This window comes from Rhamphochromis sp. 'chilingali' (assembly GCF_963969265.1).
Source record: "Rhamphochromis sp. 'chilingali' genome assembly, chromosome: 7".
Classification (NCBI taxonomy): Eukaryota; Metazoa; Chordata; class Actinopteri; order Cichliformes; family Cichlidae; genus Rhamphochromis; species Rhamphochromis sp. 'chilingali'.
Window position 1 is genome coordinate 12,260,101 of NC_137934.1, and position 259,382 is coordinate 12,519,482.

At 39.5% G+C, this 259,382-nt stretch overlaps 7 protein-coding genes across 9 annotated transcripts; 4 read left to right on the forward strand and 3 right to left on the reverse strand.

Moving 5' to 3' along the window:
* Positions 1 to 36,649: 36,649 nt before the first annotated feature.
* On the reverse strand, positions 36,650 to 52,958 carry st8sia1 (ST8 alpha-N-acetyl-neuraminide alpha-2,8-sialyltransferase 1). Its single transcript, XM_080886570.1, has 5 exons — positions 52,158 to 52,958; positions 51,346 to 51,490; positions 45,687 to 45,796; positions 41,692 to 41,784; positions 36,650 to 40,192 (listed from the first exon to the last, which is right to left on the reverse strand). The coding sequence occupies exons 1-5, from the start codon at positions 52,334 to 52,336 to the stop codon at positions 39,712 to 39,714; spliced, it is 1,008 nt and encodes a 335-aa protein (XP_080742696.1). The 5' UTR covers positions 52,337 to 52,958; the 3' UTR covers positions 36,650 to 39,711.
* A 5,902-nt stretch (positions 52,959 to 58,860) lies between these two features.
* On the forward strand, positions 58,861 to 61,929 carry tnni1d (troponin I, skeletal, slow d). The gene is made up of 8 exons (XM_080887891.1): positions 58,861 to 58,980; positions 59,516 to 59,528; positions 59,697 to 59,738; positions 60,114 to 60,155; positions 60,422 to 60,553; positions 60,639 to 60,728; positions 60,996 to 61,178; positions 61,290 to 61,929. The coding sequence occupies exons 3-8, from the start codon at positions 59,718 to 59,720 to the stop codon at positions 61,389 to 61,391; spliced, it is 570 nt and encodes a 189-aa protein (XP_080744017.1). The 5' UTR covers positions 58,861 to 58,980; positions 59,516 to 59,528; positions 59,697 to 59,717; the 3' UTR covers positions 61,392 to 61,929.
* An 18,229-nt stretch (positions 61,930 to 80,158) lies between these two features.
* iqsec3a (IQ motif and Sec7 domain ArfGEF 3a) lies at positions 80,159 to 203,937 on the forward strand. The gene is made up of 14 exons (XM_080886942.1): positions 80,159 to 80,865; positions 107,477 to 107,557; positions 147,752 to 148,388; positions 157,075 to 158,372; positions 168,364 to 168,525; positions 174,403 to 174,525; positions 177,522 to 177,688; positions 181,315 to 181,454; positions 185,727 to 185,852; positions 188,014 to 188,113; positions 188,535 to 188,693; positions 192,481 to 192,573; positions 195,651 to 195,694; positions 200,115 to 203,937. The coding sequence occupies exons 1-14, from the start codon at positions 80,270 to 80,272 to the stop codon at positions 200,676 to 200,678; spliced, it is 4,290 nt and encodes a 1,429-aa protein (XP_080743068.1). The 5' UTR covers positions 80,159 to 80,269; the 3' UTR covers positions 200,679 to 203,937.
* Positions 203,938 to 206,570: 2,633 nt separating this feature from the next.
* On the reverse strand, positions 206,571 to 216,687 carry slc6a1l (solute carrier family 6 member 1, like; the record flags this gene model as incomplete). Its single annotated transcript, XM_080887316.1, has 14 exons — positions 206,571 to 206,970; positions 207,447 to 207,614; positions 208,842 to 208,942; positions 209,232 to 209,334; positions 209,648 to 209,779; positions 209,920 to 210,032; positions 210,847 to 210,971; positions 211,067 to 211,170; positions 211,255 to 211,389; positions 213,665 to 213,797; positions 213,908 to 214,017; positions 215,403 to 215,503; positions 216,212 to 216,343; positions 216,447 to 216,687. The coding sequence occupies 14 exons, from the start codon at positions 216,685 to 216,687 to the stop codon at positions 206,875 to 206,877; spliced, it is 1,794 nt and encodes a 597-aa protein (XP_080743442.1). The 3' UTR covers positions 206,571 to 206,874.
* Positions 216,688 to 227,530: 10,843 nt separating this feature from the next.
* Positions 227,531 to 243,523, reverse strand: LOC308399898 (sodium- and chloride-dependent GABA transporter 2-like). Of its 2 annotated transcripts, XM_080887314.1 has the most exons (16): positions 243,399 to 243,523; positions 242,981 to 243,181; positions 242,706 to 242,840; positions 242,244 to 242,384; positions 242,015 to 242,129; positions 239,268 to 239,315; positions 238,493 to 238,622; positions 237,678 to 237,812; positions 235,999 to 236,102; positions 235,770 to 235,894; positions 235,233 to 235,345; positions 235,020 to 235,157; positions 234,698 to 234,800; positions 231,345 to 231,445; positions 228,472 to 228,618; positions 227,531 to 228,240 (listed from the first exon to the last, which is right to left on the reverse strand). In XM_080887314.1, exons 2-16 carry the CDS (start codon positions 243,168 to 243,170, stop codon positions 228,073 to 228,075), a joined length of 1,893 nt encoding a protein of 630 aa, XP_080743440.1. In that variant the 5' UTR covers positions 243,171 to 243,181; positions 243,399 to 243,523; the 3' UTR covers positions 227,531 to 228,072. The 2 variants fall into 2 exon arrangements, with proteins under 2 accessions (XP_080743440.1, XP_080743441.1); XM_080887315.1 differs by lacking the exon at positions 243,399 to 243,523 and having other exon boundaries at positions 242,981 to 243,187.
* Positions 243,524 to 244,641: 1,118 nt separating this feature from the next.
* Positions 244,642 to 251,531, forward strand: LOC308399135 (protein mono-ADP-ribosyltransferase PARP11-like). Of its 2 annotated transcripts, none has more exons than XM_080886160.1 (8): positions 244,642 to 244,818; positions 245,074 to 245,198; positions 245,767 to 245,887; positions 246,071 to 246,146; positions 246,469 to 246,541; positions 246,836 to 246,963; positions 248,887 to 249,034; positions 249,119 to 251,531. In XM_080886160.1, exons 1-8 carry the CDS (start codon positions 244,773 to 244,775, stop codon positions 249,419 to 249,421), a joined length of 1,020 nt encoding a protein of 339 aa, XP_080742286.1. In that variant the 5' UTR covers positions 244,642 to 244,772; the 3' UTR covers positions 249,422 to 251,531. The 2 variants fall into 2 exon arrangements, with proteins under 2 accessions (XP_080742286.1, XP_080742285.1); XM_080886159.1 differs by having other exon boundaries at positions 248,883 to 249,034; positions 249,119 to 251,525.
* Positions 251,532 to 251,792: 261 nt separating this feature from the next.
* Positions 251,793 to 253,697, forward strand: LOC308399136 (protein mono-ADP-ribosyltransferase PARP11-like). Its single transcript, XM_080886161.1, has 7 exons — positions 251,793 to 251,921; positions 252,011 to 252,125; positions 252,210 to 252,279; positions 252,405 to 252,468; positions 252,594 to 252,727; positions 252,804 to 252,955; positions 253,053 to 253,697. The coding sequence occupies exons 1-7, from the start codon at positions 251,826 to 251,828 to the stop codon at positions 253,349 to 253,351; spliced, it is 930 nt and encodes a 309-aa protein (XP_080742287.1). The 5' UTR covers positions 251,793 to 251,825; the 3' UTR covers positions 253,352 to 253,697.
* The last annotated feature ends 5,685 nt before the right edge of the window (positions 253,698 to 259,382 follow it).

The following is a 259,382-nucleotide window of genomic DNA, read 5'->3' on the forward strand; positions in this document are numbered from 1 at the left end:
CATTCAATTTCTGTTGTTTTCATTCTAATTCTGTTGTTTGTTTTAAACTTCCATTGTTTTCATTCAAATTCCATTGTTTGTTCTCAAATTCCGTCATTTTCATGTTAATTCCATTGTTTTCATTCAAATTCTGTTGTTTTCATTCAAAATCCATTGTTTTCATTCAAATTTCATTGTTTTGATTCAAATTCTGTTGTGTTCATTCAAATTCTGTTGTTTGTTTTAAACTTCCATTTCATTCAAATTCTGTTGTTTTTATTCAAATTCCATTGTTTTCATTCAAATTCTGTTCTTTTCATTGAAATTCCATTGTTTTGATTCAAATTCTGTTCTGTTCATTCAAATTCCGTTGTTTTCATTCAAACTCTCTTCTGTTCATTCTAATTCCATTGTTTTCATTCAATTTCCGTTGTTTTTTCATTCAAATTCTGTTCTGCTCATTCAAATTCCATTGTTTTGATTTAAATTCTGTTCTGTTCATTCTAATTCCGTTGTTTTAATTCAAATTCCATTGTTTTCATTCAAATTCTGTTCATTCAAATTCCGTTGTTTTTATCCAAATGCTTTTGTTTTCATTCTAATTCTACTCTTTTCATTCAAATTCCATTGTTTATCTCAAATTCTGTTGTTTTCATTAAAATTCCGTCGTTTTTATGTTAATTCAGTTGTTTTCATTCTAATTCTGTTGTTTGTTTTAAACTTCCATTGTTTTCATTCAAATTCCATTGTTTTGATTCAAATTCTGTTCTGTTCATTCAAATTCCATTGTTTTCATTCAAATTCCGTTGTTTTCATTCAAATTCCGTTGTTTTCATTCAAATTCTGTTCTGTTCATTCAAATTCTGTTCTGTTCATTCAAATTCCGTTGTTTTGATTCAAATTCTGTTCTGTTCATTCAAATTCCATTGTTTTCATTCAAATTCTGCTCTGTTCATTCAAATTCTGTTCTGTTCATTCAAATTCCATTGTTTTCATTCAAATTCTGCTCTGTTCATTCAAATTCTGTTCTGTTCATTCAAATTCCGTTGTTTTGATTCAAATTCTGTTCTGTTGATTCAAATTCCGTTGTTTTAATTCAAACTCTGTTCTGTACATTCTAATTCCATTGTTTTCATTCAAATTCTGTTGTGTTCATTCAAATTCCATTGTTTTGATTCAAATTCTGTTCTGTTCATTCTAATTCTGTTGTTTTCATTCTAATTCTGTTGTTTGTTTTAAACTTCCATTGTTTTCATTCAAATTCCATTGTTTGTTCTCAAATTCCGTCATTTTCATGTTAATTCCATTGTTTTCATTCAAATTCCGTTGTTTTCATTCAAAATCCATTGTTTTCATTCAAATTCTGTTCTTTTCATTGAAATTCCATTGTTTTCATTCAAATTTCGTTGTTTTGATTCAAATTCTGTTGTGTTCATTCAAATTCTGTTGTTTGTTTTAAACTTCCATTTCATTCAAATTCTGTTGTTTTTATTCAAATTCCATTGTTTTCATTCAAATTCTGTTCTTTTCATTGAAATTCCATTGTTTTGATTCAAATTCTGTTCTGTTCATTCTAATTCCGTTGTTTTCATTCAACTGCTTTTGTTTTCATTCTAATTCTACTCTTTTTATTCAAATTCCATTGTTTGTTCTCAAATTCTGTTGTTTTCATTCAAACTCTGTTTTGTCATTCTAATTCCGTTGTTTTCATTCTAATTCTGTTGTTTGTTCTCAAATTCCATTGTTTTCATTCTAATTCTGTTCGGGGGTCCGTTCTTCGTACCTCGCTAAGTAAGTTAGCTGGATTTGATTGTCGACGATTTCGCGTGATCTTGGATCGTTCGGTTCTCCGAAGCTCATCCGGGACTTGCTGTCATAGCAACAGAGCCAAATTCCATTGTTTGTTCTCAAATTCTGTTGTTTTCATTCAAACTCTGTTCTGTACAGTCTAATTCCATTGTTTTCATTCAAATTCTGTTGTTTGTTTTAAACTTCCATTGTTTTCATTCAAATTCCGTTGTTTTCATTCAAATTCCGTTGTTTTCATTCAAATTCTGTTGTGTTCATTCAAATTCCGTTGTTTTCATTCAAATTCCGTTGTTTTCATTCTAATTCTGTTGTTTGTTTTAAACTTCCATTGTTTTCATTCTAATTCCGTTGTTTTCATTCAAATTCTGTTGTTTTCATTAAAATTCTGTTGTTTTAATTAAAATTCTGTTGTTTTCATTAAAATTCTGTTGTTTTCATTAAAATTCTGTTCAGGGCCCTATTTCAGGAAGCCGTTTTAGAAAACTCAGAGTGAAAAACGATACTCAGGGTTGAGTAACCCCGAACTGTCCAACTCGGAATATTTGGTTTCAGAAAGGCTGATAACAATTAGTTCAGTCAACGCGGAGTTGCTTTAACCCCAAGTTAAACGCGCGCACGAGGATACATAAAGCCCTGATTAGTGGAGCACAGATTAAGCGAGTCACCATGGAGACGGAGGGAAAGAAGGCGCGGTCAATGTATTTTACAGCGCTTGAGGCCGAAATTCTGATGGCCTCAGCTGCAAAAGAAAGGGAGCATGCATGGCAAAACATAGCCGACAGAGTCAATGCGTGAGTGTTAATTTAAACATTGATCTAGAGATTTCCACCCATTTAACACGTTATTTTTTTATTTTTTTTATTTTATACATTTTATTTTGTGATGTGATGTGAGCGCAGGTGCAACCCAACAGGCCCCAAACGTTCCTGGCAGCAAGTAAAAATGAAATATAAAAATATAGTCCAAACAGGTAAGGTGTAATTGTATTATGAGCCATAGTGCTTGGTCTGTTTGTCCTATATAAATCAAATGCAGGCTACATTACTTTTCTTTCTGTAAGCATTTATTGAAATTATCTGAGCACATTACAAGTAAATATTTGCATACTCTGTATGCTCAAATGTGACCCGTTATAGCCAACAGACAAAAAGCGGAGGCCCGAAAAACAGGTGGGGGTCCACAGAGGCTGAGCAGTTGGCTTCCACATTTGTGATAATGTTGGCAGCATCACATATGATCTTCACAGTGCAGAGAACACAAATTAGCATCCATTACTATAATGAAATAATTTGTTAGTTTGAAATGCTACAGGGAACTATGTACCTGTACATTAATGCTGTGGAAAGACTTCCTGTTCACATAGTCTCCTTCATTTACTGAAGGAGCAATGATTGGAATGTGAGTGCCATCTATACAGCCAATCACGCCTGGGAACCGTGAGAATAAATGTAAAATTTAAGTAGTAGTTCAAGTATCACCACATCATGAATTAAGTTTTGTTCATCGTGATACCTGCAATTTTGTGGCATCCCTCTTTGATAAATCTTGTGGGTCTATGACCGGGGAACACCACAAACGAGTACAGGAGACGTTTCAGTGCAACTGTAACATTCCTGACTGCCCGACAGACGGTAGCCTTGGAAACGTGCTCAGCGTCACCAATATTATACAGAAAGCTCCCGTTTGCAAAAAACCGAAGTGCAATACAAATAATATGTACAGAACTGAGAGGATGTCCGCGATGTGTCACATGAGCAATATTAGGCCTGAGGATGTTATTCAAATAAATTATAGATTGTGCTGAAAAACGGTAACGTTCACACAGAAAATCATCAGGAAATGATAAAATGTCCAAACGCGCTCTAATCACTCTCTCCCGGCGGAGAGCTCTGCGGTGAATTTGGGCTTCAACATCTACTGGCTCTTCAAGGAAGGGGCACGCCATGTCTGACACTTCCTACAGTCAGGTTTCCGACAAAGAGGCGGAGAAGGTCAGGGTTAGTTGAAGTAAACCTGCTAGAATATGTTCACCCACACAGACCTGGACCAGTACGCCTCATCTGTACTGGATTACATCTCCGAAATCACAGACAGTGTCACCACCCAGAAACGGATCACCATGTACCCCAACCAGAAGCCTTGGATGAACCGGGATGTTCGTCTCCTCCTGAAGGCCCGCAACACCGCCTTTAGGTCAGGAGATGCACACGCCTACAGCACAGCCAGGGCTAATCTAAAGAAGGGCATCAAAAAAGCCAAACACCATTACAAAAAGAAGGTAGAAGAACACTTCTCCAACTCCAACCCCCGACGCATGTGGCAAGGACTCCAGACCATTACAGACTACAGGACCACCAAACCCTCCCCCGCATCCTCTGATGTCTCCTTCCTCAACGAGCTCAACAACTTTTATGCTCGTTTTGAGCGAGGGAACCCCACAACCACAACCAAAGCAGACATGACGCCAGACCACCAACCTCTGACTCTCTCCCCCACCGATGTAGGAGCGGTGCTGAGCAGGATCAATGTCCACAAGGCTGCAGGTCCCGATGGCATCCCCGGGCGTGTTCTCAGAGCGTGTTCTGGGGAGCTTGCAGGAGTGCTCACAGACATATTCAATCTGTCCTTGGCCCACGCTGTGGTACCGGCCTGCTTCAAATCCACCTCCATCGTCCCGATACCCAAAAACTCCAACCCATCTTGCCTCAATGACTACCGCCCAGTAGCACTCACCCCCATCATCACTAAGTGCTTAGAGCAGCTGGTCCTAGCACACTTCAAATCCTGTCTCCCCCCCACCCTGGACCCCCACCAATTCGCATACCGCCAGAACAGGAGCACAGAGGATGCAGTCTCCATCGCACTGCACTCTGTCCTCTCACACCTGGACAACAACAACACCTACGCCAGAATGCTGTTTATAGACTTCAGTTCAGCATTCAATACAATCCACCCCTCACAACTCATCAAGAAACTGACAGACCTGGGCATCAGTTCCCTCATCTGCAAATGGTTACTGGACTTCCTGACCAACCGCCCCCAACATGTCCGGCTGGATAACCACTGCTCATCTACCATCACAATGAACACCGGTGTACCACAAGGCTGTGTGATGAGCCCTTTCCTCTACTCCCTCTTCACCCACGACTGCAGACCTGCTGATGGTTCCAACACCATCATTAAGTTTGCAGATGACACCACGGTGATTGGCCTCATCAGTGACAACGATGAGGCCGCCTACAGGGAGGAAGTGGATCGTCTGGCTGAGTGGTGCGACAGAAACAACCTGCTGCTTAACACCGAGAAGACCAAGGAGCTCATCGTGGACTACAGGAGGAATGCTGACCCACATCCACCCATCCACATTAAGGGGACGGCTGTGGAGCGTGTGAGCAGCTTCAAGTTCCTGGGAGTCCACATCTCCGAGGATCTCACCTGGACGACCAACTGCTCCAAGCTGGTCAAGAAGGCTCATCAGCGCCTCTTCTTCTTGAGGACTCTGAGGAAGAACCACCTGTCCTCAGACATCCTGGTGAACTTCTATCGTTGCACCATCGAGAGCATCCTGACCAACTGTATAACAGTCTGGTACGGGAACTGCTCTGCCTCGGACCGGAAGGCGTTGCAGAGGGTCGTGAAAACTGCCCAGCGCATCGCCGGAGCACCACTTCCTGCCATAAAAGACATCTACAGGAAGCGGTGTCTGAAAAGGGCTGGGAAAATCATCAAAGACCCCAGTCACCCATCACATGGACTTTTCACCCTCCTGCCCTCTGGGAGGCGCTACAGGAGCCTCCGGACTAAGACCACCAGGTACCGGAACAGCTTCTTCCCCACAGCTGTCAGACTCCTGAACTCTGCCTCCTGACATCTGACCCACGTTAAACTCATGGACTGAACATACACACACCCACAATGGACAACTGTACCCTCAAACACAATAATAACATGGACTGAACCACCACTCACAACCACTAGCACTTTATATAGCCTCTGTAGAAACTATCTACACCCTCACTTATCTTAACTGCACTACTGTATAGCTCTGTGTAAATAATCATTCTGTACATTCAATAATCTTTAATTCTACAACTGTTTACAACTTCCATAGTTCACATTTCTGTATAGCTGTATATCTCAGATTTCTGTAAAGTTATTTATTTCATATTCTGTATAGTTTTTCATATTTATATCCTGTTCATAGCCTGTACATAGCTTGTACTCACTACAGCCTGTACATACTTATAGTTATAGCATATTCACAACATACTTCATACCGTGTACATTATAACATACCATAATAGACCCATTTCTGTAATATACTTACATATCTATACTATTGCTAATATATATTGTAATATATCTATATCACTAAAGCACTTCTGGATGGATGCAAACTGCATTTCGTTGCCCTGTACCTGTGCATGTGCAATGACAATAAAGTTGAATTCTATTCTATTCTATTCTATTCTAGGGGGCAGGTTAGCTTCACGGAGTGTGTCGTCATAGTAGCTCACTCAGAATTAATCTAAACTCGCTTTGTGAAACCGAAAAACCAGAGTTTTTGTTAACTCAGGGTATACTTACTCAGAGTTTGCACTAAACCGGCTTCCTGAAATAGGGCCCTGTACATTCTAATTCCGTTGTTTTCATTCTAATTCTGTTGTTTTCATTGAAATTCCATTGTTTTCCTTCTAATTCCGTTGTTTTCATTCAAATTCCATTGTTTTCATTCAAATTCCGTTGTTTTCATTCAAATGCTTTTGTTTTCATTCTAATTCTACTCTTTTTATTCAAATTCCATTGTTTATTCTCAAATTCTGTTGTTTTCATTAAAATTCCGTCGTTTTTATGTTAATTCCGTTGTTTTCATTCTAATTCTGTTGTTTGTTTTAAACTTCCATTGTTTTCATTCAAATTCTGTTCTTTTCATTGGAATTCCATTGTTTTGATTTAAATTCTGTTCTGTTCATTCTAATTCCGTTGTTTTCATTCAAATTCTGTTCTGTTCATTCTAATTCCGTTGTTTTCATTCAAATTCCGTTGTTTTCATTCAAATTCTGTTGTGTTCATTCAAATTCCGTTGTTTTCATTCAATTTCCGTTGTTTTCATTCTAATTCTGTTGTTTGTTTTAAACCACCATTGTTTTCATTCAAATTCTGTTCGGGGGTCCGTTCTTCGTACCTCGCTAAGTAAGTTAGCTGGATTTGATTGTTGACGATTTCGCGTGATCTTGGATCGTTCGGTTCTCCGAAGCTCATCAGGGACTTGCTGTCATAGCAACAGATCCGTAAGCGTAAACCTGCTCGGGAGCAGGCTTACTTTATGTAAACAGGATTAGATCGCGGCCACTCGGGTATGTCCGCTTCATGTATATGAAAGCAACAGCGATATTTTACCAGTGTTTTTCCATAAATAAATATTATCAATGTAACTAAAGATAATGCAGTACTTGATCCTTTCATTGATTTCATACAGATACATACAGGTCATTTCCTAAAAAAAGGGAAATGTACTATTAATCATTCTATTTCATGCATTTGATTATTTCAGATGTAATTCATATTTTAGAGTAGTACCGTAATAGTAAATTACTTCGTGTAATCAAGATGAGAGACCACGGTTATAAAAGCAAAGGTGGATTTGGGAAGTCTGTCGCAGCCATGTCCTGTCCGTATACGCGAGCCACCCATTGCGGAAGGTGCAAGATTGATAAGGAGAGTCCTCAGAATTCAGCGTATATTGCGGGATAGACAGGATCCTTTAGCTCAGCGCGACAGTGTGCTCATAGAGAGATATCGATTTTCCCGTGAGGATATTATTTACTTAACCAACTTGTTGACGAGGGGGTGCAGGACCACCACCTGTCTTTTTTTGCTCTGCCCTTTTCTTGGTTGCTGTTATAAACAAACAAACAAACAGATTATTTCAGGGTCTCTTTTCAAGAGACTAAAAGCAATATAAGTGATAAATATTACCATTCTGTAGAATATTCTTATATTTCACTTTTACTTGTTCCCATGTTCTAGTGGGTCCTGTTGTGGCTCTAATGTGAAAGAGGATATAATGTAATATAATATAATATGATATAATGTAATATAATATAATAAATTTACCCTACCGCCTACTGGTGTTGGCCAGAGGGGCCGATGGCGCGATATGGCAGCCTGGCTTCTGTCAGTCTGCCCCAGGGCAGCTGTGGCTACAGCCGTAGCTTACCTCCACCAGTGTGTGAATGTGAGAGTGACTGAATAGTGGCATTGTAAAGCGCTTTGGGTGCCTTGAAAAGCACTATATAAATCCAATCCATTATTATTACATTACTTACGAGTTTAATTTGTCAGCAACTTTCTGCCAGCCCTCTCTCCTTGCTTTTGCAGCCTTTGCAGTGTTCCCTTGCATTTTAATTAAACTCTGAAACTCCTGAAATCCCTCAATCAAGAGTTCTTGCTCCGCTGCTGAAAAATACTGAGCGCGCTCCTTCGACATTTTCGCCGACCAATCAAAGGGTTGCTGATCAATGTTTCTACTATCGATGCGTAGCCCCTTTTAAGCCACCCAGTGATCTCACATTACTTCATCCAGCTGTACTAATCATCAACAACAGGTGTGTTCGGAAAAGCGGAATAGCGAGCTCAAAGTTGGCGTGATGATTTGATCTTGGATGTGTCATTTGATCTTGGATGTAGTAAGCGAGGTACGAAGAACGGACCTCTGTTTATTCAAATTCCGTTGTTTTGATTCAAATTCTGTTCTGTACATTCTAATTCCGTTGTTTTCATTCAAATGCTTTTGTTTTCATTCAAATGCTTTTGTTTTCATTCTAATTCTACTCTTTTTTTATTCATATTCCATTGTTTGTCCTCAAATTCTGTTCTGTACATTCTAATTCCATTGTTTGTTCTCAAATTCTGTTGTTTTCATTCAAATTCCATCGTTTTCATTTTAATTCCGTTGTTTTCATTCAAATTCTTTAGTTTTTGATCAAATTCTGTTCTTTTCATTCTAATTCTGTTCTTTTCATTCTAATTCTGTTCTTTTCATTCTATTTCCATTGTTGCTATTCAAATTCCATTGTTTGTTCTCAAATTCTGTTGTTTTCATTAAAATTCCGTCGTTTTCATGTTAATTCCGTTGTTTTCATTCTAATTCTGTTGTTTGTTTTAATAGTTGACAGGCTGTCGAATGGTAAATGAAGTGTAACTACCACTAGATGGCAGACTTCTCCATGAAATACGTTTTGGTTTAAGAGTCACTCCAGGGGCAGCGAAAATTCAATAAGAGCCTTTATTGTGTTACAAGAACAGCTCCTCTATTCTGGATGTTTGGTTTGGTCATTGCCTCATGAACTCAGGATGTCTATGAACAACTGGGCTTCTTTGTGTGTGGATGGCAATCAGGCGAACACATTGATTCCTCTTCTAAAGCCCTTTCAAACTACTTAATGTTTTGGTTTTGTGCCCATCTGTTCATCCTCATTAATGTTCCACCCACTAGAATTTCCTTTTCATTTCCACTTGATCTGTGCATCTGACACTGGAATGACATCATGCAGATACAACCAGGATGAGGTATCTAAGGTTCGACTAATGGACAGACTCTCCTTTCCAGCACCCTGGCATAGACTTTCCTAGGGAGGCTGAGGAGTGTGATCCCCCTATAGTTGGAACACACTTTCCATTCCCCCTTCTTAAAGATGGTAACCACCAAAACAGTCTGCCAATCCAGACATACCGCCCCTGATTTCCACGCAACATTGCAGATTTTTTGTCCCACGCAGAAAAGTAAGAGAAAGGTTGCATGTAATAATTACCAATAAAATGTTATAGTAAAATCTGAAGCAGTGAGTTCACAGAGGTGAACAGAAGCTGTTTCCTGTTTCTTTGAAAGCTTAAATTACCATCGTTAGTAGCAGGTTTTATCAGCTCTTGACAAAACTAACCAAAGCTTACAAGTTTGCTGGGAAGTTGGTCTGCTCTCAGCAAGTCTGTTTTAAAATAAAAAGCAGATCTTGCTTATTAAGAATTACATACATAATTACATACAACAATACTGTTGAATGAAAGGCTAAAGCCCCAAATACAGTCAACAATAGCCTCAAAAGCAGGCGATCAACCAGATGTGTAAATAACAAAACAGCACTGTAATTTACATTACAATCAAACAACTACACATGCAACCCAGGTGGTGGACTTCAAAGAAGTATAACATAAAGACTGCTCATCTGTCTGGTCTCTAGTCTCCCGGTGTCTGTGTCTCTGTCTGCAGTGAAATATAATTGAAGCTTTACCATATGAATATTGCCAGCATATGTTAGATGGACAAAGAGTTTCCTAATGGCTCAATCACACTTAAAATAGGTCAACAACCTCCTTATGAACAGGAGAAATCAGCAGTTGTAGATTGCACAGAACCTTTCTGCTTTGGCAACTATTTGAAAGTAGTAGTGATGACTTTTAGTTGCAAGGTAATTCCACAGTTTGCTTGGTGGGAGGCAATCTATCTCCAAGGCAAGGCAAGTTTATTTGTATAGCACAATTCAACAACAAGATGATTCAAAGTGCTTTACAGAGACATTAGAAACAAAAACAAATAAAAAGCATGATTTAAAATTGAATAAAACAAGCAAACAAACAAACTAATTAACAAACAAACAAAACAGTATATAAAATCAAAACAGATAAAATCAGAACAATAGATAAAATCAGTAGTAGTAAAACCAATCACAATCCTATTTGGAGGGTCTGTAATCTCTGTTGCTGGGTAATTTATGATGCAGGCAGGTTGCCAACACATTGCAATCAATCTGAGTCCGTTTGCACCAATAGCTGCAATGAATCTCTTTGAAATAGGGGACTTGCCTCAACTGGTTGCAAACTAGTTGGCAACTAGTCGTATTCTGGTTGGTGAACGGTGTGTCATTTTGCAGGTAAATTGTCATTCTGCAACAAGTACATTGCTAGATGTTAAAGAATTTCTGAACTAGAGTTTCAAGACTATGAGATTCTAGCTGGAGTCTGAATGGAAGTAGATAATGTGAATTTCATTTTAAGAGGAATATGCATGTATGTAGAAAGCAACATATTTGCAACAGATGGCAATAGATTTGCAATTTTCTTCTGTTCGTCACAGTTAATTAATGTATTATCGCAACCAGATTGCACATAATTGCCAGTTTGACCCCATTTAACCTTAAACTTATAGCAGGCTGAATCCATAAAGCTGCTGTGGGGTCCTAATGGTCGCAGATCTGGTCTCTGTCATCACAGCAACAATTTCCAAGGCAACACAACAGCAAGTGCAATTTATAATCATTTTTTCCCCCAGTCAAATGTTATCTTAAGTTGCACTAGGGCCTAGTGTGACTGTAAGATAACATTTTACCTTGTGTTGTTGGTTTGATGATAAGTAAACACAAACCTAGGTCTTATGGTGCAATGTAAAGACACACCTCTAGAAGTTAGGAGGAAAGTAGTTGGTGTGGATTTTATTGAATTTCCATCTTGCTGATGAAGCATCGTGTTACTTCATAAGTGTTGCTCTGTTGCAACCAAAGAAAAATCAATCTCATGGGAATTCCACAGTGTTTTTTTTTACGAGTGTCCACCAGACAACTCTCACTGCTTCCTCCATGCATGCTCCCACGTTCCCATTTCATATTTGAGAATTGATCAGCTCCACCTGCATGGTGTTCTTCACAGCACATTACACTTTATCTTTCAGTCTAAGCACTTCTTATGACATTAAAAGGACCACGAAGGCTCTCTCAGTACAAATAACCTTTGTGGTAATATTTTTAGATATGTATATTTTACTTCTTGTCTGATTTTATGTTTTTGTTTGTGGTTCTTGTCTGGGGCCTTTCAGGCTTTGACAGTCCAGTCTGAAATCCCATCATAATCTAAACTGTTGCATAAGATTCTGTGAAGCCTGGGTCTGTGGCTCAAGGGGTAGAGTGGGCTGTCTATCAGGGTTATATATTGCACGCCAAATGAGTGTGTGAATATTAGACAGGGTATTTAGAATAAAATGGCGTATCAATGTGTTTGTATGAATAGATGAAAAGGGGGAAAGCACTTTAAGTTGTCATTTAGAGTAGAAAGGTGACATATAAATACTGGTCCATTTACCATACGCTGTGATAAGGTTAATAAAATGATAACTTGGGCATAATTTGGTCATCCAATGAATTTTCAAAAGGTATTATTAAACCCCGATTCTTTTGTCCCCATGATAGAACAGAGAAAACCCGACTCATAGTGGTCAAAACATTTTATATTTCTTTTTATTCAATCATCTTCCGGAAGAGAGAGACCCCTGCACAGCCCAAACGCCAGTTGCAGGATCTCTAACATTTGAAGCTCAACATGGGTCTTATATGGTGTTATAGGGAGTGCAGAATTATTAGGCAAATGAGTATTTTGTCCACTTCATCCTCTTCATGCATGTTGTCTTACTCCAAGCTGTATAGACTCGAAAGCCTACTACCAATTAAGCATATTAGGTGATGTGCATCGCTGTAATGAGAAGGGGTGTGGTCTAATGACATCAACACCCTATATCGGGTGTGCATAATTATTAGGCAACATCCTTTCCTTTGGCAAAATGGGTCAAAAGAAGGACTTGACAGGCTCAGAAAAGTCAAAAATAGTGAGATATCTTGCAGAGGGATGCAGCAGTCTCAAAATTGCAAAGCATCTGAAGCGTGATCATCGAACAATCAAGCGTTTCATTCAAAATAGACAACAGGGTCGCAAGAAGCGTGTGGAAAAACCAAGGTGCAAAATAACTGCCCATGAACTGAGAAAAGTCAAGCGTGCAGCTGCCAAGATGCCACTTGCCACCAGTTTGGCCATATTTCAGAGCTGCAACATCACTGGAGTGCCCAAAAGCACAAGGTGTGCAATACTCAGAGACATGGCCAAGGTAAGAAACGCTGAAAGACGACCACCACTGAACAAGACACACAAGCTGAAACATCAAGACTGGGCCAAGAAATATCTCAAGACTGATTTTTCTAAGGTTTTATGGACTGATGAAATGAGAGTGAGTCTTGATGGGCCAGATGGATGGGCCCGTGGCTGGATTGGTAAAGGGCAGAGAGCTCCAGTCCGACTCAGACCCCAGCAAGGTGGAGGTGGAGTACTGGTTTGGGCTGGTATCATCAAAGATGAGCTTGTGGGGCCCTTTTCGGGTTGAGGATGGAGTCAAGCTCAACTCCCAGTCCTACTGCCAGTTTCTGGAAGACACTTCTTCAAGCAGTGGTACAGGAAGAAGTCTGCATCCTTCAAGAAAAACATGATTTTCATGCAGGACAATGCTCCATCACACCCATCCAAGTACTCCACAGCGTGGCTGGCAAGAAAGGGTATAAAAGAAGAAAAACTAATGACATGGCCACCTTGTTCACCTGATCTGAACCCCATTGAGAACCTGTGGTCCATCATCAAATGTGAGATTTACAAGGAGGGAAAACAGTACACCTCTCTGAACAGTGTCTGGGAGGCTGTGGTTGCTGCTGCACGCAATGTTGATGGTGAACAGATCAAAACACCGACAGAATCCATGGATGGCAGGCTTTTGAGTGTCCTTGCAAAGAAAGGTGGCTATATTGGTCGCTGATTTGTTTTTGTTTTGTTTTTGAATGTCAGAAATGTATATTTGTGAATGTGGAGATGTTATATTGGTTTCACTGGTAAAAATAAATAATTGAAATGGGTATATTTGTTTTTTGTTAAGTTGCCTAATATTTATGCACAGTAATAGTCACCTGCACACACACAGATATCCCCCTAAAATAGCTAAAACTAAAAACTACTTCCAAAAACATTCAGCTTTGATATTAATGAGTTTTTTGGGTTCATTGAGAACATGGTTGTTGTTCAATAATAAAATTATTCCTCAAAAATAGAACTTGCCTAATAATTCTGCACTCCCTGTATTTCGGTATTTCAGACGTCGCACACGTGACACACACAGTTTCATTACAAACAAACTCCTTCTACTCAGTTCCTCTTTTCTGTTTCTAATTTACTAAGATGCCTGTGCACTAAAACTTCCTGTGCAGCTTGCAATAACTTCCCCTTTCTGAGGTCTGTTGCAGGGGCAACCTGTGAACTTAGTCTTACTCTGTTCCTCATATTCTGCAAAACCATGCAGTTTCTGGTCAAATCAAATCAAATCAAATCACTTTTATTGTCACATCACATGTGCTGTACCAATGTACCTGCACATGTGAGTGAAATTCTTGTGTGCGAGAGAGTCTTCTTGGAGTCTTCTCCCACCCCCATTCTCTGCGGCCTGCTGGAGCGGGAGGGCTGGTAGGAGGAGTTGGCCGTCCGACTGCGGTCTGGGGTGTGGGGCCTCCCTGCTGCTGCGGAGTCGGGGTGGTCTGCCTCTCCCCACCGCAGGGAAAAGGGTAACACCACCTGGGTCTGGGTGCAATTCCCCCCTCCAGGGGCAAGGGTACCTAGACCCGGATTGTAGAGTACGCTTGGGGAGTGTGATTGTGTGTACAGCGTCTCTTTATGTCTGTCTCCACGTTGGTTGAGTGTGGAGTGAGTGCATATGAGAGCATGAGGGTGGGAATGGATGTTTGTGTCTGTGTGTGCCTGTATGTCTGTGTCTATATGTCAGGTTGGGTATCAGACGCCACCTCTCTGGGGACACCTCAGGCCCTCCAAGGTTTGGAGGCCTATCTCCACCCACCACCACTTCCCCTGCCGGTGGCGGACTCCCTCAGGTGTCGGTGTGTTGGTGGTTCTTTGTGTCTGGGGGTGGGCGTCCGGGTACACACCGGCTCACTCCTTGGCGGCCGCTTGTCGGGGCCTGGGGCCTGGGGCTCGCTCGGGCCCCCTTTGGAGGTGGGGTGCCCCCGGCCTCTCGGCCTAGGGCTCGGTCACTCAGGCGCAGCTGGGGGCCGGCGGAGCTCACGGGCGCGTCACTGCAACCCCCCCTGGCTTCTGCTCCGCGGCTGCTGAGTGAGCCCTCATCTGGGACTCTCCTCAGCTCTTACTGGAACAGTGGCGCGGCTGCCCCTCTGTTGGTCTTCCATGGTCTTTTGTGTTCTGGGGGCCTCTGGATGTCTGGAGTTTTGATCTCCTCCATACCCGCTTCACACCCTGGAGGACGGGGCTGAGGCCCCCCACACTCCCTAGCAGATCATTACATGGAGAAACCTTTGGAATGCAAGCATGCTGATCCACACAGGTATGCACACATGGGTATTCACAGACGCGGACTAAAGCTTTCTTGGCTGCTGCCTCAAAGCACACTGTGCGCTGTCTATCTTGCGTGCTGCACAATATTGTTTATTACTTAGTAAATACTGATATCTATGACTAGCTAGTTTATTGTGATGGTGCTTTGTTTTCTCTATTATTATGTTGCTCTTTGTTGTTTGCTGTCTCCTCTGTTTGTTTGTTTGTTTGTTTGTTTTTTTTTTCTCCATACAGGTGACCCAGGAGTTTTTTTTTTTTTTTTTTTTTTGTCTCTCTTCCCCCCCCTTCTCACCGTCTCTTCTCCCCTTTGGTTTTCTTTCTTTCTCTCCCCCTCTCTCTCTCATTCATTCCCCCTGTCCTATTTATTAAAAAAAAAAAAAAAAAAAAAAAAAAAAAAAAAAATGACAAAGGATGAACTGAAGCTCTGCCATCACGTAATGTTGCATACTGCTGTTTCTGATGTCATTTAGAAAAAAAAAAAAAAAAAAAAAAAAAAAAAAAGAAATTCTTGTGTGCGAGCTTCACAAGCAACAGAGTTGTGCAAAATACAATAATGTAAACAAGCAAAATACAAGAATGGCTCATCTGAAACGAATAAATATATGTACAATATATAATAGTATATGCATTTCTGGATGTGTATACTAAATATTTTTCTGTGTGTGTGTGCGCGCGCACGCATATTTTACAAATTAAATAAAGTAAACAATAAATAAAATATATAAAAATATACAGAGTTTAGACATGTGCAAAACAGTGGCATTACTGTACAGTATGGAGTGCATAATGTTAAAGTTCCAGTAGTGAAGCTGAGGTGTCTATGACGTGTTCAGCAGTCTGATGGCCTGATGGAAAAAGCTGTCTCTCAGTCTGCTGGTACGGGACCGGATGCTGCAGAACCTCCTTCCTGATGGAAGCAGTCTGAACAGTTTATGGCTGGGGTGACTGGAGTCCTTGATGATCCTCCCCGCTTTCCTCAGGCACCGCTTCCTGTAGATGTCTTGGAGGGAGGGAAGCTCACCTCCAATTATCCGTTCAGAGCACCACACTACTCGCTGGAGAGCTTTGCAGTTGTAGGCGGTGCTGTTGCCATACCAGGTGGTGATGCATCCAGTGAGGATGCTCTCAATGGCACAGTGATAGAAGGTCCTGAGGATGCGGGGGCTCATGCCGAATCTTTTCAGTCTCCTGAGAAAGAAGAGGCGCTGCTGCGCCTTCTTCACTGTTTTGTTTGTGTGTACTGACCATGTAAGATCCTCAGCCAGATGTACTCCAAGGAAGCGGAAGCTGCTCACTCTCTCCACAGCAGCGCCGTTGATGGTGATGGGGGTGTGTACTTCTCTGCACCTCCGGAAGTCCACTATCAACTCCTTTGTCTTTGCGACGTTGAGGGTGAGATGGTTGTCTTGACACCAGTGGGTCAGGGCGCTGACCTCCTCCCTGTAAGCCGTCTCATCACCGTTGGTGATAAGACCCACCACTGTAGTGTCGTCCGCAAACTTCATAATGATGTTGGAATTGTTAGTGACCGTGCAGTCGTAGGTGTAGAGTGAGTATAGGAGAGGGCTCAGTACACACCCCTGTGGAGCACCAGTGTTCAGTGTGATAGGGGACGAGGTGATGCTGCCCAGTCTGACCACTTGGCGTCTGTCAGACAGGAAGCTAAGGATCCAGCTGCAGAGTGTGGAGCAGGGAAATTATTTTACTGCTATTGTTAAATAATTGTCATCAGTACCATTGCATTAAGAATATAATCTGCAGCATGGATATTGCATTCAGAGGTTTAAACAGTGTCTCTTTCAGAAAGACTGAGTTGCAGGCTGACAGGAAGTTGTATGCAGAAGTGGAAGTTATTTTGAGCCGCAGGCTAAGACGAGGCTTTAACAATGTAACAGATAGCTTTAAGAAGGCCTTAAGCAGTTATGACTATTTCATACACAATGCATATCTGTGCTTATTAAAGAGTTGGAGCTCGGTCAATTAATTGGGGGTCGGAAGCTTTGTTCGGCGCGATGTTCGGACAATCTATTGTGCAAGTGACTTGGAGCCATAGAAGGAATCGCAATACATGCTTACAAAACACTTATATCAGATCATTTTATATTAAGGTTTAAGTAGAGGTTCTTGATTAAAACATTTATTTAGTAGAAGACATACACATAGTCTCAGTGAGCCTCTGGTCTGGTAAAAGGTCAGAAGTGCAACAGGTGAATTGAGAAAGAGCATTTGAGGACGAGACACAGACAGTAGGTGAAGAGGTGACACAAAGAGCATGTGAGGTCAACACATACACACACACATTAGTTAAATTTATTTAGAGGAACCGTCCTTGTTGTCTAGACAAGAAAGAGGAACAATTCACTTTAAGATAAGAACGGAAAGTACCACGCCATGAAAATAGAAGATGATTTTCTAGGTGAAAAGTCATGATGATGTTGATCTGATCTATGTATAAAATGTACCGGTGACGCATGAAGGGGCGTCAGTAAATCAAACCCTGATGCTATAAAATATCTGTTTATGCTTTGATTAAGTCGAGGACTACTGGCTGTCTGCGTACAGAGTGTCTTCCCACACGTGTGTTCATTAAAATCATTGTTTGACCAAAGACCTTCTGGACCAAGGCTGGTTTGTACTCTCCTTCCTCAATTTTGAATCTTAACAAGAGGGAGCTGCTCAGTCCTAGATCCTGCAGTTTCCTGTCCAGCTTCGAGGGAACGATGGTATTGAATGCTGAGCTGTAATCTACAAACAGCATTCTCACATACGTGTCTCTCTTCTCCAGGTGTGACAGGGCAGTGTGTAGTGTCAGGGCTATGGCATCATCAGTGGACCTGTTGTGGCGGTATGCGAACTGTAGAGGGTCCAGTGAGTTGGGTAGTGCAGAGCAGATGAAGTCCCTGACCAGCTTCTCGAAGCATTTGCTTACGATGGGGGTCAGGGCTACAGGTCGCCAGTCGTTCAATGAGGAGATGGTGGAGGATTTGGGTACAGGGACGACGGTGGCCATTTTGAAGCATTTGGTCAGCCTGTGACCTAGTCAAGTCCGGACCTCTCATAAAACACTCCAATGAGCAGATAAGCCTTAAAAAAAACAACAACAACAAAAAAAAAAAAACTATTTCTTAACAGTATGAACCATTGTGGGAAAAAAAACAAAACAAAGCAAAAAACAAACAAACAAAAAACTACACAACAACAAAAAGAACTCTAGGTTTTATTTTTAAGTCAAAGCCAAATGCCTGAGACAAAAAAAAAAAAAAAAAAAAGAAAAGAAAAGGATGTATGTATTTATTTTTTCATATAACAGAAACAATTCAAAAATTGAAGCAATTGCTTTTGAAAAAATTACAATATTTAAAAAACAAAAACAACAAAAAGTATACTTATAAGAAAATGCTTTTAAGGAGAAAATGTCATGTCTATTAGACCTTTAAATAAGACAATCTGAGTAACCAATAATTTCTTCTTTTTTCTCAGTAATCACATTAAGGGAAGTATTTTGATAAAACACACACGCACCCTTTGTATGATAAGTGCGGTTTTTATGTGAGGATGGGTCAAAGCTGTCTGTGATATTCACAAGAGCCAGCCACACAGTTCAGGTTTCCTCTGCAGTGCGGTGGCTCTCCAGAGGGAGTGAGTGAGGGATGGGCAGATGAAATGAAAGCGGCATGCTACTTGGCTAAATTCGCTCTAAAAACACACTCCCATATCTCCCACTCACAAATATTTGCTTGATAAAGTTGCATCTTTTAAATGTGACTCATATGTGTGTGTCCAGGAATCTGCTGACTTTAAGCATCCTAGATTTTCTAGCAGCTTGCAAGACGTTGACGCTTGATGTCCTTGAGACAGCAACTCCCTTCACTGGAATGATGCCAGAAAATAAACTTGATCTCATGGTTGTAATCCAATTCACTAAGAGCTCACTTTGCTGATTTGCTTCCTTGTTCCCATAAGCCCCCACAACTTCCATCACACAAATCTCCCATTCTCATTTAGATGCCCTTGTTCAAATGATCTGATTATAGGCTATACCAGCTGGCATGTCTGGAAAAGCTGTTTTGCATCTCTGAAAGATTTATGGTAATTTTCCAGGACAAGGAGCATGATTAACGCACAAGTGTGAGGTGGTGCTACCCTCTGTGGCCCAAACAACAAATGTAACGACTGCGCAGCAGTGTCGGCGAGCAAGACATAAAAAACATGAAGTGAAGGAGCGTGTACGATGCTGGTGGAAACATTATGAATGATTTAGGTTACATAATTATTGACAGCCAGGGTATTAAGTTATGGCACCTGTCAGGCTCTTTGAAAAAAGAAAAGAAAGAAAACAGATGAAACAAGTAATGTCATTCATCATTTCAATTTTTCAGAAGATAAAAAAAATTTACACTGATGATGCAGAAATCTCAAAAATTTACAAAAACTCATGCATCAGATATGATACATTTGGATTTTAAAGGGCTAAGCTAAGACAAAATATTTGATATGTTATGTGTTCATAGAGCTCAATCATAGATTTGTTTTAAATCACACTTCTTTGTTAGGACAAAGGGCAGGTAGAATCCCATCTTTTGTTGTGTCTACAAATGTTAAGGTGAGCCTGAGGTCACTAAACATGTAACAACAGGAAATACACATGCGAATGTCAGCTCGTTATTCATGACATTTGCTGCAGGAAGAGATTCCGAATGCACAGCAAGAACAGCTAGCGTCACTTTAAACTTCTAATTTTATGTTTTTAATTTATTATCCATCCATTTTCTTTGGCTTAACGCAGAAACACAGACTGTAGGACTGTCTTTAACACAGAAACAAGCAGCATCACAACCATCTGGCTGTAAGGAGACTGTTAATGATTTGATGCCTAGAGATAAAAAAAAAAAAAAAAAAAAAAAAAAAAAATTCCTTCGTAATCTTTTTTTTTTTTCCTTTGAAAAAAAATTGATCAGCATATTCAAATAATTTTATAGACATTTATGGACTACAGACTGAAAATGGAGTGCTGACATTTCTGAGTGAAAGAAAGTGATTAACATCTGAATCCTATGTTGAGATTTTTTTCTGCACAGACCAGACCATAAACCATTTATGGTGCCAGAATCAGTGTAAGAATCAATGTACAAATTCACCTAACAACTGAAAGATTCCTGGTTTTTATATGGACCCAAACACATTATCGCTCTGTGTTTGGGTCAGGAAGGGCATCCACTGGAAGACAATCAAAACTTCCAGCTGTGGTGATGCCTTGTAAAAGAGGGAGCAGCTGAAAATAGCTTCTTCTTTTCTTTATTGTCCCAGAACCAAAATATACCGAGTGGACAAAGCTTGTTCTGTCCGATTTGATACTTGTTGCCATGCCAACAGACTGAACCATGCAGGAGAATATCTCCATCATTCAGTCCCAAAGCACAGCGATATAATCAGCACGCTTTGTGTCAGTTTCAAAAAGGATTTACCTCCTGATTGTGCGTATGAACACCTCAGTTTGATTTTTCTTGGTTCTGTTCTTCGTTATCTTTTTACTTATTTACATTTTTCTATTAAGCATAGCAGGCTCCCCCATCCAGTCCCTACGCCCACTGGCCACCTGCTGCACCAGGGCATGCTGGGATCTCTCAAGCAGACAGATTGAGTGGACATCTAGCCAAGACAGTGTGTTTAAGTACATTCCAACATGCCAAAAGGGCTTAAAATATGGGTTTTGGAGAAGCTTCTTATTATCAGAATCAGAATACTTTATTGATCCCTGGGGGAAATTATTTTTTGTTACAGTGCTCCACTTTAAACCAACATTAAGACAAGACAGACAATACACTAACACAGAATAGTACAATATATACATATATACATACATACATAAGTCACTCATAAATAAATAGTTGGAAAAGAAACATGTGTAGTTGTAGCAGCAAACAGTGTGTTAAGTGGATGCGTTGTACAGGGAGATGGCCACAGGCAGGAATGATTTCCTGTGTCGTTCAGTGGTGCTTTTCGGTAATCTCAGTCTCTCACTATCTGCCAGAAAGAAGCTCTATTCAAAAGTGAAAATGTGTTGTTGTACATTTTGTTCCTCTGTCTGTAGCTGGGTCATATCAGGTCTCTTGGTGTATGCAGTGCACTGCAGAGTGTTTGCGCTTTGCTGGTGTGAGACAAATGCAGTCCTTTTGTCTTCAACTCACTGCGCTGTGACCCTGGCTCTAGTGGGATGTGGCTAATGAGAGCTATAAATATCCCAGACCTGGTTGGATCTCAGCCTTGCACACACAAACACATGCATGAGCATGCTTGTGTTCCCCAAGCTCCTCCCATAGAAGATGGCAAGAGAGGAGAAAAAGTGGGAAGAAGGGAGAAACCAATGAATTATGAAGAAAAAAAAAAAAAAAAAAAAAAAAAAAAAAAAAAAGCTCTTCAGCAGCCAAAGACCCCCTGCCTCCTCTCCCACCTACTCTTTCCACCCACTTGCTATTATTCTCCAAACTCTGCCTGTATGCCTTCCAGCTTCAACGCTATGACTCACAGCTGCTCGTGTGGGTGTCTAAGGTTCTCTGTCGACAACTGTGATTGAATTTTAAACAGTAATTTGAGTAGGAGACTGGTAGAGTTCAAAGTGATTAATCACTGGATCAAAACTGTATGCATGCTGATCATTTATCTCACTTTTCCTCATCCTTTCATCTTTGTGCTATAAAGAAAGGTACAGTGTGTGTTCACTGGGTGATTCATGTGTGGAAATCACCCAGTAGGATGTCATGGCAAGTTCAGAATTATAATGATTCAGCAAATGTCACACTTGTTATTATGACTTAACAGAAACTGCCTGTTCAGCTTGCAAGTTACAGTCTAGCATTAAGAAAAGCCTTATTTGTGGAGATTTAACATCAAGGTCTGTGTTGAGTTCTCACATATCCACAGATATAATCTAAAATCCTCTTTTCTTTAGATAGCACTCTGTTAATTAGATGAACACAGGAGAGCGGAGAGATGGAGGAGATGACACGGGACTAAGGTCATATTTAAGACAAGGGTATTGAGAGTTACGTAGTCCATGCTTTTTCTAGCCGAGCCATCAGAGCAGCCCTGCGACCCAGTTATTAACTTCACTGGCACCGACACAAGAACTGGGATACTTTAATAAAGAATTTCCTGCTCATACCAAACTAAAGTCGAAAGAATATCATGTAGTTTCAGTGGATTGAAGCAAATTTTCATCAAGTGGTCTGCAAACACATGCCAAGTGCAAAGAAAAGGCTTGTAGTCTAAACAGTGTAATTTACTTTGATAATATACTTTAGCTCGCAGCAAAACCATTCCATTTTTTTCCCTGAAAATGACCTATTTCTGGCTAAAATTGCTGTTTGTGTGTGAATGAGAGGTGTGTGTGTCAACAAGAAGAAACTGGGTTTTTTAAATGCTCTAACATGTATCCAAAAACACTCATTGTCTTAGCTTGGGATTTTCTGTCAGGTTAGGTCAGTTTATTTCCATTGTGCATTTAATGTACTGTACAATACACAGTATCACACACACACACACACACCAAATTAGACTTATAATTTAAAACAAACAAAAAAAACCCACACACAGGGTACCCTGGTCTATTATCTCTGCTTTTGAGCCTGGATTTAGGAATATTCAAGAGTTGGTTTGTTGACCTCAGTTCTCTTTTAAGAGTGTAGGTTTGTACAAATTGAGTTAGGTAAGGTGTCACCAAATAACTGAGACTCTTAAAAACAAGTAATGAAATTTTAAACCAGTTGATCCTGAAACTGATTGGAAGCCAGTGTAAGTAGGCCATTATCAGGTGCAATGTGATCACAGTGTTTCTTTTTTTCTCAAAAGACGTGTTGCTACATTCTTTACAGCACGAAGACAAAAGTAACAACTCATCAAAGCCAAACAATTACAATAGTCTATAGAGGCAATAAAAATGTGAATTACTCTCTCAGAATCATGTGCCGGGACTCGGGAGGCAGGCCTTCACCTTACTGAGGACCCTTGGTTGAAAGAATCCGTTAATCAAATTTTAAAGTACAATCAAAAAAAAAAAAAAAAAAAAAAAAAAAAAAAAAAAAAAATCACACCATCGTTCCTTGTGTAACCCTGGTTAACAGGGAAGTTAACAATGAATTTCATCTTGCCACTCTTCCATAAAGGCCAATTTTGTGCAGTGCACGACTAATAGTTGTCCTATGGACAGATTCCCCCACCTGAGCTGTAGATCTCTGCAGCTCGTCCAGAGTCACCATGGGCCTCTTGGCTGCATTTCTGATCAGCGCTCTCCTTGTTCGGTCTGTGAGTTTAGGTGGACGGCCTTGTCTTGGTAGGTTTACAGGTGTGCCATACTCCCTCCATTTCTGAATGATCTCTTGAACAGTGCTCTGTGGGATGTTCAAAGCTTGGGAAATCTTTTTGTAGCCTAAGCCTGCTTTAAATTTCTCAATAACTTTATCCCTGAACTGTCTGGTGTGTTCTTTGGACTTCATGGTGTTGTTGCTCCCTTAGACAACCTCTGAGGCCATCACAGAGCAGCTGTATTTGTACTGACATTAGATTACACACAGGTGCACTCTGTTTAGTCATTAGCACTCATCAGGCAATGTCTATGGGGAACTGACTGCACTCAGACCAAAGGGGGCTGAATAATTACGCACACCCCACTTTTCAGTTATTTATTTGTAAAAAATGTTTGGAATCATGTATGATTTTCGTTCCACTTCTCACGTGTGCACCACTTTGTGTTGGTCTTTCACGTGGAATTCCAATAAAATTGATTCATGTTTGTGACTGTAATGTGACAAAATGTGGGAAAGTTCGAGGGGGCCGAATTCTTTTGCAAGCCACTGTATGTGTATACATATATATTGCTTTCTATTTATTTATTTATTTTTTTCCCTCGTTGTATATTGTTTTCTCTTCTTACTTTTGCACCTTTGTGGTCCAGCTACCCAATTTCGCTGGGCAAGAAACTGCACAATGACAATAAAAAGCCTTTTGTCTAAGTTTAATACAGTAATGCTTTTACCATGTTGATACTTGCTGCTAGGTTATGAGGAAAAATTAAATGTGATGTGGTGCAGTATAATTTCTGTTTTTGCTAACCTGGTCAACCATTATAATACTCCTTAAATGCAAGGCAGTGAGCTTATCTGCTGTCACTTTACATTGTAGGAATAAGTTCTTTGAATATTTACTTACGATCCCAAACTATATACTGCTTAAGTCAACATTGCCCAAATTGGATTATTTTTTCTTTCAGAAACCATATTAGGTAATAAAAGTTTCTCATAAAAGTAGTTACTGAGGTCAGCGGGGAGATGTGGAACCAATTTGGAAGTGAAACTAGAGAAACATGTTTAAAATGTCTGGAAACCAGATGTTTTACCTTAACATTATCCTAAGAATCATTTAGAGAAGCCTTAATTATTTTATTTGTGCATTTTCTAAATGCACTACACCCTTATTAGACCTTCTGGGTTTGAATTATGGCCCCAGAATTACAGTCTGCTTAATCAGCTTATTACTAAAGTGGCTCAAGTTGTCCTGCAGCCCATAAATCTAATTTTCCTGTAGTCCATTCACATAAACCACATGGGCCATCTCCAAATTATGTTCTGTGCCTTGGAAAGCATCCCAGAGGCTTTCGGAAACCCCCTCTATTTCCCCCGTAAACTTGGCTATATGATCCATTATGGATTAGTTGGAGGGGTAAATGGCATGCCACCAGGAAGAGATGGATAGATGACACAGTTGAGATCTTTTCTTTGTCTCATTAGCATTGGTTGCTTTTGTAAGAAGAAAAACAATTTTATTTCACAAAAAATGTTTCTGAGATGCAAAGGCATTCATTAAATAAACACAGAAAAGGGGAAAAATTCAACCGCATCCTGTTTGTGTATTTTGTGTGTCTGTGTGTGTGTGGAGGGATGTCAGTACCATCAACTTTCAGTCTAACTAAAATATTCCTGTACTTTGCTCCACATGTGTCCCTTATTTCTTTATAGTTTTTTTTTGGCCTGTAATGTCAACTTATTTATTTTTGGTCCGTAATGTTAGCAAGAGCCACCCGTTGTGTGGACATATAGACATATCGACAAAGAATAAGGGTGACAATCTTTTTGGGATAGAGCCATGTGCCCTAATTGCCCCAAGGACCTTATGCTGGATGTAATCGGACCTGACATCAGGGGCCTGTGGTGGAAATGTGTTTGCGCTTGCATGTCCCAAAGGCCCCTCACTGGGTTTGTCCCATTCTTCTTTCTCCCTCGTGCATTTAGAAGGACAGAGCTCAGGCAAGGGCACTGTGCATGAGTGTGTGTATGCACTGTGCATATGTGCATATGAGTGCGCATACTGCCCTGTATTAACATAAAAAATTAAACACACACAGAGTAGAAATGTATTTTCTTTCATAGCTTTTCCTATTATTTTTTTCTTCACATGCCTTTAAAGGTTTTAAAAGCTTTCTTCCCACTGGAAGGAATTAAAGTGGCATGACTCTGTCATGTTAAATGGACTGGATCTTTACATAAGCACCTTTTTCTATGCTTTTTCTAACGTGCTTTTTATCTAATATTTACACACATTCATGCTCTGATGAAGGCATTGGAGAGCAGTTTGGGGTAGTATCTTACCCAAGGATATAGACATGCAGACTGAAGGCTTAGTAGATGTCACTACATCTACTCCTCTACTTCCCGAGCTGCAGTCAACCCCGTACGGTCATGCATATTTCAAGACTTTTGCATTTACAAACCCAGGAGACTAACTGGACCTAATCAATAAAGTGGGAAGAGAAATAAATAGCAAGAAAGACACTATGCTTATTATCACATGACCTTAATATACATAAATGCGACATCCTTAGCAAGGAATGCAATATTGAACTTTCAGTTGTACTTTGTAATATGATTCCTTGCCCTAACTGCAAACATGAAGGTTTTAACAGTTATCTGGTATACTTGTAATCAGAGATGGGCAGTAATTCATAATACGATTAGTTTTTTTAAGTAACGAGTAAAGTGAGGGATTACTGTTGCAAAAAAGTAATTAGATTACTGTTACTTTCCCATAAGCACTCTACGTTACTAAACTGTGATTTTGTTTGTGAGAGTGTCTCATGACAATGACGTACGAGTGTGCTACATCCATGGCAGCAACAGACGTGTCTAGATTTAAAATGGTGTAGAACAACAATGGATAATATGGAGTCCGGGAGTGAGCACGACGTTTAAAACTTTGAAAAACTGGCATTACTTTGAGTTTGATTCCGTAAAAAGTGACAAAATCATTAGTATCCACTGTGCACTATGCGTGGGAAGAAAACTCAAGTAAAAAATTTAATTAATAAAGTTACTAATTACTTTTGAAAACAAGTAATCAGTAAAGTAACAAGAATACTTTCTTGGATAAGTAATTAGTAATTAGTAACAAATTACTTTTTTAAGTGACTTGACCAACGCTGCTTGTAATTAAAAAAACAGCCCGTGTGCTCCCGGGGTGTTTGTCACCTTCCGCGTTCTTATGGTACGCGCTGGGTTATGGATGAATTCCAGTGGAATGACGGTCCCGCGGTAATACACGTTACAACCATGTATTCCAGCCCTAAACTTATCCCTAACCCTAACCATAACCCTATTCCTAACGTTAACCAGCACTGAAATTACATAAAATAGTGTTTTCCAAAGCTATTTTAATAAAATGAACAAACATGTGTAGATTGAGTCCAAGCGGTTCTCATGTTTTCTGATTTTTCCGAAGTCGTCATTTAGGAACGTGTTGGGTACCCGAAAGTGTAAAAAGTTGAAGATTTGTCACGTAGCGTAAAATATTACCCTTAGGGGGAGAACCTGTTGAAAAAACATACCATTTGCAAAATACACCAAACATGCAAAGAAGTACCTCAAATGTTTGATTCCTGTCTTCTGTCTTCAGCTAAAGACCATTTAAAGAAATGGAAGCATTCAAGACAAAGTGCAAAAGAGGCTTGGGACAAATGGTGATATGTTTAGATTGTGTGTGTGTGTGTGTGGGTGGGGGGGGGGGTGGAATAAAGGAAAGCGGTGGTGGACTGGAATTTTGGGGAAAACCAGAGGCTAAGTTATATCCGCAAGTTGTAGTGGTAACATCTCTGCATGGGCAGTCGGATGTGTGTTGGGTGTGTGAGTGTATTCTGTAACATCGCAACGCATTAGAGGACACCATAAAATGAAACGAATTATTAATCTAAAATGACTTCAAGAAAGAATCCCCCGGAGTCTTGCACAAGTTAATATTTCACAGCACCACCTTTGAGGACTAAAATGAAGATTTGCTTTGTAACACATCAACGACAATAATGTGCAGTGAAAAAGAAACATGGCAAACTTAAATTTAGAGACTGAATTGATCAAACTAGCTCTAATCTCAGAGTAACCAGACTTTAACTCCTTTAGCCTATTAACTTTCAACATGTGCTCACCACACAAACCCCCCTTTATTCAGGTTTTGGAGGTGTCTGTTGGGTGTCTGGGGAGGTTTTTCAAAGTCCAGAAACAAAAAGTAAAAACAGAAATGGCTATAGCAAGTAGAGAAAAACTAAAATGTGGAGGTATACAGTGTGGTCAGATTGTTCCAGCAGTTTATACAACGAGTTAAAGTCAGCAGCCTCTTATAGCCTCATATTGAGGTTTCATCTAGTCTTGTATTATTTTATGACTCAGTGATGCATCATCACAGGATTTTGAGATTGAGATTAAAGGAAATCCCCCGTGCTTCTTTGAAAAGCCTTCTCAGTTTAGCCATGAATGAGTCTTTCTCAAAATGTAGCCATGGAGTTCCCCAGAGCTCTGTAGATTCATTCATAACTGAAAAATTATAAAAAAAATTCTACCTTTACATTCACGCAAAGCTGAAGCTAACAGATTACTGTGGATGGCATTATTTTGGCCCCCAGTAGGCCCCACTGTAGGTCAATTTTTGACTGTAATAGAAGTGGCCGTCATAGTATATATAAAAACATCTGTGCCGAGTATGGCCTGGAAGTCAAGAGGTCAAAATAGGAGACAACTCCTATTTTGGGTGGAGGATGACTGAGCTAAGATCCTGTGGGACTTCCAGATACAGACGGACAAAATGGTGATGGCTAACCAACCGGACATATTGGTGGAAGGCAAACAGAAGAAGACGGCCATGGTGATAGAAGTAGTAGTTCCGAATGACAGCAACATCAGGAAGAAGGAACATATATATTAGTATATATGTATATTATATATATTAGTGTATACTTACCTATTAGTATATGAGAGTTTTAAAAAGTTGTATTTCACAGGACTGAACCTGTGCTAAAAGATTTCTGAAAACTATTCAAATTCTCTTTGAATTTAAGCATACATTCTTTGTGTTTATTCTGCATTTACTTTGTTAGATTTTTCCATTTGTGACAAACATGCCGGAGACTCTCACATTCTTCTGACACCCCCTCACAACTCATGTAGCAGATTGTCGTCCGGGACTGTCAGGGTCAGAATATCGTCATCACTTCCAAATGGTGGAATCAGTTGAGGGAACTCAGGGGATGGAGTGAGGCCTAGTTCCCAGGAATCTAGGACTGTCATCTCTTCCACAGTTGGAGTATCTGTCAGGGATCCTGATGAAACAGAGTCATACTCCATCAGTTCTTCTTGCTGGGCTTCTGCTATTTGATCAACCAATTGCTGCTCCTCTTCTGAACTAGTATGCACTGGGCTTGTTGACCCAGTGGGCCCTGGTGGGCGTGTATTTCCGGGGCTTATGGCTCGGTCGCTCTTCGGGAAGACCGCACCAGTCATCATCACCCAACCAGGACCCCTTGGGTGTCTTGTCCCACTTCTCAATCCCATCCATCCATCCATCCATCCATCCATTCGCTACCACTTATCCTTTTCAGGGTCGCGGGGGGTGCTGGAGCCAATCCCAGCAGTCATAGGGCGAGAGGCGGGGTACACCCTGGACAGGTCGCCAGTCTGTCGCAGGGCTCTCAATCCCAACAAAGGCTATTTTCCTTTGTTGCACGAAGCGATCCACTTCGTTGTTTCCTCTCCAATGAGCCCCCTCCTTGACGTGGGCTCTTTGGTGGGCTACTCTCAAGTCTATACTCATCCTTAGTTCAGCGATCTTTTTCCAAAGATCTGTATGGGCCACTGCCTTTCCCTTGGCACTCTCAAATCCATTCGCAAACTGTACAGTCAGGTGTCGTTTTCTCTTGAGGCTTTTGCGGGTCATTGACACCTCTGCCCCGGTGTCTACCAGGTATGGAGATCCATCCACTAACGTGTAGATTTCATCTCCGACCCAGTAGGCATTGTCCAGGGTCACCCGCGCCTCTAGAGACGTCATTTGCTTGGCCCTCCAGACGTCACCCAGTGGGCTTCCCGGAGAGCGTCTCGTTGTTCTGATGTGAGTTTGCTGTATTCTTCTGGGGGCAAATACCCCCTTTCTTTGCAGGCGCCGCTCGTGGCCCTGACTCAGGTGGTTTTGATGGGCTGACCTGTGACCTCTTAGGCGGTCTTCTGGTCGGTCCAGGAGTGGCTGGTCTAGGTGTTGGCTTTTCTGCTTTGACAGGCTGTTTAGTCCCTCTCTTCCTTTTCCCGTCATAGAAATTCTGCTCCAAGTCGTACTTTTTCACCTCAACTTCCAATTCTCGGGTAGAGGTCATGTCAGCTGGCATCCTTACAAAGGTTACCTCTCCTCTTCTCCCTACAGTGATGGCTCGTAGGGTCTTAACATACCTCTTCGGGGGGATGGAACCCTTCAGCATGTGCCATACCTGTGAGAGTGTCTGTCCATTCTCCAGTCCAGCTCTGCCGCGTGCGATCAGGAACTCCTCATCATCCAAGTCTTCCAGCACCAATCTTTGATAATGTTTGACTGCTGGCTCCCTTGCATTCAAGGGCTGTGAAGTCAGGTGTGTGAGCCACAACCTCCTGGCGCTGTCGTTACTGGTGCAGCTCTCTACCAGAGGCCATACCTCTCTTAAGTACTCGGTTATACTTTCCTCTTCATTTTGTTCCCGAACCAGGTTCTTCAGTTTCTTAAATTCTGGAAACTCTTGCGTCTCCCTCGTTGTTCTTCCTTAGGTGTAGGGTGATGGATAGCCGGCTCCAAATCTTCTTCTTCTTCTTCTTCTTCGTCCGATAAGTCTCTTTTCATTTTCTCTAAGATTTGCTGAGCAAAGTGATAGGCTGCCTTCAATGTTACGTTCCACCACCTTATCCAACCGCAGATATTTTCTTTGCTTTTCGTCTCTTTTGGACTGGATATCACCACCACCATCTCTTTATCGTAGGTCTTGGGTGAATAAAACTTCTCTCCCCGTTTTATTGCTTCCTCAATTTTCTCACTCAGGGTCTCAGTGTCCATTTCTTCATTCATCCCTTTAAGGTGCGCCCGGACTGACTCGTGCCAAGAGTTAAAGCCATTTCTGTAGGGTATCACTCGGCAGAGTTGCTTGTGGGTTCCCTCTGTCCCTCCTGTGGCCTCTGGACTTTAACCTTCGCCCAGTGATGAGGGAGAGCTCCCTCCTTCCTCGAGGGTCTACTTCTTTTTCTCCGTTCTCCTTAGAGTTCTTGGTCTATAGTCTTTGTCGTCTTGAGTTGCTCACCTTTCAAAGCCTCTCTTCGCGCGCTGAGTCAGGGATGATTGGTCAGCTGCCTGGTTGCTCTACGCTGTCCTCCGGAGTTTGGTCAATCCTCCTTCGATGTTGCATTACTCCTGACAATTTCCCTCCTCAGAGTTGGTCATCTTGATTCGATGCTCGGGCGGATGTCCCCTCCACTGCACACCTCCTCTGTGGCAGTAGCTCTCTGCCTGGTGCTCGGGTCGACGTCCTGTCAGCTGCACACCTTCTCTGCAGGCTGGTCCTCACTGCCCCTCTTGGTCGTTTCAACAGCTGTCAGTGGTGCTCCTTCTGCTGCTTCTTTGTTAGTGGACTCAATTCTCCTCTCGAGCCCACCCAGGGACGCCAAGCTATTAGATCCCAGTTACCCCTGTACAGGTGGTCTGGACCGGCTCTCCATCCTTCGGGTCAGAGTCCCTTAATCCCTACGGGTATTACCTTGTTAGGTGATGTTGAGACTAGTTTAAGCCGGTGGCGGGGAGACTCGCTCAGCCTCTAACTGCCTTCGTCTAAACGCCCGCCCTGCACTACCTCTGACACTATGCTCTCATTGGCAACCTTAATGAAAGATATTTGTCAGCCACACTTATTAACGGCAGCTCTCCTCTAATGATCTATGGCACTTATTATGATTATGATTTTTTATTAATCTTTTAGCAATGCAATGCATACATAACTCTTTTTATTTGATTCTACGCTTTAACAAACACAACAACTTCCCTTATTTCCATTTGTGACAAACATGCCGGAGACTCTCACATTCTTCTGACAACTTCATTATATTGCATAAATGTCAGTTACAAGCTTAAATATATTGTTGAAAACTGTAAGTACAACCAGGATAGATCAAGTAAGCAATTACTCGCAATTATTTACAGAAAATTGTGAGATTAATTAGTTATTTTTTTTAATCTATTGACAGCATAATATATATAGCAGCAAGGGGGCAGTTGCCGTCATTCTACTCCTTTTTGAGTGTTAAATTATAATCATGGTTTTTCTTATGTTTGTTTCATGCTTTTCCTTGTTGTCATAGTATTTCAATATGTTAAAAAATAAAGCCACATTACTACAGATTACATTCCCTCTAACCTCCCTAAATAAATCTTCATCATTCTTAATAGGCTTTATCCTATTACCTCTCTTTTTATCAGACAAAGGGCCTTGAACATTAATACAGCACATATGAGGCTGAATGGTCCAGCAGGGGGCACGGGCCTGGGAGACAGTTGTGCAGCTTTTCCTGACACATTTTCTAAAAATTAATGGCCCGAAAAAATAAGCCATGCAGACTGTAGGCTGCAGCAAGCAGAAGGTGTCACTGATATATTCATAACAACTAAAGAAAATAAGCAAGTAAATTTCAGTGAAATTGTAAGATGAAAAGCCTTACATATGAGTATGAGCAGCCTGGGAAGTTTACATGAAACATGTTAGGTGCAGATTGAGTACGCGAAGGATGGGAAAAGAGAAAATTAGGCCTTCTTAGTGTGTAGCTATAAAACACCACCATCAGCACCATTTCAACACTCATATTCTTAAAGAAAACCACAAAAAAATGCATATTCCTTTTTTTATTGGATTCCTTTATTCAACTTGTTTATTGATAAGTTGGATTCATTGTTTTTTCCCCCCTCTTAATTTATCTTTCACAGTTTATTCCAGGTGGCAGATAAAACTGGTTCTAGTCCAACAGCAGTCCTGATTTATTTTACCATGCTGAGGCAGGAACATGTCATAACTTCAATGAGCGGATAAGGAGCAAGCCAGAGTAAAGCAAAATGCAACGCCTTCAATAAGGTTGAATTTCTTCATCTTTTTATATCAAATGTACTCAGTCAAGGCAGATAAGACACATGTACACGGCAATTAAAACAAAAAAAAAAAAGCTTTGCATAACATTGAATATTTAAATGTGTAGAAAAGCTGTACTTTATGGACACATCTCAATCCAAACACAGGGGTGTGGGAAGGCAAACTGTATTTACACATGATTATTTCCGTTTCAATGATCTTTGACTAGTGTCTTTGAATTTTAAAGATTTCTTTTTAATACCCTCGGGGGTTGCATAAAAATGTCTTCCTATTTGAACTGAGGATGCAGATAGCAAAACAAAAACTCATATACACAGTGTCATTAACTTGTGCAGTTTCTTAGCGAAACTATTGATTAGATTGATCAGATCACAACTGGTTTAATTAGTGTACTAGCTGACCCACCTTACTATTCCCCTTACACACGAATGTGAAGATTTCACAAGCAACCTGAACTGCTCTGAGTCCTGATTTGCAGTACTAAACCCTCACTATGACAACAAAACACTGTTTTCCTAGCAGAAGATATCATTACCATGACGCCGTGGAACTGTATTACAGAACTAAGAGCTAATCATAGGTTTCACTTTGTCATCACACGGAGGTGTCTAATTTAAAAACACTGCAGATAAAGCATGTAACCTTTCTATTACAAGGGTGTTACCAGTGTGCACTGCAGCCACACATACTGGCGCTTGATGGGAAATGCTGGACGGAGACAGGAAAGAATATGCTAACAATACTGCTTTTGTGTTTATGCTGTGATGCTATATTTTAATTGCACTTTTTTCAAAAAACCTCAGAGAATGCTGTCTTTTGTTTGACATTTTAGGAAATATATATATCATTTGTGTCCTAAAGGTACAATCAGCAGCAAGTTACCTTAGCTTAGCAAAAACACGCAAGCAACCTTTGTCCAAATGCTACAAAGCTCATAGGCTAGGGCTATAAAATTGTATCTTTAATTTGTTTTCCATTTTTTTTAAGTACACAGATGACCAAAGATTAAATTTGAGTGTGAGTTGACTATTAGTGGATTTAGTTTAGTTACTTTAGTTGTTATTTCTGAGCTACAGTAAGTTAAGCTAATCTAAGATACATTTACAACTAGTGCTTCTTAGCTTGGGTTAGTAAAAACAGTAAAAAAAAAAAAGTTAAATTGGTTCTGTCAAGTCTATCTGTGAAGTGGTTTAATTGGCTCTTTGGTCTAACTGTTACAAAGCACTTTAAAAAAAAAATTTAGATTACTTTTTAAAACTTTTTCTTTAATGGTTATCTCTCTTACATTGTTTGTTGCAGAAACACCATTTTCACACCAAAGTGACTTCCTCTGTGTGAGGCAATTACTTGCAATTGCAATCTAGGAATTTGTTGCATTTTTTGAAGAAACACAGAAACAATAAAATTTTTAATACTAGGGGTTTAAAAAAAAAACAAAAAAACAAAACCCAAACACAGATCTGTAAAGTCACTTTTTGGGTCGGTTAACGTAAAAGAACATTACATATAAATATTATTATTAGCTGTTATTCTGACCACTAGCCATCTCTTGTGAGTAGTGCTAAGCAAAATTTAACAGATTTTTTCAGTTACACAGAATACAATCACAATGGTACATTTAAGTGCTGTGTTGGTCACTGACACAAGTGTAAGCAACTTGACAGCTGACATGTTGATTAAACATGATCCGACTGCTTGATTTATGTATGGGAAACCCAAAAGTACTTCTAGCGCTAATTAAGTTTCCAATCGCAATGTAAAGTTGCTCTTGTCTTCCTCTTTCTCACATACACATACTGATGGAAATTAGTCTACAGCATCAGACCCTGACAATGATTAACAGAAAGGCCAAGTGGGTGTTGGATTTTCAAAATAAAAGTCAGCTATGTCTTAACAGTAGACTAATATGCTTTAATATGTGTAATTTACAAAACAAAAGCCCTTAATTCTTTTATAAAATTAACAACACTGATAAATAAGAGTTTTAGAATAGAGTTTATCAAATTCATTGTGCCACATTTTAAAATTGGAAACCTATTTCATTAAAAAAACAACAAAAAAAAACTTTTTAGGATGCAAGTATCATGCATTTTCTCCCTATAATGTTTTTACCCCCAACTTTCTGCAACAAGCAACAGACCAAGTCTAGTATTGTTGCTACTTCAGAAATTGCACAGTTTAGTTTTATCTTGGGTAGTTAAATGGGACAAGTTGTGATTTTGCCAGGGATATGTAGCTGTATGCTAAGCTACTAGTTACACTTTGCTGTAGATAAATATTTACTCCACAGAAACCAAGAAAATTTTTTAAATTATATTTCTCATAGATTTCTTACAATTAATGATGCAGTCCACTCAGTTTAGTGAAACAGGTGTTTTAGTACAGGGATAGCTAACTGGTTTTAGACCTGCAATTTTGCTAATGGACACATATTAACATTTACTTCACTTTCACAGACAAGTGCAGCTTTGCTTATTGTGTTTTCACTTGCTCAAATCACTCATAGTATCAAATGAAAACTTGCATCACAGCATAAAAAGTCTGGGTACCAAATGCACATAAGTATTCAAAGATCGTCATGCTTTCCTAAAGTTCAAATTATGTCACATATCATTCATTCACTACACTGGACAGGAAACACAACATGAAATAAAGGTGCAAATATGAAACATCCCAATAGAAAGTACAAGAAAGTAATAAATCACATACCTAGACCAGCGCTAATTTCAGCCAAATTCAAAGTCTTATAGAACAACAGATGTATTTTGACTAGACCTTTTTTTTTTTTCAAATTATAACATGGTCTAGCTATGTGTACAACTCATTTTAAGTTACATTTACATATCATCAGCCATTATTACATATCACATATCGTCCAACTGATCCAAATTTAGCCAAGAAAATCAAGATACATGATTAGCATTAGAAATATCCCTTGTTTAAATTATTATTTTCGCTTTATTTTATTCTACTGTATATAGTATATTATTTTATTCTATTCTGTACAGCTGTGTACTGTATTTATTCTTATTGTATTCTAATTTTTGCGTCATAACTTTTGCACTGTCCACTTCCTGCTGTGACAAAACAAATTTCCCACGTGTGGGACTAATAAAGGTTATCTTATCTTATCTTATCTTTAGTAGAGCATAAAGGCACTGGACCTTGTTCAGTGTATCAGAGTGGACAAGAACATAAAGCACAAACCTATGAACATAGTTCAACTTTGACTCAGAGGAATATAGTATTGTGGTACAATACTCCATGCACTTTCCAGTTAGTCATCCTTTGTTGCTAAATAACAGCATGTCATGATCACATTTATCACTCTCAAATAGCATTTACAGCATTTTTAAGAAACAGCTCTTTCAAAACAAGTACACCACTTTCAGTCTGCAAGGGCTGCAAGTCCACACAAACATATGCCGTGTTGGCTTGTGTGTCAGCAGGTTACTTTTCCCTTGTGCAAACAAAAAGAAAAAGAAACTATTCTAACAGGCTCAGTTATTCCTGTGCTACAATGTAAAATGACAATAACGGCATGAATAAATCACAAAACTTACCTCATAAGTTCAGGTAATGATAAAAAAAACAACAACACTGATTGAAATGTAATTTAGTGACAGGATTTTTCTGTCTCTTTCTGTCACGCCCTCACTCAATTCAACATCATGTATCAAAGAGACCACTGTTGGCACTTCACAAGTATAGTACAGTTACCAAGAGACGACTTCCAGCAGCCCCTCTGAAGAAATGCACTGGCTGTGCATTTTTCTTTTTCTTCTTTTGGTCTACGAGTTCTGCTAACAGTTGAAACATACCAAAGATTCAGTCATCGATGATTAGAGTCAAATAAAAGGTGAGGTACTTATGTGTGTGTGTTCATTTTGTCTAATTAGCATAGCAAATGTTCATTTTTGCTTATAGATGTTTTCCCCTTGACAATGAACCTTAAAAAAAGAATTGTCATAGTCCTGAAAAATCCCATTTGGCAAAGAAAACCATTTTGAACACCAGGTTAAAATGCATCTTGGCTAAACATTCTAGGGAATATCGTACTTAAGACAACATTTCTAATGGCTTTTACTTTGAACTAAAGCTCTATTTGGCACCCCAGCGCTTGTTTAAAGGAAAGCAGAGAAAAATCCTTCTATAAACACAACTTTTAATCTTCTTTCTTCACCCCCCCCCCCCCCCCCGTGTGTATATTAGGGGTGCAACGATACACAAAATTCACGGTTCGGTTCGGTTCGATAGTTTGGTGTCACGGTTCGATATTTTTTCAATACAAAAAAATGTTCATGCTTTTTAATTTGTCATTTATTAAAATTATAAATATATATTTTAATTCAAAAGTACAGTTTTTAAATTTAATGTTGCTGAAACAACAAAATAATAATAATAAAAAAAACTATCTGATCGAGAAATCACTCATCTTTAGAAAATTCAATTCAATTTTATTTATATAGCGCCAAATCACAACAAAAGTCGCCTCAAGGCGCTTCATAGATACAGAGAAAAACCCAACAATCATATGACCCCCTATGAGCAAGCACTTTGGCGACAGTGGGAAGGAAAAACTCCCTTTTAACAGGAAGAAACCTCCGGCAGAACCAGGCTCAGGGAGGGGCGGCCATCTGCTGCAACCGGTTGGGGTGAGAGAAGGAAGACAGGATAAAGACATGCTGTGGAAGAGAGACAGAGGTTAATAACAGATATGATTCAATGCAGAGAGGTCTATTAATACATAGTGAGTGAGAAAGGTGACTGCAAAGGAAAAACTCAATGCATCATGGGAATCCCCCGGCAGCCTACATCTATTGCAGCATAACAAAGGGAGGATTCAGGGTCACCTGGTCCAGCCCTAACTATATGCTTTAGAAAAAAGGAAAGTTTTAAGCCTAATCTTAAAAGTAGAGATAGTGTCTGTCTCCCGAATCCAAACTGGAAGCTGGTTCCACAGAAGAGGGGCCTGAAAACTGAAGGCTCTCCCTCCCATTCTACTTTTAAATACTCTAGAGAGTTTATTACAGAGAAATGGCTCTTTCCAAAATAAAAGCTATACTATATGCTTCTTCTGGGCTATATTCTCAGCAGCATTTTAAATATATCAGGTCCCCATAAGGAGAATCACATGCTAACAGCTGTCTAAATGACTCGGGTAAAGTTTGTAGCATGCGTGCTTGTTGTTTTTGTCTGCTTCCACTTGTCTTTTCACTAGGATGATGTCGGCGTAAATGTGCAGTCATGTTTGTTGTGTTCCCACTAGTGCTGTCAGCGTTAATCTCGTTAAAATGACATTAACGCCATAACACGGCAAATCTCCGTTAACGTGTTACTGCAGATCGCCCGTGTGTGGGGCTGGACGGCGTCAACACGTTAACAAGCTAACTGTGCTAACGCACTAGTTCCCACAAATTGAGCATTGCGTGGCACATCCGACATACTGTTTTACTTTTGTCCATGACGCGCTTACCATCAGGGTCATACTTCACATGAAAACCAAGATAGTACCAAACGCCAGATCTGAATGAGCGTGAGGGAGCTTCAATTTCAGGTAGCGTTGAGGCGGTTGCCATGTTGCAACGAGCTTAGCTTCTGTCTTGCGCTGCGCTCAGTGGATCTGCACTCCACAGTGCAGCCTAGGCGGAGTAGTCGAACGCAGATCCACTGAGCGCTCAACACAGACAGCATCGGTGGCACGGTGGTTAGCACTGTTGCCGCACAGCAAGAAGGTCCTGAGTTCAATTCCACCATCAGGCCGGGGTCTTTCTGTGTGGAGTTTGCATGTTCTCCCCGTGTTTGCGTGCGTTCTCTCCGGGTACTCCGGCTTCCTCCCACCATCCAAAGACATGCAGCTTGTGAGGATAGGTTAATTGGATAATCCAAATTGCCACTAGGTGTGAATGTGCGAGTGAATGTGAGTGTGAATGGTTGTCTGTCCCTATGTGTTAGCCCTGCGACAGACTGGCGACCTGTCCAGCGTGTACCCCGCCTTTCGCCCTATGACAGCTGGGATAGGCTCCAGCGCCCCCCGCGACCCTGAAAACGATAAGTGGAAGCGAATGGATGGATGGATGTATTGTTTGATACATATGCGTACTGAACCAAAAGCACTGTATCGAACGGTTCAATATCGATATGAGTATCGTTGCACCCCTAGTGTGTGTGTGACTTCTAGTTTTTTCCCATGTTCCCCTTGGTCCTGTTCTAGAAGACAGATTCATCAAACACTGAGTCTAACTGATTAAATAAAAGATGGGAAACTCCGTTCTTGGCTCTAGAAAGGATGATAACACTTAGTTCAGTCAACTCGGAGCATGTTCACCCTGAGTTAGGCATGTATGTGAGTGGTGGAAAAAAAAGCCCTCCTTGATCAAGCTAATGATACCATGATCTATCCTGGCAACAGGGACATAAACAGCAGAGCACCTATTTTAATCCAGCGTACTCTGAAGTATGAATATGTATCAAGAGTCATCTTATTCACCTCAGCACTCAATTGAGTTTTCGTTATTAGATAAAGCTTACATCCTTAGCAGCAACAAGCTAAAAGATGTAGCTTGACGAGGATAAAATGCAGATGACAGCAAGTGAAGCTAAGACGGAAACTGAATTTGGTAATCTTCAGTGGAAGAGAGGTCCAGGTTCAAACGTAAAATTTTTAGACTATTTAAAATCTTGGCCGATGGCTTTTAATGACTCAACTTCAAAGTTTACCTTTTTTCCCTTCCTCTATTAAATTTAGCTTCTATTCAAGTTACTAGGAACTACCATTATCTCTAGTCTTTTAGTCTTATTTGTCCCCCTTTCCGCCCTCCACTTCTTTTATTCTTGATTAACAAAGTCCCAGAGGGGAATGTGCTCCAGCTGCCCCTTCTGTCAGTTACACACAGTCAGTGCACAAAATCCATCCCCCAACCATCCACTCCCATACTTTCACATGTATTAGTCCCAGATGATGCTTTCCATACAGACACTCAACCATGCACACATACACAATTTCAGAAACACAGGTAGATATGGCTAGTTTCAGGAATGTGTAAATATGTTATGCTGTGTGAGTGCGTGCCTGCATGTGTCACTGTGTTCCTTTTTCCCTAGTGTGGCTCATATGGGTGGAGGACATTCTCATAGTAATTAAGGATCAGCTGGGCTAGGGTGGGGGTGGGGATTGGGGGTTTACAGCAGGAATGCGTAGGGAGACAGATGGAGCTGTGTGCAATCGCTTCACTTTTCAAGGTGCTCTAACTTCCTCCTTCCTGAGGGGCGCAACGTCCCACCCTCACACGAAGCGTGCCGCTTTTGTGCAGATGCCAAAGCTGGACAAACTCCTCAGGCATGGCATGGAACCATTTATAGGGCAGGATGTTGTCGTAGTAATGGTGGCTGACCGGTCGCTGATCCAGGTCGACGGAAAACGGCCAGAAGCCGTAGGTTGTGACTTCCTCACACAGTCCTAGGGCTAAGCTCACCAGGAAGAGCCCTGTGGATAGGCGCCTGGCGTGCACACCGTGGGATTTCCAAAATTTACCCACTGTGCGTAGGAATTCAGGGTTGGCAAAAAGCATGGTGAGGTTGGAGGAGGAATCTGCCAGTGTGTAATATGCCCGCAGTGATGGGTCTGTGCCAGGCCTCATGGAAAACGCAGGCATGTAGATGTAGCTCGAGCCATAGACCTTCATACTATCCACAAAATATTTTCTTGACCACAGAAGGCTCTGAAATCTGAGTAAGAGAGAAAGATAGATAAAAAGATGACTGCATAACTGTATACTTTAGAGTGATCGCTAACCTGGTGACTTCTCTCCAAACTAAAGATTGCTTTCTTCAGTTGCTTTCTCTTTCTGCCAGTTGTTAAAGGAAATGACCTTGCTATGCTGGTGCAATAAATCTATAAACTACAATGGCCTATTAGACTAACACTCGTGACCACTTTTCAGCAATTTAACATTTAACAAACATTTAACAGCTTCGAGTAAACAGACAATGTGACAAAGAAAAGAAAAGGCTTTGTATTACTACTGCTATTACAAGTTATTATTTATTATGATGTCTTTTATGTTTCTTTAAACCCTGATTACAATGCCTAGTGTTGCTTCTGTAAATATTCTACTTATTGTTTAGTAGCTCTGGGCTGAGTTGTTCTTGTCTTATGCATATTACAGCTATAATTTGTGTCTTCTGCAAAACCCATATGTAAACTCTTGCATGCCTTCACATTCATTCCACAACTCAGTCCATTAGTCTTTTCCATCTGTCTGTGCCTGTGTCCTCAGACGGATGCTTTCCTGCCCCCATCTACAATCTGTGTGATGATCCAAGATGGCGGTGCGGAAAACAGTGTTCCTGTCTTTGTTTTGCTCTTTTTCTTGTTTTTCACAACACTGATATAGTCGTGAGCTCCTTCTCAAAATAAGAGAAGCAAATCCACTAACTTTTTAATCACAGAAGAGCTACGAACCACACTGACGAACTGCAGCTTCGGAGGCATCTACCATCGGCGACCCCTGCTACTACACCTTGCCCACAGTGGAAACGTCGGGGCATCTACCATTAGCAACCCCTGCTAGCAAGACCTCACCTACAGTGGAAACGTCTCAGGCGGTGCGAGAGGAGACAAAAGAGGGGTAAGGGCTGAGGCATCCGGAGCAGGCTAGCGGCTAATCCACACAAACCCGCTATTCCCACTATTGCACTGTTCAACATGCGCTCCCTGGACAACAGGCTGGATCATGTACACTTACTTCGGTCCACCTTGAAGTCAGTGAGAGAGTGTTGTGTCTTCGTCTTTGTGGAAACTTGGCTTAACAATAACATTCCCGACAGCGCCATTCAACTCAACCGGCTAACATGCTTTCCAACCCCCCCCCCCCCCAAACATACAAACTCTGACCCACCACCATTGCCATTTCACTGACTGCCCCACACGAACTTGCCCACAATCACTATGATTGTCTTGGACACTGCTGTTTAAATAATTGTATAGTATTGTATTGTGTTTTACATAAGACTTTTATTTTATTTTATTTTATTATTATTATTTTTCCTTTTTTGTCTTTATATTTTTAGCGTACACTGAGGGCCATGGGAGCAAATTCCTGTGTAAGACTGTACATATGGTCTTTGACAATAAAGCTGACTTTGACTTTGAGTGTTTCTGGTCAAGTGACAAATGTACATTTGCTTAGTGTTTGCGACAGTGGTGCAGTTTCCAACTTGTTTACCTTTTCTCTATGATGCTTGGGTTGGCTGTAACCAGATGTGTCTTTGTGCCCACATCCTCCGCATATTCCTTTGAGATCGGTGGAAGGTTACACCTAAATAAACAGAACAAACACGAGTCTGAGTTTTCAGTTGGACAACGGCAGATCAGCTCTGAACATGTTTAGCCCAAGTTAAGTGCATGCGTGAGTAGAGAAAGAAAACCATCATTAATGGAGCTCTAATACTGAGATTCACCATAGCAACAGGTAAATAAAGAGCAGAGCATCCATTTTAATCCAGTGGACCGAGGAATAACAATGTGGTCACTATAGGCTATGAGATTTTTTTTAATAAACAGGAAGGGAAAAAGGAGTCATTTCAAATTGCTTGATCCGCTCATGATCACAGACACTATACTTTCTGTGGTCACCTATTACCAAACTTAATTTTTTAGAGAGTCACTTTGACTACGTTCACACTGCAGGCGAAAGCGCATCAAATCTGACCTTTTTGACCCTATGCGACCCATATCCGATTATGATATGACAGTTTGAAAAGAAAAAATCTGATATTTTCAAATCTGACCTAGGTCACTTTCGTATGTGGTACTGAATCCAATAAATTTCTGATGTTTTAGAAAGCGACTGCTGTTTGAATGGTCATGTCGCATTAAATCTGAATGTCAGACACTATATGTTTACATAATTTAACGACTGCATCTCAGCCTGTGACCAACTGTCACCGTGAAATGTTCAGAACACAGGGTGTCTAGAGGCTGAATTTAACACTTACATATTTAGTTCTGTTTTAGATTCTTGAACTCAATTCGACTCGATTTATTTCACATATTCACCCCCAAGATCCCAACTGTGACAGCCTTATCTTTTTTAAATCAACGTGAATGATATCCAGTATGGCAAATGACAGATTGTTGATCAGTGTGTTATCTGCCGTAAGCTTTATACAGAGTTAAATAATGATTGCTAAAGTATATCAACATTTTTTCCAGAGAAATAAGTTAATGTTTCTGTGCTGTCCCCAGAGTCACAGAGTTAAATAAATGGAGACCAGTTTTTCCAGGTTTTTTCCTGAGTTGATAAGAAATGTACCATAATCACTGTCTTCGTTCTCACATTGACAACTGATTATAAAGCGGTGATGGTTAAGGGGGTAAAATAACAAATGTCTAAGTAGGATTTAAGCATGTGTAAAAACATAAACTTAATTCACTAAAATTTTTCGGACCAGAAGTCGCACTGGATTATAAGGCGCACTGTCGTTAAACGGGTCTGTTTTCATACATAAGGCGCACCAGATTATAAGGCACATTAAGCAAAACAAAACAGTCAGATAAGTCAAACTTTACTGAACTCATTCTTCTTGCTTCCTCCACTTCCGTACCATTGATTCATTAATGTTGAATTCTGTTGCAGCTGCTCCATGTTGTTGCAGTATATTAATGACTAACCTCATATTGTGGGTAGATTATCTCAGTTGTTCTCCTGACTGAAGTTTGGTCCGTTTAATGGTCCGTTTAATTTTTATCGAGTGGAAAAAAGTTAGCATTATGCTAACATAGCTGTATCACTAGCGATCACGTAGCACATCATTATATACCAGCTAGTGCAACTTCAGTAACCCTGCAAACATCACTGTTGTTTAGTTTTCTGTCTTCATTTATGTTGGAAGTGATAGCAGAGCTGTATGTTTTAATTTTTTCAGAAATCTCTCAGTCAGAACATGCTATATCATGTTTAGGTAGAAACTAGTGAGCTAACTTCCTGCTAACTTCTAACTCCATTAAATTTAATAAATTCCGTTTTCATGCCTGGATGTTAAACTCAATTCACACCTGGTAAAGCAGCAACGCTGATCATTTTATTATAAATGAACGAATTTAGACAGTTTTTAACTCTCAGTGATGCCGCAGTGTTCATTTGGCTCTGGGACCTGAAGCAGACGGAGGTTTGGACACAGATTACTCCGCAGGACTCCTGACTATCCATCAAGTGGAGCGGCTTTGTAGCTTACCAAAGTTGTACTAAAACATTTTTTGACAGATTTTTGAGTGCCGTGTACCACATAAAATCTGTTTGAGGCCAGTAAGCACAAGTAGAATTCATACATAAGGCGCACCAATTATAAGGCGCAGTGTTGATTTTTGAGAAAATGTAAGGATTTTAAGTGCGCTTTATAGTGCGGAAAATGTGGTAAATTAAATTAATTCACTCTGTTTATTCACTCTAGTATTATGCACTGTGACAGCAACTTAATGAGGAAGGAAATTTAGTCAGAGAGAAAACGAGTTTATGGAAGAAAATGTCTGTTACTCTGGTAACTGGCTCAGACCTGACAGGACTTGCGGATAGGAAGAACAAAGTGAAGTGGAAATGACGAAGAAAGAAAGAGCAGAGCTGGAGCAGGAAGAGGCATAATGACAAAGAGATCATGATCAGTGTTGCCAACTCCTCAGTAAGGAAAATCGCTATTGGCTGTCCTAAAAGTCGCTAGAAGTCGCTAAAAGACGTCATCACCTAATTTGCATAATTGGTCATGCTAATCTAATTGTAACCTATGTTGTTGGAGAGAGAAATAACATCGTGGAAGAGATATAAAGTGAGTAAAAAATGTCCTAAATGCATTTAGAATTTATTTAGAACTATAAATTAAATTTCTTTTAGCAATTATTGTTTTTTTTTAATGTCACAATTCCAGCCCTGCTCCTTTACCCGGGCTTGGACCAGCAAAAGTGACCCGAAATTGGCACTCTGGGAGAGTTACTTTGTGTGTGTGTGTTTATAAGTAGTTTTAAACCTTGTGATCCACAAAACAGCATAAGAGTAAAAGAGTAAAAGAAGAACTGACTGCGTTACAGCACCCGCTGCTTGTTGAGAGTAAAATGTATGTGGCTGGTTTCTAGACACAGAAATAAAATGCAATTAGGTGGAACAGTGATGTTCATCTTTGCCACAGCAATCAAAACGGTGGGGCAACATGGTGGCTTCCACAAATCGGGGGACGCTCCTATTATTTTTAATGGACAGAAATCTAAGTTTATGCAAATACATGATTTGTTGGAAGATGTAATTGCACAATGGATCAATGAATATTTATGAGTAGAGTATTTTTTTTCTATTAATTAAACTCAAAAATGCTTACTGTACCTTTAAGTTAACTCTCTTTCTGGAAGAGAAAACTCAAAGCTAACAGACAGCTCAACAGACATACAGCTGTTACCTAAACCTTCTTCCTGGAATAGGGCCAACAGTCAAAGTAAATTTAGAAGGTGACTCAAAAGATAACCACTAACCACACAGACAAAAAACACATACTCAACATTATACAGAAAACCTAATTTAAACATAAGACAGAAACAGTTTCACTTCACTGTCGCTCAAAGCAAAAAAATGCTCTGTTGTGTTTTCTCGAGGCGGACAATCAGCTGTGCTTTGTGTTTAGACTGACACATACCTAGCCAGAATACGTCAGTTACCACGAATTAAAAGACGTTTGTGCAAATGCAGCTTGTATCAAGTGTTTATCCAGAAGTATTCACTATTTCCTGGCGCTCTCAAAGGTCATCCTTTAGTTGAAATGCATATGTCATGCATTTTTCTGCATGCACGAGGTCTGTTGACTGTTGATGGTACATTAGTTCTTCAACTTGAACTTCTACTGCCCTTATAACTGATGAAAATGTACCTTTCCCCCCTGGTCTCCTCCTCAGTCTCAAGTCTTTGATTACTTTTTAAAAATGCCAAGACAATCAGCTTGTTTATAAAATACAATCGATAGTCCTAGTATAACACAACAGAAGATAAATATCTGACATACCCCATCAGATGTTTTTTTTCTGCTTAACCTCTTTTCTTTCTCATCCTCACTGTGGCCCATTTTTCTGTCTCTGTTCTTCCTTCTTTGTTGAAATCAACACCAGCTCTTATAATCACTGATGGTATCTAGCAGGTCTCTGGGGAACTGCTGATTCAAATTTGGAGTGTTTTTTGTTTCTTACCTCATAACAAAGTCGGCCTGGTCGATATCCCTGCCACACTTGCTGTGTCTGAGAATGCCGCCATTGCCCACCACCGCACACTTCTTCAGGGGAAGCTGCAAAGGGTTTTCCTGCACAGGAGACAACATTAAGCTTTGTTAGAATGCACACAGCCACTAGCTCCTAAACACATGATGTAACACCCCGGGCCTAGTGCTAATGTGCCTTTATAGCCCCCGGGTGCTGACCGACAAAACCAGCAAAGTGATAAGAAGAGTTGAGGCAGGCTGATGTAATAGAGATGGATCATACACAGTTTCTGTGTATTATCCAGGACTTTAAACGTGGCATGGTTGTTGGTGCAAGAGAATTTCAGAAACTGCTGATCTATGGAGATTTTTCCATACAACCACTGCATGACAGGAGTTCTCAGCGAAAATGCCTTGTTGATGCCAGAGATCCAACGATAATGGCCAGATTTTAAGCTGATATGACAGCAACAGTAACTCAATAATCACTTGTTACAACTACAGTATGCCAAAAAGCATCTCTATATGTACAGCACATTGAAACCAATAAACCATGAATTTCGCACCCCAGCCTCAACTCTTGCGGCCCAGTACCAAACAACCTGGGGGTTGGGGTCCGCTGCTTTACACAACATGCCTCATTCACTCATTCAGCCATTCACATAAGCACTTTTGTCTACGTCTAAGTGCTTTCTAACACGCACACTGTGATGACACACATATTCCTACTTTCTGATAAATGCATCACAGATCAAATTATGAATCAGTATCTTGGCATGCAGACTGGAGCAGCCAAGGATCACATCACCAATATTCCAGTTGATGGAGAGCACTGCTCTAACCTGTATATACCTTTCAACATTGCTGGTGCCTTTTCCAGGGAACCATTTCCACTAAAGCACCTCCATATCAACAGAGATGCAGACTTTTTAGGTGAGCGCTGACAATACACCTCACAGCCCCTCTCCTTTTTAATCTAGAGGATATGGTGTCCATGTCCCCCCCCCCAAAATTTCTACTTTAAAATCTTCCGTTTTCCACTTTACTGTAGTCCATTTGAAATAAACAACCAACAAGGAAGTGACAACAAAAATTACCAGTCACTACCAGTAATCAATTTTGATGCAGTGAATCATTATCTTACCATCACCACAGCTGAAAACTTATTAAGGACAGGATTAAAGCTGCTGCAGAAGACACTGAAACACCACCCAAAAGAAATGTCCTCTCTTTGTGCATTGACTGCATTTAACTCAAGGGAATGGATTAAGCGAGACAGTGGAAACAATTGTTCTCATTATTCCCCTCAGAGTGCACCCGCTTGAGGCACACACACACACACACACACACACACACACACACACACACACACACACACACACACACACACACACACGCGTATAGAGACGCAAACACAGACTCTTTGCCCTTAAGAGTCTCTTTTAGACCTTTAACAGCAAACCAAGAAGAGGACAGGAACCAGAAAAACAAGCTAAAGCTGTAAAGCTCTAAAGGAAGACACTTGTTTCTTTAGCAACAGCACCAACTACTTACATTAAACCAAATCTTTTACTAATACGTGGACATATCTTTTCTTTGGCTTGTTAAGTTGACCTGATTTATCCAACTGACTGAAAAGACAAATTTAACATGATATAAAAGAGAAAACATGTTTAAGTAGTTAGTGTTGGACTTCTGTTCTATTTTTTGGTGTTATAATGTGCATATAAGATTTTTCACTCAGTCAGTTGTGCTCCATACGCTGTCAAAGGTCTAGAGAAAAGGAAAGACATCACTAAGTAAACATAAAAAAAAGATTATAGGACTCTACTGCTCAGTTCACTGAGCTGTATGTATATATGCTCTGTTTCAGTCACTGAACTAACCAGCAATTAACTGTCAAAGCCCTAATTGGCACATTCCCTGGCACATGCCCAGATACTGTAGCTGCTGCCAGCTTGGTGCAGCGTGGCTGCTTGTCGGCATTCAGACCTGCAATCACAGCAATGGGAGTTGAGAAGAAGGGAGTGCTTGTGTGTTTGAATTTGAGCACAGTACATCCCACCAAACTATCAGTTGTCTTTTTACTGGGAACCATAACTAGCCACAATATAGGTTTAAGGAAGTGAAACGGTCCCCATAAAAATATGCAATGGACACAAGGACATGGCTCTAGAGAGGAGCAGGGAAATGAAAAGATGACACATAGAATATAAAGACCTAATCATAGTATTTAGTCAGAAAAACACACTTGGAATAAAAGAAATGTTGGGCAAAACAGTCACTATAGAGTCAGTTCACTTAAAAACACAAAACCCACCGTGTTACCTTATCGCACTGTTTTCTAATGGAAATAATGTTCAGCTCCACTGTTTACAGTGTTCTGAGCACTGTCTGCCACACATGTCGACTAACAAGTACATGAAGTGGAAAACTGGTTTAATATACATACATATACACAATATACATTGCAGAAAATGTCATAAACTACTCCATCATCTTTGCCTGTAATAAGACTCTAACACACTATCTGTACATCTAAAGAATATCAGCTGAAAACCTCATTTTAGATTTTTTTTTGCTCTCTTTGCATGTTGTGAGTTGCTGGTCTCCTATGTCCTGAAAAAAGAGCTTATTCAATGTGCAACAAGCAGATTTGCAGTTTTCATCGAAAGTGTTATCGACAAGTTTGAGGTGAGAAAAAAAGTTGCTAGGTTTGTGTCCCCTGTCCGGCCAGACCAAAGCTAAAGTATGATTTCAGCAGCTGTGTATTATTATTGAGTGACTTGGTATGAAGTGCATTACCACTGGCATTGGCACTGGTACTGAGAAACGTAGAGAAGGAAAATGGAGATCCAACAGTGGTTCTGCACTGCATTATACATCAACATGCAGCAAATGCTCGACATGTAAACATACCACGTCTGTTCTCCTGAAATGTGTAAAAACACTGCCAATTCTGAGCATTTTGAGAACAAACTAAGGCACTGTATGTACTGCAATTTAAAGAAGTGCGTTGGCTCAGCAGGGGAAACGTGTTAAAAAGATTTTTTTAAGTTAAGAGCTGAAGTGATGTATTTCAAGCGTTTCATGGAAATTGGAAGACTGGATGTTCCTGAGATCAATGATCCAAAATGGATAATGGATTTGGCATTCCTTTTAGACATGACACAGGAGCTAAAAATCCTGAACCTAGATCTACAGGATCCCGGACAGCTCATCACAACAGCCTATGAGACTGAACTGTGTAAAACTCAGCGTTGTGGGGTTTTTTTTTGTAGTCTTCGAACACTACCGTGGGCCTCCAATGAAACGACCCCAGCTCATCTGAGATTGAGACTCCTGCTCTCAATGTACGAAACAAAGCAACGCTCCCAGTATACTTAATTGAAAACGGGGCTGTTTTGGAAATCTCAAAACCAAGGTATATAGTTCCATTAGAATTAAAAAAAAATAAAAAATAAACAGTGATTTGGATTATAGCTGACACATCACCAAAACAAAAGGCGAGGTCTTGCAAACTGCTTGATTTGTCCAAAACACATACATTTATTTTGCCATCATCTAAAAAAAAAAAAGAAAACCAGCATATCTATATTTGAAAAACAGGATCCTGTCTTTCTGTGCCACTGTTGCTTAAGAAATCTTTCCTGTAATTGGTTGTGTAAACAGCTGCAGGTTCATCTCCACAAATGAAATCACAGTGCCAGATTTAATTTGGATAAAGCAATGTAGTCTGATTTTAGAGGATTATGTGGAGCAAAGATGCATAGATTCTGCTAAACAGGAAATAGGAGAGGTGAAGTATGCAATCTACTGCTATGCGCAGATGATATCTCTCTCTTTAGCTCAACATTTTCTTTTACATTTGCAAGTGATTTATCTGCAATGAAATCGCATTGTTGCAGCATGTAGTACAGTCAACTACTTGTGAACACAAATATCTAATCAGACAATCGCATGACAACAACTCATTGGTCAAACTAAATAGTGAAATAGGGTGACTTAAGTGTCTTTAAACATGGCATGGTTGTTGGTGTCAGAAAAGCTGGTTTGAGTAATTCACAATTGCTCATGTACTAAAGGTGGGAATCCCCAGAAACACTACGATACGATCACAATTCTTCCGGCACGATTTGATATCAATGTGGTTTTTATTTTGCAATTTGAAACCAGACCGTGAAGCATGTCAACACTATGGCAGGCTCAGAATTAGGCATAAACATGAAAGCATGAATTCATTCTGCTTGTAGCAACAAAATCACTTTAGGCTGGTTGTGGTGACGTAATGGTGTGAGGGACGTTTTATGGGCACGCTCTAGGCCCCCTTTGTATCAACTGAGGATAATTTACGGCCACACCCTACCCAAGTATTGTTGCTGGCCATGTCCATTCCTTTATGACTATAGTGTATCCATCTTCTAATAGCCGCTTTCAGCAGGATGAACCTTCTCACAAAGTTCAATAAAATACAATCTGGCTTCTTGAACATAACAATAAGTTCACTGTCCTGAAATATCCTCCACAGTCACCAGATCTCAATGCATCAGAGCACTCTGCACGTGGAGGACTGGATGAATCTCGTCATAGATGTGCAGCACATAAATATACAGCAACTGTGTGATACTGTCATGTCAATAAGGATGGAAATCTCTGATGAATGTTACCTGTACCGTGTTAAATATATTATACACAAATAATTAAGGCAGTTCACGCTAGTACTAACAAACTGTACCTAATAAAGTGTCCGGTGACAGTAAGTCTATGTTTAAACCAATAAATTAAATGCAAATGCAAACACACACAAGTGCCTAGGTTGGTCATTTTATTTAATTATTCACACTCACCTCCCCCTGTCCTTCATGAAAGAACATGCACAGCTCATGCCTGGAAATTAGGGTAAAATATTCATCACATGTACCAAGAAGGATATTTGACTGCAGATCTAAAGCCTCAGAGAAAGAACTCAATACGGTAAACACAGCAACAGTACTTACACCTATAGCTCCCCTTTCGTTGCTGTTTCTACTCATGAACACAAAAAACCCTCTTTCCTTTTTTCCTAAGTGAAAATAGAGCAAAGAAGAAAGACCTTGAAGCCGCGCCCCTTTCCAGTTTTAAGTAGTGTCGCAACAACACTGTCCTAGACTTAAGTGGAGAAAGAAAACCAGAACAAGACTTATATAGTTGAGTGTTATAAAAGGTCAGAGCAGGAGCCTTTTTAATGTTTAAAAAAAAGCTAAAAAGGAAATTGCAGGGAATAACTAACTGTATTATCTTTTTCAGCTTTCAAGTTGCCCCAAACCACTAATCCCGTCACATCTTCATATCGACTCCTGTCCACACTAAGAGCTGTAGACCTGTAATCCTCTCCCCTCCTCCATTATGGATCAGCTAGATTTCACACTAACACAGTCACCACAACACATCTGTAATGCACCGGGTAGGACAGAAATCAATTTTCAGTTATTTGGTCTCAGTCACATCTCAAAGACACAGCTGCCGGTCTTAATAACATGCATCTCTAGATGTGGGAAAGTCAAAACCCCACAATAAAACCCAGAGGAAGGACTCGTATGTGAACTGACCGTCACAGCAACTCACACAGCACTATTTTCTGAGAAACATAAGAGCGTTACTTATCAGTATACCTGTACAAAGAGAGAGTACGTGTTGTTGTTGACGGTGTGCGAGTAGTAAAACTCGCCATCGTACCACAGGACTTTGCCCACAGGGGAGTTCTCCTTGGTCACTGCAAACATCCGCTTCGGATCACAGCATTCTGACAGCAGCTTCCTGTGGAGAAAGGAGGAAACACCAATTTTGGTGACTAAACTAAATTAGATACTTTAACTATATTACATCATTACATCAAGCTAATTTTAAACTGCCTTTCCCCCCCTCTGTTAATTCCCAAGAAGCAAGCAAATCTAAGTCATCAACCTATAAAAGGTCTTTATAGCTCCATTAAAAGAGAACCACAGAAACAACCCAGCTCCAAGTGAGCATCACATCCTCCAGCAGGCGTGCTCTTCAGGGGTCACTTTCTCTGATTACCCTGTAATCAGCTTTGCCTCTGAGAATGTTTAATAAGATATAAATAAAGCTGCTACTGTGTAACTAACACACTCACAGCTCTGTTTTTGCTTTGTCTGTGGTCATCTTTATGGCTGAGACACTACTGTAATACACTAGAATTACTCCCTTTAGAATTATGGTTTTGTTTGTCATAATTGTTGGTCTTAAATCACCAAAATATTAAAAGCATGTATTAATTACGAAATTGAAACTGAAATTAGAGGCCTATTTTTTCCTGGGAATCTGTTACATTCAGCAATAAGCCTTAAAATTATTATTAATCATTTCATCTTCTCTTGAAACACACTTAAATCCAAGGGGGGGGCACACACTGCCAATCACAGCTTGAAGCTTATTAAAGGAAATTCAGAGCTCTGAGTCGAACCTGTACAAATCGATGCCGGTCTGGTTCTTCTGCCAGTCTTCCCCCTGCCTCAGCACCTCCTCCACTATTTCTTTATCGCTCGGCAGTCTGTAGACAGGGAAAACGTAAAACCAGCAAAGCACCAGCACGCACAGAGCGGCCCACGCCGACAATTTGGCGCGGTAGCATCGCAGAAACATCTTTCCCTTTTATTTTATTTTCCTTCTATCCCTCTCTTTTTTTTTCTTATCTGTTTCTCAAAACCACCAGCAGAGCGAAGCATGTGGTGTGAAACGCAGTCTTTTCAAAGCAGGTCTCTCTGTTCGTCCCGAATCCCCGTCTCATCCCGCAGACGCGGTGGGGGTAAGAATGGAGGAGCAAGGTAGTCTGTTATCCAGTTGTTTGGCTCGAGCATCAGTTTGGAAATCCGTTTTTTTCTTGGCGAGGTTTTAACAGCGAGCAGCGTCTATCCCTGCAACGGCTGGCGCTGGGTCGCGGGGCTGTGGGGCAGCGTGTGTGGCTCTGCAGGAATCTGCTGTTCTGTTCTTGGTGCATCACCATCTCCATTACAGCGCGCGGTTCGTGAGGAGGCACGCGTGTTCCCTCCAAACCCCGCGTCCTGCTGCATCCCGATTCTGTATGTCCCACTCCTTTCCACCTGGATCTCTCTCGACCCCCACGACCACGATCACCGCGCGTTATCGCCCAGATCCTGGACTGGGGGTCTGCGGTGCAAGTTAACCAGCTAATTCCGACTCAGCTCCCCTCCACCTCCCCGTCTTTCTTCTATCGACACCGCCCCCTCCCTCACCTCTTTCCCCTCAGACAAAGTGCTTCTTGTGCAGTCGGAGGCGCATCAATGCCAATAGTACCTCGTGCGACAACGGAAAACGGCTTTCAAAATAAAAGCACACGCGATCCTTACGGCTCACGCTTGTCCACTTTTCCCCTGCACCTAGCAAGCTGAGAAGGACCTGAACACAATTTAGGTTTGAATTTTATTGAAATTATTTTATTAAAGTATCTGCTCTAACACAACATATAGATAAAATCATGGATAAATAGCTCTTCCAGCACGTCATGTTTATTTAGGGATAACCCAAACAGTAGATGTTATATAAGTTAATCACATAACCCTTTTTAATGGTTTTATGGCCTCTGTCGTTGTAATGCAACCTTTGCCCTTTAAAATGTTCCAACAAATCTTCTTACTGTTGGAGTGCCACGTTTCTCTCTCTACAAATCTACAAATATATAAAGCAAAATCAACTTTGGTTTAGTCCTGACTAAATATTTAACAGTATATTTACGCATGCCGCACTGTAGAGCATGCTGAGCAAAGGCTTTTGATGTTTTTATGTGCAAACATGCAACCGAGGAGCACATGGAATATTATAAGATTATAATGCTTCTAGGCGTGCAGTGCATTCTGCCAGACCATATAACACACTCACATAATGTCAATAAAAAAGGGGGAATAAATTCAAATCTTAAATTTGCAAATGTGTCGATAAAGCAGTGCCATAAAACACATGCCTTAGAGCATATTGTGTAATCTTGTATCTGTTATGATAGCAGTTACAGGTCTTAATCTGTTTTACATGAAAAATATGCTATTCTAATCCCATATAAGAAGGTGAAGCTGAAGGTACTGTCCTTTTAACACTAAAATGTTAGCTGTCAACCTTAATGTTAAACATTCTGGCTTAAAGAGCAGATAAACACATCAAAATCCAAAGAAGACTTCTTATCTCAAGGAGCTGGAACCTCAGCGGAGCGTGCGACTCCAAAGTTTGCTGTACGAAGTTTAACCATCAGCGCTTTCTTCTTTGGACTTGCCTTGAAACATTTTTCGATTATTAGGCACTATCTTGATGATTGATTTCATAAAGTAAAAGGCACAGCATCCACATGCTACTGTAATATCCACTGAAAGGCTTCTGCTAAGTAATTTAGATTCCTACTGTGACAAGTGACTGTTTATAATATTACCTTGTTAAGGTTCAAAATTGAGGAAGGAGAATACAAACCACCCATGGTCCAGGAGCTCTTGGTCAAACAATGATTTTAATGAATACACACGTGTGGGAAGACAACTCTGTATGCAGACAGCAAGTAGTCTTCAACTTAATCAAAGCATGAACAGATATTTTATACCGTCAGGGCTTGATTTAATGACGCCCCTTCAACGTCACAGATACATTTTATACATAGATCAAATCAAAACCACAATGACTTTTGACACCGTTTAAAAGAACAATTGTCTTCTATCTTCATAACAGGTGCTTCCTGTCACTGCCGGATGCTCGCTTGTCATCTTGACACCTCAGCAGCAGTTCTGCGACAAACTGCTCTTTTTGCAACCCCAAGCAAAACATGATTAAACTTTCACCTATAAATGATTCTCTAACTGAGTGTGTGTGTGTGTGTGTCTGTGTGCTAACCACAATTGCACCCTGTTTCTCCTCGCGACTAGCTCCTAACCTCTAACCAGACAGAGAGACAGAAGCCACTCTGATATGTAACAACTGAAACTATGTATGTGTCCTCTACTAAATAAATGTTTTAATCAAGAACCCCTACTAAAAGCTTAATACAAGAATATGAACATATAAAAGATATTAAAATGAACTGTTGTGTAAGCATGTACTGCAATTCCTTCTATGTTCTAGTTTTCCCTCAGCATGGATCATCTAGACACTCTCACTAGATGAAGCTTAAGACCTTTAAAGAACCTGAACATCAACTCAAATAAGCACAGATATGCATTGTGTACACAATAGTTATAACTGCATCTGAAATACAAAATTAACATCATCATAAACATCTTAAGGCCATCTTAAAGCTATCTGTTACATTGTCAAAGCAATGATCATACTGCAGATTATATTATTAATGCAATGGTAATAATGATGATTATTTAACAATAGCAGTAAAATAATTTCCCTGCTCCACAACCTGTACATTTTTTTTTAAATCTTTTGACTTTTCTTTTACAGCATATTTCAACATATTTCTCCAAGTTTCTTGAGTGAGAGTCTTTATTTTAAAGATCCTGCTTCAGAGTCACGTCTGTATTACCGCTGACTTGTCAATGACTGACGCGTAAAAGCAAGCATCTTCTCTGATGTGAATCGCTGTCGCCCCCTGCCGGACATCTCCTGCACAAGCGAAATAGGATTTCACATGAGACGCTGGTGCAGCTGTGAGATTACCACACCTCAACGCCACACTAAAGCCACTTTGCGATCTCATTTTAATCCAGACTTAACCATCTTCAGACGATTGCTTTACAACAAAAAAGTCCCATTTTTGCCATGTGCCCAGGATTTTTCTTTTGAGTTGGACTGTACCTGCAGCTGCAGTATAACCTCCTGTGTGAACCTTCGCTATGTAACTGCTTTATCCCCCCCAGAATAATCCGGTGTGTGGGCGTAGGCATACCAGATTTTCAGTAACTTGAATTTTTTAACTTTGCTTCCAGCTGTGCTTTCTCTCAGGATGCCTCTTTGACCCTGCCAGTTATGAGATACTTATAAGGGAACTCAAGACAAGGCACTTATATATTAAAAAAAGATACTAAAAATACACAAGAAAGAAAAAAGAGCCTCACAAATGTTTCTTATCAGAGTGTAGCTTGATAAGGGAAGTGATGTGATAGCATCACACAACTGCTGCAGATTCGTGAGCCGTACACGTCCATGATGTGAGCCTGCTCATCCACGACATCCCAAAGGTGTTCTTTTGGATCGAAATCTGGTGACTGTGGAGGCATGGTCAGCAAAAATAGTCAGGAGGGCTGGGGCATTCAAATAATGCTCATTTGACACGAACACACCCAAAGTCCCAGGACGATTACATCTCCACCTCCAGTCTGAACAATTGATAAAGGGCAGGTGGTTTCATACTGGCATGCAGTTTATGTCAAAATCTGACCCCACAAACTCAAACATTTTTTCCAATCTTCTATTAACCAGTTTTGGTGGGGTCAATGTAAACTGTGTAAACTGTGCCCTCCGTTTTGTGTTCCTAACTGACAACAGTGTGGTTTTTCTATTGCTGTAGCCCATGTGCTTCAAGGTTTGAAGTGTTTGTGCCTTCAGATAAGCTCTTCTGCATACCTTGGTTGTAACAAGCGGTTATTTGAGGTACTGTCATTTTGGCTTGAAAAGTCTGTGCATTATCTTCTGACATCTAGTATTAAGAAAGCATTTTTTTCTAGTGGACTGTTCTTCATTTCCTGTTTTTTTATGTGCCTGTTTTTGACGCACCCTCTGGAAACCCTAGAGAGGTTCATGTGGGGAAAATCAGCAGTTTCTGAAATAGTCAGACCAGACCATCTGGCGCCAATAACCACGGTCAAAGTCACTTAAATGGTATTCCCTCATTCTGATGCTCAAGTTTAATACATGATTATTAAAATAACTCAAAGTTGTACTTTAGGGCTGTAAATGAAAAAAAAATTACTTTCATTTTGTTTTTCCTAAAAAGTAGTACATTTGATACACAATACACACGATAACTTAACTTGTTATGTCATGACCATGGGTTCAGGTGGACTATGGAACATATGACAAATACAACAAATGCAAAATATAACTTTAAATATCTTCTTTAAATTCAAAAAAATAATTTTCCATTTGTTCTTTCCTTTAAGCCCAAAAGTAACTGACCTATTTGTGAAAGCAGCACCAGTAGAAAGTGCATTACAAGCAGTTCCCCGATACCAAGGCCTGCCTAGTTTTCTTTTTGGGTGCCCGTGTGCCTGTGCAAAGACAGGAGGGAGTTGGGTTGCATCAGAAATAGCGCTCCCACCTGCTGAGGATCACTGGAAAAAAAATATGACAGGACAATTGTTGTCCCCTTCATCTTCTTCCTTTTACTGACACTCGTTACACACTGAGGTATTGTCTCTTTAGCTTGCCCACCGCTGAAAGCAGTGTACTGCTAATATGACAGATAAGTTGGTAGTGTATGCCATAAGAATATTTACTGGCACAAAAAAACCCAAGCTCTTAGAGTTATGTTGTCTATGAATTTAATGGAAATTATTGGGGTAAAATGATTCAAATACAAGCTGACGTAAGATATATATTGATTTAATTTAAAAATTGCAAAGACAAAGAAGTTTGAGATGTAACAAACTGAACAATAATACTGGCAAGCAATCTTCAGATTTCTAGCAATGAATATTTAATACTCTATCTTGAACTTAAGAGCTGCTGAATGCACTGCTCTTAAAGCCACAGAATGCAAAACTCATCCGCGATACTAAACTTGAATGGTATTATGTGGTCGGTCTATAATGGCGTTACAGTGAAGTCAAGTAGGGTCAGAAGGAACCATGTCTGACAGGCTCATCTTTTAGCTGACAGATATTCTCACTAATTTTCACAATGATTTCTAATCTGTGAGAAGCCTTCAAGAGAGCAAAGGAGCATTGACTGTTCCATGTAACATGTGGCTCTATATGAAGATGCCCTTTGTAGCTAATGCTCAGTTTACCAAAAACACCTTAGCGCTTGCATCAGTTTTATTCCAGTATAAGCCACTGGAAAGATTAGAAACTTGATGCTCAGGGGTTAAGTGATTTGCAAGAAGAGTCAGCGCTCAGGTCAAGATTAGCGCTCATACTCTGGAGTCTTTGTAAAGTTGTGCCAAAGAATTGTTGACAGTAGATGTTTGTGTTTTGAAATCTTTGTATATGCGCCTTCTTCAGCTTTGAGCAACTGCCTTGCTTTTTAATGTAGTTTATTTAAAGAGTGTGCACTGTTGGGATTTCTTTGACTGTTTTGGTAATTCTCACAGAAAGAATTTGTCATTTTTTCAAATGTCACTGAAAAATGACCCTAAAATGAAACAACAAATATTTTGAAACTCTGACTTTTCTACACCAAGATGCTCATTTCACCCCAGGAAATGAATGGCTGTTACATGCCTTGTCACACAGCAGATTTTTCCTGTCTTTACCAACTTCCAGTTTCCATTTCCTGAAAATTTTAAAGGACAGCATGTTGCTTTGAAAGCTGTATCCAGCATTAACAAGGTCTTGACCATTTGTGCTTGCAGTGATTTTTGCTTTCTACAAAGCTTTTAGAAGTGTTCCTGAGCTCATACAGTCATACGCACAGAGATTTCTCTGGAGTCTGTAAACCGTTTAGTCATGTAAAGACCTTGGATAAGAAAACCCCAGATTCTTTGCAACTGTCTGTAAAAAGAAAAAAAAATGAATTAAACTCTGTTTTTTCACTGTACCTGCAGTAAACCTTACCGCATGTGTTGACACAGCTAACTCGGTTAAAAGCAGAGTACAATGGTGAAGAGGCCTGATCTATTCTTAGAGTATGATTGTCTGCATTGGCTAGCCCCAGTAAAGGCTTTAGGTTTCTCATAAACAGCATATTTATTACTGAGAGAATCTCTTTAGCTATAATGAATTGATGTAATTGCTTAGGTTATATAGCTACTGGCTTCACCAACATAGAAGAATTGGCAAGCTTTCGAATGTCCTTTTTATGAGAACTTATAATAATGACAATATTTGTTACTAATATATCAGCTTGTGAATTTTTCCAATTATTCCAATTGGGAAAAATGATAACATTTCAAATGCTGATCTCTAGACAATACCATTAAGGCAATGCTACGGATTTATTATTACACTTTCCTTGTGTTGTCAGTGTCAGGGGAGGTGATATTTAGTGCTTGGTCTCTTGCCAGCACATTCTTGGGACCAGACGTTATATCTGCTGTCCACTGGCCATCAACCCCACATAAAAAGCTGCCCATTGTCTTCAGCAGCTGCCGTTTGACTCTCTTCACCTCCACAGACGCTCATTTACAGGTAAAAGAACAGATGCTATATTGTGTGTTTTACCTAGTTAAGGTTTCTCAGAATATTGCCAGAGTGACTAACAAGAAGGTACTAATATAATTTTAATTTTCTTACAAGATTAGAGCAGAAAATATAAAAAGTAAATAGATTTTGTAGACAATAAGACAGTGCTTAGCCAGTGTTGTTTTGGTTAAAGCTGTACAATATAGTAATTTGTACATACTTGTACATAAATGCTGTCAACCTAACAAAGAGCTGATCTTAAAAATCTGTGTGCAGCTGCTGCTGTCTGGCTTTGCTTTTTTTTGTCAGAACAAATGTTGCAGCTGATGTATTCGCTTAACAAATGTGCTGAGCTGTCATTAGTTAAACTGTAAAAAATACAGAATGAAAAAATTAATATTTGGGATGACGATCAACATGATGGAGTAAATACATGGTTAATTTTCAGTGTAGTTTAATGGGATGACATATTACACCAAAACATGACTAATACTAATAATAATAAACTTTCTTTTCTTCCATGTGTTTGTTTCTGCTCAAGAAGTTGAAGTGAGGTAAGAAAATTCCTTTTATGCCTGCTGTATGGTTCATATTTGTGAAAATGTTTTTTAAGGGAAAGTTGTGCTCGCTTCCTAAAAGGATAAGAATAGATAATGCACTCATGTAAACCTGCCGTTGCCTTTAAGATCATCGTCCTCATGTGTTCCTGCTTGCTGTTTCAGGAGCACGACAGATCCAGAACGATGAATCCCAGAGGGGAAAAGGTGAGCCAGCTATATTCCACAGTGTTAATCCTCCATGCATGGACAGGGGACACATTGTCCTTGCACACATGGCAAAGATGTGGCAGTGGTTATCTGTCAGAATTGTTATCTGCATCCCTGAGAGCTTTCCCCTTGACTTCATCCTAATAATAAAGCGTTATCTTTTTATGTGTGACTGCAGTAAGTGGAGTCAAGTTTGACACTCGCAGGTCTTTCCATACAATGTGCAATGTTTAATTTTAGTTGAAAGATACAGTGTACTTTGTTAGCCTTTTATTTACTGTACTCGACACTGTAAATATCACCTTACAGACCTAAATAATCAATATTTGATTTAGAATCACTGAGCTGATTGTGCTTTGGCTTTCTCCACAGCCGAAGTCGAAGATTTCGGCTTCTCGCAAGCTCTCCCTCAAAGTGAGTTGCCTTTACACACCTTTTTTTGTTTGCTATATATCCCCATGAAAACAAAACTTGATATTAATTTAATACTATTTTATATAAGAACAATATGACGAGCCATGCACATGCTGCAAGTTTCATTGACTCTTAGTGCACACTTGACTCACTGCCATATAACATAATACATACTGTTTATGAAAACCAACATAAATTATCATTTTTGTCACGGTCAGACTAAAACTTCCTCGTCCTGTGATTGATACCTATTTGTGTCCAATCAGATGCTGCTCCTCACAAGAGCCTGTGAGGATTTGGAGAAGGAGAGGCAAGAGAGGGAGGAGGAGAAAGTACGCTATTTAGGAGAAAAGTTGCCTCCGTTGCAACTGTCTGGAAGGTCCCTGCAAGAACTACAAGTAAGCTCTCTAAAGCCACAAAAGACCAGCTTTTGTAAAGCAGAAAATATAATAATATTAATGTTATCAATATCTGATCTTTTAGGAACTGTGCAAGCAGCTTCATACAAAAATTGATATTGTGGATGAGGAGAGATATGACTGTGAATCCAAAGTGAGCAAGCATAACAAAGATGTAAGTCTCTTTTATCCTCCAGACCTCTGCATATCCTTTGTATCTGTAAAATGTCTGCATTGAAATCGGGGGATAAATTCTCTATTAACTGTATATTTAGGTCAAACCAGAACAGGCCGGCCAATATAACAGAAAGACATTACTCAAATATTATTGCAGCACTTTTACACTATGTACTCTCCTAAAAAACTAAAGAATAAGGAGACAAAGTGAGCTTTTTCTTCCTGTTTCTGTTTTTTTCATACATTTTGCGTCATAATGCTTTAGATCCATGAGCTGAAGCTGAAGGTACAGGACCTTGGGGGCAAGTTCAAAAAGCCTGCCCTGCGAAAAGTGAGGGTGTCAGCAGACGAGATGATGAGAGCCCTCCTGGGCTCCAAACACAAAGGTTCAATGGACCTCAGAGCCAACCTCAAGTCTGTGAAGAAAGAGGATGTGAAACAGGACAAGGTACCAGAATCACCACTCTCACGTCTTAGCTCCTAATCTCTTGTGTTTCTCAGTATCAAAACATTTTTTTCTGATTTTTATTTCTTTTTTCCCGGTTCTCTTCATTCTCAGGTGCTTACCAGTGAAGTAGGCGACTGGCGTAAGAATGTGGAGGCCATGTCAGGTATGGAGGGCCGTAAGAAGATGTTCGACACAGGCGGCGGAGCACAGTGAGATCACCTCTGAAAGCAGGAAAAGTTAAGCTGTCTAGACAGAAAAAGTGGAATACCTAATGGGAGACAAATTGACCCAAAAGCTGCTGGAGTTTAGTTTGAGGTAAAAGCAAGTATAAATCCCACCTGTGCTGCATTTTACCTGATAGTCACTCAGTTTAACAACTCAATGCACTTAAAGTGTAAAATAAAAGTGTAGAAGCCCATGTTTTGTTTTGTTTTTGTTACCAAAGAATATTTTGTTTTGTTATGTCACCTTAAGACAATTAAAGAGGATTTAAATGAACACATATTGTTTCCATCGGTGATGTTCCATATCTGTACTTGACTTTATCGTGTTTCATTTTATTGGCACCAGAAGGATTATGTGTGGCACGTCAAAGGACGGCAAGCAGCTTGGCTGTTGATGGATTTAAAAAGAAAGATGAAAAGTGAAGGGAGGGGGAACAACAGGTGGCAGTTGCATTCTGTGTATCTGTTTCAGTGTTTTAAATAGACCTTGTGTGAAAGCAAAAGATTGTGTTTAAAGTAAACTCAAAGCAAATGAATAAAAAATTAAAAAAAAAAAGGCTCCTTTTTTAAAATTGTTTTTTCAACTTGGAAATAATTTTGCTTTCGACATACAGTAGCATTTAATAATTGGAAAAAGCAAGTTTAACAGGGATTCATTATGACAAGTAACATTTAAAGCAGTTTAATGGCAGAAGTAAAACAAAGAGGCTTTTCCAGCACATGTTCCACCTTAGACTTTGACAGAATATATTCAGCCATGATGTCATCTTCTATAAATCAAAGCTCCAGAAAGCTTCAGAAGCCCACTAACACTGCCATCCTAGACATTTCATGCATTCATGCACTGCTTCTTTGTTTGACTGGGTTGTCTGGTTGCTGAAAGCCAGACATTGTTATCTGAGGTGTGACAGTAACACCAGTAATAGCTTCATGACTTCTGGAAGTGGTGAGTCTGTTTTTATACTTTTATGGACTAGAAACATCTGTGTGTGTTTTAAATAAAGCTGATAGGGCTGCACGCAGCATATCAGTGTTGCGTGTAAAGGACAGCTGACACTTTATGTTGTTAAAGAGCTGTTTTATAATGGTTTCTACATTTAAACTAATCTTATAAAATCAAAACAAATCAACAAACAAAACAAACAGGCTTAAATTCTCTGTCTATGTAAAGGAACAGACAGTGCCTATTTTCATATACCACAAATGTTGACAGCCGACTTGTCAGCACCACATATTGATGACTGTTAAGTGCAAAGGTCAGAAAGCTTTTTGAGCACTTTTGAAATCATCCAAGCATTAGTCATGGCTCATGTTAGCACGTTTGTGCCGCTTGCACTTCATTATCAGCGCCACTTGGTGGCAGCTCACAACAGCATTAATAAATCCGCTGCTGGGAAAAGTAATTACTGCTTTGAAAATTTACTTGAAACTAAATTGACATATTCTCATTCAAAAATCTATTATTGTTAATAAGGTTTCTAAACAACTGGTGAATATTATGTACATTAAAGGCTTAATACAGTTAATAAATACAATGCAGAAAGCTTAAAAAATACTATTAGCACTAATATATAATTAATTTGTAATATAATTGATGTCACCTATACATGACATTAATTTTATTCTAAAGTAGCAGCCCCCAACCTTTTTTGCGCCACGGACCGGTTTGTGTCTGACAATATTTTCACAGACTGGCTTTTAAGGTGTCACGGATAAATACAACAAAATAAAACTAGTACCGGTACCAAAAAAGAAGATTTATTCATAACAGATGATAAAAACGATTGAAAAAAATAACGATAAAAAGCGACAAAAACCCATAAAAAACATAAATTTCCCGCCCGAGCGTCAGCTCTCGCGGCCCGGTACCAAACAACTCACAGACTGGTACCGTGGCCCGGGGGTTGGAGACCGGTTTTCTAAAGTGTGGTGGTGGTGCCAGGAATAAGCTTAGACTAATCATGACTAGTCTATCCTCATTCCATGTCTTTGGGGAATGCGGCTCAGGTCCTGCCCATGGCTCACATCTCTGTGATTCTGGATTACGTCAATGAAACTAGCCTAACTTAAAGAAACTTCCCACTATTTCACATGTTCTTCTACAGAGTAAAATACAGTTCGTAAGTTCTAAGATGGAAGTAGCAGAGCCTGACAATAAATAATTACTCTTGTGGCTCTAAGCAGTGCCAGTTCATTTCACTCACAGAATAACCCAAAGGAAAAGAAAAAATGAGCGTTAATCTGCAAAAAAAATAAAATGCCAGTGCTGATTACAGTGTCTGCAATGTGTATGTGCGTGTGGCCTGATGAGGAGGTATGATTGATGCCATTAATCTTCAACATAAAGCACAAGCGTTGCATTTATTGCTGCAGGGACCAGGGGTGGGTTGATGGTAACAGAGGGTGGTCTGATGATTAGACACACTGCCCTATGACAGAGACTCTCAGGCTCAGTTCTTTGTATGAAGTCTTGTCTAAGTTTCTTTCAGCGGTATGGCACATTCAGCCCACAGGCCACGGAAAAGCACTTTGTACTAAAGATAAAACATCATGAAATTTTATTATCAGCCAGTACCTTGTTGCAACTACTCAATAACTGGAAAGAAAAACAAAATGCAAAAAGTCAGTGAGAGTAGGCTGAATTGAAGGCAGTGTGATCAATAAGCAAGGCGACAGTCTGGAACTCTGGGACAGAAAGAATCAGACAAACAATCCAGACAACTGGGAGGACGGTAACAGACAAGCAGGTTTTAATAAAACAGCGGTAGCTTATACTGAACTGCGGTAGCTTATACTGAACTGAAAGACTGTAAGAATGTGCAGATGCTTTGGAAATAGGAAGCATGGAGGTGAGCTATAAAGTTGCACTTAATAACCTAATAAAGTGTACTATCCACCTGGTGTGAAGCTGGTTAGCTGGGTAACAGTTAAACTAATGAGGAAAGACAATGATCTGGAAAGTTTTATGAGGAACACAAAACCTTTGGAGAAGTAGAAATGCCTACAGGCTCTGAAATTTCACTTATTCCAAATCAAACTGTGCAACTTGGATTTAATAAACTTGGGCACAGCATCAAGCTTTACGTAAGTAGACTGCACAATGATAGCAAATCATAGGCTGCACTGCATATATAAATTTTAAATACCACAGGAATCACAAATAAACCATCAGCCTGAGAGAGAAGCGGGCTGTTATAATACTATAAGGTCTTTAAGACAGGATAGGGATTGGTGGATTGATAGATGTAGGTCAACTCTGTCCTTTTCTTTTGTTCCAGGCCAATTTTGTTAGTGAAACTTTTAAAAGGCAGGCCTTAAAGCCTCTCTCACAATGCGACATAATGCCAGATATTTGTCTGTCTAATACAGCCTTAAATCAGGGAACACCTGCCTTTTTGGTTTTATTTGTTTTTACTGTATTTATCTCAAGGTTATCATTTTGCCTTTCTCATAAGGTTGTCTTGTGCTTTGTGCCTTAAGTGGCCCCAAAGTGTAAACATTTTACATACAAAGTTATCAGTCAGTCACTGAATTTAGGGTTGCAACATTTACTCATAGCAAAGCAAAAAAGTGTTTTAAATATTTTTTTATTCATTTAAATCACCATTTCAACTTTCTCCCATTCCTTTGAGGGTGCAAACTAGCAACCTTCCTTTATGTAAAGCTTCTTTAGCTTCTGGTCTTCTGCTGCACTAACTAGAAGCTGTATATATTCATAGCTTCCTGGGGTGATGTGTCAAATAAGCAGCTTGAGGCAAATCCTGTTTCTTTTCTAAACGATAGTCTATATTTGGAGGTAATGACACAGAAAAGCAGCTTTAATGTAGAATTAAACTTGTGGATTCAAGGGTTTAAATGGACATAAAAATACACGCACATACTTGGGCAAACTGCACCGTGTGCCCCTCAGTCAAAAAAAGTATTAAGGATATAGGACCTGGCCATGTTGTCGTCACTGAGTCAAAGTCTTCATATGCTAAAGTATTCTGGCGTTAAATAAAAAAAACAAACATTTATGGGTACTTAACTGTGAAAAAACAAAAGAGGTTAAAGCACTGCATTGATGAGAACAACTTGCAGACTGTGTATAAAAGATAGATATAGCTTTTTGTCTATTAGTTTATGGATTTCCAGGCCTCAGTTTGAGCTTTATGGCCATTTCCATTGTTTTTTGACTCGGAAGTGACCATATTTAGTTTGGTTTTTAGAAATAACCATATGAAAAACCATATTATATGTCAGCCAGTTGGATTAAAAAGCTACCAAAGGCACTAAGAGCACTGTTAGCCGAGGTAATGCCTATCATTCAGCTATGCATCGGAAGGCAACTGTCAGTAAATTCAAAGCTTAGTAAAGTTCACAGGTGTGTTTCATAAATTCGCCCTTCACAAATAAGTATATTGTCTGTAGACAAAAAAATAGTTATGAATCAGGCTGTAAACATGTTTACTGTATGTCTGCTGTAAAGTTGGGCAGTTTAACATGCTTTCCTTTTAATATATAGAAGAAAAGTTAAAGTTAGTCCACATTGATTTTCTTTAAATCTTTTTATGAATGCTTAGATATTTCATGAGGTTTCAGATGGGAGACATTAGAGAGACAAGAGTGAGAAGCCTTTTGTCACATCTGAGTATGTTATGTATTTATTTCATCTTCTATAAAGCTGTTTCAGGGCTGTTTCATCACCTTCAGCTGTTGTTCACAGCAGGCCATGCCTCGACCACCACACCCTTGGCGTGCTTTGGTCTGTCTTCGTTCCTGTTATATATTCACCGCACAACGAGGAAAAAAAATCACAGAGGAAAGTGAGTCAATATCTGAAGCAGCTGCACACTTTTTCTCGTCTGCGACATGCAGAATTAACACACCTTTTAATGGACTCTTGGAATTTGTTTCTTTATATATTTTTAAAGAAAGAAAAAAAATCTTTATCTGTTCCCAGCAAAGATTTACAGTGCCACACAATGCCATATGTTTTCAGGGACTTATTAAGAAAGACCTTCAGAACATATTATCTCCACTAAATATAAGCAGCCATTGTACATCCAGCACATCCTCACTTTTCCTCCTGTCACTTGTAATGGTTTAGGTTCATCTACAATCCGTGCCTGCGGCCTTGCCGCCTTCTCACTATCGATCTCCTGTGAGCCAATAGGGAGGGAGAAGAAGCTGACGGGTATTGGTTTTGGACACCAAAGCTGGCCAGGAGTCAACAACATCCAGCCAATATAGATTCCTCTTCTTTTAATCAGGTGGAAGCTTTTGAAAGGCCTACAACTAAAATTGGAGTATCTACTATTTAACTTAAGGAGACAGTTCTGATAACATATATTGGTTTAATTGAGTTTTATTTAATTTTATGCAATAAAGTGTCAGCTTTATTTGAGACATTTTAAAATGAATGGAAATCTCTGGGAAACCTGACATTTGCTGCTGGATTCAAATCCCTGTGACACACAGGGAGAAACTTCACAGGCTGACTCTGCATTGCCTCAGGTCTCCTTGGAGCAACCGTGTGAACAGCCTGTCTCACATTATTAATAGATATTTTTGGATGAAAAATGCTGGAAAAGGGCAGCTCAAATTTTCTCTTTTTTCTTGCAACAGTACCAAACATTGTGTAAGCTATTGTTTTCCAAAACCTCAAGAGGTCTCTGTGGGTATTAAAATAAGTTTCTCCATATTTTAGAAACCTCTGACAGCTCTGGGACAAAATAAAACTGCTGACTAAACTGAATCTACAAAATATTAAGAACATTAAACCCCAGCCTCCCCCCCCCCCCCTTTTTTTTATAACCCACATCTCACTTGTAACAAAGCTTAAAACTCCCTCTGTTACTCATCTGCTCCTCTTTTATCTCCATCTCCTCCTCCGTGTAGAGATACTTGGAGAATCAATAAAGAATAATGGATTTTACCTAGACTCACCTCAGCAGTGCACTTTATAGAAAGAGTCTGCAGTATTTCTGCCCTCACTCTGCTCCCCAGCATGGCTGCTCTTCGGGTGGCGGTGTTGCTTTATCAGCCTGCTTCATCTGGAATAAAATATCGAACTACTCCAGAAACTGCCATAAATTTCTATAAGTAGTCATTGTTCCTATGATCATTCCTAATGTTTCTGGCTGAGTCGCTGCATTCTTTAAAGGGAAACTGTAAAAGATAAAGAGTGATATCCATAGAAATACCAAAAACAGCAGACAATAAAAAGACGCATATGTGGCTCAATCAAGGCAATATTAATATAAAAACATAAATATAAGCATTGACATTATTTTATCAAGGTCATTTTTTTATTGTATTTCGTGCCAGAAAAATATAATACCGACCTTCATAAACCAGTTTGAACCCATTTATCAAACGTCTCCCACTCTACCCCTAGAATTGCAGTTCAAGGACACGAACATAGTCAGACATCATTGACATATTTACTCAATAATGTATAAAAATAAATGGTCATTTATGCATTCAGTACTCTAATAACATTACAGTTATGTGCTAATAACAACAGCTGCCACACACAAAGGATGTGAATGGCTGCCAGATAACATACAATTTCCCAAAAGATCCTCTAATGATATATATTTTTTTCTAGATGAAAATGAGGCATTACCTTTCTTCCAGTGGCAAAACATGGTGGGCAGAGAATCCTTCTATTTAGAAAGTATTAGTCTTCTGGGCAATAGAGAAACGAAGACAAGGAAATCACAAGCATCATGCTCACTAAGAGAAATATGTAAAAAAAACAATACAAAAAAAAAACAAGTGAAATCAGCAGAGATGAATGTACCATTTGGCCATATATTTTAGAGAAAGTCTAAAAAATACATTGGCATATGATATATAGCTTTGGACATAATCAAAACGTATGTAAAACTATAGCTGGAGCCCTCTGCATTGGTCACATGGAGGATCAAGGTGTGTCTGGATTTTTGATTTGTCCTTAGACCAATAAAGATGATGTACAACTACAAACTGCACCACAAAATGTCTAACACACTCTGAAGAGGTGGAAATCTTTCTTCAAATATTTGGCTAATTTGGGTCTGGAATTGGTTTTCCTCAAATCAGTTTCCCATTAATTTTTAAAAATAATCTTAAATAGAGATTTAAAATAGAAATTTTTGTTTGCTACTCTTGTAGCAGCAGTAGAGCTATACAGAAAGATCCACACACCAACTGCCATATGTATCTGTCATAATCCTGGGTCCTAGCCCCAGAATCTTTGTGGACTTTTATTTAAAATGCTATTTGGTTCATGGTTTGTATGTCAATTATATTTGATTGTCATATTCCTTTCTGTCCCTTTAGTTCTTTGTTTCAGTTGCTATCTAGTTGTAATATTTAGGGGCGATCGTGGCTCAAGAGTTGGGCGTTCGTCTTGTAATCGGAAGGTTGCCGATTCGAGCCCCGGATCCGACAGTCTCGGTCGTTGTGTCCTTGGGCAAGACACTTCACCCGTTGCCTACTGGTGGTGGTCAGAGGGCCCGGTGGCGCCAGTGTCCGGCAGCCTCGCCTCTGTCAGTGCGCCCCAGGGTGGCTGTGGCTACACTGTAGCTTGCCATCACCAGTGTGTGAATGGGTGGATGATTGTGCATAGTGTAAAGCGCTTTGGGGTCCTTAGGACCAAGTAAACCGCTATACAAATACAGACCATTTTTATTTATTAGTATTGTGGTTTGGATCATTTTGTGTAGTTGTTTCTCATTTTTCTAGCCTTTCCTCTTGTATCTTTCTGTGTCAAAATTATGTGTATTCAGTTCTTGTCTCTTTCCATAATGATTGTTTTTTTTTTTTAGGCTTGACTTTGCGGCCTTATTTCTAGTTTTATTTCTTGTCTTGCTGAATGTTGACTATTTTTTACATGTTTCTTGTTTCCCTGCTGTTTCCACTCCCCTTGCATACTGTATATACACCCCAGACTTTCAGTTAAACCTTGTTGTGTTGTGCCTCCCTGCTTCCTGTGTGTGTTTTCTCTGAGTACTTTGTTTCTTGGACTTTGGTTTCCTTCTGTCTTGGATTTTAGCGTAGACCTTTATCAGCCATAAATGGCTCATGTTTTATTTTTGATCTCAGCCTTTAATATATCCTATAACCCTAAAAAATTGTGAAATGTGAAAAAAGTAAACTAACTCTGGAAACAGAGTGAAACTAGACTGAAGTGAAAATAACAATTAAAAGCAGAATAAAAATGAGTAAAAAAAAATCTAAAATTGTAATCTCTCTGCTCCAGGGGCGATTCTAGGATCAGAGCTTTGGGGGTGCTGAGCACCCAGAGCTGCTCAGCCAGGCAAGACAAACTTTACTTGTCACGATGACACTTCTTCCCTGTCTCTGTTAGTCCCTGCATCCTTAAATGTCTCCAGTTGTCCTGAGTTCCCTCTGGATGTCTCCTTGGTGCATTTAAACCCCTGTTCCTCCCTGGCCTCATCATCTGTTGTCTCCATCTCCGTTATCAGTCATCATAATTTTACCATCTCTATGCAAGTCAGCAAATTTCTTTATTAAATCATAAGATTCTTAAATTCATCAAGTCTCTCTGTGCCTGGGTCCTCGTCTCAAAATATGACATCATTGTTTTGTACATTTTAACACAATTTAATCCCACATTTGTGAAAGAAAAGCAAAACACTTTTTTTTAAAAAGTCTGTAACAAAACCATCAAATCTGATCAAGGTTATTTAAATGCTGCAAAAGAAGAATGCATTGGAATAAAAAAAAAAAAAAAAAAACACACATACACACATCCTAACCTTAATTACTTTACTGGGGGAAAATGATGAATGGTGATAATAGTGAGTAAAAAGTAAACTGAGTGCATTTTTTGGACAGAGATTCACTTTTAATGTGTATGTATAATACAATACAGATATATGAAAATAGACTCCAAAAATAGGGTCCTTGAAATGTACAAATTATTGATAAAAAAAAAAAAAAAATTATAAAAATGGAGGCAACTTTGCCTATGGTACAATGTATGAAAATATCTTTACTGCAGATACTACTATGGCTCTGCAGATTTATTCCTTTCATTTTAACCTGTGTCGCCTCACCTTGAAGTTGGCAAATACTTTTGGTGGTCAACTCTCTCAAGCAGTTTAACAGTTTCTGTTTTGCCTGTCACTGTTCCTTGTCTGTTTTCTTACTTGGTTCTTCCTGACCTTGCACTTTCTCCTCATGTTCCCCTCTTTCCTCTCTCCCTCTTTGGACTGATAATCATACAAAAATATATTGTATTCAATTAGATGAAAAAAAAAATTATTAAGATCACTAATAAAAAAAAAGGCCTCTCTCAGTGTACTTTGAACCAAAAGGCAAATAACCAAACCACATGAACATCTAATGAAATATAGAAATATTGAAACACTGATCCAACATTATCCTTTATTGACGGATCATTTGTTCTTACACTTTTACCTGAATGTTGCTCCTGGGTTTCATATCGGCACATGCACACATGACAAAATAACCAGCTTCTCTCATTCCATTTCAAACAGGACAGTGGTAACACCAGCAGGCTACGGACAATTTTTAAGTTTTAGATTTTAAATAGGCTGTATAAATGTCAATGGGAGCAACAGGACAGTCAAATGTCGCTGATTTTACTACACAGTAGGACGGATTGTAGGGTAGCAAACATTGTCGCAAAACACGTTTTCAACACTGCAGGTTACCTGGGTGTAATGTTTTTCAGCTAAAAAGAAACATGGTCTGACTCCTACCTAACTTTATAAAGAGTAACTGAAGGTTAAATGCAGTTAACATGTCCTGTTTTAAGCCAGGCACTTACACCTCCGCTCCGCTGCGTCTCAGCCACCATCGCTCTGGCAGCAACGGCACTAGAGCCAGAGTAGGGGAGAGGCGAGCTGGAACAAACCATTTTGGGAAGGGGGTATCTATACTTTTGTTGTTAAAATGTTACGTCTCAACCAAGTACTGTATGTTTTTTATATTTTTAGTAGTGTGTCACACAAACAGCAAAGTAAGAAATCTTTGGGGGTGCTTTGATTCATTTGATTCATTCCAAAAATGGGCTAAAATTGCCCCTGCTCTGCTCACTGCTGAACCTGGCAAACAAAAATAAATGCAAAAAAACAAGTGGCAACAAAATTAAAACAATGCACCAAACCCAAACGTAACAAACTTTTCTGAGTGACGCATTCTGACAATTATGCCAGTAAATGTGCTGTAAACATTATTTTGTTCTTCACGATGAATTGTAATAACTTTAACAACTCCCTGGCTTTTACCCAGCATTGTCAGTCTTCAATTATCCACTGAAATACCTCTGTACCTGAAATTTTTAATACAGATGACTGATGATCCAAACTGTTCATCTAACATTATCAGCACGGTCTCATTAACTCTCTCGACTGCCATTCTATGGAAAAGTTGTAGGGTCTGTTTTTCAAGTTGAGGCCTTTATTTCTCACTTTAACTCTTCATTTCCTACCATCCTATCGTGCCTACCATCCTTTCATTTGAGCCTTAAATAAATAACTGCATAATTTACTTACACAAATTACTGGTTGTTGTTAAAAATCACAGATCTTTAATCAAATTTTCCATATTGACAAAAGTGTTGTTTCTTCTGCCTTCATATGTAGTACACTATATGAGTGGGATGTCAGGGCACATGTTGCAACTATCCTATCTTCAACATTTCTCTGGTAAGGCTTTCCCACAAGGTTTAGGAGTGTGCTTACTGGAATTTTTGACCCTTCTTCCAGACTTACATTTCTGAGGTCAGACTCTGATCTTGGGCGATAAGGCCTGTCTCACTGTCTCCACTCACTTCAAAATGTGCTCTATCGGGTTGAGGTCAGGACTCTGTGCAGGCCAGTCAGGTTTTTCCACATCAAACTCACTCATCCATGTCTTTATGGGCCTTGCTTTGTGCACTTTTGGAGAGTCATGTAGGAACAGGAAAGGATCATTAAAAAAAATTGTTCCCATGATTCTGACAGCAAGAAATTATCCAAAATGACTTGGTATGGAAGCATTGTGAATTCCTTTTACTGGAACTAAGGGGCTGCGCCAACTCCTAAAAACAACCCCACACCATACACCAAACTACTTGGAACAGTGCAATCAGACAAGTACTGTTCTCATGGCAACCATCAAACCCAGACTAATTCTTTGGATTGTGAAATGGAGAAACATGGTTCGTCACTCCGGAGAATACATCTCCACTGCTCTAGAGTCCAGTAGCAGTTTGCTTTACACCACTGCATCCAAGGCTTGGCATTGCGCTTGGTGATGTAAGGCTTGGCTGCACCCATTCCATAAAGCTTACTACGCACTGTTCTTGAGCTGATCTGAAGGCCACATTAAGTTTAGAGGTCTGTCACGACTGACGCTGCAGAAAGTTGGTGACCTGTGTGCACTACGTGTCTAAGCACACGCCCACCTGTGATTTTATTTGGCCTACCACTTTGTAGCTGAATTGCAGTCGTTCCCAATAGCTTCCACTTTATTATAATACCACCAACAGTTGACTGTGGAAATATTTAGTAGAATATTTGGTAATATTGTATATTATGTGACTTTGTGACCTTATTCTAGTTTACTTTTGTAAAAATCTTATAAATGATAAAATCCTATGTTTTGCACATGTATGGATTGAGAGTGATAACTGCAATTTCTGTTTTGACTGTTATATTGTATTATTTTTCTCTAAGAACCATGCGCCTCTGCTTATCTAATAGGTTTGTTAGTTTCAGTTTTGTGAGGATGGATAACATTAACAATACTAACCATTTACACACACGTTGTGCTATATGTTACATATTTGTTTATACAGCTGTTTCTTTAGACACTTCTCCTGAAGTTAAATTACTTAAATTAATTAACTCGATGTTTAAATTCTTCACATTCCCATCAGGCTGAACTGAAATGCCTTATGGTGATCTCTACAATTTTATACCATTGCATGCAATTATTACATTTTATATACTAGAAAAATGTTGTCATAGTGCAATCCAATTTTTCCCGTTCATTCAAATGATACAATGCTTTTAAGAGGTGCATAAATTTAAAAAAAGGTAATTATAGATCATCACTACATGGTTCCTAGGGCATATGATGACAGTATAACACATCATGCACAAATTGAATTGCAGAAAGTTTGAATCCTGCATTAAATGTCAGTAAAAACAGAAATCTCATGAACCTACATTTGATTAAAATAGAAAACATATCAAATTATTAAACAAAAAAAATGCACCAATTCATGAAAATCACGAAATAAAAATCAGTTATTTTGAGTTTTATGGCAGCTACAAATTTCAAAAAAGTTGCCACAGGGCCTTTTTAGATTGTGCTAAAGTATGGGTTCTTTTTTTTTTTCCATGATAGGGCTTTAACATGCATTTATGCATGGCTCAGTGAACTGTGTTTCTGATCCCATGCAGTGATTTTCATGTAGGAATCGTGCCTGTTGACAGTCACTCAATATTGATTTTTCCAGATTCTCTGAATATTTTGATGCCTGACATGTAATAAAAAGTGTTTTACTTTGAGGAATGTTTTTCAGAAATTTTTTCACAATTTGTAGATGCTGAGTTTTGCAGATTCTCCCTTCCTGAGATGCTCTTTTTTGCCAATTAACCTAATTAATTGCAAAATGTGCCAGCTGTTTATTTTTAGTACCACTTGTTTTTCCAGCTTTTTTTTGCCCTTTCTTATTTATTTTTTTTCAGATGTTATTACAAATTCAAAATGACCCAACATTAAAATATGTCAGTTTAAACATTTGATGTTTTCTATTTTCTACACTGAACACAGAAGAGCCCCAAAACTTATGAGAAATGCAAACTGTTCCTTTCTGTTTATTTGCATTTTACACAGCCTGAGATTTTGTGAATAAATAATTAAAATGATACGATCCTACTGCTGTAGTTGCACAAAGTCAAAAAACAGGCAATTTCAACCCATTGCAAGGTGGTTGCAAGGCAACCTCATAATACAGAACGATGCATAACTGAAGTTTTGTGGATTAAATGGGATGGTTTTGTAATGAAAAAAAACATGATGTTGCAATGACACAATTCTTTAACAAGGTTTTATAGATATAGTGTAAATACTAGAAAACATGTAATTGTAGCAGAGGGTTGCTAAGAAACATGATGATACAATCTGATTTGGATAAGAACCTTTAGGGACCTATGATGTACCTGTGTGCTCAACTCTTGATCATGTAGGAGTTGATAGACAGACACATGGGCAAACTTTGTGTATTATGGTGGTATATTATTATATTTTGGAAAGGCACTTTGGGGGCACAGGGACCTGACTGTCTTCTCTTTGCCACCATTGGTTATGCCCTTCCAAATCCCCAGTCAAGATGCACAATTGTAGTGCAGAATTTCACTTTGTTCCTAATTTGGAAAGAGAAGATCTGCATAACTATGGTGCTGCATGTGTGCTCACCTCTGCCCCTTAATATAAACTATTTCCGTAATACCTCTTTCTAATTTTTCTATTATCTTATTGTGTCTCCTGTCATCCATATTTGATGTTGTTGCTACTTTGGTTTTAATCAGATGAATAACATTCCCATCAGCTTCAGCTGCACTATGTTTAGTGCTAATTAGCAAATGTTACCACACTGACTTGCCTCAGGTTGTATACAGGGTAAACATTATATCCGCTAATCATTAGCATAACATTGTTTTTTTTAGAATATTAACATACTGACATTAGAAGTCTACTCCATGCCCTGCTGCGCCTTAGTAGTGCTTCAGAGCAGCTTGCATTGCTTTTGACTCTTGGTTTTGTTTATGCTAAGGATGACCTTTAGAGCCCAAAGTTTTCCTGTAATAATATTCACGTTGAAATTAAGACCCTTTAACTGTTGTAGGCAGGTGCACTGTGTGTGAATACTAAACAATCCCTTTAAATGTGGTGTTCTTACCAGATGCTCATAGTGTCAGTGACTTGCTGACTTGCTCATCTGTACTGGCACCACCGCAAAGCGTCACTAATGAAGTGCATCATTGCCAGTAATTAATCTCTACCTGACGTTAATTGCTTTATCGTGTCGGTTGCTCTTATCGCATCTTTTAATGTCGTTAATGCTCTAAAGTCCTTGAAAAATGTTTCAGTCTTTTCTTCACTCCATTAGGGTTTAACTTTCCTCTTTTTATCAGGTATTTACAATGTGAAATTGCCTCTGTGGTATAATTTACGAGCACACCAAGCCAATGAAAGCTCCATTTTGATAATTCATTCCTTCTTTAATGTGTTTTTTTCCCCTGAAACATTTCATGCCAAGTCATCTTGAGGTGCAAAATCACACATATTCAGACTCCAGTCAAGTGCACGCAACAAGCCATTTATCAGTGTTAATGAGAAACCCTGTCCCAAAAAGAGCAGAAGAATAGAGCAGCTTTCGTTCATTGTGGAGTCTGGAGATCAGAGAAGAGTAAGAAATCATTGTAAATGCTGCAGTGATGTTGGGGGGAGGGGGAGGGGATGGGGCATTACTTGAAGGAGAAACTTTTTAAATATGTATGTAGGTGCTGAGTGACATGGCTATTCAAAACAACGAAGAGTCCTTGCATGACACTTTTTTTTTTACACAGATAACTTAAAGTTTCTCTGAATGTTGCTTCGGGTTCACAAGAGTTCGTCTCCGTCTGCTAGACTCTGCATCAAATGCTGCTGAATAATGAGAGAGAATACAGCTGGTCTACTTTCGACTTAGCAACAAACCCGAGACACATCAGGACTCTGGGGAGTAAGCCTATATTGATATAACGCAGCTTTGAAATTAGATGTTCTGGAGGAGGATCCGATGAGGGGGCAAAACTTTAACAATGCCAACCGACTTTTAAACTTTTCTCTTTTATTAATGTGAAATTTGAACTGGGAATTGCAATCAGTGATCTCCTGATGCCTGTATGGTGTTTAAAAATGGGATGTTCAGAGATGTTTTTTATCTATCTTTTGTCAATTTTTTTTTAAAGGCACGTAGCATTTCCTCATCTGTCGATGGAGGGTAACTTGATTATTCATGTCACGCTTTGTGTCCCGTCCTTGTCGCTTCAGATCAAGGATGCGCAACCCTCTCAGGCCTCAGACTGCTCTGTGAGATAATTGGTGTTAAAGGTGGGTTGCACCTCTTCCAGCAGAGAGTCCGTAATAAGTATAGGGGGCTGCACCATGCAGATGTCAGCCCAGCTCCAAAGTCACTACTGGCACTATTTCCCTTTTTACAATCCTGCCACAAAACTCATTTTTGGCTCTATTCAGCCATGTGTCGCTGGTCAAGCGCGAAAGCCATTTTTCACTTCATGCAGCTTGTAAAGCAGCCATATGGAAGGAAGGGCCTGGCTGCACTCATGCTGGCTCACCACTACAGTAATAATATTTCACTGTCTCAAGGTCATAGGATATTTATATTTCTCTCTAAGCTGTTTTACTAACGTTTAATCAAATGTTTTAAAATTGGCTTTGTGAGACAAAAAAACAGTCCAGTTCACTTTTTCCTCTGATCTCATAAAAAGCATTAATCACACCATATCGTTATTTTCGCTCCTGTACAGGTGAGTGTCACACACTTTGTGACACACTTCTGCAAACATTTGTGAAAGAGTGGGTGCTGCTCAGGAGCTCAGTGAATTCCAGCTCGGTACTGTGATACGATGCTGCCTGTGCAACAAGTCCATTCGTGAAATTTCCTTGCTACTAAATATTCCACAGTCAGCTGTTAATGGTATTATAACCAAGTGGAAGTTATTGGTGACGACGGCAACTCAATAGCTACAGACCTTTGAACATTATGTGGCCTTCAGATTTGCTCATGAACAGCGGGTAGAGAGCTCGTCGAATGGGTTTCTGTGGTCGAGAAGCTGCATCCAGCCTAACATCACCAAGCGCAAACAGCACAAAATGCAGTGGTTTAAAGCATGCTGCCTATAGGATCTAGTGCAGTGGAGACATGAGATGCTCTGGAGTGACGAATCAAGCTTCTCTTCCTGGTAACCTGATGGATGAGTCTGGGTTTGGCAGTTGCCAGGGAAACATGACTGTATTGTGCCAAGTATAACATTTGGTGGAGGGGGATTGTAGCATGGGGTTGTTTTACAGGAGTTAGCTTGAACTCTTAATGCTTCAGCATACCAAGACATTATGGACAATTTGATGCTCCCACCTTTGTGTGAACAGTTTTTTGGATGGTCTTTTCCTGTTCCAACATGACTGCCCACCAGTGCACAAAGCAAGGTCCATAAAGACATGGATGAAAAGGTTTGGTGGAAAGAGCTTGGCTGGCCTGCACAGAGTCCTGACCTCTGGGATGAATTAGAGCAGAGACTGCAAGCCAGTGTCTGACCCCACACTTTCTTCTGGAAGAATAGTCAGAAAATAGGACGTCACTTAATTTCATATGCATTTTTAAGACGAGTGAACACTTTGGGCAATATAGTGTATAAAAAGTGATTAATGAATAAACAATTGAGTTTTTTTGTTCTCTTCAACATATTTATTGAGGGAACAAAAGACGAGACATGGTTTGGCATAGCAAAAAGTCTTTCTCACAAACCAAGAAATAAAAGAACCTTTAATAGAGCATATTAAATCTTCTCTTTAATATAGTATAAGTCTAATAAAGAAAGCAAAAAACAACAACAACAAAAAAACAACAACTGCACAGAGACAAATTAAAAAGAAAGGAAATTGATGAATAAATAAATAAATAACATTTAAAAAAGGGTCAATAAATACAGGATGGACAAAAGATTAGGGTTAGAGTTAGAACAGGGTCACTGTCATGAGATGGGGGTTATAATGAACTAAATTAGTTCAGGAAGAGCTGCCACTTAACCAAGAATTTTTGGGATTTGCCTTGGAGAGAATAGCTGATCTTATCAAGTTCAAGAAAGTTCATCACATCACAGAGCTGCTGAGTGTGGAAGGGGGCACTACAAGACTTCCAGCAGAGGAATAGGTGTCAATAATGAGGTGAATTATAAAACCTTCAACTGATTAATAAAGAACCGTCTGTATTTGAATAGCAAACAATTGAGAAAAAAACTAATTAGGCCATAAAAAACTTTACAGAAAGTTCGCCTACACATTTTCAGTGAATGAAAATGCAATGATTAAATGCAACTCCTGAATACCGCCCGAAGACACTCTCAGTGAGATGCATTTTAATGTGTGCCAGGAATCACCTCCACAAGTTTGCTGTATGCTAACTGCTTTGTTGACTGTTTTTTTTTCTTTTCAAAGACTAAGCAAGATGGAGACAGAAAATCAGCCTACGGCTCCTGATCCAATTCAGGGGTGGGTGGGTCATTGCCATCTACACAGCACAAACCTTCAGATTTGTTTGCATAAAAACAAAAAAGTGGTGAACATGATTATTTCATCAAATCATCACTGTGCTGCTAAGTAAGGAGCACTGTGCCTTTCTTTTGGAACCCAGAAAGAGGAACACCCCCCCCACCCCCACCCCCGCCGCCCAAAAGAGAAAAAAAAGCCACCATCTAAAACACAAAGACTGCTGTGTGACAAAAAGATCACCATGAGCGATACTAATCACATCACACATTCATATAGTGAGCAGGGAATTGCATCTAATTCAAATGCTGACGTCGAAACATCCAGCAACTCCCAGCTTTTATTATGATAAAATATTACCTGATTTCAAAGATCAGAGATGGAGGAAGAAATGATACCACGAAGGGCTTTGTAGACAAACAGGAAGATCTTGAAACTGTTTCTAAAGCTCACTAGCAACCAGCGGGGAGAATGTAAAACAGGTGTAATATAATCTCTTTTTCAGGTGCCTGTGAGGAGCTCAGCAGCAGCATTTCAGACAAGTTGGAGAGGGGACAGAGCAGACTGACTGAGACCAGCATAAAGTGAATTGCAGTAGTCCAAGCGAGAGGAAACAAGGGCATAAGTAACAATTTTGCAATCTCTCATGGAAAGAAAAGGCTCATTTTTCAAAATAGAGTTGAAATGGAAGACACTAATTGGTTTAAATTGAAGATCTATGTTTAATTTCTGGGTAGCATAGTTGTGCAGTGTTTACCGTTGTTATTTTCTAGAGAGAAGGTTCTGGGTTCAAACCTTCTGGTGTGGGCATGAGTGTGAATGGTTGTCTTAATGTTCAGTATTATTTCAATTCAGTTCAGTTTTGCTTATATATAATATAAAGGCACTTTATACTGCAAGATAAGACCCTATATCTGGAGAAAACCCTAATAACCAAGCAATTTCTCCCTTAGAGCAAACACTTTGTGAAAGTACGGAGGAAAAACTCCCTTTTCAGGGAGGTGTAGCCATTTGTAACAGCTAGTTGGCATTGAGGAGAGAGAGAAAAGAAGAGAAGAGAAGAGAAAAGAAAAGAAAAGAAAAGAAAAGAAAAGAATAGAAAAGAAAAGAAAGGGAGGAAAACGTGGGGAGAGAGTAGAAAACACAGAATAAGGGAGAAAGAAACAAGACAAAAAAAAAAAAAAACTGACTGGACTGTTGCCTGTGGGTTGGGCAGCAGCTTTCACGTTTAACGCTTTCACGTTTAACGTGAAAGCTGCTAGATTAATTGCCCTGCGTGTTTACATCACTGGTCCACTACGGCCCCGCCTCCGGACTCCGGTGATGCTGATCCCCCCTTGCATCAGCACCATTTCTGGTTTCCTTGCAAAGTACTGAGAGAGAGAAAGAGAGAGGGGGGTGGGGAAAGAGACAGGGAGAGAGCGAGAGAGAGACTCAACCTCACCAGAGCGTAGAGGCGTCAGACTGCCGCCACAGCATCTCGGTTACGCACTGTTCAGAGGCCCCATCGACCGATCACCGCTCCAGAACCAGCTAAAGGAGAAGTCAACATAGCCGGGCGCGTTGCCACAGCTACAGTCAGTAATGGAGAGCCTGCTGGATAATCCAATGAAAGCCGTTCTTTATCTGAAGGAGCTCACCACTATCGTCCAGAACCAGCAAAGCCTGATCCAAACACAGCGCCAGCGCATCGACGAACTCGAGCGGAAGGTGGAGGACCTGATCGGAGAGAACCGACAGTTGCGGGACCCCCATCACTACGTCCAGCAGCCCTCTCAGCACCACCATCACCACCACCACCACCACCCGACTCACCGCAGCGCCAGTCCCCAGGCGCCGGCCCACCTTCACCCACACCCGGGAAGCAACAAAGCTGCGGCTCATCTCGGCCAGCAGGCGCATCAGCAGCAGCCACCACCATCCCAGCAGCAGCAGCATCAGCAGATTACCGGTCTGTCGGCCCAGCCTCAGCAGCAGCAGCAGCACCCGACTCCTCCTGCACCGTCTTCCCACCACCCACAGCAGCTGCAGCTCGTTCCCACCTCGCCGCAGTCGCCCAAAGCGAGCCAAGCCAGCCCCGACTCCGCCGAGGAGGACAAGAGGAGCCCCTGCTGCAAGTCGCTTGTTCCGCAGACTCCAACCACTCTCTGCCGTTCAGTGGGTCTGGCCAGGAAAGCGGAGTAAGTAGCTTTCGTGCTGCGTGCACTGCATAAAAAAGTTCCATTAGTAACATTAATAATAATAATGATGATGATAATGATAATAATGTGCCTTTTCCCAAATGACCTTTAATTAAAATGACAGAAACTGCTCTGTGTCAAACAGGTGACATTACTTCCCCAGATCTGCAGACTTTCTTGCCTCTCATGAATATCAGATTTAGTGACCTGAGTAATTTGTTCTACATATTACATTACTGTGACGTTACCTATTTTATTGCAGTTTTTCCAGGCTAAATATAGCATATATAGAGTCCCTTCCTAAGTAGCCATCATGTCAAGTCAGTGCACGCACACACTATAACAGACCACAGTGTCTGTATGAGCTCAGTGCTGGACTCCATGTGATTTCACTTTGATTTACTTAACATCCCGCTTTCAAGCTGAGGCCTAATTTTCTCATTCAAGTTCCTCCTGTATTTTCACATTGTTCACTCTCAGTCACGCTCCCATTAGATCAAATGAATACTTAATGGATATTGATTTCAAGGACCGAGACTGCCATTTTAACTTGGGTTAATTTTGCACCAAGGTAGAACGTGACCACCTTTGCACGACCAAACAGTGGAAAGGACGTTTTTTTTCTTTTTCAGGAGAGTAGAACTGAAATGTGGTTCATTTATGCAGTTTACATGCTGTTCTCTTTGAGATGAGGTTACAGCGCTCTGCCCCCTCGTGTTTCCACATTCTGACTGTGGAATGCATCTGTTAAAATGCATCTGTTTTTAGGCACAGCTGAGGTAGCAGTTTCACAGGTGCCAGGAGTGCCTGGTGACATCGTAAACACCCATCTTAAAACATCAAGCAACTCCTAAAGGCACATCACTGACTCTGAGACGAAATGTCACCAATTTTGCTTGGAACACACCTACATGGAACTTTGATAGTGCAGGCTGTGGGTAAAAACAGCACACTCCTCATTAAGACAGAAACGGAAACACACAAGAGGAGCAATCCAGCAGGAATAAAAGCAAAGATAGAAAGACATTTTGGGGCTGTTTATAAATCGCCTAACAGCCACGTCAGATTGAAGCTGAATTTTCTGCTTTTTATAGAAGTTTTGCAATTATGGGCATCTTTACCGCAAATAAAACATATAAACCAAAATGTAAATCATCAGCAGCTATTTCTATACACACTGATTATTTACTACTTGTCTTCGTCTTACTTGACAGTAAATTGCTTATAACTTACACAAAGACACAAGCGTTGGCTCTGCAGCCACTTTTCACCAACAAATACATTAATGGAGCAAAAATTAATAAATGAAAATAAATACTGTCTGCATTAGCTGAAATTTTGGACGGCGGTAAAAGGTCAAAGATCAAATATTTACATATCTTATATCAATTAATCAATACAAATGATGGATAAAGGTATAATAAATACATATTGTCTGTGACCTCCTTTTATGCAGCTTTAGTTAAAATGTACAGAGAAGACTGATGAGTGTTAGTATGCATCTATATGAATAGATTACTAGTTTGACCATTTCAACTGTTTTTATGCCATTTCTGTGCATCTTAAAGTTTCTCCTCTGTGTCACCTTCTTGCTGGATAACAAATCCTCCACAAAATTGCAGGTGTAGTGCAACTGATTTTGATTTGATTTGCATCATTTTTTCCCAGTACCTTTTTGTCATTTACAGCATACATTCGAGCTCACGGGTTCTGCAGGGCTCACATGGCATATTCTGATCGGCGTTACAAAAATCCCCTTTGATTCAAAGTTGTAAAACAATAAAACCTGCAAACCTTTCGCATTTAAAAGCGCCGGAGTTGCTTCAGAGGTTTCCGTGCTGCTGATGTTGTTTGCCTCCTGCAATCAAGGTCACATGAACTGACTCTTCCAGATCCGCACAGTTACAGAAACAGCGCACTGCACTGAGCCCCATCTGCTCCACTTGGCTGCATTTGCATTGTTTTTGTTAATCCAGATTGATTCATCATGCCATTAAGTCGTAATTTCTAAAGAGTGCAGGGCAGGAATGGTACCCACACATGCACAAACACACACACACACACACACACACACACACACACACACACACACACACACACACACACACACACACACACACACACACACACACACACACACACACACACACAAAATCAGCAACACACAAACTCACACAGTATGAACTGTACACATTGCATGTGATTCAGTAAGTAGGTTCAATTGTTGATTCAGTAACCATGCCCCCTGACAGTTCCACTAGGGTGATGAACAACAAGACAGAGAGATGATGAGATGGACACAATTCAAAAGAGCGTATGGTACGATATCCCATTGTTAATGTAAAAGCGGTGATACATAAAATGCGCGAGACGTGAAGCAGCATCGTAATTTCCACTTAGAGCATTGATCTCGGTCAGGCAAGATTGTGAGTCGTTGCGCTGTCACTGCTGCAGGAGAATAGATACATTTCGAGTAATGGGAGGGTGACAGGGACACATTGCGAGCATCCTAATAAGCCGTGCATGTAAATGTACCTGTATATTTATCTATTCTATTTGCTGGCCAGTGACTTCTGGTTATTCCTATCACACAGCAAGTGTTGTGTAACAAGTGGCTTCTCCTGAGAAGTCTGTGGAAAATAAATGATGAGGGAAGCCCGCCACACACTTAAGCAAAAGAACAGGGTACAGGCTTTCTTCCTGACATCACTAGGGTGTCTGTTTTCTGCTGTTTTCAGTGATACTGCTAAACTCAGATTTGCCCCACTGCTTGCAGTAGCTTTACATTATGAGCGTGGTATTGATCTTATCTAACTCTCGGAAAGAAAGCAAATAAATATATTTCCCCAAAGTTCACATGCCTATTGATCAGTGTAAACAATGAACATGTTTTATTTATAAAAGCATACATTTAGGTATGCTTTCCAAAGAAACAAGCTGAAATTAGCAGTCAAACGTGCTGATGTGGAGGGATTTTCACGGTATCTCAGTATGTCTTTTGAAATAAATTTTTGTACTATATTTACATGCACGTATTTTGCACAGTTGCACAAAACAGATGCATAGAAATCTCAGGAAAAATAACCCAAATAGCATCAAGAGGTTCTTGCATTAGCTGCAGAATTAAACAAATAATTCTTGACTATTGAGATGTAATGGATTTCCAGCTTAGCCGCCATTTTCCCAGCTCAACTAGGTGTTTTTGTTTGATTAAAAGACAGCAGAAAATCCATTTGCAAAGCTCTAAATTAAAAATTAAATGCTCGCTTGCTCCCGTCATGCATTTCTCGCCTCCTTCATTATTTTAGCACTGCGAATCGAGGCTGTTTTCAGCTTTGAGCGTCGAACTTGGCTGAAAAGTTGTTTCTAGTAACTTCTCAGAAAGACAGTCTGAAGTGTTGCAATTGTGTTACTCAGTCTGAGGCAGATTCATAAAGGGCCTGTGTGATCTAAACGCAGCAATCCTGGCTACACCTCTTTCCTCGTCACCCTTTTTCCGTCAACTGCGCCTCCAACTTTCTCGGCTTCCATTGTTCATATTCTCCCAATCTTTGACTCCTTCCTCATTACTTGTTTTCCATTCTCAGCTGTCCATCTGCTTGTCTTTTCCCACCCTTCATTCAAACTCCCTCTCTTAAATTTCCTCTTCTCCACATGCCTTCATATCATCATTCCCCTCCCCACTTCCCGTTTCCCTCTTAATCAGCAGCTTATGCTTCAGGAACCACCTCTGCTGTCTGAATCAGTATTCAGACCAGTCCTCAAACCATCAGGCTCTCCACCACTTAAACCATCTCCTGACTGAACTGGAACCTTCAGTTCACCCTGCCTGCTCTGTATAGGGGTTGCCAAGTATGTGTGTGTGTGTTAAAACGTATGTTCAGGAGGGAATCGAGGAGAGTGACATTAAGAGTAGGCGAGGTGGTGCGTTTGTGTTCATAGGGGCGACTGAGGTGGAAATCCCTGAGTTCTCACTTAGCTCCAGGTGCTTCTCTACCGTTTTTTGTACCTCCCACACACTCTTACAGATATAATAGGCCTCTCGCCTTTACACACAAAACGCTCACTAATGCAGATAAAACCCTGACATGCCACATGGCAGCCTGCATGTTTTTCCACATTGGCTGCAACTCCCTCTGCACCCACCGTGCCCTCGTTTTCCCTCCTACCGGGCCTGCACCAACTGGAGAGCAGAATGTATGACATTTCACATGCCATTTCCTGCCTGCGACCGTCTCCTTCAGGAAAATCATGTGTGTGTGTGTGTGTGTGTGGGGGGGGGGGTTTCACATAACTCTTCTAGATTGGGATTTCAGTGAACGCACATACACTCACAAATACATTGTAGCATACATTAGAGTAACCCCGCCGTGTTCCTGCTGGATGCCACTTCGGCTCCTTGTTCTGATGCTCTCAGATCAATGAGCCTGGAGCTTGACAGTTCATGCTCTAACACCTAAGCCATCACTTTAAAGGCCCGCTAGCCTTGATCCTATTAAATCTCTATTCTAAGGCTAGACTTTTGCTTTTATCAAAATTTATTGTCTGCCTTTTCTCCAAATAATATTCTTCATCATGACTTTACAAGAGCACTGTGCAACCAACACAAGGTTAAGAGCCAAAGAGACTGCTAAAGATATGTGACAATGAGCGTTTAAATTGATGAATGCTGAATGCTTCTTGGGTGATTGTGTCACAGGAGGCTGAGCAGGTCATCCCTTATTTGGAAAGTTGGGGGGGTTCAGTCAGCCTGCTTGCCAAAGGGTCCTTAGGAAGTGTGTCTGTGAATGTAGCTTGCAGTGAAAGAGTGTTTGGAGTGGTCAAGAAGACTTGAAAAACACTACATTAGCAGCAAATCTTCTTTTAGGCATAATAAATGTCGGATACCTTTGCATCTCAACTTACCACTTGTCAGTGCTGGTTTATTTTTTCTATCAGGATAGAGCTGGAGCAAAATGTGTACAGGATGTTTGAGTGTTTGCTTGTTCTTATTGGATGCATCCAGTTTTCACTTCAGCAGCTTATACAAATTTAGTTATGGATTCTTTACCCAGTAGGTGATTAAAAAAATCCCCTGAAGATTAAAATGACAAGAAAATTAATTTTGTAGTGCAAAAAATAAATAAATAAATAAATAAATAAAAAAGATTTTAAGATTGCTTAAAATGGTTCAGTGAAGTCACGTAACTTCAACTTCAACTTCTGTGAGTGATAGCCTACAACCTATATTCATTGTAGCTCCACTTCTGCACTTCTGTGATTGCCCAAGTTTCTAGGCCAAAAACCTTAGCACAAAAAGTGATGTGACTAGTTCAAAGCCAGTAGTGGTAAATGGCAAAATATATATTTATGATTCAAAAACAACCATTTCCTGTCTCTGGAGCCTGACAGAAAAGTAATACTGCTTCTAAGCATGTTTGTGTATTGGAAAACAACAGTGGGAGTGATTCCAAGAGAAGTAGATGGGTGGATGATGGATTTTAGGAGGTAAATGGTCCTTTCTATTTCTTGCTCTCTCGCTCTCTCTCTCTCTCAGCCCCCTTTCTCTTGCCATTTCCCTTTGTACCATTACTGGAGCTCTTTACTCTACTTCCCCCTCACCTCTCTGTATGGGAATCATGTCTGTTCGGTTATGACAGGGTGACTGCTGCTGCTGGAATCCAAATCATGAATATCACATTTGGTGCGTAGTGCTTTTAAATTGCTTCATTTCTCTGAGGATGTAGCTGCGGGGTGATTCCTGACTCACTGGTAGAATATTAGCTGTTTTCATGCACAAGTTGAGCGGGTCGAAAGACTGTCCCAGCTGTCTGTAATCCAACCGTGTGCGCTCGTGTGTGCATATGTATTTAGGATTGTGACTGTTTTTGTGCTAGGGTGTAAGAAAATTACATAAAAATTGCTGTTTTCTGAGATATACGGGATACACATCAAAGCCTTTACATTTATTTCAGTATGTGGATATGTGTAGTAATCCAGAGTGTAACTTCTTTAGGATTTGCCCCACCAGACACTGGACTGTTGGTCTGCAGTGCTGGTTTGATCCAATTTAGTTGTAACTGTGGCTGAATTTAAATTGAATTATATTGTACTGAGTGCAAATAAATAGGACAGCACTGCTCACACTGTGCAAATGGTATGAAATAAAATTACAGTTAATGGAATGGGCAGTTCTCTTCACAAGTGTGATGAGAAGCACAGGGAAATTGATCAGTTCTGTTGACTGAAAACATTCACCTTTAAAAGAGATTCAGTTCAATTTTTCTCTGTAACAAATTCAGTACTTAAATGAAAACAAACTACTGGCAGCTGCATTTGTCAGTGTCAAATGGTTTATTACCGTAAAACTATTACATTACTGTGTTGTATAGAACATAATATTTGGTTGCCATTATACTATTGATTTAGTGTCCCTACTCAACATGAATATAAATATAACATATGAAAAATACTTTCCTCTATACCTTTCCTGATGAACAGGGTCTTAACCGTATGTTCTTATTAATGCATTAGGTTTCTTATCTTTTCTTAATTGGTAAAGGGGTCTTTGTTATGGTGACACACTACCCACTGACAATAATGTATTAACACAGTTAGTGCAGGACTCTCTGCAGTTCGTTTGAGTACTAAGGGTGTACTAAGTACACCCTTAACCGAATGTAGCTGATTGTCGTTGAGCAAATGTGAGCACCTCTATGAGAGCAGAAGTTTTGGCAGTTTGCTGGTTTGGAGGATTCAGATGCACGTTAGCAGCACACCAAGAAGTGGATGTCCCATGGTGGGCCGTGCAATGGTGAAAGAAATTGCAAAAAAACTAAGAGACTTCTGGAGCAATGTCATTTTACAGATAAGACCAACATGAAGATATTTCACAATAATGCACTGTGCTACAGTAATTCAGCATAAACACCTCAAACCAACTGTAAGCAAGGAGGTTTTGCGCCTTTCACTAAGTCGAAACCCAGTTTGGGACAAGCTGTTGTCCTGCAAAAGGATAATGAACACAACAAACACACTAGCAATGTCTAAAAAAGGTGCTGCAATGACCCAGTAAAAGTCCAGATCCAAATCTGAAATGCTAAAATGAAAGCCCACAAATCTCGATGAACTGAAGTAAGGGGCAAAAATTCCTCCACAACATTTTGATATGAGAGACTGAAAAATTCATGCAGAAAAATGATTACTTGAAGGTACTGCAACTAAAGTTGGTTCTACAACTTATTGAATTTGATGGGGTGCGCTTAGTTTTTTGCAGGACTGTAAAGAGAAAAAAATGAGAGAAAACCCCCCCCAAGAGCTACATCTCTGACTCTACAGACCTCAGTTAGCATGTTAACTGTTATGCCTGTTAACAGACCTGCATAGAGTCCTGTGAAAATGTTCCTTTTCACAAAAATAACTGTGACCAATATTACTTATGCACTACTTTTAAAGTAGAGTTGAGATGACCTTTGTTATGTATTTGCTCAATATAAATATTGTAAAACTGAACTGCAGTGTGATGTTAAACATTTAGTAGGAAGAGTCTTTGCACTCTCCAGTACATAACTGTCATCCTGGTGGTGCCCAGTTCGTATCATTACATTGACTCTGGGAATGGATGAAAAATGATCGTGCACAGATGAGTTTGATGTGGACTCAAGCAAAAGAGATACTCAAGTGTGACTTTTCTGAAAAACAAAAAAAACCTTTATCATACCACAAAAACAATATGATACTGTATACAGGTTTTCCTGAATTTTTTGCAGGAATGTATTCATTTATTTAGTTTACACATGGAAAAATCTGAAACCCTTTTTTCAGTACAAGCTAAAAACCCGATCAGTTCAGTAACTGTATATATCAGGTTTAAATAATGGTGTTTTTGACTGCGTTCCAGGTGATGCCAGGTGTTTCAAGCTATAGTGAGAGGGGTGATAATGTGGCACGTAGTACAACAGTATACACCCCCCCCCCCCCCCATGACGGACAGGCTAAATAATTGGACAGATTAAAAAATAAAACAGGGGCAAAACAATTGCATAACACATACTGAGAAGCCCCATAGGGCTGAGGAGCCCAAATGTTGTCCCACTTTCCTCACGGCTGAAGTGCAAAACAGTTTCCTTTCATTGTCCTCCATCTGCATGCTCCCTAATCAATCAAAATGAAAAACTTTGGCTCAGCCGTTCTTTTTCTTGTTCTTTTTTTTCCTGAACATGGCTTCCAACTGTTTCCCAGGCAACACGCCGACTCGCTGAAAGACAGACGTGCCGTTCTCGTCCTTGACGCATCCAGATGCCTCATATGACATTTCATTCCATTAGTAAATATTGCACACCCACAACGTGGCTCTGCCCAGGATTTTGACATGTTTTTGTAGGTTGTCATGTTACACTAGCTGCGCAGCAAGTTGCCGCCTTCATGGTTGGAGGTAAATTATTCACACATCTGATGGATGCATTTCATTTCTTCTCCATGCAAATGAACAGCAGGCCTAATGAGCAATCAGCGGAGTGCACGCGCGCCATTAGTATGCAATCTACATATTTCAGAGTTGTGTTTGCAAATGGAAATGCCATCAGTGTTATCATCTGGTGTCACTCAGTCCCATCGCATATTGTAAACAGATAACGTCACGAAGTAACCAAAGCTTGCATCAATATCAGTTGCTTCTGAAATCTGTGCTTTCTCATCACTGCGATAACTTTTATTACGTTAATGGTACATTAACAAAATCTACGATCATATAATATTTCAAAGAGCTGGCCTCTTTAGCAGCTGCCTACCAATCGTATGATTTAAAACTATTTTTGTTATTGTGGAGCTAAGAAAATAAGTGATGTGCAGATCTCATTAGAGTAGCACTAATACATGCCTCATGGCTTGCTTTAAAAAAAATCTCCTTAAAATCCATTGCAATCTGTGTTATCGTTCAACTTAAAATGTGCTTTTAGGCGTCAGTTAACAGCTGCTAGCATATGCAGTGTTTTAAAAATCTGTTGACCGTAGCGTAACACTTCTAACCCTCTCAAGGCAGGCGTTGCAGATTTGCAACAGTTAAAAGCTAACAACCTGATTACCCCACATACATATTTTATGAGTTTTTTTTTACTCAGAAGTACCACTGCAGGTATTCTTTTGTGCATTAGCAACAAAAACTTAATTTGAGCCTGAGAGGGCTAAATGTCTTCAATGTTATGCTTCATTTCAATCTGTGCTGCTCTAGTGTTTGCCCTTCATGCTAAGATGCTGGAATTCCTCAAGGGCAGACAGCGCTGTGGCATGTCTGCGAGTGGTCAGTGAGCTCCTGAAAATGTTCTTTGAAAGTAAAAGCAGTTGTGGAAAAATGTCCTCCCATCTGTCACAGAGATTTCACCTCCCGAAAGCTTAGCAGAGAAAATCCCTCGACAGACAACTGTGATTGTTTAGTACCATGTGCACTCGTCTGCATCAGCGTGTGTGTCCGCACGAGCAGTTAAATTATGGGGTTGTGTTGGAGGTGAACAGTTTGAACAAAATATTTAATTTTGTGTCATTTTTTGAGTCCAGTAGTGAGATTTAGTTAAAGAACTAAAGATATATATGATGCACTTCTGCTACTACAGAGTGTTTATTGTGTTACGCTTCTTTTATATGTTGAGGGTATAAATGATTTTGCAAAGGATAAACCTGTGCATCTTCAATCATAGCTAACCCAGCAAGCCTCCTCTGCCCTCAGTCCTCTCTCCTCTAGATGCATTTCCAGAATTGAGACATCCTTCAAGATGGCGTGTGGGATTGATGTCCGTGTCACAGCGGGAGGATGGAGGTTACCCGAGACAAGGAGGCACGGAATAGAAAAATGAGACGAGGAGTTCAGCAAAAAAGGGAAAGGGAGAAAAAGTAAAAGCAAAAAAAAAAGAAGCCACGTGAGAAATATAGATAGATATATAGATTGATAAAGGATGGTGCACACAGTTAATAAGGAAGATGCAGTAAAGGGAAATGTTTACAGGGGCTATATATTTTTTATTTTAATTTCATAACATGAAGTATGCAACATATGCATTTCCTGCCTTTTAAACTTTGTGTAATCTGAACATTACTGCAGTTCGTTTATCGGCCGTTGCTCTCTATCCAACATAATCTCCGTACAGCATTAGATACTCGCACAGCTACACGCACACACACACTTGTGGACAAGCACACGCTAGCCTAAGGAAATGTCAGGTATGGTTAACTTTACGAGCCAGAGTAATGTTCAAAGCCGTCCACCTAAGCCTGCGAGGCACTCTGGAGTTGATCGGAACAGGCACTGCATGTCCAATCGCCTTTCCTGGTCTTCTCAGCGGCTCCACCAAGCCTCAACCATGATTTATTGTGCTGTGTAGTAGAAAAAATATACAGGAAATACTTTCATTCAGGTAATAACTTAATCACATATTCACTCATTTGCATTATTTATTGCAGCTGTGGGTGCAATTTTTTCACCTGATTGATTTGACTTTTCACTTATGAAGCTTTTAGAATTTATAGCTGCACAAAAGTTTGCGGCTTGTATCGGCTGTGATCTGTGATATTTTGTAGCCATCATAGCCTGTGCGCACATTTGGACGACCATAAAAGCACTCTGTCCTTCTCCAGCACTGTGGTTACATCATCAACGCCTGTCTGTCAACCCTTTGACGCCCTGTATTACATCATCAGGTACACAGTCCCATAGGGAGGAGACGATGTTGTCTTTGGATGCTTCGACTTGGAGCAAATCCTAAAAACGGGCTAATGAGGTAATCAGGACACGGATGCTGTATGAGTCATATATATGAGACCCGAGCTTCCACGCCTTCATTTTCCTCACCGTACAAACACAATGTACAAATTATGCAAAAATCCCAAAGCACAAATGCTGTCTGAATGAAAATAAGTTAAGCTACATCCTCAGAAAATACAAAGCTGCTGCTGCTGATCTGTTACATGGCATTTTCCTCATCAGCATTAAATCTGCAGATATGACAGCCATGTCACTTTGATAGCATCAGCGTGAAGTGTGGAAAATATCTGTAAAATCTGACCCGCTGCCAAGTCTTCAGCAGATGGCCCCGCGGCAATACGGTGCAGCTTGATGCTCGATATGAGCTGCTAAAACGGCTCGATAGTGGAGGCACCAGCTGGAGGTCAGATGGACGACAGTGGAAATAAATAAAAAAAAATAAGTAAAAATTGCTGCTTTCATGGGAGAAAGAGTGAATGTAATTTCTGTGCGAACAAAAAAAAAGTCTATGTGTCATATTTAGCATTGCGCCTGAGAATCTGTCAATTTTTTTTCATTTATTCAGGCTGACAAAAGAGTTCAGGCTAGCAAAATCAGTTGTGTTCATAATATTAAAATTGATTTTGAAAATCCGATTTATGATTTGCTATAAAAGGAGTCAACCAAATAAAATGCAAAAATGAGAAATAGGTGGAGCAATTTGCTGAAACTTGTGCAAGCCTATGGAAATGTAGTATATAAGGAAGCAGGAACTATGTTAGTATAATTCTAAGAGCCTTTACTGACAATATTTGGCATGACCACCTTTATTTTTATTTTTTTTTTGCACTGCCTGAACTCTCTTAAGCAAGCTTTTTTGTAATTTCTTCGATCCATTGCTTGTTTCTGGATTTCTTTCTTCCAATGACCTAAATTTTAGGTCATTGTGTTAGTCGCAGCCAGTCACAAAAACACATAATCTGTTCTAATTTTCTTCCCAAAGAACTATTAGATCAAAACTCAGCATGGTGTAAAGTAATTCTTCTGAAATACAAGTGAATTGGCCAAGTCAAAGACAAAACCAGGAAGGGTCAGTCTAAAAAAAAGTATCTAACTAAAAAGAAATAGAAAAAAAACAGCAAAGAGCTGACAGGACCTGATAGATGCATGTGGACCCTCATTATTAGGAAAAGCTTACAAGAGATTACAAAAGATTACACATTACACAAGAACAGGGTTGAAAACCAGTGCCAGGTTCTTATGGAGTGATGAATCCAAATTTGACATTTTTGGTTCAAATTGTCATCAATTAATACAGCGAAAATCAGGTAAGAAGGACAACAGTGAGTATCCGCAGCATCTGTGTGAATGGCAGTGGCTTAATTTTTCAGTTTAGTCTTGATCTCAAACACAAGGTCAGTACTGTTAAAACATACGTGGGTTGAAAAGCACACAATAGAATACTACAGTATGAGTCATGGGTTAGCCTCCTCAGAGCCTGGACCTCAATATTATTGAAGCAGCGTGGGATCATCTTGACAGAGAATGGATCAAAAGCTGCCAAAAACCCAAGAAGAGCTTTGAAATGTCCTTCAAGAAGCCTGGAGAACTATTGCTCAAGACCACTTAAAAAAAGGGCTCCTTAGAAGCAAAATATGAAGAAATGATGGGTAGCTCAAGACTTAGTAGTTAATGAGATATAACTCTTACTGCATTCTGTAGGAAGATTAAGCTTTGTCAAGATGAGATGTAAGAGATGTCCAAATTGAGGCACTTGCGGGCATTTGAGGCAGCGATAAGTCCACAGTGAAATAATAAAGATACACGTGGCACTCAGAGACTTTACAATTGTCAGACTACATTATTCACACCTGCAGGTGCACATTTGTTCACCCCATTAATTTGTCTTCATTTTTGCACATGCTACTTTTAGAACTTCAACGTTTGCTTTAAAGCCTAAGAAGCAGCTGATTCAGGTCCATTTTGCTCTAAGATGAACTAGTTTCTGGTTTGCGGTTACAAGCCTGAGTGTTATCTGGCATTAAAACCCGCATAGGACTGTCTTAGTGTGGCATGAAATTTGGCTAAAGAACAACATTTCTGACATAAAACATCTCCAGATGACATAAATCAAATCAAATCAAATCAAATCACTTTTATTGTCACATCACATGTGCAGGCACACTGGCACAGCACATGCGAGTGAAATTCTTGTGTGCGAGCCCCACAAGCAACAGAGATGTGCAAACACAACAACACAAACGAGCAAAATACAAGAATGGCCAACCTGAAACTAATAAATATATGTACAATATATAATAGTGTATGCATTTCTGGATGTGTATACTAAATATTTTCCTACGTGTGTGTGTGTGTGTGTGTGTGTGTGTGTGTGTGTGTGTGTGTGTGTGTGTATACACATTTTTACAAATTAAATAGTAAAAATAATAATAATAATAATAATAATAATAATAATAATAACAATAATAATAATAATAATAATAATAATAAAATATATAAAATATACAGAGTTGAATATGTGCAAAACAAGTGTCATTTATATACAGTGTGGAGTGCATAGTGTTGAAGTTCCAGTAGTGAAGCTGAGGTGTCTATGACGTGTTCAGCAGTCTGATGGCCTGATGGAAGAAGCTGTCTCTCAGTCTGCTGGTACGGGACCGGATGCTGCAGAACCTCCTTCCTGATGGAAGCAGTCTGAACAGTTTATGGCTGGGGTGACTGGAGTCCTTGATGATCCTCCCCGCTTTCCTCAGGCAGCGCTTCCTGTAGATGTCTTGGAGGGAGGGAAGCTCACCTCCAATTATCCGTTCAGAGCACCGCACTACTCGCTGGAGAGCTTTGCAGTTGTAGGCGGTGCTGTTGCCATACCAGGTGGTGATGCATCCAGTGAGGATGCTCTCAATGGCACAGTGATAGAAGGTCCTGAGGATGCGGGGGCTCATGCCGAATCTTTTCAGTCTCCTGAGAAAGAAGAGGCGCTGCTGCGCCTTCTTCACTGTTTTGTTTGTGTGTACTGACCACGTAAGATCCTCAGCCAGATGTACTCCAAGGAACCGGAAGCTGCTCACTCTCTCCACAGCAGCGCCGTTGATGGTGATGGGGGTGTGTACTTCTCTGCACCTCCGGAAGTCCACTATCAACTCCTTTGTCTTTGCGACGTTGAGGGTGAGATGGTTGTCTTGACACCAGTGGGTCAGGGTGCTGACCTCCTCCCTGTAAGCCGTCTCATCACCGTTGGTGATAAGACCCACCACTGTAGTGTCGTCCGCAAACTTCACAATGATGTTGGAGCTGTTAGTGGCTGTGCAGTCGTAGGTGTAGAGTGAGTACAGGAGAGGGCTCAGTACACACCCCTGTGGAGCACCAGTGTTCAGTGTGATGGGGGATGAGGTGATGCTGCCCAGTCTGACCACCTGGCGTCTGTCAGACAGGAAGCTAAGGATCCAGCTGCAGAGGGAGCTGCTCAGTCCTAGATCCTGCAGTTTCCTGTCCAGCTTCGAGGGAACGATGGTATTGAATGCTGAGCTGTAATCTACAAACAGCATTCTCACATACGTGTCTCTCTTCTCCAGGTGTGACAGGGCAGTGTGTAGTGTCAGGGCTATGGCATCATCAGTGGACCTGTTGTGGCGGTATGCAAACTGTAGAGGGTCCAGTGAGTCGGGTAGTGCAGAGCAGATGAAGTCCCTGACCAGCTTCTCGAAGCATTTGCTTACGATGGGGGTCAGGGCTACAGGTCGCCAGTCGTTCAATGAGGAGATGGTGGAGGATTTGGGTACAGGGACGATGGTGGCCATTTTGAAGCAGGCTGGGACTACAGACAGAGAGAGGGAAAGGTTGAAGATGTGCGTGAACACTCCAGCCAGCTGAGCCGCGCATGACTTGAGGACGCGGCCGGGAATCCCGTCCGGACCAGTAGCTTTGCGCGCGTTCACCTTCCTGAAGCACTTCCGCACATCCTCCTCAGACACAGTGTGCGCACTGACGTCATCCGCGGTGCGCACACTGTCCGGTCTCATGGTGTTCGCTGTGTCGAATCTAGCGTAGAATACGTTTAGATCCTCACACAGAGAGGCCGTGGTCTGCGGTGTGCTGGTTTTCCCTCTAAAGTCTGTGATCGTGTTTAGTCCCTGCCACATACTCCGAGGGTTGTCAAACTGTTGCTCCACCCTGTCCCTGTACTCACGTTTGGCTGCTTTGATCGTCTTCCGGAGTTGGTAATGTGCGTGTTTGTAGTCCGATGTGTTCGCGGAGGCAAAGGCGGTGTTCCGTGCCGCCAGTGCCGCGCGAACATCTCCGTTAATCCAGGGTTTTTGATTTGGGAAGGATTTAACTGTTCTGGATGGGACGACATCTTCCACGCATTTCCTGATAAATCCACAGACTGAGTCTGTGTACTCATCAATGTCTCTGGCGGCCACGTGAAACATTTCCCAGTCCGCGTGATCAAAACAGTCCCGCAGCGCAGACTCCGATTGGTCCGTCCAACAGTGCACCGCCCTCCGGGTTGGAGCTTCCTGTTTCAGCTTCTGCCTGTAGGCGGGCAGGAGCAGGATGGAGCAGTGATCTGATTGGCCGAATGGGGCGCGGGGGAGGGCTTTGTACGCATCCCGGAAAGAGGTGTAACAGTGGTCGAGTAGCCGGTTTCCACGTGTGTTAAAAAGGATGTGTTGATGGAGTTTTGGTGAGACTTTCTTCAGGTTTCCCTTATTAAAGTCTCCGGCTGTGATAAACGCTGCCTCTGGGTGTGCGGTTTCCTCACTGCTGATCGCGCTGTACAGTTCCCTGAGTGCACGGTCAGTGTCGGCTTGTGGGGGAATGTAAACAGCCGTAATAATCACTGCTGTAAATTCCCTCGGTAGCCAGAATGGCCGGCACTTAATCATCAGGTACTCCAGGTCCGGTGAGCAGAAGGATTTGACCGGGTGCACGTTCGCATAATCACACCAGCTGTTGTTGATCATGAAACACACACCACCGCCTCTGCTTTTCCCAGTAAGATCCTGTGACCTGTCCGCGGGGCGCACAGAGAACCCCGGCAGTTGTATTGCGGAGTCCGGTACTTTGTCCGATAGCCAGGTTTCTGTGAGGCAGATCACGCAGCAGTCCCGCATCTCTCGCTGGAATGAGATCCGTGCCCGAAGCTCGCACAGCTTGTTCTCCAGAGACTGCACATTAGCCAGTAATAAACTGGGTAACGGTGGTCTGTAAGTGCGCCGTCTCAGTCGAACCAGAACGCCAGATCTTCTCCCTCTGCGTCGGCGTTTGCGGCCTCCAGGGCCAGAGAACAAAGGCGTCTCAGGTGAGATGAATGGGGGGTCTGCAAACGGAGCGTCCGTGTTGCAAAACTTGAACTCCGGAAAGTTATAAGAAAGACCGTCTTTTATGTCCAGTAAGGTTTGTCGGTCGTACACAAATCCAGCTCAGAGTCAATCTTCGCTGAGATGGAGCTCTCTTTGACAAGCGTGCACTCTGGAAAGTGGTTCACTCCTGTTCATCGAAAGGGGCAGAGCTCTCTCATGCTCTACTGGGTGTGCCTCTATTCATCAGAAGGTTTTTAGGTTTTATTGAAGAGGGGCCAACAGCTGGGAGTGAAGTTAAAATAGAGCATAAAATGTCGAGAGCCTGGAAAGTGCTTTGATTTCAGGGGGTGTGATATCAAAACTTGACATTTGCTGTTGATATTTTGTACATGTCTTTTTTACTTGTACATAACTCATGTCGCTGCTAAAATATGCCCAAACAGACAACACAGTATGAAAAACCTGGTTTATATTCAAATGAAGCTTTCAAACGGGCTCAATGTTCAGAAAAAATTATTACTCATCACATTCGGAAGCTTGGTTCCCACCAACTGGAGGTTTGTTTTGGCATAAACACAAAGCTTTAGAGTGAACTGGTTTACTGTCAAATGCTGGAAATCACATAGGCTATGATCACACAGAGAGAGTGTATATATAAAGCTAAAATCCTGGAGGTTTTTTTTTCTTGTTTGAGGGCCTGAATATGTGGATGGAATGTTTTTCCACCTCCTTTGTTAGCTTCATCTTGGAAAAATTGGACTTGCCTTTCTCGTCCATCTCCAGCTCTTCCCGTTTAAAGCTAAGCCGCTTGGGAGAGCCCATAAGTCCATGCTGACGTAAACCTTTCAGGGATTTTTTTTAATTCACTGTCTGTATGTGTAGAGGAATTAATATAGCAGGCTTTAAGGTGTGTGTGTGTGTGAGAGAGAGAGGAAGACTGAGATCACTGTGTTACTCATAATAGATGCCTGATTTAGTTTAAGGATAGTTTCCTGCTAATAATCCACTGCACTATCACGTTTAATTTTAATGCCCCAACACACCCCCAGATGCAAGCACTGGGTATGTGTGTTGAATTTATTCATCACAGAAAGCCTTACACACTTGTAGCCTGTAAAACACGGTGATAAACTAGCACTTAGAGCGGCTGCCAATTTGCCAAATGGAGGTGAAGTATTGCAAAAACATTTTGGGTCTATATTTTTTATTTAACATGATCAAAGTGCTTCCAATAATACTGCCACAGGATGAGTTGACTTGCGAAATGCATGTAATATATTAGCCGACCTAAATTAATCTCAAGGGCTGAGAGGATCGCTATGGCGATGCAGAGTACCAGTGTTTTCTCTTTTTTTCCATTCTGTGTGAAGCACTGACAGAGCTGCTTGGCTTTAAAGCCTTTTTTCAATGGAACGCATCATGAATGTGCTTTATATAGATTTTTTTTGTTGCTTCATATAAATTTTACCTTGAATTTTAAATCCATTTATGTCACAGTGTGAAATAATGTCAAAAAACAGAAATTAATCCCCTTTAAAGCTAACTAAAAGTCCTCAGCTAGCCTTAATATCTCCCCCCAAGGTTAATTCTTTTTGTATTTACCATGTTTGGTCTTCAGAGGCAGACTAATATGTTATTTCCAGACTGCCAGGACATGCTGTGCGAAACCTAATCTATCAGATATCACATGCTTTGATCTACCTCCCTCCCCATACACACAGACCACCACCACTTCGCTGTGAAGTGTATCATTTCAGCACATGCAGGTTTTTTTCCGCCTTGAGCTTTCAGCCAGAGAGCTATTGACACAGTAAAGCTGGATTCAACACTGGGAGGAGCGCATCGACAAACACATTAGACACCACAAGTTAAAACAAAATACAATGATACTGCTGTGCGCAAATTGCGCTCTCCCTCACACAGAGCCAGTGTGCGGAAGAGCTTATAAAAGCTTATAGATTTTTTATAGGTGGTATTAGTGAGCTCAGGCCATGAGGGGGGGGGAGAACTGAGTCATTGGTGTGGAAGATCAGAAAGCAGGTCATGCGAGTTCAGTTTAATCTTCAGTGCCCGCATTGATCAAACAGTCCGCTACTTGCCGGTGGTGTGTGTGAGTGTGTGTGTGTACAAAACTAAAGGCAAGGATTTGCAGTCTTGTAAATGTTCTAATTCAAACGCATGGAGAAGAAGTCCTGTTGATGTCTTGTAGAGGAAATTTTCACTTAAGCCTAAACATGGGAGTGATTGCCATCACCCATAGACAGATAGAGATTAATTAGGAAATTATAGCTACTAGTGTTGTCATATCAGTGCAACTTGTTTCCACCATGAATAGATTCAGGATATATGGTGCCACATTAACTTGTACGCAGGGTCAGATATGTGCTATCTCTCTTGCGCAGTCGTCCCTTTTAGAAGTCCCCTCATAAACCAGAACGGTTATAAAAAGCTTGCAAGCTGTTTTGGAAAGATGGAGGCGATAGTAAAACTGAGCAGAGAGATGGTAAAAGTAATGGAGAGAAAACTGAGGAGCCAGAGATCAAAGCAGGCAGAGATAGATAAATGAATGAAAGGAAATGTGCTTTAAAAGATAAAAAGAGTTCGTCCTCTTTCCATCCCACCTTACCTTCGTGTGCAGTGTTTCCGCCCCAAATTAGGTGAAATCAAGTGTCCTAAGAGTATCGAAACAGTCTGCCTCTGCGTGGATACAGATGTGACTGTGTCTGTGCACACATCAGAGATAACTGATCGGCCTCACACATGCTGTGGCTGTTGTTTTTCTAGAGTTTATTACTTGCATCTGTACATGAACTGATCAGGACACAAAGTAAAGAATTAACAGCTTTTGGACTTAAACAAAATAATCCTATAAGTCAACGAATGATGCAAAACTAGTGGTGAGTTGTTGGTTTTTTCTTTAATGTCTGCAATTCTGGTCTTAAACTCATCACACTATACAAGATAAACCTGATGGTTAAACATGGGTTTGGAGAACATTGTGTGGATAAACATAAACATTACAGCAATGACTACAATAAAGTAGTAAATGATGTTTATGATAGAACGATCACATTGGCATTTGAGATGGTCATGGCTTAAATAATAAGACTTACTGCGTTCCTGTTTAACTCATTCACTTAAAAAAAAATCTTTGGCTTTCCTTAAGTGTTCAACTAGGTTCAGGAACCAAAACGTCTTTTTCTGCATTGAATTATGATAAATCTGGAGTGATGTTGTCCTCACTGTGCTGTATGTGTCAAAGGCTAATGGTAAAAGAAACCAAGCTAGCAGCTTGACTGAATCATGGTAGTTGAAACTATGGAAACTGACTAAGAAGGGGCTCACTGATCCACAATGAAATAATTCATAAGATAATGATATTTGTGCACTAATGACAAATACCCATATTTGTTAATGATTTAGAAACATTGTAACAATATTGTATTGTATTCAACTACCAATTCGTTTATTTAAGACAGCTGTTATGAAAGTGTTAAGGTGAAATGTTTTATGGTGTCACTCAGCGCTTCATGGGGTCACCATTAGTCAAACTAGCCTTTTAAAAACACCAAAATATCTTGTGTTTTTTTGGGTTTGCCGTTCATCCATCTATTTACCTCCACTTATCCAGTTCAGGGTCACAGAGGAGCCTGTCCCAGCTGTCATCAGGCAAGAGGCAAGGTAGGCACCCTGGTCAGGTCAACATTTTGCTGCAAGGCTAGCACAAAGAGATACCATTCAGTCTCACATCCACACCCATGGCCAATTTAAAATAAACAGTTAACCCAAAAAACATGTTTTTTTGGACTGTGGGAGGAAACCGAAGCCCCCACACTACCATGCTGCTCTTTGCAAGGTTGTAAAAATGGTCATTTCTGCTGGAAAGTCAGGTCAGCCTCTAGTGGTCATTAGTAAAAATGCACATTTTGGCTCTAGCTTAAATTTTCAGCCCCAGAGGTTGCTGCTTCTTTTGGACAGAGGCAGATAACTCCCCCCCTCCACCCATTCACAACATTGTGTTAAGGCAAGCAGCTGGTTCCAACTTCATTTCAAGCATATACATACACTGTTTTAATCTTACTCTTGCCAACAATGCGCATAAGCATTAGTTAGAAAATTAATGCAATTTGGTCATAAATGCAAGAAGTGAAGACATGCCAGGAATTGTTTGTGCGACTCTTAATAAAAAAGATTTGCTCTTTTTGAAAATGTCATAGTACAAAAGTGATAAACAGATTTTATTAGGTTAATTAAACATTAATGCAACCCATCTGAATTTTGACTATCAAAGTGCACATAATTTTTTTAATGGACCTTCAGAATATAAAACCTTTATCTATGTGAACAAGTGGCTCCGCTGTTCCAGCACTCTTACTAATCTGTGTCCCCTCTGAGACCGCCTGTGTTCTGGACCTATTAAAATCGGCCACAGCGGTGTCATGCTCGTTAAGGCGAACACAATTAGAGGAGCCATTAACAATGGGAATTAATTTGCTGTCATACCCTCCCTGTACTGCCTGCTATTGTTGCGTCCCACAACCCTACTGCCACTCCACCCCAGCCTTGCTTTTTTGAGGCCCTGTCTCCACTTCTTTTTTCTTGACTTTATGGAGTACAAGTAGCACAACAATCTGTGCTTTCATGGCTGAACTGTTTTGGGAAAGTCTAAAAATGATTATTAATTTTTTTTTTCTGTTTAATGTGTGCAACTATTGCACTTCACAAAGGCACTTCACAGGGAACAGACTGAAGTACTCCTAAGTTGAGCCTGTAGTCATGCTCTTGAAGGACGTTTGGAAGAGGGCGTACGAGTCTCCTTGTGATTCCAGTCAGTGATCAAAAGACTAGTATGCTGTAATAAGGGATTGTTGCTGTTGTAAATGTTGGCCTTGCTTTCTCACCTTTATGTCTTGATTCTCATCTCTCTGTCCTTCCCTGTGTCCTGGGTCAAGGGATGCGACAAGGCATACGGAAGGCCGGTTGCTCTTTTTACCAGTGACACCCTCTGACAGCAAGAGTAATTGTGCAAATTCTTCTTTAGCTCAACGTGCCCAGAACAGGGGGATGGAGAGTCATCGAGAGTGATGGAAACCAAGTGTTAAAAGGACAGAAGGAAAGGAGTGGAATGGGGGTAGATGTGGGTGTGGGGGGTATTGGAGTAAGAGATGGACGATGGAGACTGGAAGTCAGGAATGTGGACAATGTGAAGTAGCTTCCACTTTGAAAGAGAACTGCAAACTGAGGAAGAAAGAAAAGCAAAATGGCCTCAAAGCTTTTTGACATTAAAATTTTAAGTCCTTGCTCTGTCTTCACTATAAGCCAGTATTGCCTTCATCTTTGACTGTAGGGCCATTGACTGTTCCAGCAAAGGAGGGGGATGTCTTGCTTTGATGCATTATCAGTAGACTTGCTGGAGCCACACTTTCACTGTCCTGTCAATTGTATTTCTTTCTCTTAGAGGTTTTGATGAACTGCTAATCGTGGAAAATTTCAGTGTTAGTATAATAAAAGCACTTTTACACAGTGAGTTCTTGGTCAGCAGCTTTAAAGACAAATGATCTAATCAGTCTTTCTACTAAAACTTTATGAGAATTCTTTGTTCTGAAAAGAGTATTTTACCATTTCACAGCCCAACCTGCTAATGCATTGGTTTGAAGTGCATGGCCTGACTCTTTAAGTCTGTTGGTAGAAGACAAAGATTTCTGCTATTATGATAATCAATTAATTGTTCTCAGTTGGTAAAAAAGGAACACACCATGAACTAGAAAAAACAAAACAAAACTGAAAGTGTCAGCAGGAATTTATTATTATTTCTTTTGCAATTTAATATCATTGTGAAGACAAAGAGAGGTTTGTTAGCAGTCCAGTGTCCACAGCTTTCAAGATATCATTTTTAACAGCTGTGTGACTGTAGACCCTGGTAACAGCTAACTAGATTCTTTAAGCATTTGGTCTTTGTCGTCACTGTTGGAAGCAAAGGTCAGCATTCGCCTTGAAAAAGAAAACATATCAAGAGTGTTGTACACAGTTTTTTCTCTCAGTATGACGCCACACAACATCAGAATCCTTTTATTATCATTTAACATCAGATATTCAGCATGTTGTAGTATAAACATCATAAAGCATCAAAGTTTAAGTATAGCCTTTGCCCTTCTGGGGACATTGTGCTCTCTGTGCGCACTTGTTTAAAATGAAAACAACCGTTTGTTGCACACATTGTATTGCTCTGTAAACAGCTGAACAATTTTTTCTGCACTTTTTTTTAGCTGGGATTACTTTTCAAAAACTTCAGTTGAGTTGAGAATAGATGTTTTTTTCCCGGAGACGCAGTTGCCTGGTCTGTCTCTGTCCATGGTGCTGATTTATTCAAAATATGAACTCTGTGCTTCTGTGGACATCTCTCCTGTATTACCTCTAAACAAGGCAAGGCAAGAATGGAAAAGGATAGGGGGGGGGGGGGGGGGGGAGTATTAAAATGAAACATCATTAGATAGTTTTTCACCTAAGTAGTGTTTTTAATCTTGAGTTGAATTTCCTAAAATAAATATGTTACTAAGATTAAAAGAAAAATCCAAACACTGCAGTATGTTTTGGATGATATATTCTTTTCTCTGGTTGTTTATTTCATACACGCTATTTTAAATTGATTTGATCATTTCTGTCAGCATACACATCCTTTAAACCATATCCTCCACTCCCTCCTCCCCTTTCCTCGTTCCATGCTCACTGACTCGCCGTGCTACCTTAATATGATTTCCTCATCTTTATCTAGGAATTCTGAGGAGCTTGCAGGGATCTCTTTTATCACTCATCCACTCTCAGATTTCTGCACTTGCCTTTCTTTGCTATAAAAGGAACTAACTGTGATGCCCTGCAGGAAAATATGTGGCAGAACTGCCATAATGGACATAACTGCGTTGCTCTATGTAGTAATGCTTCATTTCATCGTGGATGTTAGCAAAGTCCTTCGACAAAAAAAAGTCTTGCTCAGCAGCTAGTTTGAAGCTCCTACTCATTCATGCACTTAACTCAGGGTGAACATGCTCAGAGCTGACTGATCTGATCAGCTGTTCTTGAACTGTAAACTCAAAGTTGTCAGTCCGAATGTTAATTAACTCTAACTTCATGAGTAGACTCAGAGTTTGCTGAACCTGCTTCCTGGAATAGGGCCCAGAGCACTGAACAAATACCATCTTTATTCACATTATAGATACAGTGTAACAATCCTGTGTTAGGCTCCGGGGCAGATATTGTTGTGCGAGAGCAAACACAGCATCTCACATTCTCTCACTAAAGTAACATAAAGACAACTGTAATGTCAATAAGCTTGAAACAAAAGAGAAAAGTGACTGGAAAGATCACCTTATAACATCCAAACTCATTTACAGAATATATGATTGAGTCATTTTTTTTTCCCGTGGACCAGCTTCCAGATATATCACACACACACATATTTCAGTATGAGTGCATAATTTCCACATATAAATGATAACAGTGTTTCAGTCCTTTACAAAAACAGAAAAACAAACTACTCACTTATAAGCAGTGTTGGTCAAGTTACTTGAAAAAGTAATCAGTAACTAATTACTGATAACTTCCCCAGAAAAGTAATCCCGTTATTTTACTGATTACCGTAAATGTCGGGCTATAAGCCGCTACTTTTTGCACAAGCTTTGAACCCTGCGGCTTTTAGTCAGGTGCGGCTTTTCTATGGATTGTCCATGATTTTTGTCATATCGTAAGACGATTTGTTTTGTGTGTTCCGCTGTTGTACGGCACTACGTTGCCTGGCGGAAGGATCGGGGTTCAAGAGTGGTATGTTAGTCACACGTCCGTCCGCCAGGCAACGTAGTGCCGTACGAAGTAGCGCGAAAAACAAACTTCAAAGTAGCGCTACGCATTCAGCGGGAGGCGTGGATGATGAGCGGCGATAAACTTGCAAGTTATGCCCAACTCCACCGGTGGATTCTGACAGCGTGGAAAAGTGTGAAAACATCCACGATCACCAACGGATTTTGAAGGGCTGGACTGCTGCATGATGGAGAGGAGGACACCGCCACGGCCCTTCTGAGGGTGTTCGACTCTGACACTGACAATGAGGATTTCTTTGGTTTTGAAAGTGACAACGAAGGAGAGAAGAAGAGTGGATGACGAAGCCATCCTGAGCCTGTTTGTATCCGACACTGGAGAAGAGGACTTTGGTGGTTTTAGTGCGCAGGAAGAAGAGAAAGATGGTGGTGAATGACTGACTTTTCTTCTTGTTAAAGCTGTGTCACTGCACCTGAGCCTAAAAGGTAGTCCGAATCTATTTTTCTGGTGTGCTGTAGGCTACTGTTATGTACTACATGTGCAAATATGTACCCATAACTTGTTTTTCAAAATATTAATAAAAGTGATGTCTCCAAACAGCCATCTCTTTCCTGACAATTCCCTTTGTGCATATTCTCTTACATATGATAAGTCAACATTGAAACACCTGCGGCTTTTAGTCAGGTGCGGCTAATGTATGTACAAAACAGGATTTTCCCCTGATTTTAGCTTGTGCGGCTAATATTTAGGTGCGCTTTGTAGTCCGGGAAATACGGTACTTATTTTCAAAAGTAATTAATTACTTAGTTACTTTTTAAAAACACAATTTACAACCTGCATAGGTGATAAAGCGATAGATCTTTCAGCCCAATTCTACGTTTTCTGCATAATCCATCATATAAAATGTAAACAAATGGAAAAGTCTTTTTTTTTTAAACTTGTTTTTATCAGTTTTAATCTTTTAACTTTATGCATCAAGTAAAAATTTAATTATATGCAACATTCTCTGACTTGAAGAAATTAGTTTAACATTTAAACCTATTTTCTGCACATTCCAGCACATAAAATAAAATATTTTTTGTGTTTACACTCAGTCTTTCAAATAGATGCAAGTAAAACACAGCAGAAAATAAATAAAGTCAAAGACTAGCGGTCCTGTTGCTCTATTTTCACCTGTAAAGCAGGAGTGGGGTAGGCGGAGGTGTGCCCTGGTGCAGATGAGTCGCAGCGGTCAGTGGAAGAATCCGCGAGTTTCTCTGTGAATTTCCCATTACGTCGTTGCGCACTCGGTGCTTGTTTAGGGGGGTTTTTTTGGCTGTAAAAAGAAGTTTTCTTCCCACGCACAAGGGACACTAATGTTTTTGTCACTTTTTGTGGAATCAAACTCAAAGTAAGGTCAGTACTTCCACGCTTTAAACGCTGCACGCTCATACTCTCTCCGCACTCGATATATTATCCATTGTTAATCTGCGCACAGCTGTTGTCAGGAACGTTGCACTCGCTTACGTCACTGTGATGAGACATTCTCGCAACAAAATCACGGTTTTAGTAACGCAGCGTTCCTCCGGGAAAGTAACGGTAATCTAATTACCGTTTTTGCGATAGTAATCCCTTACTATCGCACAGATGGGCAGTAACCCGTTACAGACAAAGCAGACATTTCTGGTTGTAAGGACTGCAAGGAGTTGAATAAGGTGAAACAGGGTGCATGCTGATATCTTGTTTCCCCCACTGGCATTGGTTTTATTTGATTAGCTAGGAAGCTGGAAATATGCAGGTGTTGGTGACTACAGCTATGAGACACAGGGCTGATGACTGATGGGAAGCAGATGTGTATGTGGGAAACTAATCAGGTGATGAGCTAAAATGGGAAATCCACAGTGGAAAACCAGTGGGCAGTGAGGAAATGCAGGCTTCAGGATCTCAGGAAACAGATTTTGATGCAAATCATAAGACACTGACGGGATCTTTTAACCAGTATTTCAGTCAAAAATTAAAATGCATTCACTGAATTTCTTCTCTAAAACAGCATCCAGATTTTTTAAAAACTTTTTTAGACATTAATGTTTTTAATGTAGGGTTTGCAAACTGTTGTCAACATTTTTGTGGGCTTTTAGAGACTGATAAATTCACCTGACAATAGAGGTTTCTCACGTGATACCATCCAACCATGGTCAAAGGTTATCTGCCTTATTGTATATAGTATAACCACCAGTCAAATGAGTTCATGACTGGCTGGTCAGAAAGGAAGGCAGACAAAGATTTACCAAAAAAAAACTAAGTAATGTCAGACTAACTTTGCAGCACTTAAAACACAGCTACAAGAAAGAGACATTAAACTATATTAATAAATAAATCAACAAACCAAAAACATAAATATATATATATATATATATATATATATATATATATCTCAATTACTATAATCATATAAAAAATAATGCATTTTAACCAAGCTATGTTTGTAAAGGAAATAACACAGTTCACCCCATTAAGAGCATGAACAGTACAGAGGATGGACGTGGGGCTCACACCCCAACTGGCAACTAGGTACACCAACCTCATCCTCTAACCTTATTACTCTGCTACACTTTCATGGTATTATACATATATGGTGTATAATGATTTAGCCACTAGCCACGCTGGCTAAGCCATGATTAAAAAGTTGCTGTCATATATAGTGTTTTGTTCTACATTTAAACAATAACTAAAGTTTAAACAAAATATATGATTGCCTCTGTTTTGTTTCCACTCTTTTTTCACACAGAAACCCAACAGTACTACACCAGTTCTGCTGCCCAGCCCCAGAGGCTCCTGAGGGGGAGACCTCCACTGCCTGTGTTCCCAGGTAAGATGACTGCATCCTTGTAACATCTGCACAAATGTTTATTTTTTCTTTTTTCAATTTTTTTCAATTTAAGTTTATTTATTTGTTCAACTTTGATTGCAGCCACGTATCATGCATCCTTTTTATAGCAGTGCTGCCGTAGCTACACTAGTCAACACAAGTGCCCCAGCAGTGGTATCTAAGTTGAAGTGGTTGTAACTGCTTCAGGTTCTTCCAGGACAAGGTGCATTCCATCCCCTTCATGATCTCATCTATCTTAAATAGACACCGAGCCACAGAGAGCGAATCACTCCCAATGGTTTTAAATGTCCCTTGTCACAACAGCTTGGGTTTTGGATCTTGTTGTGGTTGAGATTGAACTTGTTTCCTGAGTGAATTTAAGATACACTGGATACGATTTGTTATTTCCAGCGACTGTTAGTGCCATGTTTGTCAGGCTACTGCGATAAACACAATGAAACACAGCAATATGATCTATATCAGTAACATCCCATTTTCTGGACAATGGTCAAGTACTTGCGAAAACTGAACAACTGGGGAAATATTACATTGGATTTAGTAGGCAAAGCAGAATGATAATGCTGATGATATCTTTTTTTGACAGATTAGCCCATGCAATTACTTAGTACTGGTGGTAAATTACAAATAGGCTCTTTATTTTAAATCAAGTTTTCCATGTAATTTGAAAGCTCTGAAGTCAGTTTGATGGGGTAATTTACTCCCACTGTCCTGGGAAATATGAAAAAACACAGCAACTAATAATTAGCTGCTGTAATGACTGTACTTTTGTAGGACTATTTTGGCTAGGCAGTTTTGAGGACGCATAATAATCAATACTTAATGTTGTACAGGCAGTCTCTAAGATATATAATTAGACATGTAGGAACAAAAGAAATAATGAAAGGCTTTGACAAGGTATTATCTGGCCCCTTTCAAGCAAAATTGACAGTGCCTCCTGGTTATATTTTCCCCAAGTGCACTCTACCACCAGACTTTGAAAGAAAATTATGATATTCATCTAGCCAAGGAGCATCAATAGCAATTAAGCTATCCGCCCCAAAATGGTTTGTTTGTTGTTGACTGCACGTGTCACAGAATTGCTTTGCCGCATTGTCTGAGCTTGGCAGAAAATAGCAGATAAGCAAACGCCCATTGATAGCAAATCATAGCCCCTGCAGTGCTGGACACAGTAAGTGGCAAAAGGCTGCAGACCAACACAATCACACTCTAAATCCCTCTCAGGCCTGTGTAGTTGAGAAGCAGAGGAAGGAAGAGTTGTGAATATTATACAAGGTTTATTTGCTATTTTGACAAAGCAGAAAAATGGGCTTCAGAAAGCCTGCCGACTTACTGAAACCCAGCATCTTGTACTGGATCTTTTGTTATAAAAGTCACTTCAGAGCCTTTATTATTTAATACATGCTGTGATTCTATTGGAAGGGATTAAAGGTTCACAGGAGTGACTCTCATGGGTTTAAAACTGGTGAGGGGTGGGGCAATTCAAAGAGCAAAATTGATCAAGTTCACCGGCTTGAACTTTACTTGATAGAGGGTGTTTGGGGCTGTTGTGTTTTGTGATTGTTTTGTGCTTTGGGGCCATTAGCAAAAGGTACAAGCGAAGTGCACAGCAGAAGGTCTTTGCTAACTTGTCAACCCCTCCATCCCTGCAAAACACCCCCTCCCCTCGTTGCCAGTATCTGAAGCAAACCACTTCAAAGCAGGACTCTCTGGGGCCCACACGGAAAGCAGCTTGTGGTTTTGTTTTGCCCTTTCTCGTTTCTTCTTGTTGTGTCTTATCTGTTTTTGAAAGCTGTATTCTGTTGTCGTTGATTTCTATATGTCCGCATTGTTGTCAGTGATTGGTCGATCATTTACTCACACGGCATCATCGCATCACATAACTCCACATGGCACCCACGCCTCATTGCATCCATCGTCATTCATGCTCACGTCATTCGGGCTTGTTTCTTCACTGTGGTCACACTAAGTTCAAAAGAGCCATGTATGAATATTACCATGTAACTGAAGTCTTGAGTGTGTTTGTGAAACTGCCATAACACATACTCTGTGTACAGTAGGGTCTTTCCCATGTTGGAATCTGGTGCGCCTCCTTGTCGACACATGTATTGCATCTGTGTTCATGTGAAAAAAGGAAGTTCTTATCATGTTGCATGCTTCGGCTTGGCAGTGATCAGAACATAGCTCCCTGTCTGTGTGCGTGGGTGTGTGCTGATGTACATGTGTGGGTGGCTGCGTTTCACTTTGGTACACACATCATGGATTAATTAATATGCATGTAATGCAGAAAAATATACAACACTGTCCATCTAATCAACAAAGACATCCATAATAACAGACTGCCCTATCACTTGTAACGAACACTTTGATTTCTTACTCGTTTTTCTTTACACCGTGCTATTCAGAGTTACATATTTTTTTTCCTTGAGAACTGACTACATTCGTCATGGCATAGATTCAACAAGATTCTGAAAATATTCCTCAGACAGTTCGCTCCATATTAACAGGATAACATTACAATGTAGCTCTAGAATTTCTGGCTGCACATCCATGATGTATATCTCTCATTCCACCGCATCCCAAAGGTGCTCTTCTGTTGCCGTAGCCCATCTGCTTCAAGATTGGGTGTGTTGTACATTTAGAGATGCTCTTCTGCATACCTTGGTTGTAATGAGAGTTTATTTGGGTTTCTGTTGCCTTCCCTTCAACTCAAAGGAGGATGACCTCTGACATCACCAGGGCATTTTTGCATAGAAAGCTTCCACTTTACTGGATATTTTCTCTTTTTCAGACAGTTCCAGACTTTAAAGATGATTGGGTGGGGAAATCCCCAGCGATCAGCAGTTTCTGAGATACCCGTCTGCTACCAAAAACCATGCAATGTTCAAAGTGACTTAAAAGACCTTTCTTCCCTGTTCTTGAGCAGGTTGTCTTGTCCAAGCCTACCTGCCCAAGTACACTGAGTTGCTGCTGTGTGATTAGTTGATTAGATATTTGACATCATAATAAACTGGCTAATGAGTATATGTTTGTAACTGTATCAGGGAAGGCTGTAATTCAGAAATCATGAAACTTTTAGGAGATAATCCTTATATTTTTGACTTACCTCTGTCTTGATGATGATGATGCTCATTTTGAATTTAACGCCAGGAGCACCACTTATTCTTGTGTGTGCTGACATACATGTTTGTAGTAGTATTTCGCTATGGTACACATGGCATAGATTAGACATAATGCATAAAATGCAGGGAAACATACAACATTGGCAATCAGCAAAGAAATCCTTAAAAATAGGCTGCCATGTCACTTGTACTGAACACTTTGATTTCTTACTTGTTTTTTTTCCCCCATACTTATAATCCTTAAGGGTGAAGCATGCCATATATGCACTCACCAACCACTTCATTAGTTACACCTATTTCTACTGGGTTGGACCTTCAGAACTACCTTAATTCTTCATGGTGTCGATTACGTTTGTTTAACTATGGGCTACTTGAGCTTCAAGTTTCTTGGCTTTTTGATAAATTAATAACAATACAATTATGTCAAATAAGGTCAGCTTGAACTTATTGGCAATGAAGCAGTTGGTGTACAAGTTGACATTCTGTGGAGGATTATTCATGGTATGCATGACATGAGAGATAATCGAAAATCACAAATTACATTTAATCTAAAAATATTTGTGTCATGTCTGTCTGTCGTGATTTGACAGAGTTATGACTCTGACGAGGAGTGTGAAATCTGATGCAAACTGCAAATGGTGCAGACTATACTGAAACAAGAGCGAGTTGTCTTCAGCGATAAAAGGGTTTCACAGCAAAAAAGACCTCATTAACATATAAAAAAGACAACTCATTGCCTCGTTGTGCATTGCCTCCGCTTCGGGATGAAGCCTTCGTTCACTCACTAAACCTGACAAAGTGCAATCATTGATGTTTCATTAGCACCGCTCTTTCTACTCTGAGTAATTCAAGCCTCTGTGTCAGAGGGGTCAACTTAGAAAAGGGCAGCACCATGAGCCTCTATAAGAACTAATTGTACTGATTTGGAGCTTTGTTTGCTCTTGGTTTGTGCACGTCTTTACCTAAGGAGTTTTTTTCTGATTAGCCTGGCATTCACAATGCTGTGAATATAGCATAATTTAAATGAGCAGAAAGTGGAAAGTTGAGAACTGAAAAGGAAAGTGAAGATTTTACTGTCACGTATAATGAGGACTCTGAGGAGGCTGGAAATTCATTGTGACAGTGTGGTCACTCTTGCCATGCATTAAGGAGGCCCCAGAGGGTTTAGAGACGATAGGTGATCTGTATTCGGGGTCACAAAGTCAGATATATAATCAGTCATTGGAGGGGGTGATTGGAAGGGATGGCCACAGCCTTTCAATTAGTAGTGTGAGTCATCTTTTGCTGGAGTGTGCTAAACTTGCACTCGGGAGTACTGTTGATACTTTTACAGTCCCATAGGGTACCTTAAGTTTAACTTTCTGCTTTACAGCAGAACTGAGAACTGCTGTAGTCAACACACAGGGCCTCGGGAACCTAATAAATGGAAGGAAAACATGATTATTAGAATATTGCAGCACAGAGAAAGGCACAGCAGAAGATGGCACTTGGAAAGATCCCCAATGGACAAGCTGCAGGTAGAATTTGCTGTGTGTACAATGATTGAGTTTTATTTGAGTCTCTGAGCCTGTAACTACAAATGCGTACCAATCATGAAATCTCAGCTAGTCAGCAGCCTATAGTCAATTGGTTTGATCTGAATGGAAGCACAACAAAAAACAGTATGCACTTCCTCTTAAAAAACCCTCCCAGAGCATACATTTATATTCACACTTTGATGCCACAGTGTGAAGTTTACTCAAGTGTTTGGGATCATATCCAAAATCATTTGTTACAAATGTTACAGGGAATCTGCACTCTTACTTCTGAACTATTTTTTTCATTTTTTTGTTTATTTATTTTTTGCAGAAGGTGCTAACAGTAGTGCTGTTCTGTTCTGTTGTCAGCAGGTACATGGGTGGTGTTGCTACTACCAGTAGATCAGTGACAGTACACTAACTTTCTGGGCTCTGCTCTGCTTAATAAATTGCTAGACAATGTTGATTATAATCGTCACTTAGAACTTATAAAGGCATTTGTGCAATTTCTGGCAGACTGACAGCCGGATGCAGCAGGGATGTCCCAAACACAGAGCCACCATAGAAACCGCGCACAGAAAAGACCAAATATATAAAATATTAGAGACACTATTGAAGTACATTCAACATTTAGTCCTTGTTTGTTTTCTTTCATCCCTCATAAAAGACCAGATCAGTTGGAAAAGATAAATGAAACTCATATATCAAACCATGTTTCCCACAAAATGTCACATGTCAGTGTCAGTCAGTGTCACTCGTGCTGAGTTTGAAATATGAACTGCTTTTGCTTTGTTAGGTATACTCCATATTACTTTGTTCACCTTTTTTTTTTGCTCACTTAGTCACAAATACAAAGCACCCATAAAGAAAAATTAAACATGTTCTGCCATAATAAGTTGTTCCATTATGTTGGATTAACAAAGAAGTGACACCATGAGTGCAGTGAGTCACCAGTTTGATGACCTTCCCCTTTCATGCTAGTGCAGATGACTTGAGTTAATTGATTCCCAGCTTGTTGTTAAAAATAAAGTCATTGTGTGGAGAATCTCAAGGGAGCTAATTTATCTGTTTAATGAGTGAGCTGTCACTTGTTATGTTATAATAAGCGTAGGCAGTTACTTTAATAGGGCAAACGAAATAATATTGGAGCAGGCCTATATTGCATGTTGTTGACCATTTTCTGCAGTCAAGCAGAGGAACGAAATCTCGCCTCTGTTAAAAGCCTGTTTCAAACATGTGTCTGATTTTCTTATTCTGTTGTGGTAAACTAAACTATCATTTGAGGAAATATGGTATAGCACTGTTTGGCACTATATTAGTTCTATGCTATTGCTCCCGTAACAATCCTTCAATAATCATTAAAAAGCCACACTATGATAGCAACAAACTGAATTAATACTTGGAAGATAGCTATATATTTCTTTTTTATCAGAGATGATAATGATTTGTTTTTCAAAGCATATTTTAATTATGCAGCCAGCTATAATACATTAGCAGAGCTTGCAGATGGTCAAATTTATCACCGAGCACTTTGGTAAATCTGACAGCGCCTGCTGTTTTGACAGTGTTTATCTTAGAAAGCTGGTAAATCCAAACAAGGGGGCTCTTGCTTTCTTAACAAGCTTAGAAAGCCAAATACTTTAAAAAGGCATGGAAAATGACTTTGATATGCCGCTGTCTGGCGTTGTAGACAAGGAGAATAATGTAAATACCCTGCAGATGTAAGTGTTGCAAGTGGTGAGGTTCTTTCAGTGACATTATAAGAGAATGACATACTCCTCAAAGAATCCCGAACTGAAGTCAAGGGGAGATTACCATAACTTTATAACTTCCAAGGAAGAAAGAGTTTTTAAAACCTTGTAAAATATTTCAAAATAACAGTTCAAGTAAATGCCCAAAAACATTCAAAGGTAACAGCAAATATTTTGTTTTTAATCAAACTAATTTCATTTATGCATTGCAGTTCACCACAATTAGCATAAAAATGCAATTTTCATTCTTGCAATATAAAGCCATTTTACTGTAGTTAAACCATTTAGGGCAAAAAATATGGCACAATTTATTAAATCTGAGTGCTGTCACTTTTTGTCTTTGTAAAAGAAATAGCACAGCTCAAGAGACACAATTTTCCTGTCATTGTTGTGTCATGCTGGAACCATAATGATGATGCTGATAGGTTTGTAAACACTCTTTTGGTCCCAGAGTTAAAAATAAACTGACCAGTCAGCCTTTGGCAGGTGACGGCGCACATTTTTGGCACGATACGTGATCGTGTTGGCAATTCGGCTGCCGAACAGACTGCTTTTCTCCACCACTTCACAGTGCTTACAGGAAGACTGACACATTGCTCACTATCTAAAGCCCCTTTAAATTAGTTATCCTGCAGTGCATCTTACAAGTGACATGCACAAACATACACACATGCATGCCAACATCTTAATGAGGTATCCAATGCTAATTAGCTTACACAATCTGCCATTTAATTTTCAGAGAGCAAATTAGTTAGCTTCTTCGTGAAGTTTCATCTTAATGAACACATGACAATTAAAAGAGTTTATTTAAGGAAGCTATTTGGGTTTGTTTTTTTGGTTGTTGCTGGGCAGTATCTCTATTCCGCCATCCAAAATTTAAATGTCTGATTTATTGATAAAATTAGACCCAATCCTTTTTTAAATCCCATAGCCTAATCAGGATTTACAGCCTTATCTTTTATGATGGGTTATAAAGAATGATTAAGTAGAGAAGAGGAAGGGTCACACGTTGCAAGCATATGACTTTACAGAAATATAAAAAAGAAGGACAACACATTTGGGCCATTGCCCATCCAATGCCCTTTATCGCCAGCACTAATAAAACAAATGCCACGAGTGGTTAAGATGAAGCTGACACCCCGAAAGATGGCACTGGGGAGAATTATGGTGTTTCAGCGGGAAATTAATTCACCTCAGATCATGGCATGAGTAAGACAGCTGTGTCATCTCAACAAGACATCTTTTTTTCTGTAATTAATCACTGGAATTAATAATAAACTACACTAATTTACCGGAGTCCTGCTGTCTGCCAAATGGAAAGGTGAGGCGGCATGAATAAGGACACAACAGGTTATGCTTTGCCACTTTGGGGAGAAACCCAAATAGAGTTTCTATCTGTTGAGAGAATCTGGCAGGAATACAGGGACCATGATGCATTGAGGTAGACAAGGGAACTCATTCAGTGATTGATCTGTTTTGTTGGAGGACGTTCAGGGGCATGTTAAAAAGTTTGCCTAGAGCCTCTTTTTTTTTGTCATTCAGGATTTGGCCTTGAGATGAGTGGGGGAAGTGGGGCACATGCTCTCATCAGCACACCTATTCAAGGCTGAACTCGTTAAAGTGTAAGACCGCAGATGCTTTTGTCCTCACACGCGGCGCTAGTCTCACCTGTGCACCTGCGAATGAAATTTCACACATGGTGTCCTTAATCATCAAATTTCCTTCACCCTCTTCACACCATAATTTAATATTTGTCCTCCCCTTCTTCTGCCTCTGTCTCTTTCTGTGTTGCCTGCCATGGCTGGGCTACCGCGTTGCCTTGGCTAGCGAAAGTGACCTTGTCGGCAGTCGTCATGGGAACAGAGGGCACAGCAGAAACATATAACCTAGCATTCAGATACCTCCTGAGTGTCTAAGCATTCACATGCATTGATCCTCCTTTTAAAAAAAAATCTTCCTCGTTGTAAGCCTTAGCTTTTTATTTTCCTGTCTTTCTGTTGCCATCTTCCCATTGGGGTAAAGGGCTTTGTCTCTTGGCCAATCAGAAGCACTCTGTCAGTGTCATTATCCTCTGGGGTCCATCCATTCAGCTGTTGGTTTTTGTTCCAGTTTATTCCTCTTTAAACACATCCTCTGGGACTTGCGCAGCCTAAATTCGCTTGAAAATTGAAATACAGCATTGTAAATGAATGAAAGGAGCTTTAAAGAGTGCGAGTGCTTGGAGTAATTTCTAATTAAAGTGATGCTCCGACTAATTTATTTTTACCCTAAGGCCTGCTTAATGCAAAACAGCTAAGACACCAGATCTCTTCTTGCTCAGCTGCATGATCAGAGATGTTGTGCACTTGTTTTGTCTCATTTAATATACACAAGCACACAGAAAGAGGACTCTTAGACTTTGCATGGTGCATTCGTGCACAGTGTCGTGTCAGCCTGTAGGTACTCATGGATTCTTCTGATCTGAGAGTTTCTCCTCCTCTTTTCTCTTGGTTTTGCTGCGTATCTCAGCATTGTGAGGCAAGTGGAAGGTTTTATTGCAGAGGTGATTTAATAAAACCACAACATTTTGATGAAGTTGCTGCAGGATCTTTCATGCACCCAGCGCCTGCGTGTGTTTGTGTGTGTGCCTGAGCTTTGAAATGTTTGCATCTCAGTGTGTATCAGCAATCTTTTAAGTTTCAGCCGTTGTGTAAATGTCAAGGCCGGGTCCTTAGATCTTCCCTGATGCATGCAAACTGCTGTGAAAGCCAGAATGCTGACAGTAATGCAGCGGATTGACACTTTTAAAGAGGCACTCTGAAATAAAAGACAGTAGATAATGAAAGTTAGTTTACAGGTCATTTGGAGTGCAGCTCCGTCTTTTAAAACTGTTGAGTCAAGTTTAGTCAATTTACCACTCGAATGATGTTATAATGATGTCAGCTAACTGAAGATTTGCCTAGAGGAAAGGGTTTAGGTAAAAATGTGTTTAGTCTATTTTACTGTATACTGTATATATTTGGTAACAGTTACTTCTCGGATAAAGATGTCACATGAATATATGATCATCTTTTTGACTGCATTTCATTGTCATACTCTTTTTGTAGTTTTGGGTTCTTATAGTAAACCAGTTTCTAAATGGCCTATTTTTTTTTAATTTTGTCTTGTTCCAAAAAGACACTGGACCTCATTTACTAATATGTGCATGGAAATGTTCTTACCCCACACAAAAATTTTTGCAAATGTAGCATTGGATTTATTAAATCTGCACACTGTTTCCTTAAGAAACTGAAACAACTGTGTCCAAAGAGCAAGACTAAAATAACAGAGTTTTTGAATATTGTTTCCCCTAAGACAGTCAGTGTGACTCAAGTAAAAAAAGACATGAAAACTATCAAAGCTGATATGAAAAAGACTAACAGACTACAAGGAAAAGAACCAGGAGCACATGATTTGTCAGCCTTAGATGAGAAACTCACCACAAAGAACAAGAAAAGAGTGTAAGTGATGAAATCCAGCCATGATGTGCCATTTTTGTAAAAATCTAAATGATATACAGAATTTAAGATGAGATAAGATGGAATTTAATTATTAATCATTTAATATAATTAGCATTTTGTGATTCATGGTGTTTTGGAAAACGGTACATATAAGAAATAATAATAATGACATTAGTAATAAATATTATCATTGTTATTATGTTAAAAATAATTGTGTACGCACTGTGAGTAAATGAGGCCCCTTTTTCTCCTAAACTCAGCAACTGAGAGAACCTCAAGCTGCTACAAATAAAACACATCCTAAGCAGGAAATCATAATGCTGTTTGATAAATGGATCATATTTCTGCTGCAGAGCCAGTGCTTCATTTTGCTGAAAATTCTTCTGTAATCAGTCACAAATGCAACATTCATTTTTGATTTTCTATAGAGGTGGAATGTGAAAAAATAAACAAAAAAAAACCTAATACAGGGCTTTCCAACCCTTCCTGATTTGATCATATTTTACCACTCTCTGACACATGTTTGCAATGGCTCTGGTCATTTCTAGAAACTGGCTCACACTTCTCTGGAGGCACAGCAACTGCCATAATATCTACTAAAATATGCCGCAGGATGACTTGTTATGCAGGAACAACCATTCTGTGCTGGCAGAGTCACCGCAGGGAAATAATACAATAAATATACATTTTCCTTAATGTTTTCCATTTTTCTGAGAAAAAACGACACAGTCATTATGAGCTGAATTTCTATTTCGATTATGGTGCCTTTGGTTCTCAAACTGAATACAGATTATTGATTCACATGCACCTCAGATGGATGCGGTATTCTTGAACTCCATCCTATAACTTTCGATAATAAAGATTTTGAGTACAATGCCAGAGTTTTAAAATATATAGGCTTGTGAAACTTAGTAGCCCTCTTTTTCCCACTATCTTACAAATCCCCTTACACACACCTGCAAGCACACAGATCCACACGATGTGCTCTGGCAGCACTAATGCTTTCCTTTTGTTCCTTTCTCCTATTAGTGTTGATCATTTGAGCGGTCCCAGAATGTCCATAGCTCTATTTTACAGACAGGTCAACAGTCTGACGGTGCTGTGATAAAATGCACATTGCGAGTAGGTGATTGTTTGTGCATGCAAGAGACATGCACACTGACTGGAAATAAAAGGGAGCACAATATCCAAGGATAATTATCTGATCTCTGCATGTAGCTGTCCCTCTAAATTGTCTGCAGCTCCCCAAATGGACAAAACATTTCCCCTCTGGACAGCAGGGGGTGCTGATGAGGAGCAGACGGTCTGCCAGTCAGAGACATCTGCCTGTCCACATGCTGGCTGCACATTTTGTCCTGACCTTTTAGTTTTTGGCCATCTGCCTATATTTTTTAACCACCACCTTCCCACATATAGCAATCCTTGCTCCATCTGTTAAACTGTAAAGTTCAGTGGCCATCACTTTTTAACTTATAGTTAATGTAAACTTCTTGCCTTACTGTGCAAAAAAACAAAAACAAAAAACCAACAAACGAAAAAAAACCCTGCCAAATTTCCAAAAAGCAGACATCTGGCACTTTCATTTGCCCTGCCCATCTGCTCCAGAGGTAACTGAGAGGACAGAGTGTGGGCTGTTTATCTCTGTCAGCTCAAATTAACAATCTGCTTCTTCCTGCAGCACATGTCAGGTACTATGGCACTAAGATGTTCTAAGAATGTGAGCTTTGTTCTAACTTGGTAGTAGTAGTAGTAGTAGTAGTAGTAGTAGTATGAGTAGTATCTTAAATCAGGTTCTTCATATGGAAATGAAGAACCTGATTTTACTAATTGGGTATATTAAATTGTTAGCTTAAGTAAAAACAAGAAGCTGTTGGAAATAGCATTAGTATTATTCTAATGTCACCATACCTTTCAATGTTGGTTTTGAATATTTCTGATTTTAATGTGTGAATTTGATGTGGGATTGATTTGAATCATGTGTCAGGTTGGTAAATATTTTTGACTGAGAACCGCCAGGTCGGAAATGGAAGGATGAGATTAGCGAAGGAAATTCAGAATAAAAGACAATCTAGTGACATATAGAAGTGATAATAGATAGCTAGTAAATATAGTTAGTTGGTAATAAGTTATGAGTAAAACTAATTCTAACTCAGTAATATTTTAGCAAATTCTTTCTTTAATTAGTGAGTAATTAAAACTACTGTAAGTTGGAAAGTAAGACACTTGATTGACATAGGATCTGGTGTTAAATATATTAGATGGTTACCCAGGCAACTATAGCCAGAATGTCTGTTAGCCACTACCAAAGGTTGTATTATGAGCAAAGTGATTTGTAAGCACAGAGCTCCAAAAATTCCATGGTCAGTGAGGTGGCCTGTTGTTAAATCTCCGACTCTTTATTGACTTCATACTTGGTATGACATTATTATGCTTGCTTATTTTCCTCAGTCAAAGGACAAGCCATGGCGGAGGTATTTTTTTAACTGCTGCCTGGTAGTGTCCTTTTGTCTGTCAACGAGACTACCCAGCTAATTTTCATGAAACGCATTGGGAAGGTGAAACATAAGCATAGGAAAAACCCGTAATGCAAGTATGGATCACTTTATCTAAAATGACAAAATAGGGCATAGGTATTAATGGAGGAATGTGCTCTCCGAACTCCTTCCTAATTAATTACTGTGAAATTTAAAGTTCCAAAAATGGCAGTTCCCCTAATGCCCACTCTGATCAATCCCCAAAGTTAAAATTCCCAACTTTACATCATTAAGTATTCATCATGATTTTTTCCCCTTTTGGATGTCCTGTAAGACTCACCTACTCTAATTAAATTCACTGAACGAGACCTCTTTGCCATGCTGGTGACTTTCAGAACATTTAAATTAAATAACCTGACAAATAATATGACCTGCTGTGAAGTATAGCCTGTCTTGGAAGTTAGTGCTCCAGTTTCAGTAAATGAGGTTTTACCATTTGTTAGTCTGTTATTTATTGCTAGTCTGCATGTATGTGTGTCTTTGCATTGTACCACTACAGTTTATTGATCCATAAACTCCACCAGTCCATCCAATTCAAGATTGCATAGGGTTGTCATAGGGTTGTCAAAGGGCAAGAGGCAGGGTTCACCCTGGGACCCTGGGTACACACACACACACACACACACACACACACACACACACACACACACACACACACACACACACACACACAGAATCATTCATACACACCAGTTAGAATTACCAGTTAACCCGATATGCATGTCCCTGTCAAAGTGCTTGGAGAGAATCCACAAAAACACTGAGAGAACATCTAAACTAAACACAGTTGCTGATGCAGCTTGCTATCAGACTTGCTAGCATTAGGGAACTTTGGACACTACCCTGTCTTGCATATATGTTCACTTATTACACAGAAGAAAACAATATTTTCGCAGTCAAAGCGCTAATTCATATTCAATTTACTTTTTTTTAAATGAGTACTGTATATCAAACTTTTTTATACTGTCTAAAATATAATACTGTCCATCACCTGATGGCTAACCAAGCCCAATAGGACTCCTCCTTCAGCTTGATACCTCCCTTCTGGAATTACTACCATGTCGGGCACCAACCACCTTGCGGCCACAGCTCCTTGCAGCAGCCTCAGCTATAGTGGTGCAGGACATCCATTCTGACTCAATGCCTCCATCAGAATGCTGTTGAAGACCTCCTGAACCAGGGCCTCTGCCATGCGTCCCCAGTTCACCCTCACTATACGTTTGGGTGTGCCAGGTCTGTTTGGCATCCTCCCTCGCCACCTGATCCAACTCATGGTGATCAGTTGATAGCTCAGCGCCTTTCAAGAACATACAGCTGCGGATGTCCAAGCTGTTTGTTGAGGTCAGTATCTCTTAACCTCACGCACTAACTCAGGTTCCCTCCCCAGTGTCCCCAGAGTTGACATTCAGTTGTCCCGCTCATCAGCCTATAAAGCCCTGACTGCCGCAGAACTCACAATAATGTCATGAAAGCATTTTTAAAAAAGGACCATGCAAACATGGCCAATAACGTTTCATTCTAAATGTCTTCTCTATACATGTAAAATTAATTCATTCTTTCATTTTAATTACAAGGTGTCTATATACCTTTGAAATGATCTGCAGAATGATTTAGACACAAAACAAATTTCAGACAGTGTGGTACCTCTAGATTAAGTTTGTGGGATATGATCTTTCAAGAAATGCAGACCAAACTGTTGTTGTTTGTATTTATTTAATAATAATAATAATGGTGATTGATATATGCATTTTTTTTCTTTTTTCTTTTTTTTTCTGCCCGTTCTGTTGGTTTTTGTCTTTTGCCCTTCTCCCCCGTCCCTCTTCTCAGCTGTTTCTCTTTCCCTCTTTCTTTCTCCCCTTCTTTCCCCCAGTCAAGTCTGTCCCGTATTCAGTAAGTGAAAATAAAATAAACAATAAAAGGTGAATCAAATGGACCATTACGGCAAGGCTGGGATGGTCAATTTGGTAAAGTAAATCCGTTGGGCATCTTTCTTTGCCTTTAGACAACAATTCTGATGGCAAAAGAGCCAAACGGGACAGGCAAGAAAAAAAAAATAAAAAAAAATAATGCATTTTATTTGAGGGCGCCTTTCAGAAACCCAAGGTCACCTTACAAAGAACAAAATTAATAAAAGGAACAGTAGTCATAAAATACATAAAATAAGTTAAAATTGCAAAACAGAGCTTGACAACAGATAAAATCAGCACTGAAGCGAATAAACCAGTTTAAACAGCTGTGTTTTGAGCTGTGTCTTAAATACGCAAAGGGAGTCAATATTCAGAGCCGGGGAGCAGAGCGACTGAAAGCTCTGTTCCCCATAGTAATAAGGTGTGAGGACGGAACAGTAAGATGAATAGCAGATGAAGATCCGAGAGGGCGGGAATTTAAACAGCAGGTCTTGTAGAATTTACTGGAGTCAACACCAAGTACTACTGGAATTCCTTTGAGGACAACAGCATAGTACAAGTCTAATAGCAGAAGATAGAAAAGATCAGCAAAAAAAAAAACTATTTCCCCAAGCTAAAGTGCAAATCAAACGAGAGGTAAAACGGGTTGGTCTAAAGTATGATTGCTGAATACACTGAAGATTAGGAATATATTAGAAAACCAAAATATTTACCACTCATTTGACGTTTTTCTGTCCAACAGTTGCTTTTCTAGACTTGCAAGATATTGATGTAATGTGGGGAGAGCTGGTCTAGAGGGTCAAAGAAAGTTAAAAAAAATATATATTTAGAAGCCAATTTGATTTTTAATGGCTGTGCATGGAAACAGAAAGTGCATATAGTACTTATTGATAAAAACAGACATTTAAAAACATCATCTACTGCTATGTCTGAATGTGTGGTATTGCCACCTTTGGTTTAGAGACACGTGTTTTTAAAAAAGATGATCTAAATTAAATGTAATTATTGCAAGTTTATTAAAAGTCAACTTCCAATATAGACAGTTGCTTTATTTTCAACTATAATCCAACCTAGATTTGAAACACACATCAACAGGCCACTAAACTGGTTTTAAATTTGGCTCTGACTTTTCACGACAAAACTTGTTGTACAGTTTTTAATAAAATAAACAGTACCATGACTACTATTATTAAAAATGTAATCAAACAAAAATGTTGGTTATTTAAATGTAAAAACAGCTGTTGCTAAAGAATGGCTAGATTTGATATTAAGAGATGACACAGATATTCAAAAGCAGCCACAATGTAAATAAATGCACAAGTTAATAAATAAATACATCTAATAAAAAATACATCTAAGAGTCACCTGCTTGTAAATTTTTGCGCCCTGTTGATTTTGCCACTTAACAGTTTGTGTAGATAGAAAAAAACCTGGCATGTTTTTTTTTTCAGATCTTCTAGCCTGCTTCACTTTATCTTATAGGTTCTATTTAAGTGGTTTCTTGATTCAAAAGGTCCGGTTGACTGTAGCTAGTGAGGGGTGGGAGAGAGACAGGGTCACGCAGCTTTTTTTCCTTAATAAATTAAATTTGTATTTTAACATTTATTTAATTTTAAAATCTGCTTGGTGATCTAATATGTCTGTGTGTTACAAGCATGCAAAGGGGGGCAAATACTTTTTCAGAGGACTGTCTAAAGTGTTAATAGCTACCGCTTTCTCTCTGTTTTGGCTAGCTGTGCTGATATAGTATATTTCTTATACTCATCTGACTTATGTAATGCTATCCCATGCTACTATTGTGTTTGCTTTTCTTGTGGCTTTGTAAGCCTGACATTAGATTTTATAGAATTGGTTTTCTTTTTTCATTTCAGCCAGTGAGTCCTCTATTAAAAAAAAATCTATACTTTAAAACACAGGCAGCTCATGACAGTTTTCAAACTGCTACTAAGCCTCTGACACCTAAATCTTAAAGCCCAGCACTTACCCATCCTTGATTGTGTCTCGGCGTATGTGGCACCTTGAACATCTGGGTTTGTTGGGTTCTTCCAAATAACCACATGATCAGAAGAGTCAGGTGGTAAAAGAGAAAAATGGCTAAATGTGTTATATTTGGCTTTCGCTCCTAAACAATGTAGTGATCTAACAGAGTGGAGGTTGTTCACCACGATGCTCTGTAAAATGACTTTAGGTACCCCACGTGTGGGTGACTCTGTCACGTTCAGCATACATCACCGGGTAGAGTCCTTGACCTTGACAGCTAGCCGACAGCCTCATGACGGTAGATCAACAAGAAAAAGAGAGGAGAAGAGGAGGTGGTAGAGGAAGAGGAGAGGACACGGAAAACTGCTGACAAGGCTACCTCGCTCTGCTGTCACCTCGCTCCGTGTAATGAGAGACGGGGATGACGAGGAAAGTGAGTGGGAGTGAAGGGCCGTGGTTTAGTTTTGAGAATGAGCTGGAAGGAATAGTGAGATTTAATGATGTAGGTACTTGTTTCCAGAGAGATAATATCTTATTTGAATGGGCTTTGCTTTTCCATTTCACTTGTCTGTGATCAGTATAGAAAATATTGAGCAGCTGGGTAAGATAAGACTTTATGTGAAAGATGTATGATCTTAAAATTGGCTTTTGTCGTTCCCCATTAATTTATAATATGTGAACCACCTTCAGACCATTCATTGCTGATGAAAGGAAATGAAAGAAGGCAACATTTAGTCATGCTTTTGTGCACAATGCAGCTGTTACCATGACTTCAGTGATGCTCTTTATTTATTTATTTGATTTATTTTTGGTGGCAAGGGGGAAGGGTGGGGGTTGAGTCATCTTTGCAGTGTTCATGTCAGACTGTCATACCCTGTCAGTTCTAGCTTTGCTTGGAAGAGGTGATGGGTGGTCATCATGCGTTACTTCAGACCAGTGGTGCCAGTCTACACAGATTTTCCCTTTTTATCAAGATATGGTTTAATAGACCTCAAATAAAAGGACAAATACAAAGCTGAAAAAAGTGCTACTGACTCATAGGTGGCGCTAATGTGGCTTGAGTCTTTAATGTTCCAGGCATTGTTAGTATGTGGAGAGTCTGCAGCAGATCAGACCTTTCCTTTTCATTGAACTCTTTCAGCCCACCTGGTCATAAAACGCATCATTAGTTTGTTTCTCTAGGAGCCTGCTAAGCCCATTTTGACATAGACCTGCTTTGACATTACCAATCAGTCTGGCCACTCAGTAACAGCCCACATCATCTCCAAAGAAGACCATAGCTGGAGAAAAGAATAATTGTGAAAGCCCACACTGACATAGAGTGACTCCCATTCTGGTTTTTAAAAGAATCTTCACATTTCACTGAGATGTAATTGAATTTTGCCCAGTTCTTATCATCCTGGTGAGGGGATAGCATCTTGCCACTTTCTGTGGAGTCAATGGAAACATAAGATTGGCCACAGCTGGAGTTTCCTTTTTTTCCACCCTGGAATAACCAGAGTGAAACATTTTTTTTCACCATTCCTTTAAAAGCAATTTCACCGATGAGGAGATACTGAAGTATGAGTGTGTGAGAAAAGTGACAGATAATGGAGAACGTGGCATGGAGCGAATGGTGTGCCTGATGCTAGACCATGCCTCTCCTGCCTCGGCTCCATTGTTGCAATAAATGACCTCTTCACTCAATTTTTTTTCCTTTTCGGAACACCAAGTGCTGGTGACAAATAAACCCAGTAAGAAGGAAATTAAATAACTTGACACTGAAACTCTGGGAATATAATCTTCTCTAGAAAAACTGATGTTAGTTGTTCACTGAAACAGTTTAAAATGACCTCAGTTGAAGGCAGCAGTGTGACCTTGAACATTTAATCAGTTGCGGTAAGAGCAAGTGTACAGTTCAGAAAGTGCTTTGACATTATGGGGTATAATATGATACTATAATAATATCGTATAATACTCATGTTACTTTTCTGTCTTTTATGTTAAGCACTTGGTATACCGCTGGTTTTTAAATGTGCTCTATAAATAAAGATTGTATTGTATTGTATACATAGTGTGTGTGATACAATGAACAAGGTGCATGTTTGTGTCATGTGTATATCCATGTGTATATATTTGGCTTTATCAACTATTTGGTTGTACTGACTTGAGTCTGTGTATAGGTATGCCCACTTTTGTGTTTTATTAGACATAGACTTGTGCCTTTATCTCTTTATCTCTGCATACAACAAGCAGATCATCCTGTATGTACAGGACAGCTTTCACCTTGTGTGTGTTGGGTAGTCCACCAATGTGTTGACAATTCTCTTTAACATTCTGTATTTGCCTTTTCTACACTTATGGTAAATTAAAGTAAGTCCACTTTCAAGTCCAAGGTTTTACATACTGTATAAGTACAGAACAAAAAGACCAGGTTCTAAAATGATCCAAACCTCAGTTGAACAACGGGGTTTGGGACGTACGCTCCTGGGAAATTTTTAACTGTCTTGAGTGTTTTCCAGTTGTGAAAAATCTTTCACACTGTAGAATGATGGAAACTTCAAATTGTTTGGAAATAGACCTTTAATCATCCCCAGACTGATGGGTAGCAACAGCTGCTTCTTTAAGAGAATTGCTCTTGTCTTTCCTCCTTTGCATTGTGTTAACACACCTGAGTGCTCCAGACCAGCAACCTGTAAAATGGGATGTTAAACTTTAGAATTAAGAGAAGGTGTACTTTCTTTAAACCATGACTGCATATTTAGCATTGAAGCAAAAGTGTTTAATTTGGAACTGTATGACTTTTATTATTACTGAAAAATATCACAGCCAGCTGCTACCAAAATAAATGCCTTAAATCCAACAGATGTAATCCCCCGTTGGCTGACTTTGAGCAGCATCATTAGCATAATGATAAATCTACTAACAAAAAAGCAGATTGCTTAAAGCTCCAACTTTACTGTTTTAGCTTCTTCTCACTGCTCTCATCTGTCATTTTGCAGGTCTTATACCCTCAGTAGATGCTACCTGTCCAGCATCAACTGAACGTCTGTCAAACTTAGTGGCTAGCTATGAATAGTTGCACTTCCCTTAACTGATGTTGGAGAGCAACACAAAGCTAAAAAGTGATTGAATATTAGACTTGGATGGGTGATAGCAAGCAATCATCAGTGAGTTTCATAAGACTGTGTTGTGTCAACAGTTACTGCTAATACAATAAAACAAAATAAAAATATTGCCAGACCAACTAAGCTAAAAAGATCTCCAACTCCTCCCTCTTGGTCCTCGGTCAAGCCACTGAGCCTCAAGTTGCTCCATTGGTATTGGTGTGAGTCTAATTAGATCTATGCGCAGCAGATGCTTTGTAGTAATTGCTGGACTATGGTGGCCAACATTACACAATGCTACTTCTATAGAAAATGTTCATTTTAGAATTATTTAAAATCAATGTATTTGAAAAGAGTAAACGTGCTGAATGCATGCATGCATTTTCTCTTTTTACTGTGATATCTGTCATGTAGCATATTTTTCTGATGAATTATTCTGATATTTTTTAAGGGGAAAAATGATTGGGAGCTGCAAATTTTAATGTCAGTTCCTGGCTTGGGCCTTTCATCTACAGCATTTTCACCCAGTATACCTTCATCTCTGTCTCCACTGGTCCATATTCTACAGTATATCAGTGCAGTTGAGCCTCCATTTCAGTACCTCAGTCTGCCTTTCATCCTTTTTGTCTAAATTATTCTGGAAATTTGTGTATTTTCATCCCCCGTACTCTTCTGTTCTCTGTTAGGCTGTAATCTCTTAGACAATCAGTTTCAGCACTGTATTGATAATCCTCTCAGAACTCATCTTTATTCTTCATACAACAAAGTTATTTTTAACCATTGGGGAAATTTCTCACTCACTCACTATTTTTCTCTGTATTAATATTTCGATTGAGCAGTTTCATTTTCATTCCTCATGACACGTGCATGAGCCTCTCAGTAACATTGGTGACTCAGTCTAAATAATGCCTGATAAGGCTTCATCCTCTGACTCTCCTATTCTGCTATAACGTATAGTTAACAACTGCTGTCGAAAAACTAAAAACACTTCCAGATTATCAAAAAAAAAAAAGAAAAAGAAAAAAGATAGCGCCCAAATTACCAATACACTTTAGCGAATTCTGATATATTGGATGGCCCTAAAACTACCTCCAGAATCACGTAATATTCAAGAAACACAGCTCTAATACATACAGCTTTGCAGAATACACTAAATAATAAATAATAAAGTATTGCCTCAGGTTGCACACACATGTTCCCACTGCTTGAGGAAGATTGTACATTCACATTCAACTCCATAACCTGCTCTAAATCCTGGCCAATTTTTTCCTCATCATTGTGTCCTTGACCAAGGCACTGGCTGATATCAGGAGCTAGTTCTGCAGCTGCCCACCATTTCTAATATTTAGAACAGGTTAAATTAATATCATGAATTTCTCTAAGGAGGAAAGCCATCCTTGTCCTACACAATGTAATGGAAACAAATGGACTACTCTAAATGTAACTTAGATTTAGTTAACCTTTAAACATCCACCAAGGTTAGAAGTAATGTTAGTAATTCATATTCTTGAACCAATGAACTGTTTTGCTGAAATGCACTTGATTTGATAGGTACCATCTTTTACTTCCTGATTATTTGAGTGAGGCTATATTTTTCTCAAGATAAAAAAAACAAAATAGACAATAAGGCAGAGGTGGGACCAAGTCATTGTTTTGCAAGTCTCAAGTAAGTCTCAAGTCTTTATCCTCAAGTCTCAAGTCAAGTCTCAAGTAATGTCAGGCAAGTCAGAGTCGAGTCTCAAGTCACTGGTGTAAAAGTCCGAGTCAAGTCACAAGTCTGAAACTTTGAATTTCAAGTCCTTTCGAGTCTTTAAAAAAAAACAATGAAAAAAGCATGTTGCAGTTATATGCTAAATGTAAATATTAGACCATGTAATTTTTAAATCTGTGTTTTTCTCAACACATGACAAAATAGTGAACTTAGAAAATATACACAAATTGTGAAATTGCACCTCTTTAAAATGCAGCTCAATTAAACCTAGCTCCAAGAATAATTTTCACCGACGGTTCTGAGATAAGCTGCATGTTATTCTTGGATGCGCTTGTAGGACCGGCTTTAAAATCGCATGACAAAAATATCATACATAAATAAATGATATATTTTTTTAAAATATCATTTAAAAAAAAAACTGCATCACCAACGTAGCCTGGAAAACGTTTGCTAGTTAGATGAAGTCAGCTATCTCATCGTAGCATATTTATATGCATATTTATAATTATACGCTTCTTGGAGTGAGTGCATACACTCATGAAGTTTAGTAACTTCAGGTCACTGCAACAAGCCCAGGTACAGTTTACCGACGGATGGGTACAGGACCTTGAAATGCACCGTGTAGAAAGTAAAGACCATCGTACGTATCATAAGTTTACCAGTCTCACAAATCGTTGTCATAAATACACATTCGTTAACCGTTTATTAATAGGACCTTTGAGCTCAATGGTAATTAATTAGCAGTGGAAATAATTTCTGGTAGCATTACAGAAATGTAGCAGTGACAACAATATTGTATGCTGTAATCCAGGGACGTGCAGAGGGGGGGGCTAGAGGGGCTTGAGCACCCGCCCCTTTCCTGATGAGTGCCCAAAGTGCCCTTTTGTTGAGGAAACTTTTAAATTTTTTTTATTTATTTATTATTATTTTTATGTGTGTGTGCGTGCGGAGTCCTGTCTGTGCCCCTCAACAATAATATTTAACTATTAATCATAGTTTTGCTAAATAAAAGGATCTGGCTTGCATCAGTCACATGATCACATTAACCAATGATCGCCCTCGACGGCAGAACGCGCTGGTTACGAGCCGGGAACGAGCTCACAAAGAGCACGCGCATGTTTTGCGGTCCGGAGCTGTAGGAGAAACACAAGTTAACTCAGAGACACAGACTGATGCGACAAACCCAGTAAGTAGGTGTACAGCGCACACTGTAGTGTGTAGCACACAGGAGTATTAGCTTATTACGTACACGTTGGTAAGCTGTCTTGTTGCAACTGACGAACTGAAACAAACGAGCGTGCTGTGTGTGCAACAGCGCGACAAACATTACCTGTCCTTTTATTAACTGCACAAGTAGTGCTGGTCACAGCTGCTGGCTACCTGTGTAAGGCTGTCATGGGTCTGTAGCTCTGTCACCGTTTTAGGGAACATATTTAGTTTTAAAGTAAGTTTCTGGGCATTTCCTGCCTTTCTGGAGGGATTATATTTCACTAAAAAACGATCTAATATGCATGTCCACATAATAATAATTATAATTATAATATATTAAAAAACACGCTGTATTTTAAAGAACATACATTAAGAAGCAGATTATATTAGATTTATATTTTAAATAAGACAAAAGATTGTATCTCTACAGTTTAAAAATGTAATAAGCTTTGCCCTGCACAGAGTGGATAGTGAAACAAATGGAATCATCATAAATACATTATTTCATATTTATTACTTCCCCCTCCTCATTGCTTTATTATTGTAGCTCTAGTAATAAATAATAATGTAAGGATGCCCATAGTATATACAGTATTCTGAAGAAGGTCTAAAATGTCACTGTGCGTGCATGTGTGTGTTTTATGTATATAGATTTTTTTAAATTATTACTCATGATATAACATTGTGCAGACATGGCTGGTAAGGACATGAGGAGGAAACAGTAGGAGCTGTATGAGGCTACTAAAGGCAGGGCTATAACATTTTTCTGTCATCATTTTATTATAGATTAAGTGCAAGAGTTGTTAGGTGTGGATAATTAGATTATAGTTTATTGCAATAGCAAGTTGTGCCTTGTTCTCAGATAGACAGCAAGTGGAGAGTGATATATGAAATGATGGGAAGGAAGGAAGAAGAGAAGCAAAGAGTGATTCACAGGCAGAGCCGAGTTTATGTCACAGTTTTTCATTGCCTTATGGTTCCAAGCGCTGTCACCAATCTTTGCATTTTGTTATTATCTCATGACACTTGTTTAATCAGCTACCATCTCTCCTGTGGACTTTTTAATGTCTACAGTCTCAGATCAACACAGCCCTGCCCTTCCCATATTAGATTCTTGATGAATGTGTGTTGTTGTTATTCAGCATGGTTCAATGTGCCCCTTTTTAACTTTGAGCACCCGCCCCTTTAAACCTCTCTGCACGTCCCTGCTGTAATCGTACTGGACAATTAGTGATACAAAACAACTGTTTTACCCTGTGAATAAAAGTATATGTTTTTGTCAATGTACCATAATAACAGAAGCGAAACACAATATTGTGTCAGGACAATTCACTATTTATGCACAATAAACAAAGGAGCATAGTGCGACAATTTCTGTTCAGCGCCAGACTTGCTTGTAACCTATATCACCAATTATGTTAAGAAAATGACGTATTAACTACTAAAAAACACTGACCTTCGTGTAAATGCTTGGAGCAGACTAACCTGTGAGCTGGAGTGTTCTGGGACGTTATATTTGGTCTTTGAATGGCTGCAATCCAGTCGCCTCTTTGTTACTTCGGAAACATGGCTCGAACAATTTCTCTTCAACAACGTAATCCGATAACAACCGATCTCTTTACCCGTCGGCTTCCCGTGGCTGTCATGCGACCGGCTATTGCAGTTAATAATACAACGGCTTCTTGACATTTTTGTGTTTCTTTTTATCGCTGTGTGACTGATTTCAATTGAAAGCCTGCGTGCGCTAGTACCGCTTGCCACGAGTTCCCAGAATCCTTTGCGGTTCTACCCGTGAATGACGTCACATTTTCAATCTCTATATAATATGCATGTTAAATTTTATATTTAGGGTAAAATATCAAGTCTTTTCAAGTAAACCGGTTCAAGTCCAATTCAAGTCCCAAGTCATTGGTGTAAAAGTCCAAGTCAAGTCACAAGTCTTAGAACATTTTTTCAAGTCAAGTCTAAAGTCATAAAATTAATGACTCGAGTCTGACTCGAGTCCAAGTCATGTGACTCGAGTCCACACCTCTGCAATAAGGCATCTGTAGCATTATGATAATGCTAAACTAGCAAACAACAGAGTGGCAGACAGTTGGGAGTAGTCCACTAAAGCAGCGGTCCCCAACCTTTTTTGGGCCACGGACCGGTTTAATGTCAGACAGTATTTTCACGGACCGGCCTTTAAGGTGTCGCGGATATAAAACAACAAAATAAAATGATACCACCATGACAAAAACTGCGATATTTTGTAAATATAATAATAAACATGAATTCATTGTGTAATTGTGTAACTTTATTAGCAGCGACCTCCTGAAAATGGGCCAACAACATTGAAAGTAACATCCTCCTTTCTGCCCCTTAATCCTCTCTGGTCGCTATGGTAACGCGTAAATATTTCTTTCAAAATAAGACACACAAATACAACATGGGAAAAGACCGAGTTAACGATAAAAACCCTGAAAACCATCAATTTCACACCCAAGCCTCAACTCTCGCGGCCCAGTGCCAAGCGACACACGGACCGGTAACAGTTGTGACTGCTGCACTAATTTAGGATAAATACAGTCATGTTACAAGGAATGTATACACCTTGGGCATGGTGGTGGAGGGATGATTTGGGCTTCTTTTGCAGTCACAGGACATGGAAAACATGCAGTCACTGAATCAGCCATCAAATCCTGTATACAAAATAATTTTAGACTCAAAACTAGGGCTGTCTGTTTGACGGCTAAAGCTTGGCCCAAATTAGGTCATGCAACAGGAAAATGATCCCAAGCACAGCAGCTAATCTACAACAGAAAAGAAAAAGAAAATCAATTTGTGGCAACAGCCACAAATTGGACCATAAGAGAGCTGTGTATAAAGATTATCCACAAATCTTGATGAGCTGTAGCAACGTTGTAAAGAAGAGTGGGACAAAATTCCTCCACTTGAAGTCTGAGACTGATAAAGTCATTATTTCAACTTACTTTAAGTTGTTGCTGTAAAAAGTGGACTGTACTTAATTTCCCAAATTACTTCTGCATTGCGGCGTAACTTAAAATAAATATTGATAGTTTAATACATAATACATTAGAACTGAAAGAGGGTGAAGTTTCTTTTTAATACGACTGTAGATTTAAGCTGTACTAGTAAATACTAGAAGTATTGCTGGAGTGATATAGTTGGGCCTATTGGTAATTGTGGGTGTCTGTCTGCTGAGATTATGTTTCCAGTAGCTGGACTACACATGTAATCAGTAAGTCACTCACGTCAATATTTTGTATAAAACCACTTAGACTGAAGTCTGTTCTGAGCAGTTTCAGGTAACCTAGACTTTTTTTTAGTGAAGAACCAAATGCATCTGACTTTTCTCCTCTTGACTATTGATTGATTGACTATAAATTATTAGCACAAAAAGCTGTTTGCTAAAGAAATTCTGATTTGCACCCTTGAAAGCCTAACCTTTAATTCTCCAAATAACACTTCGAGCTCAACCAGAAAATCAAAACATACATGAATACTTTAATCAGGGTAGTCTTAAATTTATATTTATATTATATTTGCCAGTATAGTATCTCTCTGTTCACTCGCCCACATGACATAAAGTAGCTCCCAGGAGATTCAGGATCATGGTGAGTGATGTGGGTGGCTCGCCTTCTTTGATTTAATAAGTACATGAGTAATAAAATACTCAGTAAAAAAAACGTGTGGTTCATAACAGTTCAGGGTTCATTCTTTCTTCAAAAGTTGAATATTTGCTTGCTGTAAAGGGAATCTCAGTGGTGACAAATATTGTTACTCACCAATGACTGTGCAGCATGTGAAAAGAGGATGGACTTTTTACGTGGTGTTTTTGTGGTATTCATTTAGACCGGGTTGGGGGGGATAATTGAATCATGATCTATACATCATTTCATGTTCCTTCATTCCATCCCTTTTCACTCTGATGCATTTTCCACAAATATGCTCACACAGCTGTGAATAATTGCAGAAAATGTACATCTGTCTTCAAACTGCAGTACAGCACTGACTCACAGCTAAAACTTACAGTTAACTTACCTTGACATTTCACATCAGTGGCTTTTTCAGCTCTTTTGTTCCAGTTTCACATCAGCATACAGACAACATGTAACTGAGTTTGTCAAACTCAGGTTGACACCCAGCGCTTTGATCATAACCATGTGATGAATTACAATGAAACAAGTACCATGCTTGCTGAATAATCATATTTCTTTATTGTCAGTAGAGTTGCAAGGTAGTAGAAAGAGGCCAGCATATTACAACTACTACAGTTATCATATTAGTTCATAAGCACCTTTGTCTAATAATTTGAAAGGTGAAACATTTCAGATTCACTTGGACAACAGGCAGTGTGAGACATGTGATTTAGTCCCATTCTCTTAAGCACAAGAGCTTGCATGTCTATGAAGTTTAGTTTAATATATATTTTCAACAGTTCTCAGACTTTTTTTCCATATTAACACCAAACAAGCATTTTCCAAGTTTCTCTTGTTACTGTAAATATCGTGAATATGCTATTGTGTGATCCTTGAAGTGTTCAGTTTCAAGTGTTCTGTGTTGCTAAAGAGAGCCAAGTTCAAATACAAATTCCTGCATGGGGAATCTGCCTTAGGATGTTTTCTAATATGTGACAAAGGAAAAGAGCCAAAAACAGGAAAAACACTCTTATTTCCCCCTGACAGGCCACATAATAGGCAATTAGTTTGTGAAATCGTCTGAGTGGGGGGGGCGGGCTCAATTGTTTGTTCCTCTTGCAACGAGGCGAAGCAGCCGCTGAATCTTTCTCCGGGCATTGTAGTTCTTGACCGCACCCCCTTTTCTCTGTGCCTTTCTGTCAGGCATCCATAAAAAGCTGCTTTTGCAGTGGACACACTGTAAATGTTTATCAGATTTTCAGGATTTTTATGACATGGACTGCAGGGTGGACATGATGCACATGCTCACGGGAAGCTAGTAAATCCATTTACGAGAAATGTGGTGTTACATTTGTGTGTGAAGGTAGTTTCAAGCACTTGGCTGCGGTCAGTGTGTTAGTAACAAGTACTAAATGACGTTTGCGATGCATGACTCAAAATCTTCAGGGTAACATAACCTGGACGTCCAAGAGACTTAATCATAAGTCTTTTGATTTTAGGCTTCCAAACAGACTTGACAGCAGTGAGTCATGGCTTCACATAGACTTTAGACTTTTTAAACCAACTTGTGCTGCCAATCTGCCCTTCTTTTTCCAGACAATATATCTGCATCTAAACATTTTCTAACACATGTAGGGAAAACTGCATATCTCTGCATAAAGCAGCAAATACACATGAAATCATCACATCATAGTAACGGCGACTGGCTTACTTTGATTTGATTGATGTAATTACAATCAAAATTGTGATTGTAATTGCACCACAGTAGCAAGATTTAAAGAATGGATGTTTACAACCATCACTCTAGGAATGTCAATCACTTTCTCTGTGTCACTGATTGAAATATGTACAACGTCTAAATGGAATACAGTTACATTTTGTACAAACATTCATTATTTGATGATTTCTAGAATTTTCCTCCAGCTCTCCTGTTGAAGTTGAAAGCTGCAGGACGATTGAAACGTTTTCATGAATATAGTATGGTTTGCTGTAATTAGTATAAGTCCATCATACACTGAAACTAATGCATTGAGCAAATTCTCCATATTCACAAGGCAAATTGTTAATGTAGGAACATTTTTTTTCTAGATTGAAGGGTTGACACCAGTTTTATAGGGGACATTTTATGACACTGAATGATGGTGTATGTCGTTTTCCATCCTTGAAGTCCTGCCCATGATTCCTGAGCTGTGTATATAACTATATATTACTGCAGTGTGTCTACCGTATATCTACGATGCAATTTCCACTGCCGCTCTCTCTCTTTCTGTCTCCGCATTGCTTGCTGTCTTTCTCGCTTTTACCCACAACCTGGGGCAACAGCTTTTGAAGAGATTCAATTTGAAATACTGGCTTGCATATTTCACGAGCCCATCCTGTTTTTATACCCTGTACTCTGTTGTTGCTGGGAAGATGTTTCATTGACATTGCATTGGAATGCCTGTGGTTACTGGTCTCTGTATGTACTTGCATACTGTATGTGCTACTAGTTTGTTCCTTCAACCTTCTGGGGTGAGTATCCTCTTGTTTACTCTTGAAATTCAACATGATAAAGAAAACTCTGGCTTTTTTCTCTTTATAGCAGGAGGCAACGCGCTGTTTGTGTTGCAACTCTTTTTGCATTCTTACCTCAACCTGCAAAACCTGTGATACAAATCGTTGGCCCTTAGCAAAAGACCCAAGAGCCTGTGTGGGATTTTAACAAGAGCCAAAGGGCCATTCTTTGCTTTCGGAGACACAAACTGGTTGGCATTGATCTTAGTCGTCTGCTTATTCTGCTTGCTCAGAATGTAGGGATCAAATGTTTTCCTCTTTCATGCTAAACAGTTGTATTTATGAGCTCTGTCCTTCCACCCAAGTGAGCACAGTATTGACTGGCATCTACATAATCAATCAATTCAAGATTGATCACAGCACAAAGAAGGGTGATGCCCCACACCATGCATCACTGCATGTCCACTGAAGGTGAATTGCATAGGGTAGGTTTCATCAGCCATTTAAAAACAGCCTTTTTTGGTGAAGAGAAGATTTTACTGCATCTTATAACAATTTTAACAACATCTTCTTGTAGAAAATGAATTCAAAATGAGCTTTTCTGTTAAGAAAAGAAAAGAAAAAATAAAAGGAAGAAAAAACAATACAGATACTCTTTAACCATGTGAGTCATCTGTGGCTATCTCATGATTTAACCATGTCATGTCTATATTTGTAATCCATCCTACACTGAAGCCTCTCTCACAAGAATGGACAAGAAAGTGCTGCCAGCTTTCTGTAAATTACACAATATGCAGAAAGCATAAAAAATGATTTCTCTGTCCCTCTCCGGACTTTTTTTCTCCTTTGAAACAAGAGGGTGGCTCGCACTGATGGCGCTGCAGACGTGTGTGTGTGGGCAGCTGATAAATGTCTCCAGTTGACCTTGATCATTGAAAACAAAGACTGAAAGACAAGATATATGGCTCTGAAGAGAGACCAGATGGATGTCTTTAACTCCAGAGAGAAAATGCAGTATTTATGTTTTTTGTAACTCTCTAAACTTGTATATTGCACACAGTATGAATAACAGGAAAGTAGTCCGGCATTAAACGACAAAACAAAACAGCATTTATACTAAAAAAAATGGTTTGGTGTAAATACTGCAAAAACCAAATATAAAAAATCAGTCCACACTTTCAGACACTTCCAGATCATCTGAGATTCCTCTGCACTGCACCCAAAGAATGATTTCTTGACTTCTGTCAACCTCACTCATCAACAACCACATTAAAGTTTCATAGCCCAATACACTTGCATCATCAATTTTATCGTACAAACAATAAAAATGTACACACTAACTAACTAACTAACTAACTAACTGATACAGTTCATGGAGTTATCTTTAAAATGGAGTGCTATCTGTCATGGAAGGAATCAGATATGACTTTCTACTGCATCCAAGTATTCCTGATAGGAACTTGAAACATCTGCTAAGCATACGGGACTTTGGGCTCAAATACACACCATTAAATTTTATACGACCATGAAATTTAACAGCTTTGATCATTGCGGTTTAAATTTGTCAGTGTTAACATACTAAGATGACAAACATGGTAAAAATTATTGAGGTTTCTCGTGTTATTCAATGCATAAATTACTTAAGCGTCATCCTTCCATCCTCCAAATACTCACTTAAGTACTCGTCTAGAAAAGGAGGTTTGCTGTCAAAGTAAAGTTCTCCAGCCAACGTGTTTCAAAAGGTGTAACTTTTTGTTTGAACGCAAAAAATATTAGCTTGAGTGTTTGAAGACCATACATTCAAGCTATGACTACAGAAATATGCTAGCAGTTGGGTCATTAATAATACAATGAAATAACAGGGAGCTTTTTGTCCACTGGTTGGAGAATAAACAATTTTTTGCTAGCAACAGCCATTTGCCTGATGGTCACAGACCAGTCTCTAGGTCTGTGAATAAATGGGGCTTTATTCACTTGTCACACATGGAAAATTGCTGATGCATCTTAAAGGGTTAGTGATCGTGTGTCTGCAAAACTTAAGTATCTGTTAAACCTGCATGTTAACATCATTGTTAGCATTGTAGCGACTTTATATTGCCATTTAGGTTTTTGGAGTTAAAGTCTCAAAAAGCCAGCATAAGTTGGTCAAATTCCAAATGTACATTGATATATTTAGAAATTTCTTAAAACTAATGGAAATGACTTACTTTAGAGTCAGCATTTAACTCAAAATCTTCAAATGTCCTTAAATAATAAGCCTCTATGGGTTTAGCTTACATTCCCAGTAAACTTTCATAGTAAAGTTAGTGCAACTTGTCTTTAACTTTTATATATAAAGCATTTGACATGGGTCCATTACAGTCATAAAGTTTAAGTGAGCTATGCACCCTCAAAATCTGCCCCATTTTTCTCATTTCCAATGCAATATACATCTCATAACTGCACCATAATGCCAGCAGACAGATCATTCCCTGTACTCACACTGTACTCACACTCAAGGTCTCCCACTTATAGCCCTGAGCAGTCACATCAGCATATGGCATTTTAAAAGTGGCACACTGAGTAAAAATCAGTGGAACGTCCCCTGTTGAAGCATTGTGAATGTTCATGGTTGGCAAGGGGTTAGGTCATAGATTAATGATGAAAAAGGCGGAAATGTGTCATGCCGTTTGTTTTTTTGTTTTCTTTTTTACTAAGGGTGAAGAAAAATGATTAATCTTGACCTGGTGATTAGAGAGGACCTGGGCCTTTGCTGCTAATTGGCTGAAAGCTGACATTGTGCATTTTAATAGCTGTTGTTTCTTTATCTGGGCTTAGTGCCTCTAAACAGTTTCAGAAACACTTCAGAAACTTTTTCTTTCCGTCAGTGTGAGACTGAGGTCAGTTGGCTGCAATGCAGCATATTTCTTTGGCTTAAGTGTGCAGCACAATAACCTGGAAAACGTAAGAAAATCAGTTTTTCCTCAGCTTTTCCTCAGTGCCCTCCTGTTCAGCTTCAAGTCTCTTTTGTACATATGACACTAAGTCATGCATTCCCTGTTTGCAGCGACTGTGATGAATTTCAAATACACTTGAGCAAATTTGCTCCATACATCATCCTCACCATGCATTCGAAGGGAGAAATATGCTTATTTATGCAGAGGCTTCTGCTCTTCAGCCTGCCCTTGTTTTCTGCCTGATGAACTGATTAATTCTCTGGGAGCAGTATGAGAAACATAGGGTAGGCACTGAGTGAAGAGGAATTCAGCAGAGGTGACAAGGGAATTCATTTCTGTTTAATTTAAGGAATGATTTAAGTACAAAGAAAATTAAGCCAAAAATAAAATGCTTGCTAACTGACAATACACATGTTCAGTGCAAGCCGCTCTTCTAAATTCAAGCAACCATAACTTAGCTTCTTCTTCGGGGATGTTATTTGCTGTGACTTCTGCTGATGTGGTTTTGTTCACATAATGCCCTCTTCAGCAACTCCTTGGCTGCAGTCCACCAGAGGATAGACCCTTTGAACCCCAATGGTCACGCAGTCCAATAACTCATCTCTCCTGCTGCACACCTCTGTGGGGATGATGCAGCAAAAGCTCTGCGGTCAAGGTTAATGATCAAGTAAAACTAGCATGAGGCAACTGAGTTCACAGCGGGAACATAATCAGTGCATCGCTTATTTAAAGAATGTTGTCACTGATGTCATCGTCTGTCCAAATAACATTAACTTTCTTTGACCCTCCTGAACCCCAGTTTTTACAGTGAAAATGTGCTTATGGTGCACTTTTCTAGTTGAATAAATCTTGAAAAATAAAGTAACCCAAGCATTAACATCAATCTATTAAGGCCCCCACGCCTTCTAACCACCCACCATTACAGTGGAAACTTTAATCCAAATGAAACAGTCCCTGTAATGGATAATCTCCACAGAACTGACTGGTATAGCTTATTTCTGAATTCGAGTTTCCTTTCATTGTTCCTAAACTTGTAATAGGTTTACATTTCTTCATATTTGCTTTCTTGCCAAGAGTCAACTGTAACAATTTACTGTAAAGCTTTCTTCACGAATGCAGTTGAATACTGTAAATCAGGATGTTTTGGGAAAACTATTAACATTAACATACTGTACATTGCTTACAGTAGCGTCACAGTATTTAGTAGTCTGGTATTTACTAGAGTCATTCCTATTCCTATTCCTAGAGTCATCCAAAGAAAACCTTTAAAAAGAGCTTCACAAGCCCTGGAAAATTGTTGCTTGAGATTACTTTAGAATTATAAAAAAGTCTGGCCCCTTGAAAGTAAAATAAAAAGAAATAAGTGGTGCTTCAAAACTTTTACACAGTAATGTATTTATTCGTTTTATTTAATGAACTGCAAATACAATTGTATTAAAAATAAATTTTTTTAAAATGAAACAAAAAAAACTGGATGTATTGAATTGCAAAGCGTACATTCTATATACAGCAGTGTAATAGTTTGCAGACTATAGCAGCTACACTTTAAAATTTTCCATTCAATTCAATTCAATTTTATTTATATAGTGCCAAATCACAACAAAAGTCACCTCAAGGCGCTTCATAGATACAGAGAAAAACCCAACAATCATATGACCCCCCTATGAGCAAGCACTTTGGCAACAGTGGGAAGGAAAAACTCCCTTTTAACAGGAAGGAACCTCCGGCAGAACCAGGCTCAGGGAGGGGCGGGGCCATCTGCTGCGACCGGTTTGGGTGAGAGAAGGAAGACAGGATAAAAGACATGCTGTGGAAGAGAGACAGAGGTTAATAACAGATATGATTCAATGCAGAGAGGTCTATTAACACATAGTGAGTGAGAAAGGTGACTGGAAAGGAAAAACTCAATGCATCATGGGAATCCCCCAGCAGCCTACGTCTATTGCAGCATAACTAAGGGAGGATTCAGGGTCACCTGGTCCAGCCCTAACTATATGCTTTAGCAAAAAGGAAAGTTTTAAGCCTAATCTTGAAAGTAGAGATAGTGTCTGTCTCCCGAATCCAAACTGGAAGCTGGTTCCACAGAAGAGGGGCCTGAAAACTGAAGGCTCTCCCTCCCATTCTACTTTTAAATACTCTAGGAACAACAAGTAGGCCTGCAGTGCGAGAGCGAAGTGCTCTAATAGGGTGATATGGTACTACAAGGTCATTAAGATATGATGGGGCCTGATTATTTAAGACCTTGTATGTGAGAAGCAGGATTTTGAATTCAATTCTGGATTTAACAGGAAGCCAATGAAGGGAAGCCAAAACAGGAGAAATATGTTCTCTCTTTCTAGTCCCTGTCAGTACTCTTGCTGCAGCATTTTGGATTAGCTGAAGGCTTTTCAGTGAGGTTTTTTTTTTCAGTATTTTACTTTAGTTTCACAATTCAGCTGATCTGAAACATCACAAAAGCTGGTTAGAGAAGTTGAGCACAGACATAGGAAAACTTCTAGTGCTCACAGAATCGCCAGATATCTCATTTGTTTTATCCCCAACAAAATTTTATGTATAAAAACTTTAACCTTCCTGCCTTCTTGGGACCTTTTTGTGCCACTGCTATGTGTTAAATGGCTGCCATTTCCACTGTGTTCAGTGGAATATAACCAAACTTGCCACAGGATAGTTTTTACCTGTCAATGTTAATATTCCAGTGTGAATTCCTTAAATCAGCCTAAAATGGCTGAGCAGCAAAAATCCCCACACCCATCACCCTGGGGACCATTTTCGGCCCATTGACTTCCATTATAAACACTATTTTTCATCCCCAAATTATCATTATATGATTTTATTTTTTCTTCTTTTCTTGGATGTCAATGAAGACTCAGGGCCTTGAAGTTTTAATTTTTAAATTGCAAAAAAAATGCAAAAAAATAATGGCAGGTCAAAATGTATGTTGGTGCCAATCTTTGGTCCATCTAAAGGCCTACTTATAATGACAATCACATATTACTTCAACTGGTTTTTTGTGGAAATATTTAGTTTCGTTTTTTGTTTTTTGGGGCTAATAACACAGGGCGCTCATGTAATAACACTGGGATTTGAAGGGTTAAAACAACGAAAATATAATTAAAACTTTACATGAATATTTCAGGGAGAAGTAGTTTTACAAGGTTGGCTAATTTAAAGTGGAATAAAATATGGATATATGGTCTTTTTATAGCGTTTTTGGGCGTGGCTGAGAATGGTCCCTAGGGTAATGGGTGTGAGTTTTTTAAAGGATGGCAGGAGGGTTAAAACTGCTTAGCAAATGGGTATTTCCAAAAAGTGACAGTTCCTTTAATTGTTCTTCATCTCAGCCTGAAACTAAACATACCATGCTTTAATAGAAAAAGTACCCCCAGATTATTCTCTTCCATTTAACTTAAATAATTTTACATCTTCCAAATGCATGTGCTCTTTTTTGCTTACATCTTAGATGTGGCAGCCAATGTGAATGAATTACCGATACCCTGGACTTTAAAACCTGATATACTTCCATGTTGCCTGCAGTCAGTGTTGCTTCGTGTCGGAAGAACACAGATTTCTTTGCCGCTGCCCTTTTGCTCCCTTTTACCTAACAGCAGAAATAATGGATATCAGTGGAGCAGCATCTCCAAAATGCATCTCCTTGATGTTCCTTTGCTAGGACTCAGAAATGGAGCACAGCTGCTTCTGAGCCACTCAGGAGGCTTTTTAGAGGGAAACTAAGATTGCCATGAGGCCAAAAGAACTTTGATGCTTTAGGGGCACACGCTGATGGGACTTACTGATGTCATCTTATTACTTTACCTTTTTGTTGGGAAGCATCACCGTAATTAAATTCACAACATTAACACGAGAAGGTGAAAGCATGTTGATGGACCTGCTTTTGTATCTTTTATTAAGGGTGTTTTCATACCTGCTGTGTTTAGTCCATTTAACACGGTAATCGCATTTGAGCAAGTGCACCGAGACCCTTTTGAGGAGGTGGTCTCGGTGCAGTTCCCAAAACTTCCCATAGCCACATATGCTTTAATGTAATGCAGCAAGCTACTATAGATGCGCAAAGGTCTGTATGGTCTAGCAACTAGCTGTGAAATGAACCTAAATTCTCCATGTTCTCCTATATTGCAGGTACAACACCTTCTTCCAGTATTTACTTTTATTGCTCCTGCCCCAGACGCTTCTGCAATAAAAGAACTGAATAGTCTAACTTGATGTGTAGTGACGCATTTTTATTTGCTTGGGGTACACTTGGATTTTTCACTGTGTAAAAACACAACAAACCATGGGGAAAAGCCACAAGTTTGCAAACCCATCAACTATTCGGACCAGAATAAATAAACTATAGGTGGGAAATCACCCCAAAATGCAGTAATTAAATTAGTCTAAGTAAAGCAAGGAATTAGACTAATTAACCAATCTAATAACTTTCCAGTGATGGAAATGGAAGATTAGAAAAAGATAAATGAATATTGAGATGAAATGAAAAGGTCCAATTTAAACTATACCTTGAGTACTTGAAGGTCAATTTTTATTGGAAAACATGAATAAATCTTGCAGGGTGCCCAGTTAATTAACATTTAAATGGAAACAATAATTGATATCTAGAGAATCATTGTTTCAGAATATGGACTGTATGTGAGCTATCATAAACTGAAATAAAATAGTCCATTTGGAACAGAGACAACCCGCACCTTCCTGATTGGTATTCTTGCATTTCAGACATTTTCTTTCATTTGGCCTCTTATCATGAACAGAAGGATTGCCCTGTTTCTCATACCGAAGCTGTAAGCGGGATAGAGACACTCTTCCATAATGTGGATATTGCCACACTGTGATGAGCCTGTGGAGTCATCTGGCTAAGATTTCTAATGAATCTCAAAAACTATATGATAACTGTGGTGTTTGACCTTTTTAGCTTGTGATCAAAGTTTAACTTCATCAGATTCGAGGTGTTACCTCCTTTGCACAGTATCACCTTAAAGCACTTGTGGCAGGCTGCTGAGTTTGCATCTTTTGCTGTGAAGTACAGCAAGACTTTTGACGGCTTCACCTTGGGCATTTTTAATTTGTAGCTCTGCTCTAAAAGAACGTACGTACCTGGGCCCGCCTACTATCCTTGGAAAGGTAAAATGATTGGCTAGAATCCAAAGTGTATGACATCTCAGGGAAAAAAAGCACAGAAATAAAGCACCAAAATGTGCGCTGCTTTTCGGTCTGGTTACTACCGTTTATGTATGGCACCAGATACCAGTACCCATCCCTACGTCTCAGATTTATCTTTTAACTCTTTGGAGGGTGTCTCCGGGCTAAAATAGTACTAGTACTTTTGACACACAATATTAACAATTAAGTAACCTGATAAGCACTCTTAGAAATAAGGGTACAGCAAAAGTCAGTTTCTGTCCAGTTTCTATACAAATGTACCCTAGTGACCAGAGTTCAAGGTAACTCCTGTACTTTTCCCAGGCAGAAATTACAAAACATTTTGTACTTGGAGATTTTATGGCTTTCCAGTTTTCTTATTCATTTAAGTTAGATAGAAGTTAGTGTTTTCCCTGTGCCAAGTGGTGTTCATCCATGTGTCTGTCCAATGACATCCATGTTATGCTAAATAGTTTAAGTTGGCTGTAGTTGCACATGTGATAAAGCTTTGAGTGCTGTATAAGACAAGGAAAGTGCTATACAGCTGTGAGTTCGTTTCCAAGAATCTGAATGAGTATTGATTAAAGAATGATATATACAAAAGAAGAATAGAATGCACACTCCTGTATCCAGGTTCATTTTTGTGCTGTAGCATTAAGGTGCAAAATTGACACCGGAGCTTTAAGATCGGTTTCTGTGAGATACAAACAGCCTGTCAAGGGTAGAAAAGGAGTACCTTAGGGGGATACAGCCCTAGTGACAAGCCATTGTACCGCTGAAGGAACAATATGGTACTTTATATTCTGTAAGAGAGTGTAGAGTATGATAATATATCAGTCACCAAGCTCTCTGTAGAATATCTTATTTTCCTTTGATGCAGTAAGTACATTTTGCTGACTTCTGTACTATTACTTCATGCAGTACAGAAACAAAGGGCCTGTCCTTACATATAAAGACATGCATATATTCATAGAGATGTTTCCAGACTTTGTAATACTGCAAAATAAGTCAAAGGAAAACTACTCTCTCATGCATCCCGATTCAATTTAACACCTGTACATTGTATAGTATTTTGCCTTCTTTTACCTTCTAAATGTTATAAAACTGTACTGAATTTCATTCAGATTGTTTAAGGTGGATGGATTGTCTTTTTATTTTACACAAGTGGAGATTCCCTTTCTATGAGAGTGATATTAGCGGTTGTAGCCCAGCATGCAGCATTAGCAGACGGCCCCAAACTCGCGTCACACCACCGTACCGGCCTGTTCGCAATCACGGCAGTGAGAGCAGGAGATGTCAGTGGACACTATAATTGTATTCTGGATGAAAAGCATGGAGGCCACTGCGCTCATCCATCTTCAGAACTGACATGTGGAAAAACTGGGAAATTAGAGGAAGCATCCAGACCTTGTCCTTGCCTTGATACATAGAACAGCTCAATCCCCTTACCTGGGAAAGACAGAGCAGCAGGAAAACTGCATATATATATATATATATATATATATATATATATATATATATATATATATATATATATATATATATATATATATATATATGTTCGTTTTTCATGGTTATTTGTGCCTCTTCAAAAATAATTCCCTTTGATCACCTGTTCCTTCTTTTTTTTTGTTCCTTTTATCGGAATCTGACTTTAATCCAGCTGCATGCCGCCTGTTGGTTGTCTTAATATCTCTCACCATAACGGGGGCTCTAGCAAAATGCAAATCGGGACGACTACATTTAGATTCATAACAATGAAAGGAAACATTGTAAGCAGGGATCATGGCAGGCTCTCTTCCCCTAAAAGAAGTCTTCTGTTTTTTCCAGGCAGGTCTATTTTCTGCATGAGAAAAAGCTCACCTGCAGCTGAATGTTGAAGAAGCACACTTTCCCTCTTCATTATTCATTGCTCATATAAGCTCTATTTTAGAAGTAGCAGACCTAGCTATACCCATTACCAGAATACTTTTTTGTCAAGCCTATTATGTGCTGCCGTGTGTATATATATATATATATATATATATATATATATATATATATATATATATATATATATATATATATATATATATATATATATATATATATATATATATATATATATATATATATATATATATATATATATATGAGACCCAGGCCTCTTGTGCAGAAGAAGGCGGCAGACAGGTTTTTGTCGCCATCAAGGGATCTTTTTTTTTTGTAATTATTAACTCTCTACATTAGCAGAAATGCAGTATATAAGTATGCTATTATTAATGAAGGCTTTTTTTAGACAGACAACTTAAGACACAAACTAAAAGTTTATTGTTGTTGTTGCCCTTTGTCTTCCTCTGAAGAAAAATCGTGTTGACTTTCTTCTGAAGTTCTGCATGAAAAGTGGTGATTTTATGCTCAGTGATTCAATTCTTATCACCAAATCCAATAACGGGGGGGGGGGGGGGGGGGGGGAGTCTTATCTTGTTATCACAGTTACTTTTAGCTGGTGTGCAAAACCGGCACAAATTCAAAGTAAGTCTTTCAGGAAAATCTGCTGATACATGTTGTTCTTATAATAAACAGAAACGTTGAAATGTCTTTCAAACTTCATCAATATGTAATCAAAGATTAGTCAGTCCCATGTGTTTAAAGGCACATGTGTGCTAAAATAAGAGCTACACTCTACACAGCTGGGTTTGTGGTCAATATCACTTTTTTTTTCTTGAAGGCACTTTTTTGTACGTCTCAAAGTGGCAGAAATAGTCCAACTGAAAGAAAGAAAAATTGGCAGTGAGAGCAGTTTAAACCATGCTTACTTTTATCTTCAACACAGATGCCAGTGTGTGTGCATTTCCATTTGAACATCCCAATGCCCCGGTTATCAGGGTGTGACGGAAAGGTGTTTCAGAAGCTTCTTGACCGTCTGACAAGCACTCCTGATAAATGATACTGGCAGATTAAGTGCAGCCTTACTGAGCCACTAACATGACTGCTTAGTCATGTTCTTCTATCAGCTGACAAGGGAGCATTGAAAACTGCTCTCAAGGTGATGTCAGTTAGATCAAAATGTCTTTAAACACATTGGATGATTAGAGAAACAGCTGGTATTTGCTATGTGGACAAAAAGTATATAAATATATTATTTGTTCCTGTATATTACATGCCTATTACACCTCTTTTTGTTTTAAAGTGTAAAACGACACCTACAGTACACTCCAACATACAAGTATTCACACAAGCAGGCACACATTTAGTGACATTTGTTTTGGCTGCATGACTGTCCCCCCTACGTCTGTGTGTGTGGGAGCGTGTGTCACTATTGGCTGTTAACTATCTTGTTTTTTTCACATTTTCTCTTCTAAAGATTTTGCTGTAAGAAGTAATGCCTTGATCTTTTTCTTTCTTTTTTTTTAAACTTTTGTACACTGTGGTTTTATAAGCTGCTCTGTGCTTTATGTTTTCCTGGTTTTCATTGTCTGTCAGTGTCTAGACAGACAAGAAAGGCATTCATAACAGAGCAGGCAGACAGATGAACTGTTGAGTGATGAGGCACAAAAAAGAAAAAAGAGAGAAAGGGTCAACATCTTACCACTAACCCAGGCAGCCTGGAGAAGAGGTCAGAGCTCACCACGGATGCAGCAGACACCTCACTCTGCATTTTCTCCTCCTTTCTGCAGCGATGACCTTTCTCCAGACTCGTCTATGGTTCAGGAAGGGAAGGGAGGAGAAGGAGAGCTGCAGAGTGAGGCCCAGTCACAGCCACAGCTACAGCCGCAACCCGAACTGCAACCGCAGCCCCAACAACAGCAGCAAGAGACTCAGCCACAGACTCAGCCAGCACAGCCCCAACCACAGACTGAGCCCCAACCGCAGATTCAACCTCAACCTCAACCCCAACCCCAACCCGAAGTCAAACCTCAGCCAGAACCTGAGCCGAAAGCCCAGCCTGCACCAGAGCCCGAGCCTCAGCCGCAAGTCAAGGCTCTGAGCGAGGCGGCCCCACAGGAAGCCCCTAAAGCCCCTTCGCCTTGCCGAGAGGAGCAGACGGTTGCAGAGAAAGAGAATCAAGAGTCAGAAGAAGTTGTGGAGGCAAAGACAAAGCAAGAGGTAGAGGAGGCGCAGGCCAAGCCACGCGAGGGTGAAGCAGCACAGGAGGAAGAGGACGAGGAAGGGGGAGGAGCAAAAGGAGGTGGCCCGGGGAGGAGAGCCAGTCTGCACCACACAGCCTCGCCCTTGAGGGTGCAGCGCAACGGGGCCGGCTCGCACTCCGCCGCCTCTGACTATGAGCTCTCGCTTGACCTCAAAAATAAGCAGGTAGGGTTGTGTTGGGGTTGGGAGGGGGCGGGTTGAGTGTTGGTGTGTTGTGTTTGGGAGAGGGAGGGGGAGGGCAGGAGGTGCAGTAGCTTGGCTTGTGTGTATTGTACGTCCTGTGGTCTGACATTTTTGTGGTGTTTCGTTTTTTTTGTCTGAAGAGAAGGTCAGGTGGTTTGTGGTCAAAGCTGGTGTCTGACTTTTTAATTTTATTTTAATTTTTTAAATTTGTTCATTTATGTTTTTGTTCGTTCGATGTATTGATCCCTATTACCGCTTATGGGCTGTCAAAAATATTTCCTTTTCTCCATTATCATAAACCATCATCATCAATGCCATGTCATTTTGAACATGGACGTTATTTGGAGTTGTGGTTGCTCGTTTTCCTTTTGTTTGCTTTGTTCATTTGTCTCTTTTAATTCTATTTTTTTTTTTATACTTTTTCAACATGTTCAAAATAAAGATTCAATCAATCAATCAATCAATCATCACTTCATTGACATCGTCAGTTGTCTTCATCACCAAAACCGGATTGTTTTTTTCAAACTGTGATTTTCTGAGACTACACTAAACAGTTTTCAGGTGCAGGCTGCTTTACTATTCTAGCAAGGATGCACAATTACCCATCAAAGTCGAAGTAAAAACAATGTCACAAAATGCAAGTTTGTATTTGCATGACTCCTTTAAAATTTGTATATTTTCTAATGCTTTATATTAATCAGTGGATGGTGAAAAGCCTTAACATTTGTGGAGAATAAAAGCACATTTCATTGCAGCGAGTTAAACCGACTTTGTCCTGAACTGTAAAAAGTGACTGTTTTTCTACGTGCATTTTCATGTTCTCGTGTCTGTGTTCTTATCACGCTGTTCATCAGGAGCTCAGATATCATCTACATTACATAATCATCAAGAGCCATCAAACATTAATTTTCATTATCATCCATCTAAACAACATTCTTCAGTCCATCGAGCTTCGACAAGGTAAGATGGCAGGTAAGGCCCCTACCTGAGGGGCTCCTCACCGTTTTTGTGCTGGATTGATTATGTAAAAGGGCCCTCCACTGAATTTTAGATCCATTTTAGATTCAGCCTGTAAGAAAAGCACCCTTGAGGGCTGAAAAATGCATTTCCATAAACTGCTGTTTATTTACAGCCTTTCAAAGAGAGTCAGTAACTATAGATGCTGATAAAAGCATGGCCAACTTTAAAGCTAAAATAAACCTGTTTACAGCCGTATATTCTGTTGTCTCTCTAGTTAATTTTCCGTTTCACGACAATTGTACTGGGGATGGATGTTTTCATAGCTAACTTGTTAAATTATTAGGGCTTGAAGTTACTGATGCATCATTAGGGGTGTGGTCAGTGGGCTGGCTGTTGGCTAGGCTTCACCATCTGCTAAGGTGAAGTGCACTTCTCAATCAGTGTTTGTGGATCTGGTCTTTTTTTGCGCCATTTTAACAGAGCTATATAAACAATAACTGCATTAACACACTGCACATGTGCTCCAGTTTTGGTGTGTCAAGGTGTAATGTATAAAGCAAGTAACACTGTAGAGGGATCTTGCTCACCCAGCTTCCTACTGCTAACTAGCTAAGCACTCCCTTTCTGCTAAAAGAAAACAAACAAATGAGCAAAAAAGAGCTGCAGTAGTAGAATCTGTGTTTTGAATGTGAATCCAGATTTGAAGTTATGATTTTGAAAGAAAGCCATCCAAGACTCCTTTAAACTGCCTTGTGGAAGTTGTAATATCAAGTGTAAACTATATCCAGGCCCCCCAAATCTATTCGTTTTTCCGAGTTTCCTTTTCAAATTGCTTCCCTATATTAATGTGCAATACTAATTTCGCTGGGATCCTCTGTATTTCAAGCAGAAACTTGTCAGACTTGAGCCACTGTAATGTACTTCATGCAGGTATTTTTTCCAGGTATTCCGAGTCCCTTGGTTCAATTTGTTTCTTTTCAAGGTACACCTCGGTCCCTCAAGTCTTGACTTCTATTACTGTCCCTGTAAGTGCTGTGCGGCACGCTTGGCTGCGCTTAATCGATAACCCAGAACAATCAGTAAACATGGTCGCTCTAGTATTAAGTGTTTCTCAGAGTCAGAGCACCAGTGACACACTCTGAAAGGAAATTTGCTCACAGGTGACAGGGGAGATGTCATTTGGATTGTGTCCTTCTCTGCCAATACATATTTAAATTCGCAGAGTGAGAAGAACACACAGAAAACTGCCAGATAAGCCAGCAAAGCATTCATTCCAAGCCACTGAAACTAATATGTCTGAGCTGGATAGTTTTTCCATATTCGCTCTCTGTCAGCTCCATTTCATTCAGTTTTGATTGCATTTCCTCAGTTGTCACTTCTCTAATTGAGGCTCATGATTCTTTTAACCTTAACGTCTCCTTCTCACTTCCATTTTCTCTCTTTTAATCTTACATCTGAAGGTCCCCCTTTCCTGTGATCTCCCTGTCAACAAGGCTTGAGATACGTGATCAGCTAGATTGATCTTCTGTCTGTACAACCTGGGGTGCAGGGGGCTTGATGGATCTCCAGATCAATGTCAGAGTAATTGGATCTGTGGGGCGATACCTTGATAACTGGGGAAGGACCTCATGATGAAGTATTTGAGCATTAACTCACTTTAGTTTAGCGTTCAACCTCCAGATCCCCCTATTACTTTTTCTCTCTAAATAAGGTTAAATTTAAATACGTAATGGTTTAAATTTAAATACTAGTCAATCCATGTAATAATACATACACTTACATGGAAATGTACATTATATTTGTTTTGCTCATGGCTCACTCATATAAGATGAGCCTTTTGCGTTGCCTGCCTAAAGTTGCTGCATACCTGCAAGCCCCTTTGCAACCCTGCTCCACTCAGGCTTGGCATTTTCATGCTGTCTGACTTAATCAGTGTCATATCTGTTGTCACTGATGCTTTCTCTACACTTACACCTGCTTGTTCTGCTGTGTTACCTGGGGGGTTCTTGCTACAGCTCTGCTGGTTTCCCATGTGTGCACATAGAAGGGCGGGGAATATAGTCTCCAAACATTTTCTTTCTGCCCTTTCAGTTAATTTTTGTCAATTTAAACTCTTCTAGCTACAATCCTAGTCACACACAACTGTGTGTACTTTAAGTTGCTCATAAAATGGAGAGGTCTTGAAGAAGTAAACAACTCATGCAGAATGCACAGCACTTTGTTTTATAATGAGGTGATGTGACCTTTACTTCTGCTCAGTAGCTGCTGCTAATATCTGCTTCAGCAGTTCATATTTCCCAAGAATCAAAAAGAGCACTGAAAATGGATTTGATGGGCTGCCTTCACTCATAAATACACTAAAAAGTGCAAATGTATGTTATGTATCTCACAAAACCCAAGTTAGGGTTTATAGTTTTTTTTTTCATTCCACAATAAGATGATCACTTTTCTTCTCTTTAAACAGCTCATGCAAAATTTAGAATTTTAGGGGGGTATTGTTCTGCAGATGTCCGCAGCAGTGGATTACATCTGATTTCGGCCACGCTGGGACTTTTTCCTTGCAGTTTTTGTTTGGCCAAGGCCCATCAGTGTAATTCTATTTTTCTATTAAATTAAGATAGTGTCTGCATTAAAATTTAGTCACCGCTGAGCTTTTTCTGTAAATGACTTTGGTCAAGGACGCATGAGCTAAAAAGATTTCCATCCTCTGATGACATCAAGACTTTTCTATTGTCATCCTCATTTACCCATACAGTCAGCATTAGTTGTGTCCCAGTTTTGCTGTTATATAATCATCTCATTAATCATGCAGATGTTTCTGCGCTGTAAGACTGTGCATGAGCATGAAAGCTAATAATCATGGTTTGAATTTCCACCCCTTAATTCTGCAGCATGTGAAAAGATTATCTGCAGTTTTGTTCACACAGCTCAGTCTGTGCCTGCACGGTTAAGGACGAAACTCGACGAATCAGTATTTTAGGGCTGTTTGATTTATAGGGACTGTAAAACAGGCAGTATTTAATCTCAGGGTGGGTAGTATTTTACAAGTCTATGACATTACTTAGCTTTGCAGGTACAGTTCAGCACATTTTGTGTTCAGAAAAAGCCGAGCTAAGCTAAACTAATATTGCCTCATAGATGAAAGGAAGCAAATAAGAGTGATTCTCAAAAACTGAGTGGATAAAAAAGAGATAAATGTTACCACTGAAAAAAGGTGTTTAGAAAGCATTTTAGTCAAAGCTGTCTTCAACGTTCTGCAGGAATGAATAAGTGAGGTTAACTAATTTTTGATTATCAAGGTAATTGGTATTCTTTAAGAAGCCTTCACATATATAGTTTTACAATTAGGTTTAAATGTCACAAGTTGAATATAGATGAGGCTTTTCTAAGAGGCCATTTGTGATAATGATACCGTAGAAGGAGGTGGAGATAGTAATCATGGCACTTGACTCTAAATGGCAACAACTGGCATTTATTTGCAACCAGTAAAAACAAAACAAAAAAGCTGTGTACTGCACCTTTAGTTGACCTTTCGGTTTTGAGACACATTTCTATTTGAAGCAGAAACTTTCAGACTAAAACATATTCCTTTTCCAAAGCCCCTGGGTATTAATATTTCATGTATAGACAGAGAAAGTATTTCAAACCAAGATATCTATCATCTCCATAGCATCTGAAGCTGAGAACCCGTCTCTGCCTCCGCAGCCCAAAAATATTTGAAATTTGCATTTTGAATTCGCACTTGTGTTTAAGTAAGATCATTATCTTAATGTGCTAAACCTCTATTAAACCCCCTGTTTGTTATGGGTCATCTTCAAGAGGATTAGAGACCGTGTCCTTGACTTCAAATATTTACATACCCCTTCTCTTCTTTTTGTTCACCTCAAAGTTCAAGTAAAATCTGTTATTGCACACTCTAATTTTATTCTGCATATTCTGCATTGTGGCACCGCTTTGTGTTGCATAGTTTTTCTCCATTTTTGTGTGCCTCATTCAGAGGGGAACATGAGGTCAGCATGGTGCTGATCTCTCCGTCAGAATCGATTTAGAGACGTGGTGTGAGAGAGCGGTGCCATCGCCGTTTTCTCAGACCACTGTGTCTCCAGAATAATCTCTCATCAGCGCTTAGTGAAGTGATCAGAGGTAGAAGTGACAAAGGTCTAATGGGGAAGATTTTCAGCAATGCCATTCTTGACACGGTCATCTGCCTCAGCACCTCTTTCTATACCTTTCTTCCAATCTTTTTTTATACACGTGTCTCCTTTTCTTTTACCACATGCATTACATTTGCAGTGGATTAGCATGCAGCCCTTTAAATGACAGCTAAGGATTTATTAACACACGAAGAAATCAGAGTTTCCTGAATATTTTGCTGCAATTGCTGACTGAGCAGTAAACTGGAATTTATTAGATTCCCCAGTGCAATCGTCACCAAGTGAACCATTTTGCATCACTGTAACTGGTCTTATAGTAACATTAATGGACACAGCAGGCAGTCGCTGTGAGTTAAAAGCCCACTGCATGCTATTCTCTGCACCAGTGAGCCAACAAGCTGGCTTTGGAAGACACATCAAAAACATTTTCTCTGTGTCACGAAACTTGACTCCAAATTAACGATGGTTTGTCCAACTGGCAGAAAGAAAAGGTTGAAGGTTTTAGACTTTTTGAATTCAAGTCATAGTTCTAAGAACTTAATATTTATGCAGTGCAGTTAAACAAGACACAAGTACCACCTACATCTATGCTCTACCTTCACATTACTACTGAGAAATAAACTTATGAGGAAGAATGTAACACTCTGACATATGTGCAGAGCCACACCAGTACGCTTCAGTACCCATAAACCAAGCTGGACTAGTGTTAACATAGAAGGTCAAGGACAGAGTTGCTAAATCTGCAAAGGTCCATCTTCTACTGGGTCTGATGGGTCCTTAGAGATGAAATAAAACAGGTAACACAGACAGAAGCACTGTGCACTGTGTTCTGAAAACATGCACTTTGCACTTTTGACTGGACTGTCCAGTGAAAGTGGTACACAGCATTTGCAGTTCCAACACAATCCTCGTTAGAGCTGCCATCAAATCCTGTCTACTTTCCTCACTTTCTTCCTCCATCCATCATGTTCCAGCTCGTCCCGGTGGCTGTAATTCCATCTGAATGGCACAGTGTATCAGATACGCACTCTAATAACGAAAGCAACGTGACCCAAATGCTTTATTCATCATCCCCGACCCGGCTTACGCGGAAGCCAAAACAAACAAGCTCGACTGCTACATTTAATCAAATGCAGCCAAGCTGACAGCCCTTTTTTGCACATTCAAGGGTACCCCTGCAGTGGAACTCTGCAGAATTTGTTTTGATGAGGGACTCCTCTGCGAGTAACGAGGTCAATCATATTACCTCAGCGCCTGTCTTATAAAAAAAAAAGACTACACAATCTCTATTTTAGTTTCCGCACAGTCATGGTGATAACGTCTTGTTGTATTAAGAGTGCATGCAGCACAGAACAATCCAGATTAAAAAACGATGAATATTCAGGCTGAGTTCGACTGGTCTGCAAGGGATGACAGCCACTGAGAAGTCGCCATCAGCAGATACAGTAGAGCTGTGAACCAGCATCCTATTCAAACTCCACCTTAATATTCTCAGTACGTTTCACTTTGCTCACAGAGGCTCTGCAGTGAAATGTAAATGGAGTAGATAAGGTGGATTTTCAGTGTCATTCCACTATTCTAAAGAGCTTTGTATGTGATTCGGTTCCTCCAATGACAATGACAGAGGCTGCATCTTGCTGAATTACCCACTTATCAAAAATTGCAAACCCTACAGCCATTACAGCCTATCAGTGTTTTTTTTTCTTTTGCAGAAGTCTGATGGTTTGGTGACTTTGTCCAGGACTAAAAGGAAAGCAGATTAGCAGCTGAAAGTCACAATTTGATCCTTCTTAGCTGCAGTAACCATTCACTCAATTGCATTTGAATTGACAGGAAGGTTATTTTGTACGGACCAAATTTATCCTCTTGTACACATCACTCTGATATAAGAGTTCAGCTCTAAATCCGTAAGAGAATCAAAGGAGGAAAAAGCAAAGATGTGAATTCTCTCAGATGAATACTTTGCTTTTTATAAAGTACATTTTCATGCAAAATATTTTGAACATTTATGTATTCGTTGTGTTTCTTAGTGATGGACTATAACTCTTTTTTTTATGGAAAACAGTTTTCCACTTCTTATTTTGCATAAAATTATATTGCTGTTAAGTCATTTGACCAAGGTAGAATTCGTTTGTAGTTGAATCGAGGCAAAGAGGTAGCCTGAGTTTCTTGTTCACCCTTTCATTCACCAGTCTGGATACTAAATTGGTTCTGGTGTAACTGACGCCCCAGCTTCACAGACATGACTGAAAGGTAGCCCATCTGCAGCCGTTGACTCATAACCTCCAGTCAGGAGAATCGCTTCAGGACATCGTCCTCAGCTGTCCTTTCTGGCATGCAGCCGAACTTCAGCTACGTTCTCAGTCCTGGAAGTATTCAGTTTTGTTTAGACAAGCTTGATGGAACGTGCAGCAGGCAGGATGTATTTGTTGTGAATCCACCAGGCGATTAGCTGCTACAATGCCAACGTGGACTCCATCAGACGTCACACGGACTTTGTTCTAGTGAAGTGACAGAGACACTTGTGTTCTCACACGCAGCTTCATGTCTAGAAAAGTTCAGGGCTGCAGTGCATGTGTAGAAATGTCTTGAGTGGGGGTTTTTTTGTTTTGTTTTTTGAAAGAGTCACCCACTCACTCATGAGAGTAAGTGGGTGAGTCTTTTTGTAGGTGTTTCAGTCCCTGCAAGGCAAACGTTCACCATGAATGAGACTTTCACAAAAATCGTGCTAGTTCTGTTTGTAAAACGGTGGTGCTGTTCTTTCAAAGCTGAAATCTCCTCCACATTAATGCCCTTGATAAAGTAAGATGAGCAACAGAATTATATTCATTGATTTGGTGCGAATGAAAAGGACTTTGAAAGATAAGCGCTCTTTCTAGGCACTTCCAAAGATACCCACACCCTGATTGTTCTGGGAAACTCAAAGAGGTTTCATCTAGTGTTTGAGCTGCTGTCAGATGAGGAAGGCTATATTACATCTCTATCTATTTCCCACAGCATTTGAGCAATTTTTCACAGGCAAGATTAACGGCCTGTTCCGTTTCAGACAATTTAAGGTTGTGTGGAAGACTTCTCTATGGACTTCATGTAGATTATGAGCTCTGTTTGCTGAAGAAATAGCTGGATGCCATGACTCAGCTATTAGTGTGGTTACAGATTCAGGATACATAACAAAACCAGCATGGAAAATACATTTACTGAACCATGACAATATTATTTAGATTTGCTGATCTTTAGTATCTAAAAATAGGCAATGTTTTTTTCTTTTTCCAACTAAATTAACGTATTTTTTCTTTAAATCTCCTCGTGATTAGTATTCCACCAATGCACGCCTATATGCATTGTACACTTACAAAAAAACGTCGAATTATAATAATACTCTTTTACCTATTCGCATGTATCTTGTATTCGTTGCAGTTTTAAAAATTATTATACAACTATGACTCTCATATTTGGTCTTAATAATTGCTGTCCTCACTTTTACTATCACTGACACAAAAGAAATGTTTCACCAATTTATTTTCGCTCTGTATGTCTCTTTCCATTTTCTTTAGATCGAAATGTTAGAGCACAAATACGGCGGACACCTCATCTCCCGCCGTGCTGCCTGCAAGATCCAGACTGCCTTCCGCCAGTACCAGCTCAGCAAAAACTTTGAGAAGATCCGCAATTCACTTCTGGAGAGTCGACTGCCTCGACGCATCTCCCTGCGCAAGGTCCGTGTGCAAAATACGGAGGGTTTCTCTGCTGAACGGGCGCTGGCAGAAGGCTGTAACCTGGCAGGCATCCCACTGGTACGCTCACCATCTTTGCCTGCCACGGTTGGTGGCACCCTAACTGACCTGGAAGACTCCTTCACTGAGCAGGTCCAGTCATTAGCAAAGTCTATAGATGATGCACTCAGCAACTGGAGTCTGAAGACCATGTGTTCACTCCAAGAAGGCGGCAACTATCAGTTCAGTGCCGATTCCTTTAGCGCAGCAGCGGCAGCAGCGGCAGCAGGGGTTGGAGGTGGTGGAGAAGGCGGGGGTGGGGACGTGCGAGACTCTGTAATTCATCAGGGCTCCGTAGACCCAACCGACCTCTCAAGGAATGCAAGCAAGCTGATGATGGCGTTTCGAGATGTGACGGTGCAGTTTGACAGTCAGAACTTCCGCGTTTCATCTTCAGTTAGGGAATCATCCACTTCTGTCACCCTCAACAGTGGCACCCAACAAGAAGGAACCTCCAGCACTGTCACCACCACTTCCACGACAGCAAATTCTGCACCAGCCCCTATCCCACCCGGTCCTTCACAAGAACCCCCTCCTCCACCTGCAGACATCCTAGCAGAGCCCAAAGAACTCCCACCCCCACCCCAGGAGCCTCCACCACCACCAGAATCAGAGATAGAAGGCAGCGAGCAGGATGTTGAATTCCCTGCGCCACCTCCTTCTGAAGAAGAGCTTGGGGAGATGGAGCAACCTCCTCTGACCCCTCTGGATAAGATGGCATTCCCCCAAAGCCCAGAGGAGGTTGTTGTGGTGGTACCGCCACCACCAAGAGAACCAACTGTGGCCCCTCCACCACAGGAGACTATAGTGCTGGGTAGCTCTCCTGCGGTGGAGCCTTTGGATGTTAAGAGATGTGGCTCTGAGACAGCAGACTATAGCTCAGAGCAGATGAGCAGCAGCAGCACATCGACGGAGGCACGCTCAACGTCCGAGGCGTCGTCCAAGGAAGCATTGCAGGCTATGATCCTCAGCCTGCCACGCTACCACTGTGAGAACCCCGCTAGCTGTAAATCACCCACTCTGTCCACAGACGTCATGAGGAAACGCCTCTACCGCATCGGCCTCAACCTCTTCAATGTGTGAGTAGCAGATTCATTCATTAGTGCTTGTAGTTCTATGGTAACAGAAATTAAAATCAGCTGCCGGTTTGTTGATGAAATCTCAGTATAATTTATAGCTTTTGAATTAGTGAACTGTTGGGTGTTGAAGTTACGTCATAGTAATATAGTTCTTTTCAGATCTGCTCAAGTTATTGCCAATATTAACACTCTGGTATTCATACTGCAACCACATTTGCAACTTCTGTTGTATTTTCCTGCGTGCCTTCATAAAATCAGCAGAAGAAGAAGAAAAAAAGAAAACAAAATGTGCTCTGAAAGCTTATTTATGTCTGGGGTGTTGCACCTTTTCTCTCATTCTGAATCCAGTTCCCCTCGCTGTCTAGTGAAGAGTGACAAAGTCAAAACAAGATAAAAACTTCCCAAAATGCCCTGCAGACAGGGGCAAGGTGGTTATATGGCAGTGATAAATAGAAAGAAAAAAATGTTACCAAGGTAACAGTGCAGTGCATGGGGAATGCACTTGTGTTTATGTATTAAGTAAAACAAAACAATGAACCCTGGAGATGTGTGCTTGGTGACATCCAACCACCAGTAAATTAATTATTGAAACATTTAATCATAAACAAAGTTTACATATGAAGAATTTAAGTTAAAGCTAATGTCAGCAAACCAAGGGAAATGAATATCCCATATTTAATTTGTGCACCACTATGCAATCCCATTTTAAAATGTCTGGAACCACGTGACCCCTGTGTGCTAAGTACCCAACAGCAGACTTGGAAGGCATTAATAAATAGAGAAATTTACCATATGCTCTATTAGCCTTTCACCCAGAGCATACCCTAAAGGGCCTAAACACCCCACATATTCTAATAAATGAACTGGACTCGTGTAGCAAGCTCAGCTCAACCGCTGATTGAGTTGCTGGGTAACAGTTAGTTGGAATGCATGAAGGATGAATCCCCCAAAATAATGGCAGCGATCCACAAAGCCTAAAATTCTCATTAGTCATTCTTCTGCGAGTTGCGAATGTAATTAAAAGTTCCTTCAGCATTGTCTGAACCAGTACCTTGGGAACTGGGATGAAAAATTTGTTAACATTTCAGCCCGAGCAGGATTGGATTTTTCTCTCTGCCACCTCAGCCATTTCTGTAGAAGCTCTACACGCTTTCCAAAATATCTTGCACTGAAGGAAAATACACTCTCCTCCCTTGGGTGTGAGATTTTGTGAGGATATTCATCCAGTTAGGCCATGTCACACATATTTGCGAGATTGGAGCTCATAAACACACATTATCTTTTTTCTTATAATGCCAAGCTCTGCAGCGCCATAAATGTGCACAATAAAGCCAATTAACTTTGACTCAATGCTGGAATGAGACGATGAAAACAAGAGACGGAACGAGCTGTGCTCTTAGTGAAGAGTGAGCACAGAAGGAATACCAATGTGGGAAATATCCAAAATTTAGAAAGCAAAAAACGATGCTACAAATGATACTATTTAGTATTTCGATACTATTTAGTTTTATCTTTGACTTTTTGATTAACAGCAGACATCACATGAACACATTAATATTGTGATTGGTGACAAATTAAAGGAAAAACCCAATTACCTGACACTCATAGTAAAAGGGTCAAGAGGTAGTGCTAGTCTACTTAGAGGTGAGTGATCACCTTTATTATGTATTTGAAAATTTTCTATAGTGACTAGTGTCTTTTAGGATGACATTGCTCCAAGAGCGCAAGACAACAATGCATTGTGAAAATGATTTAGATGTAGCTATGGCTTTGCAACTAAAATTGTTTTAGTTTTTTTTGTTTTACAACTTTCTATTATGTTTCTGTTAAAACTAATACATCAATATATATCCAAATTTGATGACCATTTTTTATGATGAGAAAATCCACCTGACTATTAACATTAAAAGCCTCTGAAAAACTATTTTTCCTGAGCTACAATTTTGCTTGATTCAGTGGAAACCCGGAACCCATTCTGTGTAAACACATTTCTAATGCCAGTGCCAATGTTTTTAAAATCCTTTCTATTAATATCTATGTGTGGTACCTTGAATTAAGCAACTAAAACACCCGAGAAAGCGTCTGGAAGACTTTGGCCGACATTATTTTAAAAACAGGTGACAAAAGAATCCAACCTTTAGTCTTCTTAGCATTAAAATGCAACATGGCAGCCACCCATTGCCTCTTTGACACTTCCTGCACTGGCAAATAAATTATGCAGATTAATCCAATATAGATATAATTCCAGGTGAATAAGGCAAGCTGTTATTTATGTGTAGAAAGTGTTCCTGCTAGATCCAGTTACAATACAGGTGGGCTTTGAATGTAGGATATGCTACTTACATTTAATCCAGTTTTTCAAACATGTCTGCTTTGATAGTTTTAGTCTGACATGCATGTGGAGTGGCAGAAAAAAGACTGGATGTAGGATTTATCTGTTTGCTCAGTTGAGATACTGAGTGTTTAATGGCAGCCCCCAGTTTGATTACAAGCCTCTGTGACTTTTGAGCGCAGCTTGTGTAGCCTTTCAGTCATCGTCTTTTGATCAAACACCTCGAAAGATAAGCTGACTTTTAATAAATTGGCTGAGAGGAAAGAGAGAGATAGAATGATGAATTAGGAGCAAAAAAAAAAAAAAAGGTAGGGAGAGGCAGGGAAATCTGGCTTGTGGCTTATTAGTTCCACCAGTTCGTATCCTTCTTCTAATACCTTTGCTGTTGTATCCTTTGCATCTTAAATAGGGCTGTTTGCTTTGGGCTAAAACTTTAGGTATTGCTTGATCATGCAGACAGAAAAGGCTTACAAATATGCATCCAACTGGGTAGTGTAAACAGTGAGTGTGCACTGGTCTGTGTTTGTCTTGCAGCGGGGGGTCAATGCATCACCTTTCCAAGGGGAGCAAGAAGTGTTGGTGTAGAAAGTAAATTAAACAGAGGAAATTCCAAACATTGGTGTGTGCATGCATGCGTGCATGCGTGCGTGTGTGTGTTTGTATGTGTGCATACTAGAATAAAAAGGCAAGACAAGTGAGTGATGGAAATGTAGTGCAAAAGCAACAGAGAGGAACTGAAAGAGACACAAAAAGGTAGCGCAGGGAAAAGCTTGAGAGAAAGACCACTTGATAAAGTTTCCACCTTGTGTGTGGCTGGAATGACAATGACTCCATTATGTGAGGAGAGTGTGTGCCAAGGACACTGCCATCACACAAGGGAGCTGGTAGAAAGTCTTCAACAGGGAAATGTGCAAAGAGGAGACAGGAGGATGTGTGACATTAATGACAGATTCCTGAGTAGATTTCTCTTTTGGATGCATGACTTCTCAGCTTAATACGGCTCAGTTAGACATGTCCTTATTTCACTTTTCCCCGCGCATACATTCTGGTGTAGTGAAAGTATTGATTGGACCTCAGAGGAGGCCCAGCTTGCATAAAAATGGAGACCCGTAACTGCTTTTCAAATTGAAGAAATGGCGACATGTGAGATTTATCAGTGATGTGAAGAGTGAGCATGTGAGACAGACATATCAAGCAAGGCTAATTAACACAGCAATTCCACAAGAGGGTTTCTGCCAATCAGTAGGCGAGGACTCCACAAGGGGGGGTCTTGTTTGTTTACTTGGGCATACACAAACCTTTCCTGTATTAACATTCTACCCTCAGTGCTAAATGACCCAGCACATGATTACAAACGCTGAAATCCAGATGGTCAAACAGAGGAAGCAGTTTTAATTTCTCACAGAACCCTACACCTTTTACCCTCATTTGCTCCCAATATTTAGAGAATAAGACAGGCCATACTGCTTTTTAAAAAAACTGTGAACCTATTTCATTAGAACAAAAAATGCTTTGTAACAAGTGCTATCAAATGCTTTCTCTTAAATAGATAAATAAACACAACGTGTCATCTGTGTGTGTATATGTTGTAAAAAGTAGCAAACTTGTGCTTTAACAACCAACCAACCTAAGGACGGTAAAAGCAGGCATGTGACTGCAAAAGCTCTGCAAAAGCATGCTTGATGGACACGAGCAGTTTGGTGCAACAGTGGGTCCTTGTTAATGATTTGGGGTTTTGAAGCGTTTACAGGTACAACACACAATCGTGTTTCCACTCAGAGAAATGCACAGGGGTGCTAACCGGCCATCAACCTGTCACTGGTTAGTAATGGAACAGAAATCTGTGCATCTGGAGAAATAGGCAACATGCAGTGCTGACACTTAAGCTCTTGTAGGGCCCATAAAACACAGTTTTGACTGCACATCTGTCCATTAGCAATAAAATAGAGGGCCAATAAAAGAGGGTATCAAGGTGGTAAGGGAGAGGTGTATTTATGGCGAGGTCGTACTACACCGAGATGTTGCAAAATAAAAATGAAAAAATAAATAAAAATAAATAAAAACTATGTCTGCTCTGAGGAGGCAAGGGGGAAAGACGCCTGGGAATGTAGCACTATATTTAGAAGTTGTTGTTTTAGCATGACATCTGGGTCCTGTCTGGCACTTACTCTTCCCTTCCCCATGCTTTACACGGGTGTGGGTCAATTTGCTGTGTGTATGTTGTGCTCTTGCTCTTCTTTTACAGTTTTTTTTTTTTTGTCACGCCTAAACTTTGTAAGAAAACGGTTTCTGTTCTTAGCTGTGAATAACATCCGGCACCATCTTGCAAAAATCCTCAAATAAAATACTGACCCATATAATCTTAAAAAAAAATAGCATCTTTGCTCTTAAGGCTCAGATTTGATAAGGGAACATTCTGGAAAAGAAAATAAATTGCAAAACACTCCACAGCATGATGAAAGGATGAAAAAGCAAGAGTGAATCAACAGTGCTTTCACGATCTAAACTTAATGAGTTTACCTGTGCAGCAAAACCCTTGACCAAAAGCATAGTGCTTGCAAAGATTCTTTAATATTTCTTTTTGAATAAAACTGCTCTTTGGACAAGTTGATGTGTGCAGGCTTATTCTGCACTGCTAATCCAAATCTTACACTTCCTGCATGATTTTGCAGTCCCCCCCCCCTATCTTTTTCTGATTACGAGTAATAATCGCCATGTGGGATCCATCTGTTGTTGGGCAAACATCAAATGAGTGATATCTGCCAAATCCATTTGGCGAGACAGCACCTTCAGCTGAGAGGTTGAGACGCTGAGAGTGTGCCGAGGCTGTTGCAGCAGATGCTTTCAGGCAGTCCAGTCTGCGCTCATCGTGCTCACTCTTTGTCCTCACCCTCCCATTCCCGCACATCTGCTCAGTCTGGTCCTCTTCCAGTCTTCTCTTTCTATTCTGCCCTTTATCCTCCCCTCTGTCATGCCCTTGCCTCACTAAACCCATTAGCTCTGGTACACACTCTCTTATGTAAAGGCTGTAGTTTAAACACTGTATGAAGACTGGAGTGGGACAGCTGTGACCATAATGCAGCAGCCTCCCCGGAGCAGCTATATGGTTATAAATAGTTAAGATATTACTCCTGTATTCATATATAACTTTGGCCATGTAGTCAACTGAAAGCTCTTGAATCTCCTGAACGAATGCTGGACAGGGAGATGTACTCTCTTTTGAAAACAATGATTCATAGGCCCGCTGAGATATTTCGACAATTTTCTGATGCATGAGCATGTGAGTGCACCTCATCACTCAGTAAAATAAATGTTTCCATGCACTACTCATGCATTAAACACATACAGTCCCAAATGAGTTTTTGTCTCTGTATCCAAGGGATACTGGCATTCATTTACATACGTTAGCCTGATGAATTATATCCCTCTTCTGGAATATGTAAAGAGCAATATAGTGAGGTAACCATGTGTTCGTCCTGTAACAGTGACTTTATACCTACATGCTTCAAAGAGTTAAAAGAATTACCACCAGTCACCAGCTGAACACATTAGGTACCAGAATGAAGCACTGCGAACTAAGAAAAGGAGTAAACACATTATAAGAACATTTTACCTATCAAGATATAATAAAAAAAAATTGTAAAAATAGTCCTTACCAGGTTAAATACAAATACAACAAACACTAAGCCACTAAGAAGATAGGTGCTGCTAATCAAATGCTAATAATTGATAATTAGCAAGTGTGAGCACCTCTATAAAAGCAGAAGTTTTGGAGGTTTGCTGGTCTGGAGCATTCAGGTATGTTTTAACATAATGCTGCAATCTTAAAGAAGCAGCTACTGCTGTCCATCTATCTGCAAAGGGCTATAACACAATTTCCAAACAATCTGAAGTCCATCAGTCTGCAATGAGAAAGATTATTCATAAGTGGAAAACATTCAAGACCAGTCCCCCAGGAGCACATGTATTAGCAAATCACCCCAAGGTCAGACCTTGCAATGTTCAAAGAAACTGCAAAGAAAATCCAAGAGCTTCATCTTAGATTCTACAGGCATTAGCATGTTAAATGTTAATGTTCATTACTGTACAAATTAAAAAAGACTGAACAAGTATTGTTGGGTTTGTAAAAGTTGCATCTGAACCAACCTCAAGACTTCTGGAGACCGAAGTGAAGATGTTTGTCCATAATGTAATCATGCACCAATCAAATGATCCAAATCCCAGAAGAAAATCTATAACAGAATAGCTGAAAAAGAAAAGTATCATAGTGTTGCAATGGCCAAGTCAAAGCCCAGAAGTCAACCTGATTGAAATGAGAGCTAATTTTTGAGAGAGCCCTACATAAATGAATGACCACAAATCTCAATGAAGTAAAATGAGTTGGCCAAAAGTCTACAATGATCTGAGAACCTGATGAAGTCATACAGAAAACATTTCTTTAAAGGTGTTGCTCCTAAAGGTGGCTCTAAAAGATGATGAATCATAAGTTAAACTGTGTTTTTCACACACTGCTTCTTTGGCTTATAGTACTTTTTATTAAATAGATAATTACACATCATGTGTTATCATAGGTCATGTGTTCTGAGGTTGTATTCATTTTAGAACTTGGGCTATATTTGAATATGTATCCTGTAATGTAATGACTGTACATTAAAGAAAAATTCATGTTAGCCAACAACTAATACAAAGTATACATGTGATCCAACAAGTGCTGTTAAAAAATACTTCAGTATTTATTTGGTAACAGATGGCCATGCCAGTAGCAGCTGCTATATGTGAGCAACAGAGTATTAAGACTAAACCAGCTGCTGGTGTAAAAATAAAGTGAAAATAAATAAACTTGATCCCATGATACTTGGATATAAAGTCAATGCTAAAACCACAGAATTATCAGTATAGAAGTTCCTTTATATACAATCTATATCTAAACTATACTGTATCAGAGGAAATGTAGAGCATACAGTTGACAAAGTATTGCAGTGATGTCTGTTTAAACCCAGTTCTAATTTAACTTTGCAAACCTTGTTAACATTTTTTGAGATTAGCCACCATAAACTAGCATACTAGTCGCACTAGTTTAAATAAGGCTACAGACGCAAAATCTTTGAGCATGTGTGCTTTTTAAATCCCACTATTCAGATTCGAGTTGAATTTGAATTTATTTATTTAAAAGGGACAGTGCAGTTTAACATAATCCAAGTACAAAACATGAAACTGATGTAACGCACATAAGTTTATAGCTATTGCTAATTTTCAACAATTGTCCCTTATTGGGCTTACAATCAAAATAGATAAGTTTTACAATAAAACATACATTTTCATAAAACCAAATTACATCATAGATACAATTACAGTTAATAGACAATGAATTAAAGTACGATTAAAAATCTTTAGTTAAAATGACTACATCTCTGATTTCCCTTTAACCGAACTTTAACCTTCAATTTAAAGGATCTGATGTCTGTAATCAATTTGATTTCGGTTGGAAGTGTGTTCCACAGATGGCAAGCCTTTATGGAAAAAGCTGACTGACTAAATGTAGATCTGCGATATGATATCTTGCAGTTGCTGTTCACCATGCTCCTAGTAATACGATTACTATCTTGTCTCTGGATATATCTATTAAGACACTCTGGGGCCATCCTATTTATACATTTAAAGACTAATTTAAGAAAGCACAAATGATTAAAACTCTTAAAACTAAGTAGATTATATTTCTTTAAATGTGACAGTGATGCCACCGAACAGATTTTTTTTTATCCATTATTTTTAAAGATTGGTTATATAAGGATACCACAGACTGAATTGTAGATGGTGCTGCTTGGGTCCAAACTGTCATACAATATGAAAAATGAGAGAATATCATGGAATGCATAAATAACTGAGCTGCTGAAGTGGGTATATAGTGCCGAATTAACTTAAAACAATTCAGATTAGCCTCGACCGTCTTAGAAATCTTCTTTAAATGCTTCTCAAATTTAAGATGTGATCTAAAATTATTCCTAAAAACTAAAATGCTTTAAAAAACGAACCAACAGAATAGGCAAAATTTTCAGAAATGCCACCTTGAGGAGGAGACACTTGTAAAATTGACCAGAAATATGAATCACTAAGTTGCTGATGTCTACAGAAACAGCTTTGTGATTAGGTTTTAGTTGCTGTACACAGTAAGCGACCTAGGATAGATACTTTTTTTATTACCAGTTACACTGTTACAAAAAGCCTTATTTATTGTCCACCAGAAATGGCTCATTAACATGCTGTTTTAATGTTCCAAAGTATGTTCTTTGGAGTGATTTACCTTGTTTTCATTTTTCAACCTAACAAAACACAAAAACAACGAAATAAGACCATTTAGTGAGCACATAAATTACATCAACAAGTTAGATACTAACTGCCTCACTGATGTGATCTAACGAATTTGGAATCAATTCATAGTTTCTTAGCATTAACTAATAGCCATTCACAAAGTGTATAATAGCTCTAAAAACTTTACTTTTCATACAGCATACTTCAATACTGAAAAAAATGTGTCTGCTATAAAGCTAGTGACAAATGAGTGGACAAGGGCATCGTTTTGAACATTGCCAGTCTGGTTTTACTGATGAATTCATCAAAATTGTATCACATTTGAATGAAAAATGTAAGCAAAAGTCAAAGTTTGAGGGGGTTTTTTCTCTCATGGTGAAATAAATTCTATGGTAGAGCTATATTTTATATCTGTGTATATGTGTGGATTTAAAGTTGCTTCCTAAGGCGGCAGTTGTGATTCTTGTTATATCCTCTAAATTTAGCAGAGTGTTGTGTTGTAGTTGTTAATTAAAGTTGTAATTCAGCAGGGGAGTAACTATACACAGCCTTTTGTATGTTTATTTACACTAACACTCTGTAGGTGTTCACTGTAAGAACCCAGAAACTATAGATTGTCAGACCAAAATCCTCATCTTTGCAAAGAAATACTTACAGTATATATTGTGGATATAAATTCTAGCCCAGTTATTATTCGACTAATTAAAAGATAACCAAAAAATAGCATCCTTGTTGAACACTTCCTACAACTTTTGCTACAAAGGATTACCTTTGTTATTTTTGTTCCTATTTCTGTCACACTGGCATATGCGATGTCTCTAACCGCTGTTCTGAACAAAATGACTTTTTAATTCTGCTAATTTTGGTTCAATATGATACAGAAAAAATCATCTGTCACAGCTGAATGAATTTCACCAATTTTTCGAGAAATAATATTGCAGCTGCACAGCATCAAACCACTGCTAGTCTCACATAGCCAGATTTATCTCCACAGCAGTGTGTCAGAGCTGGAGAATGGTGTGACTGCACCCATTATCTTTCTGCTACAGGGTGGAAAAAAGGCTTTTCTGTTGCGAGAAGAACCAAGTTGGCCTTATTACATGATCCAAATCTTCATCCAGACTTGCAGATTTAGCATGTGCTGTAAGTTGGCAGCGCAGTGGTTGCTGTTGTTGTTTTCTGTTGTGAAAGGAGTTCACTGACAGATAGCACAAGAGTTATGCAGTGTGACTGTAAATATAGATGTAGAGTGTGGCCACTGGAAGGTTTATATCTACACTCTACATCATGCAAGTCACACCACTAACTCACTTTAGTTCACTGACGTTTCCCCTTTCCTTTTTGTCTCAGTAACCCTGACAAGGGCCTTCAGTTCCTGATCTCAAGAGGCTTCATCCCAGACACGCCCATCGGTGTTGCCCACTTTCTGCTACAGCGAAAGGGCCTGAGTCGACAAATGATTGGAGAGTTCCTCGGCAACAGCAAGAAGCCCTTCAACAGAGATGTCCTAGAGTGAGTAGCCCACAGGACTGCAGATATTGATTCCCCAAATCATTTGGGGGGATCTTTTCCCAGTAATCTATCCTTTTTCATGAAGCCTTATTAGGTACAAGCTGTGCACAGCTCTAGCTTGGGGTCTTATTATTCTCTAAAACTCAATTGTGAAGCCTAAATTATAACTTCACTATCCACTTATGTGTGATTTTTTTTGCGGTCATTTCATTATAGTTTCCATTGTCATAAACACATCTGAAATAAGCTCAAATTGAAGTGCTAAGATCCAAAATTCAAAAATGAGCTCTTGTCTGATTTTCGTAAAGCTCGTAAATGTAGGTTGACTTGTAGGGCAATAACTACTACAGAAATTAAAGGAGGTTGACATGAAGCAAAAGTAACATTTTCCTGGCCTAATAACATTTTACTCATCTTTATCACATTCATGTTAAAACTGTTGTTAATATAGAGCAGAAGTGAAAAACAAGGAACAGTTTATCTGTGATCTGATAACATAAATATTACTTTTGAGATTTCAAAAACTTCCATTTCCATTCAGGACATAGGGTAGATGTACTGAAGTGTGGGAGATAAGGCACTGCTTTATCTGTGTGTGTGTTTGGTACTGATACGTGTTGGGCATATTGAGAGGCTGCGTCTGACTCGAGTGTTTGGTTTCTTGCTCACTCCTCTCCATAGCTACTTGTATGCTACGTGAAAACATTTTGGCTGACTCCTTATGAAATCTATGGACTGATAATACAGTAGTTTGTAATAGCGCCAGAGTCATGGGCTCAAACTCAGGTAGGGTCCTTGTGTGGAGTTTGCATGTTAGGCACATAGAGACTGTGTAATTTGATCACTAGCCACTAGGTGAAATAAGAAAAAAAAACTCCTTGTGACTGCTTTCATCACTAGCAAAGACAGCTGCATTCATTAGCTGGTCAGCTGCAACACATTAAAGTGTATGTAAAGGTAGCATCACTGTAGTTTAATTCTGTGTAGTCTCCACTTTTCATAATAACTGCTAACAGCAGAAAGTCTTTGCACTGCATGTAGGCCATAGCACAGGTTTGTGTACCGAGTCTTTCCATCTCTGTGGTGCCGACTTGGCAGCTTTCCATGGCTGTCAGTGAGATAAAACATGGCTCGCTGCTGAGACCAAAAGTAGCTCTTTTAACATTTTCCCAATAATTAGATTCTATTTAAATAATACAAAACTATCAATTTGATTTCGATAGGATAGCTGAAATTAAACCAAAAACTAATACCAGGATATCCTAGTGGTTTATTACTCATCTGGAAGGTTCATGTGGTCACTTCCCATGGTGCACCACAGCAGCGTCTTTAGTCTGATCATCCTGAGAGCAAAATCAGGCTTTTAGATATCTTTAAATATCTGAGTTCCCACTGTGTGGTTCACTTCAAAATGCAGGATCCTAAAACTCCAGCTGTATGGCATCAATAACATCTTTTTAAATCCGAGCCCAGATAATTGTGATAACAGGAAGACGCTTTTCCAGTCCTGACAGAGCTCCTCGAGAGTTACAGAAGCCATCATGCGATTGTTTTTAAGATCGGAAAAATGACTCTTTTCATCTGACGTTAATATTTGATGTAGACATTTCTTGGTCTTTGTGTACAGGTATATTCATCTCAAGAACCTCTCAAGAACCTCACAGTCCACTAAAACTCATTTGGAAGCTGAATGGATTTGCATTTTGGTTATGAATGCTTTTCAAAAACAAGTGTTATGTGCAAGACAATATAGATACATGAGATAAGTGAAGAAAAAAACAAACAAACACATGAACTTTGGGGTTTAGAGAACAAGAACTTCATATGCGCACACACACACACACACACACACACACACACACACACACACACACACACACACACACACACACACACACACACACACACAAAACTCACTTCCCCCTGCAAGATTAATTCCAGGTCATTAACTTTATTGCCTTTTATTTGCTTTTAAAGTACAAAGATCCCTCTCCCGTCCTCGTCTTCAGCTATTTCCATCTTTCAACACCTTCCTTGCTTTATCTCACTAATTGCCTCTACTCTGTTAAATTCTGTGCTTCACCAATTATGTCTAAATTTGCATATCAGCTCAATGAGGTTGTGAAGATCTTTCTTTTTATCTCCCGCCTTTTTGTACAAGTTACAAAACCAAGAACGGGCTTAGTCTTTGCAAGGTCAGACAAACACTCCATAGCACTCTACCAAGTTGTTCATTCCAGCTCATGCTCATCTAATATCCATATTTCCTCAAACGGATACCGTCATGGTTTCAAAGACATTTTATTAACAGGAATATGCTCTTAAGGCTTCAAGCTCAAATTCACACCACAGATATATTCTCAGCGCAGGTGATATTGGTATATATATATATTTTCCCTGCAGCACTCAAACAGCAACACTCGGGGTGAAAGTGATGTTGAAGAGGACCGTGATAGAGTGAAAAGTGTGTGAGAGCACTTTTGATAAAGTGTGCAGTCACAGGAGAGCGGGTGAGGGATAGCAGTCTAATGTGAAAATCACTCATGGTGATTTACTGAGCCTGAATGAGTCGGTGTGGATATGTGAGTCTGTGTGTGTGTGTGTGTGTGTGTGCGTGCGTGCGTGCGTGCGTGCGTGCGTGCGTGCGTGCGTGCGTGCGTGCGTGTGTGCACGTGTCTGCAAGCATGTGACTTTTCAAGTATGTGCATGTGACCTAGCCTTGCATCAATATGTGGTTATGGTATCTCCCTCCTCTCCTCATAAAGCAAACTAAGTCTCATTCCCTTCACATTTCTTGGTGCATAAACAACAATAGTTAAAGTGTCTCAAGACAATTAAGTCAATTTGTGGTTATAGATTTGGGTGCCAGAAAATGGACACCCCAAGGACTCATTTACTGATAACACGGTGTACTTGTTTAGCATGAAAAATGAGATCTTGTTTTCAGCCTGTCATCTACTCATTGGCTTCTTAAAATATGGCTCCATCTGGCCTTTTATGTCTTTTTATTTTCATATGTATTTGTATGCATACCTGCCATCGCAGCTTTGTAAACATAAAGTACAGTTTAAGTGGCGTTCTGCAGACAGATGTGTCTATTTCTCTCCGAGGCACTGCAAGCGAGTCAACGATAGTGTGTGTTTGTGTTTGTGTTTTATGTGTGCGTGTGTTTTCCCATGCAGATGTGTAATTATGCCAGAGTGTATGGGGAGAGATGTAAGAGGGGAGGAGAGGGCTGATGTACTTAGGCTAAAGAGCATCTCGTCTGACATTACATAAACAAGGAGTGACAGCCAGGGAAGAAGGGAGAGAGAGGTGGTGGAGCGAGGAAGTGAGTCATGAAGAGGGCGATCAGGGTGGTCTGACAGTCGACGAGTTGATAAAGAAGACGATCAATCCAGGCTCACTGCACATAGTATGAGCTTAACTTTTATGAGCCTTTAATTTTTCTCTAAGTGCTATAATTTGTTGACAATATGCACAATTTGACCTGTCTGTTAGTTAGTGCAATTAATAATTACACTTATCTCTATTAATGCAGCATTGAGCAATGAAGGTCAGAAAAAAATTGTGCTGTGCACTCTCTAAAACCATGCATTCTATTTGCTTAGCTGTACATTTAAGCAGAAGGAAAGACTGAAAGATGTAACCAACATTGTAACCATGGAAATGCAGTTGTGTACAGTCTGAAATAACTTAAAAGTGCATCATATATGAAAAAATAGCAACTTTTTGGCTGTAACAGCTTCTTTCTATTTGCTGAAAAAGGAACAGAAACAATGTTTTAATCATGCTTAACATTCAACTGATTAACTGTATATAAATGATAGGCTTAGCTAAGTTTCACCCAAGATTCATTGTTAGGCTTCAGGCTGAACAAATTTGTCTTGGTTTTTTGAAACTAGATGTGACAAGCGAGAAGTTACCTGAGTGAAACCAAACTGTCAACTGAAGAGTAAAACATACCCTGCTTTAGTTTAAATCTTGATTTGATCTGAAACTAGCGACTGAGTCCCGAAATTCATCAGTAAAGTAATTACTGAAGTCACAAAGCATCCTGGAGCCTTTTGACCAGCCAGCTAAGTCTCTGTTCAAATGCCCAAAGGGGACACAAATACACTTTTGACCTGGAGACTCTCGCCTGAGATCACTTAAGTTTTGATGTCACTCACTGTTTATGTTCATTTACACTTGGTTGGTTATGTTGCACCCTGGGAGGACACCAGGGCTTTATTTCTGTGCTTTACAGGAGCATGAAGCAACACACTGCTAAAAAAAACTAGCTTCTCTTGTTAGTCAACAAGAAGAACAAACTTTTCTTTATCTTGTACGGCTTGAATTTCTACATCATTACACACTATTAGTAGCTCTAATGAGCTGACTGGCAGAATTATTTCAAGATTTACTGCAATTAATAATTGGAATTAATATTAATAAAGTTGATAGCAGTGTTGCTGTAAGTAGTGATAGAGATGTACAGTAAATCAGTTAGTAATGCTTTTGCACAATACTGTGCAATTGTTTCTGTGTATGTTGCTTACAAGGAGCCAGACTTATCATTTTTAAGGTAGTCTTTAGAAATAGTTCTCCAGGTTTACTGAAAACTGTCTTACTTTGTAGACTGGCTGCTTTTTAACCCATTTTCAGTCCATTTCTTCTACCCAACCTTTTCCGTAGGAATGCTGTTTTTTTGGTTAAACCACTTAACACTGACTTGTAAATCCATTGGTGTTATGGGTCTTATCAAAACAAATGTTAACATTTGATTGGCGACAGCTTCATTTTCCAGCATGACAATGATCGCAAACACACTGCCACTGCAGTAAAAGCATACATGGTTAGAAAAAACTACACGCATGCACGCACGCACGCACGCAAAGGGGAACGCTATGAGTCGTGGATTGGCCTCCCCAAAGCCTGGACATCAAGAACTGAAGTGATGTTGTCGGTGTGAGCAGAATTTGCTGTTCTCTGCAGTGCTGTGTGTTATACTGTATGTGTATGGCAGGACTGAAGACTCAGCTATCTGATGCTTTTCTGCTGGAGCAGCATGTGTCACAGTCAAGTACTCACCTCATTAACTCCCTTTGTTCACAGTAATCCATCATAATGTAGAGTGTGTCTGTGCATCTCCCTATTTCCCGCAGTACTGCAAGTAGAAAAGATCAGAGGCAAAGGATAATGTCATGACCCCGCTACTTATTTTATTTATTGACGATTTTACTATCAACGCTATCTTTTCTCTTTAAAGCATTTAATCCCTACTACTACTACACTACAACCACTAAGTGTGAGTTAATTAATTAGTTAATCTTGAATTGGTATGGGCAGGATAAATAATTATAATTGTACCTCAATAGGCAACCTAACATCACAGCTAGGAAAACTTTAACCCTGCCCCATGGTATTTCCAAAGTCACCTTCCACTTCAAACCTCATTTCACCTTCAAATTGCCCTTCTTGTATTTATCTCCCGTGAACTCATTGGACAGGATATTTTGCTTTTTTAATTAAAGTAATTAAGTTTGGGTTGTCAGGTAATAGGAGGATTTTCTGCTCTGAGGCATTGTGTGCATATGTGTGTGTATATGTGTGTCTTGGCAGCTGTGGCACGAGAAGATAGCTGGGCCCAGTCTTATCCCTGGTGTCCGTGCGTGGCTAATACCTGCAGTAAGCAAAGTGGTGCTGTGACTGGGAAGCAGATGAGTGAGAGTTTTGCATCCTTTATCTTGGGTGTTCATCCACACGTTCATCCAGCCCACCAGTGAAGGGGCAACCTCTACTCAACCTCTAGTGAATTTGGCTATAAATTGTAATATATTTTCCTATCTCCTATGCTCTTTGCTTATCTCATCGCTGCCTCTCTGTGCTTCACAGTTGTGTGGTGGATGAGATGGATTTCTCAGGCATGGAGCTGGACGAAGCGCTGAGGAAGTTTCAGGCCCACATTCGTGTCCAGGGGGAAGCCCAGAAGGTGGAACGTCTCATCGAGGCCTTCAGGTACTTACAGTACAGCTAGCCTTTAACATAAGTTGTTGTTTTTTTTTAAGAAAATGTTTATCAGTCGGTATGCCCATTAAATTGGGAGCACACCAGCTTCTGTTTCCACAGAGTTACGGCTGCTGGTTTTACATGTAATTATTATCAAGTTTGTTTCATACCTCATCTATCATCTTGGCATTGCAGACTAAGATAAACACTACAATATCCATAAGTCGGTGTGGTCAGGGGAAAAGCAAAGATGTGAATTTGTTGTCTTTTTTTGGGTGAGAAGCAAGGTTAAGAGGGGACAGAAAAACAAGTATATAACAGTTCAGTCAGAGAACTTTTATATTCGTGCATGCAAAGAGACAGGCACACACAAAGCGGAGTAGTCTTGGATTGCCATACATGAACATTAATTGAACATGAAGATTATAACACATTTTACTCTTTCCCTTCTGTGTGGCTGAACTAAAAAATTGACAATCCACTCCTCCATCTGAATAGCGAGGCAATGTATAATTTGTGGCCACAATTTGCAACAGGGTGACAATTTGCGGTGCAGCTGTGGCTCTGTGTGTTAATGCTAACTGTTTGCCATCGCCCCTCTTGAGTAACAACCACCTGCCACAATTGTCAAGGTTCCCAATAGGAAGAAACATGGCTGCATTGTCATAAGCAGTGGGCAGGGAGGTTGGCACTGCTAATGTTTGGACATCAGGCTGGCTCTGCGTGCTATCAGGAGCAGGAGAGAGTAGGAGGGAGGAGGGGCTAAGGAGACAGAGACTAGAAAAGGAAGGGAAGAAGGGGAGAAAAAGGAAGGAGGGAGGATGGTTTATAAATATCCAGCGTTGCATAACCGCCACTGCCTCTCTGTGCCTGCCTTCCCTTGCTCCCAGGCTTTGAAATGCCTCCAAACACACACACACACACACACACACACACACACACACACACACACACACACACACACACACACACACACACACACACACACACACACACACACACACACACAGAAAGAGAGAAGTCTCAAAAGTAAGTGAAGGGGATTTGAAGCAGCAGTGAAAAACAGCGAGGGGAAAAAGTGAAAAACACCCAGTAGCCTCAGTATCTGCTGTGTCAGGGTACTAATGAATGAGCAAATATGAATCATCTCCAAATGCTGCAGATATATTCAGTTTATGTTTTCCTTCCTGTATTACAGTGTGATATCTGTATATATTTACTCACTATGTAATCACTGTGTTATGTATCTGCTCTGTATATTACAGTCTTCATCGATGAAGACCATGCATCTTATATAATTTCGCACTAAAATCCACCCAAGGAGCGCATGATGATGTATTACACCATTCAGGGCAATTTGAAAGAAAAGCTAAATTGCCAAAAACTGACAAATCAATTCAGCGAGAAGCATCATATGTCATTTTACCCTCTCATTTTCGTTTTTTACTTAGTCATTTTTCCATGCCCATCTGTGAAGAGTAACAACATACTCAGAAAGCGACATAAATTGAGGTTTTTCTCACTGCATGGTGCAACATTAGGATTCACAGACAAGGGTGTAATTATTGGTTGCTGACAAGTCATGGTTTTCAGACAGTGAGATGTGAATGAGCATCTGTGTGCCCTGTGATTATCACACTAAAGCAAATACAGTATGCGGGACGCCACAAATACGCAAAACATTTCATTTAAGGCACTCAAACATATATCTAGACATGCACATGTGTAATCATTGAGACTGAGCCCTAGAAAGCACATTCAAAACTGGCACAGAAAGCGTGAAGCTACATGCATGCACGCCTATATAGAACGTGGGTAAGTAGGGGAGGATTATCTACCTTAAAAATTACTCCCAGAATGCAAACTGTTCTAGCAGACTCTTTGTACACACACAGTTATCAACTATGTTGTAGAATAATGCTGATTGCAGTTCGACAATTTATTGGAGTTAAAGAGCACCTTTTCTGTGCTCTTTAACCCCTGATCTTTACTTAAAAATGCTCTGTAGCAGGGGTGATTAATTCATGATTACTGTACATATATATATATATATATATATATATATATATATATATATATATATATATATATATATATATATATATATATATATATATATATATATATTTCAACAGAAAGCCCACAAGGTCTACACACACCTTCTTTTTTTAATCTATATATGCCTTCCATATACATGTTGGATGTTCTTTTCTATTATTCATCACCTAACCATGAAGTTATTCTTGCACCACACCACCTTCTAGGCTTCTAGGAAGACACATATAATGTATGTGTAGGCATCTACAAATCTACACTCCAGCACAACACTTCTTATACTTAGGAAAGTAAATCAAACTGAGCCTTTGCTTGCAGAAAAGGTGCCTAGGTAAGGGATTTCACATTTCAGTATTCAAGTATTTTCTCTTCTGCACAATGACAACCTGCAAAAAATTCATCCAACTAAGCCCGCAAACGTCAGACAGTGATTAACTGCAGAATAGGACTTGACTTTTCAGGATTTTGGGGTGCTTAGTGCAAGTAACAGAGAGGATGAAACACTTAAAAAGAAGGTCAAATCCTTTGTTTTTGTCAGCAACATCACCCTCAGTTTCTAGTGTGATGCATGACCCATATAAGTATTCATTCCAGTGGGAGAAATGAGTTTTAGCAGAGCTCACACAACCTCACCAACGCACTGGTGCTGAGGGGCAGCTTACAGCTTCATGTGAAGCCACCGGCAAAATTAAAGCCATAACTCTCATTTCAGTGTGACACTCTTATGCTAATGTTGTATTTTTAATAGCATGCAGTGTTTTAAAAAGTGTCTCCTGTGTATATTTATATATGTCCTATTTCCTGTCCCACCCTGTGTCATTCCTACATGGATAAACCATCCTTACCCCCAACTTTATTCATTTTACTCCCATTCTATACTATCTTACATAAAACATGTAATGTTTTACTGTTTTCTGTCCCTGTTTTTCCCTTTTCTTTTACACCCACAGTCAGCGGTACTGCATGTGCAACCCGGATGTGGTGCAGCAATTTCACAATCCAGACACCATCTTCATCCTGGCCTTTGCCATCATTCTGCTCAACACCGACATGTACAGCCCGAATATTAAGCCCGACCGGAAGATGCTGTTGGAGGACTTCATAAGGAATTTACGAGGTAAGGGACATCAAGGTCACGTTGAGGTCGCATTACGGCACAGCTTGCATCTGAAGATGAGCATTAAGGGAGTTATAATGACATTAATTACCTGACATAATCAGCTCAAGCCGGTAGGTGAATGTTTTAGGTCGCTTGAGAAGAGGAATGGTGGTTTTTGAGTTGCATAGTTGACAGTGTGGCCTCGTTGTAAATCTAATACTCAGCTTTCTGTGTCCAACCTGATGTCTTTGCAAGGAGGAACAAGGAAGAATTTCCTTCAGACTCAGGATAATGGCCACAAAAAGAAAGTTGACTAAAAAGCACTGGTTTTCTTTTTAGCTTTATGTCGTTAGTACAGTTTATGAATATACTGTGTGTATTGCTTTTGTTTTAATCTTCTTTAATTTGCCATCTTATACTTTGACTATTTTATTATTCTTTTATATCATATTTTTTATTTCTGCTTTGAATTTGGCAGATTTAATCCTCCATACATGCAGCAGTTGCTTGAGAAATGTTTCCATCACCTTGTTGAATCAATGCCATGAAGAATTAAGGCAGTTCCAAAGATAAAAGGGTGTCTAATGCAGTGCAAGCAGGGTGTGCAGATCTAGAACAGTAATCTATAATCTATGCTGTGTTATGTGTTGCACTATGCGTTATATAATATAGCCTATAGAGCAAGGGCATTGAATGAGACAAGCAACATCCCATAAGTTGAGTTACATGCGGCCTAAAATTAAAACAGTCAGAAGGAGATTTTTTTTTTCACGCAAAGTTTGTATTTCTCTAGATGAGAAAGCTGCTAAATCCTCTGCCTCACCAGTAACTTCTGGTACAGATTCCTGTTGTGGAGCCAATCCCACATGACTCAGAAGAACTGAGTGTCCAACAGTTTCAATCAAACCTCCCTGCATAAATTCAGGGGATAAAGATTAGGTTACATTTCTCTTCCTGCCTGATTCGCTTTACACAGTCACTCAGAGCGGCACCGACAGAAAGCACCTGTAAATCTCGTCTCCAGTATGCAGACAGATGCTCATTCGGCAAGCGCTGAGAAAGAGACATGAGCGTCATAGTTTTGCTCTCACTCTGTGCAATCAATCAGAGATTGCCGAGGTCGATGCAGAACAACTTTAATAGATTCATCCAGACTGTTCCTCACAATTAAATTAAGTTGGAAAATCAATTTCAACATCTCATGCAAATTAAGATACGCCACTCTCTCTTGGCCGCTCTATTTGTCTTCTGCTCGTTTTTTTCTTTGTCTCCCTATCCATTCTTCTGTTTTGTTTTGATTTCAGTCACAGTATTACGCTGTCTGTTTATTCATCTGTCTTTACTTGTTTATATTATGTTCCTCCTCTTTTCTCTTCCACTGTGTCTGTCAAACATATTGATGGAAGAAAACATGCAGTTCACTCAGCTAATTGGCTAAGGTGAAAAGCAATTATGGACCAGAAACCAATAGTAATGAAGAACTATAGAACATTCATTATCTCAATTAAAACGGACTGTCAGTGTTAAAGCAATCCACAACAGGGCAACACAATATACACCCGTCTAATTAATCTAGTGACTCAACTCACTGAAAAACTGTAACATCTTAGTTATTGGATTCTTTTCTGTTTTCTCTTTTTTTTGGTGGATGGACTCGTATTTTTAGAGCACATGCATTTCCCTTAAGTTCTTGTAGAGGGCTGGCATTAATCAGTACACCTCATGAAAAGCCAGATTTAAGCTTGAGGATGATGAGCACAAAACAAGATAAAGAGTTGCAAGGGAAACATGAGTAATGTCAGACTCGGACTAAAGGAATTTCAGGAGAGAAATTTAGTTCAGGACTGTGGTCAGTACTGATGTTCGTCCCAGGATATCTGATATAAGAATCACTCATTTAAGCCTCCTAAACTGTTCACTGACTCATCTGTGACATATCTGATATTTAATTCTGGGTGATTAAAATTATGATTACGTGAGCACTCTTCACAAAGAAAAGAGAGAAAGAAAGAAATTAGAGGCTTAGGGTAATAGTGGCCACAAAACAACAACAAGTGCCTCTAATGTGTACTGGTTTGTCTGGATCAGCTTATGGTGTTTACAGTTGCTAAGCAACTGTAAACACTCTAGCCCTTGAGGTTAGCTAGCACATTTCTATTGACAGAGATGATTAACACTGAAAATCTCACCTTCAGTTCTCGTTGAAGAATGTTCATACCCTGTTAACCACATTAACCAAAGTATTTTGTCATTCCGAATCATTTAGCGTTTGTTGTTGTCCTACGGTCTCTATTTACAAAGTGGTGCATTGCTTTCTCTTGCAGAAAAACACTAATAACTTCCTGTCCTGTACTCCTGGAGTCTGGGTCGGGTATGAGTCTACATACTTGCACCTCTCTAAGGCTGTGTTAACAGAATGCTGACATCTTCATGATGATGATAAACCGTAAAAAGTCTGACAAGTCGTTAGCCATTGAACATGTGGTTTTATACCACAGAAAACCTTCCATTTTAAGACATAGTGTGACCAAGATTTACAAAACAGAATTACATTTTTTGATCATCATGACACATAAACTCAGCATTTAAACACTTTAATGCTGGGTTTATGTGTCATGATGATCATATAGTGATCAAGTCAGATAGCTGTTTTCCCATAGACATTTATATGACCAAAAGTAATTTCACTGTCATAACTATCACCATCTGGTAGCCTTTGCATAGAAAGCAGGTCTAAGCTACGTCCACCTTGGCTTTATTTTTTAAAGTGCATTTAAAAAAAAAAAACTACTATTAAAAAAAGTACACATAATGTCATTTCAATCAATTTAATTGTTATTGAGCTACTCCGGATTGGCTCAAAGTGGTTGCTGCTAGCAAGGCTAAAAACACTATTTAAAATCCTAAAAAGTGGCAAAGAAAAAGAGAGAACACGAGACAATTAACAGCAAAAAAAATGCTGCTTATTAATGTGACAGTTTACGCACTTTTCCCTCTGGTCATCTCTTTCTCTCCCCCTGACTCCATTATGTGCAGTGATGTCTCAGCGGTGTCCCCGGGTGCCTCACTGACACCGCCGTCACTTGTGGCAGCTTCATTTTCTCCAAACACATCCTGCCCCATTGAAGGTTCAATGTACCACACAGTGCGGTGCAGCTGTATCGATATAATGGGGAGCATCTCGAGGGCAACCTTTCAGCCTAATGACATGCAGCTTTACCTGCTCCAAAATGTCACGGCCTTGAACTGCACTGTGTTCCAGACAGAAAATCTTCCAAGAGATGAGGCTGGGTCTTAACCTTTCGCTTGCCAATTAACCTCCTTTCACGGGGCTTTCTGTCATTACTTAATGGAGACGATGAAAGGAAAAAAGAAAGCGTCAGAAGGACACATGAGGGGACAGAGCGAGGAAGCGCTATTCATTTTTCCAATTTTTGCACAAATCAAATGAAGAAGCAGAACAAAGAAATGTAGCATGCACACAAAGTAGTTGCATTTTTTGCTATTTATAATTATGCCAGCGTAGACACACTTTTTGTTCATCTGCCACTGTTAAAAAAAAAGCAATGACTCCATATCCTGTAAAGCAACCGTGTTGTAAAGCGTGTGTGTATTTATGAGTAATCAGCCTCTTCCTGTCTTAGGTGTGGATGATGGAGCAGATATCCCCAGAGACATGGTGGTGGGAATCTATGAAAGAATACAACAGAGAGAGCTGCGCTCCAACGAAGACCATGTCACCTACGTTTCCAAGGTTGAGCAGTCCATCGTAGGCATGAAAACAGTAAGGACACACTAATATATCTGAGAACGCTTGCTATAGATTCTGTTTTTTTTTTAGTTGGATTAATTCTCTCAAAGATGAGTGACTTTACACAAAAATGACACATAATGTAGTCACTGAACTGATTGCCAAATGTGAATATGACTGCGTACGCACACAGAAAGACACACTTGTTAACTCTATGCCAAGTCACTCGCTCATTAGTCAAGCTCTTATCACTATCACCTAGCCTTAGTGGCTTTAACAGAGCACATTTATTAGTCATTAAATGTCTCATCAGCAGCTCAATCATTACCTCAGGTCATTACGCGAGCTAGATACATCATTAACCACCGCTATCATTAGACTCATTTTTTTAACAGTTTAAGGTTAAAAGACTTTAATGCAACCTCATTGCACATGAACTGAAATATGTATTTGAACATAACTCTGGAGGTTCTTTAGTTAAAACTCAACTTCAGAGACACTTGGTACAGTTTTGTCTGTTTCAGACTGAACACGTCTGAAGGCAGTAGACCTGGCAGACAGAAAGGCAGTCTTTAGCTTTATAACTGACTAATTACACTGATTCATATAGGAATGTACTGTCTGTGCTGGCTTGTAACACTGGAAGGTTTTTTTTTTTAAAAGCTGCAACAATAAAGAGACTTCTGTTTGAATCCGATCAAAGCTGAAGGCCTCCCTGTCTTATTTTTTTAATGAAATGTAGACAAGACAGACAGATTTTTCCTCATGTATGCTTGGTTATTCAACACTTCAAACATTGCACCCAAATACTAGAGTTAACTTGAGATATTCCTTCAAAAGTAAATTCAGGTTCAGTTTATTCCAAGTGAAGTCTCGACATAGCATTGGGCATGCTAGCAGTTTGGTTTAGCGGTTTAGTCCCAACTGAAATATTGTAGCATGCCTCATGAAATTTATCAGACATATTTCTGGAGCTGCTGTCCAGTCAAAAAGGGTGGCAGCGAAACTAAGAACCTGCAGATGTAGTTCCCAAGCTCTGCTTTGTAATCACTTGTATTAGCAAAAGTTAGCATGCTACTGTGAGGAGTAAAGTTGTAAAGATTTGACCTGCTCAATGTTACCATGTTGCATTAGTACAGTCATGGCAAAAATAAAATACACCCTTTTTCAATTCTTTATGCATATAAGTATAAAATAAAATAAAAATGTCCTCACCAGGTCTGAAAATGATCTATAATAAAGAGAGTGCTAGTCAGTTGGTTTGAGGTGTTTGTGCTGATATTCTGTGTTTAGTTTTCACCAGACATGGTGATATGCATTATGGCCAAACATCTCCACTTTGGTGTTGTATGTTTAAAGGCAACCAGATATCATGCTGGTCCACCGTGTCATTATACACTTTTTATTGAATTGTTAAAAGGACACAAATGCAGAAGTTGCAGTAAGCTGTAGTAAAAGCAGAGGGAAATATTTAATTTCAAGCCAACATGAAAATAATCAGAAGAAAGCATTTAAACAGACATTATTAACAAATTTACATGTGTGTATATATATATTAGCCACTTAGTTAAATTGTTTCTGATCACTGAGGACCCTGGAAGGCACTGCATATGTTTTTTGCCTTTATTATCTCCCCCTGGTGGTAATGCAACTTCTGCATGCAGTTATGCAACTTCTGCATGTGTGTCCGTTTCACATTTTGAAGAGGCAAAGCATGAAATAGACACAATGTACTGTCTATAGATTTGTTTAAATGCATCTCTGCAAACTAAAGCCATGCTGCCATGTTCTCTTTAGAGAGTAAAGGTAGCCCTTCAATATAAGATATACTTGTTCTCTCTTTTTCGAATTGTTTTGCCCTAAACTTTAACATTTAACATGCTAACTGAAGCCTGTAGCTCTTGGCGTTTTGCAGTTTCTTTGAGCAGTTTCTCTCTTGCATGGTCTGATCTTTGGTAATGGATGAATTTTTTTAGTATGTCCAACTCTGGGAACATTAAACGCTGTCTTGAATGTTTTTCACTTGTGAATAATCTTTCTCACTGTAGAGTTCAATTTGCATGAAAATGGCCTTATAATCCTTCCCAGATTGATGGACAGCAACACTTGTTTCTTTAAGAACTTTCTTAAATTTCTTCCTTGGCATGTTAAAACACACCTGAATGCTCCAGACCAGCAAACTGCCAATGCTCTGGTTTTATAGATGTGCTTACACATCTGTTTTGATTATGTCCTGATAAAAAAATGTCCAACTTTCTTGGTGCATCCATGTCACAAAAGGAAATGAGTGAGTCTTCATGTTTTAATTAATTTTAAATTCAACACCAATTATAGCAGTTGCTTCCAAATGACATTGACTTTGAAAGTATTCCGTCCACCTTTTTATCCCGGCTTACGCCTTTAAGTGTCTCTTAGTGATCGATGAGTAGCCATAGGATGACAGAGGGAGTGCTGTCAAAGCCACAACAATGATGGATTGTTGTGATAGGAAGTGACTGTTGCTGCCAATGGCGGCCGTCTGCTATAAAAAGAGCGAGTCTTAAATAAAGTTTCTTCTATTGAAATAATAACCCAGCCAACAGTCTCTGTACTTTGAATTCTAAACGCCTTATCTACTATTACTCCAGAAGGAAGTGGCACACAAATATGATGAATTTTTCTGTATCGCTAGTAAATAATTGATGATTTGATGAAAGCCGTATTAGAGCCTTTGATGAATGAGATGAGGTAGCTTTATATCTAAACATGTGAATATTTTTTTATATTTGTTTTTATTTTATTTTTTTATTTGAAGTCAATCATTTGCCTATAAATATATTGGCATCTCTTGTCAAGCTGTTTCTTAATAATACTTTTTTTTTTTTTTTTTGAATGAGCAGGAGGCATTTCAGGCTAATGATGTCTTTACATGTTTCTGACATTAGTATAATGAGAAAGCGGGCTGGCTGTGGAAGGCTGGGCTCGAGTCGGTATACCCTGCAGTGATGAGAGAGCAGGAGAAAAGGAGACAGAGGCTATGTGTGTACTCCATGCATTGGAAATTATTCTCTCAGAGCAGAGGGAAGGAAACTTTGAAATGCACACAGGGAAAATTGCACAGGGGCTGTGTATATTTGTGTTTTACCCTGAAGAGGGATCAACTCCACATCTACTCTGCTGCTTTTTGGATTTTTGCAGAACACAGAAAGCTGGACCAGACAAGGCAGAGACAAGTGTGTGTGAAAGGGTGACAACATGATTAGATCAGTCCTCCGAAGGCAGTCTGTTTTCTTTCGGGTTTTTTTGGGGTTTTTTGTTTCTTTTTTTTTTGGGGGGGGGGGGGGGTTGCAGTGTAATCTGCTTAAACTTGAAAAAGCACCTTAGTTGAAGAGGAGATACCAAATGTTTTCAGACAAAAGGAGCATTTTCTGAATTAAAAAAAAAACACACCTGTAAGCACAGGCCTGCCCTCTATGCTAATAGAGTTTTGTCTTATGTAGGATCCAGTAACTAAACAGCAAGAAGTACATTGCAGAAATAAAACTAACAGGATTTGGCAACAACTCGTATTTTTCTTTTTTCTTTTTGTACAAGCAGCCTGTGGCAAAACATCCCTCTTTGAGGACTACCACAGCTACTAGAATCGAGCAGAACAACCATCACTGTAGGAACACAAATGCTCGAAATATGACATTTGGAACACAGAAAGTGAATCTTCCTCTTGTCTTCTTCATCTTTTATTTTTAAGAAACCTGTTATAATCCCACTAGCAATAAAAAGCAGTTTTGTTTGGACTGGTGCAAAGACGCCAACAGCTCGCTCTCACAAACAATGCATTGCAAAGATATGCGCTAGATAAGAAAACATACAAAATATATTTGCTTTTGGTGTTTTGTTTTATTTTATTGTCATATTAAGCCGGGATTCGTCTTTGCCAAGAGGGAACACTGAACATCAGACAGACCAAACCTAAGTAAAGAATCCTAAAATGTAAACCTGGATTTGTAGAAATGTTCTCCTCAAGAGGGCACAGATTTTGTTCTTAAGCTTTATAACCATTCTCTCTCTTAGCTGTTGCTATAAATTACCATTTTAAAGTACTCTTAAGACTAAGAAATAAGTGTCCATGTCACACTAAGTTGTCTCATTTTGTGCTTAATGGAGTTTTTTCTACTGCACCAGTCTTGTATCTCCTAGCTTTGGGAGGAAATGTTGATTTAGGTTTTTTACTTCTCTTTTTCTGGATTTTTGAATTATTTTAAAGCATCCCATCAATGTCTGTAATATGATTTTTGAGGCTGGGTCTCCCTTTGTGTTCATATTCAGGTTCTCTCCGTCCCTCATAGAAGACTAGTGTGCTGTAGTCGACTTTTTGAGGTGACAGACGTCAACAAGGCCCAAAAACAAGCAGCACACCAGCGAGAAGTCTTCCTCTTCAATGATCTCCTTGTGGTAAGTAGACGAAAAGCCTTACACTTTATTAAATTGACAATCATTATGAGATATTCAGTATAAAAATACTGTTTTCATCCTGAGAGTTTCTTTTTCCTTCTTCTGCACACAATCACACTTTGAAGTTGCTTATTTAGTTATGACAGCTGCAGTCCAACAATTCTTACTTTGGGTCCAGCTTTTCGCAGTGCTTGTCCTTTTTATGTTATTTCATAACTCTGGCATCTCCAGGCATTTCTTTTAATTATAGTAAGCAAATAATAATAATCAAAGATCTGTCCTCTACAGAGCTGCTTTAAAGGATGGTAATATAGTTTCATTTCACTTGAGGACAGCACAGATTAGCTGCTCATTTGATCCAAAGTTATATAGATGTGGGAATTATCAAAGGTTTAAATGTTGGACATAATGTTCTCATTAAGAGGCGCATAGGAGTTATCTATCCAATGTATTTAACTGACCTCATAATTATGTCAAATGCCACAACATACAGGAAAGGCAAAAAGCAGCATAGCCATATTACTTCACTTTCTATGGAGGCATAAAAGTAATTGGGACCTGCAGGAGAGGTTGTTAAAACTCAAATTTGAAGTAAAAGACTAAATGGTAAATGGCCTGTATTTATATAGCGCTTTACTAGTCCCTAAGGACCCCAAAGCGCTTTACATATCCAGTCATCCACCCATTCACACACACATTCACACACTGGTGATGGCAAGCTACATTGTAGCCACAGCCGCCCTGGGGCGCACTGACAGAGGCGAGGCTGCCGGACACTGGCGCCACCGGGCCCTCTGACCACCACCAGTAGGCAACGGGTGAAGTGTCTTGCCCAAGGACACAACGACCGAGACTGTCCGAGCCGGGGCTCGAACCGGCAACCTTCCGATTACAAGGCGAACTCCCAACTCTTGAGCCACGATCGCCCCTAAAGAAGCTATTGTCCAACATCACAGTGCAATTCTGTTCATTTGGCACTAAAAGTTAGCGGAGCGATATATTTCGCAAGGATGTCTTCTCGTGACAGCTTTGAAAGCGGGACAGAAGTTGTCTTTGAAAATTTTTCACTACGGGATGAAAGTGAAGGGGACTTCTCTTTGAATTTGGCCCCTGTTACAGCAGCTTGAAAATGTCAAGAAGTGTTTAAAGTGCCAATGTGATGTATTGGTTTAATACGCCTTTCCTGGTAAATTATGCCTCACAGTAGTGCTGGAAAACAGATATGCCTCATCTTTCTCTATCTGGAAGGTCATTCAGTGGAAAAAAAAGGAGCTCCATAACAGCCACGATATATCCTGATATAAGCACTGGCGCGCAATCTGAAACACTTGGAAGGTTGTAGTGTACATTAGTATTGACTATCCGCTCTCGATGTTGTCACGGCGGGGTGCGCCAGTGTGTTTTTTGAAACAGGACCCAAAAGCAGATGTGGTCGAGGAGTTGCAGGTTTAAACAGAAAGCGATCCTTTATTTGGATGATAGCAGGAGTTAAACATGGAACCCTAAGCAAACTAAAAAACACTAAGAAACAAACACTATGAAGTTCTATGACTAAAACAATGGTGGGGATAACAGACGACCTGACAATGACATTCAGAAAACAGAGGACTTAAATACACACGAGGCGATCAGGGGAAGTGGAGACACACGAGGAAACAGCTGACTTGGATATACATAATGATGCACAGGAAAGAGTAAAACTAACCACATGAACACAGAACACAAGACCCTTTTCAAAATAAAACAGGAAACATGCAGACTTAGACACGACAACACAAGCTTAACAGGCCTAACACACATGACAGACTAGACAAGGAACCAAACACAGAAACCAACGAGACAGATGATAAACAATCACTAACCTAAACCTCCACTGACCCCTAAATAAGAACAATACAAACTTATAACCAAACTAACATGAAAGCTTCAAAAATTACAAAATAAAACACAAAATGCTGGGTCAGAGACCCAGCCTGTGACAGATGTTTTTAAATGCTCAAATAGTTTGTTCTTTCGCAACTGCCTTTTATGTTGTTATGCGATATGGAAATCTCTGGCAAGATTTTTGGAAGTGTTCAGAACATGGAACAAGGAATTAAATAGGCAGTTCTGTCATTCAAACATTTTACTACAAGGCTCATGATGTTGTTTATTTCTACAGATCTTGAAGCTTTGTCCAAAGAAGAAGAGCTCCGCGGCCTACACTTTCTGCAAAGCCATGGGACTACTTGGCATGCAGTTTCACCTTTTTGAAAATGAATGTAAGTCACAATGCTGGTATGAAAAAAAATCCCCTCTTGATATCTCCTTAAGTCATTGCTAAAATCTACCATTTCCAAGCTTGCACAGAGAAAAAAATATCTGTCGAAATTCGAAGCGAACAAGGACTGTATAATTTGTTGCTTTATCTTAAAGGGCTTATTTTAAGCACAATAGTCTTTTTATTTTTTTCTGACAGCATCAAACTATTATCGGTTTTATTCCAATCTTGCATTTCAATTTCTGGAAATGTCATTCTCCCAGTCCCATTCAATACATGCTGCATGACATTTTTGCAAGCAAGCCCAAGTTTGCAGCTCAGAGTGACCTTTAGAAGTCTTTTTATGATCACACTTGTAACTAAGACACCCAGGAAAGTAGTTTAGATATGCCTTTCACTCAACAGTTTAATGTACTCCGCAGACTACCCCCATGGAATCACCATCCTCTCACCATTCGGATCAGACAAGAAGCAGGTATTAAACTTCTGTGCTCAAAGTGCCGAGGAGCTGCTCAAGTTTGTGGAAGACCTAAAGGAATCAATCGCAGAAGTGACGGAGATGGAACAGATACGCATCGAGTGTGAGAATCTTTCTAAATTGTCCATATCAAATTATAGAATTGATATAATTTGACAACAATAATTGTTGTTTTTACTTGGAATGATGTTGAGCGTTTGAGTATAATCGTCAACTTTGTGTCTATTCCTTTTGTAGCAATACTCCCTACAACTGAAGAAGGGTCAAATGCTATTACATTTTGCACCAAATCAATAATGTCATATCTTGGGGTGTTAGAGATCTTCTTAGATGTGAGAATCAATATGTCTTTTTTTTCATTTTTCTTTTTTCTTTTTGGTATTATGCGCAAACTACTTGTCTGTGTCCCATCTGTGTGGTTTCAGACTGAGTTTTGAAAGAAAAAAAAACCTTCTGATGCACTGCAGCTCAAGCACACTGCAGGGGGGCAATGATACGGAGGTGAAAATAGGTCAGGGCTCCTCAAAGCAGCCAGGCATCTGACTTGCTCGGACTTGTGCGCGCCTGAAATTCTCTAGACAATGAGTCACTGCAACACATGGACAACCTAAGTGTGTCTGCAGCCTAGCTTCTGCCAGTGGGCTTCAAAGAGAGGATTCCTGCTGGGTTTTGATGCAGTTGCCTTACCCTCGATAGAGCGGGAGGCCCTGCAGTCAAGGGGGAGCAGGCAACAACATACGGAGATAGGCAGGTGTTGACAGAAGGAAATTATTTTTCTCTTGGAGCTGTGTAAAGGCTGGAATAACTTGTGCTAAAACATAAGAGAGTGGATGTTGGGACACATTTATTATATTTGCAAAGGCAAACTTTTTTCTCAGGTGGTGATAGATAAACATTTTGAAAACAAGGAAGAGCTGTCACCTGAACAGACAAACTTCCCATCGTTTTCCTCCAAGGGGCTTGATTTTGTCAGCAGATTAGTAAACAGGCCTGCGGCAAGCTCACTTCTGTTTCGAGTTTCCCTCTTTGAATTTCTTTCCCCTCTCGCTGCTGTTTTTAATAAAGGTAAATTAAATATTGTCGTAATTCTTTGCCACCACAGAATTTCTTAGTTTCGCCACAGTTTAAACCAAATTACTGTACACAGAATTTTAAGCCCGAGCTAATAGTTACACCGACTGAGCGTGCCAGTGCAACAGCATTAAGCATGCAGGCTTATTATTCTTCAGATTTTTGCTGCTTCTTCTTCTTCTCATTATTATTCTTACTGATTGGCATTAAAGCTCACTATTTATTAGCTGTCAGATTTTATCTTCTTATTATTATTATTGCTATTATTATTCCACCTAACATTTTGACATCCTTCAGCTTTGAGAACCTCCCACAGAAGTTATACCAAGATCCACAGCTCCAGTGAGAATAGTGGGCTCTGGCTTTTGATACCAATTTGTCATATAGATTTCCATATTTATAATTCAAAGTTTTTTTGGATTACAAGGCTTTGGATTTCTTTCCACAGGAGCAATTTAAGTTTCATAAAGAATTAGATTTAAAACAGAACAGTGTAGAGATATCGCCTAGAAAATACTTACTTTCACAAATGCCATTAAAGCCCAGCCTTTTCCCACCACCTTGCTTATAGCCAATAAATATAAAACAGGTTTTGGAATTTCACAATAAAATGTGAAACTTTTGTATTTTATACTTGGGAAGTCTCTGGCACTCGTGATGAATCAATTTTTCCGATATCACTTGTAACTTTTCTTCAAGACCCACTTCCATTGTTTCTCTCAGTTGTTTGGACAGTAGGCTCACACCTCCTGTTCTTTTTACAAGCTTTAGTCACCATAGCAACTGGTGACTGGTGTCACCCTTTCTCTCAATTTAAAACTCATCATGGCTGATCCAGTGGGGATCGGTGTGTCCTGTTTTTATTGATGCTTTGATGCAATTCATCACAACTGTTGTTCACTGTAAGATCAATTTTAGTCAAAGTATTATTGACTGACAGGTTTTACAGGAATTTTGCTAGACTTTCAAATGAAAAACTGCTTATCAGGGCTTGTAAATACCACTGGATTTTCAGGACTTTCAAAACGAAAGCTCAAAAGGGATAAAAAAAAAAAGGTAGCGGCTGCATTAGTGGTTCCTGTTATGACCACTATTATATAAACAAAATGAATTTACATGTTCTGTTCTTTCAAAATGAAATCCACTTCATAATAAAAATGACATTTGAACACTTTTCCAATAGTCCGATTCATACTCTGCATGTTTTTTTACCTTTCCAATAATTTTAGCCAAATTATACTTGACTGTCAAAATAAAACCTTAAAAAATATTAAAGCTGACTTTCAAGGCTTATAAAACATGACAGTTTTTATATATAATTCATTATCCTGAGGCTCCCTGAGTAGCTCAATTTATACCTACTGCTGTGGCCTTTAAAAATAAAATGTCCCTGATATCTTTTCACTGTCTCTTTATCTAGCTAGAGGTACTTACATTAAGCTCCCAATACTTTTGCAACATCCAGAAAAAAAATTCTTATTATCTGATGGTTCATCATAAATCATCATCCTGTTACATCCTGTTAACTGCTGACAACTCAAATGGCAGCAGGTACATTAGCACACTCAAAATTTCTTTTTCTTTTTTTCTTTTTTTTTTTTAGTTTTAGCTTTTTCTTACTTATACTCACCAACCACCTTCGGTACATCTTAGGTACACAGATATATATCAAGCCAAACAAGTTGCAACTCAATACGTGCAGATGTGGTGAAGATGACAGAGGTCAGAGGAGAGGCAACAGTAACTTGTTACAATCAAGGTATCCAAAAGAGCATTTCTGAATGCACAACACCCCCCTTAAAGCAAATTGGCAAAAGCAGCAAAACTATTAACAGCTGTTTGGCTAACAGCAAATTATTATTAAAGACAGTGAGAGATTGTTAACTATAGTATCTTCTCAATGCATGCTGCTAGGCACTGTTGAGATGTTGTTATGCCAGGCATGCATTCGCCTAAAACAGCTGGGCTTAAGTTTGGTTGGTCCAACTGCTGTACAGTCAATACTGAGACTGGTCTTTCCAGGGTTTAACTAAAGTTACACAGATCACTGACATTGATAACAGGGAATAGTCCTGCGTGTTAATCCAACTTTACATTATGGACATTTTCCCTCTTTAATACGGAAAAGTGCATATTAAAATCATAATGCTTTGGTAATGAGCCATAGTGTTTTAATAATGTTTAGTAATGAAAAAAAAAACATAATTATAGCCACTATAATAATTTTATTGAAAGTACAACTACATTTCAAACCAAGCAATCGTTTTATTGTTGGATTTTTCATCAGTCATGGTAGATGTTGTATTGCACATGTGACTTTACAAGAAACATCCAAGTAAATTACTGATTCAGTTCAAATAAAGACTGTTATTTATATTTTTAGTTTTCTATCGATGGAACTTGAGCTTACTTTTTTTCCCCCCTTTCCGTTTATCTCTTAGTCTCAGAATGCGGACATGTTGTACCGCACCCTCAAAGTCTCACCTGGCAGTTTTGTGGCTCAGCATCAAAATTAGAATGCAGTGTTGTGTTGGAAACAAAACAACATTTAGTCATGATGATTGGAAATGACATGCAATTACCATCAAGTGTGAAGTTTAATTAGCGAGATGAAGAGGTGTGTGTTGAGACTGGAGAAGAGAGTGGGTGGGAGAAATGTGCATGAGTGTGTATGTGTGTGTGCTCGCTTTTGAAGGAAAAACATTTCCTGGTTAATTTTGTTGCTCTTACCCATCATCATCCACCAATCTATCAACTTCCTTTCTCTCTCTGTCATGGTGATTATGAGGATGATCATTTTTGTTTTCTGCTCTCTGCAGGGGAGCTGGAAAAGCAGCAGGGAGCCAAGACACACTCGGTAAAGAACAACGGCACACAGCTAGAGCTTCGCGGTAAACAGGGCTCCCCATCAGGTGTGTGTGTGTGTGTGTGTGTGTGTGTGTGTGTGTGTGTGTGTGTGTGCATACTGTTGCTTATTGAATCCCACTGGAGAGACACCAACTGCGCTGTTAATTTGTTTACCTGCTGCTGTTTTTATGAACTTGATCATATCTTCAAAAACTAGGCACTACCTGTAGCATTTAACATCAAGAACACTGTGTAATTTAAGATGTGTACAATGCTTGTAAAGACTGTAAATGCGCAAAAATCACCTTTAGCTAAGCCTCGCCTAGTTTCAGGTGTAGTTACTAGTCCTCCAAAGTCACATGAAATGGGGTATAGTCTTTCAAACAATGTCTTTCTCAAAGTAAACTAAACTGGGCTTCTCACTTCTACTTCTCTCTTTCACAGCTTACTAGTTGTTATGAAACTGTCTCATTTTAAAAAGAGAACCAGGTGAAAGGGTCTTAGAGCTACACTTAATGAATACAAGCTCAATAAATGAGAATTCAAATTAGATTTTTTTGTGTAACAGGGCTTTTTCTCCCCCCCTTGATCGTGAAAGAATGAAATATTCATAGTACTCACAATACTTTCTACACCATATTATGAATTACACTCAATGGCCTCTTCATTAGATATATCTGATCAACACCTTGCTAGCACAATTATCTAATCAGCCAATCACATGGCAGCAACTCAACTCAATGGTCAAGATGACCTGGTGAAGTTCAAACCAAACATTAAAATGGTGAAGGAATGTGATTTAGGGGACTCTGAAGGTGTTATGGTGATTAGTACTAAACGGCCTGGCCTTTTACAAACTGTTGATCTGCTGGGATTTTCCCATACAACCAGTTCTCTGGATTAAAATACCTTGTTGATGCCAGAGTTCAGCAGAGAAAGTCCAGAATAAGGAGGAATATATCTGATTGTACAACATGTCAAACCTTGAAGTAAATGGGCTACAGAAGCCAAAGACCCCAACATTCAATGGTAGGGTCCCAGCCACGTCAAAGAGGTCAAACCACCTCAAACTGGTTTCTTTAACATTTGCACTCTATGGGCTCTACATTCACCAGAGATCAAAAAATAGGTCGCTTTTGCGATGAAAATCTCATCATGCATGTGCAGCCAACAAATCTGCAACAACTGTGTGATGCTATTATGTCAATATGGACCAAAGTTTCCAGCCCCTGCTGAATCTGTGCCACTGAGTATTTAGGCAGCTCTGCAGGCAAAACAGAATCAAAATTGGAACTTAGCAAGGTGTATCTAATAAAGTGGCTAGTGAGTGTATCTGTCAAGGTTGTTGCCACTTGTCACGGTTTGGTGCTGTGGCGGACAGGATGAGGACCCAAATAGAAGGGTGAACTTAAAGAAGCAGCTGTATTGCACTGTGCAGACACTCGAAAGATAAACTCAGGACAAATTAAACTAAACCAGGAACTAAGAACTGAAACACTGGAAAACTAGGAACAATGAACTCAGAGCAATGGAAACCGGAAACACAAAGAAACCCGCACAGCAGATGGCGTGGTACAACACGGCAACAAGCGGAAGACTGAGGACTAAAATACACAGGCGGGATGACGAGAGGATGGGGAACAGGTGGAAATACAGCTGGGACTAATCAGACATAATAAGACAGAGGGAAAGCAAAACTCAAAACACTGAACACTGAACACAGGACACAAGGCTATCAAAGTAAAACGGGAAACAAGAGATATCCACGAAGACACAGACTTGACACTGACTGAGGAGACACAGGGAACAAGGAACACAGAGCACAGAAACAGAAAACAAGAGACTAGAATGAAACTAATGAAATCAAAGCCTTTTAATAACACAAAAACACTGGGTAACTGACCCAGGTACGACTATGCTGTTACTAGATCCAGCAGTAGATCCTAAAAAGTAGCCTAAAACCATGTAAAAGTTTTGCATTCATTTTTAAGTAATTTTAAAAATAAACTTTTATTTGTCATGAACACATAAGGTTGTATAACCAAAATCTTTTTATCGTCTATTCATGCTTCTCCCAAAATGCTGATGCTAAAGACATATGATAATAAACACTGTTTTATTGGGCACTCTTCTGAATGAGGTTACAAGGTGGCTTCTGGACAGCAGTTCAGTATGTGAGGCTCTGTGAGTGTGTTTGAATCATAGGTACACAGAAGGGAGAGAGGGACAGCCTGTGTTCTATAGCCATCCCAATAACTGCAAGCCATAGGATATTTCACATCTTTGAGTTCAAATTCAATAACTGCAACACCAAAACACAGGAGACATTATCTCTGGAAGTTCCTTACACTCATTCTGAACTGGAGCACTTGTTTCCTTCCTTCCTTAGCATTCTTGTACTATGCTGCATCCAAGCTTGAAGATAGACACATTTGTTCCATTAGTAAAGCTTTAAAGTTGCATGAATGCAGTTGTGAGTGTGATGGTATTTCTAGGTGAATGATTTTCATTACTGGTATCTTGTGTTTATGTCATTTGTCCTCATAAGAGAGCTTGACATCAGTAGCATTTTCTTAATGTGTGAGGCTAACTAATTGCATGCATGGCATTATGATAAAGACACAGGAGAGCAGACTGTTTCATTTTAACACAGTGATGACTTGGAGGGTTAGCATTACTTGTAACAGGTTAAATTTATACTTTGTTAACATTTTTCCTATCTTGCAAGAGAGGATAAGTGATAGTTTTGGCTTTTTGTGGAGGGTAGCTTCCCCAACTCAAATAAAAAGAATAAATTCTGATGTGGCAGCATCACGGACTATAACTACAATTGATGTAAAGTTAATGGTGTTTATAGACTACCTCTACAGTAGCAAACATCCTTAAACTATGCTGTTTATGCCATTCCTTGAGATTTCAAGAGCCTGCCATGAAAAGTCACTGATGCTAAGCTCTGATTGTACATTTGCTTTTTAGAGAGGGGTTTACTGAATTTTCACTTGCTTCTAGAAGTTCTTCTGCATAATGATTGATTCCTTGCTTGCTTCAAGCAAGTCTAAAATTCCTTATCTTTATCTTGGAAAAAAAGAGTGATTTTGCCACCACCTTTGTCCCTTTTTCCCTTCTGTTTTCCCCCCTGCAGGACACCAGGAGATAGATGACAGAAGTGGACACAATGCAGTAGAGGTAAGTGCCTAATAATAGGCTTATGTCCCAAACAACAGGTAAGTGAGTGCAGTGAGAGTCTTTGCAGTGGCAGTATCGAGGTAGGACAAGATAAACTCAGGAGTATCTTTAGGATTAGAAGCGTCAAGCAAGTGTGGGTGAAGAGTGCGTGAGAGAACGAGTGCTGCTGGGTAATGTGCAGCGGGCATGTGAGGTAACCCAATCAAACAAAATATTAGATAAAAGGACTCCTTTGTCGTGTAAAAATTAAATATGATGGCTCGGGAGAATTAATACACTCACAGCGGTCAGAGCAGGTTGTCCTCACGCTGAAAACGCATCAGGCTTAAATATGATCTGGAAGCCAAAAAAAAGAAATAGGTTGTAATTAGTTTCGCAAGCTCAGGCAGAAATTGTGACTCCTTTGGGGCCTTTCAAGAAAACGAAGAGAAAAAAAAGGCTGGGGAAAGCTGAGGACATGTGTGAAATGCATTTACTGTGTGTGTACCCGCATGCAGCATTGAGACCTTAATTAACACAGCAGCATGCAGGCGGATAATTTTAACGCTCATTTGACCTGGAATGGTCGCCTCCCCACCCTTTTGCCAGACCTCTGGGGGGAGGGGGACCTCTCGTGTGAACATTTTGTGCAAGAAACACAGGAAATGGAACTACACAGTATGTGTATCCTTGAAGCATCAGGTGACCTTTATTAGCCTCTGTTTTTTGTGGCTCTGGAGTTTAGGCTTGGATTGAAAAGCCAAATACACGGGGTCAATTTGACATTCAGTGGCTGTTTAATTCCACACAGCCACTGGTATATGTTACACTGTATGTCTTTTGCTCAGGTGCTGGCTCAAGCAAATATAATTCATAAGTTCTATCAGATGCTTCATAGTCATAATAATGAACTATTATCGGCTTTAATTTGAAAACATGTGCAGTCACATCATTGGCGTTATAGATTCCAGAGTGCTTGTGATACAAAAGCCATTCGACAAACTAGCAAGAAAAAATTAGAGTGCAAATCAAATTATAAGACTAAGATTTTAGCTGTAGTAAATTTGGACATACTCCAATCCCAACAATGTATTTTTTTCATCATTTCTTTGCACAGGGTTGGCTTCAGGTCATTCTCGTTCCATTTCTTTTTTTCATTTGTGTGCCTCAGGTCAGTTCTACCTCGGGTCAATCTTCATGGTTGTCTGAACTACCTTCACCAGCCATCTTGCTCTCTGCCATCCAGCCTACAGTAGCCTAAATGTCAGCCTCTGGTGGGGAGCCACTAGCTGTCCAAACACATTTATCTCAAAAACCAGGAGGGTCCACTCCAAAAAAGCCTCTTTATACTAGAGGCAGAAATCTAAGGATACCAAATCCTGCGGCAAGCTTTTAATCTTAGATTTGATAAGGTGATGAGATTCTAACGTTACTATCTGCCTCAGAGCAGTGACAACAAGCCGACTGTGTTGTTACAAAATGGCCGTTAGTTGTTTTTAAAATCCTGTTGTTGTCAGAGCCTTTAAGATTTCGAGAAAAAGTTTATTCAGTGCTGTGCACAGGTCTTGAGCCACCCTTTATTTCTTCATATTTTGCAAGGAACATGGCAAATAGGTGTGAAGATTTATTTAAACATGTGCAAAAATAAACGGAAACCTAACATATAAGTCAAAAAGTTTGTGTCTAACGTGCTTGAAAGTCAATATTTTAGATGAACACATTTATTCTTCAACACAGCCTGAACTCTCTTAGGTAAGCTTTGTTGTCATTTCTTTAAGTAGTCTTCGGGAATAGTTCTCCAGGCTTCTTGAAGGATATTCAGAACTCTTCTTTGGATTTTGACTGGCTTTTGTTCTATTTTCTGTCAAGATGATCCCCCACTGCTTCAGTAATGTTGAGGTCTGAGAGGACCTATGTCTGATAGTGTTCCATTGAGTGCTTTTATATGCAAGTCTTTGTATGATGCATAGAGCGAGAAGCAGGGTATACCCTGAACAGATTACCAGTCTGACGCAGGGCTACTGATGCTGATCTGAGCCAAAAGTTTTGGATTTGTTACTCTATAAGACTTTTTTTCCACCTCTTATTGCTTTTGCGCCAAGCTGCTGGACTTGTTGAGTGTAGAAGAACCAGATGTAAAAATCCAAATCTCTAATTACACCTGCTGCAAAATAATGGCTTTAGAGCCCAAAGACAAACTTGTGCTTAGTACAGATACATGCGAAGGCATCCTTTTGGGCTTAAACTAATGAGCTTTTTGTGATTCTTGACTAATTTGGACCATCTGTTAAACAAATCTATTTTTTACTGAGAAAAAAAACTTTTGAAAGGCACAAGAAAGTCATTTAAATCCTTCACTCTTTATCTGAAGTGATTTAGAGCTCACTGATACTGTATGGTAAGTCATCAAGAAGAAGTGACTCTTGGCACATTCAAAAGGAGAAAATGTTAATTGAGTTCTTTCGTACAAGAGTCACACCGACTGCTTTAAAAGAAGGGACGAACACTACTGTAAGACCTTTCTAACCTTAAGATACTTCAACTTCAAAGACTATTATATTCACACAGCCGGCATTCTGAAGAGGTTTGGTGGTAAAATGTTTTCTGATCGACACATTAAAACTGGAAGCATATGTAGATAGTTGTGCTGTGGTTAAGAAGCTCAAAATACATGTAAAAAGTCCCAAACTCTTAATATACACTATTATACACTTCCATGTAGGAGACTATGTACTGTGATAAAAGTCTTGAGTTATACTTTATTTCTTTATATTTTGCAGAAACCTAACTCCACCACATAACTCAAGGAATGAATCAGTGTTGTGTCTGCATATAACAAACAATTCTGCAAAGAAACTATTTTAAATGGTATCTTTAGGCACTTTGTAGCCTGTCAAAGCATAATTTGTTCTTTGTTCTTTAGCTGAATCCATGAAAAATTCAAATCATATCATATGCCTTTTATCCCCTGGAGAGCAATAAAAGAAAGTTTTGCAGTGATTCCCAAAGTATTTTTTGCCAAAAACGTGGGATATACCGTAGCGTGTCCAGAAAAAATATTTGAGAAAAAGGACCTGACAGAATTGTGCAACTGTTAGACAGAAAGCACATGTGTAGAAAAAGGTGCTGGTGTGAATGAGGCAAGTTGTACAAAGCAGCGCCAGTCCAGTTACTATGTAGCTAGGTTAGGAGACAGACATAACAGTGACTTTCTGCATGTGAAATATGCTGGAGGTTCTGTAATTTGTCTGGGGCTGCATTTCAGCTAGTGGTGTTGGGGATCTCCAGATTTTGATTCAGCATGCAATACCTTCTGAAATGTGTCTCATTGGCATACAGGTTCATTTTCATATATAGCTTCAGTATGACAGTCATCCCAAACACAGCCAATGCATTTAAAGCATATCTGATTGAAAAATCACATGATGGAACTCTTAGTCATGGATTGGTCTCCCCACTGCCTGAACCTTAACATTGTTGAAGCAGTGTGGGATCATCTTGACACAGAACAAAACAAAAGGGAGCCAACATCCAAATAAGAGCTTTCAATGTCCTTTAAGACCCCTAGAGAACTATCACTGAAGACTCGTCTAGCAGTCCACCCGACTTCCACGCTCAAATGTTAGATTTATATAAATACACCATCGGGGTACTTTTTGCATTAATTATCTCCACCGTACACAGTGTGCATTTCAGATTGTGCTCAGTTCCTTGAATTTCTTGCCATATGTTTTCGGAGATACACATTTCTGAAACTCTGAGACGTTATACAATTCTGTAAGTAGGCTGCATAAAAAAAGATAGTAAAGGAAGAGAGATAAAGGGGGAAAAAGCTGAGGGAAACTGCCTATAGAAATCAGAGTGCTGAAACAAATGGGACATCTGGAGGTTTGCATTCTAATTGATTGTTGCCTGTGGACGTCTGTGGTTGTCACTCTGCTCACTTCCTCTCCTCCTCTTCTTCCACCTCTCCCTCTTCTTCGTATGACCTTGGTCTATGTTCTGCTTACCTCGACCCACAAGTCTCCTCGTGTTCGCTGTCACCGTAGTGCCACACAGTGGTTTGGAAGGGAGACACGGGGGCCCTCAGTGTCCCCTTTGGAACCACCGGGACCGTCCTCTAGCATCGTTCTTATCCCCATTCCCCACCACTATTACCAATGACGCCAGTCACACACACTGGTGTTCCCAGCATCCAGCACTGTTCCCAGTACCTGTGGGGGTGGAGGGAGGGGAGAATATTGTAGTCACAGAATTTTACACCTCCACCGATCCTTAACACCTAAGCCCCCACGCATGCCCCGTGTGTGTGTGTGTGTGTGTGTGTGTGCTGTGCGTTCACTCCCCCCACAAAAAAAGAAAAAGAGGGCTTGACGGATTGTAGAGGAGGAACCAGTTTTATAACATTTGATGCTGTTCTCTTGGCTGTTTTCTAAACTAGGTGTCAATTCACAACAGGCTTCAGACGTACCAGCTCAGCAGCAGCATGGCTCGGAGCCCCGAGAGCGCGGCCCTTCTTAATCACCGGGGAGAGGTGCTTTTCCAGCAGGGGCCCCAGGGGGTAACCCAAGGGCCTGCGCCTCCACCACAGCACCTGCAGCTGCAGTCAGCGGCAAGCACTCCCGCCCATCATCTCCCCCTCCAGCAGCACCACCAGCCCTGTGTCAGCATGGCTGACCTGCGGCCTGAGGCGCTCATCCAGTGTCAGCAAATTGTCAAGGTCATCATGCTCGACAACAGCAGCCATGGACGCATGGAGGCCTTCCTCAGCCAAACGCCCACACACCACCACTACCAGCATCACCATCACCACAGCCACCATCAGCTTAGTCACTCCGCCATGTCCACCCCTGTCCGCTCGCCAAACGGTTCACACGGCAGCGACGGCCACCAGCCCCCACTGCCTCCCCCGCCTCCACCTTACAACCACCCGCACCAGTACATACCCCCAGACCCCCGCCTCAGTCTACACCGGACCCCAAGTGGCTCTCGGAGCATGGTGTAAATAAATGAATTCAAATTTTTCTCCCTGAAAGACAGACACATACTTCCACATAAACCCTATCACTTCTCTTCCTATCTAACAGTACATATTGTACATATATACATACAGATGAAGCTATAATGAAAAAAATAAAAATCCCACTTATATGCATAAATTTAAGGAAAAAAAGATTAAAAAAAAATAAGGTTTTAAAAGAGATAAGAAGAAATATAGTGCGTATATAAAGTTTTACTTGATTCCACATGTATTTTGAAATATTATGTAGTTTTAACAAATTTCTATAACTTTTTGTCAGTTTTAACTCTAGAGAAAACTCACTGCTATTCACTTCATGGATGGATTCCTTCCAGTTCCAGTATTTATCAGCAACAACAGAAACACACGAATCCCTCAAATCTTTTGAATTTTTCTTGTAATGGATGGAAAGACATCAAGGATCTTCTGCTTCTGTTCGCTTTATCATCCCAAGCCTCATGCCTACTGTGCTGTATGTGCACACGTGCGCATAGCTGACACTTAACTGAAACTCTGTGCCAAAATACATATGCCTCCACTAAACACTGACTTCTTTGCACTTGACTAAATGCTAGGGCTAGAAGAAGAAAAAAACACACTACTCCTTTGCTTTGAGAAAATAGTCATTTCAGGCTTCTTGTTCAAGGAGCAAAAAAAAGAGAAAAAAAAAGAATAGCAAAACTGATATTTCATAAAAAGTTATCTACCCATTTGCGCTGTTGCTTATTTATTTATGTGATGGAGGGCCTTCTCTCTTCTCCACTCCCCCGGATTTAAAAAAAAAAAAAAAAGAAGCAAAAATGACATTCTCCCGATAAGCTGTCTTTGTCATCCTCTCCTCCGTTGTGTTGTGGCTCTCTATCTTCAGAAAACATTCTCACCCAATTGTTGCTCTCCATATATCATTCTACAGTGAAGGATGACAAGAACCAAAGGCGACCAATCATATAGATTGCTGCCGAGCCAAAAAAGTTAACCCAGGATGCTTCTGTTGATTGATGCTCGTCTCTTACTCTTCATGTCTAACATTATTAAGGCTTTCCAGGAATTCTTGCCCCTTTTGTCAGCTGATGGAGGGAAGGTTTTGTCTTGTTTTTCAACATTTTGAAAATGTCTCATCGTCTGAAATGGCTCTAAAGCTACAGTGGGTTCAGATGTAAAAAAAAACTGAAAAAAAACAACACAATGTGCTGTCATCGGTTATCAAATGTGTCGTCGCTATATGTTTTTTTTGTTCCAAGAACTCACCCGAGAATTTCTGTTAGGACGCTACACTTTTTAAATGTCGAGATGTGTGTTTATTTTAATTTGCCATTGTGCCATCATTGTGTGTTTTCCGTTGGTGGATAAATGTCGGGCAGAGTCCACCCACAAAACATCCAGACGCTGTCTCTTTACGTCGGTACGACTGCCAGCTTTTGTTCCAGATCCTTGTGACTGTTTTCTCTGCCGTGCTAACCTTTCATTTTGACATTTTCAAAAAGGCAAAAACTACATGGAGCTTATACTGCAAAAGCTGGCATTAGTGGCATTGTTTGTGCTGCTGGCTATCCTGCTTTAAATAAGAATGGAAGGGAGGGGAGAGAGAAAAAAGAATGCATTATCTGATCTCTTTCTATTTCACCTCAGCTTAGATTGTAAATACCACATTCAAAGAGTCAGAAAGGACAAGCAAGCTACCTTTAGCCTCTTCAAATTGCTATTGCCCTGTCAAGCATCCGTCATTCTGAAATAGGTCAGCGACCGCCATAGCCTGAATGCGTTCATCTTTTATACATAACCCCCACCAGGTACTGTGAAATGGATGTTCAGTTAACTCTGTTCTCATCTGACCTCCATCTGTGTGATTTGTTGATTTATAATCACAGAGCCAATGCGGGGAGGTCTCTATCTCATCTGTCTGTCCTGTTCCACTTAGGATGTCACCCTGTGAAAAGACAGCGGTTGGACAAAAAACACAAACAAACAAACAAACAAAAAGCTTTCTGTTGTTGTGGTTGGCAGAGATGAGTGTGTGTGACCTACTCACAGTAGCATCCTAGCTTTCCTGTAAACAAATCCGTCCTCGCTCCTGTTTATCCCCGTAATTGCTTTTGTTATTATTTCATAACACAATGAGAGGAATTACAGCTTTCAAAATGAATCAAGAGCTGTGATGATTCATTTAACACATTTACTGGCTACATTGTAGAAATGAACTTTTGAAGGTTATGTAATAAAATTTAGAAACTATTCTACTATTATGAATTTTACCTTGATTGATGATGATTGTACGGTTGCTGATTTATTTGTTTGAATCAGCTTTCAGAAATTACATGATTGATTTTTTTCTTCTTCTCATGCATGTCAGTTCCAAAGCTTATTGAACCCTTACTCCCAAAATCTGGAATTTGTGTATGAAAGACTTTGCTGTGGGAGGTCAATTTTTTTTTTGTCATGATGAAAATGAAAATTTTTGTGGTGGAATTTAAAAAACAGACATGGATTTTTATTCTTTTTTTTTTTTTGTTACGATGACAAACACCCCTTCAAATACAAATACGAATGGCTTCTTTGGGCAAATATGTTTTTGTGCCTCGAGGCAAATCAAATGCCTCTTTCATGGCCATTTTTGCTTGTTTTGTCTTATTTCTATGTATGTTATGACCCTTTCTTTATGGTTGCACATTTTAGTCGAAAGATATGCTGCGTGTGCAAGAAACATAAATATGAGGCGCACTGAAAATGACAGATTTACATTTGCAGGGAAACTAATGTAGCATTTGGGGAGTGTAGCAGATGATATGGAAGTGCAGTAGTGGGTACCTTTCATGAAGAAACTCACAAAAGGGCTCTGCCATACCAGTACATTGCTTCATGAATGACATGTGAATCTTGTCTGGCTTTTCACCACTGTGTTTGCTCATACTAGTAAAAGAAATACAAATAGAGGAAATATTTATGGATAGACAGGTGGAAACTGAGTGCAACATGAACCATCATCTCCCTCAGTTGGCTTTAAAAACCCTCCCTGTCTTTGCGGTATATTAACATGCAATTAAAGATGATTTAAGTCTATACATCACAATGGTTTGCTTTGTTATTGGATTCAGTGGCAAGATCAGTATACTCTGAATTGCCGGGAAAATGCTTATTTTGAAATGTTACACATCACTCAACACAGCATTTTACCTTCACACACTATAAACCCGCACACATAGTTTTCCTCCTACTTTGAGTTTTATGACAAGTAATACAATAGCTAAAGAATACATGGAACAATGAATCATAACACTACTTTTATGTGAGGTGTTTGCTTCTAGTAGTAAATCCACATACTGTAAGTTTGACTTCAGTTTTATGTCACCATGTGGAACTTATCTTTATTAGTGAGTCTTATTGTTTTCAGTAACAAGCAGGTGTTTTCTCTGAAAAAGTAAACTACCTGCCAAGGAAGAGATAGTGAGTAGAACAGTGGTTGATATCACAGTGTGAAAACAGCAGCAAAATAGCAAGATATGTACATTGATTATGGGGGAGAGCAAAAAAGAGCCAACAGGAGTCAGCTGGTTTGTCAAACTTGCAACTACGCTCAACATGAGTGGGAGTGGGTAAGAATACCTCATTGTTTTTATACACCGAGAGACAGCAAAAGAAGACATTTTTATCATTATAAATTATTCTGTTTTTGTCACAAAAATTTTGATCTGAGTATATCTGTTGCAAATTTACAAACCGCGTGGACTAGCATGTCCATGCATGGAAATACAGAAAATAAAGCAATGCTGTACTTTAAGTAACACCAGAAATCATGACTGGTGCCAGTGCTGGAGGTATTGCATCGTAGCACCTTCCTTAGTGTCACAGTGTAAAGAACTTTCAGGAATTGCTTAGCTGGGCAATACCGCAGCACATTGAACCTGCCGATGTGTAGCAAAGAATGTCTATTTGCATTTTCTCATTTCTATTTCAGAACACGAATCCGTGCAGGAGACAAAAGTAAAACACTGAAAAGTTGAGCTGGTCTTTTGTTTTGAATTAATGCCATGTTAAAAAGACACATTGGTGACATTTTTAGAAAAAAGTCATTTTAGGAGAAAAGGCAAATATAGTTGTAGTTACCTTAATAAAGTGATCAGAAGTTTACATATACTCCTCACAGGCATGGATATCATGGTAATATGGGGCTCAGACAGCATATTTAATATTCTTGAAAATAAAAGCTCTGTGCACAAATTTACATTTATTTTGGATTTTCTCTAAATCTGCTACCCTTTCACACTGCATGCTTTGGTAACCATCAACAAGCTATTTGACCAGTCATTTTGGTAGAATTGGTAGAGTTCATTTAAATGGATTCATTTCCTGGTATGAACCGAGCTTTTAAGCATAGTACAAACATTTTCAATAGGGTTGATGTTGGGGAATTGGGAAAGCCATTCCAGAATTTTGTCCTTGGTTGGTCAGTTTATCAAAGACATAACAATATGCTGCTAATGTTAGATAAACCTTGTTCCCAAACACCAGCTCTGACAAGTTATTCTCACTCTGAAATTTTGATTGTTATCAAGGAAATCATTTTTATTTAGGCAAAATTGAGAGATAAGAAGATAAAATCTATACACCCTGGAAATAAAGTCAAATTACAATAACATTGATGACTGTGAGGAGTATATGTAAAGTTTTGACCACAGCTGGTATATACTGAAGTTACTGACTTCTAACTAGCTGATGAGAAATGAAGAATTGACATCCCAAGTGCCAATGGTATACATTTTATTAACATGAACACTGAAGCAATATCAGGGTATATCTTTAATACAGATCATAAAGTTGCAGTCCAAAGAAAACCTTGCTTCACTATATTCAGTCATTTTAAGTTTTACAAACATACTTAAGCATTACGTGTTTTTTTTATGTATTGATAAAATTAAGCTTAATGAAGCTTTTAAAAACCAAACAAAATTTTGGAGATGAAAAAAGTGTCTTTTCTTTTACTTTTCTTTTTTAAGATGCTTGGTTTTCACATTCACCTTATAAAACAGAGTTTGAAAACATTTATCATGAAAAGTTTCATAGTTTAAAAATACACTTAATACAAGCATAGACTGTTTATAAAATATGGATGTATCCAACCCACTAGTTTATTGACTTCCGCCTCTGCATTTTTGACATCACCCTATTTTACCATCTGTTTTACTCTAAATCTGACCATTATATACAAAATAAACACTATCTTGTATTAAGCAAGACATAGTGGTTAAAACCATAAACCCATTAGTAAAGTGTTTACTTGAATAACAGGGTAATGTTATAATAAAGATTAAACAATCAAACTTCTTCTGGCAACCAGAGTAGTCGCCCCCTGCTGGTCAGGTGAATGAATTTAAGTTTAAGGCACTTCCACATTGGCTTCACTTCTCAGTTCCTGGACCTACATCCACGTTTTATAGACAGTGCATAAATATAACAAAACAATTATATTTACAGTTCTCTAATATTTTAATCAAACTCTTCAATATACATACTTAACTTCAATATACATAATTAAAAACTAAAAACAGGTATTTCAAAACTGTGTTAACTGAAAAACAGCATATGGTAAATAACGTGTAGATTTCCTTATTTATTGTAAAGATTATCATGAGAAATATTACTTTTCATTTTAGGTCTTGGTCAGATAAATGTGACCTACAGACAACTGAAGCAATACTGTGTTGCTGAGAATAACTACATCACAGTAACTGGTTGGTTCTTTAAATGAAATATTGGGGTTCCCCATTAATAGAGTTTTATACTTGAAATCGAGTTTTACCAGTTTTAACAGTTCCATTTCGCAGTACAACAATATTCATTAAATTTGCAGTAACGTTATAAACAAAGGCCTTCATTGTGCTGCAATTTATGAAGAGCATGTGGATTTACATTCATGATGGTTTATTGTACATATGGGCTTTGTATACAGGTTTATTGTGACCTGTATCATTCACTTGCTTGCCATAACTTTTACTGAAACAATATCTATGTCAAAAATACTTATTCATCTTCTTTATTTACTTCAACTCAAGTTGAAGGATGGTTAGACACTGTAGTCCAGAGATTTGCTGCATCCATCCATCCATCCATCCATCAAATTGTTAACTTCCAATATTAACTACATTAAGTCCTGGCAGACAGATTTATTTAGCTTGGACAATCAGGTTTAGACAGGTGCTTCACCCACGCTGTCTGTGTGTGTGAATTCATTCTGCCCTGATCGCCTTTCATCCTCCTGGGCAGTTGTCATCCTCCGCCAACGCTGGACATGTAAAAAAAACAAAAAACTATTACATCACAATATGATTAAATGATTATGATTTGAACCCGGGTGAGAGTATTGGCTGAAATTGTACTCACATTCACACATGAATAATGTAAAAAGTTAACAAAATATGCTCTTTAGCCCGAAGTTAAATATCTCACAGGAATCAGCAGCAGAGACGTAAAGCTGCTTTGTAAATATTTACTGTCACAAGCAGTGCACGTCTTCAAAAATATACTTTCCTGCCTAAAACCAGAATAATAATGTCGGCCTTGAGCAAAAACCATCAATTCTGTTCTTCCTGAATAACTACAGTCTTTATAAGAGATGAACTTCAGCCTTCCAGGACTTTTTCCATTTTTAATCTTATGTGTTACCTGTATATTCTCTTTTCAACACTTTATTGCATAATTTTCTTTTAGCCTGAGATGATTAAAATCAGAATCTGAGAGAGTTGTGTAAGATGTTTGTACCTGTTTGATGCTGCCTTTGGTGCTGCAGAACATGTAGATAACATAGCCTGGGATGAGTACCATGGAGGACATTGCCATGAGCCAGCCAATCGCTTGGCCCCACAGGGGGTACACATACTTCCCCAAGGTGAGAGGAGTCATCTCAATGGCACTAAAGGTAAACACTCCCTACAAAATAAAATTATAATATTCATATATCAATATACTCCAGTGCAGTAATTATTCATAACCTGAGGGTCTAGATAAGCCAGGAAACTTGTGCTTAGCAGTTTTGTACAAACGTCTTGAGCCAAGACTTTGCTAGGAAAATGGGAGATGGTTGCAGGAGTTTATTCAACACGTGCAAACATACATAGATATACAGCAAATAAGGTAAAAAATAAAAATAAAAAATAGTCTAACGATGTAAAGGTAAGTATTTGGTGACTTTCTTTAAGTAGTCTTCAGGATTAGTTCTCAAGGACATTCAAAGCTCTTCTTTGGATGTTGGACGCCTTTTGTTTCGCTCCCTGTCAGGTGTAACTTTATTTTTTAATGAGTCAGTGTTAAATGTCTTAACAAGCAACAACAAAACTTGAATTCCTCTGAAAATGATCAGGTACAAGGACTGAACTGAAGAAGAGTGAAAATTAAAGCCACAATCCAAAACAGATGTTCAGAAAACATGGCTGCGCAACGGAAGCAAATATATGTAAGAAAAAAACCCCCAACAAAAGCACTTTTTTATATACAAGTTTACATTTTGAGATTAAACTTGAAATACTTTCAAAAGTGGCACTAAGGTCTAGCTCCTTAGATGTGAAATATATAGAAACAAGCATTGATTTTTGCACATACTGTAGATTGATTGGGTTTTGCATCATTAGACATAGCCGTGCTTTGAGCAAAATACTAGCATGCTAACCCACACAAAAATACCTGCTGAAATACCTCTGTTCACCAAGTACAATGTGTACTTTATTGACTTGCATGAGTTGGCATGCTAACAGTCCAGTCGAGGTTAATTGTCATTAGCTTTTCTTTTAGACCACATGCGACAACAGACAAACTATCCAACAGTGTTCCTGGTTAAAATAACATTCTGCTTATTCTTAGACAATCAGATTATCAAAGCATTGTCTAGTTTGCAATTTCTTCCAAATTTCCCTCAGTGTTCTTTTTCAATACAGGACTAACTTTGCAAGATTTCCCAAAGGACCTGACCGTCCATGAGGTCAAATACAAATTAGAATACAAATTAGATCAATTCTCTACCTAAGGCCAGTGCTTTAGCTTGATGGATCCCTAGATTTCCTGGCAGAAGAACAAAGCCTGACTGAAAATTACAAATTTAAAGAATTAAGCACCTCTAGGTGAAGGTCATAGAGGTCAAATCCATAATCAGTTTTCTCCTACCAAGCAAATTAGAGGTGTGAAGATCATCCAGCAAAGCTTCCACCAGCCACATGGCCGATAGCCGATCATGTCCTCGATGTTCTTATAAAATCTTTCAGCTCCTGTGGCATAAAGAGAGGAGGGCAAAGGGAGTGTTGGTGTTAATGAGGAGAGAGCGACTGCCAGAACAAAGCCATAATGGTGGGGGTGGGAAAGGGAAGCCAAGATGGCAGAGATTTATAGATGTAATTTCCTGTTGAACAGCTAAGTAGGAAATTTAAATGCTGGAGTCATTGTTACATTTCGTCCAGAATGACTCAAATTATTACCAATGTGGTTACATTTAATTTCAAGTTGTAATATTTGCTTTAATTCTTCTTTTTTTTAATGAAAAGAAAATGGATTTCCTACCATAAAACCAGGATATGGAAATGGTTTCAAAGAAGACGAGGAAGAGCAGACACATCCCACTGGCGGAGTAGTAATCAAACAGCTTGAACACATAGAGACCACCCTAGGAGATTTCAACACACATACAGGAACACGCATAACTACTTTAGAGACCAAATATTACCATCCCTCTCTTCATTGAATAAAATATGCATGATGAGAGTACACCGCAGGTTGTTGTGAGATCGTTTTGTCATTATGCATAATGCAAGAGCTCTTTTCCCTTGTGTCGGAAAAATGCGCAAGAGTTCACACGAGCTGGGTTTCAAGACCGTCCTCTTATAATATTAAACAGGTTTACACGCATTCTTTGGATGGTTAAGACCCTCTTTACTTTGTTCATTTTATAGTGACCTAATGCAGAGTTCATGCAGCACCTGCGTGATGTTAGAGAAGCCGACGATGAAGGAGATGAAGCAGACAATGAGGATGAAGACCTTCTTCCTCTTTCGCAAAACCATGGGATATTCATCCATCAGAGCTGTGATGAAGCCCTCTACTGTGCAGAACTAAAACACGATGACGTGAAGAATGTGGTTTGTTATTAAAAGAGAGCACCAGTATCTTAGTTTAGTTCATCTATAAACTTATAGCAATCACCAATTAATCAGTTGTAATATCTCTATTACAACATCTGGATTGATGGTACCTGACTGTCCAGGCCCAACATCATGAGCATGGAGAAGAACAGGATGGCCCATAGCGAGGACATGGGAAGCTGTGTGACTGCCTGAGGATACGCTAAAAATGCCAGCCCTGGACCTAAAAATTGCAAACGAGACAAATTATTAAAATTATAAATGCTTTAACTTATAACATTATATGAATTACTATATTAGATACACATCATTAATACCTATTTTGACCTCTTTTTGCCTTTAGAATTACTTTAATCCTTCCTGTCATAGATTCAATAAGGTTCTGGAAACATCCTCACAGATTTTGGTCCTTACTGACTTGATTGCATCAGACAGTTGGTGCAGATTTGTTGATTGCACCAACTTGGACCAATCAACTGGATTGAGATCTGGTAACTACAGAGGTCATTTGAGATGGTGATTCAAACTTCATAACATGGCACATAATCCTGTTGCAAGCAGCCATCAGAAGACGGCTGAGGTCATAAATAGATGGAAATGGTCAGAAACAGTACTCAGGAAGGCTGTGCCGTTTAAACATGCTCAGCTGGACTAAGGTGTTACTAAGAGACCTAATGTGTGCCAAGAAAATATTACAAATAGCATTTGGAACTGTTGATGCAAAGCACGATGAATCTGTGCTTTCATGTTGTTTATGCTAAATTCTGACCCTACCATCTGATTAGTGAGAATAATTATTTTAAACCTGCACATAGTAGCAATTCGTGCTTAATTTAGTAAAACCACATCAAATATTTTTCTCTCTTTGACCACCGATGGCCTGTGTCTGTATGCAATATTATATTATTATTTTTAAAATGTTTTTTAGTTTCAAACTTCATAATGCTTCTAATATGTACATTAAAAATATTTAATCCAGAAGTAATCAAATCTGAATAATGAACAATTTCTTATAAGTTATAAAATATGACTTTCACCTGATGCTGCCAGTTCGTGCACGGGTTTCTTCGTGATGTAGGACATAAAGCCTACGATGGAGAAGATGACAAATCCAGCAAACATGCTGGTGCAAGAGTTGATGCAGCATACTATGACTGCATCCCTGAGAAAACATCAGTCAGAGAAGAAAAGAGCATCATTGTCTGTGCATCGTCTACAAAAGAGGATTCTACAACACTTTGGATTTCCTGCTCCTACTTGTAGACATCGTTGTTGTAAGAGTTGTAGCTTCCCAATGCGATGAGCGATCCCAGGCCCAGTCCGTATGAAAAGAAGATTTGAGTTGCTGCATCCAGCCACACCTGTGAGACAACATAGTGTAATTACTGGTGTTTGTTTGTTAAGACGCGTGGGTAATTAGATGAGGATTTGTGCAAACTATGAACCTCAGATCTGACGAGCTTATTGAAGTCTGGAGTAATGTAGAAGAGAATCCCATCTATGGCTCCAGGGAGTGTGACCCCCCTGAAGAACAGGATGAACAGCATGAAGTAGGGATAGGTGGCTGAGAAATACACTACCTGAAAGACAGAATGATTTATTTTTAATTATTTAAATGAAAGAGAATTAAAAATGTTGAAAAGTCCAAAACATTTTATAGGACTGAGTATGCTGTTTGCATATTTTTAAACACATTTCTGTTAAGATATTGAGATGGATTTGCTTTTCAAATTATCAAAATTGCAAACATGCTATTTGCTCTAAATAATTACATCAAAAGAGATGCAAAACAGTGTACAGAAAAGGGAACTACTGAAATATTTCCATCATTTCTCTTTGCCAAAAGATCTGTAGGATGTGTCCCATAGTTCTTGTGCATGATGATTATCCTTAATTGGTAATGTCCATCAAGGCCAGGGCCTTTGGGAAATTCATTTTTCTCACTGCTCTCAGATGCCACACATTAAAATCCAATTATCCCTGGCGGTGAATGTGTAAATGTGTTTCTGCTCATATACTTTACTTGCGGTAATTTGAAATCCCAGGTAGTAGGCAAAGTGAAGATTTTTCTATCACCTCTAAATTGTCCAGCAGTAGTCAAATCTTGCATTTTGAAGCTATTTCTATTTCAATTTGAATAAAATGGTAAAAGAGAGATTGGATGTGCACAGAAAAATGACAGCGGATGCAAACATCTGAAACTGGAAGAAAATACTGTCTCTCAGTTCTTAGGTTTAAGATATCAGGACATCCTAAACAATGATTTGGTTCTTAGCAGGTTCTATATTAAATGCAATTTAATATATCATTATTTATTTAACAAAAACTAAACCAAAATGCAGAAGCAGTGTGTGAAAAACAGTGCACCCAGTGATTCAGTAGCTCATAGAGATGTCTTTAGCAGAAATAACATGAAGTGATGGTTTTCTGTATGACTTTTCAGTCTCTCAGATCATTGTGAAGGAATTTTCTCCCAGCTCTCTTAAAGTCTCTTCAATCAGGTTGAAGTCTGGACTTTGACTTGGGCACTGAATTACCTTGATTTCTTTACATCAAACATCCTGTTGTAAATATGCTGCTGTGCTCGGGATCAACTACTCCGTTTTCGACTAACCTTTAGCTATCATATGGTTTTGCATTTGATGCTAGAGTATTTTGCTATACAAATGAGTTCACGGTCAACTCAAAATGTAGGTGCAACCTTCCACTACTGTCCTCGACAGCTGGTATGAGGTGTTTGTGCTGATATGCTTGTTTGGTTTTTGCCAAGCATGGCACTGGGTATTGTGGCCAAACATCTCCACACTGGTCTCATCTGTTCCAGAAATCCTGTAGTTTGTTTAGATGTAACTAAGCCGTACTGCCATAACTCTTTCAGTCATTTATTCTAATTGTACTGTTATGAATTTTAACATTTAAAATGTTAACTAAGGCTAAAATGTAGCTCTTGGTTTTTTATGCAGTTTGTCTGCAATTGCACCATCTGACCTTGGGTTGAATTTGCTCCTGGGAAGACTGGCAACTGTCTTGAATGTTTTGCACTCATGAAAAAGCTTGCACAAACTTGCTGATGATTAATCAGTTGAATGTGATTAGCAGCACCTGGCTTCTACTTACCCTCTTAATTCCTATGGAGAGAGTGAGTGAGGGTGCACTTTTTCACACACAGCTGCTGCATCATTATATAATATAAAATAAAAATGGCATAAATAATGACACTTTGTAATATATGCAGCATTGTTGTTCCTTTTAAGTTTTATTAAAATAATTTTATGATGTGCCACGGACCAGGTTAGCTTTTATATTCAGATACATAAAACTTTAGTAATGAAAGAGGGTGCACTCAAACAGAGAGATGATTTAAGAGAAGAGTCAGGAAATCATGAAAGATTTAAATACATTTAAACAAAAACTGAAAATTAAACATAATTTTCAGCTGATCGGTGCTTCAGTCAGATAAGAAAAAAATGAAGATTTTTTTGTTATTTCCATGCCACTGTTTGCATCTGACTCTCAAATATGCTGAACGCACCAACTTTATAGCCTGCTGCAGCTAGTAGTCCTAAAAAAATACAAATGTTCAACTTTTAATATCTCTGAATTCATGTTTCCTTTTATTAGGTTTCACCCACTTACTCGGGCAACAACCACAACATGAGGTTTACATCATGAAAAGCTCAACGTCTGGTCATGTTTTCATGATTAAAGCTTTAATATTAAGGGAGTGGGAGGCAGAAAGAGGTGCTGATAAAAATACTGGCCAGTGTAAACCGAGTGGTCTGAGACTGATGAAAACACAAAGCCTAAACAACACAAAAGAAGAGAATTAACAGAAACGGGGGCAGAGAGACTCACCTTTCCCGTCCATTCAACTCCTTTCCAGATTGAGAAGTAGACAAGAACCCACGCCAGCCCAAGAGTGCCCACTAAGGGCCAGCGTAGCTCTCCTGGTTCCTCCAGGCCATTAGACAGCTGGTGCATGTTACGCCTTCAGAAACACACACAGGCATTCTTTGAATCCAGACGGAGATAAGCACCAAGAGCTTCCAGATATACCTCTCTATACATTCTCGTGCAGAATATCTCATATTAACTTACTCCCAAAACTCGGTGACAGCGCTGGTCAAGTTGGTGGTGTCTGTCAGACTGTAGTTGGAAAAACATTTTTCCGTGTTCCAGGGGTTATCACAGCTTTGCCAAGGCAGCTCCTGCATACACAGCATACAGTATGCATGAACAAAAACAGGTTCTAGGAGGAAAAATCATCAAAACTGCAAACTCACTGTTGCAAAATATATTACCTGTATCCCAATACAAAAAACCTTCAGAGTTAACACAAAACTTTGTAAATTAAAAAAAAAAACATGTCTCCTTGAGACACAGACAGCACCACAAAGACTTTCCCAAACAAAAGAAACAACGACAGAGACAGAAAGGCAAACCACCCAACAGTGAAAATGACATTTAATGAACTCAGTCTGTTTTTGACCTTCAGCTAAAAACACTGAACAACAATGACAACCCTTTTTTTCCTGCTTCGTAGTTTTCCCAGTACAAGAAACTTATGCCTGCAAAGTCTTTACATTTCTGCCATCGGGCTTCTTAAAGGCAGCCAGTCATGCAGAGAAATACCAAAGCAGAATGATAATGCAGAGAAAGAAAACCACTGCACACTGAGAAAGATGGTAAACAAATCCTAAATAACCTTACTTATGGACGAGGTGGCAAAAGTATGTCTGGAAAATGGGATAAAAGAAAACTGAGTCCAACATACTATAAGATTAGTATAAATTAGCAGGTTTCGTATTGGACCTACATCAACTTTTAAATTTTTATTTTATTTTTTATCTTTTCTTATTTTAATAAGTTTTACAGCTTTTTCTGCTGATGAAGACCAACAACCCTAATTCCAAAAGAGTTGGGGGACTGTGTAAAATGTAACTAAAACAGAAATAAAATCTCGTAAATCATATTTTGTTTTTATTTTGCTCATCGTTATGGGAGTTTATGTTGTACTGTAACCTGCATATATCCTTTAGCACTGACAGTGCCTTTGTAGCAAGCTCCCTATTCCTAATTGGCTTTGGCAAAATCAGCCCAGTCCAAAAGCCTGGCAAGATGCGTGCTTAGGAACTGAGTGCTAATAACAAGCCAGATGGTCCCTCTACTCGTTAGTGCGGAGGATGTTGCGTCTATGACATAATGATGCCGGTTTTTAATGCTGTGCTTCCTGAAGGCACAAAGCTAACATGTACTCATGCTGATTTTTGATCTTATCTCTTGCACACAGAGATTTCTCCAGATTCTGTGAATCTTTTGATGATATTATGGACTAAAGACAATGAGATATTCAAAGTCTTGACTGTTTTATATTGAGGAATTTTGTTCTAAAATTGTTCCAAAATTTGTAGACTGTGCTCACTTGATACCAAATAGACAAAGTCAATGACAAAGATAGTTCTTGAAGACTAATGAAGTTGCTACATAAATGCTGGATTCAAATACAAGCACAGGTTGACTCAACTTAGCATGTATGACAGTGTTTACAACTTCTTTTCTGTGTTGCAGGTTTGCTACTGATTATGTAACATACCGAACCAAAAGAGTTGAATAAGTAGTAGAGCGCCCAAGCAATGATGATAATGTAGTAGATGTTGAGCCAGAAGGACAAAACAACTGCAGCCAGACCAACTCCTGAAGCGAGAACAAGTGTCAGTGTTGCACAATACAATGTTTTACAGGTCAGCTAACATGCAAGGTTGTATGTAATGAAAAGAAAGGAAGAGGGGAAAGATACACAAGTTACTAACTAATTTTAAAAATGATGTTGCGTGACAGAGAAAAACTAACATGGTCATCATCATCTTTATTATTGGCAGAGTTGTCATTGTGCTGTTTCTAATGCTCAGTTGCTTTTGGCTTTGCATCACGCTCACTGGCATTGTTGCTGTCTCTGCTGCCTGAGGATCTGCAATGAAGTGCTTCACTCGAGTTATTTTAGTGTCGGGGCAATGGTGTTATTGCTATCCCCAAACAGGAGAGCATTTAGCAAGATGTCAAAAATAATTGTGGATAACAACAACAACAACAACAACAATAATAATAATAATAATAATAATAATAATAATAATAATAATAATAATAATAATAATAATAATAATGATAGTAATAATAATAATAATAATAATAATATGGAAAGGAGCAGGAAAGAATAAGACACTGGAAGTTCCTGTACAGGTAATTAAGGTCTCACAGAATGGGAACAAGTTCAGTCACTAAAATAACGCCGATTTCTGATGTATATAGCTTTCACGATGCTCATAATCCTTACTCGGAATATACATGGGTGAATTCTAAATGTACACAATGAAATGTAAATCCATATTTTTCTTTATACATTACCCTTCATCATAGGGATTAGTCTCCACACCCCAAGTCCTCCAACTGAAGTGAACTGTCCCAGAGCTGTTTCCAGGAAGAAAAGCGGTATCCCAGCAAAGACCAGTGTCATAAAGTATGGGATCAGGAAGGCCCCTGATACAAACACATCAAACAGACAAACAAAATATATTTGGTAAGATCTTGTATACAGGAATTAGAAAAACTCTGAAGTTCTAATAAATTGCATAGCTCTTACCTCCACCATTTTTGCCACACAAATAGGGAAACCTCCACACATTTCCTAAACCGATGGCATATCCAACACATGAGAGGAGGAAATCAAACTTGCCCTTCCAGCTTCCCCTGTCAGGAGGCTCTTCCACATTCTTCTTATTATCTGCAGGGGGCGCCACACGATCCAGCTCCTCAAAGGGGACTGCTTGTTTGACCTCTGAAGGGGAGTTCAAGTCCACTGTACTTTGCCCAGTCTTCCCCATTATGGGACCACTGTGGACCAATGGGGTCAGAAAGCCACCTTTCTGTAGTGTCTCTGCGGTTGAGTGCCTCACACTGCGTTTGGATCTCAGTTGGATGGATTCAGGATAATGCGCTGACACTGGACGCATGTAAAGTTTGAAAATGAAAGTAGAGAAGAAGAAGTTTGTTGCTGTTGTTATTATTTAATACAAATATTTGTGGCTTTGTGGTGCATATATTTTAGTGGAGGGAAATACCACTCAATTCACAATTTATTGCCACTGAAACAGTTTTATAGTCTTTTAGAGCCCTTTTAAGAACTTGGGAAACTGCCTCTGAAAACTAAAGCTAATGGCTGTCACATAAATTACTGAGAAACATCTGTAGTTCCAGAAAATATGAATTCGAAAAAAGGACAAAAACCAAACCCGGCATTCTTAGAAGGATCGAGGCTCACAGAGGCCTTCTGTAGACGGACAGCAGACTTGCTTTGCTTTAACTTTAACCCATAGATCCCTAGGAGTAGTAGTAGTAGGAACATTTAATTGCTAAAACTAATTTTTCTCTTCAGGAATGCAAATAAATAACTGTAATTTCACATCCTAAACCAAAAAAAAGTGCTTTACTTTCTTCTGCCTTTTTATAAAATAGCACATTTGAGAATTCACAGATAACAACAATAATTATATTTTAGCATTAAAACTAACATTTTGTGATTTTGCACATACCAGTGGGTTAGTCATTGCAGAAACACAAATAAATATATAGTTTACCAATAATGTAAATTTATGGCAGCTTAAGGATAAATCTTACCCTGGGTGGTGGTCTAATACATTTGCAATAAATAAATAACTGAAGCACCCAATAATATATAATAGATTAAATATTAAAATGTATATTAAAATAACTTGCACAAGCATAATTTTTAAAGAGTTTGATCTAGGTGCTATACTTGGGTATACCAACTCAAGCCACAAAAAAGCACCCAGATGACTGAACTACATGTTCTTATCACTACCAACAAACCTGCTGCACCTTTCTTTCTAGTCCACCACAGTCAAGTTCACGTTGGGTCACCGAAATACCAAAATGATGACAATTTCAAGAAATTCCTACTGTTATCTACACCTGCCGGTGCTGGTCACACATTGTCTGCCCAAAGAATATTACCTCCTTTTTTTGATAGAGTGGTAATAATTTTTCATTTACTGGCTGTGGAATGATCTCTTCATGCCTGAATAGCATTTTATGGTAAGGTTAATCTAAGCACTGGGTGTAAGTTGTTTCATGCTTGCAAATATTGATTGGCCCAGAAAATGTCCAAATTGTTTTATGCCAATTGCTGGAGGTTATTAACATTACAGCACTGTTTAATGGTATATTTCCTGGAAAAACAAGACATTCTCTGCTCAACTCTGATTTGTTTCTTCCAGGTCATTTTACTGTAGTTCCTCAGTGATGTGACACTGGTTATTGGAGTTAATGTTTTCTGTCTTTTTCATAGTACTTTAACTAACATAATGGAAAGCCATAGTTCATAGGTGCCTCATTTATATTCTAGCCTTTGATGATGTTGAGGAAACCTTTCGTAAACATGTACTAAATATCATAAAAGTACACGTAGTGACATGTTCAGATTAAAAAACAAGCAGTTGGGTCTTTTAAAAATTAAAACAAGCAAAATGTTATATAATCAATATGGATACAAAAAATATTCATGCTGTGAAATGTACCATGTTCCACACTATGTAATTTAATCAGATTTCAGTGGGCAGAACACCATGAAATGATCAGATATTCACTTTCAACTAGTTGTCTAGGTGAGAACAAGTGTTTTTTCAGAGGCAAAGGAATAATATAAAAATATCAGACATTCCCTTTGAGGATGTTATCCATTTAATCTCAAAGATTTTTTGTTCTTTTTTTTTTTTTTTGACAGTACAGGCCTTTTAGATGCCAGCTTCTTTGGTGTGCATTAGCACAAAGGTTTAGCATTTCCCAGCAGCTACAAAATCAGCCATTAAAAAAGTGCAGTTTAGCTTGTTTATCTTGCCATTTTCATGACTCAGTGACAAACGGTGAAAAACAAAGTATGAAAGAGAGGGAATGAATCCCGTCCTACCTACGAGATTTCCACGTCCTTTGTCAGGTCATCAGCTTCAGTGTGCCACACTTGCGGTCTTAAAGTTCTGAAACTTCAGTTCAACATCCAAAAGGATCAAGTTGAAAAGCTTCAAACCAATCCTCCATGCCCTGTGTCTGAAAATCCAAATTGTTCTTTCCTGTGTGCTGTCTGTTGGAGGACTTGCAGCTGGTATCGAGTGGTTGATAATAAAGTTCGACCTGTGTGTCTACTTTGATTACTGTTCACTTCTGACTAGTGAGGCCCCGTGGCCATGGGGGATACAGTATGTCAATTGCCTAGCTCTGGTGGGGAACTCTAGCAGCAGCAGCAGCAGCAGAGTGTGTGTTTGTGCATTATGCATATGTGTTTGTTATGATGGCCAAGGTCAGCTCTTGCCAGCGCCGTTACCATGGTATTTCCCAACAGAGAAGTGCCTGATCAGTGAAAGAGCTCATGGAGTTTTGGAAAATGAATCCAGCAATGGCTGCTGGCAGAGACCCTGGAAAAGTATGATCACAAATGTGGTCATGCCAGTATCAGACTCTGACCACACTGATGCAGAAAGTGACCTAATATCCATCTGCAATGTCCTTGCTTGAAGGGGTTACAGGACACAGGGGGTGTATAAAATCAGTTTCATTTCTGCAGCCAGTTTGAAAAATGACCATTGTTACTTTATAGGATAACCAAAAGGGACGTGTGTATGAAAATACACAACATCACATGCTTGCTGCTTCAGTAAAACATGGCAGTAAAACAATTTTTGAGTGTATCTTTAAGTAAAGCAGCAACCCAAGGCACGTTCACAAATTCACATTCTGCTATTAAAGCTCATCCTCACAATGAATCTTAAATAAACCGCTTACAAGCACAAGTAGAGAGTCATAAAATTGGTAATGATATATATTAAGGTCAGCTGCTCATTCCAGCAAGAGCGTGTCACATTGTGAGTCTTCTTTAAATACATATAAATGAGACTCTTTTCATGCTTTTTAGGATCTACTACCTATACTGCCTTGTTCTTATTGGAAAAGGAAGTCCACAAAAGTGCACAAAAAGGCTACAATAATGATCGAGTGATGTTATCCACACTGTATTTTTAATTACTCAAGTGACAGTAAAACATTGTTGCCGTTATTAATAATGGAATTAGATAAGAGACGTGAATTTCTTGTTTCTCCTGGCAGGTAACCTCCTGGCTTTAATATCTGGTCCAGATATTCTATCACCAGCCAATTACAGTGACTAATGAACATTCCCACAATGCCCAATGGTTTGCTGGTGGATCAGGATCGCTGATAGACTCAGGGTTTCAAAAGTGAGAGATTAGATCATATTAAGCCTTAATTACACCCATAGTGAGTTGTTCCCATCAAGAACAGATTCAGCGTAATCTCCGCTGTGGTTTATTGCCCATGTGGACCCACATGATCATAACTGGGTGGATTGGAGTTGTCAAAGCTGGTTTTCATCAATCTGTTTACAACGTCCCCATGATCAGTGCAGCCTGATTATAATTCCAGGGCATTTATTGCCAAAGATAATTGAGAGCGATTGTGTAGACAACAGAGGCTGAATATCAAAATAAGTGAATACATTTTTAAAAGGGCTTGTTGTTAGGATTATTTTACAATTTGATTAATTTTAGACTCACTTTTTCATAATAAAATAAATGTCAGCATTCTTTTTAAATGACACAATGAGGAAAAGGGCAGAGAAGGTTGCAAAACACAGAGGAAACACTTCATAATCATAAAGGGAGAAGTTAACGTTTTGCAGAGATTATCACGCTGCCTAAAAGTACAGTTTATCACCATGAAAGTGCCGCAGTGGTCCTTGTCAGCTTTCTGAAACACAAGTACAAATGCAGTTCAGTGCAGTAGTCTTATAGCTGCTGTTGAGCATCTTCAAATATTTATGCGTTTTATTTACATTATGGGAAATCTATAATCTTTTAACAGCAGCCATATCGAGTAGGGTACTTTAGACATTTGCTGACTCTGCATGTTTAGATAAACTTCAATGGTAAAGTCATTTGTATGTATGAGCACTGCTCCTGTCACCACTTAATGAGTGCCCGTAGCGACAAACTGTTTCTCAAAAAGCTGATAAATGGCTCATATACAATTCAAAAATAAATCATGTGTGCTGTTTCAAAAAAAGTTAAACTCTGTAAATTGGAAACTTTCTTTAGAGAGCATTCTGTTGCAGTAAATCCTGTGGGGTCAATAGATAAGGGATGTTTGATTTATTCTGTTTAAGTGGTTGTCTCTGTGATGACTCAGCATTATTTCATTGCAGGAAAGTAAAGCAAAGTAATGACTCACACATAACAAACCTGAGAAATCAGGCCTTTGGAAACAAAGTTCCCAGCTTTGGTTCATAGTGAAATATCAGAATTAGTTCACTTTGAAATGAAACTCTAATGGACGCATGGATTGGTGCTGATTATAAATCCAAGTGGTGCCATCATGTATCCTTTGAAGTTCAGGAAAAGAAGGCTGCATTTGAAGGAGTCTTTGAAATGGAACATCACCTTCATCACCCCCACTATGATGCGGTCAATCTCGAAGGCTACGGGTTAAAATCATTTTTGTGTAAAAAGTACATTCATGACCATACTCCAGTAAAACTAAGTTTATTTATATTTATTTCAATTACTTTAGGGGTTTTGTGCTAACTAGCATACGTTGGCATGTCAGCATGCGGGACTAGTTAACAGTGAAGCTAAGCACATTCCCGTTTGCTTCAGCTGTACCTTGAGCTGTGTGCTAATTAGCACATGCTACATTATTTATGTGATTACTGTCCAGTTTAAGGAGGGACACTCAAATGTTGTGCATAGTGTTACTCACTGGTTTGTGCAATATCATTAAAAATATGCTTTTCAGCATCACTCTGAGATTGTTCTCTTCCCTTTTCTCTCACCCCCAACCAGTCACAGCAGATAGTTGCCCCTCCCTGCCTGATTCTGCCTGAGGTTTCTTCTTGTTAAAGGAGTTTATTTATTTATTTATTTTTTAAAGAAGAAAGTTTTTTCTTCACTGTCACTAACTTCTTGCTCATAGGGCACCATTTGATATTTGGGTTTTCTTTGTAATATTGCAGGGTCTTTATCTTATAATATAAAGCACCTTGAGGTGACTGCTGTTGTGAATTGGAGCAATATAATTAAAACTGAATTGAATTGAATATATTACTTATTATTATATATGTATTATATATTACAATTTACTGTTAGTAAATGGCAGTGGTATATGTATTCCATTTGTATTACATTACATCATTGCTTGGTGTCAAATAACAACACATTATACATTACTCACATCCACATATTAGCACATATTCTATCCTAATAAAAGGCATGTTAACAAAAACCAACGGCAAAGTTAGTGAAGTAAAATAAGCCCCAATAAAAGTGTTCAAAATAGTAATAAGACAATCTATATACAGTTTATCCTTTCATATTTTTTGTATGCAGCACGAGGCAATTTCAACCACTGCAACTCAAGTGCTGAACCATTATATCATCAAAGTAGTAGATTTGCATGTTTCAGTTCAGCTCAGTTATATGAAAAACATTTCTCAATAACAGTTTAAGGGGAAAAAATGCTGTCTTTGAGGCCTCCTTGCAATCTGCCTTTAATTCTCAGCACGTGCCGTGGTCTGTGAATCGATGCGGGGGTTATTATAAAGCAAGGAACACCCAGAGGCGATTGGCATGCATAGATGGGAGGCTAATATTACTAACATTTTCATCCAGAATTGCAGCAAGACGATGCATGGCGCATAAATTTCCACGGGTTAAGGACAAACGCTGGGCGAGGTGCACATCAGAGAGAGCATGATTGTGTTAATGAGAAGGAAAGGGTGAAAAGATGAAAGTTGAGCGAGCTAGGGGCAGAGCAATCTCTGCGACGAAAGAGGAGAAAAGGTATAGATACGAGTTGGGAGGCAGAGTGAAAAGATAGTGAGATAAAAATGGAAAAGCTGATATATTGCAGCCGTGCCTGGTAGATAAGAGGAGAGTGAGATGAAAAGATACAAAGAAAAGAGAAAATGACTGTAAGACACAGAGGAAGAGCCTTCCATTCCTGGAGTCAGGAAGAAAAACTGTGTGAAAGAGAACTTCAGATAAGAGAAGTGAAGGAGGCCAATGACACGTCTGCATTTACAGTTTTCTTGATGCCAGAATGCAGTACAGTTTCACAGTCCTCACTAAAAAGTGTGTTGTCCCCCATGGAGATATATCACAGCCTCATTTTAATTTTATTCCTCCATTACAGCGTAGTCATTTTTATCTTTGTAAGTGTCTCAAATGCTTTTGACCTTGCATTACTGATCATCATGTACCATATAAGCCCTAAAGAAGTAAAGAGCCTTAAAAACCTCAGCTCATTCTGTTAGAAATCTACCACCGTGATGCATGATGTGTGGCCTTTATCTTGAGAATGATAGCCAGAGATTATTTTCATTCTTTCTTTCTGTCTTTTTTTTCTGAACAAAGCTAGCAATCAACAGCATCATTAAACATCAGTGAAGATACACTGGCAGAGAGTGACAGCTATAAATGTGACACATAATGATGCATGTGCAACTGAAAAAGTCATTCATCTCGAAAATGTCATGTGTATTTAGAAGGAAGCGTTTTAGATCCATCTACTGATTTTCTCGTGGCTACCTCCACCCGGGGTCTATTCCGGGTAGGACATGCCTCATTCAGGAGGGGCCTAGGAGACATCTATTCAGGTGGCCGAACCAATGTTGAGGAGTAGTGGCTGTACTCTGAGCCCCTCTCAAACGGCGGAGCTCCTCACCCTATTGTAAGACTGAGCCCAGCTAGCTTTCAGAGGAAGCTTATTACCACTGGTTGTATCCGCAATCTCATTCTTTTCGGTCACTACTCAGCGCTCATGCCCATAGATGAGAGTAGGTGAAGATAGGTAAGAGTGATTCAGAAAAACCCTATGAAGAAGGTTTTTTTTGAAGATGCTCAAGACATTTCATCAGCAGATGCAGGAACAGATCCTCCTGGAAATGAAAGGATCTATTCAGCCAGCACACACTGTTTGCCACCCTCCGCTTGGGCAGGAGGCTGCAATGCATCAAGAGCATACCCACCAGACGGAGGACTGTAAGACTGTTAAACTGTAGTGATCCTCTGTAACCTCTGTTGCCCCCAGCCACAAATAACATTTACACTATCCACTGCATACAACTCTGATGCTTGGAAACGGCCTTTCCTTTCTTATTTGATTTTTGTATTTACATTAGTCATTTTCTTTTTCATACTACACTATAACTATTGTTGTTTTTGTATATATATTTCTCTTGATGTGTGTTGTGGTTGTTGTCCTTAACCAGTAATTTTGTTTCACTTCATGTGAATAAATCTGGTGGAATAACAATAAAACGCATGAATCCTAGAAGTTGCATGAGGGGTGGCCGTACCTCAGTCGGCCCCAAAGATCGGCATGAGCCGGTCGTTCCAGGGACCCACTATGCAGAGGAGGAGTGGTCGTTTGAGGCCCTTGCAGGAGCAGCCAATCCCCAGTTGCTAAATTCTGTAGAGTTAGAAACAAAACTTTTTTTTAACAGTCAGTTTTGTGTTTTAAACTTTGTCAATTTCAGCTAAGCAAGCAACATGCCTTATAAAAAGACTTTAAGGCTATCACCAAAACCAAAGTAGCGCAAAGCTATTCAATTCAATCAATTATGAAATCAATCTATTCTATTTTGTTTCATCAGGCTAATTATATGCAATTAAAACACACGGATGTTATATTAATAATTAACCTACAACGATTCTTTCCCATGCTAGTAATGTTATTAGTAATGTTGCAGATGTTGTTGCAATGAAGTTCAGTAAAGAAGATCTGTTAATTCACATTTACCTTTATTCCTGCTGCGCTTTTCTTACACTCATTAGCTCTTTCACAGTGTCACACTCCCCTCATTACTAATTCCATCCTCACTACTCTGATCCAAAGATGACCTTCCCAGAGCTAAACTTTCTCCGATCCCTGTTTTTTAAAACTCATTACTATTCTGTCATTCTTACTTTCAGACCATCATTCGTGAAACCTTTCTCCTCCTTTCCATCTTCACCTTATCCTGGATGTTCAGAGAGTCTCGTCCAAAGTCTCCATCATCAGTCAGCTTGGAGTGTAGATACTCCAGGGTCCTGTCCTATTTCCTTTCCTCAGCTATGTAGCAGTCTGATGGCCAAAATACTTTTATTACTCCAACTCTGCTTTCAAATGATGTCTCCTTGCCGAAGTACTTTCCTTGGCTATAAAGAGATAAAAACTCAAAATGAATTCTGTAGTTCACAGTGAATCCTGAGGGTTATTGACCTTTTGGAGATGCTCTTAGCCATATATGACGCGAACTACTCGTTAATCTGTGATTATTTCATAAAATGGATTTACAATCTCTGTCTTAAGATGCTTCTTGGAAAGGGGCCCAGGACCGGACAGAGGCCAATGGTTCTTTTAAAGGGGTCTGAAACTAACACTTACATGGAGGCTATCTTGACAGGATGAACCACTTAAGACAGAGCTGCTTTTAAAATCCTGTACACAGTGCTGCGCAAAAGTCTTAAGCCATCCTTTATTCCTTTAGATTTTGCTAGGAAAATGGGAAATAGGTGCAGGAATTTTCTCAGGAAATCTTACAGGTGCATTCCACTTGAAAATCTTTTTTTTTTAACTTGGTTCCCTTTCATTTTATGAAATTTGGAAACGAGTTTTCGTTTTAGTTGTCAACATTTATCAATCAGCAAGAAAGAAAAGTCCAATGGGAAATGTTTTTGGAGCTTGATTCATACACTGAATTAACGTCCTTCTAGTTCTGTCCTGTATATAATGTTATGGAAATAGGGAACTATGTTTCTGAGGCAGAGATTCGCTTTGGTTAAAGGGTGTTTTAAAGTGTGACATGTTTCCATATCATCTGTTAAAGACCTCCCAGCCTTTTACCTTGTTGATTTTGTATTTGTTTTGACATGTGTGTGCGAGCGTGTGTGTGTGTGTGTTTGAAGGGCGAGGGGTGGGGGTGTAGGGGGTATGATCTGGTCATTTCTTGGCACCCATGGCATGGGATTTAGGTTTTCCATTACAGTGGCTCTGGCTCAGTGTCACAGTGGGGTAGTGGCTTATTATGTAAAGCCCTGTGGGTGGATGATCTAATTATAAATGCAGGAAGTCCTGCACACTTGCAAACCTATAGTTCTATATTCGGCCTCAGGGATCCTCTGCTTCTAATATAAGCACAGATCTGTCAATATACAGTGCATTGATAAAAATATGGAACAATCATCTACAAGATTAGAACCACCGAGAGGCAACAATAAGAGCAAGGCACATATTAGAGAACAAGTTGCAATGTTCTTGGAAGAAATGCAAAGAAAAGCCTTGGTCAGAATACAGTCCATGTGTGAGTGGTCTGGGTGATGAGGGTTGCTCAGACCATGGCTGAAACTGCTGAGGTGAGTGGGCAAGGGTGGGGTGTGAGGAGGTAGTATTTACTGACAGTCTAAATGTCAAACAGTGGAAGAAGCTGTTTGTAGTCTGGAGAAGTGAGACCTGATTTGCCTGAGGCGCCGACCAGAGGGGAACGGACCAATCAGGTGGTGGGCGGGGTGCAAGGGGTCACCTATAATGGCCCTGGTTTTCCTGAGACAGGCAGAGGGCAGCCAATTCATTTTTGGGCAGTGTTAATTACCCTGCGCTTCCTGTTCACAGTTGTGGCCGCTTCAAACCACACATCCAGGCAGTAGGAGCGCATGCTCTCCACTGAGGAGCCGTAGAGGCCCAGCAGCATCTTCTGGTCTAGGTTATTCTAGACCGCTAGGGCCTTCTTTACAAGGTTGTTGGTGTTGTGGATCCAGAGGAGATTGATGGAGATGTGGGTGCCCAGAAACCTGAAGGCAGAGACAGATTCTCCATTCATATTGGGAGGGGAGTGGTTCTTTTGTTTTAAAGACGTTTTAAAGACGTTCAGCTTCAGGTTAATTTCTGAGCACCAGTGGGACAAGTTCTCTACGCAGTCTCATCTCCATCATTGATGAGCCCAACCACGGTTGTGTCATTGGCATACTTGACAATGACGTTGGTTAGGTGGGTTGGTGCGCAGTCATAGGTGTACAAGGCGTACAGTGGGGGGGGGGGGGGGGGGGGCTAGGAGTGGAGACCTGCGGGGATCCGATCCTGAGTGACACTCAGGAGTGAGGGTCATTTTATGTCAGTGTAGGACGAGCGGGGGGGACTGAGGGTGACGAGAGGTGGAAGACAACTGGGCGGAATTGTCAGTTAATTGAATGCCAGTTTGGATCACACAGATGAATGAGCATGGCATAATGACAGAGCATTAGCACATTCGCTAGTCACACACATCCAGTGCCATCACACATCAACGCTGCACTATTACCTTGTTATAACCACAGACATGCGTGACAAAAAAACACGGTAGGAAGATAAATGTAATGCTTTTTTTTTCTTGATACAAAACAGGAAATGTGAGTTTAATTGATTAAACTGACTTGCATAGAATAGACTGGGATATTTAGCGTGTTGATATGTTATATTGTCATTGCTTGCACAAGCTACAACCACATAAAACACAAAATCATCCATATCTGTCCACTTTTATTGATTGATTTGACAGATTACAATATTTTCAAAAATTTTAAAAATGGTTTACAAAATAGCAACCTTTAAATTCATGAAAAAACTTACAGTTTATTACATACAGTAAAATAATCAAACAATTCATATTCAATGCAAATGGCCTTAATTTCACTGGATGTGAAAGTTCTGTATGTATATTGCATTTAATGAAGACAAGAAATTTGCCTTTTTTTGGTAAAAATTGACCAGAACTCAAATTAAGACGTGTTTTAATGCATTATATTTTAATGTGACAAGGCACAGATTTTGCATGTCAAAGTTGAGGTGTTATGAGGTGCAGGTCACAGGGGATAATTTATACATAAGCTAAACTATTATTCCTCATGACTCCATAAGTGTTACAAAAAGCACAATGTTAAATCAGCAGAGTGCTCTTTTAATCCAGTTACAGTATGCAGGATTAGAGGTATACAGGTACATGTACAATGCAAAGGACTCTGTTATTCATAAGCAAAAGAGTAGTAAGGTAAAAACTCATGTTAACAAAAGAACAAACAAATACCCCTGAAGACCCTTAAGATATAATCATTTATATAAAAGGAATATTTTTTTTCTTAATAGGTGAAAATATAAACTTTCATCAGCAAACATCAAGCACCACCAGGTTCTTCCATTACCAGCTTGTCTTCTCTATACTCCACCCTCATGTCTGGCTGCCCCTGTGCCTTGACTATGACATAATTAAACAATGTGAGCCCTGGGTTATGTGGCCGACTCTGGCGCAGGTCACTGGATGGTGTACTCATGTTTTCAGGATCCTGATTGTTTTTAGAGAAATGCAATTAATGTAATGAGCTAGTCACACAATAGAAGAATCTTACAAGTGCTGAAAAATACTGCTTTAGCTTTATCCTAGTTAATAATTTGTATTAAAAAATATTTTATTATAGTGATAACACATTTCATTTTAGATGCCTTTTAAAACACTCAAGGTCACCTTATATAGAAGAGTTAAAGAAATAAATACAAGAAAATCTGAGTTCACTCACCCTATATAGTGAGACCAGAATGAATACTGGGATGCATATCAGGGGTGTAATAACAAGCAGAGAGCCCAGTGTGACTCCCCAGGTGCCAGGCTCAAACCCATATACAACAAGAGGATGACTTTGCACCAGGTTATACAGCAATGTAAGCTAGGGGATAGGAGAGAGTCAAGTTAGAAAGACAGACAGCAGAACAAATGCGGTACCGCTGCAGCATAGATGAAACAAGATTAACATTCATTTGGAATCATGTTTCAGGTGATTCTACAAATGTAAGTCAATTTTTCACTCACTTTTAGCTTTGTTTTTGGTCCTAACATCCTATTGGCCTATCCATCTATATGAGTACATGGCTGTCAGTGGAAGAATTAGTTTTTAATTTACAGTTAGGTCCATTATTTGTTGGATTAAAACACCTTTTTTGTTGTTTTGCCACTGTACACCACCATAGTAGATTTGAAATCAAAGTACAGACTTTGAGCTTTTTAATTCAAGGGGGTTTGTTATCTGGTCGGGAATTAAAGCCATTTTTATCGACAGTTCCCCATTTGTAGATGCTTACATTAATTGGGTGACAATGACAAGCTTTTTTGTGGATTAAAAAACTAAAATAAAATATCAGTTTGCATATGTGAGTTTTAATTTGTATCATATTTGCTACACCCAGCCTTTTTTGATGTTATTTATTATTTTAAAAATGTGCTTTCTTTTTTGGGGGGGGATACCGTTAATGATGTAGAGCTCTAAAAAACTGAATATCAAATGTTTATATTACACTTGCCATTACAAGGTTAAAAAGAAGAAATGCACTTGTATCACAAAGGTAAAAATACAGAGAATGGAACAAACATTATCTGAAGCATACCATATCATATATACCATATATACCATACCAATTGAGTTAATGTTTTGGCATCGATATGTATGGCAGCCAGAGGAACTGAATAACCAAGTGTTAAGTGAAGACAGAAGTAGCAGGAAGAATTCTCAAGTCTATAGGACTGTACTCTCAGCTTAGATTCAGCCAAATGCTGCAAACCTCTCAGTGCCCAAATGACCATATTGCAAAAGCAACCCAAGAGTTTCTCAAGGCAAAGAATTTATTCTTCACTGACAAAGTCAGTCACATGATCTCAGCCCAAAAAAGAGCATGCTTTTCATTTTCAAGTCAAAACTGAAGGCGGACAGACCCCCAAACAAAAAGCAACTGAAAGTAGCTTCACCTCAAGGGAGGAAACAGCATTTGCTGATGCCCATATCTTCTAGACTTCAGGCAGTTATTGACTGCAAAGGATTTTTTATCCAAGTATTAAAAATAATCCCCATATTTGCAATTATGTTAGCTTATCCAATTTACTTTTAGCTGCTGAAAATATTGTATGAACAGTTCATATAATAGTTTCCCTTGAAATGAAGCTGAAAGTCTGCACTTCAATCACATCTTGATTGTTTGATTTCAAATCCACTGTGGTGGGCGAGAGAGCAAAAGCTACAAAAACTGTCCTTGTTCAACAAATTATGGACCTAACTGTATGAACCAAATGTGCACAAGTAAAACCAGCTAACTGCTTTTTCTGAAAGTGTAATTTTATTATCAAGTGAAAATAAAAAAGATTATGCAAAAATCAAATAAACACTTTGATATTCCCATTTAATCTGCCTTAATCTGCCCACGTTGTGTCACAAGAAAGTTAGTTGGACCTTATAAGCTGCCAGCAAATACACTGTGGTGGTAGCTGAATAAATAATGAATGTAATCTTATCTGCAGTATAGCATTATGTTAGCAATCACACTACAACAGTGACTGGACACACCTCCTTAAGCAGGTCAAGGCACAGAACACATCCATCCCAGTGATGCAAAGGACTGCACTGAGGATTAAACATGCTCAGGCGCAGCACACATCACCAAATGTGTGACTACATGTGACTGTAGTCAGCTCATTTTCATTGAGAGCTGAAAACAGTTGTCTGAAGCAGCAGATATTAACACTTTGAAAGCTGTGACAGAGAATCAAAACACAGGCCAACCATAGCGTGAGCTGAAAATCAGTCTGCAGCTCCATGAGGAAGGGAGGTCCAGACTTGAAATATAATTCTCTGGAGATTTCACATAGTTTCATTGTCTTCTAAGATTCATTTGATGCTTTGTGATTATAAAATCACTGCCTCCAACTCTGAAATTACATTGTGCTGATCACGTCTGCAATGACATGATGTTCACATAAAAGCATGAGCCTCACTTTCTCCTTCCCGTATGTGTATTTATGCGGGATACTATGGGAAGATTTAATTGGATCTCTTGCTCATGTTTGTGCAGGTAATGCCTTCTGGATTTTTTTTATGGAAAAATACAATAAATAATATGACTTCCTGTGTATTACAGAATTTTCAAGAACTTTATACTCCAGCTTTTGGTGCATAAAATGAAAAACTAGTGTTTTATTTGTCTGTGTATTTCACAGCTGAAAGATTATGAATTTCTCTAACCAAGCTAGCCAACATTACCCTATACTATCTTGATAAAGAGTGAAGTGTTAGGTTAATTTCCGATGCAAAAGCGTTAACCTTGGGACTTTAAAAACCAATGAATGATGTCATAATGGATATGTCCATCTGTTATATATAGTCCATGAGTTCACTGGCAGTTAGTTCACTTCCCCAACAATCGTATCTGTACCTGACAAATGTAATCTGCGTGCAGTAAAGCGACCAAAAACTGGTTGTCAGAATTAGTAACAGGTATAAAACAATGAAATTAATAAAAAGATGAGAGGAAATTGGCATTAAAGCAGAGATCCAGTGTGAAAGACAGAACAAAGGCACAAAGCAAATGAATCAGATTAAAGAGATATGATACCGGAGTGAAGACTCACCCCGCAAATGAGCGGCGTGATGAACAGCCAGCAGTACTTCAGCATAGGGAACGGATGATACCCAATCATGTCTTCAATGTTGTCATAGAAACGGTCTGCGCCTGTAACATGCACAGCAATACAAGGGAAACAGAACTGTTTCAGTTTTACAGGAACTGCTCTAACACTTCATGAATACAATGAGGAGTTGAAGTTTCATCTTAACTCCTTACTTTCACTTTAACATTTAGACATAGTTACTAGTTACTGTTCTGTTCCAGCTTTAAACCACAATGTATGATCAAAAGTTAGTTCGACAGTTGATATAACATGTTTGTGATGATATGCTATGTTTGGTTTTCACTAAGAATGGCGCAGTGCATCATGAACAAACGTCTCAACTTTGGTCTTATCTGTCAAAGGACATTGTTCCAATTAATAACTGACATTTGATTAGCAGCTCCTGACTCTACTTACTTATGGAAACTTTCTTTTTCACATTGCAATAAATATCCCCCAGTAATATCAATACATCTTGATATACTAATTACTACAGTTTATAAAAGTAGCCTATGAAAAATCCAGTCACAATGGATTTTGCAATACAACATCACTAACACAAATGCTTATCTATGATGATTCAGTATATGAGGAAGGAGGGGGAAAGAACAACAAACAAATCAACAAACATCACGAAATAAAACTCAAAATGACTGAATTAAAAAAAATATGTTTTCCAAATGAGAAGAAAATGACAACGCATGGGACAGCAGTGTATAGGTTAATGAGGAGCTGAGTAGGAGGAGTTCAATTGGAGATGAAGATTAGAAAGCAGCTCACCTTCATTTGCTACCGAAAGAGGCAGAGACATTTAAAAACAGGAGTAAAGTTCTATGAGATTGGAAAGTAGACGATCTGCAGAATGGAGAGACATCCACATATTGATTTTCTTGGAAAATGCATAATAGCTGAAGAATTTGCCAAACCTACTTAGGAAGGCAGACACAGCTCCATGAATGATACAGTAATCAACCTTGAAACTAACTACAACTTTACAGAGGCAGAAAGAGAGTGTCCTCACACTATGCTGTGTTGAGTATCTCAATACTGCCCATATGGAAAAGAAATAGTAAAAACTTATATGTGATTACTCATGAAAGTGGCCACTTTCAGGAGTAAATCATATAAGGATTACATGATTTACTCCTGAAAGTGGCCACTTTCTCATTACTTTCATACATTGTTTTAGTAAGTATCCAAAACATACAACTTTCATTATATAATTTTTCAAGGGATCTTATATGTGTTTTCACTCTTGTATGCTTTTCATACAAGTTTCACACAAGACAGATACAAACTTTATAAGATTTATATATATCTTTTCCATATGGGTGTGTAGACTCCCTTTGAAGAATAAGGGAGGCCAATTGAATGAATAAACAACTAACAAAAAAGGGGGAAGGGGAAGAAACACATCAATATCTCCATGTGCTTCAGCAGAGTATGATAATACCAAAGAACAAGCAGTTCAGGAAATTGAAAACTGAAAGAAAACTGCCTGGATCCATAAAATACAGAGACTCTGAGAAGTGAAAATAAACCAGAAAAAAGACAAAAGATATGATCTATTGTACACTAATGACTTTGTGATAAGTCTTAATAACTAGCTATACAATCATGTCATGACACTTTTGTATATGACTTTCAACATTAATCAAAAGTGCATGCAGTCACATCTACTGATCTGCTTGCACCAGATAACGACTGTACATTTGTCAAATGTGTCTTTTAAAAATACTACAAAATACAACATTGGCAAAAGGTAAGATTCAAAGTGATAGACTCTAACAGAGAAGACATCAAATCAAACAACAAATGTGACATATCAGAGCAGTGCTGGGAGCATTATCTATCACCAGAGTGAAAGAAGCACAAACAAGAAAGATGAAATCACGAGTGTGTAAGTCTGGCTTTTATATTTTTTGTGACCTTTGGGGCCCAATCAGTGATGGGCCCCAAAGGCATGCCTGAATAAAGCCGTAAGTGTGTGTGTACAGTACTGTGCAAAAGACTTGAGCCAAGACTTGGGCATCAGCAATATCTTGTCAGGAACCTGGCAAAGATGCTGGTGGCACTGTGGCAAGCTTTCTTATCATGTCTTTACGTAGTCTTTAGGAATAGTTCTCCAGGCTTCTTGAAGGATATTCAAATTTTTTCTTTGCATGTTGGATGATCTCTTTCACAACAATCCCGCACTTCTTCAGTAATGCTTAGATCCGAGCTCTGGGGACCAATCTTGACTGATATGAGTGTTCCATTGTGTGTTTCTTCTGCAAAATCTGTTTTCAATTTTGACAAGATCTTCAACACCACTGGCTAAAATGCATCCAAACCACAAAAAAGCCTCTAGCCTGTTAAAACTGGTTCGTTGTTAAGTTGTCTGTTATGTGTAGACATAACACATATTCATCCCTTGAGTATAACGCATTTTGTTTTTGTTTTTTGCTAGAATGATTTATAGGTAAGTGTTAAGTGCCAACAACGTGTTAACAACAACAACAAAAAAACATACCTCTGAAAATGGTCAGATATAAAAGCTGGACTGAAAATGAGTGAAAAACCAGCTGGTGTCCAAAGAAAGCCTGGAGAACTATCGCTCAAGAACCACTTTACAAAATTACAAGAACGTCTGGCATCTTGGAAGCAAAATATAAATTGATGAGGAGTGGCCCAAGACTTTTACACAGTACTTGTGTTTAAAATGAATAACTGTAGTCAGTGAGCCTCACTGTCAGTGAACATTGTTATATATACTCCATTCCCCATTCATGGTAAAAGTTATCTAGCTTTAACCGTGTACAGTAGCAGAAGTAAAATTAAATAATATTAGACATAAATAAACACACAATACTCTTATCCCTGCATCATCATTAAAATGTCACTTTTAATGCTGGTCCTATAGCTGTTTTAATTTTACTTTGGACAGACCCCAACAACTGTTTCAAAGTTGGTCCCTAAAAGATATGCTTATAAAGATGGAGATAAAACGATTCTGCTGATGAAACAAAGGCTCTGTATGAATTGCATAAGCTAACTAGATATAATAAAGTTCCTTTTATGTAGCTACTGTGGATGTACTGCAGTACTGATGATGTTGATATTCTAAAGATAAATCGATAAATCACATATTCCTATTATTTAGGTTATTAGTAAGATCGTCTTACTAATTAAGAGCTAAATTAGTATGCTTTAATGCAAAAACATTTTTACATTTAGAGAAAAATACTTTGAGAAACAATTCAAAGAACTTAGAGGAAGATAATTACTTTTGCATGGATAAATTCTGCAGTACTAGTTTAGAGCCAATAACTTACCATATACCCAGCCAATAACAATGGTCTCTGCGCAAGCAATAAATAGGAGGCTGGTTCCACTTGGACCATATGTGTCAACCAGCTGGAAGAGGACGATCCCGCCCTGAAACAAGAAGAGAAAAATTTAAAAAAAAAAAACCTGATAAAACTGTCAGAAGGGCTGTTTTCTCCTTGTCTGTTTTTAATGTCACCATTATCAGAAACCTATACGTGCAACATGAAATGGAAAAAGCTTTAACTACTAGAGAATACGTGACCTTAACAGAATAGTTCACTTTCCTACTTTATTTCAACAAGTGCTGATAGTGCACAACCAGCTTACTTCAGTAATGAAGGGCAGCCCCAAACAGAAGCAAACAATAGCGATGACCAGAACCAATATCTCTCTGGCACACGGCCTCCTCAGATAACGTGGAAACAGGTCAGTGAGGGCTGTGGCCAGGCTCTCCACACACACAAACTGTGAACACAGAACTGAAGATTAGCTTATTTTGATTTTGATCTGATCCTGGGCATTGTGCATTGCATACAATACCTGACTATCTAGGCCGAGCAAAAGGAGCATGAAGAAGAACAGCACAGCCCAAAAGGACGAACCAGGAAGCAACGACAGAGCTGTAGGATAGGCAATGAAGGCTAAACCGGGACCTGTATGAAGAATGTGAATGCATCTATTAAAACATGACATGCGCATTCCAGGGCGTTGTTAAGGTCATAGCTTTAAGCTGTACCTGAGTTTGGAGTCTTAGAGATGAAATAATCCCAGATTTAATGCAAAAAAAAAGGTAAACAAATTATAGACAGACACAAATAAGTAAGTGGTCATTTTGTGGGAAAAACTGTATCTCCTCATCTTTTGAGACACTACATTCCCAAAGAGGAAAAAAGAAGAAGAAGAAAAAACAGCATCACAACCCTCTGACTCTATCTGAACAGAAAGTGACATCTTGTGGGCATTGGATGAATTAAAACTTTAACGCACAAAAACTAAAGACAGCATGTTTACAAGAATAATTTATCAGGTAATTATTTAGGAAACTCTATTTTACTTCCTTGTATGCAATTATCTTACCACCAGCTGAAATGTCTTCCAATGAAATGTTAAGGTCCTGAGCCATGAATCCCAGCACTGAGAATACAGCAAAGCCTGCAAAGATACTGGTGGCACTGTTCAGACAGCACAGTGCCAAACAATCCCTGGAACAGGACAGAGAGACAAGCCAAAAGTATCGAAAAATTAAAAAAAAAACAACAAAAAAGAAACAATAAATGTGATGATGTCTGCCTTTAAGGAGGCTGACCTGTAGCAGTTGTTGTTGTATTTGTTGTAGCTCCCCAGAGCCGTCAGCACTCCCTGACAAACAGCATAGGAGAAGAACACCTGAGTCCCTGCATCACGCCACACCTGGAGAGGGACAAGATTTCTGACATGTTTTGAAGCTGAAATTGTTAAAATAACTGAAGGCATTTCAGATCCAGTAGATTAAGAGCTGTTTTTTTGTGTTTTGATATATAAATTACCCAGGTATACAGCATTTGCATATTCCTGCTTTGCTGTTACCCTGTCATAAATTACAACTACATGAGAGAGCGTGCACGTTGAGGCTTGTGAATGTGGGCAGGCTTGTTTTCACTATTGTCTATCTGCAGGCTACAGTCGTGACAGCATCTGGATAACATTAGAGACTCCACAGCTCTGGCTTGCTCATGATAGACCTGGCAAGGCTCCAAAGCTATATAGAGGCCTCTACTCTGACCCAGTGGTGGGCTTGGTTTATTCCCTGCCTTGGGTCAGAAATGGAAGTCTGAGACTGTGGCAAATGATCTTTACATCCTATTCTGGACAAAGAAGGAACTGTTATGTCCCTGGAATTAATTATATTTTGAAGTCCTCTGAGCTTCTCCGCATACATATTCAAACACGCACACTGACACGGAGACAAAAGGAGACACATTCACACAATAAACAGACCGCAGATGTGGGCCAGAACTGAACCACTCCTCTGCAGTGCACGTGAAAACAGACAATCGCACGCTAAAGCAAGTCTAGAAACTAGAACGACTAGATCTGCTTCCAAGACCATCTGGCACTGCATAAATCTGCCCTGTAACTATAAGCGCTTTCACCTGCACCTCTCCAAAACATTATTTTCACACGTTTTCCCACACTGCATTGGGGCTATTGGGTTCCTACAAGGGTAGCAATACTTTGTCTTCTAACTCAAACGGTCACATGTGACATGACCAGATTGTTCCCCTGATTTACACGATTCTTCTTTCTGAGATAGTAACACAGCAACTGAGGCAAACAGACAAAGACTGGACAGGAGAGAGATGAGAAAACAACCGATAAAAGCAAACACCAAAGGGCTTCAACTCAAACTAGGGTGGAGAGGGCTGAAGACCTGCAGGACCCGAACAACCAAGTGTCGTAGTGACAGAACATCCTAAAAAATACAGAATGAAGATTAAGTGTGCTGTTTAAATGCAAATATAAATTAGATTCACTGACTCAGCTTACAAAAGATACTTTTTTGCAAGGTAAAAATAGTATTTAAACAGGTTACTTCAGGCCCTTATTTACATTCCTTTGTGAGGAAGATGTATATGTTTTACTGAAGATCATCTTTGGGTTGCTTTTCCTGTTAAGGCTATGTCTTGGGACCGGAAATAGAAGTCAGGGCAAAGAAAATGGAGGGGGAGGGGTGCATAACTGAGGATAACAGGACTTTGTATTCATCCTGTTAGAGCGGAGAGAAATCCAACAGACAGTGTTGTGTTGAGAAATGAAGACAGGCAGATGATGATCTGGTTGTTGATGACTTTCAGTGCAGATGGAGAACTCGTTCTCACTCCATCCTTCACACTGCGGCTTTCAGATGATGGTAAAGTGGTCGTACTGTGTGCTGTGTTTGTGATTTTTGCATTCCACAACCAAACACTTCAACATAAACATTTGATAATCAGAGTGAGCTCTTACATCTGGATCACTAAGTCTGGTGAAGTCGGGCTTGAGGTAGTATTTCAGGCCCTCTCCAGCTCCTGGGAGCGTCACTCCACGGATGAAGAGCACAAAGAGCATCAAGTAGGGAAATGTAGCAGTGAAGTACACCACCTACAAACATATAAACGCAGGTTGTAGTTTTGCATACTTCTCATACACTCATCCGTTGGTTTAAAGTTGCACATGATTCGTTTTAGAATAAACAAAGCTATAAGCTGCAACTGTCTGGCAGTTCCTTTTGTAATGGAATTTTTGCCACCACCACCTCCTGCAGGAAAAACACTTCTCGTACACTGCCATGTGTTCCACTGTTTATACCGGATAGTCATTAACTTGGTTTTTATTGCTGTTTTGTCTTCATGTAATAGAAAGGGATAAAAGTCTGCGGCTAGAAGTGAGGTTAATGAGAACAGTAGGCCTGAGCCAGAAAAAGCACAGTTGGGGTCTGTAAAAACAACAGAGCTGAAGCAAAGAGTAAAATGCTGTCAGACGAGTGGGGGTAATATCTGTCTCGACAGCACATCAAATACATATTTCCTGGTTAATATTAACATAACTGTCACAAACACCCAAGAAATATCACACAAGCAAGCTAAAAGTGCTGACTGACAGCTTGTGCCACCTTTTTAATAGGGAAGGGTTTATAAGCTACATATTTTTGCAGACTGAGAATCCCTTCTTACCCACCGACCAAACGGGAAAAATGTAACACATCACTTTGCACACCATTATAAAGCTTTAACAGGGACAGCTTTAACAGCTGATATCCTCCACGTTAAGGAAATGCTTACCTTTCCAGTTGTTTTGATTCCCTTCCAGATGCAGAAGTAACATATGATCCAGGCAAACATAAGACACAGAGCCAGATCCCAATGAATCTTACCCAAAGACATGTTTTCTGATATTCTTAACACACGGTTACTATGAAAAAAGAGACATGTGGGAACACATGAACACATGGATGCTCTCCAAATGCTGATGAATGCTCACTAAAACCCCCATTCTTAAAATCTTCTCCCACTGCAAATAAACAGATCCTCATATATACGTCAAAAGAACACCACCAAGCATCTCATCATGAATACGGATGTTGAAACTGCTCTCTGTTTATTTTGGATGAATACGGTTTAGATTATAAATGGGCACAGCAAAGAGCACATATTGTTTTCATTATGGAGCACAGCGATTTCCCAGTATTTGTTCTCACACCAAATCAGGAGGTTATCATGTGAAAAGAGGCAGCCATGTTTCAACATGTCTAAAAGAGAGAGGAGCAAACAACTTTGAATGAGAGTTGGAAGTTCAATAAAAATGCTATTATTCAGTGCTATTATGTCTTTTGAGGAATGTAACTGGCTGCTTGTTTTATTTGGGTGGCCTCGGTTCAACTTATGTTGGCTCACTATTCACACCGTGTTTTCTAACTCACAATTATTTTTTGATATCTGGGAAGCATTGAAAGCTATTGTTGAGGAATTTTCCACCCAAAGACAAGCTAAATGGGGAATTTGACTGTCCAGCTCGTCTAATGTTCAAGGAAAATAAAAGTATGAGTGAGTTTCTAACCTCCAGAACTCCTCTTCTGGTGACGTGCTCATCAATATTGTTTCATTGCTGGAAAGAAAAAAAACAAGTGTATAAGGAGGGGTGAAATTAATCCTTTAACATTCTAACAGTTTCATAAAGACCACAAACACATTTATTTTCATAGTAAATGCATTTTTAATTTTAAGTGGATCTTATGTACTCAGTTTTGGCCTCAGATTTGTATTGTTCAATCATGCTTTGCATGATTCACAGTTTGAAATAATCCATATTTATCATAACGGGACTTGTTAAAAGCCTTTACTTCATCCTAATAAACAAACAAAATTTTTGAGTTATTCTTGCTGTAATCGGAAATCTAATCAAAAAATAAGAATATAATAATTAAAATGTAATAATTCTAATGTTTACATTTTTCAACCCACACTGTTTCTGCATGTGTGTGTGTGTGTGTGTGTGTGTGTGTGTGTGTGTGTGTGTGTGTGTGTGTGTGTGTGTGTGTGTGTGTGTGTATTTGTCTGTATTTCTTTCTGTGCAAATGTGACCTTGACCTCTGTGTGTGCATCTAAGGACCCAGCCTAAATAATTGTCTGTTGTCTGAACAACACGATATGTCTCAAATCAGGCGATTGCACATCACACTAGGTGGTTGGTTGTTAAAGTGGGATGTTGGTTGTCTCAGAGGATGTATAAAACCCTCTACAGATAACGATTAGGCATGTCTTTCTTCCGGGCATCATTGAAGTGAGCAGATTAGAAGACCACCCAGTGGATTTATCCTTCTTTTTCCAACCCACTATGGATTCATTATTTTTGAGATTTGCTCTGGTCAATACCGGAATCATAGATTGGGACTTAGAGGAAGTTTTGGGAACTTTGTAATGGGTTCTACCTCCTCAGAAAGAATTTCTGAAAGAATTCATCTACATCCAGGGTGTTCTTTCTGTCCTCCACTAAAGCCCCATCAAAACTGGTAATGAGTTATTAGCAACAGTTTAGATTTCATTATTTTATATTTTAAAATGTGTTACTTTCTTGAAATGTTTAAAATTTAAACTGATTTTATTCTTAATAATCGATGAGCCGTTTGCTTTGCCCTTGTTAAATTGCTTAATAAAGTATCCGATCTGAAATTAAACTTAATTATGTGGACGTTCCCTTTGTGATTTTCTTTTTAAATGAAAAGGTAAAACTTGGGTATGAGTTTGAACATCTACTTTTGTGAGGATCTTATAGGTTATTCTAGCCTTTAAGAATTAACAGATCCCTGAGGCTACCTGTCCAGGTCACCAAAGTAAATTTTGTAGCAAATTTGCTGGCAAAACTGATTGTACCTTATTCAGGGTTGGTAGTGTGGTGCATCATCTAAACTATTGTGGTACTACCCCTAGGATCAGACACTCAGGCAATTTCAATGGAGACCTAGTCCAGACTTCTGTACAGAGGTAACTGGGATCTTAACAGGCTTTAAAGGGTGAAGTGACTTTTTGTGCACTATTGCGTTGAGATCTGGTGACTGTGGAGCCCATTCAAGTACAATGAACTTGCTGGCATCTTCAAGAACCCAATTTAGAAAAATCTGAGCTTTGTGACATGGTGTGTCATTCTGAGGCTGCCATCTGAAGATGGGTACACTATGGTCACAAAGGGATGAACATTGTCAACTCAATACTCAGTAAGGCTGTGGCATTTAACTAATGCTCAGATGGTACCAAGGGACCCCAAGTGTGCCAAGAAAATATCAAATTACACCACCAACAATAGCCTGCACAGGCTCATCAAATTTGGCAAGCCTGTGCAAATTGTAACCTCCATTTCCTGTTCTCAGCTGACAGGAGTGGCACCCTGTGTGGTCTTATGCAGTTGTAGCACATGTGCTATGTGTCAGAAAATAAGGAATAATAGGTCCACTTTAGTAAGAAATATCACATAAATGTCCAATCAATGAAGATAATAGGAATATCTAAAGCAGTGAATATAATAATGTAGAGAAGACGTTGCATTAAATATACCTTAAATGTGGCACATTTCAAACATTTGACATTAAACTAAAGCTTGACAAGTCCTTTAGATTTATTTGGTTGCTTTTTACCCTCATATTATCTTTATATTATCCCAAGGTAGGAGTAAGTAAGCATTTCCTACCCTGAAAAACATTTACAGTACATCTGGAAAGTATTCACAGTGCTTCGCTTGTCCTTTTAATTATGTTACAGCCTTATTCCAAAATGAATTCAATTATTTTTTTCACCTTAAAATGCTAAACACAATACCTCATAATGGCAAAGTGAGAGTAGTTTGCTTGTAATTCTTGGAAATTTGTTTTTTTTAAAAAAATAGGCATTTTTACCTTTTTTGGACTGTGGAGCAGTGAAGATAGACAGGACAGTGAGGAGAGAGGGGGGAAGTCATGCAACAAAGGGCTGCAGGTTGTTTTGATAAATTTGTAAGAATTTCAAGCAAATGTTTTTCATTTTGTTATTATGGGGTGATGTGTGTAGCATTTCGATGTAAAACATGACTTTAATCCTTTTTGGAATAAGGCTGTAACATAACAAAACGTGGAGCAAGTGCCGTGAATGCTGTCCAGATGTTGCTGTAAAGCATGGGTGCGTTTCAGAGATGCTATTGTGCTGTTTAATCCCATGATTACTATTAACCTTTTCATAGTCAGACTCTTTTCAAGTCCACATAAAAAAAATTTCAGTTGAGCAGACAGAGTGGGGACAGTTCATTTGTACAACTCAGAAAAACAAAATGCAACTTACTAAGTTGTATTCTCATAGTAGTCCATTGAGGTGACGTTGTGTAAGAATGACCAGTTGGACCCGGCCTGAAACAGTTGGGGGTTTGCAAAGATGCTCATGCGACTGTGGCACGAGTCTAAGTGATTAAAGAAAGAGGGATAAAAGTGAGAATGTTAGCTGTTTTCTCTTAAGTCTTGAAAGAAAAATCACTGCTTATCAAATACAGATGGGTTTAAGCAAGCATTCTTACCAGAGTTCCACCAGTTGTCACATGTAGACCAGGGCAGGGGACTTTTGAAGGAGTTTATTAGGTAGAAGATAGCCCATGCCAAAACAATAATGTAGTATATGTTCAGATAGATCACAATCACTTGGGACGCAAACCCCACTCCTAGAGGACAAGTGACATTTTAGATAGTTAAAGGACATTTTTGGCTGCTGTCTTCTTTTCTTTTATGACAAGAAGACAGAAACATTATATAAAAGCAAGTCCCAGCACCATGCACGGTTAACAAATCCTCCCTTTTATGTAATTACGTTTGAAAGTTAGATAACACCTAAGTCAGCTACTGGATCTGAAGCTTGGAATATAGACTTAGCCTTCTATATGTGACTTTCTTTACTGCTAACGGCTACACTATTGTTTTTGCAATTTCCACAAAGAAAGCGCTGTCAGAAATACGCAGTTCCTAAATGTGAGCCTTGTTTTTACCCTGAAACATGGGACATATCTTCCTCCAGGCAGTCACCCCACCCTCACTCGTGTACTGTCCCAGCGCTGTCTCCAAGAAAAACACGGGGATGCCACAGAAGAAGAGGAACACGCAGTAGGGGATGAGGAAGACACCTAAAATTATAGACACAAACTATTTCATCAGCAGGTGGGTTTGTTTTTTTGTTTCTTTTTTTGATTTTTTAATGAAGGATCCTTATCTATTAGTTGAATGTTTCCATCAGAACAACTCTCCCACAAACAGAACCTCTCACCTCCTCCGTTCTTGAAGCACAGGTAGGGGAAACGCCAAACATTTCCGAGGCCAATTATTTCACCAGCCATAGAGAGTATGAACTCCATGTTGTTGGCCCATTTTTCCCTCGACAGAGCCCCATCCTCAGGAGCCTGTTTTTCTGCCTCAGAGTCTGCAGCAGGAACATTCCCGGTTGTTTCCTCAGTCATGGTCTTTCTGTCTTTTGTACAGCATTTAAATAAATATCATGGCATACCTGTTATATTCTCCCCATCTTTCTTGCATGCATGCAAATATAGATCATGAGCTTTGTAATTTAACTGATGAGCCTCACATTTGCCCTAATAACGATTATTAAAGAGAAAAAGGCACAAAAAAAAATAGCATTTAATTTTTTCCTCCACTTTCTCATCGAGATTTGAATTGATGCAACTTACCAGTGAGCTTGTAGCGAGCGCCACAGTGAAATTCCTCGACTGTATGAGCGAAGTTTGCAGGAAGGTTCTATTCTATTTTCTATTGAGGGGTGTGCCCTGAAGGATAAGTAGCCACACACGCTCTGGATGCGCCATCCCTACGAAAATGCTCGTGGATTTTACTCAAACGTCTCAACAAGCGGCGTAATGTCACACACATGCACACAACAGCCATCTCAGTGCGTGTGTTATGCACAAGTAATTGCAGAAATTGCACTTATTGTCATCAGATGGAATAAAATTATGCACGATTGTATATTATCGTAGAATAATGATAGTAGCGTATGTAAGCTATGTGTGTTTGGACCCAAACTTCTAGACGCCTTAATTAATCTGGATGCTACCCACTATATAAACTGCCTAGGGTACCATATGATTATCAACATCGACACAGCTTTTAGGAAATAATTTTATAACATGCAAATTCACACATATATATATATGTGTGTAGTAGCTGGTCTGTACGTTGCGTGTACGTATATACGTTGTTGTTATGTTGTCTGTGTTATCGTCTGTACATAACTGCTAATCAAACAGTGACGTTAATAATGCCGGACTTTTTTCTCCTATGAATATGCAGCTTGAGTAGAAGAAAAATAAGAAATATATGTATGTATTATTCATTCCTCTGGTTTTTATGAACAGGTTTTTGTTTTGGGGGTTTTTTTTGTAATCTGTGCCATCTACACAGTGATGTGTAATACACAAAATACATATCAGCGTTTTAATAGGTTACATGAGCTAAGCGAACAAGCACCGCAGTCCGAAATGATAACAACGGTGCTAATGTTTGTATTAATAGTAAAGTATTAATTATAAATTGGTTTTGTAGTGTAGTACGAGACAATCAGGTACCAAAAAAATAACTTTGCCGTCATTATTTAGCTTACATAATATCTAATGTATTTGTTTTATTGACTGCACTGAAAAACAAATAAGTCAAAAATGACAGGTTGAGCTAATTATTACCCCCGATTTTTAGATTATTACAGCGATTATTATTTTTTTAGGGGAGGGGGAGTAATGACTTCAGTAAGTAAGTTTCCATACAGTCCTCTTATTTTATTTTATTAACTTTTTTAACCGCGTGCGTAACTTTAAAACACCTGAGCCGTATAACATTGCACCGGTAGTGCGCCTGTCAGGACAAACTCCGGGAAACAGTCCTGATTTCAAGGAGGGAGGAGTTACATGACGTCGACGCTTTGACGTGGAGTGTATGACGAACGGGGAAATAAAAGTAAACAACGCCTAGGATAACGAAAATGGTTTTTGGCGTTAGTCCCCCAAGCTTAGACGGAACCTGTGATTTTTCTGAGGCTTTGTTGATCATGTATGAAGGCTTTGTTTTCCGATAAGGACAGAGGCAGGCTGAAAACTGGTAAGACACCAGTAGAGTCGAGATGAGTCGGGTGCGGCATCCGCTAATGATAGCTTAGTTCAACATGGCAGTTTCCTGTATTGTATGAAATTGTTTACAGGATGTAATGCTCTCACGACCTTTGCTGAAAACAAGTCCTCAACGTCAGGACTGTCTGACGACCAAAACACCACCTTAGGCCCTCCCCCATACTTTCTTGTATTTTAGTTGCTATTTGCCTAAGTGTGTTGGCGTGTTTTCACTTATTAATTTCAGATTTAGCTATGTTAGCCATCAGATCGTCAGAGGAGGAGTCCACTGAGATTGAGGAGATGGACACCTCAGAGCCCAACTGGTGCTGGTTCTACTTGGCTGAGTGTGGAGTGTGGCATATGTTTGAGGTAGTTCACATGATACCACAACTTTATACACAATAGCAGACTTTGTAACTGGCTTTACTCTGTATGCCCAGCATATCGCCCCTCCTTTGGTCGTATTTTGCCAGACTCTGCAGGTTTTTATTCCCCCTTTTAGCTCATCATCAATACATTTATAGAAAAAAAAAAAAAAAACACTGCCTTGGGTTGATTGTAGGGAGGCAGAAAAATGGCCATCATGTGCCACTACTTAGGTTATGTGTTAAACTGCAATTAAAAGGAATTTAACAATGATGCATCAAAAATCCATGAACAGATTTAAAATGTGTTTTTCTGGTTTATCAGTTTCTGACAGCGAGTTACACTCAGCTGTCTTATTTATCCCACCAGTAGCTCAAACCTCCAAATATATATGTATCGATTTACAAGACAAGCTTTAAGTCAAACCAAAGAATTGATGTTTTTTCAGATAAATTTTAAGCCTTTGACCTAAATAAAGAATCAACTCTCTTAACTAACTGTTAATTAACTGATTGGCTGGTTAACCCTTCCCCCCCCCCCCCCCCCCCCCCCCCTTTTATTTTCCTGTCAGATTGATCCCAGTGCAGCCTGCTCTGTGACCAGCGCTCAGATTGAGCAGTGCTACAACAGGAACCAGCGTGGTGTGATGGAGTTTTACACAGCCAAGTACACATACAGACTGGACTTCTCAGGTGAAAACTCATGAGTTAATTAAAGTAATTCTAAAGGTACTTTATCCAGGCTGAGAGTGTTAAAGCTTTTTCAAAGGAAATCCCGTCGCATCAGTTCTATTGAGGATAAGTTAGTTTTTCTGTTGTTTATTTTGTTAAAGAAATTGCACATGAACACCTAATTGTCATTAAATCCCCAAACAGTCATGCGACAGATAAATGTAACAACAGGAAAGCAACGGCCGATCAAACGCTCCCTCCACTCTGCAACTGGATTTAGGTAAGATTTGATGGTTTGAGTGTACATCCAGAGAGCCTTTTTATAATTTGGTTTTATTTACTTGCTATCATGGAAAAGTTATGTTAAAGAAGACCATGTATTAAATGGAAGTTTAGGGGTCAAGCATCTCCTGTCCTTAAAATCCTGGAAATGAAAGTAACAAAAGAAAAGAGAACAATTGCCTTTTTCCCTCCTTTTTTTCGTTTTTCTTTTTTTTTGCAAGCGTTGAATTATTTTTGTGTGGGCATAAAGCAAACACATCCATTCTCATTCTGATGCAGTGATTGGTTTACTGACTCTTCTCCTTTGCTGATCCTCCCAGGTTTATTTGTGATAATCTCGCCTTGCCTGTTCCCTGTCACTGGGAAAGAATAAACACAGATGAGCCCTATCAAGTGAGTACAGAAGTACGGAAACACATCTTATTGTTCCACTTAGCTTCGTTCACACATTTTTAGTATTGAGACGATACCTTTATGTTCTTTTGATTTCTGATGTAAAAATAGTGGCAGACTGGTCAAAACTTTTAGACAGGTGTGCATGTGATTGTATGCGGTGTTTTGTCAGTCCAGAAGTTCCCAACTTTGTTCAGTCTGAGGTCAAACATTTGCAAATGAGAGAGAAAAAGAGGAATATGAAACACACTGCAGAAAAGGGTAGAGCTGTGTGAGTGTTTCTTGCCTTTGCAGCTCATCCAGCTTGGCAGAGACACATATGAATTTAAAGAAGTAGCCAGACTGTATGAAAGAACAATGGATCATCCAATTAAATCCATCCAGAGGATCCAGAACCTGGATTTATGGGAGTTCTTCTGCAGGTAGAATATTATTTTCTACATTTTTGTGAGGAAAAATATTTCCTTGTATATACTGCCTTAATTACACTTAAATTGCACTCCATTAGTGACACTGGGAAAATTGTAAATTCTAGTTTTCCCAAACTTCCAATAAAGATGCTGGCTTTTTTCTTAGCATAAATTAAAGAATTGAACCGAATTCCATGAATCCACCCCTTTCAGCCGATGTCTTCTTCAAGCTCGTCTCCTGTGCACAATGTGCACTTGTTTCTAGATCATTTCATGGAAATTGCCAGTATGCATCTGTAATTCACACTGGATCACCTGCACTGTGTCAAAAAGGCATCTCTTCAACTTGAATGTAATTTAATTTTCATTTTATAAAGGAAAACAAAGTCTTTTGAATAGGGCAAAGGAAGTAAAACTCCTGCTTTTACAGTGCTGGCTGTGTGGGCGTGCAGTGGCATGTTGGCAACCGCTACAGTTCAGGGTGTTTGTGCCAAATTTTTTCTCAAAAATGCCCCAGAAATGTAATGCCAGTTTGACCCCGTGGGACGCGGTTGAACAAATTAATTCACTAAAAGGCGTTGTTTTATACATATACCTCTGAAAACGCTTTGTGATTGGGAGGTTTCTGAGCTGGCTGCTCATTCCGGCCTCCTGAAAAGGCAGAGGACTTTTTTTTTTTTTTTTGATAATAACCATTCAGCGGAACTGGAACCTTATCCACTTCAAAGCCCACGTTTGTACATATTTCTTATAAATTGTTAGATTAAACTTACCTGCATTGCATTATATTCACCTCGTGGGGAATCCACAAGGTGAATATAATGCAAGGTGACTGGGTCAGAAACAAAAGCTGTTTTCAGTCTTTTTCACTTGCTAGCACATCCTAACCTGTCAACACACAATAAATTACTATACTGTTGTTATTATTATTGTTGTTATTGTAAACATATATGTGTTGAATTTTGTATTCATAAACATCCAACACTTTAAACACCTTAAACATATGGCAGTAAGAAAGCACTAAGAACACAAGACATTCAAAAAACAAATAAAAAAATAATTAAAAAAATAATAATATTAATAATACTAAAGGAAATTAAAAACAATATAAAATAAAATACAAAAAAAAGTACAGGATAGTCTATACTGTATACATTCCCAAATTTAGTTGCATATTTTCATTGCTTCACTCTCTCTCCAGTTCCTCAACGTGCCCAGTCTTTAATAGCTCCAGAAAAATCAAATAATTCTGATGATCTTTTCCTAACCACATAGGTCAGTTTCTATTATTGTTCTCATATTGTTATTGTTTTAATGGTACTTATATTGCACCTTTCTGCTTAAAATAGTACTTTACAAGTGTCGTTCACCCATTCACACATACATTCATACACTTCTTTTATCTATACCTAAGCCCTTTCTCACATTCACTCTGCGACTGATGTATCAGGGTCAACTCGGGGTTTGGTGTCTTGTCCGAAGATAATTCAGCATGCAAACTGTAGGAGTCAAGGATAAACCAACTGGCCTTCCAAGTCTGTAGACAATGCGCTCTACCACCTGAGCCACAAGTGCTAGAGACTAGGGGCATTGGTGCAAGGTATTCATCTTCACAGCTGACAGCCCACAGCCATTTCCAAACTGTTTAATGCGTTTGAATTTAGTTGAAGTTTGCTTTCTGCACTGTGTACAAGTGGTCCAAGCAGGCCTTCCAGGAAATGATCTAAAACTAGCAGCAGTACTGGAAGTGATATAGAGGTGCACAAGGTGAAAATCCTGAATTGCATAGATGGGGCAAAATTTAAATTGGGTATGATTTTTGCTCTTTATGGGAAAAGTTGCTGAACTTTTCACTGATCAAACTTTGTACAGTCATGCAGTATCAAAGTCATTATTTGTTTTATGTTGTCATTCCTTGGTGCTCCTCTAAGGAAGAAAACACAGTTGCGAAAAGTCAAGCGAACACTGGATATTGAGGAACGAATGCTGTTTCATGGCACGGGACACAGCAATATACAAGCTATATGTACATTTAACTTTGACTGGCGGCTCACAGGAAGCCATGGCGATGTCTATGGCAAAGGTAGATCTTTTATGTTGTATCATGAAAGACTTTGCTACTCTCCTTTTGTCCAGTTTTAACATTGTGCTCTTGTCTTTCCTGCAGGGAGCTACTTTGCCCGCGATGCCAAATATTCCAGTAAATTCTGTCACACCACAGGGAAACACAACACGACCTTACAGAGACATGGACTCGCACCACCGATATTTGCGAGTGAGCCGCCTTATAAGACCATGTTCCTGGCCAGAGTGCTTGTTGGAGAATACACAGTTGGTCATCCAATGTACTGCAGACCACCCTCTAAGGATGCCAGTTTCACCAACTTCTATGACAGTTGTGTGGATGATATGGCCAATCCAAAGATCTATGTCATTTTTGACAGTAATCAGATTTATCCAGAGTATCTGATTGAGTTCTACTGATGCCTAAGAAAATGATGCCAACTTTTTTTTTTAATAAAGGCTGGAAAAGCTAGGATATGAAATTAGATGACAGGATAATTGATTTCCATGACTGAATGGAGCATGGGTCATCTAAGTGCCTTTGAAGAAGTTGGTAAGACAGTAAGGACTTTGTGTCAAATTGTATACTGTACAGCATACATAATTGGACCCAGAAGTTAGAACGTTTCCATGACTTCAAAAGATGCTAACCGAAGACAGTCTTTGTGCTGTTTTTATCTTTAATCCTGAGTCTATGCTTGCTTACTGAATATGTGTGCACATTTGCTTAGATAAAATAAGAGTGGTGCTTGCAGCCTGTAGATCATAGGCAATATCCGACCACCGGCTCCATCACTCCCTCTACTTCCACAGTGCCATACATATGCTTCTTTATAAATCCAAGAACATGCTCTGCTCACTCATTTTGCACCATGTTCTGAAAATCTGTGTCTAGTAGTACCATGTATTATATAAGCATGGATTTTTGTTCATGTTTTTGTCATAAAAACGCTCCTACCTCTGCATTTTTTTATCTTGCACTTTCCATGAAAGGTTTTGTAATTGTGTCATATTGACATAAACATGTAAAATGTGTGATGTCGTCCCTGAGCAATTCGTTTCTGTGCATCTTTTCTGACCGCTGAATTTCATTGGGGTTTTCAACCAAGTTCGTCTGTCCATCCGTTTTCTAAATTATTTTGGGTCTGTCACATTCATAACAGAGAAGCAATCAATCATTCATACTCACATCCACATGTATGGCCAAACTAGGATCACAAATTAGCCTAAGATATATAATACATTGCCAAAAGTATTCACCCAGCAGTGCAGATATTGAATTAAGGTGTTCCAATCACTTTCATGGCCACAGGTTTGTAAAATCCAGCACCTAGGCGTGCAGACTGCTTCTACAAACATTTGTGAAAGAATGGGTCAATCTCAGGAGATCAGTGAATTCCAGTGTGGTACTGTGATAGGATGCCACATTTGCAACAAATCCAGTCATGAAATTTTCTCATTACCAAATATTCCATAGTCAACTGTTATTGGTAACAGCAACTGGTAACATCAGCAACTTAGCCACAAAGTCTTAGGCCACATAAAATCCCACAGCAGATTTAGCTGATGCTGAGGGGCATAGTGCCGCAGAGGTTGTCAACTTTCTGCAGAGTTGATCACCACAGACCTCCAAACTTCATGGCCTTCAGATTGGCTCAGAAACTCAGCATAGAGAGCTTCATGGAATGGATTTCCATGGCCGAGCTGCTGCGGTGGTTGCCAGGAGAACGGTACTTGTCTGACCTCACTGTGCCAAGTGTAAAGTTTGTTTGAGGAGGAATGATGCTGTGGGGTTGTTTTTCAGGAGTTGGTTCGCCCCCTTAGTTCCAGTGAAAGGAACTCATAATGCTTCAGCATACCAAGCCAAGACATTTTGAACAATGTCATGCTCTCAACTTCGTGTGAACAGTTTGGGGATGGCCCCTTCCTGTTCCAACATGGCTGTGCACAAAGAAAGGTCCATAAAGACATGAATGAGGGAGTGTGGTGTAGAAGAATGTGACTGGCCTGCACTGAGTCCTGACCTCAGCCTGATAGAACACCTTTGGAATGAATTAGAGCAGAGACTGTGAGCCAGGCCTTCCCGCTACTTCCTTGCCACAAAGGCACAGGGACGCCCCAGGCAGGATAAACCCTATTGCTGTGAGGTGATAGCACTGCATCACCGTGTTGCCTCCAATGAAGTTGATTTTTAAAATTGTAACAATTCAACATTGAATTTAATTTCCAAGTCATCTGGGTTTGATGTTAAAACCTGAGTAACGCAGGTTTATTTTTGCACTTTGTATAATTTTAAAAACAAAACAAAAAAATGTGCTCAGCACACTTGTTGTACTGTAATGTAAAATTATTTTTTTGTGTGCATTTGTTCAATTAATTGTATGACCATGTTTGTATGTGTTTTCGACCTGCACAAGGTGATGCCACAAGGTGGTGCACTTGTGGTACTTTGAGTTTATTTATATTAAATGTATGGGGGGAACATCTTACAGCTATGCGTGTGTTAAGCTATACTTGTCTGTAATTTGCATGTCACAATTAATAAATTTTTCAATTTAAACACATAAAATAATTATTGTAGACCATCTTTCAGGTTAGAAGACTGAAAACAAATTATATTGTGCATGTAATGTCACATGATCTACTTTGCCTTCTAGGGCTATGTAGAAGGTGTGTCTATGAATGAGATTTGAATCATGAGGAGTCAGAAACACCAGTAGTTAAGTCATAGAGAGGAAGCAGGTTAATTTTTCAGCTTTTTCTGTGATATAATCAGTTACATTTCTGACAACAAGAAACAGCAACAAAAGATGTTGGAAAATACATTAGTGGAATATATGGATACAGCTGACACCCCTTGGTGCTGGTATTACCTTGCTGACTGTGGACAGTGGCACCAGTTTGAGGTAATTTGTGTATTTCTTTAGATCACATTATCTGGTTCCATACTGTCAAATAAAGCTTATGTTTCTAGTTTCTTGTCCCTTTTCTGTAGGATGACCCCGATCTCCCCTTTAGCAGTGAGGCTGTTGAAAATTTTTACCTGAAAAACTCCAAGGCTGTTTTAAACACATCATCTTTCAGTTACAGGGGCCAGATTGATTTCTCTGGTAATTTTTGTGCATTTTCATGCTCACAGTCTTCCTTCACACATTAAGAACTTAGCTCAGATTAATACATGTGTTTTTGTGCAGCGATGCTACTGACAGACCTCACCGCAGGGAGGCAAAAAAGAATCAGGAGAAGCTACAACACAGAAAAAAGGTAAACAAGAAATGTACATTCTCAATTGTAACAGCAGTGAGGTTTACAAGTTAGTGTCAGTATAGTTTCTATCAAAATGAAAGTGAAAGTTTCAGCACAATGGAAACTTAACTCTCCTCCCGCAGGTGTTCCTGTTTCAGCCTTGCTCCTGTTTTCTGGGAATCGTTTGATCCCGAATCGCCATACCAGGTGACAAAAATGTTGCTTAATGTCCAAAATCCATACAGCTAGAGCACAAATATACAATACAGTTAGAAGCATAGATTAAAACCGCAGATATTTCAGTAATAACTGATTTCGGATGCTTTTTAAAGTTAATCCCTCTGAGTGAGCACTCCCCCGAGTATTGGACAGTGAAACATTATGTAAAGACCGATGGGCTGTTGGACCGAACCATTCTGTCAATCAACAGGATACAGAATTTGGATCTTTGGGAATTATATTGCAGGTAAGTTAAATTTTACACTGTTTTTTGTTAATAATTTCTTTTCTTTATTACCATTATTTTTATATTTGCATCAAAGGAAAAAGAAACAGCTGATGAGGATTCAAGGCATCAAAGAAATTCAAGAGAGACGACTCTTTCATGGGACTGATATCAAAAATGTGGATTACATTTGCAAGTATAACTTTGATGTACGGTTAGCTGGACAACATGCCCACGTATTTGGCAAAGGTAAGTTCATTGTTTTGTGCAAATCTGAATTTCTAACTCTTTACCATTTCTTCTGTCTTTTTTCTTCCCAGCTGATCTAAGTTTCTTTTTTACGTAGGAATTTATTTTGCCAAACATGCAGCATTAGCCGCCGTATACAGTAAGAGCAGCTCGAAACCACTGCCAGTTTATGGCGGGAAAACACAACCTGTACACTCTGGAGAAACTAAAATTATATTTTTGGCTCGGGTGATGACTGGAAAACCAGTTGCTGGACAATCTCATTTCCAAAAACCCGATCATGGGAGTCCTGAAAACTTGCATGACAGCTGTGTTGATGATGTCTCTCATCCTAATATTTTTGTCATTTTTGATCCAAATCAAATATATCCGGAGTATTTGATTCAGTACAGCTGAGCGCAACATGTGCAAGATCAACATGGCTACCTCAAACGGTACATTTCAAGCACAACTCCTGATGGCTTCGATGAAGTTTTTACAGCATTTTTACTACATTTTAAACATTTTTAGAAAAATTTCCAGTAAACTAGGTCGTTTTCAGCAAGATAATCTGTCAGCAAAGTTATCGCTACATTTCATTACTTTGGATCAGAAGTACCAATAAAAATGAGTTTACTTACCAGGTGCTACTGCTTAGTATTAGAATAGTTGAATATAATACTTGTGGTCATGTAATGTAGATTCCCATCTAATTTATTTCTATTTAATTTAGTAATAATATAGCTTCATAAATAAATAAATATGCCAGCAGAACCAAATCAAAGTCTACATGTGTGTTTATTCCTGTTCTAATGTTTATGTTTGTATTTGTGCTGGACATAACATTCGCAAGCATTTTAAAATAACATGTGCGAGGTTAAAGAAATCAAATTCTAAGCTCATGTAGCTTATTGTTGTTCATCTGTTTTACATATATGTGGACAAAAAGCTTTCATGGGGCTCTGTGAAGGATGTGGAAAAACAACGTTTGATTCAGTTACTTTAGAAGCACCTTTATCAGCAATAACCTGAAATAATAATTTTATGTTTGATTCCGTCAGTCTTTCACATAAGAAATTGAAATTGTGAAGAGATTTTGATCTACTCTTCTTTACAGAGTTCCTTCACTTTTTGAGGTTTGTGAGCAGTTATTTATGTTCAGCTCTCTTAAGGTCACGACACAGTATTTCATTCACGTTGAGTTCTGGTCTTTGACTAGACCACTGAAAAACCTTTATTCTTTTCTCTTTTTTAGCCAGTCTGTTGTAGATTTGGCTTGGCTTGGGATTGTAGTATTGCACTTACCCAATTTTGGCCAGGCTTTAGTTGGCAGACAGATGGCCTCAGATTTCACTCTAGTACACTTTGGTATACAGAGGATTGAATGGGAATTGCAAGGCTCCCATACACTGTATTTACAAAATAAGCCCATCACCCCTCCCCCTCCAGTTAGTATGAGGTGTTTGTACTGATATGTTTTCACCAATCTCACCCTCATGTTGTTGGGATAGACTCCAGCTGAAGTGGATGGATGGATTGGTGTTTTCAACAAATATTGCTGTGCAATATTGCTAAACAACTCCATTTCGGTCTAATCTGTTCAAAGGACTTTGTTAGAGAGGTTTTGTGGATTGTTCAAAAAAAAAAACTCCAAACAAGCCATACTGTTCAGTCTTTTTCTAAATGTACTGTCATCAGTGTTGGGCAAGTTACTTTGAAAAAGTAATTAATTATAGTTACTAGTTACTTAAACATAACTGAGTTAGTAACTGAGTTACAATATTCTAAAAGTAATTAATTACTTGAAAAGTAACTATTGTGTTACTTTTAAAAAAAAATTAACCCTCTGGGGTCCAGTGTATAATTGGCCATTTTTCACTACTTTTGATGTTTCCTCTACATTTCACCGTTAAAATCTATTTACTTTGCCTTGTTTGGTATCATTGTTTTCAGCACAACCTCACGTGTTTGAATTTACAGTTATGCTTTCATTTTGACATACTGTATTAACAAAATTGATCTAAAATCAGACAAAAAACATAAATTCCAAGTAGAAAAGGTTTTTTCATCATGACCCTGATGAAGGCCACAAGCCAAAACGCGTTGGTCAATTATTAAAGTTGTTCATCTTCCCTCAAGTGATGCTGGAGTTCCTACTTTGTGATCCCTTTTTTAAATAACCATTTCAAACTATTTGCAGAACAATCAGCTCTTCTGAATTCAATAAGATGCCACACAAATTATTTGTACCACTCCAAAAAATAATTTCTGTCCACTATAAAGAAGAACATCACAGCCTCTTAATGCTTCAGCATACCAAGACATTTTGAACAATGACATGCTCCCAACTTCGTGTGAACAGTTAGGGGATGGTCCCTTCCTGTTCCAACATGGCTGTGCACCAGTGCACAAAGAAAGGTCCATAAAAACATAGATGAGAGAGTGTGGTGTAGAAGAATGTGACTGGCCTGCACTGAGTCCTGACCTCAGCCTGATAGAACACCTTTGGAATGAATTAGAGCAGAGACTGTGAGCCAGGCCTTCCCGCCGCATCGTTGCCCCAAAGGCACAGGCAGGATAAACCCTATTGCTGTGAGGTGATAGCACTGCATCACTGTGTTGCCTCCAATGAAGTTAATTTTTAAAATTGTAACAATTCAACATTGAATTTAATTTCCAAGTCATCTGGGTTTGATGTTAAAACCTGAATAACGCAGGTTTATTTTTGCACTTTGTGTAATTAAAAAAAAATGTGCTCAGCACACTTGTTGTACTGTAATGTAAAATTATTTTTCTGTGTGCATTTGTTCAATTAATTGTATGACCATGTTTGTATGTGTTTTCGACCTGCACAAGGTGATGCCACAAGGTGGTGCACTTGTGGTGCTTTGAGTTTATTTATATTAAATGTATGGGGGGAAACATCTTACAGCTATGCGTGTGTTAAGCTATACTTGTCTGTAATTTGCATGTCATAATTAATAAATTTTTCAATTTAAACACATAAAATAATTATTGTAGACCATCTTTCAGGTTAGAAGACTGAAAACAAATTATACTGTGCATGTAATGTCACATGATCTACTTTGCCTTCTAGGGCTATGTAGAAGGTGTGTCTATGATATAAGATGGCGCCGGTGAGGTCGGCTGCCGTCACGACTGCTCCGACCACTTTTTCTTTGTCTTTGCTTTTTAAGTTAGTTTTCAGCGTTTCTAAATCGGCAAAATCATCACCATTGGGTACATTAGGTATGACAGTGACACTCTTGTTTCTATTGGTATACAATGTACTCACAATTCGAAGTTTTTAACTCCGGATCCGAGCTGGCCGAGTGAGATCTCGAGGGAGAACAAAGGGAAGCGGCGGCGGCCTAGAGGGAAGCGAGCCGGCGTCAGGAACAGGCTGAGAGCTCGTGCACACCGCACACCTCTGCCTAGCATCCTGCTCCCCAACGTCCAGTCACTGGAGAACAGGCTTGACGACCTCAGGGCCAGGATAAAGTTCCAGAGAGACATTCGGGACTGCAATCTCCTCTGCTTCACCGAGACATGGCTGAACCCAGCGGTGCCGGACCACGCCATCCAGCCGGCCAAGTTCTTCTCGGTTCACCGCATGGACAGGACACGGGACTCGGGGAAGTCAAGGGGAGGCGGCGTGTGTTTAATGGTGAACAACAACTGGTGCAACAGTGCGAACGTTGTTCCTCTCACACGCTCCTGCACACCAAATCTGGAACTACTGTCCATCATGTGTCGTCCTTTTTATCTACCTCGGGAATTTACATCGGTCATTGTAAGTGCCGTTTATATTCCACCACAAGCGGACACGGTCACCGCCTTATGCGAGCTGCATGAGGCACTCACACAGCACCAGACACAACACCGGGACGCTGCGCTTATTGTGACGGGGGACTTTAATAGCGCCAACCTCAAACGCGCAGCGCCGAACTTTTATCAACACATCACCTGCCCCACCAGGGGTGAAAGGACACTGGACCACTGCTACACTACGGTCAAGGACGGCTACAAGGCACAATCCCGCCCCCCGTTTGGCAAATCTGATCACGCCGCCATCTTCCTCATGCCAAAATACAAACAAAGGCTGAAACAGGAAGTTCCGGTTCAGAGGAAGGTCGCGCGCTGGACGGATCAATCGGTGGCCGCGTTACAGGACGCACTCGATGACGCAGACTGGGGCATGTTCAGAAACAGCTCCGACGATGACGTCAACGTGTTTACGGAAGCGGTTGTGGGATTCATCGGGAAACTAGCGGATGATACCGTGGAGACAAAGACTATCACAACGTTTCCCAACCAGAAGCCGTGGGTGGATAAAACCATCCGCGACGCTCTGAGATCCCGCACCGCTGCCTACAACACGGGACTCATGACGGGGGACATGGACCCGTACAAAGCCGCGTCATATAACGTGCGGAGGGCGGTGAAAGAGGCGAAGCAGCGCTACGGGAGGAAACTAGAGTCACAACTCCAACAGAGTGACTCTAGGAGCCTGTGGCGGGGACTAAGGACAATAACGGACTATAAAGCACCAACAACCGGTATGACGAACGCGGCCGTGACTCTGGCAGACGAGCTGAACACTTTCTATGCTCGCTTCGAGGCTGCAGCTAAGGTCTCCAACAATGCTAGTGTTAGCGGCGCTAACGGCTGCAGACAGGAAGATACTGCCAGCACCGGAAACGTGCTCGTCATCTCCGAGCATGAAGTAAGGAGAGCCTTCAAGAGAGTGAACACCAGGAAAGCAGCAGGACCAGACGGCATCCCAGGTCGTATCCTCAGAGACTGCGCATACCAGCTAGCTCCTGTGTTCACTGAGATATTCAACATCTCTTTATCTCAGTCGGTGATCCCCACATGCTTCAAAGAGTCCATCATTGTTCCTGTCCCGAAGAAACCCCACCCTGCTTCTCTCAATGACTATCGCCCTGTAGCCCTCACCTCAGTAGTGATGAAGTGCTTTGAACGCCTGGTCAGAGACTTCATCATTTCTTCACTACCAGACACACTGGACCCACTACAGTTCGCTTACCGTCCAAATCGTTCCACAGACGATGCCATCTCTCATCTCCTCCACACATCACTCACTCACTTGGACACTAGAAGGGGGAATTATGTTAAAATGCTCTTCATAGACTACAGCTCTGCATTTAACACCATAATTCCCTCCACACTCACCACCAAGCTGGAGCATCTGGGACTCAGCTCATCTATGTGTCAGTGGATCTCCAACTTCCTAACTGGCAGACCACAGGCAGTAAGGATGGGCGGACATGTCTCAGCCTCCACCACTCTCAGCACTGGAGCCCCCCAGGGGTGTGTTCTGAGCCCCCTGCTGTACTCTTTGTACACATATGACTGTGTGGCCACTACCAGCTCCACCACCATCATCAAGTTTGCTGACGACACCGTCGTGGTGGGCCTGATCTCTGATAACAACGAGACGGCCTACCTGAAGGAGATTAGGAATCTGGAGAACTGGTGCCAGAGGAACAACCTCCTTCTAAACGTCAGTAAGACAAAGGAGCTGATAGTGGACTTCAGCACTAAGCAGGAGAGGAACTACCAGACCCCCGTCATCAACGAGTGCCCAGTGGAGAGAGTGGACAGCTTCAAATACCTCGGAGTTCACATCACGCAGGACCTGTCATGGTCCTGTCACATCAACACTGTGGTGAAAAAGGCCCGACAGCGTCTCTACCACCTCAGACGCTTGAGAGACTTCCAACTGCCCTCCAAGGTGCTCAGGAACTTTTACTCGTGCACCATAGAGAGCATCCTGGCGGGAAACATCTTAACCTGGTTCGGGAACAGCACCATGCAGGACAGACGAGCTCTAGAGAGGGTTGTGCGGTCAGCTGAGCGCACCATCCGCTCCGAGCTCCCTGACCTGCACTCAATCTACAGCAGGCGGTGCTGGACCAAGGCCAGGAAGATCGTGAAGGACCTCAGCCATCCCAACAACAGACTGTTCTCTCTGCTGAGGTCAGGAAAGCGATTCCGCTCCCTGAAGACCAACACAGAGAGACTGAGGAGGAGCTTCTTCCCGCAGGCGATACAGTCTCTCAATCACACCACCACACAGTACTGACCCACACATACAGTTCTTACACACACACTGGACTTTCTGGACTTTGGTTTTGCACAACACTGGTCACTATATTCTTCATTTCCGGTTAATACTTGTACAGCTGCTGTTATTGTGTATATATTTATTTATATTTAGATTTCTTCATACATGTATTTTGTTGTACAGTTATTTTATTTTCAACTTTAATTTATATATTTTATCTTATTCTTCCCAGTTAAATTTACCCTTCATTCTAATTTGTGTTGTACATTTCTTTCATTTTTAACCTTAATTTATATTTTATTCCTTCCTAGTTAAATTTACCCTTTTTAATTTTTCATATTTATTTCCTATCTTATT

Coding starts and splice junctions, on each gene's coding strand:
- st8sia1 (XM_080886570.1), bottom strand. CDS start 52,336: ATGTTTCTGCGATGCTACCGCGCCAAATTGTCGGCGTGGGCCGCTCTG. Junction 51,491..52,157: donor ACCGGCATCGATTTGTACAG/GTTCGACTCAGA, acceptor CTTTCTCCACAG/GAAGCTGCTGTCAGAATGCT. Junction 40,193..41,691: donor CCAAGCATCATAGAGAAAAG/GTAAACAAGTTG, acceptor TCTCTTACTCAG/ATTTCAGAGCCTTCTGTGGT.
- tnni1d (XM_080887891.1), top strand. CDS start 59,718: ATGAATCCCAGAGGGGAAAAG. Junction 59,739..60,113: donor TGAATCCCAGAGGGGAAAAG/GTGAGCCAGCTA, acceptor CTTTCTCCACAG/CCGAAGTCGAAGATTTCGGC. Junction 60,729..60,995: donor TGAGCAAGCATAACAAAGAT/GTAAGTCTCTTT, acceptor ATAATGCTTTAG/ATCCATGAGCTGAAGCTGAA.
- iqsec3a (XM_080886942.1), top strand. CDS start 80,270: ATGGAGAGCCTGCTGGATAATCCAATGAAAGCCGTTCTTTATCTGAAG. Junction 168,526..174,402: donor TTCAACAGAGATGTCCTAGA/GTGAGTAGCCCA, acceptor TGTGCTTCACAG/TTGTGTGGTGGATGAGATGG. Junction 192,574..195,650: donor TAAACAGGGCTCCCCATCAG/GTGTGTGTGTGT, acceptor TCCCCCCTGCAG/GACACCAGGAGATAGATGAC.
- LOC308399898 (XM_080887314.1), bottom strand. CDS start 243,170: ATGACTGAGGAAACAACCGGGAATGTTCCTGCTGCAGACTCTGAGGCA. Junction 235,346..235,769: donor GGAAGACATTTCAGCTGGTG/GTAAGATAATTG, acceptor TTCTTCATACAG/GTCCCGGTTTAGCCTTCATT. Junction 228,241..228,471: donor TTCTGGTCTCACTATATAGG/GTGAGTGAACTC, acceptor AAAAACAATCAG/GATCCTGAAAACATGAGTAC.
- LOC308399135 (XM_080886159.1), top strand. CDS start 244,773: ATGAAGGCTTTGTTTTCCGATAAGGACAGAGGCAGGCTGAAAACTG. Junction 245,199..245,766: donor GAGTGTGGCATATGTTTGAG/GTAGTTCACATG, acceptor TTTTCCTGTCAG/ATTGATCCCAGTGCAGCCTG. Junction 246,147..246,468: donor CACTCTGCAACTGGATTTAG/GTAAGATTTGAT, acceptor TGATCCTCCCAG/GTTTATTTGTGATAATCTCG.
- LOC308399136 (XM_080886161.1), top strand. CDS start 251,826: ATGTTGGAAAATACATTAGTGGAATATATGGATACAGCTGACACCCCT. Junction 252,280..252,404: donor AGCTACAACACAGAAAAAAG/GTAAACAAGAAA, acceptor CTCCTCCCGCAG/GTGTTCCTGTTTCAGCCTTG. Junction 252,728..252,803: donor CTTTGGGAATTATATTGCAG/GTAAGTTAAATT, acceptor TTTGCATCAAAG/GAAAAAGAAACAGCTGATGA.